A 288,358-nucleotide genomic window follows, 5' to 3' on the forward strand; every position below is an offset into this window, starting at 1 on the left:
CATGCATGCCTGTCAATGTTGCCAAATCTGAGTTATTTCTGATTAAAAGAAGAGGAAGGGGAGGAAGAGGAGGAGGAAGCAGCAGAAAAAGAGAAAGAGAGAGTAGGATAAGAAGTAGAAGTTATTAAATCTAAAAGCTGCATGAAAGGCAAGGTCTAATGCACTGTTGGTAATTATATATAGCACTGTTGAGTCACCACTTCCTGCCCTGTACCCATCACAAGTATCACTCATTTATAAGAATTCTTCTCAATGCAGAATTCTTGGCACCCACTGCTAATCACCTGCAGTTGACTCCAACCTGAAATCTATTCAATGGACATGAACTTGGGCAAACTCTGGAAGATGGTGAGGGACAGGGAGGTCTGGAGTGCTGCAGTCCATGGGGGCGTGAAGAGTCGGACACGATGTAGCTACTGAACAATAACAATAGAGACACCTACAGCACTTCCCTGTGACTGATGCCGGTCCCGGGATTGGGAGATGGTTTAAACCAAGGCAGAGCATTAACCACCATGGCCAGTCTGGAGGACACGTCGACCACAAAGACAGAAGCAACTTCGCCGTACTGGCAAGATCAAACAGTGCTAATAAGTAGCCCCGAGCCACTGCTGGGTGCCACCTTAACCCACAGGGCTAGGCGGCCTCACATGGCAGCCTCGGGGTGGGGGTGGGGGCTCAGCCCTGGCCCCACGCCCAGTGTCAACACTGGCCACAACATGATGACCCCGTAAGCCCACTGGCAACTCCAGGCTCCCACGGCTGCCAGTTCTGAGCAGGTAATGTCTTCTTGGGCATCAACCTCTGGCAACACTAAGTGCTGGTGCTAAGCTGGAGCATTTCTAACCCTCAAGCTGACGGATGCTTTTCTGCCTCCCTCAGAACTCAAAATCAACCTGACGTTTCTCAAATCACATCTTGAAGGCAAATGAGTCTGTAACGTGCACCAAAGTCTAAGCCAGCCAGGGAAAGGAGGAGAAAATAGAAACATCCTGGCTCCCTCCCTTAAATGTGAATATTCTTTCTGTATTGGTGGGGGCAAGGGGAGAGGGGAGGGGAACATCTCCAAGGGATGGGAAGTTCCCCAAAACCAGGTGCTCTCTGGTGTCCCTGAGGGTTCAGAGCAGCCTCACGACACAGGATGAAAATTAAGGAGAAGCAAGACTGGTGCATGAAGAGGTGAGGCGCCTTCACTTCTAGCCAGAAACAGCCTGGCCTGAGGCAGACCCTGGAGGAAGCCCCCGGGCAGGGCCGGTGCTTAGGCCACTTAAAAGAGAATTAGGCAGCAGCTGCTTCTCCTTAGACTGGAGAGGTGGTCGAAGGGGCTTTGTGTGAGCCTGGATCAAAACACGCCTATCAAGAGGGATCAAGAGCCTGGCCAAGTGGACTGCAGACAGAAAAGGGAATGAGGTTTTTTGCCTTTTTTTTTTAGCAAAAATGTAGAAACCCAGGGAGAAAACTGTCTTTTTTTTAATTGTAGCAACGGCTGTCCAATGACCACAATCCTCCTCTCCCCTTCACCCACGGATCAAACTTTAAAAATGCAACCTGTTAGTATTTACAGTGATCCTTTGAAGGAGATCAGCCCTGGGATTTCTTTGGAAGGAATGATGCTAAAGCTGAAACTCCAGTACTTTGGCCACCTCATGCGAAGAGTTGACTCATTGGAAAAAGACTCTGATGCTGGGAGGGATTGGGGGCAGGAGGAGAAGCGGACGGCAGAGGATGAGATGGCTGGATGGCATCACTGACTGGATGGACATGAGTCTGAGTGAACTCTGGGAGATGGTGATGGACAGGGAAGCCTGGTGTGCTGCGATTCATGGGGTCACAAAGAGTTGGACATGACTGAGTGACTGAACTGAACTGAACTGATTCAACAGAAATGAATGGCTGCACCCCTTGGGTTCCTGAACAGCCGAGCTCCCTGGGCCTCTAGCCTGGATGAGGTGGTCCAGCCCTCCCGCTTTAACTCCTTACAGCTGCAAACAAATGAGACCCAGGACGAAACCAGGAGGCCGTAATCAACACCCCACACAGGGCAGCTTCACTCAGCAATCATTAGTTCCCGTGCTTACAAGGTGACTCCAGAGGGCCGAGCACCGGAGAGACAAGAGACGGTTTAGGAAGCTGAGACTTCGTCCTCTTGTGGGGTGGCAACATCCGGTGGTAGACTCAAGCACAGGTCTTCTGAGATGGGAGGCCAGGGCGAGAGAGGAGCAGCAGTTCCTCAAAGGAAAACAGGGCTACGCTTTGAGCCGTCCCAGTGGGAGAGCTGGGGTCTGAGGCGGCTCCTGAGGGGCGGGTAGCATCGTGAAGGCTGCTGAGGGCAAGGAGACGGGGCGTCCCGGGTTCCGTGAGCAGCAAACGCACAGCCCTAGAGAGGAGAGGGGGTCCGAGGGGTCCCGCGAGCCTTCCTGCGTGTGTGTTGGGTGGGAGGATAGGGGTAGCGAGGTGGGGCCCCTGGGGCAGTATATTCGTCTCCTCAAAGGCCACAAATGCCAGGCTGAGGAATCTGCTAAGTGAGATTCTAACAAAAGCGATGGCCGGCCATGCTGCTCTGGCTTAGAGGCGAGCAGAGCGGGACCCACCGCGCGCATGCGCCGAGGGCCAGACGCCGTCTTACCTGTGTCTCCTCCAGCCACGGAGGCAGGGCTGCCCGCAGCCCGGCTTCCAGGCTGTTCCGCTGGGGCTGCAGCTGGGGCCGGGCGCCCCGGGGCAGGGAGGCCCAGCGTCTCTGTGCCCTTGGAGAAGCGGCCCCGGGACTGAGGACGCCTCCCAGCCTAGCTGAGCTCAGAACTGCCGCGGGGCTGGTCCCGGACTCTACCCGACCTCCCCGCGCCACCACCACCGCCCCCCGCCCCCGCCCCCGCGGGCGCGCATCCTGGCGGGCTGGCTTCTGTGCACCTGTGTGGACTCTCAGCACATCACCTGGGACGTGGGAGGGAAGGCAAGGCCCTAAGCCCTGGAGTTTCTGACTGGGATGGGGCTGAGTCGCTTTTGGGTTGTTCAGTCGCTTCCAACTCTTTGCAACCCCATGAACTGCAGCAGCCAGGCTTCCCTGTCTTGCACTATCTCCCAGAGTCTGCTTAAACTCCTGTCCAGAGTTCGTGATGCTACCCAACCATCTCTTCTGCCACCCTCTTCTCCTTTTGCCCTCAGTCTTTCCCAGCATCAGGGTCTTTTCCAGTGAGTCAACTCTTCGCATCAGGTGGCCAAAGCATTGGAACTTCAGCTTCAGTCCTTCAAATATTCAGGGGTTTGTGCCCACGTGCAAAGCTGCTATTCCCCCCTGTAAGCCAAGGGTCCACCCTGCTGCCTCCACTGCAGTATCTGGGGGGAGGTCTGGGTCATATTGGCAGTTTCATGCAGGTGGGACCTCTCTTTCCTCTCTCTCCAGCCCCCACCCCACAGTACTCCCGCCTGAGTCCCCCCTTCCCCCCAACAGACTCATTAACTTTGTGTGTCAAATATCTTTTCCATTTAATTAAAAAAAAAAAAACAGTTAATGTCACACGGGGCTCCAGAAATACATGCTTTTGAATTCCAGCCAAGGAGAGGGCTGGAGAGCTGAGATCTGCAGACATGGCTGGCTTCCACAGACAAGTTTGTGCAGTGCTGACCAGCTCAGTCCCTCTGCCCATGAGAGAACCCGCGGCCCAGGAGGCAAGGTCAGGGGAGTCTTTGGTTGGCCGGAGCTTCACCTGTAGCTTGCTGGAAGGTGGCTGGGCAGGAAGAGGCAGTCTCCCTGCAGCCCCCCTCTAAGAGGGACATGGGCCAGGGGTACAAAAGGAGGCATTTAAGCCTCCTAAGACTTCCGCTGCCTCTGAGGCTGGAGGACACCTTCTTTCAACCTAACAATGATGTGAACTTGGACCTTGTAGCAACCCGGTGACACAGCAGCAGTCAGCAGAGGGAGTTGTCAGCTGATGGGCCTGGACACCGCTCCTAGACCATCACTGTCAGGTCCGCGTAGAGGACACACGGAAACCTTTACACCAAATGAGAGTAAATAATTCTACCAATATAAACAGGGCCTTTGACCCTTTCATTTTATTAAAATGGCACGTAAATATTAAAACAGCATACTGATCACTTCCTACATCCGTGAGCCCCCCGGCATGTTGATCTGGAGCCACTTGTGGGCTCCCTCCCAGACGGAGGCAGCAGACTCATGCATTGAGCAATTCATGTTCTTTATCGGTTTTCCCAACAGCATCAGGATTTGATAGTGGGTCGAGATCAGCAAAAAGGCTGAACCAGGCAGTCAGGTCTGAGGAGGCCTTGGCAGGCTCTGGGGAGAGAAGAGGACACATTAGCACAGCCTCCTTGCTAACTCCCATCTCTGCCAGGCTTCAGGGCCGGGAGCATCTTCAAGAGGGAAGACACTCAGTTGGACAAACCCTGCTGCTTTTGGTCTTTAAGCCTTGTTAGGATATTCCATGCCCCATTGTTGGCTGGTTGGCTGAGTAACATTTCTATACCATGGCCTTTATAAATCTGCACAGTGAGCTCTTGTGTTAATCCCCAATCGGCACCCCTACCCAGCAGATGGCCATGGCCCACAGAGCTGCCTGAACCCCCAGACCCTGTGCTTCAGCACCACCAGGAAATAGCAGTCATTTGAGAAACCAGACTGAATGACTCAGGAAGTAAGGTGCCTTCCAGTGTCCCTTGGAGGAATCTTCAAATCTGCTAGGTCAAGAGAAATAGGGTGATTACTCTTTTCAGCTTTCTTTAATCCTCTCCCATCAAAGGAAGGGGGCCTTAGACATGCCTCCCTTTCCCCACTGGGCCCTAAATTGCCCCCAAGCCCCTCACCCTCCATGCTCCATAGAGTCCTGCCTTCAAGTGTTCTTTTACCGAACCACCTGCCCTAACTTCTTGAATGCCACGATGACAGACCCCAATTATTTTCCAGATGAGGAAGGCATTTTCAAAAGAGTGCCCGATGCAAGAGATTTACAAAGAAGTTGGGGGCTCTTCTCTATATAAATCGTTCCACATGAGAATCTAAGTTCATTGACTTGGATGACCTATGCTTTTTTTCTTTCTCCAACAGGTGGGACCATCAAAAACATGAAGAAAATGTCTGACAGGTTATCCTTCTAAACAAAAGCAGCTAGGAATATGCTTGCCATCTGGTTGAGAAGAATCTCGAAAAATACTGGTAGGACAAGTTGCTAAAAGTGCTTCTATGAATAGTGTGATGGTGAGTACTGATGGGATTATGCCAACATACACAGGGTCTTTGATTTTTTCACTAAAATGGCACTTAAACATAAAGAGAGTGTACTGATCCCTTTATAGTTCTGATTTTTCCTCCCTTTATCGTTTTTTCCAGTCTCTTGTAAATATATTACTTTATAATGAGACAACAATGCATCTATTACAGAGATAAGCTATTGCAAACAAGAGTAGTTAGTAATATGCAAGCTGTTACTATGTAACATTAATTTCACAGCGTGCAGTTAGCCCCTAAAACACTTGGTTTATTTTGATATGATAAACTGAGACTTTACAGAGAGCTCAATATAGCTTGGTGGGGGTGGGGGAGACAATTTTTTTTTTTTTAAGGGGCTATAACTTGTCTTTCTTTAGTCCTACAGGAGGTCACACAAAGAAACTGTATGGAGCAAGACTGACTTTGGAGGATTAGTTTGTTCTTGATAGAGAATATCAAGATATCTTAGTGATAGCACCAGTGAAATACACCCCACCCCCCCCCCCCCCCCGCTCCCCTCCCCAGGGGGGCTTTCCGATGGTGGGTGTGGCCCAGCTGTGAGCAGCCAGGTGATTATACTTGCTGGGAGGGAAATCCTCACACTCCCCAGACCTCCACTGTGGGAGGGAAAGCCAGGTGCAACGCGCAACACCCAAAAGAACATCAAGGGAATGCTCTCTGACGATAACAAAACTGACACTTCCTTTAATGTCCTGTGGTCAACACAGGGAAAGTGATGACCAGAGGCAGAGAGAGATGCAGAGACAGATGAGATCGTCCTCAGGCAGATGTGCTGTCTCAAAAGAGAGTAGATTTCACAAGCTTGAAAGGCCCTTTTTTGACAACTAAGGCACCTGGCTCTTTGCAAAAAGCATTAATCAGATGCTTTGTCTGGTGGAAGCAATGGTATTTTCAGCTAAGGATCCCAATCTCAGAGGCCATTTTCTCCCTTACTGTTGTCATCCAGCCTTGGAGAACACCCGGTCACATACAGACAGATGTCTGAGTCCTCCTCATTAGATCTGATAGAGCCAATTATGAATGAGGACCTTAAGCCAGGAAAAAGTTAAAATGTTAGTTGCTAGGATCATGCACAACTCTCAGCCCTTACAGCCCCGCCTCTGACTCCCACGTGCTCCAGTGGAAATTAGTAAGGAGATAAAGCGAAGAGTGTTAGGCCGCTGGAAAGGAAAGTGACAGTCACTTAAGGGGGAGAGAATGATTATTACCTTTCACTGCAGGGTAGTTGACATTTGGACTGCTTGCCTTTGGTGCTGGCCATGGAGGAGAAGAAGGATTGACACTGCTCTCTGACCAGCCTAATGTTCAAAACCAGAGGTCGTTAGATCTTAGGGAAGAGCAGCCACGCTGTCTCGTCAGTTCCATGTGAGGCACACACATGGCTCTCAACTAGGATGGCCTCCAAAGAGAGAGGAAGCTGGTGTGCCGGGCCCCATCTTCCGTGTGCCTCATACCTGGAATATGTTTTGGGGGAGAGTGGATAGATACAATCCTGCCCACTTCAAAGGGGCTTCCCTGGTGACTCAGATGGTAAAGAATCTGCCTGCAATGCAGGAGACTGGGGCTCGGTCCCTGGGTCAGGAAGATCCCCCGGAGAATGAACTGGAAACCCACTCCAGTATTCTGGCCTGGAGAATTCCATAGACAAGGGAGCCTGGTGGGCCACAGTCCATCAGGTGGCAAAGAGTTGGACATGACTGAGTGACTAACGAACACCAACTTGAAAGTATGGAAAATTAGGGGGAAGACTGCAAATGAGAAACTGCTAAGGTTAAAGCATTCTTGGTTTCAATTTTATACCCATTTTTCTTACCAAGTGACATCATCTCACGGTCACACCAAAGATTATCAGTAGTGTTCCTAGGAAATCAAGGGCCTTGTTTTTCTGTCCCAAATGGGCACCATTTGGGCCCATGTCACAAAAAGTGAGCACCGTTAAATGCAGTGACTGAATTAGTGAACGACTGGTCTTCTCTATTTCCAGTGTGACCCAGTTTGTTTATTTTCCACACAGCTAATTTAAATTGTGAAGTTTAGTTAATACAGATCAGCCCAGTCCAAGTATATGAGAGGGAAGAATGTCCGCCTTAACTTGATGCCATGTCCTTATGACAGCATTGATCTTGTCTCACCCAACGTTCTGAAGGCCCTTTGGGCTCTTCCTGTTGCTAATGATTGAGAGGTGTTCAGCAGTCCTGTTTTGTGGGGTGGGGAGCAAGCCTAGTTCCCCCAGCATTTATTGCCTGTGCTGGGTGTCTCAGGATAACTCATTTAATTTAGAACTTCACCATATACTCCGTTGCACATCTGCTTTAATTCATCATGTCTAAGTCCTGTCTTCTCCAAGAGACAAGAAACTGTCTCTTCAATGTGCTCCATAATATCTAATGTGGTACAGGTAGGTGTGTTTGGACTGAGTCCATTGGTGATGCTCACTGTGAAGCACAGACCATCAGATGATGCATCACTGTGGGCTCCAAATAGTTAAAACCATATCCTTTTACTGGGATGCTCTGGTGACAGTGTCTTCTACAGAAAAAGTTTTGTCTCTGATAAGGATGCTGTTTGGATGGCAGAGTTCAGCTGTCACCAAGTTGGTGGCAGTGAAATCAACTTCAGGGGCAAGAAACTCACTCGGCATATGCTACAGAAATGAGAAGATGCAATACTATTTGTTTACCCTATACTTAAGATTTGTAATAAGGGACCCACTTTAGAATCATAGTATATTGATTAGCCTGGCGTGCTGCAGTCCATGGGGTAGCCAAGAGTCGGACAGGACTGAGTGACTTAACTGAACTAATATTGATTAGATGGTACTTTTGTCTCATCTCCTAGAGTTCTGAGCCCCTTGAAGGCAGGGCCTGTGTGTTATTCATCTTTACATTCTTTAGGGCACTACCTGGGCACATGACGAGTGTTGAAATTAAGGTAACCATCGAAGGACTCTTAAATCATGAGAACTACGCTTATGAAACATTACTTTGAGGGGTGGAAAAGCAGTGCTTGCCACTGGAGATGCCATAATACTCACTGGTTGAATTATTTCTTTTTAGGCAAGCAGCATACAAATAGAGACTGTGTACACGTGTGCTCAGTCATGTCTGACTCTCTGTCACTTAATGGGCTGTAGCTCATGAAGGCTCCTCTGTCCATGGGATTTCCCAGGCAGGAATTCTGGAGCGGGTTGCCACTTCATTCTCCAGGGGATCTTCCAGACCCAGGGATCAAACCCACACCTCCTGCAGCTCTGGTATTGGCAGGTGGATTTGTTACCACTGAGCACATTGAAAACCCTATAAAGACTAACCATGGACAAATGAAACAGGCTGCCTGGGACCTATTTATTGGGTTTAAAATATTGAAAAAGTACATAGAGTTTAAAAAGTATTGCTATTCGTTGGGATGGTACTTGAACACATTATTGGCATATTTCACAAACAATAAGAAGCACCAGATTTTAAGGGAACTGTTTTGGAAGATGGAAATGTTCTCCCACTAGACTGTGGTGATGGCTACACAAATTTACCAGAAATCCTTGAACTGTTCCCCTACAATGGATGAATATCATGGCATGTAAATTATAGTTCAATAAAGCCATTTTTAAAAAATGACCAGTATTTGGTGTAATCCAGGAGTAACATAACCTCCCTGGTTCCTAGAAAATTGGCCTATGGGCATTTTCCTTCCAAACCCGAATCACATAAATAGTGGTAGATGTGGAAAGTTAAAATCGCAGTCTCATTGAGTGCCAAATAACACTGAAAGAGGTAGCATCTAACTGGGTCAGTTTCATCTTTCCCTACAATCCTCTCCTGGACGCTGAGGGTCAAGATCCACCTGTGCTCGGCAGAAACCTCACACAACCTTTTCTCAGTGCTAGCAGCCTGGCCGCTGTCTCTCAGGGCAGGGCTTCTCGAAGTGTGGTGCCTGCCCCAGCAGCTGGGACATCACCTACTGAATCAGGATCTCCGGGGTGGAGTCCAAGGAGCCGCAAGCCCTCAGCAACCCTCCTGTGAGTGCAGTGTGGGAGGCACTGCCACAGATGGTTCCCAAGGGGCTGCTGTGGCCCCATCTCTGTCAGGATCAGGTTCATCTGAAGCCAGAGCTGGGACAAGGAGTGATGCCCTCCTCGGAAACAGAGCACCCACCTCCCAGCTCCTGCAGCTTTAAGCTCCTTGACCCCACTGGGCTCTCTGAGTTCAGGGAGGCCCACACTTCCAGACAGAATCCAAATGGATGCAGAGAAAAGGCCGGTGAGAGGTGTGGAAGGCCACCCCTCCCCCATCTCTAAAAGCTGATACAGTGGGAACACGAGATCATTCTTCCCATTTCAAAAATATGCACAACATTTGGCTCCAGAGAATTCTGGAAAAGAGGCAGGTTCAATCGTTGTCTTTTTTCAGAGTATAAGATAGAACACACTCCTCAAGAAAGCAGAAATAAATGCACATGTCAAAACACAGACCGCCTCACTGTATGTGATGGGCATGTTCCTGAATGGTTATAAACAAACAGAACGTCTGTATATCAAGTCATATTTTTAGAGTCCCAGAAACACAAGTCATATTTTAAAGCCTATCATTTAAAGGATTATAACGGCGGGCTCCTTTATAAAGACTGTGCCAAGTCGCTTCAGTTGTGTCTGACTCTTTGTGACCCCAAGGACTGTAGCTCGCCAGACTCCTCTGTCCATGGGGATTCTCCAGGCAAGAATACTGAAGTGGGTTGCCATTTCCTTCTCCAAAAATCTTTGCGACCCCATGGACTATACAGTTCATGGAATTCTCCAGGTCTGAATACTGAAGTCGGTAACCTATCCCTTCTCCAGGGGATCTTTCCAACCCAGGGATCGAACCCAGGTCTCCCGCATTGCAGGTGGACTCTTTACCAGCTGAGCCACAAGGGAAGCCTTGTCTGTATAAAGACAGTGTCTTCTAATTGGATCCCTTTGTAACTGTGGAGTTCTGAAATATTGCTCACCTAAACACTCAGGAGAAAGAAATGGCAACCCACTCCAGTGTTCTTGCCTGGAGAATCCCAGGGATGGGGGAGCCTGGTGGGCTTCCGTCTATGGGGTCACACACAGTCGGACACGACTGAAGTGACTTAGCAGTAAACACTCAGGAACCGTAAGAGCGACATGGAGAATCTACAGACTTGGGGGCTTCTCTGCTGCCAAGGATACGGAGGAGGATGCGCATAAACACACTGCCCCTTTGGAGACGAAGATGATAGATGATGGGGAAAGTAGGCCTCAGAGTTTCCCAAAGACACAGGGTGTCACTGGTCTTTTGTCCCAAATGTGAAGCAGAAACAGCCAGTTTGCCAAATCACAATTTCTCTTCAGAACACCTATTAAGCATAAATCTAACAATCCAACCATTCGCACATGAGGGGAGGAAATATTATGGTTGTGACCCCAGCTATATATGTATATATCGTCATTGTTGTTTAGTTGCTAAGTCGTGTCTGACTCTTTTGCAACCCCGTGAACTGTTGCCTGCCAGGCTCTCTCTCCTTTGGATTTTCCCGGCAAGAATCCTGCAGTGGGTTCCCATTTCCTTCACCAGGGGATCTTTCCCAACCCAGGGACTGAACCCACGTCTCCTGCATTGGTAGGTGAATTCTTTACCACTGAGCCACCAGGGAAGCCCATATATAGATATGTTTTAAGCAAATACTGAGCTGAGCTGCAGTTTCACTGTCACTCATATTGCTTTGGGAATTCGTTAGGGGAGGGGTACCACTCGGGTAATTGTGGATGGAATGCCAAGCCAGACTTCAAATGTCTTGGCTTCTGTCAGGAAAAAATGCTATTTACAGAGAACGCAGTGTTGCTAATATGCCTATAATTGCCATCAACTGCTCTTCAGCTGGTGTTCGTTGGCTGAGGCATTTTTAACAGGAAGGTGTGGCTGGAAGGATGTCTTCCCCATCTCAGAGAAACTGTGTCAGGAGACGGGGTGGTGCAGGGTGGGGGCAGATGAGACTGAGAGTTGACGAGCCTAGTTCTCGGTCCCTTTGATACGTCAACTGCACTACCCGTCTGCAGGAAACACATATAAAATTTTACTGGAGCAATCCTGCCCCCTTCACTGACATAAGGGAAAATATAAATCGGCCAGAAATAATACTGGCCAGCTAGAGCAGCAAGTAGGGCCAAAGAAACACCAGCCAGTGAAGCACTTCGGCATGAGCGCAATTGCGCTGGGAGAGCGAAAGGCCAGGCTGGGCTGTGAGCGGAGCCCTGGGCGCTCTGGGGTAGGGCTGGCCATGAAGGGGAACGTGGGAAGGCCACGGCCACCGTGGCCAGGCACCAGCCTGCCGTCCACACCTGCTCTGAGCCCCAGTTTCCATACTGGCAAAGGGTGGATAAAAATTCCTACCTCGTTAGGCTGTTGTATGGATAAAATGGGAGCTCGTGGGTGAAACTGGGCGTACAGAGGCTGAAGAGCAGGCGCTCAATAAATCCAGTGATTCTGGGTTCCTGCTATCACTCAGCACAAAGGAGAACCAACCCCTGAGATTGTCTTCAGAACTTTCTCTCTTCAATTAGTGATGCAATGTCAGCTGGATCTCTCCCTTCCTTCTTGTCTGCCATCCATCCATTCATCCATCAGCCCATCCACCCAGATGTCTTTATGGAACATCGATTCCAGGCACTGAGCTATGTTTGGGAAATATGATAGCAACACAAACACGGGCCCTGCCCGTGACAACGTAAAGCAAGACAGAAAATTCAGCCCATTTTACAATGAGGTGAAATGAGAGGAATGATTAAGTACTGGGTATAAAGGGAATGGAGAGCAGAAATAGTCAACACTGACTGCTGAGGGAGGCCCTGGATGATATGCTGAACATGAGCACCTGAAGGGTGATGAGTTAGCCAAGCAGAACATCAAGAGTGTGAAGTGGGTGGAATGCTCTGGGGGGAGGAGGGGAGAATCGGGTTCCCTGGAGTCCAGCTTAGACATGACACATGGTCCCCAGCAGAACGATGTCATTAAGTCATGCTCAGTAAAGGCACGGGAGGTATGGGCAGTGATGACACCGGGGTCAGGCCCTAAAGGACCTTGGAAGCCAAGCTGAGGAGTTTAGTGTAGCTTGTGTTTATTTATGCAAGCTGAGGCTTTCCAGGTGGCTCAGTGGTAAAGAATTCACCTGCCAATGCAGGAGACACAGGTTCTTCTCTGGTTGGGGCAGATCCCCTGGAGGAGGAAATGGCAACCCACTCCAGTATTCTTGCCTGAGAAATCCCATGGACAGAGGAGCCTGGTGAGCCACAGGCCATCAGGAGGCAAAGAGTCTGACATGACTCAGCGACTGAACAGCAGCAGGAGAGTCTAAAAACATTATGTGGATGGTGGATAAAACCACAACTCGGCAAGGCATGAGACCCTTTGGGGACCCTTCATGTGTAAATGAGGGTGGAGGAGATGGTCACTGAGGTTCCTTCTATGGACTAATACAGGCACTTAAATTCTGCAGGAATTTAGCCAAGACCTGGGGATGAGCCATAACAGGTTTAGAAAGTGCTGCTTCTTTGACAGAACAAATAAAAATGCCAGTGGCTCATACTCTCTGTTCAAATTATCTTTAAATGCAGCCCACAGCCTTTTCTTTCACGTTATTCCATTTGAGGCCCGGAAATATCAGTTACCCAGAGCCAGGCTAAGCCAGAGACAGCAAGAGGTGAGCTCTGGTCAAGGAAAGGTGAATCTGAGATAAGGCTAAGCTTGACATAACATTGGCTTTAAGTGGAAACCCACCCAGATGGCAACAGCTGGATTAGCTGAAAAAAAAAGAACATCCAGAAGGAACAAAGGGCTGTATGTTTGTGAGATTCTGGAACAAGATGCCTAACTGTGGTTGGCAGGATCCTGAAATAAAAGATGTCCTGGTGGATTTATTTTGAGCAGATGGTTATCGTTTCAGTATCAGCATCTGTTTCTAAATTAAATCTTGATGCTGGTGGGAATAGAGAAGAATGTCTAAGAAGGCCTGGCCAGGTCTCTGCCTCAGGCAGCACCTCTGGGTGGCCGCATCCTCCTCACTGCAAGAGACCTCAGGAAGGTGCAATTTCTCATCGCTGGGTGACACAGAAAACCCTGGCCCCTACCTGTCATGCTGGCAACTTCAGAAACTCTTAGAAAGCCCGCTAAAATTGACTCCTTCATGTATTTCAGCACAATTTGATTCTAAATGTAAGTTCCTTTGTTTTGCTCTTCTAGAGCTTGAAGTAGGTGGGAAAGGAAGATATAATTGTTCTCTTACGAAATCCACCGCCCCCCTTTTCTTTCTGCTTCCCCAAGGCAAAGGGAGGCCGAAGAGGAGAGGGAGGCGGAGGAGAGGGGAGAGGTAGGAAGGGGAGAAGACCGAGGAGGTGAAGGTGGATGAGGGAGGCGGCAGTGCAGAGGGGGCAGAGAGGGGAAAGACCTCGAGGTGTCTGCGCCTGCATGCAGACCGCTGCCCACCTCTGTCCTGCAGACCCTCAGACCCCGAGGATGCAGCTCCACCTGGTCCACCCAGAGAGCCACAACGGTGGGGGCCAGACTGAGCAGGACAGTGCTAGAGTCAACGAGGGGCGACGGCGGGCACCGGCAAAGGCTGTGGAGATGATCTCAAATTCACATATTTGTTCTGGAACATCAGGCTTCTCCACTGGCTCAGTAGGTCAAGAATCTGCTTCAATGCTGGAGACACAGGAGACAGGGGTTCGATCCCTGGATCAGGAAGATCCCCTGGAGAAGGGAATGGCAACCCATTCCAGTATTCTTGCCTGGAGAATTCCATGGACAGAAAAGCCTGGCGGAGTACAGTCCATGGGGTCACAAAAGAGTCGGACATGACTGAACAACTGAAAAACAACAACGCAATTCGGGAACATCATCCAACTTTTGTGGTTGACACAACCCTTCCTTCCCACACCCACGTCTCTCCTCCATGACTCTGTGGTTGCCTTGGTCCCTGTATGCACCCGGGATGCCTAGGACCAAGGTTACAGCCATTACAACTCCGGCTCCTCTAGAAGCACCCAAGGCAAGGCCTGAGGGAGCCCGTCAGGGAATCACGTTTGCCATCAGAGATGTGGTACTTGGTGGCAACAGCACAGATTTGTGAAAAGCATGAGTTCTGGAGTCTAGCGGCTCAGGCCCACAATCCGGCCTGCTTCCTGCTGCTGCTGCTGCTGCTGCTAAGTCGCTTCAGTCATGTCCAACTCTTAGCGACCCCATGGACTGCAGCCTACCAGGCTCCTCTGTCCATGGGATTTTCCAGGCAGGAGTACTGGAGTGGGGTGCCATTGCCTTCTCCGGCCTGCCTCCTACCAGAGGTCTAATCTGGGGCAAACTACTTACTCCCTGTTTCTCTGTTTCCCAGGCTGCAAGTTGGAGATGACATCAGTGCTTGCCTGCCTGCCTGTCTGGGAAGGGTGTGGTGAGGATGAAATAACACACCTAAAGCACCTGCGGCAGTGCTTGACCCACTGCACGTGCCATATTGAGAGCTCGTTCTTGTTACTTGACCATGATAAAGGAAATCAGTTTTAGATATCAGTGTCTCTGAAGTGGGGGCTAACCCAGGGATAAGAAGACAACATCTGTGGAAAAGTACAAAGCTCCTTCAGATGACTTGAGTCTCTCCTGAGAATTATTTAGTGGTTTAGTTGCTAAGTCGAGTCCGACTCTTGCAACCCCGTGGACTGTAGCCTGCCAGGCTCCTCTGTTCCTTGGGATCTCTAGGCAAGAATGCTGGAGTAGGTTGCCATTTCCTTCTCCAGGGAATCTTCCTGACTCAGGAATCGAACCCAGGCCTCCTGCATTGCAGGCAGATTCTTTACCAACTGAGCTACGAGGGTTATTTAGGGGGTCTAATACCTAATAGTGGGGCTTCCCTGGTGGCTCAGTGGTAAAGAATCCTCCTGCCAATGCAGGAGATGTGGGTTTGATGTCTGGTTCAGGAAGATCCTCTGAAGAAGGAAATGGCAACTCACTCCAATATTTTTGCCTGGAGAATCCCATGGACAGAGGAACCTAGTGGGCTACAGTCCATAGGCTCGCAAAGAGTTGGACACAACTGAGAGACTTAAGTGCGTGTGCGTGCGTGCACGCACACACACACACACACACACACACACACACACACACACACACACATGCAAAGAAAACAGGATAATTCAGAGGTTACAAAATAACTCCTTTAACATTGATCCTGACAGAACCTCAGCAGAGGAAATGAAACTTTTGGCAGCCAGAATGGGTCTTGTAAATGGTAAACCAGATCTTGTCCATCCTTGGTCCAAGATGCTATGATGGTTCCTAAGTTCTTCCAACAGCTACAAGGCCTATATGACCCAGCTCGTCTCCTTTCCGAGCACTTCTCCTTCTCACCCCAACCCAAGCGCTCCTCCTACAGACCCTCAACTCTATCGGGCACATCCTCCCTTTGGGCACAGGGGTTTCCCTGCCTAGATCCCCACATGGCTAATTCTCTGGCCTCCTGCGAGTCGCTGCTCAGACCTCTTCTTCTCAGTAAGAGTCCCACTTAGTTCTCTCCCTGACCTACTTTTCCATTCCCCCGACAACAGCTCTGGCTCTGCTTTTCCTTTTCTCCATATCATTGGTAACTTTCCAGCCTACAATGTGATCTGCTTTTTCATTATGTTTTGTTGCTGTTGCTCAGTCGCTCGGTCGGGTCCAACTCTTTGCAGCGTTATGGACTGCAGCACGCCAGGCTTTCCTGTCCTTCACTATCTCCAGGAGTTTGCTCAAACTCATGTCCATTGAGTCAATGATGCCATCCAACCATCTCATCCTCTGTCATCCCCTTCTCCTTCTGCCCTCAATCTTTCCCAGCATCAGAGTCTTTTCTAATGAGGTGGCTCTTCACATCAGGTGACCGAAGTATTGGAGATTCAGCATCAGTCCTTCTAATGAATATTCAGAGTTGATTTCCTTCAGGATTGACTGGTTTGATCTCCTTGCTGTTCAAGCGACTTTAAAGAGTCTTCTCCAGCACCACAATTATCTTGTCTCCATTAGAATGTGAGTTCCTGGAAGGCAGAAGCCTTGCCTGTTTTGTTCTCAGGTGATTCCCCAGTGCCTGGCACCCAGAGGACTTAATACATATTTGCTGGACAAATAAGAATCTTGCTTCAGTGCTACTAGGGCGGCAACCTCCAGTGAAACTGTTTGCCTGAGACATAAATGGCTTCCCTTTAAAGTACCTCTTTCTCTTTCCGTAGTGCCAGCTTGCATCTCTCATGCTGTGTGACCAACTCCCTCCTCAGCCCCAAGTGTGGCCGTGGGCCTTTCTCCTGGCCGTGGGGCAAGGCTGAAATGCCAAGCCCATGGCTGCTGCCCCTGTCTCAGCTCTTGGGCAGAGTTCCGGGGACAGTGCTCTGGGCCTGAGCTGAGGTCTTGCTCCACCCGCTCAGGAAGAGGATGTGAAGCTCTGAGTTCTCACTGTCAGCCCGAGGTGCCCATGAGAGAGCGGCACTCAGCCCCTTCAGCTAAGGAGGCCACCACTGCTCCTGGCTGCAGCAGGTGCCCAGGTGTCTCCAAAGCTGGGGGCTCTGGGGCGGGGCGGGGGGCGGGGGGGGGGGGCGTTCACCCTGCAGCACGGCTGGAGGGTCTCCAGCAGCCCTGAGCTTTGAGCTGTGGATCCCGCTCCGGCCCTGCCTCTCCCGACTCTCCCACGCCTTATTAGCGCCTCCACCACAGGTGGGTGGGGGTGAAACCTGGTCTCTGGCAACCTTGTTCATCTGGGGTTCCGGCAAAAGAGGTGATGAAACTCGGGTGAGACTCAGGGCAGAGAAGTAGTTTTAGATTGCAGTTATCCCTCTCATCTCTAACCTCATTACTGAGAATAAACGAGATGGCTACAAAATAGGGCTCAAAAAGGAAGATGAAAGGAAACACGTATTTCATAAAAAAGAGGAAAGATTTTCTTTTGGTCTTGCCCACCAACTTTCGCCACGTCCATGATCTCATCTCCAAAGACCTGAGTGTTTTTTTTTTTAATAGCCCATAATTACTTAGTCATTCCAGTTCTGCTGTTTGTTCTCAGCTCTAAGTGCCAGATAAACATGCTGTTTATTAAGGAGATAACCTAAATTCATGGAAAAATCAAAACAATTTGAGAACTTCTGAACAGTGATTCTTGTCTTATAATTAAAACATGGAAAGAGCAAGAAAGCATTCAGATACTAAAATGGTTTCCTTCTCAAGGTCTGTTTAGAAACTCCAACTTAAAAATTTAACTTTCAACCTGAGTGTTAGTTTCTGCACTCGAAATCAATCTGCTCTGCACATCAATAATTCTGAACCAGCATGTGAGCTGCTGGTGAGCTTTGGGGTACCTTGATCAGTGTGAAAACTCTGTTTCTGTTGGGCCATGTGTTTCAGGCAGAACAGGAATGGCTTAAGCTGAGGGCATACTCAAGAATGGGGTGGGCCATGGTGGCAGAGGGAAAAAGCACCCAGAAAGCCCCATGTCTATGGGAATGCTGTCTCACGAGTATATGGGAGAACTCAGCTAGGGCACTAGCCAGGCAGGAATGGCCACGTGAATAGGCCACAACTGTGAAGGCACTCTGATCTCTCAAGGGTGCCATGAAAAAGTCTAAAACCAAAGTAAGACAGGAAGACTGAGGACCACCCCTCTAGCCTTTGATTAATAGGAAGTGTTACCATGGAGAGAAAATTATGCAAAGAAGAGGATTTTAAACCCTAATATGTATCTTAAGGCTAGAATGTGATTCTGAAGCTTCAGCTAAAGTCAATGGACACAAAAGAAAAATACAAAAACAAAAAATAAGACACTGGATATAAGATAAAAATCAGAAAACACAAAAAAGAAGATAAAGAAAAATAGGTCTTTGGATTAAAAAACAAACAATATATCACCACCCTCACCACCCCCACCCCCATTACAATCCCTGTGGTCCGTACCTTCCAGCGAGGCCTGTAAGTCTTTTATGTTTTGATCTAGAAGCTGTGAAGGAAGGAATCCTGAGCCTGCCTGGGGCCTGGGGTCCAGCTCTCCTGGGGCCGCAGCGGGCACTGGCTCCTTCAGCCGACCGTCTCCAAACACAGCAGCCCACTCTTTGCTGAACTCGCCCTCTTCCAGGGAGGAAGCGTTGAAGATCTCACTCAACAGCAGCAGGTCCTCTTTGTCAGCACCTTCAGGTTCGGGGGTCCCTGCCACTGGGCCCAGGCAAGCTGATTGAAGTAACAGAGCACAAAAACACATCACCCCCACAGGCTTGGCTTCTAGGGAATAGATGTGGTAGGGGCTGGGCTGAGACAGACCAGCTAGATTTTTTTAAAAGTTAATCAAAATATAAATTAACCCTATCACAGAACTTCAGAAATTTCCCACTGAAAGCAAGCACGATCCTACGGGGCCTTCCTGTTGACAGACATGCCCTCTCCCCCTATGGCCCCCAAGCCTCTTGCTTGTAAAAAAGTTTAAGCTTCCGAGGCCTTCCCAGAGCACCAAAGAGCAAATTTAACCAGAGAAGTAAAAAAAAAACACAAAAATGAAACAGAAACAAAGAACAATGAAATGAGACCCTGGGTTGGCCGAAAAATTTGTTTGGGTTTTTCCATACTGTCTTACAGAAAAACCTGAACAACTTTTTGGTCAACCCAATCATAATAGCTTAGTCATAAAACAAAGTCAAGGACATTTAGTTTCTCCTCAAGGGCTATATAGATAATATCCTGAGCCATATCCTTGAGTTGTTTTTCAGATACTAAAACTCCCACCCAGTGGAGGAAGTTAGCTACATACTGACCACCAGCACTTAGACAGACTGGAACCAGATGATGACTGAGATTCCTGAAACATCACCCTGTTACCTCACCATCACCCAATCAGACAATTGTACTTGAGCTGATCAGGCACCCTGCAACCCATACCTATTCCCTAAAAGGGATCATGGAGTTTGGGCCTTTTGAGCATGAGCTGCCTCTCCTCCTTGCTTGGCCCTCCAATAAATGCTGTAATCCAGTGTCAGTAAATTGGCTTCAGTGCAAGTGGAGCAAGCAGATCCTTGTTTAGTTTTCCCGCATTTCCTTTCCTTCAAAGCAAGACCAATTTCTGAGCATCAGTAGAACTGCATTGAAATGGATACATGGATATGCGCTCAGTCGTGTCCAACTCTTTGTGACCCCCTGGGCCCTAGTGGGCTACAGCCCACTAGGCTCCTCTGTCCATGGGATTTCCGAGGCAAGAACATTGGAGTGGGTTGCCATTTCCTCCTCCAGGGGATCTTCCCGACCCAGGGATCGAACCCACATCTTCTGTGTCTCCTGCATTGCAGGTGGATTCTTTACCAGCTGAGCCCTCAGGGAAGCTCAAATAGTTTCCATAAAAACTCTATAGAGTTTTGGTGTCTCCTTAAAATAACAAACTTACTATCAATACATTTCTTGGATATGAAACAAAGCCAGGCTTGAAGGCATGCTGGAGATCTTAGTTCTGGTTACTGTAGCTTCCTGAATCTTCCCACAGAAGCCTTGCATCCACAGCTGAAGCACTACATGGCAGCCTGCCCTGCCATCTGGCCTGAGGAGGGGAGCCTCATCACAGCCCAGACTGACCCAGCAGAAAGGATGATCAGAGGCGCCCTGCAACCCACACCTGTTCCCTAAAAGGGATCATGGGGTTTGGGCCTTTTGAGCATGAACTGCTTATCCTCCTTGCTTGGCCCTCCAATAAAAGCTGTACTTTCCTCTACCACATCCAGTGTCAGTAAACTGGCTTTAGTGTAAGTGGGGCAAGCAGCGGGGAGCAGAGGTTTCAGGAAGTCTCAGAGTGACCAAGAAAGACGTCCTCTTCCCGTCTCCTTTGTGGCACTGCAACTGCATAAAGCAAAGGCAAGGTGGATCTGGTTTGCCTGAGGGCAGCGGTGAAAATGACAGGAAACTGGGCAAAGCAGTCAAGGATGAGTTTCACAGGCCAAAGACGCAGCCCTGAAGGGTTGGCTGGACCAGAGGAGTGGACGCTGGACCACCCTTTCCTTGCTGTGTGACTCGCTTGAGATCCTTACCCCATCTGGGCCTCTGTTTTTTCCTCTATAAAATTATAATGTTAATAATGTCCACTTTGGAATATCCTCAGGAAGATCAAAAGGAATATATCTTAAACCTCACTGCTGGTCCAGAAGAAAGACTTTAAAGAAGAGACTGATTCTTACCAGATGAACACCGACAAAATACTAAATGGTGAGCACAAGTATAGCGGAGGTGTTAATTATCAAGAATCCTATAACCTTTCGTTGAGTTTTCTACATAGTTTAAAAACTAAGAACTGATAGGTTTATTAACTCCGGCTTTGTTGTGATATCTAATTGCCACTTGGAAACTATAAACATTTCTGCTGTAAGTTATGAAGAGAAGGAACAATCATGATTTATATTTTCTCTGAGCTAGATTTTAATGCTGATACTGACACAGTGAGGTTAAGAGGTTTTCCTCAAATATATGAGATACTTTTTTAAAGTCTTTACTTGTGATTTAAATAAAGCTCTTATCTCCGTTGGTTTTATTGGATCTATTTGCAACCACACTTTATAGAAACATTTGGGACATCTGAGTGTGCCGAGCAGACTGTCTATACACGGCCGGCGGGGGAGGAGAAATACAGGCACTTTCATATCACTGTGGTTTAAAAATAGTGGCGAAGGATCACCATATTTGGACAACTGTCTAATTTCAGCATTCTTCTGTTTGTGTTATCACAGAGGTTTTGCACCAATATCTGGCCTGTGGGTGTGGTGGTGAGAAGATGAGGAAGATGGCATTTTATTACGCCGGCTTCCGAGATGGTTCTGTGGTGATGGGGGCACTCAGGAGCCACCCAGGCCTGCTCAAGGTGGGAAGGGCCGGGCAGGAGAGACGAGGCCCTCGCCACTGGAAGCGGAGGAAGGAGCCTTGGCTGTGACAGGGCGTGTCCGCCAACACTCATCTGAGCGTCCCTTCCCACTTCTCTCTTCAGTCTTTCTCAGCATCACCCTTTTTACACACATTCACTTCGCAGAGCTCAGTACTTCCTCCTTTCAGTTGGACCTAATTGCCCAAACCTTTTCTCATGGTTTCCTTTCTGGCCGGACTGAAACCAGATGATTGTTGAACCAAATCCCCTTTATTGGAACTAATTCAAGGTGATGTCTAGACCCCAGAGGAAGAGATGACTTTAAGGGAGCACTCAGAATTGTGTGTATTCCTCCCAAAGTCACTTTAAAGCCTCCTTTGCTTTCATCTAGATATCAATCCAGGGAAGATCATGACCAGCATGAGCAACAACAAATAATATACTTGGAGAGCCCTTTGAAAATAACTATAGCCTGTGACCTAAAGGGGAAGGAAATCCAATGAAGAGGGATATACATATATATATGTGTGTGTATATATATACACACACACATACACATAGTTGTTTCACTTTGCTATACAGCAGAAACTAACACAACATTGTAAAGCAACTATTCTCCAATAAAAATTAAAAAAAAAAAACCAATCACAGACTGGAAAAGCTCTACCTTTGTGTTTACTGTTTCTGTTGTGTGAGATGGTATCTAGAATAGCCCTTTGTGGTTTTGCTAACTTAGCATCCCTTTCCTCACCCTCTTTACTTTCTCTCTGGGGAGAGACCCCTTCTCCTCCTCATCCTGGTGAGACACCACGTAAGATGCCTCACCACTTCATCCCAGGTGGACCCGTGACCTAGGCTCAGCAGAGTTCTTCATTGCTCAGGCCATGGTGACTGGCTCAGGGGTGGGCACAAGCCAGGGGCTTCCCTGAGTTTGGAATATGGAAGCTGGGAGGAAGACAGGCTCTCTTCTTTGGGATTCTAAGTTCTAGGGATGCAGAGTTGAGGCTCTCAGTGATGATGGAACCAAACGGGGATGGACACTTTAGGAGTTAGAGAATCCTGACAACACTCTTTCTTAAAAACTTTTTATTTTGTACCGGGGTATAGCTGATTAACAATGTGATAGTTTCAGGCGATGGAGAAGGAAATGGCAACCCATTCCAGTGATCTTGCCTGGAGAATCCCAGGACGGAGGAGCCTGGTGGGCTGCCATCTATGGGGTCGCACAGAGTCAGACACGACTGAAGCAACTTAGCAGCAACAGCAGCAGTTTCAGGCGAACAGTGAAGGGACTCAGCCGTACATATACATGTATCCATTCTCCCCCAAACTTCACTCCCAATCCAGACAGATCCAGCCTTTCTTGAAGTCAATCCACCCCTGTGTATCCTCAGCTACATGGACCAATATCCATACGTTCTTCTATTTTCTTTTCATATTAAAGCTAAACTGTTCAAAGAAGAATTTGTTACTTCCAACTAAATGATTCCTGACTAATAACCTATCCTATCCAAAGCAAATTTAGTGACTAAATGAAAAAAGGATGCATGGGGAGGATGTTGTCCAGAACTGGTTTTGAATAGAGGTCTTCAATTGAAAGGGGGCTTCCCTGGTGGCTCAGCTGATAAAGAACCCAGCTGCCAATGCTGGAGACACGAGAGACTAGGGTTCAGTCTCTGGGTCGGGAAGATCCCCTGGAAAAGGGCATGGCCTCCCACTCCAACATTCTTGCCTGGGAAATCCCATGGACAGAGGAGCCTGGAGGGTCTAAGGGGTCATAAAGAGCCAGACATGACTGAGTATGCACATACCTGCACATGCACACACAAGACCATTGAATGTGGCCTGTTACTTAGTGTCCTGGTTATTTAGCAGTTACAGCAGGCTATACTGTGGCTATTCTCTCTTTTAAGAAGACTTGTTCGGAGAAGGCAATGGCACCCCACTCCAGTGCTCTTGCCTGGAAAATCTCATGGATGGAGGAGCCTGGTGGGCTGCCGTCTATGGGGTTGTGAAGAGTCGGACACGACTGAGCACCTTCACTTTCACTTTTCACTTTCATGCATTGGAGAAGGAAATGGCAGCCCACTCCAGTGTTCTTGCCTGGAGAATCCCAGGGACGGGGGAGCCTGGTGGGCTGCCATCTGTGGGGTCACACAGAGTCGGACATGACTGAAGCGACTTAGCAGCAGCAGCAGCAGCACACTATGGCTATTTTCTCTTTTAAGAAAACTTGTTAGCTGAAAGCAATGAAACTGACACTGACTTGAACCAGAAAGCAGAGAAACCTCCCAATTATTGCCCTGATAATTAAGATGCTTGAAATGACTATACATCACTTGTAAGAAAAATATAATTACCAATAGAAAGTTCAGGTTTAGGTCTGTAACCCGACAAGTCAAGACTTGAAAAATAACCCTAGTCAGTCGGCTCTTAAGAATCATGCTATCATTTTCTCTGGAAATAATTCAACTCAACAGTGAGAAAATGAGAACATAGCTAGATACGATAAGAAGCCGGTGAGAGCTACAGCTGGAGTCAGAGCTTCTACCCCTGCAGACAAGCAAGTACCAATCCTGGCTTTCTGAGCCCCATCCTGTCTTTGTCTCTTTTTAAAATGATTTTATTTATTTATTTTTGGCTTGGTCTTCTCTGCCGCGTGGGCTTTTCTCTAGCTGGGCCGAGTGGGAGCTAATCTCTAGTTGCAATGCACAGGCTTCTACCGCAGTAGCTTTTCTTGTTGTAGCCACAGACTCTAGGCACGTGGGCTCAGAACTTGTGCCTCCCGGGTTCTAGAGTGCAGGCTCAGCAGTTGCGGTGCATGGGCTAAGTTGCTCTGTGGCATGTGGGATCCTCCTGGACCAGGAATCGAACCTGTATCTGCTGCACTGGCAGGTGGATTCTTTACCACTGAGCCACAAAGGCTATCTGCCTTTGTCTTAAAGAATGAACAAAGGTGGTGGAGATCACAGGTGCCAAATCCACAGATATGCCTCCAAGCCCCCTTCATGCCCTTGCTAGTTCCTCAAGTCTCCATGTTTACTTTCCTACCAGTAACCCAATCACAGATACAACTACAAACATAAAGGCCAGCACACGTGACATACTCCAGCTCTCACTGCTTGGCCTCCAACTCTATGCCTCCTCATGCACCCCTCTTCCTTTGTGACATTAGCCCCCACTGTGCTCTCCCCATTTTGGGAAGCCTGCTCCACCTCCAGCAATATTCAACTCTAGCATCTGTAATCATTCATCTTCCAAGGCTTCTCCCTGGCCTCAAGTCTGTGCACACTCCAACAGTATCAGTCTTCACTTGATACTGCAGTTACTGCAGTCTCCTCCAACACCTCCCTGGTGGCTCAGATGGCAAAGAATCTGCCTGCAATGCCGAAGACCTGGGTTCAATCCCTGGATCAGGAAGATCCCCTGGAGAAGGAAATGGCAACCACTGCAGTATTCTTGCCTGGAGAATTCTATGGACAGAGGAGCCAGGCAAGCTATAGTCCATGGGACTGCAAAGAGTCGGACATGACTGAGAAGACTCACACTTCCACTTTCACTTTTTTACCCCACGCCTCCTGTCAAATCACTGTTGAAGTTTCTTCTTCCTTCTACAGCCACCCGCGCCACTTTGTTAGCACTCTTTCTGGCTTTATCTGTAATCAAGTTCCTGGCCCTGCTCTACACTGAAGTGGCCCTCTTGAAGGTTAGCAGTGAGACCCTCACGGCAGGTTCCAAGCCCCTATTCTGAGGCTGCTTGGGTCTCTTCAGCACTCTACACTACTGCCCACTCTGGAAATGCTGTCGTCTCCTGGGGTCCCCAGGAAGTGGCTCTCTTGGATGTCCTCCTGTCTTCCTGACTATACTTTCCCGGCCGCCTCATCCTACTCTGGTTGCCCTTGAGACTTCCTCCTAAGCCATCACCTCTCTCTTCCCTACATTCTCTGCAGAGAAGATCTTATGTGTTCTCTTGGTTCTAGTGTCGCCTGGGAACAGTCTCAAACCCCTGTTTCCAATTCCAAATGCTTTCCTGAAACTCTGATGACAAATTCCAGCCTGGGAGCCCTTAGGGGCTGGCCCACTGCTGAGCCTGCTGGCGTTCCATGAAAGACACTTTCCCTTTGTATGTGTGTGTGTGTGTGTGTGTGTGTGTGTGCACGCTCAGTTGCTGCAGTCATGTCCGACTCTTTGAGACCCTGTGGACCACAGCCCACCAGGCTCCTCTGTCCGTGGGATTCTCCAGGCAAGAATACTGGAGTGTATGCCCTCCTCCAGGGGATCTTCCTGACCCAGGGATCGAACCTGGGTCTCTTGTGTCTCCTGCATTAACAGGCAGGTTCTTTACCACTAGTGCCACCTGGGAAGTCCCTCTGGCTGTATACTTTTGCTTAATTCAGCTGTGAGGTTATTACTCCCTTCCTCAAATAACATCCATGGCCCCCTCTGATTGCTGAGTGAAGTGATGCTCCTTATTGTGGGCTCAGGACCTCTGCAGTCAGGCTCTAAGGTAGCCCTTTCCACAGCTCACCAACATTGTCTTCAGGGAAGTCTGTGGTTCAACAACCCTCTCCTGTGTGCCATTCTTCACACACACTCCCCCATCTTCCCATTGAGGAACCTGCTGTTTTCCCAGTGAAATGCCCAAAGGGAAGCGTCATACTCAGCTGAAAGAATCTTATAAATCATCTCCTCAAACTCATTTTATAGATGAGGAAAGAGAGACCCAGGCTAGATGACCTCAAGGTCATATAATTTATTAGTTATGGATTATCTGGCTGGGGACCCCTGGCTCACAGGTCAAGACGTTTTCTCAGTGCTGCACACTTCAGAGCCTATTAAGGATCTCCATATATAAGCAAATATTTAAATGTTCGTAAAGTCTGTAGGGTTCCTAAGGTCATGTAGCTCCACTGGCTGCCAGGCAAAATTCTTGGCTGCAGGCATCATGACAGAATGGCCCAGATGACAGACCCTCTCATCATATTTGCCTTGCTCTGCCCGAGGCTTCAAAAATCAAACCCTGTGTCTCTGCGAAAACATTCCTTAGGAACACTGATTCTGACCCCGTGAGTTTTCAATGAGTGAAAACTGACATTCAGAGGAAGCGCTAGTGTCCAGACTGTGGGTGACAGAAAACTAAGGTGGGAAAAGGGTGACTGCCCACTCCGGTGACATTTCTGAAATCATACCAAGTTTCATGACCTCAGCAGAAATTAGGAGCACAGAAGATGGAAACGTGAGTGCACAGACCCAAAATGAGAGCACAGGAAAGCAAGCAGATAAATGTCACGGCAGTTCCCTTCATGTGTGTGTGAAACAGGAAGGCGCTCGGGTCTGCTCCTGGCTCCCCGCTCTCAAAGCTATGACTAATTGTAAAAGCCTCACGCTTGAAACACACATGAAAAACCCCAAACACCAACACTATCCTCACATCACCCAGAAGACAGCACGGGACAAAGATGGGTAGGAAACCACCTTAGAAAACTAACAAGAAAAATAGTCTTCATTATAAAAGGTTCTGGGAAGAAACTGTACTTGCTTAGAATTCAAGAATACTTCTAAAATCTCCCTTCTGGTGAAAAAAGACATGGATAATAATAACAGATGGAGGAAAATCCACTGCGCCCACTCTCTGGGACACGCACACCCACAAACACATACACGCCAAACAAAAAAATCCCTCCTCCACGAGTGAAAAAAAACCCCAACAACGCTAGACACTGAGTGAGTCAGTGAGTGAAGTTGCTCAGTCGTGTCTGACTCTTTGCGACCCCGTGGACTGTAATCTACCAGGCTCCTCCGTCCATGGGATTTTCCAGGCAAGAATACTGGAGTGGGTTGCCATTTCCTTCTCCAGGGGATCTTCCCGACCCAGGGATTGAACCTGGGTCTCCCACCTTGCAGGCAAAATGCTTTAACCTCTGAGCCACCAGGGAAGCAGACCCTGAGTAGACACTAAGAAATACTTTTTCATGATCCCCAAGCCTGGTGCTCCATTGTAAAATTAGAATTTAACAAGCAAGCAATCTTACTAGAAAACTTGATGCCTGGAGCATGGGTAAATCTACACAGAACACTCCAGACTATAAGGTGATCAAGTAAGAATAGTACTTGCTTTTAAAAGTGCACCATTAGCTCATGAAAGGAAGCAACTCAGCAGTTCTCCCTAGGACACTGAGGAAGACAGGAAGAAGGGAAAGTTTATGAGAAAAGACATAGCTGTGAGGAAGCAGTCAGATCCCTAGACAGCTACACATACATGGGTAAGTATAGGAGGGGCTTCTCAGGAAGCTCAGCTGGTAAACAATTTGCCTGCCAATGCCAGAGACACAAGAGACTCAGGTTCGATTCCTGGGTCAGGGAGACCCCCTGAAGGAGGAGATGGCAACCCACTCTAGTAGTCTTGCTGGAACATCAGAGAAGCCTCGTGGGCTACAGCACATGGGGTCACAAAGAGTTGGACATGACTGGCGCGCGCACACACACACGCACAGAGGAGACCCTTCTGAATGACTGGGAAAGACCTGGGGCAGGGACGGACACACGTGTTACTGATTCAGGCTACAGCTCCTCATCCAGACCTGTGGGAGCTACTGAGTGGGGGGCCTCAGTCTTTCTGAAGTTTGGGCAGAATTCAGAATCGCAAGTCTGTATAGAAACCAAGGAAGCAGCCGACGACAAACATTTTAACTATAATATCAACAGTTTAAAAATTCTAAAATTCGTTCAGCCAGTCCCATCTGAGAGAGGGATCTTTTGGATGAAACCAAGTTAGGAGACTTAGGTGAGCTGAGTGGATGGAACTCTCTTCTGCTTTATGCCATCACTTTCTGTTCAGTATCTGAGAGTTATTTTTCTTGGCTCAACTTTGAGGAACACAAGATTTCTACCTGTTATAACCCATGAATTGAGGCTAAGGATCGTCACATGTGGTCACAAGGTGATTTTACAGCCACTTCCAAGTATTTCAAACTGTAACTCAGTTTCTTCTTCACTTGAAACCTTTGTATGAACTGACCAAATACTGGTTTTCCATTACATTATCTATTTGCTGATGTTCAGTCATTAACTCGTGTCTGACTCCTTGTGACCCCACGAACTGCAGCATGCCAGGCTTTCCTGTCCTTCACTATCTCCTGGAGTTTGTTCAGACTTATGTCCATTGGGTCAGTGATGCCATCTAACCACCTCATCCTCTGTCGTCCCCTTCTTCTCCTGCCCTCAATCTTTCCCAGCATCAGGGTCTTTTCCGGTGAGTCAGCTCTTCCCATCAGGTGGCCAAAGTATTGGAGCTTCAGCCTCAGCATCAATCCTTAGAGTGAATGCACAGAGTTGATTTCCTTCAGGATTGACTAGTTTGATCTCCTTGCAGTCCAAGGGACTCTCAAGAGTCTTCTCCAGTACCACAATTTGAAACTATCAATTCTTTGGTGCCCAGCCTTCTTTATGGTCCAACTCTCACATCCATACATGACCACTGAAAGAACCACAGCTTTGACTAATGGACCTCTGTCGGCAAATTGTTATCTCTGCTTTTTAACATGCTGTCTAGGTTTCTCATAGCTTTTCTTTCAAGGAGCAAGCATCTTCTAATTTCATTTTCTATTTAGTAGGAGAAACACATTTCACTATGACACTGAGTCGGAGTGATTTTCTGAGCCATGGTTCCTGGAGAATTGTGTCCTTGCTGTTGTCAGAAGCGGTCTGCTCTCTGACAACATTGCACCAGGACTGACTTGTTGAACAGAATCACCACTGAGAGTGAACGGGCCCCCCACGCAGCAAGGTGCTAGAGCTTACAGCCCCACCGCCAGTCCTATAAAGTCAGCCTTCCCTGGATTAAGCGCTTTTTAACTCTTGATTGTTTAGTGTCTTACATACTACAACCAGCATTTTAAATCAGGATTTGGTCCTTTTGGCAGTTTTCCGAAGGGCACATATTTGGAAGTCAACTAAGTAAGAGCATTCTCTTCTTTCATCACCTCAAGTTCTTTGCACACTGAGGGAATATTTTTATACTTGCGGCTGTGTTAATTTTTAAGCTGATGCTACCCCAGGGGCTGCAGATGTAGAAGAAGCAGATAGAGGGAAAGAATGGCTCGTGACTCAAGGAGGGCGAAAGGAGAAATTACGTCAAACTGTATTTAACCAAGAAAATTTGTAAATACATTTTTCTGCCTGAGAATGAGTACACAGTTTGAGGAAGAGCACGTTCATCTCTTTATCTTCAGAATTAAATTGAGTGCTCAAAAAAAAAACAAACAAAAACAGCCTATGAGCTGGAATTTGACGAAACAAAGATGTACCTATAAACCAATGAGGTGTGGAAGTTGTTTTAAATAAGGAGAAAGATGGCAATCTTATTCCAATGAGTCTTGGCCCATGGGATGGAAGAAGCTCATGACTGTATCTTGGAAAGGAGCATTTCTGACTAAATTCTGAGAAGAAATGCATGGCTCCTGGGTTAGCCATGTACTACTATGACCAAGTTAAAAAAAAAAATCAAAATCCAAAAGCAAGAATTTTTTTTGGTAAGAAGTGGGGAAACATGAGACGGTGGGCTCAAATGTGCTTGTGTTTGTGGAAAGAAACATTGGAGGGATGCAAGAGGGGAGGGAGTGTTGGAACAGATAGGAGGGCGGGCAGCAGTTATGTCGCTGAGAGGTTTGTTTTTTTCCTGTATACATTTTTATTACGGTTTTGTTTTTTGCACTAATATGAACACACCACCTACTCAAAAATCATGCTTATTAAAATAATGAAATTAAGAAGGAGATAATAAAAACAAAGGACAAGCTATATAAACAAGACGTTGGGAATAAGAGAAATCATATTCCTATCAAAATAAGTTGAAGCTTATATATGAATAATTCGTTAACTGTTAAGACTTGCTAAAACTAGGTAGTAGGTACCTATTATTGTTACATTATTATCTTTATCTCAGTTTGTAAGACTGAACTATTTCCTCCTCCAAAAATTAATTTGTTTGAAAACACTTTTTATTTCATCAAAATTCTATCCTTAAGCCAAGGGAGAAATGATTTTATGAAAACATAGGCCATATAATGGCAATCTGCATTATTACTTGCTTTTTTACTTTCATAATCTTATGTGATTTCAGCATTCACAAGTAAGTAGACATTCTGATAAAATACACATGGACCTTCATGAAATAGTGCATGGTGGAGGGAAAATTAATAAGGAAAGCAGGTTTCTGCCCTGAAGTTTATATTCCTTAGCCCTGGAACCTTTTTTTTTTTTTAAGCCCTGGAAACTTAATGCTAGAGTTGTGTTGCCTTTCCAATTTTGAAAAAAAAAAACTTTAACCAATGTCCTCTGTTTCCCAGACTTTCTCCTCTCACACTCTGGGAACTAAATCCAAATCAAGCAAAGACTGGGGAGAGAAAATCCTCGGCCCTAGGTAACTGGGGCTAACAGGATATCTTGGCTCACTTCTAGTCCTGAAAGAAACCTGTGAGTCCAGGGCAGACTGTACGCCAACCACCTGGGGCAAGAGATACTCTAGAATTTGGATGACAATCTCAGGGATATTTTGGACCCATGGTAAATCACTAGGAGGAGACTCTTGGTAGGATGAAAAGCAAATGTTATGAGCAAGCTGAAAACACTCAATTTCTTGGGATCACTTAAAACTAGGCATTTCTCATCCAGACCCACAGTTCTGGAAGCTCCTGTGAGGGGCTACTCAGTAAATGACTTTTAGATCTGGTGAACTGGGATGTAGGACCTAGCCAGCAAACTTCCCTTTGCATTTAACTAAGGTTCAGTGAAGATAAGCACTGTGCATCAGCTTGGCAATATTTCTTTTTATTTTTTTCATAATTAGATTTTTTTCTTTTTGAAAATTACATAAACTCATCATTTATAATCTATTTATTTGTTTGTTTATTTTTGGCCATGCCATGTGCTGCATGTGGGGTCTTAGTTCCCAACCAGGGATTGAACCCATGCCCCCTACAGCGGAGGCTCAGAGTCTTAACCACTGACTGTCAGGAAGTCCCTGCAGGGCAACATTTCTAGTCCTACATCTCAACTGCTTACCATTTAGACAGTGTCCCTGTGTCAGAGATCATGAAAGACCCTTTGCATACTTGATCTTCGAACCTGAGAGTAACCCAGCAAGACTGTTGCTACTGGTTCCAGTTTACAAACGAGAATAACTGAGGCTAAGAGAGTTTAAGGATGAAGCAAGTTACTTAAGGCCATAGAGATTATTTATAAGAGAACCACATTCAAAAGTCAGGTCTGATTCTGAAAGCCATGTTTTTCTACTCCCGCATACAATCTCTGACATAGCACCTTTTAGCTTTACTGGTTTGAACATTATACTGATGACAGATCTGCACGCAGTCTTTGTGCATGAGGATATTTAAAGTCACCTGGGCTTCCCTCGTGGCTCAGATGGTAAGGAATCTCCCTCCAATGCAGGAGACCTGGGTTTGACCCCTGGGTTGGGAAGATCCCCTGGAGAAGGGAATGGCAACCCACTCCAGTATTCTTGCCTGGAGAATCCCATGGACAGAGGAGCCTGGCAGGCTACTCTTCATGGGGTTGCAAGGAATTAGACACAACTGAGCAACTTTAACTTTACTTCACTTCATAAAGACAAATGGCAGTTACCTAAAAACAATTGCTTGGGAATGCAAAGCTATTCAAAAGATAAAAATTGCATTTGCCTGCATGTAAACACAGTATTTATAATATTAAAAAATTGTAACCCCAAAGAAATGCATAAATCTTACCACCTTCCTCGGGTTTCATGTCTAAAAGTTCATCTACAGGTTCATTAGAGGAGAAGAAAGAAAAGAAAATTATGTCAGTTTCATTTTGTAAGGAGTTTGAGTCAAATTACTAAAATTGAGTTGTTTTCCTTAATCTGGATTACCTGAGCATGCATTATGTGTAGAGCTTTTGTCTAAGGCAGATAAAACACTTTTTCTATCTTCGGCTGTAAATAAAACACATGCATTTGGTTATCACCACTTCAGAAAGGTGTGCGAGTTCATATACTAATGTGAAGCACAAGCTTCAGGAACAAATGTATCTGAAAACTCCCTCAGACAGAAGCAGGGGTCTTCAGCTGACATTTAACTCAAGCAACTGCCTCTCAATGAACGCTGAGTTAACTGCCCTGAATCCTTGCTTTGTTTGGTAGAAAAACTATATGCCACTGATCTAACAATTCTCCTTCCAGGGACACATGTGTGACTTAAGTACCCAACAACCAATTGCTGGGGCTAATGAACCTCAGTCACATGGGCCTGGGTAAAATAAAAGGGCAGATTACTGGGTGAAAGGAGCCAACCTGTAAAGGCTACACAGCAAGATTCCAACTATATGACATTCTGGGAAAAGCAAGACAATGGCGACAGTGAAAAGATCAGCAGTTGCTAGAGTTTAGGGGAGGGGAAGACGAATAGGTGAAGTCACAGGGGATTTTGGGGACAGTGAAACCACTCTGTATGATACTGTAATGATGGATATGTGCCATTATACATTTGTCAACACCTACATGTACAACATCTAATGTAAACTATGGAATCTGAGTAATAATGATATGTCAATGTTGGTTCACTGATTATTTACCCTGGTGGGGGATGTTGCTAATGGAGGTGTCTATACATGCGTGGGGGCAAGGAACACGTAGGAACTCCTTTTGCCTTCTGCCCAATAAAGTGTGTGTGTGTGTACACAACAGTACAGCCTTCAAACTTGGTTTGCTCATATGTACATTAGACTTTCTACAAGTCCCAGGATAAAAGACAGATGGCAGTTCTTTATAATGGATTCCATTCTATGTATCCATGAAACAGGGTGATCAACAGGTACAATCTCAAAATATTATGCAACTACCACAGGCAAGTGAACACACTGCACAAAGAGAAAACTTCATCCCCCTGTGTTGTCACATGTTGTATAAGCGCCTTGAATACAAACATAATAAACTGGAGTTTACATGCTTCCACAAAACTAAAGTTTCCTGTTCAACTACTTAAGATTCCCACAGGTTTCAGGCTATGGGCCTTGCATGATCCTGAGGTTGGTGGGTGTGGATCAATACTGTTCAGAGAACTCTTACATGGCTAGCCTGCCTCTCTGCCTTCTTCTACCACTTCCTCCCTCCCTCCCTCATGCTTTAGGACCTTGTTTCTCTGACCTTCTCCTGGTTCTCCCTGGCTCACAGTCTTCACTCAGGCTGTTTCTTTTGCTTTGATAGGTCTTGCAATAGCCTTGACTGAGATAATTCCCCGACACCCTCAAACAGGTGAGCATTCCCAATCACAAATACCTGTAAACAGCCCTTGTAGCTCTCACCCAAGTTGGAGTTACCCAGTAACTTGTGTAATAGTTCGCCCCATGTTGGAAGGATCTACCACTGAACACCCAGAGCCCCGTGTTGTGCCTGCCCCAGATAAACATGTGCTGAGCAAATGAACAAAGACATGCATAAGGGAAGGCAAACAAGTATGAAAGGATGACAGGAAGTCAAGCTGTGGAGGCAGAAAGGTGACAGTTTGTTTTTCCTGTTCAAAGACAGATGGAGGAAAAGCAAACGAAGCAGTCACATGGGAGAAGGAGAAGAATAAAGCAGGTGACGGGGTTGGAAAAGAAGCAAGAAAGATGGAAGGAAGACAAAGCCTGGGGAAAAAGATGGAAGGGAGGGGGGATTCCGGGGTGTACTCTGCCTCTCCGGTCTCCGGGAGACGACGGAGCAGAGCGGAGGCGGGTGTGTCCTGGGAGGGACAGGCTGAACGGGCGCCTGAGGTCATTTCAGATCTCTTCACATTATATAAAACTGGTCCCTTCATCTCCAAGGATTCAAGTCCCAGTGAAAGACTCAGCTTTCCTTCCCATGAGTTCCATCACACTCAACCCGACCCTGCGCTCCTTATGAGAGAACTGCCGATGGAAGAGCGGGCTGTAACGGCAGGAGGCGGGGATTGCTGACAAGCCCTGCCCAGCACAGGATCTGGGTCACAAGCGCTGTGACCCTCAGGATCAGAGGAGGGTCAGTATGCCCCAGGCATCTGGTGTCACTCAGTGAGGAGGAGCCTGGTGCGCTACAGTCCAGGGGGTCACAAAGAGCTGGACAGGACTGGGTGACTAACACTTTGCTTTTACACTTCACTAGTACAGAGCAGGCCCAGGAAATGCCTGGAAGAGCAGAGTCCGAGCCCTCCCATCGGATTCCCAACAAGGACCAGCACCCACCCCATGGCACAGCGGAAATCACACCCCCCAGTGTCATTACGTGATCTCATCACAACCGTCCCCACAGCCCAAACGTCGTGATGGTAACACAGCAATGTTGTCACCTATTGTAAAGCAAACAGCTCTCTGTCGAGTCTCAACTGTGACGCACCCCCAACAGGCTGCTGCTGAAATGACTAATGATGGCTGTTTTTTTGTTCAAAATACACAGCCTCTCTCCATAATACTATGGGGTCAACAGCACTGATATTTGAACTTTAAACTCTTAAGAAGCAAAGTAAATACATAATTTTTTCAGTTGGAAATAAAAAGGTCTAGAAGGGGTTTGACAGAAAAGAAAATGAGTTGGCTATCGTGCAGTAGTATTTCAGAAGTAATTCTGAAAAAAAAAAAAATAGAAACTTACTCTTAAAACTAGAGGATTCCTTGTGCTGGTTTTCATCCTCTAGTGAAATTAACCTTAAAATTAAAAAACAAAGTTTAGTAATATTGTTCTGAAAATGTCATACTTATGACAGAGTCAGATTTTCTGTACAATATCTATTATTGTACTTACACACACATAAAATATGAACATATAGCCATTTACATGCTATACATTTTTGGAAGAAGAAATAAATTTGCTGACTTTCTCCTGTCCCTGTACTAAAGGTGGTTAGTAGTATCTTAACATCTGGATTTGGTTTCATGCTAAGGCACGTATTCCGTAAACATCTAAGTGGGTACTTAGGTACCTAACAAAGTTAGGTACTTACTATCATTTTTAAAAACACAGTTAAAAAACTGATGGACAAGTGAGTGTTTATTCTGATTCTGTAGTTACAAAAGAGGACACCTCAGGAGTTTAGCTAAATTACTGTACATAAGGCTAACAGCAGGATCACTCTCAAATTCACAAGACTGTTGCCTACTGAACTCTCACTATTCATGGGTAGGATCACGGCAGAGACACTTCTCTGTCCTGAGATCCAGTCGGTGCCTCTGAACCTCCCTCCTAGCACAGTGGTTCACTTTACCTACCATTTCTGAACAAAATTCTAATGAAATTTTCAATGCCATTAAAAATAGTTACTGGGTTATACTTCTTGAGCTTTAAAGAGGAAGTACTAAAATAATGCAGAAATATGAAATTAATTAAAACTAATCCACACCATCTTGGGTGGTTCTTCCTCTCTGAGTAAAAGTTAATGCTTTATTCTGATTGCAGTAACACAAGGTGAAAAGAAGGCACCAGGACTCACTCCAGGCCCCGCCCCTTACTATCCAGGGGCTGTGGGCAGACCTTTAACCTCTCTGAGCCTTGCTTCCATCATTAACACAACAGGGAAAAGCCTACCTTGATCACACAGAGGGGCATCCTGAGAATGAGCTGAGATGACATGAAGAAAACACCCGGCATTGTGTTTAGTACACAGTAGGTGTCCACTAAATGGCAGTTAGATAACCATTGTGTGTTAGTCGCTCAGTCCTGTCAGATTCTTTGTGACCCCATGGCCCATAGCCTGTCAGGCTCCTTTGTTCGTAGAATTTCCCAGGTAAGAATACTGGAGTGGACTGCTATTCCTTTCTCCAAGGAATCTTCCCGACCCAGGATCAAACCCAGGTCTCCTGCATGGCAGACAGATTCTTTACCATCTGAGCCACCAGAGAAGGCCAGATTACCATTACTACTGGTAATAGGCTAAACTGCTTCCACCTAAAAGAGTCAACTGTACTAGATTCAGACCACATTCTATAGTTGTTCCTACGACAAAAAATTGCCCTTGTTTTGCAAAACACACATTTTCTCGTATTTGCTTTAAAATTACAGAGGGCCACTATGGGCAGCAAATATTTCTGCTGGACAAAAAAGATCTATCTGAACTTATTTTGAAACCCAGTAGAAATGCAAGCCTGTTTTACTACAAGACTGGCATCTAAACTTTCTTGTGTGAACAAGGAAGAGTGAATGGAGGTCAGGTGAACTACTTTGCCTTCCTAGGTCAGCTGTGACATCTCACGGACTGTGACATCTTACCAGAAAAAGCATAGGTTCACACTGAAACCTCCTCCTTGCTGTATGAGGTTAGGAATTATGCACCATGTATGTGGAAAAGTTCATCTTTCAAAGTATTTAAAATGACTGGAGGCGCATTCTCTATAAAGAGGCAAGAAATCAAGATGGAGAGTCACTTCCTACCCTCAAAGCTGCTCTCTGCTTCACAGAAGAGAAAACGGAAGGTCTGCATGTAGAAAACAAAACGTCAAAACCCGACACTTGTGTAGGAGAACCCCAGAGGGCTATACATGTTGTGAAGCAAGTTCATGGGTTATTTCCTTCTGTGAGTGAGAAGCCGGGGATTTCCCATCTAGGACAGGCCCTCAAAACTGATGGTGACGAGAGGAACAGATAGAGTCCAGGCATCCCAGACAGTGCGAGCCTGGGGCTCAGGCCAGGAGCCCTGGGCACTCCTGCCTCTTTGGCCCTAGTCAACTCCTCTCAAGCCGCCCTTCCTAAAGACCCCAGGCATGGGTCTCTTATCAGGACAGGCGGGTCCCTGCCTAGAGGAATATGTGTGGGGAGGAGTCTGGCCTCTGTTTTAGTACATCTACTCTGAGAACTGAGGAAAGAAAGCCATCACCCTGTGCCAGAGACCCCAGCAGACTCGGCCAGGGAGGGAGGCGAGCCCTTAGCTGTGGGAAGGAAGGTTTGCCAAGTGAAGGAGGCATTCATTACTTACTGACTTGGCTCTTCCGCCACGGCCTCTGCACTTTCCCGCTGGGCGATCCTCTTCTTTTCTTCTTTCTCCACCAGTTTCCTCATAGGGTCTTGTAAGCTCTTGATTGTGATAATGGGAAAGAAAACAAAAGCAAAAGAAACATCAGTTAAAAACACAACTGCCACTGGACCCAGTCATCAAACCTTGAATGAGACGTTTCGGGAGGTAACCTTGAACCAATGAAGTCAATAGGAATGAAATCTTATGTTCTTGGACTCATCCAAGAAATATGAGCTTGTAAAGGAGAGTTGTTTTGTCACTAGATTTATGTTTTCCCTTTTGTGATAAGTTATTCAAAAGAAAGCCTGTTGGCAATTGCTAACTTTATTTTCCATCTTTAACATGCAGCTAAGATAAACACTCCGTTCTGTCTGCAGCCCACACACTGACAGAACAGAAGTTTGCTCTCCCTCAAAGATGAGACCATTTTATTTTTAATTTTGTTTGCTATTTTGCAATCTAAAACAGCTTATTTAAAAAAAAAAAAGAGCAAACTCCCCCTCCCACACTTTTTTTTTAAAACTCAAAATAGTGGCTTAACATATTCTGACAAGTTAACTCCCACAAGTGGACAGAGAAGGTGCATCTAAATCTTCATAGATTAAGAACAGGTGAGAGTCTTGTTTTGGCAAATAATTTCTTTGAGTGACTGTTCTTAAAGTTTATTAAATATTTAAGGAAAAGTTTTGTTTTTGTTTTTGTTTTTTTAAAAAGCAAGTGCCTAGGAACTGTACACCAGTGACAATGCCTGAAAAAGCAAAACATTCCTGTTAACAATTGAATAGTGAGTTACACAAAAGATCTCTATTTCTGGCCCTAATTATAATTCAAACACAAAGGAAGTATTTCAAGATACTTATCCTGCTTCTATTCTTATAACTACTAAAATTCAAGTCCTCATCCTTTGGGTCTTCACCTCTCTGTTCCTGTCTCCCTCGTTCTCATTCTTCACTTTTCTAGCATGACACACACACAGAGGAGGCAATTACTTCTCATTTACCAATGGATGACCAGAGGGCTGGGCGAAGATGGTTTGAAGGCTGAGTCTCGGCAGAGCAGAGCTGGGGTTGATTTTGGAGTCTGCTATGGCTTCCTGGTGGGTCAGATGGTAAAGAATCTGCCTGCAATGCAGGAGACCCAGGTTTGATCCCTGGGTCGGGAAGATCCCCTGGAGAGGAAGTGGCAACCCGCTCCAGTATTCTTGCCTGGAGAATCCCATGGAAAAGAAACCCGGTGGGCTACGTCCATGGGGTTGCAAAGAGTCAGACACAACTGAGCAACTAACACTTTCAGTTTTCACGGACATCAGATGGATGTTGGTGTCACCTCTCCTGCCAGAATAATTTTCCTATAATGCCCAGGTCATCATGTTACTCTTTTTCTCACAAACCCATAGTACTTTCTTATTTCTTTCCATTTCTAAACTTTCGTGAGCAAGTTTTAAGATCTTCTAAAATGTGTTCCTGTCCTACTCTTCCAAATGCCTTCCCACCAACCGCAAGAGACTTTCCATTCAATTAGGCTTCTCTCTTCCTGGTCTCCTGTGCGCAAGTTGCTCTCTTCCTATCATTGCTCATTCTGCTGCTTTAACCTCAAAGGCTCTTGATTTTTGTTGTTGTTGTTTAGTCGCTAATAGCAAAGAGTTGTGTATGACTCTTTGCGACCCCATGGACTGGGGCTGGCCAAGCTCCCCTGTCCATGAGATTCTCCAGGCAAGAATATTGGAGTGGGTTGCCACTCCCTTCACCAGGAGATCTTCCAGACCCAGGGATTGAACTGCATTAGCGGTGGATTCTTTACTGCTGAGCCACCAGGGAAGTCTAAAAAACTCTCTTTACCTAACTGTTTATACTCGAAGTCCTATCGGTTTTTGCAAAGCCCAGATCAGTTACTACCATTTTCCATAAATCCTCATTCACTGAGCATGCCAAATTCAAGAAAGTCAGCCCATCTCCAAACTGTAGATACATATAGTGTTATTAATATTTTATTATACACATTCTATATTAGGATTTGTTTCTTAAAAATATTTTTTAAATTAGAAAAATGACAAAACCACATGTAGAATGTTTGGAAAGCGAAAAAAGGAAAAATTATTCATAATTTCATTTGCTTAAAATTGTAAGTTATTATTTTCATATATTTCCTTTCTGACTATTTTCATACTCATTTACTTACATAATTGGAATCCTTGTTTGTATAGTAGATATTTTTATTTTGTATAGTAGATATTTTGTAGAGCAGAGATGTCCTCTTAACCAATTTATGTAGACATTTCATGTTCAAAACAATTACAGTGCAGAATGTAAGAAAGATTTTATATCTTAAACACTAATATTGAATTAAAAATATAAATGTGCATTCATTGTCAATAATCTAGATTCTCTTTAATCTTTGTCCCCTGGTTGGGGTTCTGAAGCATTTTCTTGCATAAACTACAACCAAAAAGCCCTGCCATCATTTTTAATGATTCCCTGTTCCTGGACATTTAGATTAGTACACTCAGTTAGCAGTGTTTAAGCACATACCAAGGAACAGGGACTGTTTTGGGTGCTGGGGATCCATGGCACGCACGACGGACAAAATTATCAGCAAGTGGTGAGTTCAGGCAGAGAACTGAAATAGGGGGCTAGAAATTGACTGATCATAGTCTGCACTTCCCTTTCACTTTTCACTTTCATGCATTGGAGAAGGAAATGGCAACCCACTCCAGTGCTCTTGCCTGGAGAATCCCAGGGACGGGGTAGCCTGGTGGGCTGCCGTCTATGGGGTCGCACAGAGTCGGACACGACTGAAGCGACTTAGCAGCAGCAGCAGCAGCAGTCTGCATGAATGTCCTCTTTTAGAAGTGATATTTCAGCTAAGAGCTAAATGGCATAAAGGAGGCAGCTACAGGCAGCTCAGGAAGACCACGGGGCCCATGTGCAGAGGCCAAGAGGTAGAAACAGCTTGGCTTGTTTGGGCTGTAGTGTAGGGGGCAACAGGAGGAGTCTCATGAGACCTGGATGAAGAGGCCAGCAGGGCTCACACAGGGAGCTGTTCCTTTACTCACACTCCTCACTCCTTAGCATTCTCCCCCCGTTACTTTCCTCGCGCTCGTTTGCTTTTTCCATCTCTCCACTGCCCGACATTTAGCTAAATGGAACCCACGATCCTGGCCTGGAGGGGGAAATGCTGTGAAGGGCAGCACTGGGACAAATGAGGCAACTGGAATATGGGCTGCACTCTGGGTGTTCTCTCTTTCTGTCTCTCTCTATCCACACACACAAACACACCCATAAACGTCTGCTAAAAGCTGGGCACACAAGTGTAAGTGTATCTTAGAAATGTGCACCCACAGGAGGAGTTCAACAGATGTCAAGGACTTACTCTTTTCAATTGAGCTGCCAATCATGGCATTGTATTCCTACACACCACACACACACACACACACACACACACACACACACACACACTGCTTCCAGCAGTTTTGTTCTCTAAAGAGTGGTCCAACCCTGGTCAAAGTGAAGCCAGGAGAGTTTCCAGCCAGTGCTCCGATGGCTACATGTCTCGCTTTTAGGTTCTGGGACACTGGCTCAGGCCTGCCGGTTGGCCCCAGTTATCTCCTCCCTGTGTTTCCTTTGTATCCAGCAGCTCTGGCGGGGCCAGGGCGGCCCTCTCAGCCGCCGTGTCTAGCTGCCACAGCGCTTGCCTAAGCCCCTGAGATGCCCTTGACAGCTCCACGGTTATCATCCTTTCTGTCTCTAGGCTGACCTCCCCTCAGAACCACACTCCAGCAGCTCTCAGACAATCCCTTTGTAATGTAAACCACTTTTTCCTTCTTTTCAACCCCTGCCCCTGTTGGGCCATTAGGAGGGACTCAGTTGTTGGCTCCCTGTCCCCACAATCACAGTTAAGTCACTATTGTTCTTCACCCACAGAAAGGTCGCGGTTCCAATTGCTGCTTTAATTTATTATTAATAATTCCTGTGACAATCATGCCTTTCTTCCTCCTATTACCATTGTCCTTAAAACAATTTGGTTGTTGTCACTCAAGAGACGTACTGTGTGTGCACTTGTTGGTTGATAAATTAATGTACATAAGGTTAAGCTGCAAAAATTAGAGCTCTTTAGATAGGACATTCTAAGGCTCAGGAGAATAATATGGAAAGGTTTGTAAAATCGTAAGCAAAATGAATACTGAGCACATGGGCTTGTTCATTAAATATCAGAATTCTGAACTAAGGGTACTCATGTGTATGTATCTCTCTATAATTCATGCACAACAATTCACTCATTTAAAGTGTACAATTCAACGATTTTCAGTGTAGTCCCAGTTGTGCGACCGTTACCACCAGCAATCTGAGAACATTTTCAGAAGGCGTCTCTTGCATTAAGAAAGAGACTTAGGCCAAACTAAGCCATAGGTTCCTCTACAGAGCAATGGGAAAAACCACACACTACCACATATGGAACTTGCTTCTTACAAAAGATGGCACACACTGAAGATACAAAGAGGCTGGGAGGAACTCTGGAACATTGCGGAGGACACATCATGCCTGCCCTCCTCTCTCAAAATTAGTTCCTGGGTGTGACTGTCCGATTCAGGATACGCTACACAGTGAATCACGACTCTCTCCCAGGTTTGATGACAAAGGCCCAACTGGGGGCAGGGGGTTGGAGGTGAATTCTTCAGATTATTTTCAAGTCCATAACTCAGCTGAAAGCACTTAACCCTGCAGCATCCTTAAAAGTCAGAGGTGACAGCATATTCTGTGTAACACGAACATCTGCTCAGGCAAAAGGAATCTCAGAGGCCTGGCTGACTATACTGACCAGGCAGACATCAGATGGAAGTAGTTTGAATCACTGATGCACGCCATCTTCCCATCCATATCCAGAAATAACATGTCAAAGCATTCTGTTTCTAAACCCCAAACCTTCTAGGACCTTCATTAAAATTGCTTGTGAAAATCACTGTGCATTAGAATTGATACAGCCTCGTGTAAGACAGAAAGGTTCTCTGTGAAGAAGAGAATGTCCTAGACCAAATAATCTTTCTCTCTTAGGGTTGCACTGACATGCTAACAGTTTCCATCAATGCCTAAATGGTTTCAGGAAGCACACACACAACATGTAAGATCAGCATGACAGAGGAAACGCACAGACCGAGCTTGCAAAAGTGTCTCAGAGAGGAAACAGCTTAATATAATAATGGGAGTTACTACTTCCTGTATTAGAAAAATAAAAGCAAGAGCAACATTCATCGAATGAAAGAAAAACTACTCAGCAAAACAAATTTCACAGCCAAACACCAGCAGCCAGCCCTCATCTAACGACCTACATGTAATGTTTGACAGGAGGGTCAAAATTAGACATTTTCTCTAATCTTTAATTATGACTTTTAATTTTCTTAGGCTACTTCTCATTAATTACATGATATGTATATAAAGGTGCCAAACAATTGTTTATAAAAGGAAATAAAAGCGCTCAAAATAGCAAGGCATGGTGAAAAGATGCTGAACTCAGTTGGGCGTGTGTGCATTTGTGTTTGTATAATTGGTAGCACGTGAGGAATAAAAAGCAGAGGCCATGATGATGTATACAAGGCACATAATTTATAGATATTTAGCACACATGTCCTCCCCACCCATGCAGCTATAAATTTATAAAGGCACTATGCAAGAGACACAGTTAATCTAGCCTAAGAAGGTACTCTTGAATCCTACTGTAGAACAAAGGAGTTAGACAGTGAGATTAGAGAAAAATAAACACAATCTATTCTCTAAAATAAGATGGAAAATTGGTACTAAGAAGGCATCACACTGCAGTGGAAAGAGATGGACTTTGAAAAAAGCTTCATGCTACACAATGGAAAAGGGTCTTTACATCTTGGGAGTCTCTGTTTACCCATCAGAACAAAGGAGGCAAGTTATCCATTCTTGCGACATGTGTGGGTGTGGATGTGTGCTAAGTCCTGACTCTTTGTAACCCCATGGGCTATAGCCCACCAGGCTCTTCTGTCCACGCGATTTCTCAGGCAAGAATACTAGAGTGGGTTTCCATTTCCTACTTCAGGGGATCTTCCTGACACAAATGGAACCTGAGTCTCCTGCATTGATTGGCACGTGGAATCTTTACCACTAGTGCTGATTAAGTGAGATAACATTATTGCAGAGTACCAAGCTCAAAGTAAGTACTCAAAAGGTGTTTTATCAATGACTTTAAAGATCTAAAAGGGATGCAATGTCTTAAAAGCTCATTTTGTGTTCAGTTTAGTTCAGTCACTCAGTCGTGTCTGACTCTTTGCGAACCCATGGACAGCAGCATGCCAGGCTTCCCTATCCATCACCAATTCCCGGAGCTTGCTCAAACTCCTGTCCATCGAGTCGGTGATACCATCCAACCATCTCATCCTTTGTCATCCCCTTCTCCTCCTGCCTTCAATCTTTCCCAGCACTAGGGTCTCTTCCAATGAGTCAGTTCTTCGCATCAGGTGGCCAAAGTATTGGAGTTTCAGCTTCAGCATCAGTCCTTCCAGTGAATATTCAGGATTGATTTCCTTTAGGATTGACTGGTTTGATCTCCTTGCAGTCCAAGGGACACTCAAGAGTCTTCTCCAACACCACAGTTCTAAAGCATCAATTCTTTGGCACTCAGCCTTCTTTATGGCCCTCTCACATCAATACATGACTACTGGAAAAACCATAGCTTTGACTAGATGAACCTTCGTTGGCAAAGTAATGTCTCTGCTTTTTATTATGCTATCTAGGTTGGTCATAGCTTTTCTTCCAAGGAGAAGGTGTCTTTTATTTCATGGCTGCAGTCACCATCTGCAATGATTTTGGAGACCAAAAAAATGAACTCTGTCACTGTTTCCATTGTTTCCCCATCTATTTGCCATGAAGTGATGGGACCAGATGCCATGATTTTCGTGTTCTGAATGTTGATTTTTAAGCCAGCTTTTTCACTCTCCTCTTTCACTTTCATCAAGAGGCTCTTTACTTCCTCTTTGCTTTCTGCCATAAGGGTGGTGTCATCTGCATATCTGAAGTTATTGATATTTCTCCCAGCAAAGTTGATTTCAGCTTGTGCTTCATCCAGCCCAGCATTTTGCATGATGCACTCTGCATGTTAAGTTAAATAAACAGGGTGACAATAAACAGCCCTGACATACTCCTTTCCCAATTTGGAACCAGGTAGTCGTTCCATGTCTGGTTCTGTTACTTCTTGACCTGGGTCAAGCAAAGGAAAACAGATTTCTCAGGAGGCAGATAAGGTGGTCTGGTATTTCTATCTCTTAAAGAACTTTCCACAGTTTATTGAGATCCACACAGTCAAAGGCTTTGGCGTAGTCAATAAAGCAGATGTTTTCCAAACTCTCTTGCTTTTGTGATGATCCAACGGATGTTGGCAATTTGATCTCGGGTTTCTCTGCCTTTTCTAAATCCAGCTTGAACATCTGGAAGTTCTCGGTTCACGTACTGTTGAAGCCTGGCTTGGAAAATTTTGATCATTACTTTGCTAATGTGTGAGATGAGAGCAATTGTGCAGTAGTTTGAACATTCTTTGGCATTGCCTTTCTTTGGGATTGCAATGAAAACTGATCTATTCCAGTCCTGTGGCCACTGCTGAGTTTTCCAAATTTGCCAACATACTGAGTGCAGCATTTTCACAGCATCATCTTAGGATCTGAAATAGCTCAGCTGGAATTCCATCACCTCCACTAGCTTCGTTCATAGTCATGCTTCCTAAAGCCCACTTGACTTCTCATTCCAGGATGTCTGACTCTAGGTGAGTGATCACACCATCGTGGTAATCTGGGTCATTAAGATCGTTTTTGTATAGTTCTTGCCACCTTTTCTTAATATCTTCTGCTTCTGTTAGGTCAGTACTACTTCTGCCCTTGATTGTGCCCATCTTTGCATGAAATGTTCCCTTGGTATCTCTAATTTTCTTGAAGAGATCTCTAGCCTTTCCCATTCTACTGTTTTCTTCTATTTCTTTGCACTGATCACTGAAGAAGGCTTTCTTATCTCTCCTTGCTATTCTTTGTAACTCTCCATTCAAATGGGTATACTTTTCCTTTTCTCCTTTGCCTTTTGCTTCTCTTCTTTTCTCAGCTATTTGTAAGGCCTCCTCAGACAACCATTTTTGCCTTTTTGCATTTCTTTTTCTTGGGGATGGTCTCAATCCCTGCCTCCTGTACAATGTCATGAACCTCTGTCCATAGTTCTTCAGGCACTCTGTCCATCAGATCTAATCCCTTCAATCTGTGACTTCCACTGTATAATTGTAAAGGATTTGATTTAGGTCATACCTGAATGGTCTAGTGGTTTTCCATACTTTCTTCAGTTTAAGTCTGAATTTGGCAATAAGAAGTTCATGATCTGAGCCACAGTCAGCTCCCAGTCTTGTTTTGCTGACTGTATAGAGCTTCTCCATCTTCGGTTGCAAAAAATATAATCGATCTGATTTTGGTGTTGACCATCTGGTGATGTCCATGTGTTGAGTCTCCTCTTGTGTTGTTGGAAGAGGGTGTTTGCTATGACCAGTGTGTTCTCTTGGCAAAACTCTTTTAGCCTTTGTCCTGCTTCATTCCGTACTCCATGTGTTAGGTACAGAATTCCATGTCTCACACATCTCCCAAAATGCAGATAAACACTGTCATTCTGATTTCCTGAAATGGACACAGAGACTTAGGGGAAGTGAAATAACTTGCTTAAGGCCAGTCAACCATTCGCAAGTAGAGACAATATTTGAATCCAGGTCTTTACAATTCTACAACTAGTTAAGAAATTATATTGAATAGCCAAGCCAAGAATATTTATTGAACTCCCTTTTCATCTAAAGTGCCCATGAGATGAAGAGGACTTCATTCCAAATTCTAAAGGAAGGGCCATGGGTTCCAGGTACCCGAAAACTGACATATAAGAGATGCTTTTGTTTTCAAGTGAATACTTCAAAGTGCTATTTTTAATTGAAGGTTTAGAGCTGTACTTTTAAAATGCTATACTGTACTTTTAAACCTTTAAAATGTTTGTGTATTTATTTAGTTGTCTGCGCTGGGTCTTCATTGCTTTTCTCTAGTTGTGGCCAGTTGGGGCTACTCTCTAGTTGCAGTGTGCGGGCTGCTCACTGCAGTAGCCTCTCATGTTGCAGAGCATGGGCTCGAGGGCACATGGGCTTCAGTACTTGTGGCGAATGGGCTCAGTTGCCCCGCAGCATATGGGATCATCCCGGTTCAGAGATCGAACTTGTCTTCCCAGCATTGGAAGGCGGATTCTTTTACCACTAGACCACCAGGGAAGCCCCACAGAGGTAATTTTTAAAAGCGCCAATTCTGCTTTCTCCGCCCTCCTGCCTCATGGCCAGAAGGCCACCTGGAAGAAGTACCATGTGACAGAGTGCAAGAAACATAAGCACCTCTGTTCCCAGGATCTACCACGTACTGAGCATGTGGCCTTGGGCAAATTACTAGACCTTTCTGAGCTTCAGTTTCCTCATTTGAAACATGGGAACGAGAACAAGGATGCCCACTTCCCCAAGGCTATTTTGAGGATTAACTAAAATATATGCACTTTCTATATGTCAATGCTGAACCTAACAGTATTATTCATTATGAGATCCAACCTTGGTACATTAGAGTCACACGTACCATGACAAATTCTCCTAGACACTACTGCCCTTCACCCTTAGCAGAGTGCCTGGCATAAAGTAACTATGCACACAATGATGATATTCTTTCCTTTTCCCTCAAGGAAAAGCTGGAAAATGAGAAGAGATGGGGGATGGAGAAACATCCCGCTGTTGTGAACAGGGACTGGGCTACCAGCTGCCTGGAAGAACCAATGTCAGTCACAGGATGGAAGGATGAATTGGATGAGCAGCCACGCTTGGGCTTGTCCATCTCCGATTTCAGTGGGAGCTGTGGTCAGTCTCTCTGCCCCTCCTCTCCCGGTGACCCAGCTGCATCCCAATTTGCTGTCTGCAATGATCTGGTCTGGAGCAGCTTGGGGGAAAACATTATTCTGCTAAATTCTGTGTAAAATAATGACACTGAGAGAATACTTGAAAGTCTAAAAGGATATTCTGGATGCTCGCCATGAGTAATTGCCATGTTGAGGCTGGCAACTAAAATTGCATCGCAAAGATATTTACCCAATTTTCATAAAAACTATTATGGCTTTATTTTCAAAGCAAGTAACTACAGAGCCATGTGGCTTGTCAGTAAATGCTCAAGTGATTAACTGAGAAATGTGGAGGTGGGTGGAAGAAGGCTGTTAGGCATACAGATTTGAGAAAAACAAAATTTAGAAAAAGATGTTTTTTGAATTGTGAGAGCTGAAGGCATTTCAGTCTCCAGAATGATGATCCATATCATCATGCTAAGTCCTTGACCCCAGGAGAGAAAGGACGGAACACTGGCACATCTGTTTCAATGGTTATTTTTGAACATGCAGTTAGGTTTTCAAATTCAGGTTTCCTTAAACTCTTGACACAGAACAAGGCCAGCTGTAAAGGCAAAGTGCATTTTTTAGTATTAGCCCTGTTTCGGGGGTAGGAAGTCCTCCTACCCTTCCAGGGTGCAGGCTGGCCCTGCCCTCTCCTCTCCCTGGTGGGAACAACCTGAGCCAAGACCAGGGCCTGCAGGGCAGGAGGGCTGCAGGGGTGTCTTGGGGAGTAGGAAGCGAGGAGGTTGGTTTCCCTGGGCAAGGTCTGTGAGGCCTACTATCCCACTGCTATTCACAGCCTTGCCTGTGCAAAACTAATAACGCAGGATGAAAACAGGGAGCAAGGAAGTAGCTGAGGGCTTCCCCAGTGCCTCAGTGGTAAAGACTCAGTCTGCCAATGCAGGAGACATGGGTTCGATCCCTGGGTTGGGAAGATCCCCTGGTGAAGGGCATGGCAATTTCCACTCCAGTATTCTTGTCTGGAAAATCCCATGGACAGAGGGCTACAGTCCACGGGGTCGCACAGAGTCAAACATGACTGAGTGATTAACCGACCATAACAACCCAACATAGAAAGTAACTGGAGCTGGGCTACAGAACCTGACAACCACAATAGGCCCTTCTGTACTAATACTGCCAATGGCTCTTCTCTGGACCTATTCGTGCACTCATGCTAAGTCACTGCAGTTTGTGTGAGTCTCTGCAACGCCATGAACTGTAGCCTGCCAGACTCCTCTGTCTGTTGGATTCTTCAGGCAAGAATCCTGGAGTGGGTTGCCATTTCCTTCTCCCAGGGATCTTCCCAACCCAGGGATGGAACTGGTGTCTCCTACGTCTCCTACATTGGCAGCTGGGTTCTTCACCACTAGCACTACCTGGGAAGCCCCTTCTGGACCTATTAAAGAATGTCTCAAGTACATCCCTACCATCCCCACCGCCGGCTCCTGGTGCTACCACGGAGGCTGCCACTCTCGTGAAAACTGCCACTGCCACCACCACACGGCCGGGCAGTGGCGGAGCTGGACCCAGGCTGTGCTCCCACATACTTAGCTTTATCCCATTATCAGAGTCCAAGACTGTGTCCTCCCCAAAACCCTGGAATGGGGTACACCACAGGAACACACTCTGCTACTATTTCCATCCAATATAGGTCCTCAGCCCTTTCCAAATACAAATGCAGAAGGACACGCCTTCCCTTTAACCAGCATCTCCCAGGGAGCCTGTCTCCGAAGGCCCCACTGCTTCCTCTCTGTAAAGACAACTGACTCAGTCCATGTGCCGGCATGCCAGAGAGCAGAGACAAGGCCAGGATTTTAGATTTTCCAAAGAAAAGCCACTTGACTCCTAAGGGCTTTTTTTTTCTTTTTATGTTTTAATTTTTTTTTCTCCCTGACGCCTGTTCTGGATCTGTGGGGAGATGTGTAAGTAAGTGACATCCTGAAAGGATGAAGCAAACGTGACCACATCTGAAGGCTGGTAATTGAAGACGGGTACTGCTTTCCTACAGACAGCATTTCTTGTACTTTTTCCCCCCAAAAGCTTTAAACTCTTAGTCTAAATTACTTTCTCTAAAAAAGCTTTCAAGATAGGGCTAGTCACATTCCATTCCTCTCCCCATGACTTAATAACTTTTACCATGTAAAAAATATTCCCAGGTGATTTGGAATCAGTATAAAATGAGCACATCAATGATGATTATTAATGCAAAATATGTATGTTTAGTAACATTGTAATGAACCAATAAATATTTATTGTTTGAAAATATGAGATTAGGGAATTGCTTCTTCTATTGGAAACCACTCAAAAGACAATTTCTTTCTCAACTCTCAGTTTCAGTTGTTACCATTATTAGATTAACAGGGTTTTTAAAAAATAATTTAAAATTATAAGACTAAATTTTCCATAAGGTTAAAATGCTACAAAAATTTATTTATCATAAAATTAGAATGACAAAGGAATATGTCAATAAGCATGGAATCAAGATAATCACACCAGGCCTGAGTAAAAATGTCACAGCTGTTATTCCATAAAACAGTACCACAAAATATTTCTAAAATATCAAAATAGTCACTTGGAAAATTTTCAAGTTGTGTGAGATAGAGACTCAGTTCACTTTTATAAAGAAAATATAAATATAAAAATACTATATAAGAAAGAATTACACGTATTTTTTAGAGAAAGTCTTATAAGAAATAAAACTTGAACTCCTGGGATGTGAGTTACATCCCTGTAATTCTGCAACAGAAGACTCTTTGCTCCAAACAGCATGCACCGACTGTTTAACATATTCATTATCATCCTTCATCAAGCATAAAACTAACAGTCAGGAAATACAGCTGCAATGGCACAATTACCAACACACTCGGAATACACCCTGCAGCAAAGAAAGCAAATGAGTTGCTTTTCATTAACAGAGCTTGGCACACCTCTCCAAAGACATTGTTTTCTTTCCAGCCAGTGTCACAAAAGGCACTTCAGGGGCTATTTGCTTAGGTAAATCCAGGGAACAAGTAAATCATGAAAATATTTATTTAAATTTCAAAATATTCATTATCGACATACAGTGCCATTCATATGTGTGCGTATACAATATATGTAGATATATCAGTATATGTATTGAAAGATGACTTGATCAAGTCAAAATCTTTTATATAAAAGGCTTGTATTTTTAAAACATTATTAGTGCAAGAGGGTTGGTAAATCAGGTTGTAGTCTATATTTGAGTGTGATACATAGGTATTCATGGTTTTCATCCTCATAGTCTGTGGCATACAATATGATATGCAACATGCCTCCATCTAGGCAGTAATGGGCTGGGTAATAACAGGGTTCTATTATATGGGTTTGAGTCCATATAAAGAAAATAATTAGCTACTAGCTTCAGATTCTAATATAACATGTCATCACTGAAAGCTTAGATGAATAGCATTCTGAAGAGGTAATAAAAGCACACTTTATTTGGTTGACTTCTGGACACTTAACATTCTTAACATTATTATAATCTTATTACACCTTAACAGATGTATTACTCCTACTGAATTTATATTATAATTAAACTGTTACTTAAACCGTAATTTAAGGAAGGCCTGGGGGATGTAAAAGGCAATGGGTAATCATCTGCCCCAAATATTCTGAATTATATCCTAGGGCATGGCCACCAGACTCACTAAATTCTCTGCCCAGAAATCCTCTAGCATAATCAGCTCAGTCCTCTTTGCAGGGAAAATATCACAGAAAAATTTAAGGAGTCAAATTTTTCTCAACACAGGAGGCCAGGGATACACAGGGTTACTACTGTCTTAGTACTTTTGTAGATATGGTGACATTATGAACATCTCAAAATCAAAGAGGTGTTTTAAGGCAACAAATAAAAAGAAAAAAAAGTAAAAACTTCTTAATGTTTTGTTAAGCAAAATGATGAGACCTATTTACAAACTGCCTGAAAAATTAAAAGGAAGGTATTTTCAAGATGAAGTTTAATGAGTTCTCTCCTGATCTCTTCCTTTCAAAGACATTAATCTGACCTGGCAACGAAGCACCCAGCATTCTGTCATCATTCTGAAAATTCTTCTAGAATCTAAATCACTTCCTTATCTCAATAAGCATTCATCCACAGCAACCATCAGAAAGCAAAATGACTCCACCTTCAGTTGTGATGCTGAGAACCTGACATTTTGCATACATTCCTTTTGGGTTGAGAAATCACTGAGTTTAGTATTGCTGCTTCAATTAGGAAATATGACTGCAGTGTTAGGAAAAAGTTATATTCTATATGGGATGGTACTCACAGAATAAAGTACTTGTTAGAAGAGAAAAAAGAAAATACCTTCCTAGGTGAATATATTTTAATGAGTAAAAGGTAACAAAGTGTACTAGGCTTGCATAATCTTTTCTTCAGCAACATCAAACAAGTATTTTAAAAGGAGCTGGGCCAATCATTAGGCTCAGGATCACCACAATTCATCTCCCAGTTATAAGTACCAAGGTTCAACCTGTGGTTTTGGATGCTTGTGGCTTTTGTTGTATTGAATACTGATGGGATAAAAAAGATTCTACTGGCGAAGGTGGGGGGGGGGGGAATAATTATCTCTTTGACATTAAGAGTCTGTTATAATAATGATGCTTGCTTCAATGTACATTGCTGGTGATAGAAACAAGACTTGACTTTTTATAAGATTTTCTAATGGGCTTTCTAGCTTTCATACCTTTAACGTGGTAAATTCATATGGCTGATAACCTCTGAAGCTCTCATGGATGGCTGCCATAGTGTGAGAAGTTTTCTCCCAAAAATGAAGCAGAGTGGTCTGTAAAGAAAGACAGTAACACCATTAGCATTTGAAATGCCTCAGATCTAGTCATGGGCCCTAGAAGAAGTGTGTCCATCTGTGGCTTTCAAGGTCTTCTCAAATAAGATTTTGACTCACCTCTGCAGCCTCGTCTCCTATCACACCTCTACTCACACCCTGTATTTCAGCCAAATGTCACGGCTCCCTGTCCCCTTACAGCTCACACTGCTCCACTCCTTAGGAGGCTCTCCTCTCCATTCTCTTTGTACTCATCTCATCTGATCCATCCTCCAAAATCCATCCATTCTCTTTGTACTCATCTCATCCGATCCATCCTCAAAAACCCAGGGCTGGTCATTGACAATGGACTTCTGTGATCCCTCACCTGATTCCATGTCTCCCTCTTCAAGCCTCCACTGGCTTTTTGGTGGATCTCATTTCACTTAGCACACCCTGTTCTGTCTTTGAGGCAGAGAAAATATAGTCAGATGCTACTGTCTCTGACTTCCTTTCTAAACTCCAAATTCCCTGAGGACAGGAAATCTGGTCTTCTCCATTGTAGATAACCTACAACCCCCAGAGTCTTCCTCTACAGCTGATAGATGCAAGTGCCATCCTGAGGGAACGCAGAGGCAATAAGGAGACAAAAGCAAGTTCATTAGATTATGACAGCCTAATGAGGAAGTGACTGTGGCGTGAGAATTACAGGCAACAATCCTAAGAGAGTTCAGAGGAGGCGTACTGAAGGAGGTAACACATTGTTGGTACATCAAATGAGTGTAATTTGGGAAGGTACAAGTGGAGAGCGAGGGCACTCAGGCAGAAGGAACCACCTAAATAAATGCAGGCAGGTGGGGAATTACAGTGTACGCTCGGGGAACAGCTAATATTCAGTCTGATTAACTGTAGGATGAATCGCATGGATACAGAAGCCTGGCAGGCTACAGTCCATAGGGTTGCAGAGTCGGACATGACTGAAGCAACTTTGCACACAGCACAGGATGCTAAAAAGGAGAGGTGCGAGAAGTAAATTATGACAAAGGCAATCAGAACTTCCTCATGCCCAAATCATACTTTGGGCTCAAGCTCCATTTTCCTGCTATCTAAAGCTTGTCACATTCTTGTTTCATTGCGACAAACATTTTTCACTTTGTTACCTGGTATGTTGCTAGCATATGAGACAAGAGATTGCATCTGCTCGCTCCAAGAAGATCCACTTTTTGACACACATCCATCTTCAATTTGTCAAAGCTTTTTTTGGCAAGGCGAACTTGTGTTTGCACCTATGAAAGTAGAAAGAGAATCTCTGACCCACTCAAATTCAAATTTTTAAGTGATAAAAATTTGTCCATGGAAAAAGACCAATAGTAGGATTATCTCTTTCAAATTTTCAAAACACTTTTGAAAATTCAGGCAACTGAGAAAACCCTATAATATCTACTCATTACTTCCAAAGGACCTAAATGACAGTATTGTATATCGATTTTACAGCAGACATACTATCTTGAGAATATTTTTCTCAGTCGAATGTTAGAATTCCTCTCCTCTCAAGGCATTCACAAACTGACCATGGTGGGCAGAAGTCTGGAAACTCACAGGGTGGTAAGAGGACAATTTTTTCCCCGTTGTTTTCCTATGGTTCTTTGAAGCTGACGTCCCCATATACTCTTCATTACCTTCCTCTAAAATAAACATCTCACATAACATGGTACATTTGTTAAAAAATATGAAATTAACATTGATACAGTCTTACTAACTAAACAACAGATGTTATTCAGATTTAGCCAGCTTTTTCACTGTCTTTTTTTTTCTTCCTGTCTTGAGATCCAATCTAGGATACCACATAGGAAATTGTGATGCAGCCCAGAAAACTATCCTCACAGATAAACTTTCAATGTTCTATTATTGTGTATGTACCCAAGTAATCTTCCATACATCCCTACGCCATGTATCAGTAGTAATTCAGGGATGGAGGCGGGGATAAGGGAGATTTCAGAAATGTCTATTCTACATGTCATTTGATAGTAAAATAGAAAGTTTTAAAAATTTATACAGTTACAGTACAAACAGTAGAGTCAAAATTTCCCCTTTCTCTAACCTGAAGCATCAACACATCCTACTTTAACAGGGAAGTTAGTCACATATTAATTTATCTCAGATAATTCATGCAGTTGTAGTGACCAGGTAGGTAACTGGGAGTTGGGAATAATGCTGACTCATTAATGGTAGCTCTTTCATCACAGGATACCTCGGATAGGGGGTAGGCGGGGGAGGACTTGAAGATGATATCTGCCTTGATCACCATTATATGATTAGCACCTAGCAACCTCACACAAAGCAGGTGTTGAACAGATATTTGGTGACTGAATGAAGCAAATTTCCAGACCATTTCAAAAGGTAAAGTGCTTGAGTACCATTTTAAAGTAGAACCTTGAGAACAGTCCTAAAAGTAATAATTTTTATATAAAAATAAACATGAAGGTCATGTGATTTAAATTATAATAACTTTTCCCATTAATAATCTATATTTGCAGCTTTCAAAATTATAGGGCATTATATAATAATAGTAGCCACTGATACAGTAGCTATCACTCATAATAACATAACATTGAAAACAATTTAGCAATAGATATAATTCACAATGAACACAATTGGTACAACTGAACAATTAATACAATTTACTCATCACATACCAGCTTTATTCTGTTAGCCTCTGTATTGCCCGTCTGACTGCTGAGAAGAAGAGGCTTTGTCAGAAGACTTAACTGACCCACAGGGCTGGCATTCTAGATTAGCCTGCCTGACTCCAAAGCTGCACTATCTGTCCCCTGCCCCACAAACAACTTCCACAACTTCTTGCAAAATCAAAGCTCAAAATTATGATTCTACCCAGAAACACATGTTTTCCTGTAGATGTCTATGGAACTGGAAAATAATCAGGCAATCCATTTAATATCATATTGACAGAATTAGTGCCCTATACGAATAGGGTCTTGTTTTGATAGCTGTGTAAAGCATTTCCCTAAGAATTCCTCTGTATTCCTAGTCAATGGAGTTTGGAAACCCAGCAAAGAGAAGCCATCAAGCTCCCCTCAAGCCACACTGTGAGCTTAAACCCAGAACGCGATCATTCCTCGCTATGGAATGGACAGACTGCAGGGAAAACTATGGGAGCACGCAAGCTGTAAAAAGTTAGGATGTGTTAAATATCAGCGATTTTCTGCCTTCCTTGGAGAAGAGTAAGGATGATACAAAAAAGAAAACCCTAGTTCCTGAAGGGAGAAGTGGGAGAGTGTGGAGGGAAAGATGTTTAAGCAGCAGAGAGTTCCACTGCAGGTGCCCTCTGGTTCACTCGAGGCTCAATCTGGGAAGAACCCTTCAGCAGGGATCCTGAGAGGCATCTGTCCTACCCTTTCCTTCTGAAGGGGAAGGAAATAACTCCAGGTGTGAGCGTTCATGCATGTATTCATTCAACACATACTCAGTGAGTGTGAGAGAGCTTCTTCTATTTCAGGCCCAGTGCTAGGCACTGGGAGGTCTGTAAAGGAATAAGACACAAGGCAGGTAGTTAAAAAATACTTAAGGATGAATGCACAGAGGCACAGGCTCCTCCAGTCTTTTAGAGATGATGGACAAGTTAGCAACTGTATTTAATGCAACGGGAGAAGCACAGCAGAACTGAGTGAAGACAGAGGTAGCATGGACAAGGGTTGATTAATGCTGAGGGTGGCAGGGGTGGGGTGCACCGATGGTCTCCCTAACTACAGGCCTCCCTGTTATCCACACCCTTAGCCCTGAGACCCTGGAGTCTCCGCCCACTCTGACACTGGGCATGGTGTGTGACTTGCTTTGGCCAATGGGCCAGATGTGATGAAACTGGAAAAAAAAATGCTAGCATGCTTCCACCTTCTCTCTCCCTTCTCTGAGACTGCCGTGAGAACATGCCCTGGCCAACCTGAGAATGTGCCTGGGCTGGCCAACTGAAGTGACGCTGAGGCCTGTGAATGCAAGAGACATGAGGAGGTAAACCCAGCCGTCCTCGGAGATCAGCCGTTGGCCAGCTGATACCCAGATACCTGAGCGAGGCCAGCCATGATCAGCCGAGCCTCTCGCCTCCCCACAGTTGACCAAAGACTCATGCGTGAGCCCAGCAGAGACCAGAAGCGCCTTGCTGACTCACAGACCTGTGAGCAGTAAGAAGTGCTCACTGTGCTAAGCCACTGAGTGTTACAGGTGTTTATTTCATAGCATCACTATGGCCATGTTGTTGTTTAGTTGCTATGCTGTGTCCAACTCTTGCGACCCCATGGGCTCTCCATGGGATTCTCTGGGCAAGAATACTAGAGTGGCTTGCCACTTCCTTCCCTAGGGGAATCGTCTCCACCCAGGAATCGAACCCAAGGCTCCTGCTGTGTCTCTTGCATTGCAGGCAGGTTCTTTATTGCTGAGCCACTGATTTAAATTTTGAGTTGGAGGATAATGAAGACCACATTATTATGGGGGATATCTGAGTATATCTGGTATCTGAGCCTTAAGTCATGAATAGGAGTACACAGTAACTACCAGGTAGACACAAGGCTGGCCTGTTCATGCAGAGGTTCTAGATTTTTCTAATTAAATGCAAATAACTTTATTGTGGGATGTGAATTTTGCTTTTTCTTTTACATTAACATAATAAGTTACACATAGATATTCTTTTATCCTAGAAGAAAACTTAATTCCCTTGCTTATAACACAAGGCTCATGAATTAAACACTGAAAGGTGCCCTAATTTAATTCTGTCTGAATTTTGTAAAGTAATTTTAGAAACCCAGAAGAAGACTTCAACGCTTGACCCAGTGAGTTCTGAAAGGCCATATGCTTTGTGTGTCAACAATGATTATTAAAATACTTAATGCACTGCTGAGTTTCCAAATGTTGAGCTCCTTCCCTGCCAAACAAGAAGGATGCGACAGTGGTAGGCATTGTGAATACGGCAAAGCTCATTTAATATTTTGTGTTCCATGTCTGTTCTCTAAAACACATTTCTAGTTTGCTGCCCGAGGACAAAACACCAAGGACACAGGTGAGCACAGGCCACATCGAGAGTCTAATATCATGTGTCTCCACTAGGACTCAAGTGACAATGTTTTATTATTCCTTTCAATCCCAAATAAATTATTTTCAATTACATAAACATCTTGAGGAGCTCCTGTGGTTTTCAAGGTTCTTTAAAAAATCTTCAAATAAAGGTATCTTTTCAAATTCTTAATTTTATTCCTGTTGCCCCCCCACTCTGTCCTCTTACTCTCCAAACTCTAAGAAATGTTCACATATATTAGATCCTCTTTAGCATGGGTCCTGCCCTCCCAAGGCTGCAAAAATACAATTTACCAGAAAAAGGAGTAATGTCTTGCATGCCTAAACGACAGGACACTTTCTCTGTACTTACATTTCCTAAGCCGAAATTCTACCTCTTAGCCCCAGCTTGAACTGCTTATGATGAAGCCAAAGCTATTCATAGTCAGTGCAATCTGGCTTCTCCATTCAGTGGGAAAGGTCTTCATATTACTCCACAACCAGATCATTTGAGAGTAGCTTTGCATTTTGTCCTAGTGTTTTCTTTCCTTTAAAAGTAAAATAAAGCTAACTCCCCATCTTACTCTTACTTTGACATTATCTTTTAGAAGATGGCTTTGCCTCTCTCTCTATTCAATCATTTATCAAACATTTACTGAGCATCTTCCATGTGCCAATAGCAGTGAGCAAAACGGGGGCCTCATGATGCTAGTTCAGGGGGCATTTTCATATCAGTGAGGAAATAACAGAGTGAAGCGAGCCAAAGGAGAGTCACACCATTCTGTAAGAATGATTTACCAAGAGATCTGGTTGAGAGGCTGTTCTCCTGGGAGGTGGGACTCCAGCTCTCTTCTGCAGGACTGAGCATGAGAAGCATGCAAGGAGAGAGAGCTCCAGCAGAGGGGAGAGCATGTGCAAAGGCACTGGGGTGGAGGGCAGTAAGACAGGCCCCAGAAAACTAGTGTGGCTGGATCGCTGAGAGCAAACAGAAAGGTGGTATGAGATGAGGCAAGAGAGGTGGGCTGGGGCATATCCCAGGGTCTTGTAGGTGTGCTCAGGATGTTAGTTTCTATCCTGGGGCTTCCCAGGCGGCACTAGCGGTAAAGAGTCACCTTCTGATGCAAGAGACGTGGGGTTTGATCCCTGGGTCAGGAAGATCCCCTGGAGGAGGAAATGGCAACCCACTCCAGTAATGTTGCCTGGAGAATCCCATGGACAGAGGAGCCTGGCATTTATCCTGGGTGTATCAAATGCATCTTCTTTTTTTTTCAAAATGCATTTTCAACCTATGATGATTTTATTGAGACATAACCCCAATGTAAGTTGAGGAAGACCTGTATGTCTTTAACGCTGCAGCTTGATAGTTAATATAAGCAGTATTTTGCCCAAAACAAGAAAGATGCAGTGGTCATCTTACTTCATTTCCTCCTAAGCATGCATTTTGAACTTTAACAGTTCAGCAATAATAAATAAGTAGTTTCACTTTCATGAATTGGAGAAGGAAATGGCAACCCACTCCAGTGTTCTTGCCTGGAGAATCCCAGGGATGAGGGAGCCTGGTGGGCAGCCATCTCTGGGGTCGCACAGAGTCAGACATGACTGAGGCGACTTAGCAGCAGCAGCAGCAGCAGTGATAATTTTAAAGCTTTTCATTACTGCTGGAAATTACAGATAAAATTGAATTTTTTGGTTAGCATTCCCTTTACATGAAATAATAAATCTTTATTCAAGCCAACAATTTTGGATCCACCTGTATAATCAGGACAGGCACAACTGTGGCTGACATGCTCTCAACCCATTTACACAAACACCATAATTTAGACACTCATTTTTAGATACTCAATTTCAGACAAAAAGCCAATTTCTTTCCTATTCTTTCCTACCCTTTCCTGCTCTTCAGAAGTTCAAGTTTATAAATGTTCTGATCATGAGTATAAAAGTCACCTAGGAGAATGGAGCACACCAATGTCTCAAAGTGATCTTCTAGGAATGGATAAAAGACTGTACTAGGGATGTATAAGACACTGCACTGTACGAATGCCTTCATCAAGCAGTTATCTTAATGATGATGCAGGAGAAGCAGGCACCCATGTCATAGTCTACTCTCCCAAGTTTCCAGGGAAGAGGAAAAGGAAAAGGAATGGACACTCTGGACAGCACTGTTTTACAAACGCTTCATGCTGCAGTTCTTCAAAGTATGCAAAATTATCTTCATTTGCATAGAAGAAAAAACCTGATGTACAAAGTAATTTGCCTAAAACCAAGTAGCCAGTAAGCAGAAAGGCCAGGGGCCAGCCTGGGTTAGATGTTGTCTTCTCTTGTATAAAGTACAAAGTCCACACCCATACAGGCTTCCCAGGTGGCACTAGTGGTAAAGAACCTGCCTACCAACACAGGAGAGATAAGAGATACGGGTTCAATCCCTGGGCGGGGACGATTCCTGGAGGAGGGCATGGCAACCCACTCCAGTATTCTTGCCTGGAGTATCCCATGGACAGAGGAGCCTGATGGGCTACAGTCTATGGGGTCACAAAGAGTTGGACATGAATGAAGTGACTTAGCACGCACACACACCACACCCGTACCCTGCCTGCCAGCCTTCAGCCCATCCGCCTCCTCTCCCACATCACCTGCCAGGCACTATACACTTCAGCGACACCAGGTCAAACCCATATCCATGCTTCTGCTCTGTTTCTCTGCCTGGAAAGTCCCCTTCCCCTTGCTGTGCACATGGCAACTCGTCCTCACACTGTAGAGCTTCCACGCAAAGGTTTTCTCCCATGAGACCCTTTTCCTATTGCTTCTCAGGAGAGTTAGCAGCCGCTTCCTCTGTATGATCAAGGCACCTTGCAAAATTGGCTTAGCACGCAAAGCTCTGGTAAGTGCTACCTGCTCCCAGGTAAGACCAGCTATCCTCTGAACGAGAAGCTCTGTGAGCCTGAAAGCATGCTGTCTAGTTTTCTAAGGCTAAGGCTGCATGCCTCCAGGTAGCAGGTATAAAACACACTGAATGAATAAGGAGAGAGCATACCAGGAGTGAACCATCAGGCTACGGAATATGCACCACATGCTCTGTCTGGTGAATTTCAGTTAGACTTCCCCAGACACCGTCCCTCTTCCTCAACCCCTATTCTCCACCATTAACTGACTAGAGATGATACACAGGCACATATTCTCATTTGCTGCTCACAACACTCCTACGCCATAATTTTGTTTCTATTTCACAGAGAAGGAAGCTGGTTTTCAGAAACATTAGGTAACTCGCCCCAGCTCACTTGACTGGCAGGGGAGGGGCAGGATGTGAAAGTCCACGCTCATGTCACTGAAACACTTTGCTGTCCTAACTGTAGCAAATCTCAAACCAGTAAGATTAACTGCATATCACCCAAAATGTGAATGTCAGCACTTGGCCCACTACTCTTTTCTCCCTTGTCACTGTGTCGACTCATTGCATCAAAATAATCTAACATATTCAACGTCTGTGACTCTGGCTTCTTGTTCAAAAATACAAACTGTTGTTTGCCATGCAACACATTCATTTACACAGGAATCAAAGAGTAAGAGGTTTTCTATTCTCAAGGCCTTGGCAAGTTGAAAGAAAGATGGTTAAAATGAGTCACAATTATGTAGTCTGCCATATGCCGATAGAGTTCAGATTAATTTAGTTAGTTATCACATGGCCCCGAGTGTTTTAATGTTTGCTCAGCTGCTGAGTGTTTTTTTTTTTTTTCTGTTTTTAACTTAAGAAAGCAATTCTGTCATCAGAAAATTTAACCGACTCGGTTCACTTCCTCTTTTAGGTCATTAGTGGAAGTATTAACTCAGGTCACAAGACCAAACCCAGGGTACCCGCTTTATCAATTTCTCTCTAATCTGAGAAGCACATGTTTCAGGAGACAGTAAAAGGCTGTAGTACTATCTCTTTACCCCACTGATATTCTTGTACTTTATTGAGGTTTTAAACATATATCATTATTCCTTTTCTTTTTACTACTTTTTTTGGATCATTTATTCATGTCTACATTTCACGTGAAAGGCTGGCAAGTGTGCCAGCTGTCTCTTGGCTGCCCAAGCTACACCTGCTTGTACATCACATTATGGTATATTTTAATTATGCTTATTGATAGTTCTGTAAGTAATCATGATGCACAAACACAAATAAACTCCTAAATTAACAGGTGAAATGATTTGCTGAGAACTTCCTTGCTTGAGGAGTGGTGTTCATTCATTCTGCTGCAGGTCCTGGATAAAGCAAAGAAGGGAAAAAGATTGAGCCTTTCCCTTTGTGGATGTATTTGGCTGCCTTTGAGTTTCAAAGTGTGATGGACCTGGGTATTCAGAGCAACCTGGAAAGGACCGACTCATAACAACACTTTTGCTGGTTCCCAGAACTTGGAGGGTGAAGACAGGCTCTGTAACCTGCACAAGTGCACCCTTCATGTTCTGCCCCATGTGCTTGCCTCTCTCTCCTAATTCTTTTCTCCCAGTGTGATCTCTCAGCTCATAAAGTGGTTTCATCCTCTTCCTCTTCACATGTGGTTCCCAATGATGTCATATTTCTTCTTTCTTGGCCCTTCACAATCCAGCTTGTGCCACTTCTTCTAGAAACCACACTTCCATCCCTAAGGCACATGCTCCTCTTTCTGGGCCTCAACAGCACCTTACTGTCCTCTCATGGGACACGCCACATTACATGGTCATTATCATTTTAACTGACTATCTTTGTCTATATTCTCCAGGGACCTTGGGGCAGGAACCATATCTTGGTTATGTTAACCTGGTACTAATAGGAAGAGCTAAACATGCTAGTCAAAGAAATAGTTTTTAACCTGGTGTACGAAAGTGAAAGTCGCTCAGTTGTGTCCAGCTCTTTGGGACCCCATGGCCTGTAGCCTGCCAGGGTCCGCTGTCCATGGGTATTCTCCAGGAAAGAATACTGGAGTGGGTTGCCATGCCCTCCTCCAGGGGATCTTCCCTATCCAAGGATTTAACCCAGGTCTCCCACATTGCAGGCAGATTCTTTACCAGCTGAGACACCAGGGGAGACCAAGAATACTGGAGTGGGTAGCTAGTCCTTCTCCAGGGGATCTTCATGACCCAGGAATTGAACCAGGGTCTTCTGCATTGCAGGAGGATTCTTTACCAGCTGAGCCACCAGGGAACCTGGTGCAGAGTAACGTAACACATACCATCACGTGCTTTGGGCCTGCAGCTTCTACTTAAAAAAATTTTTTTTAATGTTATTTATTTATTGATTTAGCTACCTGAAGTCTTAGCTTTGACACGTGAGATCTCCACTGCCTCATGTGAGGTCTTTTGTTGAATGCACTGGCTTTCTACTTGTGGCCTCCAGAGCTCGCAGGTTCAGTAGCTGTGGAGCACAAGGGCTTATTGGCTTCACAGTATGTGGGATCTTAGTTTCCTGACTGGGGATCGAACCAGTGTCCCCTGCACTGCAAGGCAGATTCCTAACCACTGGACCACCAGGAAGTCCCAGCTTCTACTTTTACATTCTGATGACTGGTGTTAACTCTCACTTCAGGAGCATGTGTGTGCATGTCTGTGTGTGTGTATTTAAGAAGAAGACATGTCACAATAATTTCATGCCAAGAAGGAAATGGGTCCAGATCCTTCAATTCCCCATTCATCTAAATCTTAAAAACATTTTCTATGTTGAGATTTGACATATTTCTGTAGCACTTCTTTGCTCCTTCCTGCTGGAAATCATCTTATTCCAATTTGTTCTATGTCAGCTCTTCTGGAGAAACTTGGGTTTTGTGTTCTTTGCACACGTCTAATCCACTAACACTTTGTGTCAGTGGTCGGTGGTGATTCCTTTTGTTGTTACAGGCCTGCGAACATCTCAGATTTTCAGTTGATGGGCAAATGCTCTTGTGACTGAGGCTGCCAGTGGCCCATCAATATCCATGCGCCCTTCGTAGTTTCCAGTGCCCCCGACAACAGTGTGGCTGCGGGACAAAGTTCTCTCCAGCAGGATGTGAGCACAGGCAATGGGCATCACTTCCAAGTGTGGCCTAAAGACTTCCCACCTGTGCTCCTGTGGGTTCTGTCTCCTTTGGGGATGACTGGGATGTCCACATCTAGGGAACGCTGGAGGGAACATTTATGAACTGCAAAGATGCACTCAGCCTGGTCTCTAAATGATTCAGAGGAGGAGCCAGTCGAAAAACCAGGATACCTGCCCAGTACTATTTGGTGAGCACAAACAAAACCAAAAAATCCTTCTATTGGAATTATGAGATTTGGGGTATCCCTTGGACTTCCCTGGTGGCTCAGACAGTAAAGCGTCTGCCTACAATGCGGGAGGCCCAGGTTCAATCCCTGGGTTGGGAAGATCTCCTGGAGAAAGAAATGGCAACCCACTCCAGTATTCTTGCCTGGAAAATCCCATGGATGGAGGAGCCTGGTAGGGCTGCAGTCCATGGGGTTGAAAAGAGTCGGACACGGCTGAGTGACCTCACTTTCCTTTTCCTTTCCTTTGTACTACAAACTAGCCTCAACTACTCTTCCTAACATAGGCATGGTTTTAAGACAAGGTTGTTTAAATGACAAAGATGCAGACTTCCCTGGTGGTCCAGTGGTTAACAATCAGCCTGATAACGCAAGGGACAAGGGTTCGATCCCTGGTCCAGGAAGATTTCACATGCTGCGGAACAACTAAGCCCCTGAGGTGAAACTATCGAGCCCACGCTCTAGAGCCCGTGCTCCACAACGAGAGAAGCCACCACGAGAAAAGCCCACACACCGCAGCAAAGAACAGAGCCACCTGCTGCTCCAGAGAAAAGCCTGTCCGCAGCAAGGAAGACTTTGAGCAGATGAATAACAATCCTTAATTTTTTTAAAAAGTGACAAGATGCTAGATACAGTGTTGGGAGCATGTTAAAGTCTATTAGTCCCATAGACAACTGTCAGCCCTCCAGAGGTCTGCTATTTCCATTACTATTTTGACCATCACTCAGTTCAGTCGCTCAGTCCTGTCTGACGCTTTGCGATCCCATGGACTGCAGCACACCAGGCTTCTCTGTCCATCACCAACTCCCACAGTTTACTCAAACTCATGTCCATTGAGTCGGTGATGCTATTCAACCATCTCATCTTCTGTTGTCCCCTTCTCCTCCCACCTTCAATCTTTCCCAGCATCAGGGTCTTTTCAAGTAAGTCAGTCCTTCACATAAGGTGGCCAAAGGATTGGAGTTTCAGTTCAACATCAGTCCTTCCAATGAATATTCAGGACTGATTTCCTTTAGGATGGACTGGTTGGATCTTCTTATAGTCCAAGTGACTCTCAAGTCTTCTCCAACACCATGGTTCAAAAGCATCAATTCTTCGGTGCTCAGCTTTCTTTATAGTCCAACTCTCACATCCATGCATGACTACTGAGAAAACCATTACTTTGACTAGACGAACCTTTGTTGGCAAAGTAATGTCTCTGCTTTTCAATATGCTGTCTTGGTTGGTCATAACTTTCCTTCCAAGGAGCAAGCATGTTTTAATTTCTTGGCTGCAGTCACCATCTGCAGTGATTTTGGAGCCCCCCCCAAATAAAGTCAGCCACTGTTTCCACTGTTTCCCCAACTATTGGCCGTGAAGTAATGGGGCCAGATGCCATGATCTTAGTTTTCTGAATGTTGAGCTTCAAGCCAACTTTTTCACTCTCCTTTTCCTTTTCCACTTTTCCTTTTTCATCAAGAGACTCTTCAATTCTTCTTTGCTTTCTGCCATAAGGCTGGTGGCATCTGCATATCTGAGGTTATCGGTATTTCTCCCAGCAATCTTGATTCCAGCTTGTGCTTCATCCAGCCCAGTGTTTCTCATGATGTACTCTGCATATAAGTTAAATAAGCAGGGTGACAATACACAGCCTTGAGGTACTCCATTCCCTATTTGAATCAGTCTGTTGTTCCATGTCCAGTTCTAACTGTTGCTTCCTGACCTGCATACAGATTTCTCAAGAGGCAGGTCAGGTGGTCTGGTATTCCCATCTCTTGAAGAATTTTCCATAGTTTGTTGTGATCCACACAGTCAAAGGCTTTGGTGTAGTTAATAAAGCAGAAATAGATGTTTTTCTGGAACTCTCTTGCTTTTGTGATGATCCAGTGGATGTTGGCAATTTGATCTCTGGTTCCTCTGCCTTTTTTAAATCCAGCCAGAACATCTGGAAGTTCACGGTTCATGAATTGTTGAAGCCTGGTGAATTTTGAGCATCACTTTACTAGCGTGTTAGATGAGTGCAACTGTGTGGTAGTTGGAGCATTCTTTGGCATTGCCTTTCTTTAGGATTGGAATGAAAACTGACCTTTTCCAGTCCTGTGGCCACTGCTGAGTTTTCCAAATTTGCTGGCATATTGAGTGTAGCACTTTCTCAGCCTCATCTTTTAGGATTTGAAATAGCTCAACTGGAATTTCATCACCTCCACTAGCTTTGTTGATAGTGATGCTTCCAAAAGCCCACTTGACTTCACATTCCAGGATGTCTGGCTCTAAGTCAGTGATCACACCATTGTGGTTATCTGAGTCATTAAGATCTATTTTGTACAGTTCTTCTGTGCATTTTTTGCCACCTCTTCTTAATTATCTTTTGCTTCTGTGAGGCCATACCATGTCTGTCCTTTATTGAGCCCATCTTTGTGTGAAATGTTCCCTTGGTATCTCTAATTTTCTTGAAGAGATCTCTAGTCTTTCCCATTCTGTTGTTTTCCTCTATTTCTTTGCATTGATCACTGAAGAAGGCTTTCTTATCTCTCCTTGCTATTCTTTGGAACTCTGCATTCAAATGGGTATATCTTTCCTTTTCTCCTTTGCCTTTTGCTTCTCTTCTTTTCACAGCTATTTGTAAGGCCTCCCTGGACAATCATTTTTCCTTTTTGCCTTTCTTTTTCTTGCAGATGGTCTCAATCCCTGCGTCCTATACAATGCCATGAACCTCCACCCATAGTTCTTCAGGCACTCTGTCTATCAGATCTAATCCCTTGGATCTATTTCTCACTTCCACTGTAAAATCATAAGGGATTTGATTTAGGTCATACCTGAATATTCTAGTGGTTTTCCCTACTATCTTCAATTTAAGTCTGAATTTGATCATCAACAAGAATGTAAATAACATCAGGAAATTACTGAAATGTTCCACAATTCATTTTAATGCCATGGATTTTTTAAAGAAAGGTCTTTAGGCAACAATGGTGGGGCAATCAGTGTGTGTGTGGGGTGCATCTGAGAAGAGGGAAACTGCTGGAAAATCCTTTGGTGCTTCTTTAATCATCAGAACTGAGAAATCTTAAATGATGCTCTGGTGACCTTCCAACTCTCTTAGCCCAAGTTACCCAAATTAGCTCCCAAATGCTTATTATATGTTCCTTGGAAAAGAACATTTTTATATAAAAATGCTTTTCATATTTTTATATAAAAGAGGTCTTTTGATATTTTGGGCTGGAAGATATATGCTTGAAGTGGTGAGGAAATTAGAATTGGATATGAAAACAAAAGTACACCCCTCACTAAAATGGTCCTTTTCTTTTTAAAAGGCCTATAAATAATTGTCACTAAAATTCATTTCAGTCTGTGCTTTCTTTCAGATATGCTCTGTGTTTCTATTTTTCCCTTCCTCTCCCCAAACTCCGAATTTTCAGTTTTTTTTTTTTTTACTATTTTATTGAGGTATAGCTGAGAGTGAAAAAATATGAAGCTGATTGCCCTATATACTTTGAAATATGTATATATCCACATAAGTATCACCCAGAATAATACATAGAACATTTTCAGCCCTTTGGTAGGCTTCTTTGTATTACTTGGTCAACACCTCCTCAAAAATAGAATCCTTTGACCTCTATCACCGTGGATTACTTCTGTCTGAGTTTGAACTTAATGTAAAGGAAAGCATATACTACATACTCTGTGATGTCTGTTTCTTTCACTCAACACCACATGCAGGAGATATATCCATATTGTTGCAACCTAGTAAAGGAGTCGGAGAAGGCAATGGCACCCCACTCCAGTACTCTTGCCTGGAAAATCCCATGGATGGAGGAGCCTGGTAGGCTGCAGTCCATGGGGTCTCGAAGAGTTCGACATGACTGAACGACTTCCCTTTCACTTTTCACTTTCCTGCACTGGAGAAGGAAATGGCAACCCACTCCAGTGTTCTTGCCTGGAGAATCCCAGGGACGGGGGAGCCTGGTGGGCTGCCGTCTATGGAGTTGCACAGAGTCAGACACGACTGAAGTGACTTAGCAGCAGTAAAGTAGTAGTAGTACGTCAAGGCTGCATATTGTCACCCTGCTTATTTAACTTCTATGCAGAGTACATCATGAGAAACACTGGGCTGGACGAAGCACAAGCTGGAATCAAGATTGCTGGGAGAAATATCAATAACCTCAGATGCAGATGACACCACCCTTATGGCAGAAAGTGAAGAGGAACTAAAGAGCCTCGTGATGAAAGTGAAAGAGGAAAGTGAAGTTAGCTTAAAGCTCAACATTCAGAAAACGAAGATCATGGCATCTGGTCCCATCACTTCATAAACAATACATGGGGAAACAGTAGAAAGAGTGACAGACTATGTTTTTGGGCTCCAAATCACTGCAGATGGTGACTGCAGCCATGAAATTAAAAGACGCTTACTCCTTGGAAGGAAAGGTATGACCAACCTAGACAGCATATTCAAAAGCAGAGACATTATTTTGCCAACAAAGGTCCATCTAGTCAAGGCTATGGTTTTCCCAGTGGTCATGTATGGATGTGAGAGTTGGACTGTGAAGAAAGCTGAGCGCCGAAGAATTGATGCTTTTGAACTGTGGTGTTGGAGAAGACTCTTGAGAGTCCCTTGGACTGCAAGGAGATCCAACCAGTCCATTCTGAAGGAGATCAGCCCTGGGTGTTCATTGGAAGGACTAATTTTAAAGCCGAAACTCCAATACTTTGGCCACCTCATGTGAAGGGTTGACTCATTGGAAAAGACCCTGATGGTGGGAGGGACTGGGGGCAGGGGGAGAAGCGGATGACAAAGGATGAGATGGCTGGATGGCATCACCGATTCGATGGACACGAGTTTGAGTAAACTCCAGGAGTTGGTGATGGACAGGGAGGCCTGGCGTGCTGTGATTCATGGGGTTGCAAAGAGTCGGACATGACTGAGCGACTGAACGGAACTGAACTGAATGTTGATTTCTTATTCATTGCTCTATAGTGTTCTAGTGATTCAATAACATTCCAATTGATTTATCCATCATACTGTTGATAGACATTTGGTTTGTTTTCACTTTGAGGCTATTACGAGTAACACTGCTGTGAACATTCTTGTATATGGTTTTTACATGCATATTCCTTGGGTGTATGCCAGGAAGTAGACTATTTTTAGTAGATAACGCTAAACAGTTTACCATAGTGCTTCTATCAATTAAACTCATGTATGACAGTTAAGTTGTACCTCAGTAAGGTTCTTCAGATCCTGTATCCTAGCTTAGACTCCGCATTTTGATTGATTGAGTAATGTCTGTTTCCCCTATTACGCTACGAATTCTACGAAGACAAGGGCAGCAATGGCCTTATGCACATTTTATTTTCAGAGCCTTGTACAGTATCTGGGATATATTAATTGCCTGATAAATACTTAAAGGAATTACCATGAAATCTGGGCAAAGCAGAAGTATGGGACTCTTGTCTTTTCCTTCTTGAAAACTTGAGTAGAGACCCACTACTAGGCTGTCTCAAAGTGAAATTATTAACCAAATGCTTATTATCTCTGAAATTCTGGTATGGGTGTCACATTTCTTCCTAATTTTTAGTGTTGGTAAAACATAAGACCGTTCTTCTAGAATAACCAGCAGAACTAGCATTCAGAATTTTTCCCATTTTAATTTTATTTATTTTTTTAGTCTTTATTGAATTTGCTATCATATTGCTTCCTTTTTGTATTTTGGATTTTTGGCCATGAGGCAAGTAAGATATCAGCTTGATGACCAGACATCGAACCCCTGCATTGGATGGCAAGGTCTTAATCACCGCAAGTGCTCGTGCAAATGTTAGTCGCTAGGTCTGTGTCCAGCTCTTTGCGACCCCATGGACTGTAGCCCACCAGGCTCCTCCATCCACGGGATTCTCCAGGTAAGAATACTGGAGTGGGTTGCCATTTCCTTCTCCAGGGGATGTTCCAGGCCCAGGGATCGAACCTGGGTCTCCCACATTGTAGGCAGACTCCACAGTCTGAGCCACCAGGGAAGCCCCAACCTATTTTTAAAAATACTTGTCTTTAAAATTTTTGTTATTGTTGTGCTATGACTTTTAATCTTTTCACTTTTGTGTTACATAGGTCTTTTAGAAAGACAGCTCACTGTCACTCCAAGGTTGGCACTGTAAATAAGAAGCCCCACAGGAGAGCATATCCCTGGATGGGTTATCTGTGTCTGCATCACCACTCACGTCTTTAAGACACAGCCCCTAAATAAGAACACTGGCATCTACAGGGATTTGCCATGACGTGTGCCTAATTTTCCAGTGCACAATGACGATAGACTAGACCCTTTAACCACAGCTTTCCTAAAGCCTTCAAAGGGGAAACAGAGTAAAGAAAAGGGAGCTGCAACTTAACAGCCTGATTTACAAGACTGAATTTGCTTTTTCAGCTCATGGTCTCCTATGGGGAATTAGGGGAGATCAGTTTAGCAGTCGTCAAACAGAGACTAAACCTAAATTTCCCTGTGCTCCTAAAAGTCCTACCTAAGACTGTTTTAGCATCATTCTGAAAACCTCTTTCCTTGTACATTTGTTCCCTTAAAGCCTATTCTACCTTCCATCGCTACCCCTTACTCTCCCCGCTGACAACCATGGTGCTGTTCTGCAGCTTGAACACTGTGGCCATATCAGAATACAACCCACCAGAAGATACGCACATACTGATGTGTTTGAGAAGTGGAGTCTGTAGTGTGCATGTGAGCTCAGCCACTCAGTCGTGTCTGACTCTCTGTGACCCCATGGACTCTAGCCCACCAGGCTCCTCTGTCCACAGGATTTCCCAGGCAAGAATACTGGAGTGGGTTGCCACTTTCTACTCCAGGGGATCTTCCTGACCCAGGGACTGAACCCGCGTCTCTTGTCTCTCCTGCATTGGCAGGCAGATTCTTTACCTGGAGGGGGTTAGTTTTGGTGCACTTCTATGTATTCAGTTAACAAATAGTTACTGAAACTCCTGGCAGTGTGGTAAAGTGAAAGGGTACCCGATCTGGGGTTAGAAGGCCTGAGCTCTACGCATGAGTCAGACGCTCCTCAGCTTTATAACACTGGGCAAGTTATTTAACATTTCTGAGATTCTGCCTCTCGAGACAAAGAAGGATGAGATAAATAACAGAGAGAATGGATATCAGATATTTCTTTAAAACTGCGTCATTCAATGCAGTTAGGAGTCACATGTAAGGTCTACGCTTAGCACAACACAGGCCCATTATGTACCTGCTCACTTTCTGTCTCTGTGCCACATTTTGCTAATTATCACAATATTTCAAACATTTTCAATGTTGTATTTGTTATGGTCTTTGCTGTTTCTACCATGATTTGCTGAAAGCTCAGATAATAGTAAGCATTTCTAATAAAAAAGTAAAATAATAAATAATAAAGTATTAATAAATCATAAAATAATAAAGTTAAGATATGCACATTGTATCTTTAGACATCATGCTATTTCACATTTAATAGACTATAGTATAGTGTAAACATAACTTATATGCACTGGGAAAAAATGTGTGTGACTCACTTTACTTCAGTATTTGCTTTATTGCTGTGGTCTAGAACTGAACTTGCAATACCTCTGAGGTCTGCCTGTTCATTAAGGCTGGGTACCATTTCTAGGCTCCAGGAGGATCAGATAAAAAGGGCACACACTGCCTTTAGCTCCAGCTGTATCTCTTATCAGTAAGATGCAACATGCTCAATAGGGAAAAGACTCCACTCTTTACTTTGAAATAATAGCTGAATTCAGATCATGGTTTTTTGGTTAAGAGGTGAAATAGAGCAGAAAAAGAGGAAATTTGCTTTAATCATGCTTCTCAGGGAATATATCGCTAAAACTCACAAGATGGCTTTCTCTCTTTCAAGGCTACTTATAAATAATACCTTTCAAATAGATTTAGGTTGGAAGAAATAATTCATACTTGAAATAAAACCTAATGACCTACTGTGGATTAAATACCTATTGTGTGTTAAACAAAGAAGAAGATGAAGAAGATGATAAAAGTTACCTCAGAGGCAGACGGGTGAGATCTATAAACCACCTTTAACATTATTTTAAATATTTTTTAACATACAAAAGAAAATGAAAAGAGAAAGGGGTAAATGAAAAGAGTTCTATCCTTTTTTGGTTAAAAAAGATAGAAAAGGCTCAAATTCAAATTTAAATACTAAGAGACAGTTAAAGCTTGCATTTAAAGTAAAACTCAATTTAACCCTAATTTTTTAAGAATTATAACTAAATATGTGATGTACCCAATACAGAAAATACAGAGCAGACTTAGGAAGCTTTAAATCAAATGATCCATCATGCATCCACTTATTCATTGATCAGTGACTATGATTATGCAGTCGTTCTCAAAATGTGCCTCCTAGAGCAGCAACAGGGCCACCTGGCAGCTTGTGAGAAATGTAATTCTTGGGTTTGATTACTGGACATTTGATCTTGTCCAAAATGTGCATGGAGACATTCGGTTAGTACCAACAGGTCCTTAATATTTGGTCCTCCCCACAATATTCATGAGCTTATTTATTCCATGCCAAGTGGTCCTTGATATCTGCTCCTTTCAAAAGTGTTCATGCTTAGAAAAAGTCCTTGGGTTCAAACAGCTCAGAAGGTTTGTTGAAACGTTTGGTTTATAGGATTAATATATAAAACACTATCATTGGTTTTACTGGTCCAGTAACAATGTTGTGGCTGTATTGACAATAATAACCCTTCTTGCCTCAGTAGCCTAGTTGGTAACAAAACACAGAATTAGGTAGAAGGGTCAAGGTTCACATTTTGCAGTAGGGCAGGATTTATATTACTATGTGTACTGAGGAAGAATCCTGCAGGTTAGGGAAAAGGAGAGGGCAAGTCAAGGGTGAGGTCTCACGATGCATGGTGCATTAATATGTCACTAAACACCTGGCTGAATGTTGTGGGGTCATTCAGGTAGAAGTATGAGAGGATGAGCTCCATCAAGGCACGATGTAAAATGGAATAGAACATGATGATGTGAACACTGTACAGAGTGTCTTGCTTGTTGGGAAGGAATGAGAATAGATGCGGCCCTACCACACAGTGCGTACATTCTCAGTCACTCAGTTGTGCCTGACTCTTTGTGACCCGGTGGCCTGCAGCCCGCCAGGCTCCTCTGTTCATGGGATTCTCCAGCCAAGAATGTGGAAGTGGATTGCCATTTCCTCCTCCAGGGGATCTTCTCAACCCAGGGATTGAACCCATGTCTCCTGGACTGACAGGCGGATTCTTTACCAATGGGTCACCTGGGAAGCCCCTATTATATAGTAGTCAGGGGTAAAAGCCATCATGAAGGGGGATACCAGAGATTTAATTAATCCACCTACAACTATCCTATTGCCCAGGATTAATGGGCAATGTTCCCCTTGCATCAGTGTCATAGAGGTACCATCTTGTAGACAGCAAGAAGCATCTGCCACTATTTGGACAGATTTTAGGGGGTACGACTCCCACACTTACCCACCAATCTGTACGGAGTGCCACACCCTGGGCTGGTGCCTACCCACTGCCTAATAACCCAGCCAGGCTGAACTGGGTGTTCAATCCATAACATATGTGTAAGGATTCCCCTATCACTGAACCAGTGATCACTGCTCAGAAGTCTACAAAAGAAATAAAAATCCCTTCTTCTGTTGCTTGGCAATATGACATCTTTATTTAAAAACTCTCAGCAGAATATAGCAGAAATATACTCACAAAAAGAAAAGCCAAGGGTACATAATAGTGGCTTTTGTTACCATTTCCATTCCTTTAACAGAGATAGGAGTAGAAAGGTACTGGTGCTGTGAAAAGAAGAGGATCTGCAATGCCCCAGGGACAAATGGTTAGGATTTGGACAATATAATCATTCAAGATGGACAGAAAAACTTCAGCACAAGTTTTGTGCTGAAGGGGAAGTAAGGAAAAACCTGAATGGGTTAAAATGACAGAGAAGAAACAAATGCAACACCATCACAAGTACTTTGAAGAATTCTCTGATATTCATGATAAACAGGTCTTGTGAATGCTACCGGAAAGAAACTCATTAAAGAGGCAAGTAAATAAACAGAATTCAAAATAGACACCAGCATCCAAGCCAAACTTGATTCATGTAAATGAAATTCCAGAGGGGTATAAAGTGATCAGATGCAGAGAATCAGTTCTTATACACAATTCTATTGCTTGAGATGATGACAGAATCCTGTTTACACAGCTCGTGATAATATTTTGATATTTAAATGCTGCTGCTGTGTCACTTCAGTCGTATCTGGCTCTGTGCGACTCCATAGACGGCAGCCCACCAGGCTCCCCCATCCCTGGGATTCTCCAGGCAAGAACACTGGAGTGGGTTGTCATTTCCTTCTCCAATGCATGAAAGTGAAAGTGAAAGTGAAGTCGCTCAGTCGTGTCCAACTCTTAGTGACCCCATGGACTGCAGCCTACCAGGCTCCTCCGTCCATGGGATTTTCCAGGCAAGAATACTGGAGTGGGGTGCCATTGCCTTCTCCAATTAAATTCTAGTACCACAATATTCAGTAATAGCGCCTTCAAGATGGCACCAACATTGATCAATTACCTACTGTGCATAGTGTAGTACTGGGTTATGTTACGCTGTTGATTTATGCACTAAATGAAAAGGCAAGAAGACACAGTACCTCATGTGTACACACAAAAAACCTTGACATTAACCATTCATTGTGCATGATGATTTCGAGGTTGCAAATATGAATACAATTTGACTGCTCCTATTAAATGCACGAATAAAAGGATGCTCTTTTCACTTTTCAAATCTTAAAAAATACCTTCTTTGAGTCTAACTTGTGAATATGGGACAATGAAAAGTAACAATAACTGTGCATTACTTTTTGGGCCTTTGAAAGACATAAATGAAACTTTTGAGTACATTGTGGACAACACAAAAGAAAATTTAGATGGCCTAGTGGATTATATTGAGGTGGGTTATGTCCATGGAAGGCTTGGCAGAGGCAGAAGATCAGATGCTCCAAGACTTCCACCAGAAACTCTGGCCCTTTACACATCCGCACTGCACAGCACAGGATGAACAATGCAGCGGAAGGTTAGCGCTGCAGATTTCAAAAGCTGCAGCCGTACACCATCCTTCGATTTGAGGCTTTGTTGAAGTGTTAAAGGACAGGAAAGCAGTGAACAAGCTACCACCCAAGTTTGTGGTGGTCACACTCAAATACAGCCACCAACTTCACCATGATACCAATAAAACTGAATGCATATAACTGAAATTGTTAACAGATAAAGTCAATAATCAGGTCCACATATACTTGAGGGAAATTGCTCATCAGCTTAACAGTAATCCTGCTGAACGTCACAACAAGGAAGAGTAAGAATAAACGTGAAATCCAAAATTCGTCATGTTGTTGTTGTTCAGTCACTAAGTTATGTCTGACTCTGTGACCCCATGAACTGCAGCACCCCAGGCTTCCCTATCCTTCACTGTCTCCCGGAGTTTGCTCAAATTTGTGTCCACTGAATCAGTGATGCCAACCAACCATCTTATCCTCTGTCGTCCCCTTCTCCTCTTGCCCTCAATCTTTCCCAGCATCAGGGTCTTTTTCAATGAGTTGGCTCTTTGCATCAGGTGGCCAAAGTATTGGAGTTTCAGCTTCAGCATCCATCCTTCCAATATTCAGGACTGATTTCCTTTAGGATTGACTGGTTGCATCCCCTTGCTCTCCAAGGGGCTCTCAAGAGTCTTATCCAGCACCACAATTCAAAAGCATCAATTCTTCTTCAGTCAGCGTTCTTTCTGGTCCAACTCTCCCATCCATACACAACTACTGGAAAAACCATAGCTTTGACTAGACGGACCTTTTTTGGCAAAGTGATGTCTCTGCTTTTTAGTACATTGTTTAGGTTTGTCATAGCTTTTCTTCCAAGGAGTAAGCGTCTTTTAATTTCATGGCTGCAGTCACCATCTGCAGTGATTTTGGAGCCCAAGGGAAAAAAAAAAATCTGTCACCGTTTCCCCATCTATCTCCCATGAAGTGATGGGACCAGATGTCATGATCTTAGTTTTTTGAATTTGAGTTTTAAGCCAGGCTTTTCACTCTCCTCTTTCACCCTCATCAAGAGGCTCTTTATTTTCTCTTCACTTTCTCCCATTAGCATGACATCATCTGCATATCCGAGGTTGTTGATATTTCTCCAGGCAATCTTGATTCCAGCTTGTGATTCATTTACAATAAAAATAACGTAAGTGTAATTTTCACAAAGCTGAATGCATTATTTAATGAACCGTGGCCCAAATGTCTCAATGGACATTTTGGATAGGACCCATTGTCCTGCAAGGCTCGGGCCACACTAAGACCTACTGAATCAGAAAGCACGATGGGGTCTGGCCATATTTTTATGTCTTCCACGTGACTGACTGTGCTGCAGGCCAAAGTCTGAGAACCAGCCTCCTGGAGTGAAAAGGCTAACAGTATGTTCTTTGCAGTCAGAGAAACTAGGGTTCAAATATTTTCACTTAGACGTACCTTCTCTGTGACTTAGAACAAGTCATTTAACCCAAGCATTAATTTGCAAAGTAATAAAAATGGTACCAAATTAGAGACATGGTACCTTCCAGGGCTATCGTTAGGATTAAATGAGGAAATACATACAGGTGGGATATAAAGTGTATGTGCATCAAACACACAGTGCTTGATGCAGAGTAAACAAGCATTCAGTAACTGATGCTTGCTATTCTTCTAGGCATGGAAGGCCCTGTGTTCAATCTAGTAAGAAATGCTGTGCTCATCAGATGCAGCTTCTTTCTTTCACGACCTCAGTCTGGAAAAGGAGCTACACTAGCTTACAAACAATCAAGATACAAAGCAGAAAGTGTTAGGTGGCAAGAGAATGGGTCCCTTACCAAGGTGCGAGGCACTTTCTTACATTAAAGACATCCTAACGGAACTTGATGCAACTGGGATTGGGAAACTATTATCTAAAACTTTCCTGGATATATTATTATTTAAATGAAAAGCTTTTGAGTCATCATTTCCTGTTATAATTATCAAACTGCTTTCATGGGTACAAAAGTAAGTAGAACACCTAATTCCTATAATACTTCTGAGGAATAAGACAGGATAAAAAAGACTGCCACAATTTCATATCACATAATAACATGCTTATTTGGTTTCTAAGTCTCATCATTTCTACCTTGGAAATCTCTCATCTATTTCCTCCTTTCCATTTTAGCAGCTTACATAGAGCTACCAAAATAATGTTCCCCGCAAACCGCTTTACCAGAGTCACCTCCTTGCTTAGGAACCTTCATAATGACATAATTTCCTAATGTCAGATACAATGTTAGACAGTCAAGATTCAAGCCTGAACAATGATCTCCTATCACCTTTTGGAATCACCTTCACTTGTATTATTTTAATAGTGAGCATGTAAAGAGCCAACTCATTGGAAAAGACCCTGATGCTGGAAAAGACTGAAGACAAAAGGAGAATGTGGGCGGCAGAGGATGAGAAGGCTAAATAGCGTCACTGACTCAGATATGAATCTAAGCAAACTCCAGGAGACAGTGAAGGACAGGGAGCCTGGCGTGCTGCAGTCCATGGGAGCACAAAAAGTCGGACACGACTGAGCGGCTGATAACAACAACAACAGAATGGGAAGGGTGGTAGCCTCGCAGGGATTTTTGACAGAAGCAGTTCAGGGATTATAGATACAAGTGAGCAGGAGGTAGCTAGGCCTTAAGAAGCATTTTGGGGGTGAAAACCCTTTTTATATGAGGGAGTAGCACAATTACTGGCAACCCAAAGGGTCAGGGCAGGGAAGGCTCCAGGGAGAGGAAGAGAGAGTCTTTTAGGCAGTGGCTCACCAGGGCATGGAAAAAGGCAGGATTGAGGGCAATGCTCATGGGAATCAAGCCTATGGTTTTGGCAGGCCCGGCCCCTGCATTCCACCTCCCAGTGATTCAGGAAGCAAGGAAAGACTCCCCCGGAGAGGCCCAGGGACTAAGCTCAACTGTCAGAACAGCGGATGAAGAAGCCATACTTGATAACCAGAGAGAGGCGAGAATGCAAGCAGAAACCAAGGCAGGAGAAAATCTGGGAGGCCCCCCGCTTTGAGGAAATCTTCATCAACTTAGATGCCACCCTCCCGACCGCCTGTGATCATCTCATATAGCACTCATGTTACAAGCATGTGCTTAGACATTTGTCTCCCCTACCAAGCACTCAACACTCCGAGAGCAAGGATCTATATGATCTGAATTCTTTCACTGTATCCCTAACAGCATGCGTGCATGCTAAGTCGCTTCAGTCGTGTCAACTCTTTGCAACCCCATGGACTGTAGCCCAACAGGCTCCTCTGTCCAAGGGATTCTCCAGGCAAGAATACTGGAGTGGATTGCCGTGTCCTCCTCCAGGGGAACTTCCCAACCTGGGGATCGAACCCTGTCTCTTATGTCTCCTGCTTTGGCAGGCAGGTTCTTTATCACTAGCGCTGCCTAGGAAGCCCACACTTAGTCTGGAGTCTGGCACAAAGCCAGTATCCTCAGTAAAATGCCAGCGAGTGAATGGAGGAAGGAAGGAAGGAAGGAATGAAATGAGGATAGACCTTTGATCAACCATACCAGAAAGAAGTTTTTAACTCATTTAGTTCAATCCCATTGTTTCGCAGAGAGATTAAAGGGCTTGCAAGGCTCTTCAGTGCTGGGGGAGAGAGGGCATTAGTGCTAGAGTTGTACCCTAACCCAGGACACTCGGCCACCCTTCCTCCTCCTCTCTGCCCTGCTGGGAGCATAGAGACAGTTTCCACAGACATTCTAATGTTTGTTGGCTCCTTGTTGGGAATGCACAATACATTCTCCCATGGAGACAGGTTTTTTTTTTTTTTCTTTTTTCTTTTTTTATAAATGGTGGTTCGGTTCCCAGGCCAGGCCACAAAAGCCTATTTACCCCATAGCTGAGCTCAGCTATAAAACCAGCGGTAGCTCGGAGGCCTCACTGAACCCCCAGCTCTGAGTCCATAGTCTGGCGGGCAGGTGGGCAGCTGGCTCTGCAGGGGGGGAGGGCAGAGCTCCCTTGAGCAGACCAGGAGCATGGGAGGGGGGGCTGGGCAGGGGGCCCGGGTGGGCAGCAGCTGCAGGAGTCTAGGCAGCCTCTGAATGCCTTGGTGGTTCTTAAGTGGATTGTTGGTAAGTTGGGAACCGTCTGTACTTAGAAAGGCAGATTTCAAGAGGTAGGGGATCCTATTTCACTTGAAGGCCCACAGTAATGAGGGTTCTTTATTCGTAATGAAGCAGCCACTAATTGGAGGGACAGGCTCGGGAGGCCTGTCGGAATTTTGTGCTCTTGGATCAGAACTGACTAATATTATGCAGTAGCCAGGCAACCCCTCACTTCTGCATAAAACTCATATAAAAATCCACCATGAAGTGCCTATTTGACATTCACTGTTTATTATTAATAATGATAATAACAGGGTGGCTTATATACAGCCTGAAGCTGAGAAAGTAAATGAATTCTCAGTTTCCTCAAGTTTCTCTCCTACCCCCAGCCAGATTAGGAACATTTGGAAAATCCTTACACGGAGAGTGGGCTGAAAGCTTTCATATTTACCCTGAGGAGACACGGCTCTGGTTTCTAAGGCTCATCCAAGAGATGATCTCTTTCCTTCCTTTGCCTCCTCAGAGGTAGAAACACTCCACAAACTCATAAATGTTGTAAAAGCAAATGTATGAAAAAAAGAAAAAAAAAAGCAAATGTACGAAAAAAGTGTTAGTTGAACTGAGAAAGTTACAGTAGGTGAATCAATTATAACAAGGTAAAACTTTTAGCCTTTCTGGGCTTAATGAAATGTGATCAACTACACTGGAATGTTCTGGTGCCCCCTGGAGGATCCTAAAACCTACCCAAACTGGTTATTTGGTATCTTTCTTCAGAGGTCCTAGAAAATCCTACAGAGGCCATATTTCCTCTCCCAGGCTCAAATCAGCTCAACCTGATTCAATCATATGCAGCAGAACAGAGTAGGAATGAAAACTAACATTTGAAATGTTTCGTGAGACTGTAGGTTTTTGGATCAACCACAGAATCTATTTTTGGTTTGTGAAGTTTATAAATCTGACAGTGCAAGGTTCACAGCGACATGTGCAATCTCTCAGTTCTTCTGGGCTGAGTGTTTAGTGAACAAGGAAGCTTGCTTCTGTGAACCTGGCTTTGTTTTGCACAGACAGCCTGGAAAGTTAAACATTTAGCTTCTAAAACTTTACTGCACTGGTTTTCCTCGGGGACATGACTCTAGTAGAATGATGACTAAATGGCCATCAGAGTTGTTTATTCCAAAGCCACAGAGCAGTCAGCAAATGTGAGGAACCATTATCTGACTTCAGTAAGCTCCAGTAATAATAAGCTCCAATAATCTAACAGAATTACAGCTGCCCATCTGCCTTCCCCTCCTCCAGTTTATGTGAGAGTGACTGAAATCACTATCTTGGTGTATAATGTGGCTGATACCAGCCAACCCTAGATCATCACACCTGAAAGACACAGACCAGGTTTTACTACAGTTGCAAAGACGTATGCTTGCACTTTATTGTGACCACGGCAATCATCTTTTAAAAAGAGTGTGCTGAGTTGTGTCTGACTCTTTGCAACCCCATAGACTCCAGGCTCCTCTGTCCATGGGATCCTCCAGGCAAGAATACTGGAGTGGGTAGCCATTCCCTTCTCCAGGGGATCTTCCCGACTCCAGGGATCAAACCCGTGTCTCCTGCATCTCCTGTACTGGCAGGCGGATTCTTTTACCACTGCGCCACTTGCAATCATGGTTATAATATAAATATGATATGATATGCAGGATTAATAGTCACTTTTTTCAGTGCCATTCCATCTGCTAATGCTTAATTTCTTAATTTGAATAACATTATAAAGGAGTGTACCAAAGTTCAAACCATGAAATCATCAAACATAACTTCAGACTTTCAGAATAGTTGCAAGAATTCTTTGTATTCCTAGATATACTTCCCCTAGATTCTCATAATGCTAACATTTACTAAACTGTCTTTTCTTTTTCTAAATGCACATAAATACACATATTTTCCCCAAAGTGCTTAAGTTGTGGATTATAATGTTCCTTTATTACTAAGTATTTCAATGTGTATTTCCTAAAAATAAAGGATCCTCTTATGTAAACAGTAAATTGTCAAAATCAGGAAATTAACATTGAATTATTATCTAATCTATAAAAATCTTATGGAGATTTTGTCCAGTGTTCCAATGATATTTTTATAGCAAAAAAAAAAGTCTAAAATCACACACTGCATTCAGTTGTCATGACTTTTCAGACTCCTTTAATCTGATGGTTCCTGAGTCTGTTCTTAGACAGGCCAGGCATTTCATAGAATGTCGCACATTTTGAATTGTCCTTCGTGTCCCTGTGATTAGATTAAGGTCACACACCTCTGACAGCATAATACAAATGTTACTCTGGCTTTTTCTCTATGCAGAATATTCAGAAGTGCATAATGGCCCCATTAAGAGCAATGTAAACCTGAACCTTTTGGTTAAGATGGTGTTGTCAGGTTTCTCTACTTAGTTACTACTTTACCCTTTGTAAATAAAAGGCAGCTTGCTGCAATATATTTGGAGACAATGCAAATATCCTAGTCTTAGTTTGGTTCAGTTGAGTTGCTTAGTGGTGTCTGATTCTCTGTGACGCCATGGACTGCAGCATGCCAGGCCTCCCTGTCCATCACCAACTCCCAGAGTTTACTCAAACTCAGGTCCATTGAGTCAGTGATGCCATCCAACCAGCTCATCCTCTGTCGTCCACTTCTCCTCCTGCCTTCAATGTTTCCCAGCATCAGGGCCCTTTCAAATGAGGCATCAAGTGGCCAAAGTATTGGAGTTTCAGCTTCAGTATCAGTCCTTCCAATGAATATTCAGGATTGATTTCCTTCAGGATGGACGGGATGGATCTCCTTGCAGTCCAAGGGACTCTCAAGAGTCTTCTCCAACACCACGGTGAAAAAGCATCAATTCTTCAGCACTCAGCTTTCTTTATATTCCAACTCTCATATCCATACATGACTACTGGAAAAACCGTAGCTTTGACTAGACAAACCTTTGTTGGCAAAGTCTCTGCTTTATAATATGCTGTCTAGGTTGGTCATAACTTTCCTTCCAAGGAATAAGCATCTTTTAACTTCACAGCTGCAATCACCATCTGCAGTGATTTTGGAGCCCCCAAAAATGAAGTCTCTCACTGTTTCCATTGTTTCTCCGTCTATTGCCCATGAAATGATGAGACCAGATGCCATGATCTTCGTTTTCCTAAATTTGAATTTTAAGCCAACTTTTTCACTCTCCTCTTTCACTTTCATCAACAGGTTCTTTAGTTCTTCTTCACTTTCTGCCATAAGGGTGGTGTCATCTGCATATCTGAGGTTACTGATATTTTTCCCAGCAATCTTGATTCCAGCTTGTGTTTCATCCAGTCCAGCATTTCTCATGATGTATTCCACATATAAGTTAAATAAGCAGGGTGACAATACAGCCTTGACGTACTCCTTCCTGATTTGGAACCAGTCTGTTGTTTCATGTCCAGTTCTAAGTGTTGCTTCCTGACCTGCATACAGATTTCTCAAGAGGCAGGTCAGGTGGCCTTGTATTCCCATCTCTTGAAGAATTTTCCACAGTTTATTGTGATCCACACAGTCAAAAGCTTTCATGTAGTCAATAAAGCAGAAGCAGATGTTTTTCTGGACTTCTTGCTTTTGTGATGATCCAGTGGATGTTGGCAATTTGATCTCTGGTTCCTCTGCCTTTTCTAAATCCAGCTTGAACATCTGGAAGTTCACAGTTCATGTATTGTTGAAGCCTGGTTTGGAGAATTTTGAGCATCACTTTACTAGCGTGAGAGATGAGTGCAATTGTATGGTAGTTAGAGCATTCTTCAGCATTGCCTTTTTTTGGGATTGGAATGAAAACTGACCCTTTCCAGTCCTGTGGCCACTGCTGAGTTTTCCAAATTTGCTGACGTATTTTTTAAATATAAATTTATTTACTTTAATTGGAGGCTAATTACTTGACAGTATTGTATTGGTTTTGTCGTACATCAACATGAATCCACTGCAGGTGTACAAGTGTTTCCCATCCTGAACGCTCCTCCCTCCTCCCTCCCCGTACCATCTCTCTGGGTCATCCCAGTGCACCAGCCCCGAGCATCCTCTAATCACGCATCAAACCTGGACTGGCGATTCATTTCACATATGATATTATACATGTTTCAATGCCATTCTCCCAAATCATCCCACCCTCTCCCTCTCCCACAGAGTCCATAAGACTGTTCTATACATCTGTGTCTCTTTTGCTGTCTCGCATACAGGGTTATCGTTACCATCTTTCTAAATTCTATATACATATGTGTTAGCATACCATATTGGTGTTTTTCTTTCTGGCTTACTTCACTCTGTATAATAGGCTCCAGTTTCATCCACCTCATTAGAACTGATTCAAATGTATTCTTTTCAATGGCCGAGTAATAATCCATAATGTATATGTACCACAGCTTTCTTATCAATTTGTCTGCTGATGGACATATAGATTGTCTCTATGTCCTGGCTGTTTGCTGGCATATTGAGTGCAGCACTTTAACAACATCATCTTTTAGGATTTGAAATAGCTCAGCTGGAATTCCATCACCTCTACTAGCTTTGTTCTCAGTGATGCTTCCTAAAGCCCTTGACTTCGCATTCCAGGATGTCTGGTTCTAGGTGAGTGATGACACCATCACACCATGGTTATTTGGGTCATTAAGATCTTTTTTGTATAGTTCTTGCCACTTTTTCTTGATATTTTCTGCTTCTGTTAGGTCCATACTGCTTCTGCCTTTGATTATGCCCATCTTTGCATGAAATGTTCCCTTGGTATCTCTAATTTTCTTGAAGAGATCTCTAGCCTTTCCCATTCTACTGTTTCCCTCTATTTCTTTGGATTGATCACTGAGGAAGGCTTTCTTATCTCTCCTTGCGATTCTTTGCAACTCTGCATTCAAATGGGTATAACTTTTCTCCTTTGTCTTTCACTTCTTTTCTCAGCTATTTGTAAGGCCTCCTCAGACAACCATTTTGCCTTTTTGCATTTCTTTTTCTTGGGGATGGTCTCAATCCCTGCCTCCTGTACAATGTCATGAATCTCTGTCCATAGCTCTTCAGGCACTCTGTCTATTAGGTCTAATCCCTTGAATCTATTTCTCACTTCCACTGTATAATCATAAGGGATTAGATTTAGGTCATATCTGAATGGTCTAGTGGTTTTCCCTACTTCCTTCAATTTAAGTCTGAATTTGGCAATAAGGAGTTCATGATCTGACCCACAGTCAGCTCCCAGTCTTGTTTTTGCTGACTGTATAGAGCTTCTCCATCTTTGGTTGCAAAGAATATAATCAGTCTGATTTTGGTACTGACCATCTGGTGATGTCCATGTGTTGAGTCTCCTCTTGTGTTGTTGGAAGAGGGTGTTTGCTATGACCAGTGCCTTCTCTTGGCAAAACTCTATTAGCCTATTCTAGTCTCAAACTTTCATCTATTAGTTTTAGCATTCACAGATGATTCTTGCCTGTAACAATTATTTTTATGATGACTTGGCAGAAGGTGATTTTCTAATTCCATCATTCCTTCTACATTTATTAGTGCATTTTCTATTATACTAAAGCTTTCCCTTCTTCATTATTTGTTTACTTGTTCATTTATATTGGTGTAGCACATGGAGCCTTTATTCAGTAGTATTAAATTTACTACCATTATTTACTTAAATTAGTATTTTGTTTGTTTCAATTGTTTATTAACTGACCAAATTACAAAAAAAAAATCCTGGTAGATACCTTAGATCATCCTTCTAATAAGCCTGTTGATCTGGTCTTCCCTGTTGCCAGCATCTCCCACCTTCTACAAAATGGGTCATCTTTTTCTTCATTTCATCTCATGGAGAAGACAATTTAAAGGGCCACAGGAAGTTGTTTGCTTCTTTGAAATGTTTTCCAGTGGTACAGATCTCATGAATCAGATCCTCCATGCAGATGAGTCCATATTTCCCAAGAGATCAAGCAATCCATGTGTTGTCTGTCAGGACAACTCACTTCTTGTTGATTTTGACATAACCAAGCTTGTAGATCAATGCATTTACAGACTTCAGGTTTGGGTACCCCCATGCAATGTATGGCTCCACAATCCTCAGCATGTTAAATGAAGCCTTGCTGAGCTTCACAAAAGTGCCACTGAAGATCTGCCGGAGGTGAAGGAGTTGCAGCACCTTTAGAACCTTTGGGCTCACACTGTTGATACCTCTAATTCTGACAACAAATGCCAATTTGGGTTCTGCGGGTACATAGACGTTGCCGGCTTTTTGTGCCATCCTAGCCAACCGAATTTTAGTTCTGTACATCTGCCTGTATTCCTTGTGGTAATACTTAGCTTTTTCATAGATAAGCTTCCTCCTTGCCTTTCGAAGCATCTTTTGGGCAAACTTCTTTCTCAGGCGCTTGATCTTAAGCTGTGTGAAATTCTTTCGCTTTTGGGTTTCTGGCATAGCAGGAACCTTCTTTTTCTTCTCTTCTGCACCCTCCACAGTTCCAGCCGAGAAAGAACTTAAATTAGTATTTTAATGATTATATCATCCCAGATTTGGTCAATTGGAGTTCCTTAAAACTGGATCCTCTGCCAATCTGACATATCCCTATCATAAGCACATTCTTACTTTGGGGCATAACAAGGTTCTAATACTTCACCTGCCTCAATCATTTCTTTGTGGACTATATACACCCTATTCTCTACTTCTTTTTAAGTGGAGAATTTGGGTGTATAGAAACAAAGATCTGGGCTCTAGGTGTGCTCACTGCGGCTGGGGTGCAACTGCTTCAACTGCCTTCTCAGAGGACAGAGCTGGGGAGTGTTTACACATACATATAGACAAATATGTCATATACACATACACTCATGTGCAAATAGAGATATATAATCCATGCAGATCTTTATGTAGTTACTACACGTGTATGTGCATATGTATGTATATGTATTAGAACTCGAGTTCACACCTGTATCTCCAATTCCAATCCAATACTGCAGAGGTCATTCTATTTTTTTCTTTTACTCTGACTGCAGCTTCCCCCTCTCGAAATACAATACAAGACTCCCACTATCCACAACTTATTTGCTCAGCCTTAGAACACACAAAAAATGATTTCAGAATTGCTAACCTATGCTTCTGCAGAAAGAGAGGTCTGCTAACTAGAGTTAAATATCCATTCGGAGTTATTTTGTTTTTAGCCCAAGAGCATGTTGTTGCATTCAGAGTGATCAGGGTTTGCTTCTTCCACCCTCTTCATTGTGATTATGTTACTTATTTGAAATTAAAATTTTTTCCTTGTCCTCTGTTTGGTCAAGTTATTTTTATCTTTCAGGAATGTTTTACAGTTCTCCTTATAAAGATTTTGCATATTTCATGTCAAATTTATTCTTAAGCATTTTATCTTCTTTGTGTATGTATGTGTGTGTGTGTGTACTAAATCTCTTCAGTCATGTTTGTGACCCAAAGGACTGTTGCTATTGCAAATACAGTTTTCTCTTTGTATATTCTTAGATAGCTTGCTGCTTTCTGAAATCTCTTATTATTTTATTTTGTTTTACCACTAATTCTTTAGGACTTTCTAGGTCCATAATTATTAATATATTATCTGCAAATAGAGACAGCTTCACTTTTCCCATTCTTCTGCCTCTATTGGTTTCTCATGTCTACTTGTATTGGCTAATATTTCTAGCACATTTCTGAATGATAATAGGATAATTGGTAATCTTGCTTTGCTTCTAATCTTAGTGGAAACAGTGCTAATGTTTCCCCCTTACACTGACCTTAAGACTAAGGAATATTTATACTTGACAAAACTATATATTTTCTGAAAATGTCCGTCAATTCCTTTTCCTTGAGTGACTTTATCAGAAATGAGTGTTGACAATTGTGAAAGATTTCCAGAATCTATAATTATATGATTTTCTTCCTCAGATCTATTTATAGGGCTATTAAATTAATTGATTACCTCATATAGAGTCATCCTTATTCCTGGGATAAATCCCACCTGGTCATAGTATATTATTTTCTTCATGTATTATCAGATTCTATTCTCTAATATTTTATTTAGTAATTTTATATCCCTATTCATAAGTGATACTGGTCTATAATTTTCTGTACTGTTTCTATCAGGTTTAGGTATTGAAATTTTATTTTCATAGTAAAAACAATTAAGATTTCCTTCATTCGCAATACTCTTGAACAATTTGTGGAGCATTTATGGGACCATTTGGTCTTTGAAGGTTTGGCATAATTTCCCTGTGAAACTTTCTGGTCCTGGTGCTTTTCTTGTTCTTTAATAACTTTTTCTATTTCTTCTAAGGAAGTTTTTTTTCATATAAGCCAATCTGATAAGATCAATTTTGGTAAACTAATCTTCTAGGAAATTATTTGTGTATGTGTACATTCTCCCTTTTTTCTTGAGTTAGGTAATGGCTTACATAATTAATTTATTCATTAAATTTATTGGGTTTTTTGTTCTCAATTTCAATGTTATCTTTATGTTTTTCCTCATTTTGCTGTATTCTAGTTTATTTCTTGTTCCTTTTCTAGCTTTTTAAATTGAGAATTTACTTATTGCCCTCTTTAACTTTTATTGAGTGTTTAAGGCTTTGAATATTCCTTTGATCATTGCTTTATATGTATCCCACAGATTCTGTTATGTGGTATTTTTCATTATTATTTTCAAGAAATTCAATTTACGCAGGATCTTTTCTTTTTGGTGAATGTTTCGTATTCACTTAAAAAGTGTGAAGGATGGCGGGAAAGGACAGTTGGGGAGTTTGGGATGGACATGTACACTCTGCTGTATTTGAAATGGATAAACAATAAAGACCTACCATATAGCACATGGAACTCTGCTCAGTGTTATGTGGCAGCCTGGATGGGAGGGGAGTTTGGGAGAGAATGGATCCGTGTATATGTCTGGCTGAGTCCCTTTGCTATCCACCTGAAACTATCACAACTCTGTTAACTGACTATACTCAATACAAAATAAAAAGTTTTAAAAAAAGAAGAAAGTGTATTTTCTGTTGTCTGAGTGTAGAGTGTGATATATATCCTTATTGATTGTTTAAATCTTCAACATGTTTACTTGATTTGTCTTACACTGAGCATATTATGTTAAATTTTTCTATTAGTAGGTTTTTTCTTCTGTGTTTCCCTTTGCATCACTTGTGAATTTTACCTTCTAAAAGTGGTTGCTGAATAATTTAGTACCTAGATACCCATAAATGTTTTATGTACATTGTAAATTTTGGCTTTTAGCATTAAAAAGTGTCCTTTTTTTCCACCTAAAAGGTGTGTTTTTTTTAAGTTATATAGATATTCTACATCTGTTTTCTTATTAACATTTTTTCCACTTGCTTGGTAACTCTTTGCTTATCCCTTTAATTTTAGCCTTTATTAACAATTTCATTTTAGATACAGCATATAGCTGAATTTTCCTTGGTGAGTCCAGTGGAAAATCTTTTCTTTAAACAGGTAAGTTAAGCCCATTTACATTTATTGATAAGACTAATATGTTTGGTCTCAACTCTGTCATACTTTAGCTCACAATTAGTATAAGAATTTTATTTTATGTTTTATTTCTCTACTGTATTTTATTAATTCTTTAATTTGATTTCTTCTTTTGGTTTAGTGACACTATTCCATATGATACTATAATGGTAAATGCACGACATTATACATTTATTCAAGCCCACATAATCTGTAACACAAAGAGTGAGCTCTACTGTAAATGGCAGACTTTGGTTGGCAACGTATTAATGTTGGTTCGTTGATTATGACAACTATATCACATTGATATGGGATCCTGCTGGTGAGGGAGGCTATGTGTTTGGTAAGGGAGGGGTATGTGGGGACCCTCCAAATTTTTGCTTCAATTCTGATGTGAACGTACATCAGAACGGGCATTAATAAAAGTATTCACTGGGGGAAGGGTGAAAACAACAGAGATGGTAACCGTGAAAACATGATAAAAACTACGTTTCAGATTCTTCAAAAATTATGTCTACCATTTGCCAACCACATTAAAAGAAGAGGTGCAAAAATAATGTCTTCCTTTTCAAACTGAGCAGGAACCAACATTGTGGAGATATTTATAACTGAAATCCACTGCCAGTTCACCAGCCAACTGACTGGCATTTCACACTGAAAAAAGCTGGAGAGCTGTGTCCACTTGGGGCATGGTGGGAAGTATATTCCAATCCAGTCTTTTGTGACAGTGGGCTCTAATATTTTACAGTCTATTGCAGTATTTAAATATGGTTTTAAGTTGTGCTAAACTATGTATCATCAATTGTTCCCTTCATTAGGTGTTGGGAAAGAGCAAAGTCATAATGATAAAGGAATTTGCACCATTGTTCATGTTTCCCAGTAAAGAAGTGGTCAAGCAAGGAGATGGCAAGACTGAACGTCAACACCTTAGGAATCAGTGAATTAAAATGGATGAGAATGGGCGAATTTAATTCAGATAGCATTATATCTACTACTGTGGGTAGTAATCCCTCAGTGGAAAGGGGGTATTCCCTCATAGTCAACAAGAGTCCTGAATGCCATACTTGGGTGCAAGTACTGTCTCAAAGATGACAGGATGATCTTGGTATTCAACATCACAGTAATCCAAGTCTATACCCCAGCCATCGATGCAGAAGAAGCTGAAACTGGCCAATCCTATGAAGACCTATGACACTTTCCAGAATTAACACCAAAAAAAAAAAAAAAAAAGATGCCCCTTTCATCATTTGACATTGGAATGCAAAAGTAGGAAGCCAAGAGATAACCCAAATAACTGGCATGTTTGGCCTTGGAGTACAAAATGAAGCAGGGCAACAGCTAACAGTTTTGTGAAAAGAACATGCTGCTCATAGCAAACACACTTTTCCAACAACCCAAGAGATGATTTTACACACGGACATCATCAGATGGCCAACACCTAAATCAGGCCGATTATGTTCTTTGTATGTGAAGATGGAGAAGCTCTATACAGTCAGCAAAAATAAGACGTGGAGCTTGTTCAGATCATCAACTCCTTATTGCAAAATTCAGACTTAAATTGAAGAAAGTAGGGGAAAGCACTAGCCCATTCAAGTATGACCTAAATCAAATCCCTTATGATTACACAGTGGAGGTGATGAATAGATTCAAGGGATCAGATTCGGTAGGCAGAATGCCTGAAGCACTACGGACGGAGGTTTCTAACACTGTACAGGAGGCAGTGACCAAAACCATCAAAAAGAAAAAGAAACGCAAGAAGGCAAAGTGGATGTCTGAGAAGGCTTTACAAATAGCTGAGGAAAGAAGAGAAGTGAACGGCAAGGGAGAAAGAGAAATATATACCCAACTGAATGCAGAGTTCCAGAGAATAGTAAAGGGAGGTGAGAAAGCCTTCTTAACTGAACAAGGCAAAGAAATAGAGGAAAAGAATAGAATGGGAAAGACTAGAGATCTCTTCAAGAAAACAGGAGATATCAAGGGAACGACTGAGCATCTAAACAACAATAAAACGGCAAAAAGCCAAGAGGAAAAAGAGAGAGAGAGAGAGAGGTTGCATTGCAAGTTGCATTCTTCACAGTGATTCCTTAAAGAACACAGCTTCTCAGCTCTGAGTTGATAAAGTATGGACCGGGTGTACTCGAAAAGCATGAACAATGGAGCAAATGCCTTTATCAATGTGACTTTGTTGTTCATTCACTAAGTTGTGTTCAAGTCTTTGCAACCCCATGGACTGCAACACACCAGGTTCCTCTGTCCTTCATGGTCTCTCAAAGTTTGCTCAAATTCATGTCAATTGAGTCAGTGATGCTACCTAACAATCTCACCCTCTGCCACCCTCTTCTCCTTTTGCTTTCAATCTTTCTCAGCATCAGGGTCTTTTCCAATGAGTCAGCTCTTTGCACCAGGTGGCCAAAGTATTGAAGCTTCAGCATCAGTCCTTCCAATGAATATCCAGTGTTCATTTTCTTTAGAATTGACTGGTTTGATCTCCGTGCTGTCCAAGGGACTCTCTCAAGAGTCTTATTCAGCACCACAATTTAAAAGCATCAGTTCTTTGGCGCTCAGCCTTCTTTATGGTCCAACTCTCACATCCATACATGACTACTGGAAATACCATAGTTTTGACTATATGGACATTTGTCAGCAAAAGTGATCTCTCTGTTTTTAAATATGCTATCTAGGTTTGTCATAGCTCTCCTTCCAAGGAGCAAGAATCTTTTAATTTCAAGGCTGCAGTGAGCATCCACAGTGATTTTGGAGCCCAAGAAAATAAAGTCTGTTACTGTTTCTATTTTCCCCCATCTATTTGCCATGAAGTGATAGGACTGGATGCCATGATCTTAGTTTTTTGAATGTTGAGTTTCAAGCCAGTTTTTTCCCTCTCTTCTTTCACCCTCATCAAGATGCTCTTTAGTTCCTCCTCACTTTCTGCCATTAGAGTGGTATCATCTGCATATCTGAAGTTATTGATATTTATCCCAGCAATCTTGAATCCTGCTTGTGATTCATCTAGCCTGGCAGTTCGCACAATGTACTCTGCATGTAAGTTAAATAAGAAGGGCAACAATATATAGCCTTGTCATACTCCTTTCCCAATTTTGAACCAGTTCGTTGTTCCATGTCTAGTTCTAACTGCTGCTGCTTGACCCACATTCAGGTTTCTCAGGAGACTAGTAAGGTGGCCTGGTATTCCCATCTCTTTAAAAACTGTCCACAGTTTGCTGTGATCCACACAATCAATGGCTTTAGTGTAGTCAATGAAGCAGAAATAGATGTTTTTCTGGAATTCCTTTACTTTCTCCATGATCTAACAAATGTTGGCAATTTGATTTCTGGTTCCTCTTCCTTTTCTAATCTCAGCTTGTACATCTGGAAGTTCTTGGTTCATGTACTGCTAAAGCCTAGCTTGAAGGATTTTGAGTAACCTTACTAGTATGTGAAATGAACATAATTGTATGATGGACTGAACGTTCTTTGGCATTCCCTTTCTTTGGGGTTAGAAGGAAAACTGACCTTTTCTAGTCCTGCGGCCACTGCTGAGTTTTCCAAATTTGCTGACATACTGAGTGCAGCACTTTAACAGCATCATCCTTTAGGATTTGAAATAGCTCAGCTAGAATTCCATTACCTCCACTAGCTTTGTTCATAGTGATGCTTCCTAAGGCCCACTTGATTTTATACTCCAGGATGTCCAGCTCTAGGTGAGTGACCACACCATCATGGTTATCCAGGTTAAGGCCTTTTTCATCCAGTTCTGTGTATTCTTGCCACCTCTTCTTAATCTTGTCTGCCAGGTCCTTACAGTTTGTGTCCTTAATTGTGCTCATCTTTGCATGAAAGGTTCCCTTTGTAAGTCTAATTTCTTGAAGAGATTTCTAGTCTTTCTGATTCTACTGTTTTCCTCTGTTTTGCTACTAAAATTCATTAACTTTATACTAGAAACAAAGCATAATTTTGTCTTATTCTAGGGGAACTCCCTCTCCCCCCAAGTTTAACAGATGTACATTGGACATTATGGAGAAAATATCATGAAAAAACCCAGAATTGTTCTTGCTCCAACTTTGATGAGTCGGTTAAATCTAGTTTTTCCATAATCCCATATTTCCCTTCAGAACTTTTCCTTTTTGGTTGCTGGTGTGAAACCCAACCAGCAAATGTACATCACAATCCACTCCTACCCACCCTGCCTTCCGAGCTCTGTTCACTATTATTTATAAAGTTAGTTGTCCTGAATTATTACATCAGTATCTTTGTCTCAATTTTTACATTACCAGGAATTTCTTTGGAGCTACTGATCCATGCTGTGTGAAGAGGCAGATACAGTGCAATACAATGGTAACAACAAGTACAAACTCAACAAATATAAGCTATAACATATCAAGAGCCTGAAGATACACATTAGCTGAGATATACTGCTACTGTCTTTGAAGCATGGATGCACCTTGAAGAATGTATACAGATCTTAATCTTGACCTACACAGCAGTTACATCCTGATAAACTCTTATCAGGATAAGTTGAAAATATCCTAAGTTGGCAATGCATTTAAACAGAGATGGATTTATATGAAATGGAGCAAGCTAGAGTCAGGGCCTCTTCAAAGACCTCACGCCTAATTTTGTAGGCTTTTTTTCCTAAAGAGAGTTCCAAATACTATATAAGCCTGGACTTGCAAAACTGGGACCAGCCCTGAGTGAAAGGTATTTAGAAATCACTAAGATAAACTGTTTCATCTTGCAGATGAAGAACCTGACATCCAACTCTGCTCAATGTTGTGTGGCAGCCTGGATGGGAGGGGGGTTTGGGGGAGAATGGATACATATATATATATATATATATATATATATATATATATATATATATAGCTGAGTCCCTTTGTTGTATACATGCAACTACACAACACTGTTTGTTAATCAGCTATACCCCAATACAAAATAAAAAGTTAAAAAAAGAAAGAAAGAAAAAGAAACAGAGGCCCAGAAAGGACAACTTGATGAGGTCAGAATGTAGATGTCAATCATTAATGAAAAGTCAGCCTTCCTTGTTTCCCTGTAGAAGGGACTGAGTTCTACCACTTTGTTGCTTAGTTGTGTCCTACTCTTGAGACCCCATGGAGTGCAGCCTGCCAGGCTCCTCTGTCCACGGGATTCTCCAGGCAAGAATACTGGAATGGCTTGTCACTTCCTTCTCCAGGGGATCTTCCTGATCTAGGGATCAAGCCCAAGTCTCCGGCACTGGCAGGCGGATCCTTTACCACCGAGTGACCGGGGAAGCCACCAGGTAGCTACACTGCAATGTAATTACCCCGACCAGACCCCACAGGCTCCTTTCAGGGAAACTGCCCCACTCACAGCCTCTGCTGAAGGAGTAACCACAGCCTGTTTCTGGAAGAGGAGTGGCTTCGTGGAGACCTGGCCTCTTATCCTCACCTCCATGCTGTCAACACAGCTGATCAGACCTGGGGTTGACACCCGACCCGAGGGAGTCATTCCATCTGGGTCAATAACCTGCAAGGTCATCTGGTATAAAAGGAACTCAGCTCAAACACAAAAGGCTTTGATGAACTAGGCCAGTCAAACTCTCTCTCCTGAAGTCTGAACTGGGGAATGTGGAAGGAGACAGACAATGAGCAGTGGGGAGACTTTATAATACGACCAGACCCAGAGGGTGGCTGTGCAGTTGCGGAGGAAGCCGCTGAGTTCTCCTGCTGCGGGAGAGGTTCTCCTGCTGCGGGAGAGGTGAGAAACGCCCGCTTTCAAACCCCAAGGGGCCCTCTGGCTCTAGAGTCTTTGAGATCTAGTTGTGTTGCCCTTCGTGAAAGGCCCAGTATGACAGCTCTGGTGGCTGCTTTCTTCCTGGCTTTGTCTTCGGAACCCCTAACCCCGTGCTGACCACCACCCCTCAGAGAGCACCTGCCCCTTGTGCAAAGTGCTGGCTCAGCAAAAACTCAACTTCCACATCTTTGAAAACCTTCCCAGCTGAAGAGCGGGAAATGACCGTCAAAGTGAGTTCTGAATTCATCTTTGAGGAGTTTGACCTCAGGAAAGCACGTGAGTAGGTCTTTGATTATTCAGAAGCAAGAACATAACTTCCTTAGCTCTCCTCCCTTACAGGCCAGTGAGGGACACAGAAAGCAGCCAGGCAGACTGGAGGCTGACAAGCTGACTGAGGACAGACACACAGACACAGCAGACTGGAGGAGCACAGCATTCCTGTGGGATTCCCTGGGGTGCTTGGGCTGGGGCTCCTGGGAAAGGCCTGTACCTCCGGGAAAAATAGGGAAAGGGCTTGGAGCGCCATTATTTGACGGTTCAAGTGCAGTGTGATCACTACGGAAGTGAATGGGACATCTGGGTTTCACTTGTTTTCAAAGAATCTCACAAACATGCTAAGTAATTAAAATCATCATTTAGTGCCATCTATAAAAACAAAGGAAGAGCTTTCAGGTATGACTAAGTGCATGTATATATATAAAGAATAAGTATATGCAGCCATTTTTATTTTATTTTTTTTAAAACAAGCCATCGAATGAGAGTCTCCTACATTGCAGGCAGACTTTTTACCATCTGCGCCACCAGGGAAGCCCCTGAAGGACTGAAATGTATTTCAATTTACTGTGTAACCATTCTGAGCCTACTGCGTTTTCCATTAGTTGGCACCTTCATGATTCCTGGGCGGCTTCCCTGGTGGCTCAGATAGTAGAGAATCTCCTTTCAATGTAGGAGACCTGGGTTTGATTCCTGGGTTGGGAAGATCCCCTGGCGAAGGGATTGGCTACCCACTCCAGTATTCTTGCCTGGAGAATCCCATGGACAGAGAAGCTTGGTGGGCTACAGTCCATGGATCGAGAAGAGCTGGACACGACTGAGTGACTAACTCTCACTTTTCATTTTATGGTTTGCAGAAGGCTGACGCAGTTCCAGGGTCACAACCAGACATGATAACATCCAGGTAAGTATAGGAGTGTTTTTTTTTTTTTTCCTGGCTGTGCCATGTGGCTTGAAGACTCTTAGTTCCCCAATGAGGGATTGAAGTCTGGCCCTCAGCAGTGAAAGAGCAGAGTCCTAACCACTGGACCGCCAGGAAATTCCCAGGAGTGGCCTTTTTCTGAGTATCCTTCTTAGGAACAAGGACAGTGTTCACAGAAGCCTCTTTACCAACCTGATCAACTTTCTGTCACTAGTCAGAATTGGGTGACCTATAAATTCTTGAACCAGTTAGTGTCAGAGAGAATGAAATTATCAAGACTGTCTCAGACCAGTAATTCCCAAGCTTGCACATTCATCAGAATCACCTGGAAGAGCTTATTAACACACAGGTTGCAGGGTCCCACACCCAGACTTCTGATTCGATAGGTCTGGTCTGATGGGGGCACTCAAGAATTTGCATTTTTAACAGTTCCTATGTGATGCTGATATAGCTGTTTGCGGACCACAGTTGGAGAACTACTGTCTTAGGACTAACCATCTGGGTTGCAGTGGAAGTTAGGGGATCAACCAAAAGTGTTTGCCCAAAAAGATAACTTTGTCAGCCGAAGATTTTGTATATTCTGGAACCAAATATTTCTATGAATTTTCTTTTGGAAACTATAACGTTTCCGTAAGTTATATATGTGACAAACAATACTGACTGTGGTCTACCACAAGCCAGAATATGGAAGTAGAATACAAGCTAATGGCCTATGGCAGAAAATGTGGTTTGAGCAAATGTCACCCATTGTCACAAACATCCACCCATCCTGCCTTGCACGCTGTGCTACCCCACAACCCCCGCTTTCCTTCTGTACTTCTGTTCTCTTTCTCAAGGTTGAGGCAGTAGCGGTTATCAACTGCCTACTTGCTGAATTGGTATTGACCTCAGTTTCTCTCCTGGCAGAGGAGACAACATAAGCAAACGGATGAGTGTAAGAAACAGCTGGTTGTTTGGAGGAAACGAAGCATCGTCATGTTTTTGCAGTATAAAGAATGAGGCTGGAAATGGTGTGAGGTAAGGCCCTAGATTTGGACAGGAGCGAAGCCACAGTGGGTTCTGTGGGATGTTGAGGAGCTTGAACTTGGTCCTGTGGCCTCAGCAGCCACTGAGCAGAGACGTGATGTGGTTGGATTTGGGTTTTGTTTAGATCACACTGGGTAGTGTGGAAGGCAGACGTGAAGCAGGGAGGCGTGGTAGAGCTTAGTAGCCCAGGAGAGCCGAGATGGTAGGCTTACAGAAAATATAGATCTAAAGAATATTTAGAAGGTCAAATCTACAAATCTGGTGATCTGTTAGATACAACAGAAGGTACAAAAAAATAAGGTATTCAGATATTCTTTAGTGTTTGACCTCAGTGAGAATTAAGAAATGAGCTGTAATGAATAAGGTGATGGAGTAGTGATACAGGTAAACAAGGAGATGAAATTAGTTTCAGATGACCTGTATTTAGGTTCTGGCCCACCTCCTCATGAAAAGTAGAGACGCTCAACTGGTAGTTAGGCATACTAGGAAGGGTTTGAGAGAAAGGACTAGATAAGAGACAGAGATTTTGGAGTCAACTGTAGTTGAATCAAGAACACAAACTGACATTTAGCCAAAGATGGGATCCTGGGAAAGGCCAACATGATCTTGATGGGCAAAGAAGCAGACAGCAATGAAAAGGAGCTAAGGGAGGAGAAGGACTAGGGTGTAGAATTTCAGACAGTCAAGGTCATAGAGTTTAAAGCAGAAAGAAGTGGTCAACATTATAAAACACTGTAGAGAAGAGATTCCTTAAGATAAAGCCTGAAAATTGTTGATAGGTTTTGGACATGGGGAAATCATGAGATTTCAGGAGAGTTCTTTTGTTTAGTTGCTAAGCCCTGTCTGATTCTTTTGCGAGCCCATGGACTACAGTCCACCAGGTTCCTCTGGTGCCTGGGATTTCCCAGGCAAGAATACTGGAGTGGGTTGCCACTTTCTCCTCCAGGGGATCTTCTTGACCTAGGGATCAAACCCACGTCTCCTGCATTGGCAGGCGGGTTCTTTACTGCTGAGCCAGCAGGGAAGCTAGCTGGGCTGAATTACAATGAGGTGAAAAAGTGTTTGTTCTTGTGGTTTTGAGTTTTGATGAGAAGGGCAGGGTAAGAAAGCCAATAGTCCTCACTGAAGGAGGGGCCTGGTCATAAGCTGAGGAGGGTTATGAAGGTGTAGAATAGTCAGGAGAGGAAACTGTTCTTTAGGTGTTCTGAGAGGGTTGGCACTGCTTGTATTTGGGGCTCTCTAATTTTTCAGAGCATTTTGGTAGCCACAAGCCCAAGAAATAATATATATTTTAAATGACTGTGTCACTGGCTCTCAGGAAGACACCTTTGAATAATGCTTAAAGGAACCGGTAAGTGTATATGGCAGAGCGTATTTTGCAAAAACGGCCACAGTACTATTTCCAGTCACACATGGAAAAGGCTCTGTAACGAACTGACAATGAATAGAAGGCAGAAATGATTGTGTGTGACTTCTAAGGCAAAAGGCGATGAAGCTTCCAACTGGCTCTTTATCTGGGGAGGCTACCAAGCTGTGAGGAAGCCCAAACTGCCCACCTGTCTCAGCCCTGATGCTGGTTGCCGGCTGGGTTCCAAGGGCAAGCGTCCTGAGAAAAAGAGCCAGTCCCAAGCTGCACTGTCCTTTGCCTTGGAAGTCACCAGGGTCATTTCTGTCCCCTGTCTGAATTCCTGACCCACATAATCTATGAGTATGATAAATGGCTGTTTTATTCTACTAAGTTTCAGAGTAATTTACTCAGCCATAGTAACTGGAACAGCATCCAAATATCCAATCAAGGAAACATGGCCATGAGGGAGAAACAAGATATCCTTGTATCCCAGACACAGTCATAAGGCATATTGAAAGGTATTGTTCTCATCTCTCTTGAATACAAGAAATTTTTATTCACTTCCCAGACTTCAGCTTACATGTACCCTAAATGTTTATGTCTAAGCCACAACTTTATCCCTCAAGTGGCCTTTATTCAAAATACTTTCCTAACTCTACATTTTTTACTACTTTTGCATTTTTTATAATTAATACTTTATCACACTTAAATAGCTTTCCATTGTGCTAGCCTATTTTCAAAAGTAAATTTTTTGAGCCTCAATACTACTCTTTTCTACCCTTGAGCAGTAACACACATACACACACACATACACACACACACACACACACGGAGCACTTATTTTTAAAACAAGCCTTACCAATATGTCACCAGATATCAAGACAGGAACACTATCTCTACCTCTGTTTACCAGAAAACATCAAACACAATGGGCTTATTCCCAGAGCAGAATTCTGAAATAACACAGGTAATAACACTATGAGGAATTACCTGCAAAATTTCTAGAATAAATCATAAGTATTCATAAATCAGACAAATCATAAAACATTGAAGTATTCGTCAATGTCTCTAATGCACAGAATCTTAAAATACAGATGTTCAAGTTGTTTTACCTTAAATAACAGAGCTAAAATATTTTTCAGATTAAACAGTAAAACAATTAAAATCCTCTTAGTAATTTCTAAGAAATAGCTGCTGCTGCTGCTGCTAAGTCACTTCAGTCGTGTCCGACTCTGTGCGACCCCAGAGATGGCAGCCCACCAGGCTCCCCGTCCCTGGGATTCTCCAGGCAAGAACACTGGAGTGGGTTGCCATTGCCTTCTCCAAGAAACAGCTAAGCAACATCTAAGAAAGCACACATACATAAAACTGTATTTTAAACATTAATCATGCGTTCGTTTTAATTTCTATTTTCATGTTTTGGAGCTCAAATGTAGAAAGTTGAGATAACCAAACTCTTCAGTTATTGGGATACGATTTGTGGTTTAGATTTTTGAGCACAATGACAATTAAAGGTTAAAAAAAAGGTTTCCTTACTATCCCATTGTGTGTGGTGTGTGTTCAGTTGCTTCAGTGGTGTCAGACTCTTTGCAACCCCATGGACTATAGCCCACCAGGCTCCTCTGTCCATGGAACTTTCCAGCAAGAATACTGGAGTGGGTTGCCACTTCCTTCTCCAGGGGATCTTCCCGACCAGGGATGGAACCCAAGTCTTCTGCACATCTCCTGCACTGGCAGGCAGACTCTTTACCGCTGAGTCACCAGGGAAACCCATTATCCTACTGAGTAAAGACTAAGTCTATCAATAGCGCACTCAACTCTGCTCCATGCTGACCCTAACATCACCAGAAACTTCTTACCTCCAGAATCACCAGATATCAGACTCTTTGATCACAGCTTCCCATCCTTAAGACTTACTTTCTCAGGAGCTCCCAGTGTAACAGCTGACAGCCAGGCCTGCATTCTCACAGACAAGATGCTTCAGATCCACTGACCTCTGTCCTCACTTTCCTCTTCATCAAGCTTGGATTGTATGGGCATTATGTCAAACGCTGTGTTGCTCTTTTGGCAGTCCTTCTTTCTACTCAGTTCGTAACTTCCTAGAAAACTCCAGCTATGGATGGGACCCATCTCCTACCTCCTCGTGTCTGTGCCTGCGGCAGCTTGTATGCTGAAGAAAAATCCACCACTGGGGCAGACTGGTATTATCTTCTAACTGCATGAGTGACGATACAGGCATCCCAAACAGTGCTTGTGTGTGAATTAGAACACAACCTCCCTTCCTCAAGACACTTTACTCCTCTGTTAGACATCTGTGGTGATGTCTTGATTTTGCAAGAACAAGGTACCTTACCGCCATCTATCAGAAACTTGTCATGACAAATATATAAATCTGAGATGTTTTTGAGGTGAATAGTGCCCCTCTGAGGTACGGCAACCTTGTGCAATGCCTACACAGCTGTACACAGTGACCCTGATGACTAGCCTCAATCAGGCACTCATGCCTCTAAATGTTTTTTTTAGTCAAATATGTCATGCCTTCACCTGTCTTCTTAAATCCACTCTTCTTCCCTTTATTCTCAGGGGATATCTATATCCGATACTTCAAGAAAACTGGAGCCATCACATGTTCAGTCGCTAAGTAGTGTCTGATTCTCAGGGATCCGATGGACTGTAGCCACCAGGATCCTCTGGTCCACAGGATTCTCCAGGCAAGAATACTGGAGTGGGTTGCCATTTCCTCCTCTAGGGGATCTTCCTGACCCAGAGACTGAACCCCCATCTCTGAAGTCTCCTGCTTTGGCAGGCGGATTCTTTTACTACTGAGTCACCTGGGAAGCCCCGTAGTATCATATGAAACTGAAAGTGAAAGTCGCTCAGTCATGTCTGACTCTTTACGACCCCACAGACTCCACAGTCCATGGAATTCTCCAGGCCACAATACTGGAGTGGGTAGCCTTTTCCTTCTCCAGAGGATCTTCCCAACCCAGGGATCGAATGCAGGTCTCCCGCACTGTGGGCAGATTCTTTCCCAGCTGAGCCACCGGGAAAGCCATTATCATACGGGAATGCCCTGATTATCTTACTGTGTATCCACACTCTTTCCATAATTTACACCCATCCTTTCTGTATTTTGTCTTCCTATCAAGACCAGTCCCTTTGTGTGAACTCTGGATTTCACTCCTTCTAGTCTTCCAAGATACTCCTCTGTCTCCTGTGTCTTCAACTTTGCATGCCACTTCCCTCGCATTTCTCATCTGCAAACAGGCTTTTCTCCTATCAGGAAAATCTCGCTCAGACTTTCGTCCTTCAACCACACTCTACTTTCCCTCCAAGCTTCTTGAAAGACTTGTTCCTATACCCATATTTCCCCTTCCTCGTATTTCCTCATTCTTCCTTCCTTGACAATTTTTACAAAACACGCTTGTCGGATGCTTAATCCAGGAACACTTTTTATTCTTCATCACGTGTGACCTAACAGTGGAGACGTTCAGAGTTGGCAGATCCTTCCTTTGAAATGCTTCCATTTTTTGGTTGCCATGACACCAAATAATCTTGCTTTTTCTTTACTCTGGATTCTCCTCTACCTGACCATTAGGTGCTGAAATTCCAATCCCCTTCTCTCTTCTTTTCCCAAACCTGTTACTAAGGGATCTCATTTGTTCTCATGCGTATCAATCACAATAGCAACAGTTCCTAAATGTGAGCACCTCTTAGAGATCCACAGCAAAACATACAGTTCCACTGGGATTATCTCACATCCATCTCCTACAGGAGTTATTTATGAATTATTTTCTTATGCTCCACACGTGTCTCTCATCATGTTTTCCATGGCTCAGTAAAGGTGATCTCTCCCCAGCATGGCAGAGACTGAGAGCCCATCCTTGACTCTTCTCTCCCCATATGCAAGTCTTCCCCCAATTCTGTCTGCGCTAACTTCAAAAGAAGTGAAAGTTGCTCCGTTGTGTCCGACTCTTTGCAATCCCATGGACTATACAGTCCATGGAATTCTCCAGGCCAGAATACTGGAGTGGATAGCCTTCCCCTTCTCCAGGGGATCTTCCCAACCCAGGGATTGAGCCCAGGTCTCCTGCATTGCAGGCCAATTCTTTACCAGCTGAGCCACAAGGGAAGCTAACCCCAAAGCAGGTCTCAAATGCCTCCACTTTCTTCCACACTGATACTGGGACTCTTGTCCAAGCCACCACCACAGGCCACCTTAACTCTATGTTCATTTTCTCCCTCAGTCCATCCATGCCCCTCACTCCCTCCCTCATCCATTTCTCAGAATACTTTATAAATGAAGCAGAATAACCATTTAAAAACACAAAACTAACCATTTCATTCTCTTCCTTACAGTCCTCTGCTGGCTTCTCAGGGTTCGGTTCAGTTCAGTCACTCAGTCGTGTCCAACTCTTTGCGACCCCATGAATTGCAGCACGCCAGGCCTTCCTGTCCGTCACCAACTCCTGGAGTTCACTCAGACTCACATCCATCGAGTCCGTGATGCCATCCAGCCATCTCATCCTCGGTCGTCCCCTTCTCTTCCTGCCCCCAATCCCTCCCAGCATCAGAGTCTTTTCCAATGAGTCAACTCTTCACATGAGGTGGCCAAAGTACTGGAGCTTCAGCTTTAGCATCATTCCTTCCAAAGAAATCCCAGGGCTGATCTCCTTCAGAATGGACTGGTTGGATCTCCTTGCAGTCCAAGGGACTCTCAAGAGTCTTCTCCAACACCACAGAAGGTCCTTACTCATTCCACCCTTCTCTGACTATGCTCTAACAACACGGCCTCTTCCTTCCAACCCTTCTCCACCTCAGGAATTCGCCTATGCTGTGATGTCCACAGAAGTTACTCTTGAAACTTCTCCTCACTGGCACCAAAGCATCTTCGAACTCTTAGGTAAGATTAGTGACTCCATGCAGAGAAGTCTGCTCACATTAACCCGACTAAATGAGGTCCCAGGCATGTACTCTCATAACACACTGTCCATGCTTCCAAGGAGCTGGCACAGCTTTAAATTCTGTATTCCTCTACATGGGCTTCCCACGTGGCCCTAGTGGTGAGGAACACCCTGCCAATGCGGAAGACGTAAGAGATGCGGGTTCGATCCCTAGGTCGGAAAGATCCCCTGGAAAAGGGAATCACAACGCACTCCAGTACTCTCGCCTGGAGAATCGCATGGACAGAGGAGCCTAGTGGGCTACAGTCCACAGGGTCACAAAAGAGTCGGACATGAAAACAACCTCCCTATTAGTTCCACCCTGAGGGCAGGGATCATGCCTGTGTGGCTTGGCACTGAGTCCCCAGTATTGCGGAGAGACCAGGGACTCAAGAGAGTTGTTGAATGCTAACACCTAATGGCACTTGTTAATTGAAGTATTCCTCCTCTTCTTTCATTATAGTGGATTGAATGACGGTATTAATGTAAGCTTGTGAAGAGTAAGGTAAGCCAGCTTGTCCAATTTACGTAGATCTGTACCATGTCATGAGATGGCCAGTCAAGAAATGCCTTCGGGGAATGCTACATGGTGATATCTACATGTTTACACCTATCACTGACATAAATCTGATTCATTTCTCTATGTGCCCTCAAACGCCAGTGTGTTCAAACGGGAGGAAACGGACACCTGTTTGGAGAATGAGTTACTCCAAGGGGAGAATGAAAACCTCCAGAGCAGAGCAACCCCAGGATTATTAGACAGCCAGAGAGGAGATGCACAAAGCTGCCAAGTGCCATGGAATGCAGAGGTGCTGACTTGTGACAAGAGCTGCCAAATTGAGTGTCCTGCAGAAATGCAGTGCTAGCCCAGCCCTTCGCTTCCAGCTGAGGTTTAGTCATGTAAAGACAGGCAGGAGAAACCTTAGAAGCAGAGGCGATGCTGGTTTTGAGCATGCGTATGCTGTGCACGTGCTCTCTCTCTCTCGCACACACACACCATCGCTCCCAAACCTGGCAGTGCCTCTGGCTTTCCCATATGAGTGTGCGCGTGCTAACTTGCTTCAGCTGTATCCAACTCTTTGCGACCCTATGGACTGTAGTCTGCCAGGCTTCTCTGTCCATGGGGATTCTCCAGACAAGAACACTGGAGTGGGTTGTCATTTCTTCCTCTAGGGGATCTTCCTGACTCAGGGATAGAACCCAGGTCTCTTCTGTCTCCCGCATTGGCAGGTGGGTTCTTTACCACTAGTGCCACCTGGATGTAGCCTGCCAGGTCCCTCTGTCCATGAAATTCTCTAGGCAAGAATACTAGAGTGGGCAGCCGTTCCCTTCTCCATATGAGGTAGTCATCATAATGCTTTTTTTTTGGTTACCTTTCCAAAAAATAACCAGAGCCTTAGTATCCATCAGTAACATCAAGCTTCTTTCCTGCATCTCCCAGCCAGAAAGGCTGGCTGGGATGACTGGTCTTGAAACCAGCTCTCTCCTAAATCAAGCTCAGGTGGTAAGGGGCACTGGATCTGGAGTCAGCAGGAAGGCGTGTCTGTGTCTGGTTGTGTCAGGCTCTCCAAGGTGACCACGAGTAAACCAAACTCTGGAGTCTCTGCTTCCCCCTTTGTAATGTCTCTCTCTCAGCACACGAGCTGTGACTAAAAAAAGTGGAAGATGAAGAAAATGGGATCCTCAGAGTGTGAGTAGTTATTATTAGAGATCCTCCTCTCATCTGGCTTATGAATTTTAATTGTGATGGAAATACATTTAGTTCAGAATAAAGTGGCATGTTCTCCCAATTTAGATGAAACTTCATGTCCCCAGGAACTTCCAGGATGATAGGAACTTAGGGAAGTGCCACGTGTGGACTCTGCTACTCATCTGAACACTAAGCCATCACACAAATTCTGTCTCATGAGTAAACGTCTTATTTCCCCACCTACACTGCACAACCGTTCCAACACAACAGGCACACTCAGTAATTGGCCAGTGAAGTCACTGAAGAGAGATCAAAGAATGGAAAGTATGCCTAGAGTTTTCTGCTGACATACGGTCAGTTGATTTATCTTTGAAGTGAGTGCTTCCTTTGCAAGTGTGACTTTATGCTCCACAATCAAAGCAAAATGGTAAAACACACAAAAATTGCCACGGAGAAGGGAAATATCAAGGCACTCATGATGAAATGGGTCTAAAAAAAATCACCTTTTTTAAACCCGATTCCTTCCTTGATTGACATTCCCATTAATTTTGTAGCTCCTGTTCTTCGTCGAATGGGCAGCCTGTCCCTCTGGGAGTCTCCTTCTAGATTACGGTAATGATACCGGAATTCTGACCAGTATTTCAAGGAAGAACTCTGCACCTAGCGAGGGGACAACATACAATGTGAAAGGACAAGGTGGGGCTTGCTGACCTGATTCACAGGAAGACAATGAGTAACAGCAATGCTGTCAAATGCTTTGAGAACAAGAATTATTCTCTAAACCACAAGGGGTTCTCAACTAATGCAGAAATAGGCATATAAAAACGCTGGACAGAAAACATGAAAAAGAACAAGGTTTCTGATTGAAGCAGAGGTTGTGGAAAAAAATACAGTAAAGGGTACCAACTAGAGACACTAATCTCACTCAAGTTTCTCACAGGGTGTACTGGGCCTGATCTAGATGAAACATACACATCTCAATATTAAGCGGCAACATTGTAGCCAGGTAAGGCTTACATACTAAAAGCTTTCCAGAACTTGTCACTAGAAAAAGGCAACTACTGTGTGCACAGATACACACTTAGGTCTAAAGGGGATACAACAAGACCATCCACTTGGCACCCATATCTAAAACATCCAAACGTGGCTACCTCGTGTGTGTGTGTGTGTGTGTGTGTGTGTGTATTAGCCGCTCAGTCATGAGTGACTCTTATGACCCAATGGACTATAGCCCACTAGGCTCCTCTGTCCACGTAATTGTCCAGGCAAGAATACTGGGGTGGGTTGCCGTTCCCTTCTCCAGGGGATCTTCCCAACCCAGGGTTTGAACCCAGGTCTCCTGCATTGCAGGCAGATTCTTTATCACTGAGCCATGAGGAAAGCCCTGGCTACCTCTCACTGCTATAAAATCTACAGAAAGAGGGGAGGCTTCTCAGTTCTCTTAGGACTCTTCCTACACGGATAGCTAATTTCCTCAGGATCTTCATCACCAAATAATACTGCAGCCTGGTCTGATACTACAGCCTGAAGAGTTCCAGTTTTACTCTGAAGGAGAGTGGGCCAGCATCGCATAGACAAAGTGGGCATGGTCACAGAGAACACAGAGGATTGGGAGGCTCACAGATAAACACGGTAGATCCTTAAGCAGAGATACATCATGACAAGACTGCTGTTCAGAGAAGGTTCGATTTCGGTTAGGTGTGTTTGTAAGTGTGAATGTGGGTGTGTGTGAGTGAGAGATAGAGAGAGGCAGACAGACAGACACATCTGTTAGGAGACCTTTCATTAAAGCCCCAGGTGATGAAAAGTCCAGATCAAGTGGTCACAGTGAGAAGAGGAAGGGACCACTGCAAGGGGGCTTTTGAAGGGTCTCTGAGCAGGATACGATAGGACAAAGGAGATGAAGCTAAGGAATGAGTCAGGTTTTGAGTTTGGGGCCCAGAAGATTGCTAGGGTCAATCAACAAAGGTGGTAAGCTGTAAAAACACAAAACAAAACAGAGGACTGGGGAGGAGACAGGGCAGTGTCACTGGTGAGCTACTGGGACACAATGCGTGGCCTGTGAAGAGATCTTAGTGTTTCCTAGAAGTTCTCAAATATCTTAAGTGAGAAATCAGGCTTAGAGAGAGAGAAATCCTACCGTCCACCCTGAGACTGTGGAATTGAAGTCATGAGAGCTGATGAGGTTGCTTACGGACTGTGAGGCTGATGAACGGAGGAGCTGAGGAAGATTTTTGAGGAATAAAAATCAGCTTGTCAGCTTGAGAGTGAAAAGGCACCAGTCAGTGGGATGAGGGAAGGAGAAAGGAAACTTACCAGAAGAAGCAGAACACTGAATAGCTGAGAAATTAATCATTCCTTCTGTATTTCTGAGACTTTGGGTGTAGCTGCCTGCACTGGTGTTAATCATGTGTGTGTCTGCCTTTCTTCCCGACTGTCTGGAAACCTCCTCAGGGAAGGGATCCTGCATCCCTGCTCTGTCCCCTCAGTGTCGACCTGATACACCCCCTTATATCAGAGAAGTAGCTGCTGAGAAAGCCGAGTGGTGGGGCACAGGAGACCTTGTTCACATGCGTCCGGTTCCCTGGGAACCAGAAAGCAAACAGCCAGGGGCTGTGGCTCCATGTCTACACATTCTGCTCCGGACTTCCTGTCCCCTGACCCCCTCTCCCCAACCCTCCCTGCTTTACACACCCTTCTGCCCTGCCCTCTGCTGTTCTCGCCAAGGGAGAAAGAACTCCTCACCTCCTTATCTCTTAATGTTTTATGGGGAGGAACACAAACACATCTCACTACAGATTTAGTCTGTATCCAACCTAAAAAGGTAAAGTGGGGGTATTTAGTACTGGCTGGTTCACAGAATTGTTGAGACGCCTAATGAGGTAACGCATGCAACATTTCTTGGCCCAGGGCCTGACCCAGAGTGAGCACCCAGCATGTGTTAAGCATCACTCTGAAGTGGTCAACTTGCATACCTAGTACTGAGCACACAGCCATGGCTCAAAAAATGAATGAATAGTTTAAGCTCAATTATAGAAAGCCTTTATCACTCCTCACAAAGACCTCACATTTGGATGATTCAGTTCAGTTGCTCAGTTGTGTCCGACTCTTTGCGACCCCATGAATCGCAGCACGCCAGGCCTCCCCGTCCATCACCAACTCTCGGAGTTCACTCAGACTCACGTCCATCGAGTCAGTGATGCCATCCAGCCATCTCATCCTCGGTCGTCCCCTTCTCTTCCTGCCCCCAATCCCTCCCAGCATCAGAGTCTTTTCCAATGAGTCAACTCTTCTCATGAGGTGGCCAAAGTACTGGAGTTTCAGCTTCAGCAGCATTCCTTCCAAAGAAATCCCAGGGCTGATCTCCTTCAGAATGGACTGGTTGGATCTCCTTGCAGTCCAAGGGACTCTCAAGAGTCTTCTCCAACACCACAGTTCAAAAGCATCAATTCTTCGGTGCTCAGCCTTCTTCACAGTCCAACTCTCACATCCATACATGACCACAGGAAAAACCATAGCCTTGACTAGATGGACCTTAGTCGGCAAAGTAATGTCTCTGCTTTTGAATGTGCTGTCTAGGTTGGTCATAACTTTTCTTCCAAGGAGTAAGTGTTTTTTAATTTCATGGCTGCAGTCACCATCTGCAGTGATTTTGGAGCCCCCCAAAATAAAGTCTGACACTGTTTCCACTGTTTCCCCATCTATTTCCCATGAAGTGATGGGACTGGATGCCATGATTGGGAACCATGTATACACATTCAAAAAAAGCTCCTCCTAACTACGGATTTCTCTTTTATAAAGAAGATAAGACACTTTTATTTGCAACCTGAAACAGATATTCAGTGTTTTGACAACAATGTTAGAAAACTAGAATGAAGTCAAAATAAGGTTAGAAATGTTTTAATCCAATCTGACCCTCCCCTCATACACTGCAGATAAAAATAAATTAAGAAAGCAGGTAAAATGAAAAAGATTAACTAAGTATTTGAAATAAAGCACAGTGTCACATGTCTGGAGGGTAATTAAGGCTTCTTAACCTCTTTAAGAGCAATTAGCATAGCTGAAGGAAAGAAAAATACATCGGAACAAGTGCAAAATAGTACATTAGAACAATTACAAAGCAGTGTATTAACCAAAAAATGAATTCTTGGAAGTTCTGGGTTTTAAGTGAGGCTTGGGGAAGATAACAGCTGTAAATTGACAGGGAGGAAGTTAAGCAAAGACTTCCTGTTTGGGTGACGCAACCAGGAAGTGCAGGGATGTGGGGGCCTGAACTTGCCATGTGAAGGTTGATAAATACACAGAAGGGGTTTTGTTGAGAATCAGAGAGATGAAACTGATGAGGTATAACGTAAAAGGAACTGAAAGAACACGCGGACACAGGAAATTGGATTTAAAACAAATATCTACTGAGTGCCATTTTAGACTCTTCAACATAATGACTTTAAGATTTAAGCCAGGGTGTAAATACTGGTTGATATTGGGTGTTTCTACCAAATGTCCAGTTATACTTTTACGACTGGTCATTCTATTTTGTCACTGTTAATTGTTACTTTTCAGGAAATCTGCTGATGGCATTGGCTTCTACTTTTATAACTGCAGATATCTTTCGGACTAAAGTGAAGTGTTTCATGTCTGCTTTATTTTTATCACTGTTCTTTTCTATCAGTGCAAAAAAAAAAAGAAAAAAAAATCTCATTCATGCCCGTGGTCAGTGAGTAGAATGGATGAAAGCCTACATAGCTTATGTTCCAGTTGTGGGAAATTCAAGGTGATCTTTTTTGCAAATAGTGTGCTTTTCTGTTTGCTTTTCCATTCACCTGACCGTCTGCAAGGTCAGCCTGGGGCATACATCTGCCTGGGATGTGTGGGAGACTGTTACCAGAGAAATAGAGAGAGGAAGTGGTACTCTCTAGCTCCTGACAGCCCAAATGAGGTTTCTGAAGTCTGCAGCAAGTAATAAGCTTAAAATTCACTTTACCAGACAATAAAGCACCATACTATTTTTCTCTCCCATTTTAGTAGACAGACTTGATCATACTTTTCTTGTGGTGGGGGTTGGGGTGGGGAGGCTAATGATAGGACAGAGAAAGGGAGGAAGCCTGCCCACCCCCTCTGGCTGGACAAGTCAATCAGGGAAGTGGGCCATGACACAGGGGGCCCCACTTTGTCCCACGGAGGGAAAGCACTAAAGGAAAGCTAAAGGTAGAATGTGGCCTGTCCCACTACCAGCTTGGGAACTTGCAAGAGGGTTGCCTCTCAAGCCTGTCTCTCATCTAAATAAGATCAGCTGCACCCCAGTAAAGCAATGCAGTTGACAACGGAGAGCTGAATTCAGTTCTCCAGTACTGGGTTGGGGAAAAGTTGTTTCTCCATACCCTCTTACAGGAAAATATGAATGAACCTTTTGGCAAACCCAACATTTCCCTTTTCATTGTGTTCATGGGGTTAGCATTCGGTCCTATCACTTCAAGGCAAATAGATGGGGAAAAAATGGAAACAGTGGCAGATTTTATTTTTGGGGGCTCCAAAATCACTGTGGAGGGTGACTGCAACTCCAAAATAAAAAGACGCTTGCTCCTCGGAAGAAAAGCTATGACAAATCTAGACAGTGTATTGAAAAGCAGAGACGTCACTTTGCCGACAAAGTTCCATATACTCAAAGCTATTGTTTTTACAGTAGTCATGTACAGATGTGAAAGCTGGACAATAAAGAAGGCTAAGCACTGAAGAATTGATGCTTTCAAATTGTGGTGCTGGGGAAGACTCTTGGGAATCCCTTGGACAGCAAGGAGATCAAAATGGTCAATCCTCAAAGAAATCAACCCTGAATATTCACTGGAAGGACTGAGGCTAAAGCTGAAAATCTAATACTTCAGCCACCTGATGTGAAGAGCTGACTTATTGGAAAAGACCCTGATGCTGGGAAAGATTGAGGGCAAGAGGGGAAGGGGACGACCGAGGATGAGATGGTTGGATGGCATCACTGACTCAATGGACATGAGTTTGAGCAAATTCAGGGAGATGGTGAAGGACAGAGAAGCCTGGCGTGCTGCAGTCCATGGGGTCACAAAGAGTTGGACACAACTTAGTGACTGAACAGCAACAACAAATATTTCCCTGGGCTCTCAGGGTGTGGAGAAGAAGAAATTCAGAGAGTCTCACATTCTCTGAGAAAGAAAACGAAGGTGGCAAAGGGAGCGGGTTAGTGAGCTTGCCAGGGAGTGGCCCTGGGTTGAGGGCCAAATTGGAGTCCAACGTAGTCTGAGTTGCCATTAGGGTGATTCATCAGGGGAAGGTGGCGAAGGCTCTTTGAACATTGCTGGGGCAGAGGAAGGAGACCAGGCATCAACCCAGCCACAGGTTTTAGGGATACACCATGCAAGCCCAGAATGGCCGTGCTGCAGCAATGACAAGAAAGGAGCCAGGGGACAGAAGGTGGCTTCAAGAATGCCGTCTCCCCTCTCTCTCCAGGACAGAGTCAGCCAGTGCCCTCCTGGGCAGGATGGGGGTGGGGGGTGGGGGGTAGAATTCTGAAAGAGCATCCCAAAAGGGACTATTTCAACCAGAGAGAGTAGGAAAGAGAATTTTAAACAGACTCAACATTTAAAATGAAATGAGGGAGGCTATATTTAACCTCATTTAACTGACAAGTCCTGAAGTCCCCACCATGCCTGCTCATAAAGAAGCCACAGGCAGGTCTAGAAAGTAAGATGTGTATGCTAAGAAGCTTCAGTCGTGTCCGACTCTGTGAGACCCCATAGACAGCAGCCCACCAGGCTCCCCAGTCCCTGGGATTCTCCAGGCTAGAACACTGGAGTGGGTTGCCATTTCCTTCTCCAATGCATGAAAGGGAAAAGTGAAAGGCAAGTTGCTCAGTTGTGTGCGACTCTTGGCAACCCCATGGACTGCAGCCTACCAGGCTCCTCCATCCATGGGATTTTCCAGGCAAGAGTACTGGAGTGGGGTGCCATTGCCTTCTCCAAAGATGTGTATACACGTGACATATGAGTAAATTTACAACCCCTTCCCACCTGGCCCTGCCATAGTCTATGGGACAATGAGAAAGTTACTTAACCTCTCAAGCTTCAAAATCCTCATCCATGAAGAGGGGATCATAGTATCTACCCTCTGGAGAATGTGAATGAAGCTATTCAGGTAAAGTGCTTAAAATCGGAGCTGCCACAAGATAAACTTTCAATAATATATTTCCTATTTTTGACATCATTTCTACTAAGACATTCAACTTCAAAGTTTTTGTTGTCCTATTTAAGAGTGGCCATACATCTGTCAAGAAATGTCAGAGAACTGTGCTCCTGAAAGTCTTTATTTTTGATTTCACAGCTTCTCAGGCATCCCTACAGGTATAGGATGTCATTGTGGGACAAATGAAAATTTTTGTTTTCACACCATGCCCAACTCTTTCTCACTACAGGAAGTATCTCAAAGCAGGACATCACTGCTCATGAACGATGTTAGCTGTAACAGACCACAGAACAAGATGATGGCGGTGGTGGATGACCCAGCGCTGGAGACTTCTCTGTCTCAGGCTGATCTGGTCCTAAGAAACGGACCAACTACAGGCAGTAGTCAAACCACACGAAAGAGAAAGGATGCAGATGGAGAAGACTGATTTATGATGCTACAGGCTAAAAACATGCATATTGGGACAGTAACAGTGCCAGATTGCTCCTGGAAAATTCCCTGTTCTTAGCATGTGTAAATTAACTCTCAGAGCTGTTGCTATGTGCTCACAAAGCAGTAAGTTTCTGAGTAATCGACTCTAGATATTAACTAACCCGAGGCTCCATCCCAGTTCTTTCAGTTTCCTGAGTCAACCTGAAGACCATTAAGGAAACTTCAGCTGAAACAGGAGAAGAAATTTAATGAGCGAGGTTATACTGATTAAAGATGGGTAAAGTGAGTGTATTTGAGTGTCTGTGATATACCAATTTCTAGGCTCAAGGGTTTAAGTAAACATGTATGATGAATAGCAAAAAACACAATAATGCTGAATATAGTAGAATTTGGGGGGGTGGGGAGGGTCTCATTTAGTGACCTTTCCATATAATTCAACTTTATTTTTTAAAACAACCTAAGAAATGTTTATACATTTGACACCTGTCTTTTGGGATGTCTTATTAAAAAGAACAAAATCATTTTTTTTTTGATGGGTCAGTTGTCACTGGAGCATCAATTATTCCACAGTGGTGTGCTGGGAAAATATGTCTCAAGATGTGATCCACACAAGGAAATCACCTTGGAAGCTCATTAAAAATCATACTCTTGGGTTCTACCTCCCACCTCCTGAATCAGAATTCTTAGTTGGGACCTAGGATTCTCCATGTCCTACTCACTTCTCAGAGGAATCTTAAGCACAAGCCAGGCCAGAGAGGCCTGAATTCAGGGTTAGGAAAACATCCTCTACTGGAAATGGGCCAGGAGGCCACCTATCTTTCTGAGCCTGTTTGCTGTAGGATCTCCTGATCCTCTCCTTTTACAAGCATTAACCTTTGGGCAGTGCACTGGCTTTCAGCCGATAAGCGGACACACAGGATCCTCAGCCAGGTGCTGGCCTTTGTGACGTCAGCTTTCCACCCTTGAGCCTTATCCTGTCTGTTCAGGCCTGAGGGCTCTAAAAAGTATACCGCAGCAGGGTTCAAGCACCTGGCCCCCAGGACCGATGTGGAGACACCAGCCATTTTGCACTACAAATTGCACTTACGGAATAAAATGAAGCGGGAGAAATGCTACAAGCCTAACACAGAACAGAAGCCCTTGGGGTCAGAGAAAATGAGAACAGAAAATGTGCAATGTGCTGGAAGAGGTGGTTGCTATGTTAATGTGAGGTGCGGTCTCTTCAACCACAGAAACATTTTCCCCTGTGGTGACTAAGCACTTTAAAGGATCCATTTATTGGATCTGTGGAGTCAGAGGACTTGGGTCGAGTCCTGCCTTATACATGTGGCTGTGGGCAAGTCAGTCAGGCCCGTGGCACCTCAGTGGTCCTAGCTATGAAACAGGACAAAGAATTCAGGCCCTCACTGAGCTGTTGTGTAGCTCCAACCAAGTAATGAACATGGAACAGCTATGTAAACTGAAGACACCTTACAAATATTTAACCAGAAATATCCTGCACTGTATACATACTTAAGTTGCTCGTACATCTCATCTATAGCACAGAATGCTAAGAAAAACCCAAGGCTGGGAAAAAATTCAAATATGTTAATTATCTTAACATAAATAAACCTATCATATTGTTCAATATGGAGCTTAAATATCTGCTGTGCTTTTGTACCATGAAAAAGATAGCTTTAAACAAAAAATGAGCAGTGCTTTGACTTCCCCACAACTTGTATTTAACATTCTCTTAAAATGGGCTATTCTTATTTTCTTGATTAAAGAATAAGTGAAAAAGTTGATCAAATCTTCATTTTCAAAACCTTCTTTCCTAACACCCATTTCTTAATGTCTACTTTACTTACATGATTTATTAGCTGAAACTGCAAAATGGTGGGTGAAACGGGGACATGCCGGGAGAGAAGAGGGACAAGCAGGTCGATACAGAATACAAGAGGTTTTGCTCCAAACCTAAAATACACTACGGATGGGGAAGAGGGGGCTAACTTAAGAAATCTAATCATTGTCTGGCTTCACATCACTACTCTTAGTTGTTGTCTTCTCATCAGAGAGTAGAAGACGTGCAAACATTTTTAAAGGCAAAGCTAGTTCTTTCAGCAGAGAATTAAAATTAAAAGCAGACACAGGCCCGGATAATAAGTAGCAATAAAAGCTTTCGCTGACATAGCTTCAATTTACAAATCACTGGCTTTTCCTGGCAGTGCTTGGGGAAGGAGGGTGAGGAAGTATTGCCTACATGGCCTGGATGAGGAAGATATGGAAAGCTTTAAAATTAAAGATGTGTTTCAACTTTTTATTCTCAAACACTTGATTTATGGTGACCATGATAAAATTCCAGGGAAACCTGAGTCTGCTCTGCAGACTCTGGGAGCCCTGGGAACAACTATGTCCTTATGCCTTCCCCAGCACTTCTGATTTTGACATGTATACTGTGTGAGTGGGAGCCCAGGCCATAATGTGTGCACAAAAAGATGTGTGGTTTAGAATCTGTATGTATTTCCATTTTTCTCTGGACTTGAGCAGTAGAAGGCCCTTGTGAGAGTATTAGAAAATAAACTAGGAATAAATAAATACTAGGAAGCTAAAGGGATGTGATAGATTTATAGAACTGATATTACTTCTTAAGAAATGTTAACGACAAAATTAGGGCTCACAAGAGCATAAATACTCTTGGTTTAGTTTCTAAAACCTGGAAGACGACCAATAAAAAGGAACTGATAAAACTGCTAGATTTAGAGAAAAGCGTGCAGAGATGCTGTAGGGGAAGATTTTGTCTGAGCCTGTTAAGTAGTGTGGATGAGAATTAGATGTGGATGGAGAACACAGGAAAGGTCACTAAAGCCAGCAGAACCTCACTCCCTCCCCCACATCCCCCCACCAAGTAAGAGACCCAACACCAACCGATGGATGCTGCAATGCTGCAACCCAACTCAGAGGCCCCAGCCTTGGTGGAAACCGTGGAGACAATACCCTCTGGAAGAGAAGTCCTCTTTCCCTTTGATTCTTCTTTGGGAAAGAGTTTTCTCTACATTCTCATTTGACGCAAAACACAGAGCTCATTTCTTCTGGGATGCAATTGAGGGAGGATGGAAAAAGTTATCTTTCTACTTCTTCACCTCTTCCCAACCCTATGAGAAGAAGCCCAACTCTGCTTATTCTAGTTCTCTTAGAACAGTGAAGGCTTTTAAAAGAAACATTCTCATTGTTCTTGATTTTGGTAGGTTTCCCTCAGGCGCTGGTTTTGATCATCCTATTCCTCAGTGACTTGACCACTTCACATGACTCTCCCTGCTGATGGCTTTCGAGAATGACTTCATCCTCCAACCTCCTCCATCCAGCTGCCCTATGACATAACCTTGGGAAGTCGGCTTCCCATCTTTGCCTCTAACACGTCTTCCTTCTTCCCTTTATTATTATGAAAAACAAACTAAAAATCCCTCCTCATTTCTTGAAAAGTAAGGGACTTTCCTGTCATTATCCTTTTCTTTCTTCTATCAAATCTTATCTGTTCCCATTCTGGTCTCAGTTATTCTCATTAATTTTTACACATTGTTATTTTAAGGATAACATATGCACATGGTACAAAATTTAAAAGGCACAAAAAGGAGTACAGTACAACTCCAACCTCATTCTCATCTCTGTTTATCTCCTCTCCTCTCTAATCTAGTCCCCTGCCTCGGAAGCAATTACTATTGCCAGGTTCTCCTGTCTCTTTCTTCCCCTTATTTAAAATTAAAAAAAAATTGAAAGGGAATGAGATCCTTAATGTAATACATTTTAACTCTGCTAACTTCTTTTCAGCATTTAATTTGAGAAATTTCTTCATTTATTTCCCATACAGGCGTCTATGGGCTTTCCATATGGTTCTTCCTCCCTAGATGTGGGTATTTTCCAAGTCTCTTTGCCTGGACCTCTCTCAGAACATAAACTAATACCCATGAACTATTTTTGCTCCTAAGAATGCAGAGTCCCATCTCTAAAGGCCCGGGGGGGGGAAAAAAAAAGATTTAAAAGAACAAAGCAGAAAAAAACTCCCATCCTTCATTTGTTTATATAATTAATCTATCTTGAGTGGTATCCCTTATTCCAATGTCAGCAGTCACCAGAAGAACCACAGTCAGGAATCAGCATCTAAATGACAATGGTTGTCTCAGAATCACAGCTGGGGAGTGAATTTAAATAGATGGATGGACAGATAGATGGGTCACTGGATAGAAAGAGCCAATCAACTGTGAAGTGTTACCAAGCCCGAAAATCATATTTCATTTGATGAGAACAACAGAAGCCTGATTAATGCATGTGGGAATTTCATTTCAAAGTTATACATATGGCCTTTCAAGGGCCTGCTTCTTCTTAGGGCTCCGAGTCCATGTAAAATTGGCCAGTGTAAGATTTTAGGGCTCCTATATATGAGTTTCATTTATCTTGTGTGATGATTAAGTGTGGGATAATTGTTGAACAGGAAATGGAATTTTTTCACTTGGGGGATAATATTCTTTTACCTGGAATTGTCCTGAACAAATTTATGCTAGAAGGGTAAGTACACACACGTTGATGCTTTCTGTTTTAAGGTTTTACTTTTACCAAAAACTCATTAAGGGAGGTAAAAGGAAGCCTTCTGAAAGGAGTGAGTTGAATCATACATGATTTAGCGAGCAGAACAACCTTGCCCAGGTCATACACTGGGTCATATGTAGGCCTGCTTGGCTAATTTCCCTGAGATTAAAATTTTATCTGTTCCCTGGAGACCAAAGAATCACAGATACCTTTTTCTTTTTTTTAAATCTCAGAGCTGTGAATGGAGAACACCAGTTTTCAATGGACTCATTCTTGTGATAGTTTGAATACTAATGAATGGATGTATTTGGAATTGAGATGAAGATGAGTTTCACTGACAGACAGGAAGACCTGTGAAACCATTGACAGTCTATGACTCCACTATGAGGCCAACACTGCTTGGATAAATCTCGTCAGGGATGCTTTGTTAGGGGGTTCACAAAAATAATTTAATCATTTAAAAATTGGTTTTCAAATTCTTTCAATATCCCTTGATGACAAACTAACACAGAACCCAAGTTTGCTTGCTTGTTTTCTCATAAAGCAATTGTGATTCAGAGCTTTTTTTCTGAAATACTAACTCTCCATAGCCAATTTATAAATCCAGTCTGATTTAAAAGAGACAGTGTAGACAACCATCAAATCATCATGTTTTTCTGTCACAGAAAAGTCTGATTGGAAAGAAGAATGTATTTTAAAATCCCTTTAATTCTAATAAAAGTAACTTACAGTGCTGTAAAGCTATTGGCACTCAGGAAATAGTAGATGTATTACTGCTGTTTGATATTAAATAAAATCCTCATTCCATTTTGTGTGTCTAAGAAAACCACCATTTTGTAAAATAAAAGTAATATCATAGTGGAACAGATCCCTGAAGCAGAAACACTTAAAAAGAGGGTGTTAAGTTAATCCAGCAAGGTGCAACAGTCTTCTTTTATATAAAATTCTTGAAGATGGTGGTAAAAACTGCAACCAATTTACCATGAGAGAATAAGAGGACTAGCTGGGAAAGATGATACTTGAGCTATTAACCAGAAGGAAGACGGTAATCTCGAGGGATACGCAGACATGACAGGCTTGGAGACTGAAACTATAGCAACAGTAACTAGTACACCATGCTACTTGAATGAAGTAATTTTCCATTAAACTGTAATCTAAAATGACACCTTCCCCAGGAGCTCCTGAAAGGAGACAGAGGCAGATGGAACAGTGTGTGTTTTGGGGAAGGGGAGAGGGTATCATGGGCACCAGCCATTCCCCTGACCCCTGCAACCAAACGCACAGTGTCATGAAACATGGAAATAACAAACCCACCTGAGACTTTCTAGCTGCTGAGGGACTGAGAAAGCCATGGTTATAAGATTTTGATCTGGAACCTGATGGCTCTCAGTAAAATCCATATGTTTTATCTACTATCATCCATAAAATTCTCAAGACCAGGCTTGCCTATGCCATCCAAGACATCTAAGTCTGAGGAAGAAGAACCAGACAATATGGCAAAAGGAAAACTATCTTGGACTGGATCAGCTCACACGTTGATAATGAACTGTTGTCCAGAGTACATTTTGAGAGTTTAGCAAGCTTTCCCTCAAACAGTTAGAGAATGCCATATGCAAAGATTTGATCCCTTTTTTAAGACAGAGGGGGAAAAAAATCTACTTTAAACTGACACATTAGCTTTTATGGTATTACATATGTTCATTTTTAAAAATCATAGAAATATTTATGAATCTTGTAGAAATTAATAAATAATGGATTTGTATGTGTAGATAATATCTTCCAAGATGATAATATCAAAATCAAATGACTCCTTGCTTGCATAGCCTGAGTCTCATTTTCATGCAATGGCAAGATTAAATAAAACACTAAAAAGAAATTATAACATTAAAACCAGATATTTATCACGTTTTTGGAGTTCAAAGTGTGGTCTTAAAGAGTTACTTGCACACTGATGTTCATAGCAGCCTTATTTACAATAGCCAAAGTGTTAGTTGCTCAGTTGTGTCCGACTCTTCATGGACTGTAACTTGCCTCGCTCCTCCGTCCATGGGATTTCCCAGGCAAGAATACCAGAGTGGGCTGCCACTCCCTTCTCCAGGGGATCTTCCTGACCCAGAGAATCTGGGTTTCCTGAACTGCAGGTCGATTCTCTATCATTTGAGTCACCAGGGAAGCCAAAGGATGGAAGCAACTCAAATGTGTCCATGATTAAAAACAACAGGTAAATAAAATGTACATACAACAGCATATCATTCTGCCTTAAGAAGGAAGGACAGCCTGCCACATGCTACGACATGGAGGAATCTTGAAGACACTATGCCAAGGGACCTAAGCTGGTCACAAAAAGGCAAATACCGCATGATTCCACATACTTGAGAAAATCTAATCAGTCCTAAAAACAAAAAGCAGAATGATAGGTACCAGTGGCTTACGGAGGGGGAGATCGGGCGGGGTGGTTGTTCAATGGGCATACAGTTTCAGTTTTTCGAGACGAAAAGTTCTGGAGATCTGGTTATACAACAATGTGCATATACTTAACACTACTGAAGTGGAGGCTTAAAAATGGTTAAGATGGTACATTTTATGACATAAAACCATCTTCAACATTCACAAGTACCGATAAATCAGGGGATGGCAAACACTTTTCTGTAAAGGGGCAGAATGTAAATATTTTGGCTTTGCAGTCTCTGTCTTCCACCACTCAACTCTGCCGTGATATTGTGAAAGCAGGCACAGACAATAAATAAATGAAGGCGTGGCTGTGTTAACAATAAAAAATGTTTGCAAAACTATGCGGCCCGCCCACAGGCTACAGGCTTCTCACCCTTGCGGAAGTATTGATATCTAAATAAGAGGTAAACATTAACAGTCTATAAACACCAAATGCTCCTCTACCCAAGAATTAGGAGTGAAATATTCTCCCCTCACCCCCCAGAGTCCAAGATTAAAGCAACAGGAATAAGACCAAGCAAACTCAGCAAGGGACATGGCAACCTTGTCCAGCGCTCCAGCACTCTTGCCAGGAAAATTCCGGTACAGAAGAGCCTGGTGGGCTATGGTCCTGGGGGTCGCAAAGAGTCAGACACAATTGAAGCAACTCCGTGCACACAAATTCAACAAGACCGTAACTTGTTTGTCAGAGGAAACCCTGCTCAAGTGTGTATACTTCTCTGCCGATGGGCTTAACCATTTTAGAGCCTAATGACTTGAGGGGAAAAGTAAAACTATTACAGCCAGGAGAGAGCTTGGTGCTCAGCCAGCACCTGTGCCTTCTTTGGTGAATGAGAAATCCCCACTAGCTTATCACCCCAATCCAGGCCATCACCAAGGGAGGAGGCAGAGCTGGGGCCAGAGTGAAGAGCCACCCCACTCAGAGGTAATGCTGCTTCGTCCCCTCTATTTCCAACCACTAGGAGCAGTAAGCCAGTACCCAGCTTTCCAAGAGTTAGCTGCTTTGCGCCTGCTTTTCCAAATGGTCTTGGCCTAACCCTGGAGTTAATTTTTGCTCTTCAAGTTCAGTGGAGAAAAGTCAATGAAGACACACAGAGCCCCAAAGGCCTCATCTCATGATGTTCAGACATGAAAGCAAGGGGATCCCAATCTGTCACCCTTTCTGCATTGTGCCATGCGAACCTGGCATGTTTTTTCCTATGGTGTTTAGCCAGCATCAAGAGACAGCAACCTGGGGAATGGAGACGAGCAGCTGGCCTGAACCTTCCCGGGCACCGCAGAAAACAGGCGCCCTAGCTAAACACAGCACACGTCAAAAAGCAACAAACGGAAATGGAGGGCTGTGAGACAGACAGGATAGCGTGTGGTGGCTTTACAAAAGGGGCCTTCACCTCATCAAAGAGCTCAAGCCAGCGCCAAGAACTTTAGGACCAGAACAGACAGGGTGATAAGGGGTCAAATCCTCCCTCTGCTTTTTTTTTTTCTCCTCACAAGAACTGCTTTTATTTTTTCACAGTGTAAGGGTAAATATAATTTTTTTCCTTTTTTCCCCCCCCTTAATTGGAGGATAACTGAGGCAGAAGATCTGGAGAAGGAAGGGCATGGCAACCCACTCCAGTATCCTCATCTGGAAAATCCCATGGACAGAGGAGCCTGGCGGGCTCCAGTCCATGGGGTCACAAAGAGCAGGACATGACTGAAGCAACTTAGCACATGTGAGGTAGAAGAACAGGTAAGTGAGCGGGAAGATAGAATGGTGGAAATAACTGCTGAAGAGCAGAAGAAAGGAAAAGGGATGAAAACAACTGAGGATAGTCTCAGAGGCCTCTGGGGCAGTATTAAAGCCATCAGCATTTGAATTATAGGGCTCCCTCTGCTTTTACATGCAAATTGGGCAAAGCTCCCGAGTGGGGCCTTTACTGGTTTATGGTAGGGACCCAATCCTGACATTTTCCAGCACCCAACACAACTCACGGGTGGAGCCCTGAGGTTGGCCCTGAACAGAAGCAGAACTCTGGGTTTAGGCCCAAAGGCTGGATGGCTCAGGCAAAGGAAAGGCCTTTCTCACAGAACGGGGAGATGGTTGAGCGGTGACTTGCCTGCATTACTTGGCATCTCCAGATCCCACAGGACCTGCCCTCAATTGCTGAAAGAGCCTGACCTCTGACAAAGACCAATGATTTCAGCAGTAATTAATGATACTGTCAAATTAATTAACCCAAGTCTTTGTCCACAGGAAGAAAAATCCCTCTGATGTCAATACTGCTCATTACTAGCCCTTGACCAAGCTCTGCACACCCAAACCTTCAGTAAGGGCATGGGACACCACTGATTGATGACCCTAAAAGGTTTCTCCCTGCACCCAACCCCTATTAAGCCACCACCACTTGTTAATAAACCTTCTCATGGCAACATATCCTTTGATAACACGACTTTGGTGAATTCACAGTTCTTCAAAACCTAACACTCTTTAAATAGGTACAAGCCTGAGAACACCCGTGTGTTATCTTCCACACTCTTTACAATACCTTTTCGACACCCTTTTGAATTATGGTCATGAAATGCAAGACGGACGCTGTAGGATTTCATTAAAACATTTAATAAATGGCCCTCATTAAAACGCCAGTTCCCTTGTCCTTGCCTATAAGGACTCCAGCTAATCCAAATGCCTGCATAGACATTTCTATCTCATCTCTTTAGAGGATTCAGAACTATTTTCTTACACCTAACACAGCTTTCATTCCATTTAGAATAATTACCCTCTATCCCATTTCTGACTTTCAAGAAAAACAAGACACTTAATTGACCACAGGAGGACTCTTTCAAGGGCACCAGGCTGCAAAAGCTCTTGTGTGAGCGCACAACTTAAGCTGATGTAATCTGCTACAAGAAGCTGACTTCTATTTTTAAGTTATACCCTTTTACTCTGCCTTCAAAGGGCACATATATCACACGTTGTAACTGCTCATAAAATACCTTGTGGCCTTGTCTCCCATCCATTGCCCTCCTGGGGTGACTTGCACTGTCAGGAGGGGTTTCCAACAGGAGTCCAGCTCTGCCCATGGAAATGTATCCACCATTTCCCATGATTCGGTCTTTAGGAGAAGAGCTCCACGAGGCCCCACTCTCCAGGTGTCTTGTTTACCACGGTCATTTTGACAGGGAACAGATGACTAGCAGGGTCGTTCTTGAGAGCCGGCATCAGGCTTTCCCACCTCCTTGTGTTTCCCTCCCCAAAGACAGCACTTCATAAATGCTTATTAACATTGCCACCCAGAGCTCTGTCACCAGGCCCGTGTGCTCAAAGGGGGTCAGCCTGAAAACAGATCATTTGCTTTGTTTAAGTTTTTCATTCATCATTTCGGTCATGTTCACTGTGTGTTATTAAAAAAAAGTTGTTTAGCATCTTGAAAACACTAAGGGAAAAAAGCCTCAGTTGGAAGTGAAAGTACGTTTGATCTCACTATTTATTTATTTATATGTATTCTGCTTGTTTCTTTAAAAAAAAAAAAATGAAGAGCTCTGTAATTAACTGTGGGGCTGTTGCGGAGTCTGGTGGAGGTCAGAACAGGACATTTCTCTCTGGTCTACTTCCCTCTTTGCTCCCTGGACACCCTGTCTCGTCTGCGGCTCGCCCAGCCTCAAGGCTTGGACACTTCCAGTCCCTGCTCAATACTAAAGTCTGAGCAGGCTTGTGAGAGCACAGGTTGGATCGCTTGTCTCCCCTTCTCAACACCCTCGTTCTCCTCGGCCCTCAGGGAGATGTCCCTTTCGCCCTGGTCTGCTTACCTGCCTGGACCATGACCCACCCCCACCACTTCGCTTTTTATCCTCTGGTTGCAGGGGCCTAAAAGGAGCAAAATGTGTTGTTTCCTTTCACGCAAAGGCCTTTGTCCACATTACTTCCTCAGACTGGAACTCTGTTCTGCAGTCCCCCCTTCCTCCACCCAGCTCCCTCCCACTCATCCTTCACAGGTGGTTTAGATGCCACTTCCTCCAGGAAGCCCGTCAGGTCAGGGGTGTTCCTGCCACACCATGGGCTGCAGCTCATCTTGGAGTCACTGTCTCCAAGTGACTGCCTGGGACAGCAGGGCAGCCCTTGTGTCTGCTCACTCACCATTGTATCCCTCTGCATGTGGCCTGGCACAAGGTGGGCTTCAATCTCATTTGCTGGATGAATTAATAAATACATGCTGCTGCTGCTAAGTCACTTCAGTCGTGTCTGACTCTGTGAGACCCCATAGACGGCAGCCCACCAGGCTCCCCCATCCCTGGAATTCTCAGGCAAGAACACTGGAGTGGGTTGCCATTTCCTTCTCCAATGCATGAAAGTGAAAAGTGAAAGGGAAGTTGCTCAGTCGTGTCTGACTCTTCACAACCCCATGGACCGCAGCCCACCAGGCTCCTCCGTCCATGGGATTTTCCAGGCAAGAGTACTGGAGTGGGGTGCCATCGCCTTCTCCGAATAAATACACGAGGGTACCCTAAAGACTGCAACCAGAGAGGGGTCCCACTTGTGAAGTATGAATTCAAATTTTGTTTCCTCAGAAAGTATGAACCCAAAGAAAGAATAGAATTTAATTCAGGATTCATCGGCTAAAATGTGAAGAAGATTGTAAAGCAATTATTCTCCAATTAAAAATAAATTAAAAAAAAAAACCCACAATAAGAACTCAAAAAAAAAAAGAGAGAGAAGCAGGCAGCTGGCTCTGAGGAAAGTAAACACCCCCCCATCCCCCGCCCAACACACACACAGGGACTCCTACTCTTACAGGGGGCTCAGAAATGCCTTTTGGTAACTCTGTCCCAGAGAGAGAAATGGAGACTCTGTTTAAAACGGAACCCCGCTGGGACAAACCACTAAGGCTGGCTCCAACTCAAGATTCATGTCATGAACTCCAAGCGAACAGCAGCCTCCACACTTTAAATTCATTCCGAAGAGGGCAGCAAGCCACAAACCCATAATGCTACTTCTTACTTGCAAAACCACATATATCAATTCCCCCAACATTATAAAGTCAGTTGCATGTGGTGGAAAGGCTCTGCAGGTGTGAGAAGGCATGAATCTGGCACGCAAATGGCACGGCTGGCATCCGGCCATCTGATATGGGTGCTAACTGGGGTCACGTGCTGGGCTGGCCCGGGGATTGTTAGCAAAGAGAACTAAACTGGTTCCTATCCTCATGGAGAGTCTAGTCTAATCAAGTATATACTTGCATACAGATTCCCTTTAAAAAAAAAATTCTTTCCTGAAATTCTAAGTACACCATGTTCAGCTATTAAATTAAATCCAGCACACACGGGATTGCGGAGAAAGGCACTGCTTCAGCTACTTCTGCATGGCAAAGAATTAAAAAAAAAAAAACCCATATTTTCCAAAATCAACAGATTGATGACACTAGAGAGTGGGTAATGTTTCAACATTCAAAGCAATGACGGAGTGTTCTTGGTTTATTTCATCCTTACACAGCTAGCAACCACCCTTCATAACAAAACTAAAAAAATACAATTTCACATGAAAATTCTTCTGCCTTCTGGAATAATTTTACGTCTATTACCTGGCACACAGAAAGTGCTCAGTAAATGTACGTTGAATGGATAACCACAGGAGGGTTGTAACTATGAAAATGCCTTTGTCAATCTTAGGTATGCTGTTTAACTCCCCTTTATTCTCCTCTTAAAGAAAAAATGATGCATGTTTTCTATGATTCTGATTTTTCACTTCCCTGTCATTTCATTGATCCTGTACTAGTTACTTGGGTCTCACTTTCCTCCTCTGTAAAATGAAGTCTGTGTCTTGGTTATCGTGAGGCTTAAAGGAGGTAGTAGAGTGACTGGCTTATACCCTGCAGATAATGTTGGGGTTTTTGTTTCCTTTTTCCTTTTTAACCTCTCCACTCCATCCTCTTCCAATCTCCAAATAAAACGTCAAAGACAAACCAAATTACCAGCCTGATTAAAAAGCCAGGAAATTTCAAATGTAGCCTGGGCTCGCCAACATCTATCTAGCCATCAACAGTTGAAAAGTTTTATTTACTATTTTGGGGCCTTGGTTTTCTCTTTCACTAACTCATCTTTAAGGAATTTTTCAGGTCTGATTTTCCATGAGCTCAGAAACCTGTCTTATTGAGGAGCTGGCTACTGAGAACACACTAATGTCATCTACGATCAGGAAGAAAATGGTCTCTGTGTCCCTTCATAAAGAGGGATTCCAAATGACAAACCACAGTAAAACTTGCCTTTTAAAAGGATTTTTGTCGATCTAATACCTGGGTCAACATTTGCTGACCCTATTCTTAAGCAACAGAAGGTTCCTCTTTTCCCTCACCCCATATATCCCCCCCATTTCCCCCGCTACCATCTAACCTCCTGCACACCAGAAAGGTTTCCCATCCACTGCTCTGCAATGATGTACTAAGAAATCTAGGGATTTTAAGCAATATCACAATTACAAATGGATCATTTGAAATGAGTAAGACAATTGACACAATATTATGTCAAAGCTAACATTTGCTAGATTTTTGTTGTCTTTCATACCCTGAAATATACTCAAGTACATCAAACAAAGACCTACCAAGATTATACACAACAAAAACCTCTCTGTATTTTCATAAATATTCAGTGTATGACTGCCACCTAGTGGTGCAACATATCCTTGCATGACCAATCTCCAAAGAGCTAAATGGACTTGGGACACTAAAAACCAATGAAACATCGTCCCTCTGCTGCTTACCAATCATTTCAGGAAAATTTAAGAACATAGCCATCTCCTCATACAAATATGTGAAGGGTCTACTGAAGATGGGGCCAATGCCACGTCATTTAATCCTACAAGTCAACCCCACTGCTTCCTAACCTTCTCACCAAAGGAACATTATTATTCTATTAATTTTAATATTCATTAGCAATTAAAAAAGATTTCCCCAGCAGTCTGTTCTCACCTTCCAGTTTCATTTGATCTAATCTTGATTTTTAGTTATGCATGAAAAAGCATTTAGAAGTGACAGCCTTACAAAAAAGTGCACATTATATGAAAATCTGACTTCAATTAAAATCAGTTACCAAATCCCAGCAATTTCCAGCTGTCTCTTCTATCTTATCCGTAGAGAATTATATATCACATTAATTGGTATTCTGTCACATACAGAGACACCAGCGATGATTAATTGCCTCCTTGGTGTTTTGAGTTACGTCTTCTTCACTAGGGGGATTCAAATCACTCACGTCTCATTACCTTCCAGTAGGTACCCCTTTCGGGAACCCCCACGAAATCGCCTACCTTCCTGAACTTCTCCATTTGCTTGCAGAGGTCTGGATCAAGCTCCTGGGACACGTCCTTCATCCACAGTAACGCCCCTCTGTATTCAGTCCGGCACTGCTCCATGCGATTCACCGTCAGCCAAGTGTCGGAGATGGCCCTATGCCGGAACGTCTCCACTTCTTGGTGAAAGCGGCACAGAGGGTTTCTCAAAGCCAACCTAGACCAGAGGGTAAGGCCACAGTCTTGAAACCGAGAGGGCCAGCAATCTGAATCCTTGACAACTTACCAAACTTTAATTCATGAGTTAGTGCGTGAAACATACTCCAGGCTGCAGAAATAGCTGCAGACGTATAAACTGAAATGTATGGAACTTTTAAGTCAACCAGGAGATGGTTATCCAACCTAATTACTGTTACTTAATGGTATCACTGGGGAGTCTCTCCATCTGTATTATTGGGGTTGGTCTCATGCCTGGGCAGAGTACTTGTTTAAAGCTGGAACCCATCTTTTGTTCACAGAGGAACACCAAGGAATGACCATTTCCCATTTCTGCCCTTGGCCACTCCCTGCCTTCTGCCTCCCTGAAGCCTGGCCCTTTGAGAAGGGATGGACATGGGCACGGTGAGGTCATTCTGGGTCACTCGATGAAGGCCAGGGCGTCTGCTCTTTGCTTCAGTCGTCACAGAGAATGAAGGACAAACAGAAGCACCATTACATGGTCTAGGAAGGGGACAAGTACATTTACTGAGGGTCTACTGTGTTGGGTGCTTTCAGATATGCCATATGATCTGATTCTCATTTTAAAAAACCTGAGGATACTGTACCAGAAATGGATGTATATGATACAACAAAGTGAGTATACAATAACATTGTTTGTAAAATACCGTCATTTATTCAGCTAAAAAACGTTTGTGTGCTTAGTCACTTCAGTCGTGTCCAACTCTTTGCGACTCTATGGACTGTGTAGCCCATAAGGCTGCTCTGTCCATGGGATTCTCCAGGCAAGAATACTGCAGTGGGTTGCCATGCCCTCCTCCAGAAGATCTTCCCCACCCAGGATGCATATCAAAATTTGCATAAAATGTTTATTGGGGAGGGGGAGGAGGATACTGCTTCTTCCATCTTCCTCCTCAAAATGAATAATGTCAGATTAATTCTACACTTAAAATACAGTCGTCTCCACGAAGTTGCAGGGTACAGGTTCAAAAAATAAAAGACTAGTATTTACATCTCAATTTAAGGGCAAACTTGTTAAGCTGAAGGGAACAATGATGTCAGGGAGCTGAAGTCAGCTCTTGGCAGTTCCATCAACATCACAGTGCCTGACCCGTATACTGAACTCTAAGATTATAGATGGGACAACAAACTATTCAAAAGGGAAACAACTCCCTTAACTACTTTCTCCAGTTTTCCTCGTCTGTAAAGCATCGTTATTAAACATTCAGCACTTCTCTAAAAATAGCTTGCTTACATCATCCTACCTAGATGTCGTGGGCTGTTTTCAAAGACGTATTGTTGTGCCATAAAGTAAGCTTGTGTTTTATCACCACTGGATTAAATTTAATACTTACTTTTCATCAAACTGAGTGGGCAATGGCAGCAATGACTACCAAATAAAGTGAGTAAAACTAACGCTGGTGCGAAGGTTTATAAAATAGGAGACTTCTATTTAAAGAAAGAGCCCTCAGCTGTCCCTCTAAGGATCCCATTCATTTCTGGTCTCCTTTGTCTCTGCTTTTAGAGTTTGCCAGTTTTACAAAACTGGCTGATATAGAGTCTTGTGAATAAAATAGTCTCCATTTCTCGGACTACTGTAAAGTTAGGAACCTTTGAGCATGTAATGACGTGATGATGGATGCTAATATCTTGAAGAAAAGAAAAAGGTGTGGAAAGTCACAACATTTTTTTCTGTAACTTGTTTCACATAAAATCAGAAAGGTGAAAACCCATTCACTTGTGGTACCAGGGACTGAGTCCAGACCAGGAAAAAATTCAATAACTGAAAATGTCAAGCTTCAGTGAGAGACCAGCCCATGTTTCCATTCATTAAAATCGATCCAATGAGAATAATCAATAGAATACCTAAAAGTCTAGCCCAAAGATATTTATTCTTTAGTAGGAAAAGGTAGAAATGACACAGAGAGTGGACAGAGGGCCTGGGATAAATGTATCACGGCATGCCCAGATGATGAAATACTACACTATGGATGTTTTATAAAATGTATACATGGACATAAAAACAGGATTATTTGGTCAAAAACCAATTTGCTAAATAATCAGTATGCAGTACTATACAAAATTATATGGGATAATGTTGTTTACATTAAAAATATATTCTGGCAAATCCCAAGTTATGTCCATGTGAGGTTTGGGAACTCGACTTTATGAGAGTTTATATCATCCTCCTTTCCTCACGCGCAGAGCACTGGTTTTGATTTCATGTGCCTGGTGAGCACTTGAGCATCATGGAATCAGAGCCATCTTGTAGGAGGCCGTCTTCCAAACTGCAACACTGGGCAAGCTGCATTAATTTATGGATACAGGGCAGTCTGCTGTATTGCTGTACAGGTTTATTGCAATGATACTTTCCAGTATCATTTGCGTTGTTTCAGTGTTTTTGTCTGTATCCAAAGGTTAGACTATATGAACTTAAGGTGCCATATGCTTTGTGAGATAGCTTGCCACATGAGTATGAAAGGGTATAATTGGATAGCAATGTTATAAAATTATATGATCAGTAATGGTAACTCTTGGAGTGATTATGTCCAAGGATTTGGTTTCTTTCCCATAAATGGATGTTAATCTTAGCATGAAGGTATGTATAAGAATTTTTCCCACTGAAATTAGTGATAACCATATACATAATACACGAGAATTTATGAAAGGTTTTTCAAGAATCAATGATCCCTGTAAGACTGTGGAAAGCATATAAGCACTGAAAGCATCTATCAAGGGGTTAAAAGTGAGTCATCTCTATTTGCAAAATTTGAGTTGTTTTAAATTTTTTCTTTTTGTTTTTTTCTTGTTTTAGAGTTTTTCTAGAATGAGTATGTATTATTTTTACAAGGAATACAGTTATAAATATGATTAAAGTGTACAATTCAAGATTATAAACACTTTTCTTGAAAAGCTGGGGTAGAAAACTCTTGGAAATTTTTCCATTCAACCATGAAAGCTGGGGTCCAAATGTCATTAGAAAGAACCAAAATGCCCACAAGGGGGACCACTGAGAAGTGGACACAGCTGGCCTTTTTTTTCTACCCCAACTTTCTTGGGTCTTCCTAGGAACAGGTGATGGTCTGCTCCTGGTCCACTGCGAGGGAAAAGCAGCAAGGAGAAACTAACAAGAGACGGCTAATTTGTTGGACAGGCTGGGTAAGTAAAATTTTTGTAGCCCGAATATTTTTGGAGATTGCCCACAAGCCTTATTTCAGGATAACATTTCGGTATAAAGTTTGCCTAATACTAGTGAGTGACACTGGGGAAGGAGGGCTTCTTAGTTACTGGGGGAGGAGGAGGAGGGGAGGAAGGTCACTGCCTCAGATACCAAGTGTGTCTCTGCAGTGGCTCCTGTTTATTCCACGCGGACCCTGAACATCAGTCATAGTAGTGTTAAAAAAGAAAGTCACCCGATTTACTACAATTTTCTCTGGCCCAGAGCTTCTCAAACTTGAATGTACATGGAAAATAATTGGGGAACCCATTAAAATGTAGATATGGATTCAGCAGTTCCGGGGTGGGGGGTGGATTTTGCATTTCTAGTAAGCTCTCCTCCGATGAGGCTGCTGCTGCTGCTGCCCCATCGTCTGAGCAAAACTATAGAGAGCATCTTGAACAGCACCCCTCTCAAGTCTACTGCCCCCAGAGAGCAGTGAGCGAACCCTTCCGCCCTGTCTCGTTAGGCTCCTGCTGAAAGGGGACCAGACAGATTGCTACAAACAATGCAGGGGGTCAAACTATAGGCCAAGGACAGCACTCACAGGCTTGGTGTATGACTACGGACCAGAAGAGGTATGAAAACATTTTTAAAAATTAATAGGGAAGGAAAAAGATTATACATGCTATCTTAGAGTTGAATACAATCAGACTAACAACTGTGAACAGAGGCGGCCCTCAGTTTCAGACAAGAGCCTTCTAAAGACCAGGGGCAGGTTCCCTTCAGGAGTGAGCGGGTCCCAGATTCTCAGGAGACTCCCCCTCCCTCGATCGCCACCAGCAGAGCCCCAGTGAAGGCCACACACCTTTGCTGGGAAGAAAAGCAGAGGGCCTTTCCTGTCGCTTGCATCATTTTTCCCGCTCTGGTTTTATCTTGGAAGCCTTGGGACCGGAGAAATTTTCCCAGTTCGTTTTCTTCTTGAGACAAGACTGATGGAGGAAAGACCAAAAGCAGCCATGAACAATGAACATTTTTATTACAGAGAAAAGGAAAGAGGCAAATCACAAGGTCCTCTCTCTTCTAGAGACAAAGACGAGAGGAAATTAAATCCAAGAGGCAGGCTGTGAGGCAGGCCTCCCCACCCCACCCCCCACCCCCCACCGCTGCATTTAACTTTCATGTGGTTCTTCCATTGACTAAATGAGAGATCAAATTCGCTTTAGCACATCTGTCAGTTTGTTTGCTGCCCTGTAACCAGAACCAGAAAATGACCTCTGTACTGAAAAGCGAGCCGATAATACACTGCTCTGGGCTGAAACTAAAAAGTTAGGTTGTGGAGTATGACTGTGGGAATCTTCTGCGGCTGCCTATAGTGTAGGGCCAGTTTCCTCCTTTTATTCCCTCTTGCTGACTTTTTGATCTCTGCCTTCTGAGTAACATTCCACTTGATTGTGCAGCAATTCAAATATCTTATCTGTGGCACAAGCACTTGGTGAGAGGAGGCGGGTGGAGACAGAGGGTATGCAGGTAATCAGGCTGATGACTTGGCAGATTTTTAAAACGCAGAGCTGGACTCAAATCTGAATTATGCCTAACTTGGACCTTACAGTTTTAAAAAATAAAATCGAGGTATAACTGACATACCGCATTGTATTAGTTTCAGGTGTACAACAAAAATGATTCAATATTTGTGTATTTGGCCTTACTTTTAAAAACAACCTCAGAGGGCGCTACTGGTAAGAAAGGGACTCTGCTACAAGCTCTCTACTGACTGATTTGGCAGTAAATATTTAAAAGTCAGAATTGTGGGTCTTCCCTGGCAGTCCAGGTTAGGACTCTGCACTGCCAATGCAGGGGGCGTGGGTTCGATCCCTGGTCAGGGAACTGAGAGTCCACATACCACAAGGTATGGCCAAAAAACTGAAAAACAAAATAAAGTACAGTAGTTGTTTTTTTTTTTAAGAATCTCTAAAAAACATTTTTTTAATGTCAAAATTGTATATCTCTTTTGACATTGTATTTCTGATAGGAGTACATCCTGAGGAAGTAGTAAAATGGGCACGAAGATATATAGATAGATATAATCATAGCACAGTTATTTATAATAGCAAAACTCTCTCTCTCTGCCATGAGGGCTGACTTAATCAGTGTGGTGCACCCACTCCATGGATGTGTGTGCTGTTTTGCAGCCACTGGCCTGAATACACTTTCACTGACAGCTGAGCCACAGGCAAGCAGTGACGCTGAGCTTCCTTGCATGCATTTTTTCTCTAAGCACAGCTTTTGACAGGGGTGCACTTTGAACATTACTCGCATTTCACATCTCTGTATTGATGCATTTACCCATCACTTGTCTCTAAAAGCGTTTTCTAAATGCTGCCAGGATTCTTGCCCGTTTTCATGAACAATCCAGACTTCTTTCGGGATGCACCCCATCCCTGACACAACGTCCCCAGCAATAACTAGAAAACATTAGCCAGGAACCAGTAACCCAAAGGTGAATGTTAACGCTGCTGCTGCTGCTGCTGCTGCTAAGTCGCTTCAGTCGTGTCCGACTCTGTGCAACCCCATAGACAGCAGCCCACCAGGCTCCCCTGTCCCTGGGATTCTCCAGGCAAGAACACTGAAGTGGTTTGCCATTTCCTTCTCCAATGCAGGAAAGTGACTGTTTCCTTATTAAACTGTGACTGCAGTTTACGTTCAACATTCTATGGAGAAGAGGTTTTTCGAATCCATTTTCCCTGATGGTGAAGGACTACTCTCCTTCCCCTTCTGTTTTTTCAAAATCAAGTGCATTGGTCAAAGCCTTGCTCAAAAGCTACCTCCTTTGTGAAGGGGGTGACCCCTCCTTCTCTGTGACAGCAGCGCCCTCTCGGCACCGGGTACTGGAGTGTCTGTGGGTGGGCACGTGTCTACTTTTCCCATGAGAATCCCAGCTTTCTCGATAGGGATCTCATCCGAACTATGGATTCCCAAGGCTGAGCAGAAAAGTCATATTCAGGGCATTAATTAAATGCTTGTGAAACTGAATTAACTATAATTTTTGCCTTGTTATCCCTGTATACTTTACTTCACTTTAAATGCTTATCTGATACTTATATGTCATGGTTGTAGGTAAAAAAAAAAAATTCCTCTAGGAAGTGTTGTTTTTTACTACCTTCCGTTCTTCTTCCTTGCCACTTACTAACATGGGACTCACTCAACTGCACAATTAGGACAATTTCATATCTTTGCTTACAACAGTGTGAGGCTGCTGTCACCTTCTTTACCTTGAAGCCTCAAGTCACATACAAATGAACACATGAGCTTAAGGCCAGGAAGAAAACCCGTTCATGGCCCTAAATGACTACGTGTGTGAGTAGTGCTAGTCCCTTAGTAGTGTCCGATTCTCTGCGACCTCATGGACTGTAGCCTGCCGGGCTAATCTGCCCATGGGACTCTCCAGGCAAGAATACTGGAGTGGGGTGCCATTCCCTTCTCCAGGGGATCTTCCCAACCCAGGGACTATGAGGCTGCTAAAATGTACTCTTTGCTATACAAACCTAAGTAGGTTGGAGCATTTGAGAATTCAGGTTTCGCTATTTTACACACTTGAGGATTAAACTTGGGGTGCTAGACAGGCTTCATTTTGAGAGCTGAACTCTGATCAATGGGACAGGGCTGCTCAGAGGGTGGTGGGAAGATTGAGGGGCCTCAGGCTCCCGGCTGGATGACTTAGTGATGACTGTGTCATTTTCTAAGAAGGGATGTTCATTCTTTAATTTCAATTTTAAAATCCAAATACTGAAATAAATTTACAAAGTTTAAAAATCAGCTGCAACACAGGTTATCAGATCCCTCTTAATGTTCCTACGTATAAGGTTTCACTTAACGAGGACTTAATTCAGAGACAAATAAAAACCTATTCATATTTAATTGCTGATTAGATTTTCAGATGTGCCCTGAAAAGGGAACCAAAGAACTATAAAACCAATTAGCTTGGCAGCATTAATTCACTTAGCACAAATTTATAGATGATCTCATTGTACGAGGCACTGTTCTTGCCATTGGAAATAAAGAGATGGACGAGACACATGAGGACCCTGCTGATACAGCTTAGGTTCAAGGAACAGGAGACAGAATTAAAAAATACAAAACTCACACTCAACACACAAAAAGTAAAATGCCAGGTAAGATGGGAGTGGGGGTGGGGGGGCGTAAGAGAGAGTGACAGGTAACAGTTTTGGGCTGGGTGGTCACGCAAGGTGTCTCTGAGCAGGAGAACAATAAGCTGAGCTTTGGGATAAGGGGCCACTTGAGACAATGAGGGCAGGGACATCCCAGATGGAGGAAGTGGTGAGTGCAAAAGTCCTCAGGTCACGTGGCGTGTAAGAGCGAAAGTGGCTGGAGAGGTGAGCAGGGTCAGATCCAGTAGGAATGTGTAACCCATGGTATGGAAGTGTACATCTTACATTAAGTGATACTGGAGGCTTCTCAGCAGAAGAACAATATGATCCAATGTACTTTAAAAAAAAAAAAAAAAACTTTATTTTGAAATAATTTTAGGCTGATAGGAAAACTGTAAATAGGATACAGAGTTCCTGCACACCCTTCTTCCCCTAACGTTAGCATCATACACAACCATGGCTGTTGTTGTGGTTGTTTAGTCGCTAAGTCATGTCCGACTCTTTGTGACTCCATAGACTGGGCATGCCAGGCTCCTCTGTCCATGGGATTTCCCCGGCAAGAATACTAGAGTGGGTTGCCTTTTCTTTCTCCAGGGGATCTTCCCGACCCAGGATCAAAACCATATCTCCTGGTTTGGTAGGTGGATTCTTTACCACTGAGCCACCAGGGAAATCCATGTAACTGTTGTACACTGATCAAAACTAGGAAAATACCACTGATACAGTATTACTATTTAAACTACAATCTTAGTGAATTTTCCTAGTTTTCCCATTAATGTCCCTTTTCTGTTCCAGGCTCCCACATTGCATTGAGTTGTCAAGTCTGCTTGGTCTCCTTCAACCCGTGCCAGTTTCTCTGTCTTTCTCGACTTTTATGACCTTGGTGCCCTTTAAGAGTACTGGTCAGGTGTTTTGTGGTCTGTCCTCTATTTGGGTTTGTTTGCTTTCTCACGATTAGACTGGGGTTATAGGTTTAGGGGAAGGAAACAGCAGAAGTGGAGTCTCCTTCTCAGTGTAAGATATCAGGGCTACAGGAGATCAACACACGTCATTACTGGTGGTGTTAACTAACCCCTATCATTTCGTTCATGTCATGTCTATTGGATTTCCCCACTGTAAAATTAAGATTCTTTTTCCTTTCGTAACTGTTAAAAATCTTGGGAGTAAATTCAGAAGACTGTACGAAGACGCAGTCTCTTCTCAAACTTTCACTCACTAATTGTAACATCTTTCCGGGAATCATGTGTGTCACAATTCTTTCTGTGGGTGTGACGGAAAAACCATTAGGTGATTCGGTGGTTCCCTCCTTCTTCCTAGATTAATCGCAACTATTTCGTAAGGAAGAACTATTTCTTCTCCTCCGTTTCTTGGCTTCTTTCTGTACACACACTTGATGGACATTATCTCACTTCATGGGTTATAAGCTAACACTATTCATCATTTATGTTGTTGCTCAGATTACTCCAGCTTTGACCCCTGGGAGCTCCAGGAGATGGCTGAGCGCTCTCTGACTGCAACGTGGATGGTGAGCTGGAGGAGGCAAAAGCAGGGGCAGGGAGACCAGTTAGGCAGCTGATGCAGCCAATCAAGGAAGACAGTGATGACGCTGGCCTGAATGAAGGCAGTAGCATGAAGAGGCAGAGGAAGGAGAACCGGGAAGCAAGTGAGCTGGCAAAACTGACCAGCACCTGTGACTGACTGGATGTGGGACAGAGAAATGTCAGAGGCAGTGTGCCATGTGTCTGGCCTGTCTCATACCTGAAGACTATGGCGTGATAGCGCTGAAGACATCTTAGCTCAAATATCTGGTAAATGGTAACACAGATAATTTTCCAAATTTTGCCTCTAAATCCTAGGATTTTGTACTTCCACAAAAGAGTCTTCATAAAAGATTACTAATAAAGGAAAATGGCCAACTGTTAATTTGTCATTACTGGAAAGGGGTTTTAGGAGTCAGAAACAAACTTCTCATAGTTTAGTCTCAGAAATACAGAAATTGTACTCTTAAACGATCTCCACATGGAAATTTAAAAACAAAGTAACATACAACTTGATATTTAGCATTTCAGACACAGCTCTGTTGGTAATGATTTTAAGATGGGATGACCATAGGAAAATCTTATTCCCTAAAAAAACCAGTATCTGACATTAAAAAATGTTCAGGAAGAAGTGCTGTCAACAAAATATAGTCAATGGATTAACTGTATGAGCCTTCTCTCTTCATTTGGTCATTTTAAAAGGAACAAAACTGGACATAAGAGAGCCTAGGCAATCAAATGGTAACAGCTCCAAAATTTTAAATCCCATGATATAAAACTGAGAAAACTTTTTCATAACTAGGAAAAGAAGTGGCACATGCTTATCCATGGTAGACTCAATGCAAAACTCCTCTGTAATTGTACTTGCACTGAGAGATAAACAGCCTATGTGAAGAATTTCTGATAAAATTTTTAAAGACCCCAACCTACCAATTAAAGAGCAAAGACAGACACCCTGAAACATTTGTTTTCTTGTCTTGCCTCCTAAACATATAAAATTATACATTAAGGCAAAATATCCAATATCTTACTGTCTATTTGGTCAATATTCATACTTAAGGCATACTTACAACATATTCTCTTTTGATAGAGTACAATTGCTTTAGACAAGTCCAGACAGGTTCTCTGAATTGAGTGAAACAGCTATAATAAAAATACAAACAAAATGCTAAATAAAACAGGCAGCAGTGAAATAAAAAACAATTACACTGAATATAACCATAATGTCTGATTTGCCCACTAAAAACAAGATCATATGCCTAAGTGTGCTTGGTGTTATGTGATGTACTAAACAGAAAACGTGACCAAAGCTTTTAAACATGCTCCTGTTTTTCTATATTTATTAGAATTCATCATGTCTGCAATCTAAAATGAGATCTGCAGAAAGATGATTTCCTCCAGACTACTCAAATAATAGCTGAAAAACAGGAATTCTAAGTGCAGGGCCCATTAGAGGACTTGGTAAACCAGAGACCCAATATTCATTCATAATCTAATTTATTTCTTTTTACCACTTGCTGTCTTTTTTTCCAAATGGAGGATCTGCCAATTAAGCATCACATTTAAAACACGACACTAGCTTATTCTATGATCCTAATGCATACTTAAACAACTCTATAAAAACAAACAAAAATCAATCAGCTGAATGTTCTGTCTGCTTTGAAGACATCTGGTAAAATGGAGTTTAGCTAGCAGCCCCTACCACTCCTTTTCCCAATTATTTCATAAAATACATGTAGAAGAAACCTAATATGTCATGCTATGACCATAATAGAGAAAAATAAGGGGAAAGCAGGTGGGCTATGGGGGGAATAATTTAACTAGATTTTAATTTCTGGTCTTTGCTTCAGAAATGGAGACAGTTCAAGAGAAGCTAAAACAGTTGTAAATCAACTATACTCCAATTTTTTTTTTTTTTAAAGGAGAGCAGATAGTTCAGAGACATCACACTTTCTCCACCCTCTGTCCACTGACTCAGAGACCAGTGCTGGTATCAATTAAAACACCTGGCAGACAAAGCTGTGCCTCTGAAGAGCCACCAGGGAAAGGAGTGCAAGGCTCCTCTCCCTCTCCCCTGGCTTACTGGCCATGGTGAGGTAGCCGTTACAACTGGTGTTACAAAGCACTTCATTGTTTGAGTCAAAACAGAAGGCTGGCTTCATGATAAATATGACCAAATGTTCTAATAAAAATGGACATATGCATATATACTGAAAAGATTAAAAACCACTCTTACGAATGCTTAATATGATAAATCTTGGTCACGTAGAGTATGCGTGCGTGCATGCTTAGTTGCTTCCGGCTCTGACTGCGTGCTTCAGTGTCTGATTTTGTGTCCTCATGGACTGCAGCCGCCAGGCTCCTCAATCCGTGGATTTCCCAGGGAAGTGTACTAGAGTGGGTTGCCATGTCCTCCCCCAGGGGATCTTCCTGACCCAGGGATGGAATCTGTGCCTCTTTCGTCAACCTGCATTGGCAGGTGTGTTCTTTACCACTAGTGCCACCTACTACTACTACTAAGTCACTTCAGTGGTGTCCGACTCTGTGCGACCCCATAGATGGCAGCCCACCACGCTCCCCCGTCCCTGGGATTCTCCAGGCAAGAACACTGGAGTGGGTTGCCATTTCCTTCTCCAATGTATGAAAGTGAAAAGCGAAAGCGAAGTTGCTCAGTTGTGTCCAACCTTCAGCGACCCCATGGACTACAGCCTTCCAGGCTCCTCCGTCCATGGGATTTTCCAGGCAAGAGTACTTGGGAAGCCTGAAATGCTGCTGCAAGAGCCTAGATATAAACATAAAATTACTGTATTTTGTTTCACATACTAGAAATTAACATACTAAATTTGAATAATGCTTGTATTACTACTAGGTTGTTAAGAGGAAAAAATAAATCTGTAAGATGTGAGAAGCATATACAACTTATCATTTCAATTCTATTTAGAATACTAAAATCAGAATAGAGGCCTTGGGACATCCCTGGTGGTCCAGTGGTTAAGACTCCATGCTTCCAGTTCAGGGGACGCAGGTTCAATTTCTGGTTAGTGAACTAAGATCCTACATGCCACGGGACATGGCAACCCCCTTCCAAAAGTATATTATCTCTTGAAAAAAGAAAGAATAGAGGCCTCCTGGTTCTTCTTTTCTCCGCTGCAGGAATCTCTATTAGAGCATCTCTGTCAAGCCCAGCTTCGGTTAGAACAATCCCACTGACAGGAGAGAGGGTTGGGAACTCATGTTACTTGTATTTCCATGCATACTTATTCACTGGATACTTACTGAATGTGTACTGTGTGTCTGGCTGAGCATACAGTAGTGAATAAGGCTGACATGGAATCTGACCCCTGCTGGAGAGAGGGCAGGCAAACGAACATTTGAGATAATTCCATGAGAGGTGAGTTCTGGAAATAATGGCCCTGGGTCTAGCTCTTTCCTCAGGTACACAGGATGAATGAACCTTATCCTCTTCCACGTGACAGCCCATCCCAGAGAATCGGTGACTAAAACCTCCCCTTCAGCCTCTCTTTCCCAGAAGAAGCATGGTTTGCACCATCCTGGCCCTACCCTTCTCAGAATGCTTTTTGAAACCTTGAACATTTGACCTTCCTCTCATTAAGTGTTCAGCTCATGAATTGTAGCTTATGTTTTGATATCACTCTCAATTCTTATCAGACCACGTAACACATTATTTCTCTCTGTGCCCTCATTCACAGAAGGGATAAGTATGCTTTTAAATATTTTTAAATTAATTTTTTTGGGAGTATAGTTGGTTTACAATGTTGTGTTAGCTTCTGATGTACAGCAAATGCTTTTTAAATTTTGATCTAAAGTATCAGCAGCATGTCCAGCAAGGTAGCAAATTAGTGGCCCTTTCACCAGTTATTTGAGAGCCAATCAGCTACTAATTGAGCTTACTGTGTTATTAACTAGTCTAACTAAATATTAGTTAATTCATTCCTGAATTTTCCAGGATTCAACACAACCTTATTAGACTCATGTTCCAGGACTTTTTGCTGTCATCCTTTTTTTTCCTTTAAATGTAACCATTTGTCTGACCCTAGCTATCTATAACAGCACTGGCTCTTTGAGTTAATGTTTTTCAACAAACATTTATTGAGAATTTACCACATTTCATGCATTCCAATAAAGTGCTTAAAAAATGAATTAACTGAGGTATACTGGTGGTTACAGAAGAATTGTGGGTTTAAAAAAATATGCTGGAATTCAGTTGATCTGATCCTAGATTTTCCTCATGAATGAGTTTGTTTGCAATACGTTTTCAAATACAAAGCACACCTATATGCTTGCTTCTGTGAATACACTCTCAGATTCTGTCCCTAGCAGGACGGCCATACAGGGGCCAAGGGCCATGAGGCGCTCACCTCTAGCTTGGCGTCCAGGTCTGCGTCGGAGGCAACGACATGCTCATCTTCTTTCTTCCCCGTGGCTTTAATAAAGGCTTGCTTCGTTTCCCAATACTTCTGCTGCATCTTATTCACAACTGACTTGTCTTGGGGATATCGACTGTGTAAGTCCCAGGGATAACTGCTAAAGGCATAGGCATTCAAAGAGATGTTTTACTCACGACTTTCAAAAAGATTTAAGACATCAGAGCCACAAACAAATGTATCCAAACATTCACAACGTTACTAAACACAAAAGTGCTTTCTTACACGGTTATTACACCAAAAGGTTAATCAAGTCTAAGTTTTACACCAAAACCTTAAAAGTTAGTGAGGAAATTAAGAAACTTTGGCAGGAAACCAAGAAACTCAAGCTTGAGGACTTCGGATATTGAAAGACTGGAGAAATGGAGAAAGGGAAGCCAAGCCAGGCAAGGGGACTGCCTCAAGCACCCGAGGGAGTCAGAGATAAAGCCGAACACCAAAGTTCTCTCCAGTCTGCACTGCAGCCAACACTGAAGTGATGGCAGAAAAGTAGAGATAAGGGCCTGCAAAATTGCATACTTGAAAGCTGTCACAGAGGTCCCTCACATAGTCAAACTCATAGAATCAGAGGACCGAGTGGTGGTTCCCTGATGCTGGACAGGGAGGAGGAAAGGGGAAATTACTGATCAACAGGCATAAAATTTCAGTGGTACAAGACGAGTTAAGTTCTAGAAATCGGCTGTACAACCGTGTGCCTGCAATTCATGGTGCCTGTAGTCCACAGCACTGTATTCTACACTTAAAATTTTGTTAAAACGGTAGCTCTCATGTCAAGTGTTCTTACTACAGACACAAAAAATTTTGAAAAAAAATTTTTTTAATTGGTTATGGATATTTCATATTAAAACGTTAACTTCTTAAACATAAATGGTTAAAATACAGATAGGAAGCTATTCTTCAGGAAAAGCACAGCGAAGATCACATCCAAAAGCGTGTCACAAATAGACTCAGAGACGGAACTAACGGTTCCTGTGTGAAGGGTGAGGGAGAGGAATAGTTGGGGACTTTGGGATGGACATGTACACACGACTGTTTTTAGAATAGATAACCAACAAGGACCTACCGTATAGCACAGGAAACTCTGCTCAGTTATATGGATGGGACGGGAGTTTGGGGGAGAATGAATACATGTATATGTATGGCTGACTTTTGCTGTTCACCTGAAACTATCACAACATTGTTAATTGGCTTGTTAATATCCCAATACAAAATAAAAAGTTTTTTTTAAAAGGGGTGTCAAGAAGAAATTAGAAAAAGCTCAACTGAAAATGAAGTGGAATTCTGTAAAAGTCCCCAGGGTACCCAAACACTGACAGAAAGCTTGCCGTGGGGCTCCATCCTTCCTGGTTTTGTCCCCACCTCCTGTGTGTCTAGGGTTCCCATCCAGAAGCTCACATGGGACCCCCAGGTGTCTCCCTCCGCAGACACATAACTTCTTCCATCCCATCCGATTAGCACTCAAATGTGCCAGACTTGGGTTCTAAAGCAGAAATTGCTTTATACTATTACACCGAAATATGTATCTCAAACCTTGATGATTTATACTATCTTGCCGGATAACATTTACAAGTTTTGATTCACACACTTGTTCTTAAAAAAATCAGAGTTTCAGATGACTTCCTTAGCCATGGTTATCTTTGGAAAGAGGCAAAGGATTATGGTTTATATCTTTCTGCATTATTTCAAAGTTGGGAATACGTCTAGATATCAAAAGTATAGGCACGATGACCACCCTTAATAATTGAACACATTGTATTGAACACTGCAAACAGGCTAGGAGGGGAGAATTACTCTTCATGCGCACTCATCACACACAAAAAGCGGTAACTATAAAGGAGATGATATGTTAAATAGCTTAACTGCAGTAATGATTTCACTATGTATATCATAATATCATGTTGCACATCTTAAATATACATAATTATTTAAAATTAAATGCAAATTAAAAGGTTTTATTATGAGCTTAAATCAGAGAAAAGGAAATGAAAATATGTCTAACTTTTGCATAAAAGATAATCCTTCTACATACTATGTGTGTTAAAAAGATGGGAAGAGGACTTTCCTGGTGGTCCTGTGATTAGGAACCTGCCTGCCAGTGCAGGGGACATGGGTTCGATTCCTGGTCCAGGAAGATTCCACATGCTATGGAGCAACTAAGTCTGTGTGCCATGACTACTGAGCCCGTGTGCCGCAACTACTGAAGCCTGCACACTCTAGCATGCCATCACTACACGCACTTCAGAGTCTGTGCTCTGCAACAAGAGGCCAACACAACCAGAAGACCGCGTACCGCAACAAAGAGTAGCCCCCGCTTACTGCAACTAGAGAGAGCCCATGCAAAGCAACAGACACCCAGAGCAGCTGAAAGAAGAGATGGGAAGAATATGCTTCCCAAAACTGTGGCTATTTCAAGGGAAAGGAATTTTCAAGAGTGGGGAGTAGGGCGGACTTCTATTGTTTTTTTTTTTTTGTTTTGTTTTGTTTTTTGTCAAAGGTCATAGATTTAAAAAAATTTTCATTTTGAGGTGGGGGGGAAAAGGTCTTTGGAGATCTAGTCAACACCCTTCACTCCTGTCATTTAACAAATGAGGAATCTCAGGTTTCAAAATGTTAAGAATCTTGTCCAGAATCACAGAGGATTAAAATCCAAGCTTCAAAATCCCAGCACAGCGTGCATTTCAATGTTCTCTGCAGCCCTCACATTTCAGTAGCAAGTGGTAAAGTGGCTTTGAAAGGTAAATGGGAGAAAGGCTCTGGGGAAGGGCCCACCTCCTGGGGCTCTCCCAGGTGGTTAAGCGGGGGACTTCACTACCCGCTTCCCTGTGCCTGCTGCCAAGATATGTCAGCCATTACGAGGGTCAGGGGATGAAGCCATCCGTTTGTCTTAATGAGGCAAGATGGAACAATTTAAAAAAAAACAGTTTGACAACTCTTAGAGAGTGGTCAAATGGGGATACTCAGGGAAACAAAATCCCTTAGCTGTTTATTAATTACGTTTTAAAGCTCATTACATTTTAAGACATGCAAAATTCTTTTAAAGTGTGACTTTTGATATTACTGAGGAGCTGGACCTGACTGCTTCTCTCCTGAGAGAGGAGGGATTAAAAAGTATAGTCTTTATTATAATTAATTGTACCATTGAAAAATGAAAATAGGCACTGTATTTCTTCATGATTCAAATTAAAGGAGGTAAAGCATGACAAAGATCACCTTGACCGGTGGATCAAGGTTTCAAAAGGGTTCAGAAACACTGCTTATAGCAGACCTGAATTTATAAGCAATTTAACATGATGCTTAGATGAGTTATAGGCATGTGAATGGCAGTGCTAATATTGCCGTGTGAGGACCACATCTGTTTTATTCAGCATCATCTATTTCCAGCAATGACTGGTTCCTGGATGTTCATGAAGGTTGAAGTCATGACTATTAATGACTTCTGAGTTATTAATTAATGAGTCTGAGTTATTTTTGTCTTTATACAGTTACATTATTATTTTATAGCTGCCCTATATAAAATTCCCTTATAACTCTAATATTAAAAGTTGTAAATAAGACAGAGATTGAAAAATGTATCAACTCATTACACTGAAAAAATGACGGTAAGAAAAGCTATCACTAGATTCCCAAGAAAAAAATTTCCATGTAAATGAATTTCTCAGAGAATCTTTTTGGTTATTGCTTTTCATATTACATTTAGTAGGGATACTGAACTTGACTGTACTCAGCATGGGGGCTTTGTTGGTGGCTCAGATGGTAAAGAATCCGCCTGCAATGCAGGAGACCTGGCTTGGATCCCTGGGTTGGGAAGATCCTCTGAGGAGGGCATGGCAGCCCACTCCAGTATTCTTGCCTGGAGAAGCCCCATGGAGAGAGGAGACTGGTGGGCTACAGTCCGTGGGGTCGCAAAGAGTCGGACACGACTGAGAGACCAAGCACGGCACAGCACATATTCAGCACTGGCTGAAGGCTAATAGGTTATTCACTGCCATTGTGACTCCTGATTTTTCCATTCAGTAGATATTTATTGAGTATATATTACATGCGTTCCTTTTTCAACAGCCTCCCCCAATTCAGAAGAGACAACAAATTATTTACCATTTGTGTCCTGACATGGTTCCTCCTCCTTCTTTTTTCTACTGTTGATGATTTGGGGAGAAGGGGCAGGGAAAAAGCAGGAGAGCATAAGTTACATTATAACCTGAAATAAAACAAATACATTTAACAGTTACACACTATACTACTATTATGTTAATTTGACACATAACATTTTTCAATCTAAGCCATTTCAGGAGCCAAACATTACTCCACAGTAACACTGTACTCCAGCATCTAGAGTAGTTTAGCTAAGTAACACTGCTTTGAAATATCCCAAATGAGGTTTCAGAAGTAAACAGGCAGGTTGAATGACAAGGGCAGGTTGCAGAAGACTACAGAATATATGAGACCATAACATGCAAGCAATACTCTGTACTATTGAAATATACAAGCATTATATAGTGAAGGTATAAAGAAATGCTTAGGAATGACAAACACTAAATTCCAGACAGCAGCTACCACTGTAGTAGGGATAGGGAATATTATTTGAGAGGCATATACAGGGACTTTGTACCCACAATGTTGTCTTTGATAAGCTAGGTCATGAGTATACTGCATCTGTAGGTCTCTGTAGATTTTAAATCTCTCATAATTAATATTTCTGAAAAGTAAACCAGCACATTGCCAAAACAAAAGCAAACAAAAAGAGAAGCCAAAACAAAACACCATAAAGGTACAAAGGAAGAAAATGTGATTATTTCAGTTTCCATCAACCCAGTACTGTATTTTTATCTCATTAGTAAATATGGGAGTCACTTGATGCCTTTGCACCTCATTCCATTTGCCCTGGGCTTTCCTGGTGGCTTAGTCGGTAAAGAATCTGCCTGCCGTGCAGAAGACCCAGATTCGATCCCTCCATCAGGAATATCCCCTGGAGAAGGAAATGGTAACCCACTCCAGTATTCTTGCCTAGGAAATCCCATGGACAGAGCAGCTTGCTGTGCTACAGTCCATAGGGTTACAAAGACTTGGACATGACTGAGCAACTAAACCACCACCATTTGCCCCAGTCATGGGAGCTAGGCAAACCCGGGGAGGAGAAGAGCCAGCCCACCCAGCCACATGTGCCTACCAGTTACCAGAATGGATGGAGAACACATTACCTAAAGGAATGGCCTCTGACCAGACACAGACGGCTTCCTGGCTGCCAGAGTGAATGCTTATCATATGAAGGCTCTGGCTGCTCCAACAACACCAACCCAATCGTTCTCTCTCTGCTTCAGAAATGATCCTGGCAACCAGGATCCCTAAAATGATTTGAGTTTCTGAGGAATTTTTTAAACATTTTAAGGGAAATGCAATCGAGGTGCTGATATTCCAGGCTTCAGGTATGGGCACAGGAGAGAGAAAGGATGACATTTTCTTGAGTGATGGATGCCTTTGAGATGACAGCATCCCACAATCAGCATCTCTCTTCCTCCTGGAGAGCATCCAGGTTTTTGGACACATTGCTTTGGGAATGACATGATGAGTAAGGCTTGCCTTCTACTTAATAAATCATGGAGAGGTCACAAGCTTCCATTCCTCTCACCACCCACACAGCTTCACAGCAAGTACACATTTATTTTATGTAGCTCAAGGCTTCCAACAAAATTTCTCAAAATAAGGTATTATCCAAGGAAACAAATGATATTCTTTCCTTGAGTTTCTTATCATCATGAACTATTAGGATAGTTGATACTTTTTAATCAATTTTGTATTATGATAAAAGCCATGTAGCAAATCTATCCTTCGAACAATCTTAAGTAAACAGTACAGTGCCGTTAACCATCTGTGCACTGTTGTATAACAGAGCTCCAGGATGTTTTCATCTTGCACGACTGAGACTCAACCCGCATTGAACAACTTCCCATTTCTGCCTCCCCCCCAGACCCTGACAATTATCACTCTACTATATAGTTCGACTCTTAGGTACTTCATGTAAGTGGAATACTAAAGTATTTGTCTTTCCGTGATTGCTTCTTTCACCTGGGCTTCCCAGGTGGCGCCGGTGGTACAGAACCCAGCTGCCAATGCAAGAGATGTAAGAGTCGTGGGTTCGATCCCTGGGCCAGGGTCCCCTGAAGGAGGACATGGCAACCCACTTAGCATAACGTCCTCAAGGTCCGTCCATACTGTAGGACAGGATAGGTTTTCCTTCCTTTTTAGTGCTAAATACTCCTCCATTGTGTGTATATAGCACTTTTTTCTAATCCATTCATCCACTGATGGAAGTCTAGATTGTCTCCAAATCTTCACTACTGTGAATGATCAGTGTGCAAGTATCTCTTCAAGATCCCGTTTTTATCTTTTTTAGATATACACCCGGAAGTGGGATTCCTGGATCACATAGCAGTGGTTCTATTTTTTATTTTTTGAGGAATCTCTGTACTTTGTTCCATAGCAAGTGCATATTTTACAGTCCTACCAACAGGGCTTCAATTATTCTAATTTCTCTGCATCCTCACCAACACGCATTATTTTGTTTGTTGTTTTTTTCGACAGCAACCATCTTAACGGGTGTGAGGGGGTACCTCACTGTGGTTTTGACTTGCATTTCCCTGACCATGTCATGCACACTGAGCATTGTTTCATATGCTTACTGGCAATTTGCATATCTCCTTTGGAGAAATGTCTATTCAAGTCCTTTACCTATTTTTTTTTTTTTTTATAATCGAGTAAGTTATTTTGTCATTGCGCTGTAGGAGTTATTTATATATTCTGGATATTTATTAACCCCTTATCTAATACATGGTTTGCAAATATCTTTTTCCATTCGGTAGGTTGCCTTTTCACTGCTGTTTCCTTTGCTGCAACTTTTGAGTATTAAAATATTTAACAGTTTGAGTTCTTTATAGTATAATGGGCTTCCCTGGTGGCTCAGACAGTAAAGAATCTGGCTGCAATGTAGGAGACCTGGGTTCAATCCCTGGTTGGGAAGATCCCCTGGAGAAGGGAAAAAAATCAATAAGCAAACTGCCCCTCTACCTGAACTTCCAGGCTACTCCCAAATTATGCTGCCATACAGCAGTGTTCCTCAAGGTATTGTTTACGGGTCATGCTGGAATCTTCTGGGGTGGTAACATGCAGATTCCTGGGAGCCGTCTCTTACCTAATGAATCAGAATTTCTGGAAATGGCTTTGGGAATCTGCATTTGTAACAGGCTTTGCAAGTGACTTTTAGGCACATTAAAGTCTGAGAACCACAGCTAAATGATACACAGGAAAAATTCTCTCTGGAAATGGATCACTCCTAAACAAATTTCTGTATTATATATGGCACTAGAACAAAGGAGAGAAGGGCATGGCAACCCATTCCAGTATTCTTGCCTGGAGTATCCCAGAGGAGCCTGGTGGGCTACCGTCAATGGAATCACAAAGAGTCGGACACAACTGAAACAATCTAGCACCCAGAACAAAGGAATAGTGGGTAGCAAAATCAGGTTAGCCTGTACAGGGCAGATCTCAACGTCTCATGAGTAGCAGCTGCTGCCCGAACTTGCATCTCTTTTAATGGATGTTTCAGCCCCATTCACTGGGGAAATAACAAACATTTAACGACTTCCTACCAAAATCCATTTCATCTGAACTATCACCTTCTAATTCATCCACAGTGTCAAAATCATTACTTTAAAAAATTATTATGATTCTCATCTATTCATTCACTTCACATCAACAGTTTGATATATCAAACATGCATTGACTACCTAATGTGTCAGACACCATTTTTGGCCTCAAGGAACCTATAGTCTAGGTCAGCTCTGTCCAACAGAGCTACATTTATTCATACTATGAGCTACATTTATTCGTTTATTTTAGACTTTTTGTGACGTCATGACTGTAGCTCATCAGGCTCCTCTGGCCATGGGATTTTCCAGGCACGGATACTGGAATGGGTTGCCATTTCCTTTTCCAGGGGATCTTCCTGACCCAGGGATCTAACCCATCTCCTGAACTGGCAGGTAGATTTTTGACTGCTGAGCACCAGGGAAGATCTTTATGAGCTACATAAATAATTTAAAATGATCTAACAGTCACATTAAAAAAATAAAAAGAATAAACCCATACATATACAGTCAATTAATTCATGACAAAGGAGACAAGGATATACAAGGAGGAAAGAATAGTATCTTCAAAAAGTTGTGTTGGGAAAAGTGGAGAGCTATATGCAAAAGAATAAACCTGGACTACTATCTCACATCATGCACAAAAACAAATTAAAAATGGGTCAAAGGCTTAAATGTAAGACCTGACTGGACTACTATCTCACATCATGCACAAAAGCAAATTAAAAATGGGTCAAAGACTTAAATGTAAGACCTGAAACCATAAAACTAGAAGAAAACATAGGCAGCAATCTCCTTAATGTAGGTCTTGGCAATAACTTTTTGAATCTGACACCGAAAGCAAAGAAGCAAAAGGAAAAATAAATAAGGGGGACATCATCTTACTCAAAAGCTAATGTAAGGCAACCTCCTGAATGGGAGAAAACACTTGCAAATCATATATCTGATATGGGGTAATAGCCAAAATATATAATGAACTCATACAACTCAGCAAAAACAAACAATCTGATTAGAAGACGAGGAGAAAATCTGAATAGACATTTTTCCCAAGAAAACATACAGATGGCCAACAGATACATGGAAATATGCTAAATCATCAGGGAAATACAAATCAAAACCACAGTGAGATATCACCTCAAACCTGTCAGAATGGCTATTATCAAAAAGACAAGAGACAGCAAGTGTTGGCAAGGATGTGGTGGGAATGTAAACTGGCATAGCCCCTACAGAAAACAGTACGGCAGTTCCTCAAGAAATGAAAAGCAGGACTGCCATACGATCCAGCAGCTCTACCTCCAGTTATTTATCTGAAATGAAAACACTAACTCAAAAAGATATCTGCACCCCCATGTTCATTGCAGCCTTATTTATGATAGCCAAGATACAGAAACAGGCTAAATTTCCAGTGTCCACTGATGCCTGAGTGGATAAATTGTAACGTGTATACACATTCATACGCATACAAACACATACAAAAAAAATGGGATATTCCTGCTGCTGCTTGCTGCTGTTTAAATGCTAAGTCATGTCCGACTCTTTGTGACCCCATGGACTGTAGCCCACCAGGCTCCTCTGTCCACGGAATTCTTCAGGCAAGAATACTGGAGTGGGTTACCATTTCCTTTTCTAGGGGATCTTCCTGACCCAGGGATCAAACCCACATCTGCTCAGCAGGTAGATTCTTTACTACTGAGCCACCTGGGAAGCCCTAATGGGATACTATTCAGACATAGAGAAGACTGACACCTTGCCATTTGCAACAACATAAATACACTTTAAGGGCGTTACGCTAAGTGAGATACATCAGATAGAGAAAGACAAATACATTCTAATCTCTCTTATATGTGGAATCAAAAACAAACAAACAAAAAGCAAGCTCATACCATACTGGTGGTTGCCAGAGGTGGGTAGTAAGTGGTTGGAGAAATGGGTGAAGGGAGTCAAAAGGTTAAAAAAAAAAATGGGCATGTTATAGACACCTCACCATAAAAGGTATACAAATGGGAACAAAATCATACACAAAGACACTGATAAAAAGGGAATTATGAGAACATAAATGCATTGTACATTAGGGAAAAGCAAATAGAAACAGCTGTGAGATATCCTACATATCTTTTAGAATGGTTACATTCTAAACAAACACACAAAGTTGAAAATACCAATCCTAGCAAAGATTAACAGGAAAAGTCATTCTTTAAAAAAAGAAAGTTAAAAGAAATGGTAAAAATGTTTAAATATATATTTAATCCAATATATCCTAAAATATTATTCCAACATGCAATCAATTTACAAATTACAAATTGTATATTTGCACTCATGATTTTCTATCAAGTCTGAAATCTTGCGTGCACTTTACATTGAAACCAGTGACATTAAATGCTCAAACGATACATGTGATCATTGGCTATGGCAGTAGACAAAGCTAGCCGAGCAGGAAAGACAGATGACTACAAACATAATTTCCAGATCCAGGAGACTCTTGACATTTGCAAGAGACATCTAAAGAAATCTTCATGTATCCCCAAATTTGTAAATTCTGCTGTAAAAATATCACTTGCCCTATAAAATAAAATAAAGTCTAAGAATAGCTAATACTTCAATTCATGATTCTGCACAGGAAGCTATTTCTTCACTTCTGCCACAAGGCACTTATGAAAGAAACCCAAAATAAATGGTGGTTAATAGCACAGAGACTTCCTCAAGTTCTACTTGTGGTCACCTTACCTTGGGAGATAGGCAACGAAGAGCAAGTATCAAGTTACTTATGGACTCTGAATCCCATGATGAGAAAAATAAAAGCACCAATATTGTTCAGTTCAGCACCACCTGACCACATGTATGTCTGTGTCTCACTAAACTCTGTCTCCCAGAGGACAAAGCAGATGAACCAATAATAATTTAAGACCCACTCTAAGAAGTAGGGGCCCACGAGTTAATAGATCAATGAAAAGTTAGTTCCTAATTCTGATGGAGCAACCCTGAGGGTGGGGGGATGAGTACGTGAAGAGCAGGTTCTGTGTCTCAGACAAGAGACGTACAAAGGGGAGAGACGTAGCCCTGCTCAGAGGTAGGGCACCCACCGAGGCGAGCAGAGACACTAAGGGTGACACCAAGACGACCACCCTAATGTTCTTAAGACTTTCCCAGGCTGCACTTTGATGGAGTTGTAATATCTCCACCCCAGGCTCCAGTGTGTTCAGTCGCTCAGTTGCATCTGACTCTTTGCAACCCCAAGGACTGTAGCCCGCCAGGCTCCTCTGTTCATGGGATTTCCAAAGCAAGAAGACTGGAGCGGGTTGCCATTTCCTCAGGCTCTAAGGCCAGGCATTCAAAACAGGAGCTGTCCTCAAATACACCCATGTGGCTGAGAGACCACCTTGCCACGAGGGGAAAACGGGACGAACAGGGAGGAGGGATATTTTGTTCACATTTTGTACAGGGGTTCTGTGCAATCATTAAGCTCATCCTCATCTCCGCTTTTCTTACATGCTTGGCGTGTTGACTCTTCAATTTTATCTACCCATGTGGACAGACCACAGCTGTCCCACTTGTTTCTATTTTCTATAGCTATTGAAACGCTGTTCTGAACACACAGGTTGGCCAACACATGTGCTAAAGTTTCTTCTGAATAACTCCAAGGTTCATAGAACACTAAAGCAAGCCTGGTTTAAGCAAAGTTTGATGCAGTGCTCCAAAAAGAGTCAATTTTAGCTGCCTCAAATCCTGATACTGGATTCTCCTCCTTGGAAACGTAACATGCGTTAAGTATTTTCATTCCATACAGGCTGCCTTCAACTGCACTGAACATTTATTCTGGCCCACAACCCTTTTCTAGGAGCTTATGGAGTTCGCTGATGGCACTTCTGATTATATTTGAATTATGCAAAGAGTCTAAAGTTCTTGAGCCAACCCTTACTCAGAGTAAAGGTAAGATGAGCAGTTATATGTCACCAAACCAATACTCTTAACCCACAGAAACAGTAAGCTTCCTTTTGCCTCATGTTTCCTAAGTGTGTCCTGTCTCTTGGGCAGTTTTCATGTCTCAAATTAATTCCCTGTCCAACTTAAACATTAGGTTTTCTCCTCCCTCAGTGAGCAGGTTTTCTATTAGCTTGAGTCCTAGCTGAAACTGAGTCCAGTAACCCCGTTTCCTTAATCTGTACTGAGCATATGGAAGGTTCTCTTGAACTGCAGATCAGAACCACTGCCAAATTTGTCATTTGTCTACCTTATTCAAAATCTCTATTTTCTAACTAAAAACTGTCACCATCTTAAAGTGCTTCATTCTGTCGTGCACACCAGCATTTAAACATACTTTGCAAGAGACGAGAACAGAGTCTTACAGTATATGTAGGTGCGGGGGGTATGTCTGAATCATCCCATAGAAAGATCACTCATTCCCAAACACCAGCTTCATGGCACCACATGTCACTGAATCCCAGGTGCAGATATGTTCACACTGCAACCTTCCTGAAGCTGGATGTCTCCTACAATCGATACCTTATCAACTGTTTGGCAGTCATTTTTCTTCTTCATGCAACATAAGATGGTGAAAGAGCTCATGAGCAATGAGTTCACATTATCTGATGAAATACAGAATAATTCTTTAAAATTAAACCCCTGTAAAATTAGCCATCACTACTCGCCATAGACTTTCAGGGATACTTGTGTATAAGTGAACAGGAGAATCTGAAGTCAGGGAGTGCTGAGCGCTTCCTGTGATGGGGAGTAAGTGCCATGGCAGGGGGAGGTACCCAGGGTTAGAAGAAAAGAGAGGTCAGGGCACTGGGCTGGCTCCCTGCATGGCCTCTGGGCTGGGATTCCGAGAATCAGTAGTTGCTGGCCAGGGGACGGGCAGGAGTGTGTGTGGGTATGTGTGTTCGTTGCTCGGTTATGTCCCATTCTTTGAGGCCCCATGGACTGCAGCCCACCAGGGTCCTCTGCCCATGGGATTTCCCAGGAAGAGTACTGACTGGCATGGGGTGCCATATTCCCCTACTCCAGGGGATCTCTCTGACCCAAGGATCGAACCCTCATCTCTTGCATCTCCTGTACTGGCAGGAGGATTCTTTACCACTAGTGCCACCTGGGCAGCCCTGTGGGTATTCTGGGAGGGTATTATTCCAGACAGACGGAAAGCAAAGAACAAACTGCTTCTATGGTAGAACTGCATGGGTGTGTGTGTACATGTGCACACACGCGCATATGCACGCAACCAACCATAAGCAGCTGTGCATTCCTACAACTTTTAAGAACAAGAGCTGTGACCTGGGACACATGGGGACATACAGGGACCAATCTCTGAAAGCACCTTTAGTCATTTTTCAGCATTGAGATATACTTTGTAGCTCCTGGAGGGTAGATGTTTGATGTGGTTTATTTCACATGTAGTGATTACCTTCTGTGTCCTGTCTTTGCTAGAGAGTTCCTAATCAACTTTCCATAACAAATGGACACCTGTGGCAGGTCTCTTGGATTTAACTTTCAATTTTGCAGGATACTAATATATATAATTTTCTCCTCATTCCATCTTTCTGTTTTTACAGAGAACAACTTCATCTAGAACTACTACCAGTTTTCAATAGCTGGTTTTATTTCTCTGACATATAACCACAGAACTAATATAAGTTGGAGAAGGCAATGGCAACCCACTCCAGTATTCTTGCCTGGAGAATCCCAGGGATGGGGGAGCCTGGTGGGCTGCCGTCTGTGGGGTAGCACAGAGTCGGACACGACTGAAGCGACTTAGCAGCAGCAGTAATATAACTTGTATAACTTAGAATCTAGAGGTCGTTAAGCAACAACAGAACAAAGCCCCTTCCTTTTCAACTGGGGACCTGTGATCCAGAGAGAACAAAGCAAATTGGCTCCAGCACCAGGACTCAAGATACAGGCTTCTGATGAACTGCCAAATGAGCAGAAGAAACACACATTTGTCAGAGGTGCTAGGTATCATGCTAGAAAAATAATGTTCTTCCTTCTTATTTTGCTCAATATATTTTTCATCTTTTCCCCAAAAAGTTTATCTTGGGCTTCCCTGGTGGCTCAGACAGTAAAGGATCCCCCTGCACTGTAGGAGACCTGGGTTTGATCCCTGGGTTGGGAAAATGCCCTGGAGAAGGAAATGGCTACCAACTCCAGTATTCTTGCCTGGAAAATTTCATGGACAGAGGAACCTGGTGAGTTACAGTCCATGAGGCTGCAAAGAGTTGGACACTCCTGAGGAACTAACACTTTCACCCTTTTCTCACGTCTAGAAAGATTCTTTCCCACATAGAGAAGGAAAAGTGTTTTAAGTATAAATGTCTAAATAGTTTCAGTAGAAATGGGGAGGAAAAACTAAAGCAGTTCCTCCAGGCATAACTAACTGCATTTATTGTTATTATTCCAATATTGATTCATCAAAATGTGTTCACACATAGTTGAGAAAAAGGGTTCCCTGTGGAGGGTGGGAAGTTGAATCATCTTCTATCCCTTCAAAAGCCAGACATTAGTTAAAGTAATGTGATTCTGACTAGTTTTTATGGGTGTTTTTCCTATGTCTCAGATATCACCCAGCTTTCCCTTTCAGATTTTGATAAGGTTATGACTACTTGAGCATTCCACAGAACTTTAAATGGGTTCTGTTTGCAGTTGAGTTTGAGTCTCCTGAAAATGATTTTTGACATTTCATAAGTTCACAAGCAAATGTGAAACACCATCATGATTTTAATTTATGAGTCATGCTTTAATTTTGTGAGTCAGCAAATCTTACGGGAGGAAAGCAGAATTCTAACCATATTCAAGGCAGCTAAAAGATGGATGATTTTCATTTAAACCTACATGTGCAAGTCTCTATTAAAATTTGCATTTTCTGTTAATGAATTGTGGCTTAGGATATTTTTAAATGATCATTCATGTTTCAAAACAGCTCAGATATTATATCCAGGCATTAACTAAGCTTAATAATTCCCTAACTCTACTAAGATCACATCCTGAAGTAAATATTTCCAATGCCAATATAACTTGTCTCCCAATATTCTGCTTAGTATAAAACAAAAGTCTGTAAGCCCACGGTCATGATACAAGCTTATCCCTCTTCCACTTGTGTGCCAAGTCATTTCAGTTGTGTCTGACTCTTTTGCAACCCTGTGCAATCACCGGGCTCCTCTGTGCATGGGATTCTCCAAGTAAGAATACTGGAGTGGGCTGCCGTTTCCTACCCTAGGGGATCTTCCCGATCCAGGGATCAAACCCTGGTCTTTTATGTTTCCTGCTTTGGCAGGTGGGTTCTTTACCACCAGCGCCACCTGGGAAGCCAAACTGAAGCGTGGCTTGCTCATCTTACACCTGGCTCATCTGTAAAACAGTAGACGAAGCTAGCTGACATCCAGGCTGCCCTTAGTCACAAACCCATAGAGCTGATTTTAATTATTTTCAGAGGATGGGCTTCCCTCGTAGCTAAGTTGGTAAAGAATCCACCTGCAGGGCAGGAGACCCGAGTTCGATTCCTGGGTCGGGAAGATCCGCTGGAGAAGGGATAGACTACCCACTCCAGTATTCTGGCCTGGAGAATTCAGAACTATACAGTCCATGGGGTCGTAAAGGGTCAGACATGACTGAGCGACTTTTACTTATGAGAAAGCTTAGAGATGATGAACACAACATGTTCCTTTTTAAAGATAAGGAAATTGGGTTTCTAGAAATAGAGACTTTTGGGAGGTCAGGTTAAAGATCAAGTTTACATGGAGGAATTCTGGGTCCCAAACACTAGTCAGCCAATTAGCAACCTGATGCTCTCCTGAGTCTCTTCTGCTCTTCTAAGGGATGTCTCTCAAAGGAATATACCAAATGCAGCATCTCATACTTAAAGAAACTTTAAAAAGCTAACATTCTCTAAAAGGCTTTCATCCTTGATATTAATTTTAGTTAAAAAATAATATGGCCCCATGAAATAAACTAAAACCAAAATAACCCCCAAACTCAAAATTGCTCAGGGGTGGGGGGCATGATCTAGGTCTTGCTATTCTTTCTCTTGCTTACACCCTGCTTGTTTGTATAGGAGAATCAAGGGTGAATTTTGTGCTGTGACAAAAATCATGATGGCAATAACAAGGCTGGCACTGAAAAAAACCTCAAGGGAATCTACAAGAGCAGATAATATGAAATGGATTAGAAGACTGGAAACAGAAAAAGAACAAATAGTGTATCTTTGCTAAAGAAAGGATTTTTTTTAAAGACCTTGCTGTATAAATTATACTCACCTTTGATTTTATTTAGTTTGGTATATGTAACTTTCAAATGCAATTTAGCAAAAGGATTTTAATCTCTGGTCTTTATAGTGCCTTTTCTCTAAAAGCTTAACCTCACAAGGTGAACAATGAAGGAACACGCTACTCAGACAAAGGTCTCAATCAACTTCAGTCGAGAAATACTAGACTGCATGGAACTTCCCTGGTGTCCAGTGGCTAAGACTCTGCTCCCAATGCAGGGGGCCTGGATTCAATCCCTGGTCAGGGAACTAGATCCATGCGCTGCAAGCGAGAGTTTGCACGCCACAACTAAAGAACTCCAGAGCCGCAACTAAGACCCAGTGCGGCCAAATAGAAAATTAAAAAAAAAAAAAAAGAAATACTAGACCCTTAAGTACCAGCACACAGCGTCATTAAATGATGAGACTACATGTTTTCTTTAAATTTTAACACTGCATTTTATAACTCGGATATAATTTTTTGAAAGATTAATCTGAGATAAACAAATTTTCTCATCCAAGACTGTGTTGTCCAATATATCAGCCACTAGACAAATGTGGCTACTGAGCAACTTGGAAATATGGCTAGTTTGAATACAGATATGTTTTCAAATAAAACACACACTATATTTTGAAGACTTAGTAATCCCAAAAGTAAAGTGTCCAATAAGAAGTTGATATTTCATACTTATTTATATTTTATGTTGCTAAAATTATATGTATTTTATATTGATTTATGTATATTTAAATTTTATACAATTGTATTGCTATATTATATATAAATATATATTTGTATTATGTTATAAATTACATTTATACTTATTTATATTTTATATATATTTTTTCATATTTTATGTTGAAATATTTTGGATATACTGCGTTAAATAAATATATTATCTAACTTTCTCTGCTTCTTTTTAGTTGTTTCAATGTGTCCACTAGAATGTTTTAAATTACATATGTGGCTGCCCTTACATTTTTATTACATAGCTTTGGTCTAAGGCATTAAGCAAAGCAGCAAAGAGCCAAAAATTAATTCTCAGGTCACCAACATTCTATACAGATACAGATATTTTCAAAGAGTTTTCTCCCCAGAATCTCTCTGACAATTATCCTGTCAGATAACATCATTACAGAAATAAAATCTCACATATATATATGTACATAAACTATATATATATGTGTGTGTATATACATACATATATACATAGCCTTTTTAAATGACTTTCAGTATGGTCTTTTAAAATGACCTACAATCTGCATTTTCACAATAAGTTGCTCTAAAAAGATCAAACTCCATCTGCAAAATGTACTATTTCTTTTAAATCAGATTTATAGAAATGATTTAGTGAAGTGGATGAACTACCATTAGATCATCAAAAGTGAGAAGATAAATCAATCACTCTCTCACTATACACACACACACAAAAGCACACATGTAAATACTTACAAATATAAAATGCACACACACATTTATAAATGAAATGTACATAATTCATATACAAATATGAATGGCTAATAGTATTATAAGTGTGAAGGAAGACAAAAAATATGAATGCAGTGATGACACCTCTATGAAATTACACATAAGTGTAATGTCAACAATCAGAACGACCTGCAAGATACTACTGTTTATAAAGTTCTCTTTCTTTAAGGTTAAATTCACAATTTAAAGCTTCTTACAGAAATGATCAAGTAATTTCTTAGGCCTCCACAGATCACTCAGAGGTAGCAGAGGACTTACAGATTATTCAGTCCTATCTTCTCCTTTCAGAGATGAGCTAACGGAGGCCCAGGATGGAAGAAAATGTCCGAGGCGTAGAGTAAGCCTTTTCCATTTGTTTTAAATTACCGAAACACACAGACACCAGTATGTTGTTTATAAAATGTCTACGCTGTGCACAGGTCCTGTAAATAAACCAGCATGACTCCTTTCTCTGGGAATGGCACAGATTCAAGGACTTTCTTTGGTGAAGTGCTGCTGCTGCTGCTAAGTCACTTCAGTCGTGTCCGACTCTGTGTGACCCCCTAGACAGCAGCCTACCAGGCTCCCCCGCCCCTGCGATTCTCCAGGCAAGAACACTGGAATGGGTTGCCATTGCCTTCTCCAATGCATGAAAGTGAAAAATGAAAGTGAAGTCGTTCAGTCGTGTCCGACTCTTAGCGACCCCAGGGACTGCAGCCTACCAGGCCCCGCCGTCCATGGGATTTGCCAGGCAAGAGTACTGGAGTGGGGTGCCATCGCCTTCTCCGTTGGTGAAGCAGTGGTCCCTAAATCATGTTGGAGTTTGAGCTAGCTTAAGAACAAGGGACCAAGTGGTGCTGGTGGTAAAGAACCACCTGCCAATGCCGGAGACATAAGAGATGTGGGTTTCATCCCTGGGTCAGGACGATCCCCTGGAGAAGGCAATGGCACCCCACTCCAGTACTCTTGCTTGGAAAATCCCATGGATGGAGGAGCCTGGTGGGCTACAGTCCATGGGGTCGTGAAGAGTCGGACACGACTGAGCAACTTCACTTTCACTTTTCACTTTCATGCACTGGAGAAGGAAATGGCAACCCACTCCAGTACTCTTGCCTGGAAAATCCCATAGACAAAGGAGCCTGGTGGGCTGCAGTCCATGGGGCCCCACAGAGTCGGACATGACTGAAGCAACTTAGCACGCAAGCACAAGAGCAAGGGATGAAGACAGCCTAGGAAGGGGAGGGAGATGCAAGAGGAAGACCTTCAAGTACAAGTCAACAGTAAAAGGAAGCAGAAGGAGACAGCTCTGTGTTTTCATGTACCTCGAATAGCAGAGCCACCCTTGCCTAAACTGGGTCATCTGGTTGGTGTTATCTGAGAACTAATAAAAGCTCTCTTTTCCAGGTTCTTGCTACTTTCTCAGGGAAGAGGTTTTCTGAAATAAATAACAGCAGTAGAACTGCTATTACTAATATAAATCATTAATCATCAATTATAACAAATAAGGCACAACACCAGTTCTTCTGGTGGGAATCAGGAAAGACAGGACCATTGGGGATATGCCTGGTAAGGCAGGTAAAACAAGCAGGAAGAACCACCAGGAAGTAGCCCAAAGGCACGGAGCTTCAGGTCAGGTGTGGCGCCAGGGCAAGTTTACCTACTCCACGGCAACGCCCGAGCTGCCTATGGCAACGCCGAGAAAAAGCATCAGACACAAGGCCGCTCGGCTCCTGGCCTTCAGGGAGTAGGAGGCAGAGGAAACTCCCCAGGAGGGCGATGACCAGGCTCCCCCCTCACGCTCTATGGGGAATCATGGCCCTGGGCATGGCACTGGGCCCTTTCTCTCACTGCTTCCTCTCCTCGTCACCATTACTCATTTTGGGGGACCATCCAGCACCACGACTACAGCCACGGCTGTTCCTTCCTCTTCACAAGGGACCGGTCTCACCCTCTTGCCCCTTCCCACCTTATTCCATCTATTATTCCTTCTCTTCCAAGTCAGTCAACCTCCCTTTCTGCCTTCAACCCATATTCTTCAGCCTTTCTCCCTCCAGTCACCATCCTCTTCCTTCTCTTCACAGAGGGAGTTCTTGTAGGCCCACGCAGTGTGCTTCCTTTTTCCACCACACCAGAGGAAGGTTCTCACTATGAGCCCAGCGAAGGTCCTCCTCTCTCTTGACCTCTGAGTAAGCTCCCCTTCTTCTGTTTCTCAGTAAACACTCTCTACACTTGGCAACTGTTTAGTTTTCCTTGTTGGCTCCTTTCCCTCTGTGTGTGCACCTTTTGAATATCAATGATCTATAAGGTTCCAGGATTTCCCAGGTGGTTCAGTGGTAAAGAATTTGACTGTCAATGCAGGAGCCCTGGGTTCAATCCCTGGGTTGGGAAGATCCCCTAGAGCAGGAAATGGCAACCCACTCCAGCATTCTTGCCTGGAGAATCCCATGGACAGAGGAGCCTGGCGGGGCTGCAGTCCATGGGGTTGCAAACCTTGGCTGTCTTCTATTACACTCTACTTGCTCTCTCTAGGTGATTTAATTCACTTTTGTGGCTTCCACCAACAGCTGTATGACTTCCAAAGTTAAACCCCTCTCCAGAGACTACAGTGGGAGTATCAAAATGTAGATCTGGCACTCTGGGGTGTGCGTGCGTGTGTGTGTGCATGTGCGTGTGTGTGTGTGTGTGTGTGTGTACACATGCTCAGTTGTGTCTGACTCTTTGGCACTCTGGGGTGTGTGTGTACACATGCTCAGTTGTGTCTGACTCTTTGGCACTCTGGGGTGTGTGAGTGTGTGTGTACACATGCTCAGTCCTGTGTGACTCTTTGGCACTCTTGGCAGGGGTGTGTGTGTGTACATGCTCAGTCGTGTACGACTCTTTGTAGCCCCATGGACTGCAGCCCCGCCAGGCTCTTCCGTCCATGGGATTTCCCAGGCATGAATACTGGAGTGGGTAGCCATTCTCTTCTCCAGGTTCCCAGGTTCTCGTCTCTTCTTCCCAGCCCATGGATTGAACCCATGTCTCCTGCATTGCAGGTGGATTCTTTATAGTCTGAGCTGCAAGGGGAGCCGCTGGAGCTCTGGAGAGGGGTTTAAATAACCATCTCCCTCTGGTCATCTTCATGGATGTCCAACAGGCACTTCAAATTCAGCACCTCTAAAACTAAAATTCTCTCTCTCCATCACCCCCTCAATTTTTCTCCTTCTTGCGGTCCCAGTGCTAATCACCAGCAGGAAATCTACTGAGTGGCCCAAACTTGACTTCTCATCTTTTGCAGCCAGTCTCCCAGTCCTCTTCATCCTACCTCCTAAAAAGCTACTAAACACATCTCCTCCTTTTAGATTCACAATCAGGGCTTAGTCTAGGCCTTCAGAGGCAAAACCATCCTTGTAGCTACCCATTCTAATCTTTTACACCATTGTATGAACTCTTTGTATAACATGCAAATCCTCCTGCTAATGCAGGAGACATGGGTTCAATCCCTGTGTTGTGAAGATACCCTGGAGGAGGAAACAGCAACCAGTCCAATATTCTTGCCTAGGAAATCCCATGGACAGAGGAGCCTGGTGGGCTATAGTCCATGGGGTTGCAAAGAAGTGGACACAACTCAATGACTAAACAACGACTTAACCTTACCTCGACTCTTCACAAATGTCACCTCCTCAGTGAAGTCTTCCCCAACCCAACACCTGTCCTCCTTCTCCCTAGGGGCCTTCCACTCCTGCCCTCCCCACTAGAGAATCAACTGCCCCATACCAATGCTGGTGGTGCTCCGCAGTCCCATTATTCTCAAGCAATGAGCTGATTACATCTGCATTGCACCTGCCCCCCTCCCCCCGCCGCCCCCCGCCCCCCACCAAAACACACACACATACTAGCCCTTGCCAGGTGGCTCAATGGTAAAGAATCCAATGCAGGAGATGCAGGTTTGATCCTTGGGTCAGGAATATCCTCTGGAGGAGGAAATGGCAACCCACTCTAGTATTCCTGCCAGGGAAACCCCAAGGACCCAGAAGCTGGGCAGGCTACAGTCCATGAGGTCACAGGGTCCAACACGACTGAGAACCCATGCACACCCCTGCACTGGCCCGGAAGTCCTTTGAGGGGAGGAATCCTAACTGGTTCATCTTTGCCTCCTTACGCCAAGCACAGAATCTGAATACAGCAGGCCTTCAGCAAATATGTGCTGGATAAAGGGCAGTAATTATGTACTGCCCTTTACATGTGTGAAGCACCGAACAGAGTCACGCCAGTATCAGAAGGGCAAACAGCCCATTTTGCAAGTGAGACACAAAGGTGAAATAATTTGCCCAAAGTCTACAACTAGTCAATGAAAGGCTGCTTTGACTTTCGAAATCCTGTTTTAAGCACTCCACTCTACTCCTGGACCACAGGGTTGGATAATGGGCTTGTTGTTAGTTTTGTCGTTTAGTCGCTGAGTTATGTCTCTTTTGTGACCTCATGGACTGTAGCCCACCAGGCTCCTCTGTCCATGGGATTTCCCAGGCAAGACCACTGGAGTTTGTTGCCATTTCCTTCTCCAGGGGATCTTCCCCAACCCAGAGCTCTAACCCTGGTCTCTTGAGTCCCCTGCATTGGCAGGCAGATTCTTTACCACTGAGCCACCAGGGAAGCTCGGATAATGGGCTCAGCTTCTGTTAAAAAACAATCTCTCCTAATCACAGGCTCAGGTTCCATGTTATTCCCAAATCCATAGCTGCCATCATGCTTATACACAACAAAACCTTGACGACTCCTGGCGGCTCTCAGGGTTCCTACCAAGAAGAACAAGGTGTGCCATTTATCACAATTAGCTCTTTGGTCCCTGGCCTAGGAGGCACTACCCCAGAAACATGCAGAGAAGGCTGAATTTCCCCTAAGTACCATTAGGCTTTCATGCACTGTTCTGGGAACAGAGAAGTGGGTGTGAGAGATCATGATGATGGTGAGCAACGGGATGATTTTAACATGTGGTCTGGGAAAGCAGCTGCAATACTTTATAACCACTTCTTGCACAAATACTCTCACCACAGAATGAGAGGGACTTACCACTCTCAAGTCTAGACTCTCAGCGTTAGCGATATACCATTATCTACATACTCATTGGTCATCACAGAATACATATACCTCGTGTATCCGACCTCATGGTAATTCACTGCATTCAGGTGTCTTTTTCAGGCATCCTCTTTCGATTCTATGTACTTTCTGTAAAATGTCTTCTAAAAATGACCCCTTTACTTTCCTCTAATTCTAATAGCTTTTTAACATCAGTCCCTCATTTTCTACTAATATCTCCACCAGCTCTCCATGACTATGCAGCACAAAATTGAAATGAGTCCTGTGCTTACCCTGATTAATACATTTAAGCCTCTCAACTCACAGATTGATCACACTTGCCCAAGGTCATTCAGACAGTAAGGGACATATATGCACATCGGGCTCCAGGCATGAGGACTATTTGCCAGTATGCCTTCCCTCTGTACACCTGGGTACTGTGTGGGAAACTCTCCCTCGACTCATCACCTTTTCTGACCTGCCAAATTCTTATTGGCCCTTTGAGGCTTAACTCAGAGGTCACTTCCTCCATGAATCGTCTCAGTTTTCTCCGCCCTCTCCCCCACCTGGGTTGGGTGTCTCTGCCCTGAGCTTCACCTCTCCCTACCTTTCCTGAAATGTCATTGTCACCTGACCCACTGATCTCCCTCACTAGGCTGCAGGCTTCTCCAGAGCAGGGAAGGGTCTGGGTCTTGTCTTGGGATTCCCAGCACTGGAACGATGCATGACACACGACACACACAACAGATGCTTGCTGAAAACTGAGCGGCAACCCCTCTTCTCTGATTTGGCCGAAGGCCTGATGAATGACATCATCTAACCAGCAGGAGAGACGTCTCATCATGAGCAATGCCATTTTCTCAACTCTCCAAGAACTCATTCTCTCACTAGGTTTACAATGAGACAAGTAGCTATTATTGGTTGAGGAACTAGCACTTCTCAGACACCAACATGAACGCTCTGTGCACAGCATGCTTATCCTGGCAACTCTGTCCAGGGGACATCATCCTCATTTTATGGCTGAAGCTCAAAATCAGTTACTTATCCTAAGTAATTGGCCGTGAGTCACACAGAAGGAAGGCTTTGTTTTAAAAGTGTGTATAAAACACCTTAGAGTCATCTGTGTCCTGGAGAGATTCACTGAAATCTGAAATTACTTCAGGGCATTAACTGGGATGCTAGAGTCATGAAAGCATGGTTAACTAGAATTTATAGAGGTTCAAGGCAGTTCTACCATATGCGTTATCCACAGAGGCAAATCATGGCTGTAGTCCTAATTTTCCTAAGCAGATAGATAGGGATTTATAACACCTATTTACCTCAAAGGGAATTGACTATCAAAGGTCATATCTGCCAAAATGCTTTGTTAAAGAAGAGGGCAGAGGCCCATCTTAGTATACTCTGCTGCATAAAAAGCTTGGTGCAATGTTTCTCAAAAACTGGGCTTCCCAGGTGGCTCAGTGGTAAAGAATCCCCCTGCCATTCATGCAGATGCAGGAGATCCGGGTTTGATCCCTGGGTCAGGAAGATCCCCTGGAGAAGGAAATGGTAACCCACTCCAGTGTTCTTGCCTGGGAAATCCCATGGCGAGAAGAGCCTGGTGGGCTACAGTCCATGGGATCACAAAGAGTCAGACACCACTGAGTGAGCATGTTCTCAAAGATCAGTGGGAGAAGCCTGGGGCATCAGAGCTACCTGAGGTGTTAACAGCAGATGGGAGACGCCTGGCTGGGAATCCACACTTAACAAGCCCCCAAATGATTCTATCAGACAGAAAAGTTTAATAAATACCAGCTTAGGACAATGCTTCTCTAACTTTAATGTACACAGGACTCACTTGGGGATCTTGTTAAGAAGAGATTCTTATTCAGTGGACATGGGGTCGAGGGAGGGTGGGTTGAGATTCCACCTGTCTTACAAGCTCTCAGGGAAGTCAATGTTGCTGGTCCATGGATCACATTTGAGTGTCAGGGGTTTAGAAGATCTACCCCTAATGGAACAAATTAGCTTTGTTTTATTCCTCAACCACAGACTCCATTCTCCAGCTTCAGGGAGGATTCCATAAAGCCCAAATTCTCAGTATTGGTACAAAATCACTGCAACAACTCAAAACCAACTGGAACACATTCTCTATCATGAGGGAAAGGCAGAAGCATCCTTTTCAGATATAGACAGCATATATGTTTAGCATGTGAAAGAATAATTAATCTACTATTACTTGAGTCCTGCTGTGTGTGTGTGCTCAGTCCTATCCAACTCTTTGTGACCCCACAGACTGTAACCTGCAAGGCTCCTCTGTCCATGGGATTCTCCAGGCAAGAATACTGGAGTGGGTTGCCATTTCCTTCTTCAGGGGATCATACTGACCCAAGGATTGAATCGCGTCTCCTGCATCGGCAGGCAGATTCTTTACCACTAGCACCACCCGGGAAGCCCAACTTGAATCCTATTTACTGTGAAAATCCATATATATATATCTATATATATATCTATATAGATATATATATGGCTCCCCAGTCCCTGGGATTCTCCAGGCAAGAACACTGGAGTGGGTTGCTATTTCCTTCTCCAATGCATTTATATATATATAAATGTAAGGTGGATATTTCTGCTCTATAGATAAGCAAATAAGGACCTGGAAAGCTGAAGCAACTTGCTCAAGGTCACGTAGCTAATTATGTGTTGCAGCTGGGGCTCCAATCCTGCTCCACTGGGATCCAAAGCCTGTCCTTGCCCATCCTCCATGGCACTAGATATGACAGTGGTATAAAATGTGACAGCCGGGGCGGTGGGGGAGGGGGGAATGTTCCTCCTATACTGGTGTTTGAGTTTAAAGGTTTTACTGAGGCAGATTCTGGACGGGGGTGAAGATGGGAAAAAGGTGAATTAATCAGTGATCTATGTTGCCTCATGGACATAAACATACAGATAGCATCCTTGTCCAAGGTCCCCATAAATCTGAAAGTGCAGATGGAATAAAAAGGACATTAGTAGCCAGTGCACTGATCCTAAATGTTCCCACCCATCCTCAGGCTTCCAGGTGTACAGCTCAACCAATAAAGAGGAAAAATTCTTCCTGATCCTTGTGGCCTATTAACTTTACCACGTTCTCCTGTATGAGGTTTCTGTAACTTAAAAGTTCACACGGAAACAGGTTGACCCTGCCATATCATTTCACAGTTGCCACACATCTCTTTCTCTGATAAACCTGCTGGCACCTGAAAAAAAAAAAATGTACTCTTAAGTCAAATACACTAAAAATGCAGCAGTTTTGAAGGTTTTTGGGTAACAAAATCTTCTTTTTCATAAGCCTGACGTGGAGAGAAATGCATGGCAATAAAGATGCTCAGAGAAAGCAGTCAGATAGATATAAAAGTGGATCAAATGAAGGAAAGAGCTATAAAATAAAGTTCCCAAGCGTTTACTATCCGGTGTCTTTAGCAATTAATGCCCCGTTAGGTTGAGTGTCCACATTCAGCTTTTTAGCCTTGGGTCTCTCCACTATTATAATTAGTATTCAACAGCTTAACTGTCATTTTCTAAAGATTCATCCTATAATAGCAGTACAACTCGTTACCTATTTAGTGCAAAAAAAGATACAATTTGAAAGCTGCTGCTGCTGCTGCTAAGTCACTTCAGTCTTGTCTGCCTCTGTGCGACCCCATAGACGGCAGCCCACCAGGCTCCCCAGTCCCTGGGATTCTCCAGGCAAGAACACTGGAGTGGGTTGCCATTTCCTTCTCCAATGCATGAAAGTGAAAAGTGAAAATGAAGTCGCTCACATCTCCTTAGATATATATTTGGCAGTCAAAGAATTTTGCCCCTATGGCATGTATTCTCTACACATGATGTTTCAAAAACAAAGACTGAAACCCAAAACAAACAAACCAACCAACAAACAAAAAAAAAACGGACTTGAAAACTTAATTAAAAGTAAAAAAAAAAAAAAAGTGTGCCTTGAACAGAATGTAAGAAACAGAATCTGGACCACGGATTACAAACTAGTGGGCATTTCCTATTTCATTCCTTCAGCCCAGGGAACAGTTCAGATCTCAAAAAAACCAAACTAAAGGTCTTCAGAAACCAACTTGGTATTTTTCTGGCGAGTTTTTGCTGAAATGTTTGGACATGGACATGTTTGCAATGAGTCATAATTTATAGGACATTAATGGCCAATGCCTTCTGCGCTTTTCTTCCCACATTCAATATCATTTTCAAACCAGCTGGTAGGTAGTACATTTTCCAGGCCCTGATAATTTTTATAAAGTTACCAGATCTCAGATACTAAGGCTGCCACCCAGCACCCTTTCTCGTGATAATTTTTTATGGTATCTAGAAGGGAACCCAATTCCCTTTCTAAACTATATGCCTTTCGCCAGGGAAAAGGCTCACGCACCGTTTTTAAGACGCCCAAAGAGAAGCTGAGGGGCCTCTGGGGGCACGCCAAGTCAAAAGGCAACGGGAAAGGTTAATGGACAGTCGCTCTGGGCAGAGGCGGACGTAATAACAGGATATGTTCGTTCCTAGAGGAAGCAGGACAGCGCGAGGCAGGAAAGGCGGCGTCAGCGGCACCCAGAGGAAACGGGCGCGCGGGCTTCGCGGGGACCCGGCCTGCTTAGGGGCTCCCGCCCCAGTCGGGTCCGAGGCTCGGAGCACCTCACCCGGGGGGCAGATCCACCTCAGGCCCCCTGGTACGCGTGCTGCCAGTGCTCCCTCCCGCCTCCGCCAAAGATGGGGAACGGGGAGAAGAGAAAAGCCGAACACCGGGAGCTGCGGCAGGTGAACTCGGCAACAAGTCAAGCCCCAGCCCGGGAGGGACCGCGGGGTCCTGGGGCCGGAAGGGCCGGGAGGCGAGGCCCGGCGGGGTGGGGCGCGCGGGAGGGGGAAGGGCGCTGCCGACGCGGAGTCCGGAGGTGCGGCCGGAGCCGGGAACGCTTCCCTCCCGCGGCCCCGGGGCGGACGCGCGCTCTCCAGGCGCGCGCCTCCTCCAGCCCTTCCCAGGCCCCAGGGCGGAGGCGCGGAAGGGGAAGGGGCTGCGGCGGTGCCCGCGCGGCGGTGAGGGCGCAGGAGGCGGCGACCTGTCTGTCACCCCGCGCGCGGAGGGCCGGGTTGGCAGCCCCGCGCTGGCGCCCCCGACCGCCCCGGCTGCCGGGAACCTCCCGCGGCAGCCTGCCGCCCGCCCGGCTCGCCCCCGCCCGGGCCCCGGAGGGCAGGTACCTCGGAGCCCCGGCCCCCGGAGCCTCCCGGCCGCGAACGGAGCGCTCCTCCAGCTCCCTCGCCCGACGTCAGCGTCAGCAGAAGGCGAGGGAAGGGGGCGGAGGGAGCACAGGAACCGGTCCTTCCTGCGGCGGGCGCCGCCAGCCGGAATCGCAGCCGGCGGAGCCCGCGCGCGCCGCAGCGCAGCGCAGCGGTCGGGGGGAGCGGGCGCCCTCGCCTCCCAGCGAGCTCCCAGGGCCGGGACCCCGCCGTCGCCTCCCCTCCCCGTTTCTCGCCTCCGAGGACGCCCAGCGGGCGACCCCTCTCAGCAGGACCCCGGGACCCAGAGGAGGGAGGGGCCGATGGCCTCACCTTGTTTGGGGCGGGTCCGGGATGGGGGGAGTGAGTCTCCTCTCTACTCCCTCGGGTCCTTCCTCGACCCCCATCTCCTGGGGGTCGGATCTACCGCCCAGGGTGACCCCGCCCCGGCTCTCCCGCAGGTGTTCCACGTGTCCGTAGAATTTGCGTCACAATGACCTGGCCGACAGGTGGGAGCAGCCGCGAACGCCCCAGGGTTCCCACTGTGCAGTGCTTTGCGCGTGCTGCTTGCCTCCACGATAGATTTCCGTGGCTTTAGACGACAGGACACGTCTTGACTCCAATGCCAAAAAAAGTTACAGAGGCCTCTATCTGGGAATCAAGTGTGGGCTTAATGTTAAGAGGCTCTATGAAAAGAAAAACAACTGTATACATATATTTTTTTTTCCGTCCCCATTTTTCACATATCTTTTTTACTTAGGTTACTGACGCTTAAGTAATTTCATCTTTTATTTGTCGACAGGAAAGAACCAACGTCTTGTTTTTGAGTACCCTGCCGTGATCACATGAAGAAAAGGTGTTGCTTGCTAAAATCATCTATGCTGAAAAGCAGTCCTAATGTGCTGTGACTCATCCCTCATGTTATATATTTCTTAAAAGGTTCATTGAATAGTCACCGATTGAAACAATTTAACAGGGTGAAAGGAAAGATAATTATTGAGTAATGACGCAAACAAGCCAGAAATCCACAGATAACATGAATGGGCTGCTTGTTATGTGCCAGGCATATGCTGTGTACTTCACTGTAATCCTTCAGCAACCCAATAATGTGGGTAAGAGTATTATCCATATTTTACAGATGTAAACGTTGCCCAGAGTACCATAAAGGCATTCAGCCAATAGGATGTTGAGCATAAGTTTAAATCCAGGGTTGTCTGAACCAAGAGATTTAGTTTAATCTCAAGATAGAAAGGGGCTTCCCTGGTGGCTCAAACATTATAGAACCCCTTTGCAATTCAGGAGATCCGGGTTCAATCCCTGGATCAGGAAGACCCCCTGGAGAAGGAAGTGGCAACCCACTCCAATATTCTTGCCTGGAGAATTCCATGGACAGAGGAGCTTGGTGGGCTACAGTCTACGGGGTTGCAAAAAGTGTGATAGGACTGAATGGCTAACACACACACGATAGAAAGGTGTCTGACCAAGATGGAAACAGAAAACAGTATAGGAGAAGGTGTTGATTTTTTAATAGAAAGGTAGTAAGATGGTACAGCTTCAGGAATTTATATAACTTTTAAAGTTGACATAATTCTCTGGATATATTCTTTGGGGTTTCTGTTTGTCATAGATGGATTTGAGCCTGTCCCAGTAGGGCACAAAATATAGAGCTGAGCAAATATTAAGTCCTTAAAACATGTTTGTGAATAAACCAAATGCTGAATGAATAGGATCTACAAAACAGCAGATTGACGAGAAGCTGAGATTCAGGAGAAATTTGGTAAGAGAAAAACATTGCTCCTATATAACTGGCATTTATAAGAAGCACTCAAATGAATCTGTAGACAACACAAGCCAAATGATTGTCCTGTTTATAAAAAGGGGGGAAAAGTCCTTTTAAAATGAGAAAAAAAGACTTCCTTGCAAAAGGGAGATGATTAAGATATTTTGCTTTAAAATATTTGATTCCAAGAACCATTAACTTACTGTAAAAACCTAGCTTAGGAAGTTTAAAAGAAACATTTTTTTTTTTAACAGAATGAAGTGTTATTTGTCACATAGTAGTTGCTCAATAAATGTTGGCTGACTGTATCAATTAGTTAAAACATTGAGAGAGAAACAAAATTTCCTGATTCTAATGTTCTCCTTTCCACCAATGGTTATTTAGTAGTTACCTGAAAACATATTAGAAACCCTATTTATTAAAGATTGGCTTTGTGGTAGATACATTTGTTAATGAGCTTTGGCATCGATGAGCTTCAGACATCTGGAGCTAGTAGCATGGCAGGTTGCTTGTGTATTCACAGCATCTGCTCAAAATGCAAATAATTGGAACACAGGTACTCGGGGAAGTGAGAAAGAAAGCTGATTCGTGAAACTAATTACTCAGGTTTCCTTGTACCTTACAAAAGGCCATGTTAGTCAACATGGCACTGAAATGCCTTGGATTTAACATAAAGAGTTTAACATAAGGTGTTAAATGACTTTTCATCATTATTCGGGTTGTCCTAACATTGGGGATAATGCTTAAAGGAAGAAATAATAAACTGGTGCTTGTCCTGCATTGCCACAGTGAGGGCTTTCCCTTCCCATTTAAAAATTGCTCCATTTATAATACTTCCATTGCGTCTGTATACCAAGTTGTTTCAGTCTTGCAGAGCACCCACAAGGTGCTAGTGAGAACCGGAAACAATTTCTGAGAAGATTGGCTTTGGGGTGGATATGTTTGTTAATGAGCCAAATCTAGACATCTAGAGCCAGTCGGATGGCAAGCTGCTTGTGTGTTCACAGTATCACCTCAAAATGCAGATAATTGGAACACAGGTACTAAGAAGAGAATGGCTCTTGAATGCTGGAATGTGAAGTTGTGGAAGAAATAATGTGCGTTTTCTAGAATGTAGCAGGATCAAAAAATCTTTACATATTCAATGATCTTTTGGGGAGTGCTTCCCAGGTTCTAGATTGCGAATGGGACCACATGAATTAGGGATTGTGTTAGGCTGCCCTTAGCAGAGACACACAATAACAGTGGATTAAATGAGATAGAGATTTATTTTATTCCCACATTAAAAGAACTGGAAAGTAGGCTGTCCAGGGCTGTATGGCTTCTGCTAGCTCCTTGGGGTGTTGCCCTCCTCTCCTGTGCCACCATTCTTAGCAAATAAGCTATTTAAAGAAAAATCCAAGCTGGAATATGGAGAAAGAGGAATCTTCATAAGTTGCTGGTGGGACTGTAGAAGGATGTATCCACTTCGAAAAATGATCAGGGAGTTCCTCAGGTGCAATAGTACTGGAGTGGATTGCCATTTCCTTCTCCAGCGGATCTTCCCGACCCAGGGATGGAACCCATGTCTCCCACATTGTAGACAGACGCTTTACCGTCTGAGCCGCCAGGGAAGTCCACAGTTAACATATGACCCAGCAATTCCACTCCTATGTATATAGCCACAAGAAGTGAAGACCTCTGTCCACACAAAAACTTGCACATATAGCAGCATTATTCAAAGCAGTCAAAAGGTGAAAACAATCCAACCATAAGTGGATGAATGAGTGAAAAAATGTAGTGCAGTGGAATATTATTGGGTCGTGAAAAGGGACAACATACTGATACATGCTGTGTCTTGGATGAACCTTGAAAACATTCTACGTGAAAGAAGTCACCACGAAAGTCAAGTCAATGTATTATATGATCCCGTTGATATAAAGTCTAGGATAGGGAACTCTACAGAGACAAAGTAGATTGGTGTTTGCTTAGGGCTGGAGAAGAAACACACACACACACACACACATATATGTATATACCAACACATATACATGCATAAAATGTATGTATGAATATATATATAGACAAATTATCCATCTACATAGTATAGATGTTAGTGTACTGTTTGTAATCTATTTTAATGTTCTGAATGCTGCTTGTGCTCTCAGCCAACAAGAGCAAGTGAGGCAGGATCCTTGTGCCTCTTGGTGAATGGGCACCATAAAGCAAATATCTGCTCTGCCATTCATCCAGAAAGATACAGCTTTCTAGAGCTCTGAAATCCTTTTATTTTATGACTCATCTTTGACATCATCATCTATACTCTTTTGGTACCTGCTAGGGTAGAGCTTAAATTATTCTTATTATCAATGTGTTTAATATGAGCTACACATGCAAATCTCTGTTCATTAAGAAAAATGTTTTTGCTTTAGAGTTGCTAGGTGATTAAAATTAGATAATCTATAGGAGTAAATTTTGAAAAAATGATGTTTTAAATTTGTTATTAAATTTGTTTAATTTTTATCAGTGATCAAAATTTAAAGAAGGATTAAGCTAAATTTTATTGGAGGAGATAAAGTTGTTTATTCGCTGTATCTTGTAATACAGAAATTAGATGTACTCAAGGATATGTACTAAATATATTGACTAGTTTTTGTTTAATTCTTGTGATCAGTTGTGTTCTGCACATAGCAAAACAAAGCTTCTATTATTCAGTTCAGTTCAGTTCAGTTGCTCAGTTGTGTCCAACTCTTTGCGACCCCATGAATCACAGCACACCAGGCCTCCCTGTCCATCACCAACTACTGGAGTTCACTCAAACTCACGTCCATCGAGTCGGTGATGCCATCCAGCCATCTCATCCTCTTTTGTCCCTTTCTCCTCCTGCCCCCAATCCCTCCCAGCATCAGAGTCTTTTCCAATGAGTCAACTCTTCTCATGAGGTGGCCAAAGTACTGGAGTTTCAGCTTTAGCATCATTCCTTCCAAAGAAATTCCAGGACTGATCTCTAGAATGGACTGATTGGATCTCCTTGCAGTTCAAGGGACTCTCAAGAGTCTTCTCCAACACCACAGTTCAAAAGCATCAATTCTTCGGTGCTCAGCTTTCTTCCCAGTCCAACTCTCACATCCATACATGACTACTAGAATTACTCTCATCATTTAGTTATTTGTTGTTCAGTTGCTTTGTCGTGTCCAACTCTTTGCGACCCCACGGACTGCAGCATGCCAGGCTCCTCTGTCCTCCACTATTTCCTGGAGTTTGCTCAAATTTATGTCCATTGAGTCAGTGATGCTATCTAACCATCTCATCCACCTTCTTTTGCCTTCAATCTTTCCCAGCATCAGGCTCTTTTCCAGTGAGTTGGCTCTTCATATCAAGTGGTCAAAGTATTGAATCTTCAGCTTCAGCATCAGTCCTTCCAGTGAATATTCAGTGTTGATTTCCTTTAGGATGGACTGATTATATCTTTAAGCAAACTTCTATGTGCATGTGAAAATAGAACAGATGTTTAATTAAAAGCATTAACTTTCATTAATTAAAATTAACTTCCTTTCCTTTCAAAATTCAGGCTACAATGAAAAGGCTTATTTTACACTGAAGAGAAAGGTAATTATTTTCATTGCTGCACCAGCTTAGATTTATATATTAATAATACAGCTCCCTACACTTCCACCCCCAGTATCTTTCACTGAAACTTCTGCAAGAAAATTGCTGGTGATGGCATAAAAAAGGGACATCTTATTCACTGCCAGTGGAGAATTTTATTTAATCATGTGCCATCCAGTATAACCCTGCTTCTCACTAGGATCTGTGCTGGGATCTGGGCAAATTTTAGCACAGAGGTCATAGCCATCCCTTGGTTTTGGCAGACTTGCGGATAATGACCACCTCAAAGGGTCACTGTTTAATTAAAAACAGGACTTAAAGATTAGGAAGGTGTGCTCTAGGTCTTTGCTGTGTCTTTTTCTCTGTGCACAGGAACAGTTTAGAAGACTCACTAAGAACTCAGGTTGAAACACACGGGTCCAAATTTGGTTTAATCAGAGTAAGGCTGAATTAGGACTATAACCCCTGTTTCCAAATCCCCAATCAGATGCACTTTTCCTCTTCTACTTTTTTAATAAAAATTTTGTCTGCTTATTTATTGGCTGTGCTGGGTCTTCATTGCTCTGTGTGGGCTTTCTCTGGTTGCAGAGAATGGGGGCTACTCTCTCGTTGCGGTGTGTGGGCTTCTCATTGCAGTGGCTTCTCTCATGGAGCATGGGCTCTAGGGCACGTGGGCTCAATCATTGTGGCTTTCAGGTTTTAGAGCACAGGTTCAGTAGCTGTGGCGCATCAGCTTAGCTGCCTTGCAGCATGTGGGATCTGCCACAGAGCAGGGATTGAACCTGTGTCCCTTGCAATGGCAGGCAGATTCTTAACGCTGGTCCACCAGGGAAGCCCCTTCTACTCTCATTTTAACTCCATTGCTAACTTTCTTTGGCAGATACTGTTAGTGTCTGTAACTAGTAACAGATACTGTTAGTCATGTCTCACTATTTATTCTTTTTTTCTACAGTAATACAAATTTCAACGGAGCATATTTTGCCCAGCTGAAGACTGTATTTTCTAGCTTCCTTTATGGCATGGCATGGCCATGTGACCAGGTTCTGGCCAATACAATGTGACTGAAAAACATGTGTGTAACTTTCAGGTCATGCCTTTGAAAGAAACACACACCTTACCTTTGCCTTCCCCCTTTCCCACAGGTTGGATCCTGTCTGGCCGTGCAGATGGGGGAAATACTTTGAGGATGACAAAGAGGTGGATTCCTAACCACCTGATTTGCCCATAGTGGATTGTTTTATGAGAAGGAAATAAAGTTCGTTATTGTTTAAGCCATTATATTTTGAATATTATTATAGCCCAGCCTTTATCCTAATTAATTCATCTCCCCTATGATGTTGTTAAGTTCACTTCAGTTCCGTCACTCCATCATGTCTGACTCTTTGCAACCCCATGGACTACAGCACGCCAGGCTTCCCTGTCCACCAACTCACGGAGATTGCTCAAACTCATGTCCATCAAATCAGTGATGCCATCCAACCATCTCATCCTCTGTCATCCCCTTCTCCTCCTGCCTTCAATCTTTCCCAGCATTAGGGTCTTTTCCAATGAGTCAGTTCTTCCCATCAGGTGGCCAAAGTATTGGAGTTTCAGGTTCAACATCAGTCCTTCCAATGAATATTCAGGACTGATTTCCTTTAGTACTGACTGATTGGATCTTCTTGCAGTCCAAGGGACTCTAGAGTCTTCTCCAACACCACAGTTCAAAAGCATCAACTCTTCAGTGCTCAGCTTTCGGTCCAACTCTCACATCCATACATGAGTACTGGAAAAACCATAGCTTTGACTAGATAGACCTTTGTTGGCAAAATAATGTCTCTGCTTTTTAATATGCTGTCTAGGTTGGTCATAGCTTTTCTTCCAAGGAGCAAGTGTCTTTTTAATTTCATGGCTGCAGTCACCATCTGCAGTGATTTTGGAGCACAAGAAAAGAAAGTCTATCACTGTTTCAATTGTTTCCCCGTCTATTTGCCATGAAATGATGGGACCAGATACCATAATCTTCGTTTTCTGAATGTTAAGTTTCAAGCCAGCTTTTTCACTCTTCTCTTTCAGTTTCATCAAGAGGCTCTTTAGTTCCTCTTTGCTTTCTGCCATAAGAGTGGTATCATCTGCATATCTGAGGTTATTGATATTTCTCCTGGCAATCCTGATTCCAGCTTGTGCTTCTGTCCTTAAGGAATTGCAAATTACTAGAATCCAAAACACTGAAAAACACCAAATACAGTTGAGAATGTAAAGCAAAAGGAACCGTCATTCATTGCTGGTGCAAATATAAATTGATATAGCCACTTTGGAAGATAGTCTGGTGTGCATGCATGCTAAGTCATTAGGTCATGCCCAACTCTTTGTGACCCTATGGACTGTAGCCCGCCAGGCTCCTCTAGCCATGGGATTTTCCAGACAAGAATAGTGGAGTGGGTTGCCATTTCCTACACTCCAGAGGATCTTCCCAACCCAGGGATTGAACCCACATCTCTTAGGTCTCCTGCATTGGTAGGCAGGTTCTTTACTTCTAGCACCACCTGGGAAACCCAGTATCTGGCAGTTTCTTATAAAACTAAACATGCTGTTAACACACTAACCTGCAATTTCACTTCCTAGTTTTTATGCAAATGAGTTGAAAACATGTCACATAAAAAGCTGCACGTGAACATTTATGGCAGCTTTATTCACAACTGTCCAAAATTTGGAGCAAGCAAGATGTCTTTTAATGGGTGAGTAGATAAATAAACTTCCACACAGTGAAATATTAGTCAGTGTTTAAAAGTTTGCTATTAAGAAGAGACGTGGAGGAACCTTAAAAGCATGCTGCTAAATGAAAGAAGCCAGTCCAAAAAGGTCTCACACTGTATGACTCCAGTTATATGACATTCTGGAAAAGGCAAAACTATGGAGATGGAAAAGAAAAAAGAAATCAGTGCCAGAGACTTCAGTGGAGGGATGGAAGGATAAATATTTTCTCCTAATATCTAATATTTGAATGGCATTATCTGTTTTACTTATTTCAGGTAGAGGCATACATCTGGTTCCTGTTACTCTATCTTGGTAATTAATGAGTTAACAGTAACTTTGTATTATGTATTTTATTGGTCAATATTATATGTGTAATTAATATTGCTATTTAGTGGGAGAGAGTCTAAGAATTTTTTAGTATTGAAGAAGGGTTTTCATGAACACTCCCACTGAAAAGCCCAGGGACAGACAATTCATAAAAGAAGAAATTAAACTAGCAAAATTTTTCAAAAGAATTTTTCAATACAAAATTTTCAACTTAAAAACATTTTTATCATATTGTCAAACTTGAAAAAAGCATAATTCTTAGTGTTGAAGATATTGGACATGGACAAGTCCGTACTCTCATAAACTGAGGATGAAAACAAAATTTTTCCAGTATTATGGCAAAATAATTGACATACATCCCTGTAGAAGTTTCAAGAGTATAGCTTGATGGTTTGATTTATGTGTATTGTGAAATGAGTATTACAGTAGGTTTAGCTGACATCCATCCTCTTATACAGGTATGATAAAAATTAAGAAGTTCTCTTATGATGAGACCTCTTGGACTCTATTCTCTCAACAAATATCTTGTGTATCATGGAGCAGTGTTAGCTACAGTCATCAGATTGTATATTATGTCCCTGCTGCTGCTGCTAAGTCACTTCAGTCGTGTCCGACTCTGTGTGACCCCATAGACGGCAGCCCATCAGGCTCCGTCGTCCCTGGGATTCTCCAGGCAAGAACACTGGAGTGGGTTGCCATGTCCTTCTCCAATGCATGAAAGTGAAAAGTGAAAGTGAAGTCGCTCAGTCGTGTCCGACTCTTAGCGACCCCATGGACTGCAGCCTACCAGGCTCCTCTGTTCACGGGATTCTCCAGGCAAGAGTACTGGAGTGGGTCGCCAGTGCCTTCTCCGATCTTATGTCCCTAGTACTTACCTATCTTATGCCTAAAAGTTTGCACTTTTAGTCATCATCCTGCTGTTTCTCTTCTTCGCACCATTGGCCTATAGTAACCACAAGTCTGATCTGTCTTTCTATGAGTTTGGAGGTTTTGCTTTTTTTTAGATTCCACATGTAAGCGAGATCATATAGTATTTGTCTTTCCCTGTCTGATTTATTTCACTTAACATAATGCTGTTTTGGTGCATCCTTGTTGTTGAAAATGGTAGGATTTCCTGTTTTTGGCTGAGTAATATTATGTGTGCATGCTCAATCGCTCAGTTGTGTCCGACTGTTTGTGACCCCATAGGCTATAGCCCACCAGGCTCCTTTGTCCATGGAATTTTCCAGGCAATAATACTGGAGTGGGATTGCCATTTCCTACTCCAGGGAGAATATTTATATGTATTAAATATGATATATATAGATCACAACTTTTTTATCCACGTATCCACTAATGGATGCTTAGGTTAGAAATAAAAATTTTACATTGCTTTATGGGGTGTAACTTGGCAATATATACAGAATGTTGATTGTGCATGCCTGTGATCTCACATTTCCACTTTTAGAATTTTTTTTTCCCACAGAAATAATTAGGTGAATGTACAAAAGTGAACATTTGGAGATGAGCATCACAACACTGTTTATAATATTAAAACTTTAAAAACAGTAAATTGTCCTTCTAAAGGAAGGGTTAGTTAACTAAATTATGGTACATTTAGGTATTGGAACACTGACAGCTATTTTAAAAATGAGGTCAAGATGTTTTCTTTCTTTCTTTTTCTTTTGAGTGAAAATAGCAGCTTGCACAACTCCATGTGAAATATGAGTCTATTTAAGTAAATATTTTATATATAAGCATAGGCTTTTAATGATATTCGCTAAAATGTTAACAGAGGCTGTCTCTAGGGAGTGATCTTTGGGCTGAGGTTGGAGGAGGGGGGAAGTTGCATTTTCACTTATATTCTGTGGTAATGCTTGGATTTGTTTTATAGTGTACATACTGAAATTTACAATTTGCAGATATAAGGAAGATTAAAATTTTGACATTAGAAATAAATAGAAGAGATCCTTACCTTTGAAAATGTTTGGAAATCCTGGTTATATGATTTCTTATTGACTTCAAATTCCTTATTGATTTAACATTTTATGCTTCTGACCTCTAGACCAACCTTTAAGATTCCTTCCAGTGCTAAAAGTCTGTGGCTTTCTTCTGCTTGCTGTTGCTGCTGCCATCTCAAATGAGAACTGCTTAGGTAAATCTTAGAGACTCCCTAATGGTGAGACCCTTACACTAGTTCAGGTTCTAGTTTTCCTCCTATTTCAAGTGATTTTATTCCTGGGTGACAGTCTTGAGCTGGTTATGAAAACATGTAGAAGAGCATTGGGATTGAAAAAGCTAGAAGTGATTCTAAGAATCTCTGCTTTCCTGAACCTAGAACCTGTTATACAGAGGGAAGTAAGTCAGAAACAGAAAAGCAAATATCCTATATTAACGCCTATGTACGGCATCTAGAAAAAATGGTACTGATGAACACATTTGCAGGGAAGGAGTTGAGATGCAGATGTAGAGAACAGACCGGATATAGCAGGTGAAGGAGAGGGTGGGCCAACTGAGAGAGTAGTGTTGGCATATATACACTATCGTGTAAAGTAGATGGCTAGTGGGAGGCTGCTGTATCTCACAGGGAGCCCAGCCTGGCGCTCTGTGGTGACCTAGAAGGGAGACTGAGGCTCTAGAAGGAGGGGAAATATATATATTTATGACTGATTTGCATTGTTGTACAACAGAAACCAATGCAAAATTGTAAAGTAATTTTCCTTCAATTAAAAAAAAAAAATCTGCTTTTCATGGAGGTCAGATGTAGTCCAGATTTGAGTGGGAACAGGTATCATGAATTGATTTTTCATATATATATATAAGGGCTTTTCTATTTTACTCTTAGGTTCAGCATATCACTACTAAGATGGTTTATCATTTGTTTAATTAGAACTTATTATCTCCAATTTGACATGACTCAACCATGTTTTCCTTCCAGAGCTCTTTCTCTTCTGTGTTCAGGCAAGCTGAAAAGCCTCAAAATTATTTTGAATTCCTTTCTAGTAGGTTACCTCATACTCAGTTAGCTATTAAATTCTGTTTGGAATTCAGTACAAGGGACTACGGTTTCTTTAACTAGTGTTGCTCAGCTTTTCTGTCCACTGTTCTCAGTCTTATTTCCATTATCTATCCAACCCTGGGCGTTTCTTACCTGGAACTTAAAATCTTTCCCCCTAGGGTTGTATATTTATTGATACTTCAATACTAAGCCAGTTTAGATGGTTGCAATATAAGTATTTTTAGTACTTATTTTTGTACCTGCTTTATGCTAAAAATTGCATGTATGTGTGTGAGTGTGACTGTCTGGGTATGTTGGGTGATGGTGGAAGGGGTGATGATGTATAAAGTAATAGAAGACAGAATCTATGTCTCAGAATTACTTTTAAAGTATGAAGTTAATTAAACACTATTATGATTTCCTGGCTTCAGTCCCAGCTATAAAATCTTCCAAAGGTTACATCAAAATCAAATGCCTGATCAAGAAATTCAAAACGTTTATCATTCCTAATTTGCCTTACTCACCTTCCAACTGATTCCTGCTTGTCATCTCTTCTTCATCAGTCCTGATGTTCACTCCCCTCTTTCTGGACTCATTCACACCAGAATGATCACTGTCTCCTGCTGCAAGGTCAGACTTTCACTGGAGGTGTCCTTCAACTCTGAGTTTAGGGTATCCCAGTACATCCTGGCCCTTCTCTTATTATTATCACAGCCACTGCCACAACGTTTTCTGTATCTCCCAAATGCCTGTTAGAGTTCTCATTACAGGCTTGCTGAAGCAATCTTAAATGGTAACCTTCTCAGGAAAATAAGGACTCCTGGACTTATATCCCACACTCAGCTCAAACAGTTTGTATTTTCCCACAAGAGATGTACGTAAATAATTAGGTCTTTGAGAGCAAAAATTCTGACTTTATCTTGTGTTTATCTACCAGAGTGCTTTAGATGTGTAAGTTTCTTGAGGACTTCCTTGATGGGCCTATGGCTAAGACCCTGAACTCCCCATTCAGGGGGCTTAGTTTCAGTGCCTGGTCAGGAAATAAGCTTCCAGATGCCACAACTAAAAGATCCTGCATGCTGCAACAAAGATCATAGATCCCACGTGCTGCAACTAAGACCTGACACACAATTTTTTTTTTAAAGAAAATTTCTTGAATTAATGAATAAATAGTTTTATACAACTAGATCCTTCCAGGATGAGTGTCAATTATTTCTCTTGGCTTTGTGTTGGGTAATGTCTCTTCATTAATCCTTAGCCATGTTTTAATCCTAACTTTGACATTCAATAGTACTATTATGTACTGAATGATGTGGTTTGATAATCTTTGTTATAGTTTCTTCCACTCTTTTTTTATCCTAAAAATCATGTAAGTACCTGTTCTATAAACTGTAAATGTGTGTGGGTTGCCAAATTTGTAGGCTGAAATCTAATCCCCAATGTATTTGGGGTAGAGCCTTTGGGAGGTGATTAGGTCCTGAGGGCAGAGCCTTCATGAATAGAGTTAGTGTCCTCATAAAAGGGCCAAAAGTGGAAGCAGTGGTAGATTTTATTTGGGGGGCTCCAAAATCACTGCAGATGGCATGAAATTAAAAGATGCTTGCTCTTTGGAAGGAAAGCCATGACAAATCTAGACACCATATTAAAAAGCAGAGATATCACTTTGCCAACAAAGGTCCATATAGCAAAAGCTATGGTTTTTCCAGTAGTCATGTATGGATGTGAGAGTTGGACCATAAAGAAGGCTGAGTGCCAAAGAATTGATGCTTTTGAACTGTGGTGTTGGGGAAGGCTCTTGAGAGTCCCTTGGACTGCAAGGAGATCAAACCCCTCAATCCTAAAGAAAATCAACCCTGAATATGCATTGGAAGGACTGATGCTGAAGCTGAAACTCCACTACTCTGGCCACCTGATGTGAAGAGCTGACTCATTGGAAAAGAGCCTGATGCTGGGAGAGATTGAAGGCAAAAGAGGAGGGCAGCAAGGATGAGATGGTTGGATAGCATCACTGACTCAACAGACATGAATCTGAGCAAACTCCAGCAGACAGTAGAGGACAGAGGAGCCTGGCATGCTACAGCCCACGGGGTCATAAACAGTCAGACAAGACAGAGACTGAAAACAACCAAAGGGGCTTCCCTCAAGGCTCGAGGAGTAAAGAACCCACCTGCAATGCAAGAGATACAGGAGGTGTGGGTTCAATCCCTGGGTCAGGAAGATCCCTTGGAGGAGGAAATGGCAATCCACTCCAGTATGCTTCCCTGGAGAATCCCATGGATAGAAGAGCCTGGCGGGCTACGGTCCATGGGGTCAAAAAGAGTTGGACATGACTGAGCATGCGTATGCTGCTCTCTCCTCATAAAAGAGACCCCAGAGAGCTCTCTCCGTGTGTGCAGACGCAGTAGGAGGACAACCATTTATGAACCAGAAAGAGGGCTCTCATCTGCCACCGAATCTGCCAGTATCTTGCTCTTGGACTTCCCAGCCCCCAGAACTGAGAAATTTCTATTTTTTACAAGCCACCCAGGGTCTGTTACAGCATCCCAAGTAGACCAAGGTGTCTTGTGAAGCATGCGCATACTCCAGGCCTTTTGGGCCTTTCCAAACCTACGGAATCAGAAAGTTCTGTGGAAGATGCTCAGAATCTGTATTTTTAACACCCAACTGAGTTGATTCTTATGGCCAGAGAAATTTGGAAACTCTGTTCTATTGAGAAACTTAATAAATATTGGTTGAGGTTAATGGTTCTCTTTGATCATTATGCTAAATACAATTCCATGAGCATTAACCTGATGTCAGAATGCCTGAATTCCAGCCTTGTTAATTACCATCTGAGTGATTGGGGGCTAGTCCAGGGTTTCTTAAACTTGTCTGCAAATTAGAATCACAGGGCTTCTTTACCATCTGAACCACCAGGAAAGCCCATACAGGGTCTCTAAAAAATTCCAAAACCCAGGCCACACCCAAGACCAATTAAATCACATTCTCTAGTGCTGCGACACAGACAGCAGTATTTTTTGACGTTCCCCCGCCGAGTGATTAATGTCAATGCACAAGCAAGCTTGGGAATCACTGGACTAATTTACTCTCTCTGTTTCTGCATGAGTCAAATGTGGACAATACCTTCCATTTGAAAATGTTACTCTCATTGATACATGTGCATATATGTTATAAATGGTAAAACTTTGTGTGTTAGTTGCTCAGTTGTGTCAGACTCTTTGCGACCCCATGGACTCTAGCCGTCTAGGATTCTTGGTCCGTGGAATTCTCCAGGCAAGAATACTGGAGTGGGTTGCTATTTCCTTCTCCAGGGGATCTGATCTTCCTACCCCAGGGATTGAACTGGGGGTCTTCCGCATTGCAAGCAGATTCTTTACCGTCTGAGCCACCAGCGAAGCCTAAATGATAAAACTTTATATAAACCTAATTATATTTTAGGCTTTAAAATATTTTAAATGAAAATTAACAAATTTGCCAGTAATAATTTTAATATTATATATATATATGTATTTGTAGTGCTTATAATTGTGATGATCAGTTCAACAGTTTAGTGGGATAGATTCAGCTTGTGAAGGAAACCATCATTCAGAAAGCTAACCTTACTATTTAGGTGAATTTCCTTCAAGTGGCCCTGGTTTAAAGCAGTGGTTCTCAGCTCTTACAGTGTATCAACATGTTCCTTGACTGGGGTTTATCCTCAAAGATTTTGACTCCATAGATCTGGAGTGGGGCTCCAGCAACGACAAGTTTATAAAGATAAACATGTCATTCTGTTGCCCTGTTGCTAACCATGGTGAGTCTGCTGTTTATGTCTATTTAGGCCTTTTGCTTTATCCACGATATTTAGTCATAAATATTCTTCTTTTCTCCTGTCAGAACTCTCTCTTCATCATGTAAGCAGAAAACAATTTTAGAATAGTTCAAAAAATATCTGAAGCCAGGACTTCCCTGGTGGTCTAGTGGTTAGGAAGCTGCTTGCCAAAGTGGGGGACATGGGTTTGATCCCTGGTGCGGGAAGATTCCACATGCCGTGGGGCAACTAAACCCATGTGCCACAATTACTGAGACTGTGCTCCAGAATCTGCATGCCTAGAGCTGGTACTCTGCCAGGAAGGGAAGCTCCTGCACCACAACTAGAGACTAACCCCTGCCCGCTGGAACTAGAGATCGAGAGTAGCAAAGGCGACCCAGTGCAGCCATAAAGAAAATAAAAAACAAAGTAAAAAATTTTGAAGCTGTATGGGTACCAGTACCATTCAATCTTTAATACAATCTTGCAGGTTTTTTTTTTTTTTAATATCTGAACTGGCCTTCTTGATTTATACTCAACCTTTCTAATGGCTATAATTACTATCTGCATTTCTAAAAATTCAGAGAATGTGTGGGTCCTCCGCTGACCTGAATCTGTCTCTCTAGGGCCAAATCACTTTCAGAATCACTTTCTTCAGCTTCATGGTGCATGGGGAGCACCTGAGAGGCTCGTTAACAATGTACACTCTATCCAGACCTGGTGGATTAACCTTTGGGTTGAAGCTGAAGATTCTGGATTCTAAGCTATCTGCCTAGGTTATTCCAGTGCACACTGCACTTTGAGAAGTATTGGCTCTATGGAACTAAGTGGCTGGGGAAGCTTTGGTGAGGTAGCTCACCGAAGGAAGGGCTCATAGGATTCAGACACAAAACTCTGTAAGGAACTCTGTGTTCTCTTCCTTGCTGTGCTTCACCTTTGTGCAAATAATTTTAGGTAACCATGTGTTTAGGGGCTCCCTGGTGGCTCAGCTGGTAAAGAATCTGCCTGCAGTGTAGGAGACCTGGGTTCAATCCCTGGGTTGGGAAGATCCCCTGGAGGAGGAAATGGCAACCCACTCCAGCATTCTTGCCTGGAGAATCCCATGGGCAGAGAAGGCTGGCGGGTCCATGGGGTCACAAAGAGTTGGACATGACAGCACAGCACAGCACAGCACAGAGGTGGTGTAGTGGGAAAGAATCCATCTGCCAGTGCAGGAGATGCAAGAGATATGAGCTCAACCTCTGGGTCGGGAAGATCCCCTGAAGAAGGAAATGGCTACCCACTGCAGTATTCTTGCCTGGAAAATTCCATGGACAGAGGGCAGTTCAGTTCAGTTCAGCCACTCAGTCATGTCCAACTCTTTGCGACCCCATGGACAGCACGGGGGCCGAGGGCAAGGAGAGAACAAAGAAAGAGGCAGGCAACTCTAGACTGGTAGGTGGCAGTTAATAGGCAAAGGAACTTACGTAAAAGGCTTGTCTTGGGCAGCTGCAAGATGAGTAGATGTCCTCAGCTGCCCATCAGAATCTTTAGAGTTTATGTAGAGGCCTTGACAGTGTTCTGTCTTGTATACCATCCAGATGGTCTCAATAAACATAGCTCTTTCAAGGCTGTGTCCTTGAAACTGTTCCCACTGTGAGAATGGTGGGCAGAACATACATTCCAAGGGCAAGGGAGGGTGTAAGAAGCCTCCAGATGTGCAGGTCCAGCTTCTGGTTAACTGGTGGTCATGTTCCCTGGATAACCTCTTCCAACAGCTGGTAGGCTTGGAGCAGTAAGGCCTATTGACTTTTGTTGCTGATCCTAGCATGGAGCCTGGGTCAGAGAAGACACAGTGAACGCATTGGTTTACAATGAGGAAATACTCCCTTTCCTTCTCTTTCTGTTTTCCTTTCCTCCTTCATCCTGACCTTTCCCCATATTTGTCTTTTCCCTTGGTTTGTTGGTTTGTGGCCCATTCTTGAGGAAACAGCCATCTAGAACTGACCTGGATACAAAAGCAAAGAAAAAACCCTTTACATCAGAAATCACATCAATAACAAACAAAACACCCAGTTCATCTTTAAATTACACCATTATCACATTTGATAAATCACTTGGGTTAGTTATTTTTACTGTTATGTATAATTGTATTTGATCCGTCTTTCATTTCATGACTATGCTTTTATTTGTTTACTTTCATTTACCAGCACTACCCACGCCAGTATTCTTGGGCTTCCCTTGTGGCTCAGCTGGTAAAGAATCTGCCTGCAATGCAGGAGACCTGGGTTCGATCCCTGGGTTGGGAAGACCCCCTGGAGAAAGGAAAGGCTGCCCACTCCAGTATGCTGGCCTGGAGAATTCCATGGACTGTATAGTTCACAGGGTCACAAAGAGTCAGACACGACTGAGCGACTTTCACTTTCACTTTTCACCAGCACTTTAATGCATCCTGAAAGGCTTCATCTGCCTATGGTTTCAGGTAAACTGTGTTCTTTCTGCAAAACGTGCAGTAAATGATTTTCTACTAAAATATGTTAGCTTGGTAGGAATGTATAAGGATGGATCACTGGATTTTCATATTCTATGTTTTATGTCTTAAAGAAACTTGTGGATTGTTAATCAATTTTTATGGTAAATCAGTATTGAATAAGCTTCAGACTCAACAGTACTTGAAACCCGAAGAAACTTAAGACTAGACTTCAAAAAACGTTCACTTTTTTTTTCCCTTTTAGCACTTGCTGTGGAGTGCTTGCGCTTTTATTTCCCTCTGCTGCCGCCTGGTTCCCCATTAGCCATCGCCATGGGTTTTGGAGACCTAAAAAGCCCCACAGGCCTCCAGGTGCTCAACGACTACTTGGCGGACAAGAGCCACATTGAGTGGTGCGTGCCATCAAAAGCAGATGTGGGAGTATTTGAAGCCGTCTCCAGCCCACCATTTGCCAACTTGTGTCATGCCCTCCGTTGGTATAGTCACATCACCTCTTACGAAAAGGGAAAGGCCAGCCTGTCAGGAGTGAAGAAGGCCTTGGGCAAGTAAGGCCCTGCTAATGTGGCAGACACCACAGAAAGTGGAGCTACAGATGGTAAAGATGAAGATGATGGCGTTGATCGCTTCAGATCTGAGGAGGAGGAGGAACGTGAAGAAGCCAAGGGGTGAAGAGAAGAGTGCCTTGCACAGTATGAGTCAAAGAAAGCCAAAAATCCAGACCTTGTTGCCAAGTCTTCCAACTTATTAGACGTGAAACCTTGGGATGGTGAGACAGGCTCGCAGGACTAGAGGAGTGCATCAGAAGCGTTCAAGAGGACGGCTTGGTCCAGGCCTCTTCTAAACTAGTTCTGGTTGGTATGGCATTAAAAAACTTCAAATCCAGTGTGTAGTTGAAGATGGCAAAGTTGAGACAGACATGCTGGATGGAGGAGCAGATCACTGCTTTTGTCGAGTATGTACAGTCTATGGACCTGGCTGCATTCAACAAGATCTAAAATCCACTGTGGATCAGTGCCCTGAAATAAACGTTTGAAAAATAAAAACAAAAAGGTTAGGTTAGATTGTGTGCACAGGCTAAGTTGTTTCAGTCTTGTCCAACTCTTTGTGACCCCATGGACTGAAGCCCTCCAGGCTCCTCTGTCCATGGGATTCTCTAGGCAAGAATACTAGAGTGGGTTGCCATGCCCTCCTCCAGGGGATCTTCCCAATCCAAGGACAGAACCTGAGTTGTCTTATGTCTCCTGCACTGCCAGGCGGAGTCTTTACCACTAGGGCCACCTGGAATGCCCTACATCAGGATGAGAGCAGACAAACTGATTAATCTTTTTCCAAATCTTTTGCATAAAACTCCAATTATAAACACAGCTCTCTGCCCATCTTCCTGCCACTCCCTGCTTCCACAGACAAGATGTGCTCTTTATTGTGATTTGGAAAAGACCAACCATAATGGCTGTCAGTGCTGTTTAAGTAAGAGCTATAATCATATCCACATCATCTCTATGTTTGTTTAAACTCTGTTACTTCTCATGTAAATTACAGAAATTGCCCTTGTTCTGGAACAACCTTCCCAAACCATTCTCTAGCCCAAGGCTGACTAAGGTAATCTTTCTAAAATATACATTTTGCTATTTCTCCCTTTTGCTTAAAATCTTCTGTTGGTCTCCTGTGCTGTGTTCTCTGTTGTTCTGGTCATCTGGAATGATTTCATTACACATGGAAATTAAATGAGAGTCTTAAATTTAATATTAGAGGGCACATAAGTCAGTCCTTCCTAGGGCATGGCAGCTAAAAGAGGAGAAGTTCAAGAGCTGTCAATGGCCATATTCTTCACCCCTTGCAGGAACCACAAAGAGAAGCAGAGATGAGAGACAGGGAGCAAGCTGCTGCTTGTGTTGGAAGCCCTGGTTCAAACTGTCCCTAACTCTTGCCTGTACCCCTGTCCTTCCAGAAGTTGCTTGTTCTGCCCTTCCTTGCATCACATAAGATACCCCAGTACATTCCTATAATGTCCCTCCATTCACCTAGGCTTAGAAGTAGGTTTTTGTCACTTGCAAATAAGAGTCTTAAGTTAGAACAGCTTTTAAGGAAAAATACAACTGCTCCTGATACATAGCAAGCACTCTGTTAATCCTTGTCATGATCATTTGCCTGATTTTCAGCATCATCCCTGTAACAAAAGGATACATATCAGTCCTCTTAGGTTACATTAATACAGAATTGGCACTTAAGAACTAATGACTAGTAATGTAATCAACATTAGTGCAACTGAAGGAAGAAAAAAATAATAGCTTGTAAGGCCCTTCATGATATGGCCCCAGATTATCAAAATCACAGCCTCCATATAACTCTTAGGAAGATGCTCAGCTTCAAGTAACAGAACACAGACAGACTTACAAGGCATTCTGTTCTCTCTCGTACCAAGAAGGGTAGACAAAGATAGTGCTGGGAATGGTTTATCAGCTCAACTAAATGATAATGGGGCTTCCCAGGGGGCTCAGTAGTAAGGAATCCGCTGCTAAGCAGGAGCTACAGGAGACAAGGGTTCGATCCTGGGGTCAGGAAGATCCCCTGGAAAAGGAAATTGCTCCCCACTCCAGTATTCTTGCCTGGAGAATCCCATGGACAGAGGAGCCTGGAGGGCTACAGTCCATGGGGTCACAAAGAGTTGGACATGACTTAGCGACTAAACTACAATAAAATGTTAACGCCTTAGTTCTTTGCAATTTGAGTCTTTCCTTGATCCCAAGATGGCGGTAGCAGCTCCAGACAGTCTTTAAGACTGGATGCTTGGGGCTGGTGCACTGGGACGACCCAGAGGGATGTTACAGGGAGGGAAGAGGGAGGGGGGTTCAGGATGGGAAACACGTGTATACCTGTGGCAGATTCATGTTGATGTATGGCAAAACCAATACAATAGTGTAAAGTAATTAACCTCCAACTAAAAAGAAAAAAAGACTTATGTGAGCATCTTCAATAAGAAAGCAGAGGGCAGCAGCTTTCTCCTTGGGAGGGTCTGCTTTTAGCCTGGAAAGGAAGCCTCAGCGGACTTGTCCTTAGATCTCATTGGCCAGCACTGGATCACATCTCCAATCCTAGACTCATGATTGTGAAGTGAAAAGTACCTTCATTCGTTCTCTAGCTGGCCATAAATCCCTGGACCTGTGCTAGTTATTGGAGGCTTTGTTAGCAGAGAACAGAAAGTGGAGCTGTGTATAATAAGAAGCCATATCTCCCACAGATATATTTCCATTACCACCATCATTGCCACCTCAATTCTAAAAGCCAGTTTAATTGAACTGCCTTTAGCACCCAAGCATGCTATACTCTCTGTGGTGTCTGGGTCTTTGCACATGACTTTTGCTTTACCCAGAACTCACTGTCTTTGCCTCACTTACTAGCATCTTGGTCTGAATGGCTCCTGCTTCTCCCTTTAGGCCTCAGTTTCAATACCACTTCCTTTGAAAAGTCTTCCCTGATCCCCAGTACTCCAGCACCTTTTCGTTATTCCCATCTTAGATCCTGGCAAACTACAGATCTTCCTCGACCTATGATGGGGCTGTGCCCTGCTAAAACCATTGTAAGTTGAAAATATTGTAAGTTGAAAATGTATTTAATACACCTAACTTACTGAACTTACTACTAAGGTAGCTTAGTCCAGCCTACCTTAAATGTTCTTAGAACACTTACATTAGCCTACAGTTGGACAAAATCATCTAACACAAAGCCTATTTGATAATAAAAAGTGTTGACTAGCTCACGTAACTTATTGAAGACTGTACTGAAAGTAAAAAACACAATGGTTTTCTGGATATAGAATGGTTGTGATTGCATGACGGACTGGGAACTGTCTCGTGTCACAAGACAGTATTGTGCCAGATATTGCCAGCATAGGAACAGATCAAAATTCCAAGTATAATTTCTGTCAAATGTGTATCACTTTTGTACTATCACAAATCCAAAGCCTATTTGATAATAAAAAGTGTTGACTAGCTCACGTAACTTATTGAAGACTGTACTGAAAGTAAAAAACACAATGGTTTTCTGGATATAGAATGGTTGTGATTGCATGACGGACTGGGAACTGTCTCGTGTCACAAGACAGTATTGTGCCAGATATTGCCAGCATAGGAACAGATCAAAATTCCAAGTATAATTTCTGTCAAATGTGTATCACTTTTGTACTATCACAAATCGAACTACTATAAACTGGGGACTGTTTGTATGTTGTAATTTTCTGTCTACTTATTTATATTCCCTACTAGATTATAATCTTTTGATTGACCGAGTCTTATTTCTCTATGGCCTCACCTAGAACTTGTACATCGTAGGTGATCAATAGATACTTGTAAAAGTATTAATAAATGGAGTCAAGCACTTTTGGGGTGCACTCAAAATCAACATGTGTTAAAACCACTTAAAAAAGGTCACAGGGACATAGATGTTAATTTACTTCTGATTTTTGTTCAAAGGAATAAACAAAAGAGTGTTTTGTTTAAAAAAATTCCTTACAGACATTTACATTTAAAAGCTTTTGCCATGGTGGTTTCCAAAGAAAGAGAATAGAGAAGGATGATTTCTTGCTCAGGTAGGGATGTATTTATTTTGATTGTCTTACACAAAAACTAAAGATTCTAGGAGTTTTCAACTAGTCTTTAACTAGTTTTCAGACATATTTTTGCATATGCGTTCATAACATAGAAACTAAACATAGCTGCTAAATGAACTCACTTGAATTTTATAAGATGCTATCTTATTCTATAACTACTTGATACCATTAGGAAAAAGCAATAATGTGACATGATGTGACACTTTCAATTCCTTTTGTAAGCAGATACATTTAAATAAACTCCAGGAGTTTGTGATGGACAGGGAGGCCTGGTGTGCTGCAGTCCACGGGGTCGCAAAGAGTAGGACAAGACTGAGCGACTGAACTGAACTGAAATTTAAATAAGGACGGAACGAATGAATGAAATTAAGTGGTAAACAATAATGACTAAATTTGATTAATATAATAGACATCACTTCAAAATTTTGGCACACTGAAGTTCAATATTGAGATTGTAATTTATATGAAACATCATTCACAAATTGTTAAAAAGAGAATTTACCAAGCATGATGAGTTGAGGCCTCTTAGGATTTTCAATGTAGTATTGCCACTTTTGCGTGTCATACCCTGGTATATTTTGTCAGTGACCACCCCAAAAGCTGCCCATTTAGGAGTGGGGCCCGGAGTCGGAGGAGGTTGTCTAACTGGCCCCAGAGGCAAGGCAAGCATCTCTGCCTTGGCTCTAGGGAGCTAGTGGTTCCGGTGTGGCTGGAATGGTCTGTGACCCTTCTGAAAGCTGTATGGTGCCTATGCCAAGCTCCAACAAGACCATCGCAGAAGAGACCTTTTCTGTTTGGGAAAATGCAAAGGCTAGTTTAGCAAATGAGTCTTCATTTTGAGAAATGACTCCTGGCTTATGGCTAGGCTCATATAGAGCCTGAATCACTCAACCATCTGGCATAAGATGGCCACAGTACCTCAGTTCCTGACCTGAAACGATATTGTCTCAGACACTTAGCATAATATCAGTCATTCCCAGCAGTAATCCACATCAAGTAGGCTGAGATGGACGAGAAACCTATAAGGCTGCATCTGGGGGAGTCGGACACCACTCAAGTGACTTAGCAACAGCAGCAGCAGGGGAAGCCTAAAGACACAGGTATCTTGTATGAGCAAGTAGTTGCCCTTCTACATTACACGTTCTTCCTTATGTCTCCTGGGAGTTTCTTATGACTAGTGGACCAGGGATAGAGTAACCTGAACCTGGTGTACACATGGCTTTGCAAGATACACTGGCACCAGGCAGATGACAGGAAGTGCTGCTGGTCTTCAGGGTGGCCCCGAACTATAACTGAGAAGTAAAATGCTTACAAGGGTTAAATTTTGAGCAGTAATTTTATGATTCACTCTGTCTAGAAAGGAACATATTATTGTCTGCTTTACCTGAGATCAGGATCTGAGCTGATTCTTGAGCTTTTTATTTGGCACAGAGGTGATATTCAAGATCTGTGATAAGAAAGGCAGTTGGAATGTAGCAGTAAAGCTGGGGCTGAAGACCCTCCCTGTGGTGCCAGATGTTAACCCTTGTATTGCTGGATCATAAGGAGTCAGAGATGTCTCTGAGGGAAGAACCAGAGTGACTCTGGCAATGGTGGATATAATGGGGCAGGGGGTTTGGGGTAGCGGCAACATTTTAGAGATGGTTTCAGGTTGAATGGGGGCATTCCTGGTGGCTTGGTGGTAAAGAATCTGCCTGCCAATGCAGGAGACACAAGAGACGCAAATTTGATCCTGGGGGCAGGAAGATTCCATGGGGAAGGAAATGGCAACCCACGCCAGTATTGTTGCCTGGGAAATTCCATGGACAGAGTAGCCTGGAGGGCTGCAGTCCATGGGGTCGCAAAGAGTCGGAGGCGACAGGGTGGCTGAGCACACAGGCAAGGCTGAATGAGGAAATACTGGGCAGATTTGCTGCTCTGGTCTGACTCGATGATCAGAGACTTATAAGGATCAAGACTGGACAACTGATGACAAGAAGGTTTTAGGAAAGGGTGGATGGACCTTTCAGAATGGGACTAGAGTCTGAAAATATCTGTGTCCATGTGAATGCTAAGATGCCTTCATTACAGAAGAGGTTCTTAATAACCGCACAATTGTACTCATCTAACACACTAGCAAAGTAATGCTCAAAATTCTCCAAGCCAGGCTTCAACAGTACGTGAACCATGAACTTCCAGATGTTCATGCTGGATGTAGAAAAGGTAAAGGAACCAGAGATCAAAATGCCAACATCTGTTGGATCATAGAAAAAGCAAGAGAATTCCTTTTATTGATTTCTGCTTTATTGGTTACCTGAAAGCCTTTGACTGTAGATCACAACAAACTGTGGAAAATTCTGAAAGAGATGGGAATATCAGACCATCTTACCTGCTTCCTGAGAAATGCAGGTCAAGAAGCAACAGTTATACCTGGACATGGAATGACAGACTGGTTCCAAACTGGGAAAGGAGTATGTGAAGGCTGTATATTGTCACCCTGCTTACTTAACTTATATGCAGAGTATATCATGCAAAATGCCAGGCTGGATGAAGCACAAGCTGGAATCAAGATTGCCAGGAGAAATACCACTAACCTCAGATACGCAGATAATACCATTCTTATGGAAAAAAGTGAAGAGGAACTAAAGAATGTCTTGATGAAAGTGAAAGAGGAAAGTGTTAAAGCTGGCTTAAAACTCAACATAAAAAGAACTAAGATTATGGCATCCAGTCCCATCACTTTATGGCAAATAGATGGGGAAACAATGGAAACAGTGACAGATTTTCTTTTCTTGGGCTCCAAAATCACCACAGATGGTGACTGCAGCCATGAAATTAAAAGACGCTTGCTCCTTGGAAGAAAAGCTGTGACTAACCTAGACAACATGTTAGAAAGCAGAGACATTATTTTGCCAACAAAGTTCTATCTAGTCAAACCTATGGTTTTTCCAGTAGTCATGTATGGATGTGAGAGTTGGACCATAAAGAAAGCTGAGCACCTAAGAATTGATGCTTTTGAACTGTGGTATTGGAGAAGACTCTTCAGAGTCCCTTGGACTGCAAGGAGATCCAACCAGTCCATCCTAAAGGAAATCAGTCCTGAATATTCATTGGAAAGACTGATGTTGAAGCTGAAACTCCAATACTGTGGCCACCTGATGTGAAGAACTGACTCATTGGAAAATACCCTAATGCTGGGAAAGGTGGAAGGCAGGAGGAGAAGGGGATGACAGAGGATGACATAGTTGGATGACATCACCAACTCAAAGGACATGAGTTTGAGCAGGCTCCAGGAGTTGGTGATGGACAGGCCTGGCACGCTGCAGTCCATGGGGTTGCAAAGAGTTGGACACGACAGAGCGACTGAACTGTGTCTTAATAACTAGGAGAACAAAATGACCCCTTCTGTGGGAGTCAGCCCTCCTCCTTCTCCAGCTAGTCTGTTAGTTCATGGACATAACAGTTGTGATGGCCAGATGGAGGTAATGCTTGAATTCAGTAACATAAATTTCCTTTCCTCAAGATTGATTCATATACTGTTAGCAACGATGACTAGCAATGCACCTCTAGGGGACCTGATCTACTTCCCTGTGGCAGATAAATTTTTCTGAGTTGGAAATGCCCTTTCATCATGGAGGAGCAACATGTATCCTTTCTGGACTTGGATTCGCTCTCCCTGCTTACGTGCATCTCAAGCATCACAGGATTCCATACATGGCTTCTGACAGATGAGCTCACTGCATTGCAAAAAGAGAAATATGATAGGCTACTAACTGCCTGGTCTTACTGTATAGATAATTAGTCACCCTGATGATGCCACAACACTACCTAAAAAGTGGCTTCCCTGGTGGCTCAGACAGTAAAGAATCTGCCTACAATGCAGGAGAATTGGATTCGATCCCTGGGTCAGGAAGATTCCCTGGCTAAGGGAATGGCTACCCACTCTAGTATTCTTGCCTGGAGAATCCCATGGATGCAGAAACCTGGTGGGCTACAGTCCATGGGGTCACAAAGAGTCAGACATGACTGAAGGACTCACACACACACTATCTAAGAAGTAGCCCCTTGTGATATTGGTGTGCTCTGTTGTAGGAAACTGAACATGAGCAGAACCAGTGATCAATATGATCGATTTTGTTTTCATAGACAGAATGTAACCTAGGACCAGGGGGTGAAGACTTCTTTAACATTATACCTACTTTTTCACTTTCAGAATTTTTGCTTTAATTCTTCTTAGAAGAGCTATTGTTTCTTTAACTCTTCAGTGTAAGGAATTCAGTATTCAATGAAGGGATGCTTCAGCTAAGGGTTAAAAAAAAAGTAAGTTGATTGAATTGACAGCTGAGACTGCCACCTGGATATGTGAGATTCTTTTTGCAATCAGGGCAAAGATCCTCAGCAAGCTGTGGTGTTGGCTGGAAGCCAAGAGAACTTGGACCAAGCTGAGGAGGAATCTGTCTTGTAAGTCAGCATCCTTCTTATGAATGCCAGCAGAATGGAGGATTTGAACCAGCATTTCCTTGCTAAGTATGCTATTTATTCTCCTGTTTCCTTTTTAAATGATACTTTAAAATAATTATTTTTTTCCTCTTCTTTCCTCTTTCTTTCAGGGGTATACAATGTTATCTAAGTAGTGGTTGAGTTTATCATGTAGTCTATAGGCTGCAGAATACGGAGACGGGATTGCGACAGAACTGAAGAGGAATGGACACAGCCAGTGGAAGCCAGAGGTCCTGGCCAATATCTCACCTCTGCGTGCAGTGGCTGGAGATGACTGTGCTTGTCTCCCACTGCAGTTGTGTGAGGACTGGTTGGGTCGTGTGTTATGAGTGATTTTGGCGGGGGGTGGGGGATATAGGGGAAAAAGGTATGTATTAGAGGGAGAGAGAGAAGGGAGGAGAGGAAGGGAGAGAGAGAGAAAGAATGTGTGACAGAGAGAATGAATGAGTGTGCGTGTGTGCATGTGTATGGGCAGCCGGAGGGTGGATTGTAGCAGATAGCTTTAGGGTATCTGTATGGTCAGTTGTGATCTCTCCTTTCTCAGAAAGACTGTTCCTTTGTGCATGGACATGGGCCCAGCAGATTTTCCCTGTGCTGTGTGATTCTGCCTACCTGGCCATGGATGTTTGTCTGGGAGTTGCTACCTGATCACGTTCTGCAGCTCGACCATTACCATTTGGAATGATGAGACGGAGAGTTGGAAAGCCATTTGATTCCTGTCACATTAGGGCAGATTCTAGAGAGAGATTTATAAACTCCTTGATGCCCTGGAGACTCCCCACTTCTTGTCTTTTTGAGCCTTCACCTCTCTTTGGATTTCATGAAATGCTCTGAAACCCTTCCCATAATCTTCCTTTGTTGTCTAAATTAGCCAGAGTTGCTTTATGTTCCTCACAACCAAAGAACATTAGTTAGCTAATACAGAAATTAAAGACTACCTACGTATGGAGTGATCCTGGATGAGGTTGCTTAATTTTAATGAAAAAAAAAAAATTCCATTATTTGTGAAGAAGAAAGGAAGACTTCCAAACTTAACTCTTTCTTCATGGGGTTATACTTCCCTCCTTATTCCCTTAATTCTGGGTGGGAAAAAAAAATCAGCATTAATTACTGGAATAATCACATTTATTTTTCTAAAGTTAAATTTTGGATATACAGAGGAGATGGCATGGGGAGGGATGGAAAACACTGTCTGGAATGATTAGTAGCCTAGTGTATCTGGTTTAGTGAGAACTAGGTCAGATGGACAAGAAGTGAAGATACATAGACTTGGAGCAAAGGCAAGCAGATGATCACAACAAGCCTAAATACATAAGCCAGATGAAGTCCTCTCACACTAGCTTCCTCACTCCTGTGCTGTTTTACTAATCCTGCTGCTGCAGAGACAAAAGTAGACCTTCTGGAGGTAGCGGATACAGACAATCAAGAAACTTGCCAAATTAGTAACATGATGCATTGGTCTCTTTAGGTATCTTATTCGTTAATGTCACCTTCTTCCTGGTCTTTCCAGCTTTCTTCTCACCGAAATATAATAACCTCTAATGTATATTAATGAAGTTGTTCTCAAATCTTAGTAATCCTAAACATTACCTAGGAAGTTCTTGTTAAAACGCATATTCTGGGCCAGCCGCTCAGAGGTCATAATTTATTAGGTTCAAGGTGGGACCCAGGAAGCTCAACTTTTAATAAAAACCAAGGTTTTCAAAGGCAGTTAGTCATTGGTTGAGTGACCACATGTAGATTATTTTCCAAGTGAGAAAGTTTTTGAGAGGGAAGTGAGTTGCTACTAATAAATAATTATACTGGAAGGACAGGTACAAACCAGCACCGTCCCATGAAAATCATCACAGTAATTGATCAGACTTGAGAAATATAGCTAAGTGAAATGAAATGTCAGTCATAGCAACTCAGACAATCCACACTTAAGCTGATTGTGGTTATAAAAGTCCTTGTTATATATGAGACATTTAGGCCTTAAGAAAAGATATATGGAAGTCCTTTTATTTTTCAGGTGGGGAATTGCCTGCCTGCTGCATCCCAGACAACTAATATAACCTTTGGTAGACTTGTTTTACCCAGTGATTTTTGAGACAATTCAAGAACTTTTAAATCATAAAAAAATCTCTTTTTTCTTCCCTCCTTTTGTTTCTCACTCCCCACCCTCATTCCCTTGCCAATTTTTAAAATCAGATATTCATTGAGGAATCCAAAAGACTGAGAAAGTCAGCCAGGGAGAATGCAGCCATGGACCCTCATTCCTTTCACTCTTCATACACGGCAGACAGTCCAGCTCCTGCAGCCAGTGCAACTTGCTACTCTTCTGGAGAGATGTTCAGGCAACATCATTAAAAATATAACAGAATCATATTTTGCTTTAATGCTAGTTTAACAGTTCAACCAGAAACACCTTAACCTTGAGTGTTTAAAGGACTAGTTACAACAAAATATTTTTAAGCAACCTTAGACTGTAAATAGGAAATTTTGTCTCTTTTGTCTGGCATGGTTGTCATTGAGTTTAAGAGTTACTTCTCTTGTGGGTGAAGATTAGGTTTCACTTTGTTCATTGCCAGTTAATTTTGGGTTTGCATTGTAGAAAACAGATCAAGTGTAAGCATAGATAGTAAGAAATGAAAAGTAAGCACCTGCTGGGCAGGAGGAAGGCAGTAACTATTTCAAGTACTAATAAGAAATAGTACTTGCTGCAAAAGTAAATTAGTCACATTCACAGTGACAAAGACAAGTGAATGTTTCTTTAAAAAATTCTGACTTCTTGAATTATTTGCCCCACAGAAAATGATCCACCTCCCCAATCTTTTTTAGAAACTCTATTTTTAAAGTGTATTTGGTAAATGCATCCAACATTTAAAAAATAATTTTATGTATTTATTTATTTGGGCTGTGCTGGGTCTTCGTTGCTGAGTGGGCTTTCCTCTGATTGCAGTACCTGGACTTCTCATTGCAGTGGCTTCTCTTGTTGCAGAGCATGGGCTCGAGGGCTTGTGGGCTTCAGTCCCTGAGGCGTGTGGGCTCAGTATTTGTGGCTCCTGGCTCTAGAGCACAGGCTGAGTAGTCGTGGTACACAAGCTTAGTTGCTCCAAGGCATTTGGGATCTTCCTGGATCAGGGATTGAACCCATGTCTCCTGCATTGGCAGGCAGAGTCTTTACTACTGAGCCACCAGGGAAGGCCCACCTTCTCAATTTTCAAAGTTAAGAGTGGTAGTGAGCTTGGAATAACTTTATAATTACATTTTCTCTTCTTTATCAAAAAAGAAAAGGGATTTACTTAGGAAGATAAAATCTCCATTATTTGATCTTTGTTGATACTGTGTCATCTTAGAGACATTTTTAGACTTGGAACAACATGAAGCACTTTGATAGAGAGATACATATTTAAAAAAAAACTATTTTCCCTTTGACATTTCATCTTAGATATACTAATCACTGGAAACACAATTTAACAATCACAAGATAAAATTCTTAATTTAGACTTAGTTTTCCTTAAGGAATTCAATAAGAAGCAAATGTTAACTCTAAATAAACCTTTGTTTCATGCATAGGCCATACTGTGGTATGTGTATTTTCTATAAAATAAATGTCACTTTCTGCTTCTGGTAACCCACATTATACTGGGAAATTTCCTAATGGCTCTTTCAGACATTTTTTTCTTTCTGTAAACCTATTACTGTGAAACTAGTTCCTTCCTGACTTCCTGGTATGTGTCTCTGCTGTTGCATTATTGGTATTTATTGCGTTGGGATAATCTGTCTTTATAAATTAATTTTGTCTTTTTGTCTTAATATTTTCAATGCTCTTGATTTTTTCAACTTATATTAGCATTTTTATTATTAATTGCTTTTTGAAGAGGCATTCATACTTAAATGAGATTTATTCTGCTTGCAAAATTTAATTAAAATTTCCTTCTTCCTCAATACATTAAACCTGTAATTGTTCTTAGATTTTAATATTTTCTATATTTTAAGTCAATAATGGAGAATGAAAACATTCACGTGCTAGGTCACTTCAGTCATGTTTGACTCTTTGTGACCCCATGGACTGTAGCCCACCACACTCCTCTGTCCATGGGATTCTCCAGGCAAGAATCCTGGAGTGGATCCTCCAGAAGATCTTTCCCAATTAGGGACTGGACCTGCAGTTCTATACCTGCATTGGCAGGTCGTTATAACCACCAGCACCACCAGCAGCTTGAACATGATTTGTTTTATTGTCTTTGAGATACCTTGAATATAAAAACACATTCTTCTATTTCTGCTTTGTACAGAAAGTTTTTCTATAGTTCTTTATCTATAAAATTACATATCCCACAGTTGTGTTATTCATCTTCCCTGTGTCCATTCACTCAGCCAGACAATCATTGAGCACCTATCATTAATCAGATACTAATAGGTTATTTTGTTATTGTATCTCTCTAATTGCAATCTTTTTTGTATTATATTTCTAATGCTGCTCACAGAAAGAATGCTCAAAGCAAACTCATACTTTGATTTATTCTCTTGCATAGTTAATTGAAGTGTAGTGTGTTTATAGATTTAAGAGCCAAGACTACTAAATAAATACACTAGCAGTTATGATAATTCTAAAACTGTCTGGTGAAATCATATATCTGTGGTGATGGTCTTTGGGCACATATAAAATTTCATTGAAATTTGCAAAACTGCAAATTGTATGACCTTTCAGTTCAGTTGCTTATTTGTGTCCAACTCTTTGTGACCCCATGAACTGCAGCACGTGAGGCTTCCCTGTCCATCACCAAATCCTGGAGCTTGCTCAAACTCATGTCCATCTAGTCGGTGATGCCATCCAAACATCTCATCCTCTGTCATGCCCTTCTCCTCCTGTCTTCAATCTTTCCCAGCATCAGGGTCTTTTCCAATGAGTCAGTTCTTCACATCAGGTGGCCAAAGTACTGGAGTTTCAGCTTCAGTATCAGTCCTTCCAACAAATATTCAGGACTGATTTCCTTTAGGATGGACTGGTTGGATCTCCTTGCAGTCCAAGAGACTCTCAAGAGTCATTTCCAACATCACATGATGACCTTTACTGGCAATAATTTTAGCTGAAATGGCAAATTAAACACAAACAAATACAAGTTGTAACTTAGTATCGTTTACTTTGCACTAATGTGTGGCCCAGCCATAAAAAATCCACCTGCAATGCAGGAGATGTAGGAAGCACAAATTTGATCCCTGGGTGGGCAAGATCCCCTGGAGAAGGAAATGGCAACTCACCTCAGTATTCTTGCCTAGGAGATCCCATGGGCAGAGAAGCCTGGCTGGCTACAGTCAATGGAACTGCAAGAATCAGACATGACTTAGCGAGTAAACCACAGCCACAGTGCGATCAACTCAGTAATTTCACCTATCATAAAAAATCTTGATAAATGTGAAAAATTCTTGGCAGTCAAGTTGAAATTATTCCATTCACAAAAAGTTACCTTTTTCAAATAATGTTTTGTTTTTAGATCTTCACAGGTTACCCTATGGGGAAAGAATCAGGAAAAATGGAAAATAAATTTAAAATGGACAGTTTGCTCAAATGACTTAATTAATTGGAAGCTATTGCTCTTAGCCAACTCTGCTCAGCCAGAATTGTTAAGGCAGAGGTACCTTATAGAGCAACTAAACTGGTTTTATCAAGAAGCTTTTATTAGGCCCCTTTAATAAAGTCTGTTTTGTTAGTTTATTCTATTAGAACAAACGCGCACGCACACAATTATAAGGTCACAATTCATTTCAAAATCTTGGGATACAGGAACATCCAAACAAAATTCTAGTTCAGTTCAGCCTCATTGAGCAGATATTTACAGAACACCTACTTTGATCTAGGCAGAATTCTGGGAAGCAAGATGATTGCTCTGAGTCCTGAGCAAGGACGAAGCCTTATTTATGCTAGATTTGAGGTGTGCATAGCTCATTGGGAATACTTGAAACCCCATTGCCAGCTGAACAGGGTGAGATACAGTTCTGAACAGTGTTTAAATATTTGACAGTCTCTGTGTCAGTGTGCTCATTTCCTAATACCTAGAGATGTGGCATGACCTTCCCTGGTGGCTCAGTGGTAAAGAAATCACCTACCAGTGCGGGAGACGTGGGTTCAATCCCTGGGTTGGGAAGATCCCCTGGAGAAGGAAATGGCAACCCACTCTAGTGTTCATGCCTGGGAAATCCCATGGACGGTGGCGCCTGAGAGGCTCCAGTCCATGGTGCCCAGAAGAGTCAGACACGACTTAGTAGCTAAACAGCAATAGAGATGTGGCATGATACAAGAGAAGCCCAGACTCTGCTCCTGCCTCTTACTGATGCTCTCGTCACCTTCTGTTCAGCTGGATCACTATTGGGAAATTTCATCTTCTTCTTGAAGTTCCTAACTGCTGTCTAAACTAGGTTTATTCATCTTTGTAGTCACTGGTTTTTCCAGGACTTAATATTTTATCTTTCAAAGTGTACCTTCTTTCTGAGATTTATTTTTCACTTGCAATATCTGGTTTTATTGTTGAAAACATGCTACAAAATTTATAGGTTACATTTTTTTTTCTTGAGTTAGTTTTTTCGCTCCTCAGAAAATACAAGTTATAAAGTCACTTGCAACTGAGGCTATATCATTCTTGTTTCTAATCTGATACCTGAAATAATGTTCTAGCTCCTACAGACTGTTGGTATTAGTTTTCTTAGTTTGATCCATGTGACTTTGAAGAATTTGTAGTGCTTGTGAATGTAAAAATATCTAATATGAGCAGGATTCAACAAAATGTCCTGTGTATGCTTACTGAGTATGGTGCCTAATGGTGTTGCTCAGGAAGAATCATGGCACCTGTAGCTCAGCATCCTGAGGAATTCAGACGGTAGTTAGGAAAGGCCACTTCTCACCAGATGGAGTTTAAAAATGCTGACAGGTGTCCCACTCTGAATCAGTTTAGTATTGGAGCTTTTCTCTAGGAAATAAAATGAAAAAAACTTTGGACATAAAGATAACCTGATGTATATATCTGTTTTATTGTAAAGAGACCTCTCTATTAGAATTTTCACATATGAAGGTAACTCAGTCGTGTCTGACTCTTTGCGACCTATGGACTGTAGCCCCACCAGGCTCCTCTGTCCATGAGATTTCCCAGGCAAGAATACTGGAGTGGGTTGCCACTCCCTTCTCTAAGGGCTCTTCCCCACCCAGGAATTGAACCCAGGTCTCCCGCATTGCAGATTCTTTACCGTCTGAGTCATCAGGGAAAGTCTGATGTATCTGGTGCTGAGATATTTGCTAGTGATCCATTTCCCCCTTGGCATCCTGAGCAGATGAAGTTCTATGCATGTGGACTGAGGTTCAGAGCAGAACAAGCAGCAAGCCTTCTGATTATAGCAACTGCACTCATTATAGACTTTCCTTTTAATGAGACTTCTCTCTAGTTGGATATATTGGGGATATATTTGATGCCCGCTAAAGTGTGACAGTGTTAGTTGCTCAGTCTTGTCCAGCTCTTTGAGACTCCATGGACTGCAGCATGCTAGGCTCATTAGTTCATGGGATTCTCCAGGCAAGAGTACTGGAGTGGATAGCCATTCCCTTCTCCAGGGGATCTTCCCTACCCGGGGATTGACCCCCAGTTTCCTGCATTACAGGCTGATCCTTTACCTTCTGAGCTACCAGGGAAGCCCTGATGCTTCCTAAGAACTTGGAAAATGATCATTTGAAAGAATGTATGAATGAGTGAACAAATGAACTGGAAAGTACCAAACTAAAGCTAATTCTATGCTCTGCCTCTAAGAACAATTGATAAAAGTGGACAATTTAAATTACCTTCAGAAGTTGAAGCTAGTAAGGACATGGATAAGATTTAAGCAAAGCCAGAACAACGTACCTAGGATAAGGTGAGGTAATGAGAAATGTATGATAAGTTATTGAATAACTTCCACAGATGTTATCCTCTTTAAATCACAAAATAATCCTATAGACAAGTCTTGTTTTACAAGAAAGGACAGAGAGGCTCTGAAAGTAAGGTCACTAGCCAAGATTATACTGCCTACAAGTGGTGGACCCCAGATTAAACTTCCCACACCATAGCTAGTGATCACGTGACAATGGCCTTGCTGGATTATGATATTGCTCTCCTGAAACAAATGGAATCCCCCCAGCAATAAGGTGAGTGCAGGCATAAGGAATGAAAAAAGAAACATTGCATAAGATTTCATTCATCAGGGAACTATGAGAATTGAGGAACACAAATTAGCCTAAAAGATACGAATTCCAGACTAATTCATTTGTTGAATATTAATTTATGATTTATGTACTCATTCAATAAATGTTGATTTGTTATCCTCCAGGTACCGTGAGCCCATGCTGCTCACAGCTGGCATGGGTCTTGAGCACTTCTCTGGTTGTTATTGCTGTTCAGTTGCTAAGTTGTGTTTGACTTTTTGCAATCCCATGGACTGCAGCACATCCGGCTTCTCTGTCTTCCACTACTCCTGGAGTTTGCTCAAATTCATGTCTATTGAGTTGGTGATGTTATCTAACCATCTGATCCTCTCCTGCCACCCTGCCCCGCTTCTATTGCCTTCAGTCTTTCCCAGCATCAGTACCTCTCTGGTACTATGCTGCATTTTATTTGGCTCTCCCAAAGCCTATGGTCTGTCCTTGAACCCACCCACTAAAACTCAGATGGCAATTTGCCTGTTGATTGTAGCTGCAGGCTTCCCAGTTAGTGACAGAGGCGGATCTAAAGGAGAGGTAACAGCCAAAGGAGGTAATTTGTCTTCATTTCTGCTGATAAGGCCACCCAGGCAAGTTTTTCTGAGGCTACGAAAATCTGGAAAGCTGTCTCACGTATTACCCACAGAATCTGGAAGCTCTGTGGCTAAATTGCAAAGATAAGCTAATAAGTGTTATATTACCCAATAACAGACGCTGAACTATCTAATCTTCCTTTCATATTAGAAGGTGGCCTGGGAACACCAGGTGCTAGATATAGGCCTTCTTGTCACTTGTCTGACCAGTTGCATGTGCATAAAGTGCACAGGCGAAAAACCTAAACCAGATTAAAAATTAACCAGTGAATTGTGAGTAGAATGGAGATAAAGTGAGCCTTGACAATGCCGAACTGCTATAACACATGTGATGTTATTGTGAGTCCTTTATTTATTGATAAATAAGTCCTTTATGATGTCCTTTATGATGAACTTAAATGGATTGGTTATGTCGCAATTAGTAGATGTTAAAATCTCACAAAGATTTTCTTATGGACAGCTAGGTGGTATAAGGGAACACTTCTCTAACTATAATACGCATCTGAATCCCCTGGGGATCTTGTTAAAATCCAGGTTCTGATTCTACAGGTCTGGGATGAGGTTTGAGGTTTTTCATTTCTATAAAACTCTCTGATGATATAGATGCTGCTGGTTCATGGACCACATTTTGAATAGCACACATGGAAGATCTAGGGCATTACTGTCCTTTAAGAGGCTCTTTAGTTCTTCTTCACTTTCTGCCATAGGGTGGTGTCATCTGCATACCTGAGGTTATTGATATTTCTCCCAGCAATCTTGATTCCAGCTTATGCTTCCTCCAGCCCAGCGTTTCTCATGATGTACTCTGCATATAAGGTAAATAAGCAGGGTGACAATATACAGCCTTGACGTATTCCTTGTCCTATTTGGAACAAGTCTGTTGTTTCATGTCCAGTTCTAACTATTGCTTCCTGGCCTGCATACAGGTCAGCAGGCAGGTCAGGTGGTCTGGTATTCCCATCTCTTTCATGGCAAATAGATGGGGAAACAGTGGAAACAGTGGCTGACTTTATTTTTCTGGGTGCCAAGATCACTGCAGATGGTGATTGCAGCCATGAAATTAAAAGAAGCTTGCTCCTTGGAAGGAAAGTTATGACCAACCTAGATAGCATATTAAAAAACAGACATATTACTTTGTCAACAAAGGTCCATCTAGTCAAGGCTATGGTTTTTCCAGTGGTTGTGTATGGATGTGAGAATTAGACTATAAAGAAAGCTGAGTGCCAAAGAATTGATGTTTTTGAACTGTGGTGTTGGAGAAGACTCTTCAGAGTCCCTTGGACTGCAGGGAGATCCAACCAGTCCATTCTAAAGGAGATCAATTCTGGGTGTTCATTGGAAGGACTGATGTTGAAGCTGAAACTCCAATAGTTTGGCCACCTGATGCAGAGAGCTGACTCATTTGAAAAGACTCTGTCCTGGCTATTATACACAGTGCTGCGATGAACATTGGGGTACATGTGTCTCTTTCAATTCTGGTTTCCTTGGTGTGTATGCCCAGCAGTGGGATTGCTGGGTCATAAGGCAGCTCTATTTGCAATTTTTTAAGGAATCTCCACGCTGTTTTCCATAGTGGCTGTACTAGTTTGCATTCCCACCAACAGTGTAAGAGGGTTCCATTTTCTCCACATCCTCTCCAGCATTTATTGCTTGTAGACTTTTGGATCACAGCCATTCTGACTGGTGTGAAATGGTATCTCATTGTGGTGGATTCATGTCAATGTATGGCAAAACCAATACAGTATTGTAAAGTAAAATAAAGTAAAAATAAAATTAAAAAAATAAATAAATAAAATGAAAAGACTCTGATGCTGGGAAAGATTGAGGGCAGGAGGAGAAGGGGATGACAGAGGATGAGGAGGTTAAATGGCATCACTGACTCAATGGACATGGGTTTGGGTAGACTCCGGGAGTTGGTGAAGGACAGGGAGGCCTGGCATGCTGCAGTTCATGGGGTCGCAAAGAGTCGGACACGACTGAGTGACTGAACTGAACTGAACTGATTGTCCTTCAATTCATGAGAATTTATGAAACTTTTGCCCTAAAAAATGTATACAATATTTTTTAGGTATAATTATTATATACACTATATAGTGTATATTTATAACATTTAAATATATATATTGGGCTTTCCTGGTGGCTCAGCGGTAAAAAATCTGCCTGTCAATGCATGAGACACAGGTTTGATCTCTGGGTTGGTAAGATCCCCTGCAGGAGGAAATGGCAACCCACTCCAGTATTCTTGCCTAGAAAATCCATGGACAGAGGAGCCTGGCAGGCTGAAGTCCATGGGGTTGCAAAGAATCGACATGACTTAGTGATTAAACAAGAACAAATAAATAAATATAAGATGTATATTTCAAATATATAATGTATCTGGTGCAAGACTCATGATATCATAACAGCAAATCATCAAATCATTTTTATTTTCATCTTTCCTGTCCCAGTCGGGCTTCCCAGGTGGCTCAGTGGTAAAGAATCTTCCTGCCAATGCAGAGACGTGGAAGGCTTGGGTTTGATCCCTGGATAAGGAAGATCCCCTGGAGAAGGAAATGTCAACCCACTCCAGTATTCTTGCCTGGAAAATTCCATGGACAGAGGAGCCTGGTGGGCTACAGTCCATGGTGTCACAGAGTTGGACATGACTGAGTGAGTTAGCATGCATGCACGCCTGCTCCAGTAATCACTGGGTACTTCTGGATGAAAATTTCTCCAGACCCCATCACTCTTCTGTTCATGTTTAAGTAACAGATCACCCTACTGTCAATTAAGGTCATGAACACGGCTCAGTTCAGTAATTAAATTTAGGTGGCCCAAGATATTACTAAGCTCCGACCTTGATTTAACAGGCAAACCTCCCTCACCTGCTTCCCCTGTAGGTCTGCCCTGGAAAGAGGCCCTCATTAGCTTTCCTCTGTTTAGTTATCTTGGGCCTTTTGGCTTAAAATCAATTTTTTCTTCCAGAGGCACTTTTGTGGAGTTTTGGTGATGATATTTGCTGGGGGCCCCGCTCCTTCAGTTCCCTTATTGCTAACTGGCAACTGGATTCCACTTGTTCCTCCTGCTTTGGACCCAAGGAATCTGGCCTCATTTCCAGCCTCTTGCTGGGCCTCTGTTGGGCCAGATTCTTTGTCATCTGGTTCACAGGAAACACTCGCATGTCCTATGCCCTGAAAAACTCTGGCCATGCAGATGGACCGGCCTTCAGAGCAGTTATTCAAGCATCCATGGTCCTCTAGATTTCTTGGACAGAAGGCAGGCGGCAGACATGGGGCCCCCAAAATGCATGCTTGTACCACTCAGGGTCACCAAGGGGACCCCTCCGAGTTCTTCTTAACAGAGAGAGATGGTGGAGCTTACTCGTAAGGCAACAGCTATTTCCACAGTGCTCTCTCTTCACAAGTATTTCTTCTCCTTCCCTTTCTCAGTCCGCTTATATTCTCAAAGTGGGTCACAGGGTTCAGAGGTTACAGCATGGCTCCTCAGAAATTTCCTTGGAAATTCTTTATATGGCAGTTTGGTGCCTCTCTTTTAAGGCACTCTTGTAACTGCTATTGTAATGGAATGTCAACAACCTAAGTTTACCAAGCACAAGATACCATGAGGAGGGTGGGATACATTTCCGCCTTTGACAGGTGAAAAAACTGAAGCACAGAGAGATTAAGTTAAAAATGTTCTATGGGAACCTAAAAACTTTTGCTCCTGAGTTTGTAATCTTAACTACTAGGCTGGGCCTGTTGTAGAAAATTTCCAGATATTTGAAGGTAATACAAAGACAGCTTTTCCATGGTGGATTGGACTGTAAAGAACCCACCTGCATTGTGTAAGAGACCCAGGTTCCATTCCTGGGTCAGGAAGATCCTCTGGAGAAGGAAATGGCAACCCACTCCGTTTTCTTGCCTGGAGAATCCCCATGGATAGAGGAGCCTGGTGGGCTACAGTTCATGGGGTCACAAATAATTGGACATGACTGAGTGACTAACACACTACTGATACAGTGATATATTCAAAACAGAATATTAAAAAGCAAGTAGTATGTCAGACTTGCAGTGTGAAACCTTTGGACAACATTTTGGTTTCATTGCCTTAAAAGACACATCCTTGGGTTTCATTTCTGTAAGTGTGCGCCATAAAACACTAGGCCCACGGTTCCTTGAATCATTCAACACATTCATTGCATGCTACACAGGGAATTCTATTTGTCTTGCAGATTTTCAACCTATTACAGTGTTTCTAAGAAATCTTGTAGAAAAGAAAAGTATGATTTAACCCCAAACTATTTGACATTGGATTTTTTTGTTTGACAGTTTTTTGGTAACACCAGTAATGTTCTTTGGAAGTTCCAAAGAATTTGCTTTTGGGAATTTTGTAAAAGATCTATTGATTACTTCAGAGATGAGTAAAGGTGCATCTACTAATTATATTTCCCTCCTCCCTTGGCTGTAAAGAATGTTTAGTTTGCAATCACCTTTTGCAGTAACTTGAAAGGTTTCCAAAAGTGCACTTTAAACCCAACCTGGAACTACCTTCCCTTATAAATAACTTTGAAAATAACAAAGCAGGAATGTGTTAACATCAGTTTACCTAAGATGTAAGGTTTGATATAGTGATTCTCAACATTGTCTGCACGTTAGAATCACCTAGAAAGCTTTTAAATCTCCAATGGTCAGGCCACTCCTGAGCATTGCATTAAAGCAGAATTAAATTAAAGCAGAATCTCTGGGAATAGGATCCAAGATTTGACCTTCCCACAGTCCATGTGGAAAGTAACCTAGATACCTCTTGTTTAGTAATTAAGTCGTATCCAACTCTTCTGCAACCCCATGGACTGCAGACCATCAGACTCCTCCGTCCATGGGATTTCCAGGCAAGAATACTGGACTGGGTTGCCATTTCCTTCTCCAGGGGATCTTCCTGACTCAGGGATCAAACCTGTGTCTCTTGCATTGGCAGGTGGATTCTTTGCCACCCACTCACCTGGGAAGCCCAACCTAGATACTTAGGTGAATCAAACTACCTCTTTAAAAAGAAGGTCAAATTATCTACCACCAACAGATTTGCTGAAATAAAATGGTTAGAACAACGTAAGATTTTCTTTAAAAAAAAAGAAAAACCTAAATGCATACTATTTAACACTTTTACATCATGGCAATTATCTAGGATATTCCTTGCTGAGGCTTTATAATTTACGACCTTTTGGGTAAGACCCCTTTCCTCATTTGGCTCTCATTTGTCAATTTGTATTTCCAAACTGTACGCTATTGAAAATAAGGAAATTAGACCAATATAGTTATGTTAATAGATGTAATATGCAGCTCATTTGAAAGAGAATGGCAATATATATTTTCATAAGTTCTACATTACCCAACTCATTGACCAGCAATGTGTTAATGATGTAAAGCTGGTATTTTGAATGTCTGAGAGGTCCGTTGATGGCACCTTAGAGATAAAAACCTACTTAACGTGTATGAAACTGGAATACATGACTGCACTGAATATATTTAAATTACCTTTAATGTCCTGTTTTTAGCAGCAAGTTTTACTCAAACTCATTGAATATTACTTCTAGGATTTAAATAAATCAACTATGCATTTTTGTTCACTGGAGCTCACGCAATTCCTTGTTATTTTGTTTGAATAGTGAGTGCAATTCTGTTTGCCAATTAAAAGAAAAACAATCATGGGACTATATATCATCAACGAATCTATAAACAATAAATCCTGGAGAAGGTATAGAGAAAAGGGAACTCTCCTACACTGTTGGTGGGGATGTAAACTGGTGTACCCACTATGGAAAGCAGTATAGAGTTATCTTAAAAAACTAAAACTGCAGCTACCACATGATCCAGTAATCCCACTCCTGTGTATACACCCCCAAAAGATACCCTCTAATTTGAAAAGACACATATATCCTAATGTTCACAGCAGCACCATTTACAATAGCTAAGACAATAATCAAAGTACCCATCAACAGACTGATTTATGAAGATGAAGATATAAATATCTTTATCAATATATATAATGGAACATTAATTATAAAATTAATGTTATAATGCCCTCCTCCAGAGGATCTTCCTAAGCCAGGGACTGATCCCAGGTCTCCCGTATTGCTGGCACACTCTTTACTGTGTGAGCCACCAGGAAAACCCAATTATAAAGAAGAATATAATAATGCCATTTGCAACATGGGTGGGCCTAGATAATATACCAAGTGAAGTAAGTCAGACATAGAAAGACAAATATTATATAATACCACTTGTTTGTGGAATCTAAAAATAATACAAAGGAATGTATATACAAAACAGAAGGTATGTCTGTACTATTTCACAGACATAGGAAACAAACTTTTGGTTACTAAAAGGAAAAGTGAGGGTGGGGTGGGAGGGATAAATTAAGAGTATGGGATTAACAGATACAAACTGCTATACATAAAATAGATAAGCAACAGGATTTACTATATAACACAGGGAATTATATTCAATATCTTATAATAGCCTTAATGCAAAATAATCTGAAAAAATACATATAACTGAATCACTTTGCTGTATAGCTGAATAAAGATGATATTGTAAACCAACTATACATCAATTAAAAATTTAAAAACATCATAGAGCTATAAAGCCACAATTCCAGAATCATGTGATTTAATAAGAATAAACTAAGAGTCAATTCTTGGGATGTTCTTTCATAAAATCTCCATTGCATACATTTCTTTGCTTTCCCCTTTGGTCCTTGCTCTTGTCATGTATTGTTTCTTGGCTCTATTTTTAGGGGGAAAAGCAATAATGATGGTTTCTATGTAGTGAGAAACTTCCAGGGTATCTTTGTGGTATCTTTAGGAAATGAAAACCTATTAGATATTTCTCCCTACAAGGCAGTAGAAATGGTGAGAATGGGAAGGAGGAGATAGAAATGTAAAAAGTTGCTTGTTTTGGGATATTTGAACAAGGGTGAGGATGCAGAAGGAGTCTTGTTGGAGAGAAAACAGATTTGTGTAAACAGAAGTACTTGCTATTCCACAGAGAGAAGCTAAAGGATTAGCAATAAGAGATGTTAACATTTAATCTCCTTTATACTTATCAAAAATAGAGAAACTAAGGAATAAAGTAATTCTAGGTTCACATATATAGTGAAAAATCACTTGTAAGGTTCATGAATATGAACTGTCTTCTATGGAATCCTATTTAAACATCACCTGCCTAAAACAAATACATTTTAATTGGACTTTGATTGGCAACTTCTTCCTTTTTCCTTTGTGAAGGTGTGTTTCAGCTAGCAATACCCAAGAGTGTGGCATTTTAAAAAGGGAAAAAGTAAGTGAAAACTATTACCTGGATCTGAGCTCCACGACACAGACAAATGTTTTGATTTAATTCTTCTTAACTGTAGTTTACTAGCCTAAAGGGCATCATCACACTGGTTTCAATTTTTTTAAAAATAAAAATACATGAAACAGAAAGCACTAGGAAGGGAATTTGAAGATGCTAGACTGAATCCTAAAAAATAAATAAATACTGTAAATACTAGGAACTAACCAGAGTCTCAGTTTCATCAACTGTCCGGGTGAAATGCCATTTGTCTCTGAGGTCCAAAATGGTAGGAATTTATGAATTAGGCTAGAGCTAGGTCGGAGAAGGCAATGGCACCACACTCCAGTACTCTTGCCTGGAAAATCCCATGGACAGAGGAGCCTGGTGGGCTGCAGTCCGTGGGGTCGCTAACAGTCAGACATGACTGAGCGACTTCACTTTCACTTTTCACTTTCATGCACTGGAGAAGGCAATGGCAACCCACTCCAGTGTTCTTGCCTGGAGAATCCCAGGGACGGGGCAGTCTGGTGGGCTGCCGTCTATGGGGTCACACAGAATCGGACAGACTGAAGTGACTTAGAAGCAGCAGCAGCAGCAGCAGCCCCAGAGCTAGGTAGAGTATATTTGCTAAAACCAATGGTGACATCTGGTGGCTAGATATGCTAATAACGGCTTTAACAGCCTTCCAGCTTCCCCGGGGCTTGGGAAAGCTGCTTGTTTGAAATGGCCTCCTTTTCCATTTGATGATGTTTTAAGGGGCAGTTGGAAGTCTTTTTGTTCAGGTTTGGGCTCTCTGATTTATTGTTGATCAGTTCAGTTCAGTTCAGTTCAGTCAGTCGCTCAGTTGTGTCCGACTCTTTGCGACCCCATGAATCGCAGCATGCCAGGCCTCCCTGTCCATCACCAACTCCCGGAGTTCACTCAGACTCACGTCTGAGTTGGTGATGCCATCCAGCCATCTCATCCTCTGTCGTCCCCTTTTCCTCCTGCCCCCAATCCCTCCCAGCATCAGAGTAGTATGAGTTAACAAAGTTATAATTAAGCCGGTGAATGAACAACTTTTTTTTTTAATTTTAGTGACAAATTTGATAATTTTTTCTTTCAAATGCTATTAAAAATGCTCTAACTTCTGACTCGGAGCCACCTCTCTGACTCTGACTATGCTGCTGCCATGCAATTGCTTGCAGTGCAGGCTGTTAAAAGATAAACTGAGGCACATTAAAAATTTTAAGAGTTTATCTGAGCAAAAATCAGGTTTCCTCAGGGACAAATAGTAACTATTCCTGGCAGTATGGAACAACCTCCTGGATGCAAAAGGCCTTCCAAAGGAAAGGAAGTGTGCTCCACTGTGTCCTTGACTCTTTGTGACCCCACTCCAGGTTCCTCTGTCCGTGGGATTTTCCAGGCAAGAATACTAGAGTGGGTTACCATTCCCTTCTCCAGGGGATCTTCCCGATCCAGGGATGGAAACTGAGTCTCTGGCATTTCCTGCTTTGACAGACAGATTCTTTACCACAAAGTTATGTGGGAAGCTCTAAAGAGGATGCAGAAGATACTACCGTCCCAAGACCCAGAGGCAGTCCCGACCAAAGACCATTCCTCTGAGAGAGGGCAACACTCTGCAAGACCTAGCATCTTGCATCTTTGTCTGCCCATATTTTGGGGCCCCCAAATCTAGTTCTCAGGACACAAAGATAAGGCAAACAAGAAGGCAAAAGGCAATAGGCAAGCAAGAAGGCAAAAGGCGATAGGGACTTCCCTGGTGATCCAATGGCTAAGACAGCTTCCACTGTAGGGGGCGGCGTTTCCTCCCTGGTCAGGGAACTAGAGCTCACATGTTGCAATTTAACCCCGGGGCAGCCAAATTTTTAAAAAAAAGCAAAGAAGGAAAGAATGAAAAGGCAATGATCTCGTCTCTGAGAGAGAAAAGATCAACAACCACCGGGTACCCCGAAGCAAGTTCACAATTCCCAATTCGAAATGTAATTACTAACCCCCTACCCGCCAATTTGCATTTGGGAAGGAAGAGACAACGTGAGATTTTACCTTCCTTTCTTAACCTAGCACCACAGATACAGATCTGAGCAGCGGACTTTGGTAAGAATTCTCCCAGGATTCTGAGTGCAGGATCTGCCACGGCCACTAGGGGGTCCCGGAGGCTCTAACCCTGGTCATGGGAAACAGGAGGAAAAAGAATTCTCGCTCTGCCCATTAATGGCGAGTGCTTTGCTGAGACCCTTTTCCTCCAGGGCATCCGCGAAACGCAGAAGTTATCCAGGTGAAAAGTTCTTCGCTGCAGTCACTGTAATTCAAGGTTATTTTCAATAAGGTTAACTTGCTTGCTCAGCCTTGAGGCAAAACACTTCCCGTGAGGCCTCGAACTGGACGCGGTCCGGCTTAAGGTGGACCGGAACCCGGTCTGGTTTCCCAGTCGGACCCAGGCTGACCCCGGACCCGGTCCAGCTTCCAAGTCGGAACGGCTAGGACTCCGCTGGTTTCCGGACCCAACGCGAGAAAAAGAGCCCCTCAAGAAAAGCTCAAAAACTCACGACATGGGACACGAAAGCTGCTGAGCTAGGAGGAGGGACAACCTCACCACCTGCAAGAGAGCAGCGAGAACGAGGGGCTCTCAGGTGCAGACCCCTGCTCACTTGTTGCTTCACGGGGTTCTCAGGAGTCTCCTCAGGTGCCCTCTGCTGAAGTCAGGGCCGTTAAAAGATAAACTACTGCTGCTGCTGCTAAGTCGCTTCAGTCGTATCCGACTCTGCGACCCCATAAACGGCAGCCCACCAGGCTCCTCTGTCCCTGGGATTTTCCAGGCAAGAATACTGGAGTGGGCTGCCATTTCCTTCTCCAATGCATGCATGCATGCATGCATGCTAAGTCGCTTCAGTCGTGTCCCGAATCTGTGCGACCCTGTGGACAGCAGCCCTCCAGGCTCCTCTGTCCACAGGATTCTCTAGGCAAGAATACTGAGGCATGTTAAAACTTCCGAGGGTGTTTTTTTGTTTGTTTTCTTTTTTGAGCAAAAATCAACTGGAATCAGGCACTATTCCATCCAGCAGCTAGAAAGGAGCTCCGAGGATCCATGGACTTCTCTGTGGCTCAGTGGTACAGAATGTCTGTAGTGTGGGAGATTTGCTGATTCCTGGGTGGAGAAGATCTCCTGAGAAGGGTATGGCAACCCACTCCAGCATTATTGCCTGGAGAATTCCATGGACTGAGGAGCCTGGCAGGCTACAGTCCATGGAGTTGCAAAGAGTCAGGACACAACTTAACAACTAAAACACCACCACTTAGGATCTATACAAAATGAGACTTACCTAAGCAGAAGAGAGCAGTACCGAGGACGTTACATTAAGCGATAAAACTGTTGGGGTTGGCCACTGGGAGGTCACTTTCCTTTATAGGGTAGTAGGAGTCTGTCAGGTAGATTAGTGTTGACAGAGCCTAGTTTGATAGGGGATTCCTGATCAACTGGGTTTAGACTCAGTGTCTGGGAGAGCCAAAATTGTAAATAAGTCACTTTTTGGTTTGGTGATGTGAGGTTTAACATAAGTGACTCCATTTGGGATCTGTTGTCTTGTTTTTATCAAGGCTTAAAATAAAAAATAAATTAACGTATTCTCTCACCTGTTCAGCTCCCACTCTTGTATCATCCTCTGTGTGAACCAGGAGGGATTCAGAAACAAAAGCTCATCCCTTGACTATGGAAGCCTCTGGTTTAGAACCTGTGTCTCTGACAACCCACTGGCCTAGATTTGGGGTCCCTTTGAAATGCAGATGCAGCAGGGTAAGTCTTGATTTTTGCTTCCTTTGTCACTATTTCCTGGTTTGCCTTTCATGGTGGGAAGGGCCTCAGCCCTGCCTCTGAATCCCCGTTCCTCTCAGAAAACCCTTAATTTCTACACACAGATTAATGAAGAGTGAGCACTTGCTTATGCTTACTATTTCCCCCCACATTTCATATTCATAACCTCTTGGGTGTAAAGTCTTGATATTCCCTTCAGTGCAGAGTGACAGCACCTGCAGCTTAGTCCTTTCCCGAACTATCCCCTTGACTCAGAATTCCCACCTTTCCCAATCTCTGTCATAGTGCTCAGTTTTTCCTTCTTTCATACCATTTAGCATTATTTGCAATGATCATCTTTATTAATTTATTTATAGCTATTCCGCACCCCCCCCCCCCCCCCCACCATGATATAGGATTAGAAACCTAAGACTCAGTATGTCTAAGACAATTTTCCTGGAACCTGAGGAAGGGGCAAAGTGAGGAACCTAACCCAGACTTCTAGACTTCCTAGTTTGAGGTCTTTACCACACACTCGTGTGTGTGTGTGCTAAGTCGCCTCAGCTGTGCCTCTTTGTGACTCCATGGACTGTATCCCATCAGGCTCCTCTGTCCGTGGGATTCTCCAGGCAAGAACACTGGAGTGGGTTGCCATGCCCTCCTCCAGGGGATCGTCTTGACCCAGGGATTGAACCCACATCTCTTCATTTCCTGCACTGGCAGGCAGGTTCTTTTGCCACTAGCTCCACTTGGGAAACCCACCACACACCCAAACTGCCACAATTCCTGGATGGGTGAAACCCTCCTTATCCTATTCCTCCTCTTCAGCTCCTCCTTAATTGCTCTTTGTAGTTTCTGGGATGTTTGTGGACAAGAAAGCTGACTCAACAAGAGAGAATGTGGAGAAGGATGCCTCTCTCCCATCTGTATCCTTGTTCACTGTGGCTTATGAATCAGGAAGTGGTGTCATAGGCAGGTATATATTCAGTTTAGTTCTCTCAGAAACACTGACAGGTGGTGCAACCAGAAATCTGAATTATTTATCAATGACTGTAGGAAAATATTTACTCTGGGAACTCTTACTGTTTTATGCTTGAGTCATTTATAGTCTACCATTCAGAGCTGCAGTTGACTTTGCTATCATTTATTCACTTGTGCATTGAGCCTGTAAGCCTTAATTCAGCAACTACTATGACGATAAAACAGACTAGGTTATTTTCTTTAGCGTTTAGTAAATTTGATTGACTTACACTTATATTTTAAAGGGGCCTCTTTTATAATCTCGGGGTGCTAGATGAATTCTGGAGCACACAACAGTGACGATGGCCTTTTGTCTCCCCCGTATTCTAGGGTTTGCATATGCCAGCACCTAATAGTCCGTGTCATGTGGTACGTGGTCAGTATATACTTGTTCCCTGACTTCCTGAAAGGATATGATGATGCCATCTTTCTGCTGGAAATCCTCTAAGGGCCTACTATTACAGTACATACTGTAAAGTCCTGTCTTTGACCTTCAAGCTCTACTCACCTTTCTAACCTCATTCATGCAGCCCCATCCACACTCATCTTTTTACACGTACCTCTCCTATCCTAGGACTTTGGAATGATCTTTTTTTCTGTCCTTCTTCAGGTCCCAGGTCAAAAGTTTCTCTCACAGAAAGGCCTCCCTTGACCTCCCTGTTTAAGCACATTCCCTTCCCTCTTTCCATGTCAGCAACTTGTTTGTTACCTTGGTAGCATTTACTTCAGTTCTCAGTTTTCACTGTCATTTCTGGGCCTAAACCCCTGTCATCTCAGGCCTGGACTGTTCTTGCCCTCCTACATTTTGTCCTCCACATTGCAACCAGAGTGAATTTTAAAAATAAGATAGTTTGTCCTAGTTAGAGTCAGGGCTCTGTTGTATATAAGTATGTGTGATGATATGTGACGAAATGTCTCTGGGCCTCTGTTTCCTTATTTGTAAAATAGGAATGGTACAGTGGACCTTTGAAGAACATGGGTTTGAACTGCGAAGGTCAACTCACAGGCAGCTTTTTTTTCAGTAAATACCTATTACAGTATACATGTAGCTGGTAAAGATTCCACCTGCAATGCAGGAGACCCCAGTCGACCCCTGGGTCGGGAAGATCCCCTGGAGAAAGGATAAGCTACCCACTCCAGTATTCTTGGGCTTCCCTGGTAGCTCAGACGATAAAGAATCTGCCTGTAATGCAGAAGACCCGGGTTCGATCTGTGGGTTGGAAGATCCCCTGGAGAAGAGGATGGCTACCCACTCTTGCCTGGAGAATCCCATGGACAGAGGAGCCTGACAGGATACAGTCCATGGGGTTGCAAAGAGTCGGACACGACTGAGTGACTAACACAGTATACATGACCCGTGACTGGTTGAATCTACAGATGTGGAACCTTGGATATGGAGGGCTGACTGTAAAGTAACACATGGATTTCTGACTGTGTGGGGTGTCTGCCCCCCTCGCACTTGCATCATTCAAGGGTCAGCTGTAGTAGTGATTCTTTCATAGGCTTGTTAAATGATTAAATGAGTACATGTTTGTAAGGCATTTAGAATAGTCCAAGTTCATAATCAGTGCTATATTTTGGCTTTTAACATATAATAACTAAAACTCCCATTACTTCTTATTACACTTTAAGTAAAATCCAGACGTCTTTACTTTGAGTCTCTAAGGTTCTGAATTATCTTGTTTTCTTGCTTCTCTCTTCAAATTGACTGCTTAAAACTGCTCTCCTTGCTCCCTGTTCAGACACATTGGCCTTTTCTCCCAGTCTTCTGGTCTTAAAACCTGCTTTACTAAAGCTGAGAATGCACTTCCTCCAGATCTTAGTGTAGTTCTCTCCTCACCAATCAAACTCTTCTGAGAAACCTTTCCTGACCACCTTATTCCGCCCCCCCCCATACTTTATTCCTGCATCCCTATTGTTCTCTCCTTAACACTTGCAGTTATCTTATGGATTGACTTATTTAATTGTTTCTTTCTAGTCTCCCACACTCTGGAGTTACGTCCATGATATCAAACACTTTGTTTACCTGCTTACTTTTATATTCCCAGGTTATAAAAGAGTGCCTGGCATCTAGTAGGTGGCTCCATAAATACTTGTTGAATAAATTGCAAAAGAGTCTTACAAGTGCACTTTACCACTGGTGGAATTATTGCCATTTCACTCTTTTTGGCTAATGTATAAAATATATGGTATTATTTAATCTGTTTAAATCCACTGTAAGCACTTGGCTGGGGTTAAGCAAATTCCAAATTTATACGATTAGGGTACAAGGAATTGTTTTGACCTCTTATAGTTGCGTATTTCAGGGCTTCTTTTGTGTTTTCAGTGTCCTAAGTTATTTAACTAGGTCTGCAGTGTGATATTTTTCAGTCAATACCTTTTTTATTAAATCATTTTGTGAAATACATTATACACAACATACAGCATGAAATATGTTATCTACAAATATAATTGAGAGCCCTAAGAAAAGCATTAGAAATCCGACTGAGGATTTTCTGTGCATCTGAAACTGAGACGAGGAAATCTGCTTTTCCTTGATACCCTCCCTTGCCCCCCTCATCTCTGGGGTCTGATAGAAACCTAATCAAGTAAGGCTGGCTGGCCTGACAAGAGGAAGCACTGCAAAAAATCAAAGGAGTTCAGTCAGTCTTCTCATATGCCAAATAGAACAATCTGCCATTCTGAAACTAAAGAGATATAAACAAAAGCAGATGATTATTCAGTGTGCAGATCATTCAAGATATAGGTGAATATCAAAGAAAGAGAGAAATTCCGTTTAGAATCCTTGGTGTCCCTTTCTAAGATAGGCAAATGTAGCAAACATATGAGTCCTTAAAGAGAGACCCTAACTTCAGCCCATCCCTCAGTTCTTTCTTGGCCCCGTCTTGTCTTCAGCCACAGTTCCCTCAAAGAGAGAATGAAGCTCATCACTTGGTAGAACATGAAAGGTGGAAATCTGATGGTTTGTTTTTCGGTAGTGTCACAGTGTTCTTGTTTCAAAGTGTTCCCTCAGACGGGTCTCATTATGTTATCTTGGCATCAGAATGGCTGCATCAAAGCAGCTTCATCAACAGATCATACACTCAAAATAGAAAGCAGGCACATTACCTCCACACAGGAATGGTTGTTACACCATCTGCCTTCTGAATATGCCTCACTGACATCCACACTAATTAAATGAAGTTGATTAGAACTCAGCGGTGACCTAATTCCATGTCTAGCACATCAAGAGCTGTTTGTTTATACCAGTTATCAGAACAGGGTTACCAAACTGTAGAAGTAATTTAGGTGGCACTTTCTAAACAATGTAGATCAATTCAAAGTGGATTCACTGTGGTAAGTGACTCATCATGGAACGGTGAGATCAAACGTATAACCATAAATTATGTTTCTAAAAGGAAGAAAATGTGACAGTGTAAATATCTCAATTAAGTTTTAAAACTTCTTCAGATGAGTTAATTTAGTTAACTGTTTACTAAGTGCCTACTGTGTACCAGGAGTTGGGGGTTCAGCAGTGGACCAAATGGACCAAAAAGTTCCTTACCTTCAGAAGCTCTCTTTGTAATGGAAGGTCAATAAAACGCTGAACATTAAATGTGTACTATGTCAGAGAGTGATAAGTGTTATATAAAGAAGAATCACACAAGAAAGGGGGACAATTTCACTTCTGATCTGACACCAAATTCTGATGGTTTTCCTTTCAAAATATATTCAGAATTCAATCACTTCTAAAAAAAAAAAAAAAAGAATTCAATCACTTCTGCCATTTTCACTACTCAGCCCAACCACCAATATATCCAGGGCAGAATAATGCAGTGGATTCCAGATTGGCCGTCCTGCTTTACAATTTATTCTTTTTTTTTTTTCCAGTTTATTCTTAATGCATCCCCCAGAGTCGTCCTGCTAAAAGGAAGTTAGATAATTTCAGTTGTCTGCTCTAAACTCTGCAGTGGTCACTCAGAGTAAAGCTCATGTCTTCATAGTAGCCTCAAGACCCTGTATTATCTGGTCTTTGTTTGCTCATTGTGTTCATCTCTTATTACTCTTCTCTCTGCTCCAGCCCTGCTGGCCTGCTTGTTCTTCCTTGAACACTGAGCATCTCCTGCCTCAGGGCCTTTGCTCTTGCCCTTCCTTTGCCTAGAAATCGTCTCTTTTATTCCTTTTTTCCTTTGGGTGTCACCTGCTCTCAAATTACCTCTGGAGTCTGCCTAGGACTTTGCTGATGGTTATTCCACAAAGCAGAATAAGCAAGCAGGGAGTGTGACCCCAATTATCAACTTTCACCTGTTTTGCTTCCCACATGATGCCTGTGCCACATTAAAAGGGTGATAGCAGAGGTTACATCTTGTCTTGTTTTGTTCATCACTCTCATTCAGTTACCTGACTACCCATTTTCTCATTTCACCCTTACCTTGTTCATTGGACCCATGCTCTTATCTTTCTGGATTATGCCCTTGTCCATTCGCACTAGGACCCTGCCTGTCTGTCCTGGTGATGTACATTTGAACTGTGCCTTGGAGATGCACCTTCCTTTTGACTCAGATCCAGGGAACATTTCTAGCTGAGGGCTGTCACCAAGCTTACCTGTGTCTCCTCATAGCAAGCAGAATTTGGACATCATGAGCTTAAGAAGGCAACTTCCACCTTAATGTTAGTAATAAATAGAAAAGTGATGTCCAACAAAATTTTACCTTTGAGCTGATAACGGCCTTTAGGGTGGAGCGGATGTTATTTAGGCAACTCTATTGAAGAGGCGGGAATGTTATTTTTATTGGCTATTTAGATTATTAATCACACCATCAACTGGTTGGGTTATTAATAGGTGTGCTCTCTGCAGAGGTCTGTACTTTTCTTGTCTGTCTCTTGCTCCACGTTGCAGCACTGATAACTTCTTTTATCTTTCATTCTTTTTGGTCCTTTCATGCTGCTGCTTGTCTTTTGGTGGTAAAATTAAAGATTCAGATATGGGCCTGGAGGGGAGATGAGAACATGATCCAATTAGCTTTCCAGAGTTTTCTGCTAATAACGGAATATATACATATATTTAAATATATATGTAAATATTTAAATGAGACTGTAGAGTCCATTATAAATGTATGTAATTATATATATGTATTATATCAGTTCAGTTCAGTTGCTCAGTTGTGTCCGACTCTTTGCGACCCCATGAACCACAGCATGCCAGGACTCCTTGTCCATCACCAACTCCTGGAGTCCACCCAAAACCATGTCTACTCAGTCGGTGATGCCATCCAGCCATCTCATCCTCTGTTGTCCCCTTCTCCTCCTGCCCTCGTCCCCTTCTCCTCCTGCCCTCAATCTTTCCCAGCATCAGGGTCTTTTCAAATGAGTCTGCTCTTTGCATCAGGTGGCCAAAGTATTGGAGTTTCTGCTTCAACACCAGTCCTTCCAATGAACACCCAGGATTGATCTCCTTTAGGATGGACTGGTTGGATCTCCTTGCATTCCAAAGGACTCTCAAGAGTCTTCTCCAACACCACAGTTCAAAAGCATAATTCTTCAGCACTCAGCTTTCTTTATAGTCCAACTCTCACATCCATACATGACCACTGGAAAAACCATAGCCTTGACTATATGTATGTAATTATATATATGTATTATATATATATATGTGTGTGTGTATAGAAAAGAAAGATTGAGGACAAAAGGAGAAGGGGGATGAAAAAGCATGAGATGGTTGGATGGCATCAAAGACTCAATGGATGTGAGTTTTAGCAAACTCCAGGAGATGGTGAATGACAGGGAAGACATGTGCTACAGTTCATGGGGTCGCAAAGAGTTGGATATGACTTAGTGACTGAATAACAACTATATATATATATATATATATATATAGACTCTGGTTGGGGCAATTTGATTATCCCTAGTTTACCATAATTTATAGCAAAACATCTCAATTCTTTTTTTCCCCCCCTAACAGTCAGTATTCCAGTTATCTAGTGCTGTGTAAAAAACCTTCTAAAATCTTAGTGGCATAAAACTAAAACCATTTTTTTACATACATGAAATTTGTTGTTAAGAGTTTGCATAGCACACAAGGGCAATGGCTTGTCTCTGAGACCCCAGCTGGGAAGAAGTGAGTGGCTCGGGATGACTGAATGGCTGAGGGCCAAGAATCTTCTGGAGGTTTCTCCCTCCACGTTTGGTACCTGGACTAGAAGGGTCTGAAAGCTGGACTCAGCTGGGACACTGTGAACTGGTGTTTCTGTGTGTGTCCTTTCCATGTGGCTTGGTCTGCCAACAATGTGATATTCATTACACATTAAAATGAGCTGTCAAGTGATGATGAAAGTAGCTATCACAGATTTCATGTTCCAAAATCCCTTAGGTCCTTATTCAGGAAATTGTTTCTCTTATTTCACAATTCCAGTAGGGCTGCACCTCATGTAACTTGGCCTATAGAAGGTTATGAGCAGTCAATTACACAGTCAAGGCTGATTTCTTGAGGCAGATGAATGGATAGGGCCATGACTCTCAGGTTTGTATTGTATTGGGATGCAGATTAATTTTCAGTCCTATAGAGGAGGTATGCAAATCATCACTGCAATCCAGAAAAAGCAACCTTGGGGACCACTGAGTGTAAGAATCACTATATCAGTGTGAGTCACTAGCCCTTTAAGACAACATAGTGTGGGGAGGAACTAGTTTCATGTACTAGTTAAGGACAGGTTTTGCAACAAAGCATTCAGGCTCACATTCCTAGTTCTCTCACTTAACAGATGTGTAGCCTTGGTTCTATAAAATGTACTTATCAGATTATCTCATAGGTTTTTTTGGAGGAAAGGGGAGCTTGGGGGTAGTGTCTTTAAAGCAGAGTGTGGATGGAAGAAGCTAATAAACAATGGTACCATCTCTGTGAGTCCCACTGATGACCCTGAATTGTTAAGAGAAGGGCACAGTATAATGGGTGCTCATTTACTTGAAACTAGGAATATGCCATAAAGATTAAAATAGAAAGATCATAAAGTAAGCCATCTGTACTAGACAATGTTCTGAAAGGAAAGAACCCATTCAGTTTGGATAATTTGAAGAGAGTTTTGCAGATATGTGAGCAGGGTGTAGCACCACTGGGTACAGCACAGTAGAGGACAGAGTAGAAAAATATCACCACTCTGAGGTCTCAGGGGGAGGGCCTGGGGTTACCGGGACCTGGACACAGTGAGGCTGTGAGAAGAGGGTTGTTAAAACCCTCCGTGGAAGGATGCTGCTCACCTCTGGGAACTCCTTCGGGACGGAGGTGGAAGAATAACATCCTGACCTCACTCTTCCTCTTAATCTGCTGAAAGCCAGTGGGCCAGGAAGGCAGTCTGCTCACAAGGCCCCTGCAGGTTGGCCTTCTGGGGCTGGGAACAAAGTGAATCAACAATAAATAGCCTTTTTTAATCTCCTAGACAAGGGAAAGATGAAGAGATCAACCATGTGCATGTTATAGAACTTCGAACTTCAGCAAAGGAGATTAATGGAGCTTCCGTCTCTCCTTCCACCTGCTTTGATATTCTGTGGGTGAGGCACAGGGTGATTTAAGGTGCATTTAGCATTTAGCAGTGTTCCAGCAGGCAGTTTGATGCAGACAGTCTTGTTCCAACACTGCCATCCTCACTCAACAGGCCTATTAGGTGATGAGAAATACGTTAGAAGCTGTGGGGAAATTAAGGCCAAGGGTGAAGCTTAATCCTTATCTTGTAAGAGCCATAGTTAGGGAGAGAGGACAAACCCCTGATAACCAGCAATTCAAGATGATATATGACTATACATGTCTGAGGAGTTTGAAGAGGGCTATCATTGAGGACTTGGAAGGATGCTTGGCGGGGGGACATGAAGGGGCGCTGTACTTTGGAGGTGGGTGAGGTAGAAAGGGGAGAAGGGCCTGGCAACCCACTCCAGTATTCTTGCCTGGAAAATCCCATGGACAGAGGAGCCTGGTGGGTTACAGTCCACATAGTTGCAAAGAGCTGGACATGACTGAAGCGACTTAGCACACATGCATGAGATAGAAAGGATTCTATGTGATCAGAGTAAGCAGAGGAGTGATATTTGGGCTCCAGTAGAACCAGCAACTTTAGCAGCAGCAGCAGCAGCAGCAGCAGCAGCAGCAGCAGCAGCAGCAGCAGAACAAGTTTTACCCAGTAAGCAAGGTGAAACTAGTCTGAGAGTTTGTTGTTTAGTCTCTCAGTCGTGTATGACTCTTTGTGACCCCATGGACTGTAGCCCTCCAGGCTCCTCTGTCTATGGAATTTTCCAGGCAAGAATACTGGAGTGAGTTGTCATTTCCTTCTCCAGGGGATCTTCCTGACCCAGGGATCGAACCCCTGTCTCCAGCTTTGGCAGGCAGATTCTTTACTGTTGAGCCTTGAGGGAAGCCCAAATTGGGGGTTAGAGGATCTCAAATCTGGTTTAGGGGAAAATGTAGAGTATTAAGTCACTGGGGAATGAGATAGGTTTACTTTTTTTGCCTGTAGCCCTGATAAATCTGGAAGGAACATCATGAAAGAAAAACGAACAATTCCTAATGTTGAATTTGATTAGCATAGAGTCTTTAAATGTGACCAGGTGAATCCAGTAATTTTTGTCAATTTTTCTAACTGCTGAATTGCAAGAAAGTACTGATTTAGAATCCTGAAATAATGAGGTTGTTAAATTTACATGAATTACTCTGGTTGTAGGAGTTTAACTGATTCATACAACTTCCTGAGACTGAATACTTAATTAACTGACAACTAAAATAACTTTATAGATTTATGCATGAAGAACACATTCCTAAATACCATAATGCTTATTTATTTATCACACTTTTGAGCTTCATGTATATGAAATCACATAGTACATACTCTTACGTGTCTGTTTTCTTTCAGCAATATGTTTTTGAGATTCATCCATGTTGATATGTACTGTGGTTCGTTAATTATCACTGCAGTACAATAGGCCATAATCTTTTCTGCTGTTGATGGGCATTTTAAAAAATTTTGTAACTGTTATAAATACTGATGTCATAAACATTCTCACACATGTACATTTTGTTGGGTTTACATCTAGGAGTTTAACACTAGGTCATAGGATATTTATATCCTGAACTTTACCAATAATGATAAATTATTTTCCACTTATACTAATTTATACTATCATCAGCAGTGTTTGACAGTTTTTTGTTGGTCACGATCCTCATAAACAATTGATATTATCAGATTTAAAAAACATTTAGACATTTCAGTGGCAGCTCACTTATATTGTAGATTTAATTTACATTTCCAAGGATACATAATGAGGTAGGTTTCTTTGCCTTTATTTAGTTTTATTCATTTGGATTTTCTCTTCTGTAAAGTGCCTAAGTCTTTCGTGCATTTTTAAATTGGTTGTCTTTTTCTTCAATTCAGTTCAGTTCAGTCACTCAGTTGTGTCTGACTCTTTGTGACCCCATGAATCGCAGCACGCCAGGCCTCCCTGTCCATCACCATCTCCCAGAGCTCACTCAGACTCATGTCCATCAAGTCCGTGATGCCATCCAGCCATCTCATTCTCTGTCGTCCCCTTCTCCTCCTGCCCCCAATCTCTCCCAGCATCAGACTCTTTTCCAATGAGTCAACTCTTCCCATGAGGTGTCCAAAGTACTGGAGCTTCAGCTTTAGCATCATTCCTTCCAAAGAAATCCCCAGGTTGATCTCCTTCAGAATGGACTGGCCAGATCTCCTTGCAGTCCAAGGGACCCTCAAGAGTCTTCTCCAACACCACAGTTCAAAAGCATCAATTTTTCGGCGCTCAGCCTTCTTCACAGTCCAACTCTCACATCCATACATGACCCCTGAAAAAACCATAGCCTTGACTAGACGAACCTTAGTCGGCAAAGTAATGTCTCTGCTTTTGAATATACTATCTAGGTTGGTCATAACTTTTCTTCCAAGGAGTAAGCGTCTTTTAATTTCATGGCTGCAGTCACCATCTGCAGTGATTTTGGAGCCCCCCAAAATAAAGTCTGACACTGTTTCCACTGTTTCCCCCATCTATTTCCCATGAAGTGATGGGACCAGATGCCATGATCTTCGTTTTCTGAATGTTGAGCTTTAAGCCAACTTTTCTGCTCTCCTCTTTCACTTTCATCAAGAGGCTTTTTAGCTCCTCTTCACTTTCTGCCATAAGGGTGGTATCATCTGCATATCTGAGGTGATTGATATTTCTCCCGGCAATCTTGATTCCAGCTTGTGTTTCTTCCAGCCCAGCGTTTCTCATGATGTACTCTGCATAGAAGTTAAATAAGCAGGGTGACAATATATAGCCTTGACGTACTCCTTTTCCTCTTTGGAACCAGTCTGTTGTTCCATGTCCAGTTCTAACTGTTGCTTCCTGACCTGCATACAGATTTCTCAAGAAGCAGGTTAGGTGGTCTGGTATTTCCATCTCCTTCACAATTTTCCACAGTTTATTGTGATCCACACAGTCAAAGGCTTTGGCATAGTCAATAAAGCAGAAATAGATGTTTTTCTGGCACTCTCTTGCTTTTTCCATGATCCAGCAGATGTTGGCAATTTGATCTCTGGTTCCTCTGCCTTTTCTAAAACCAGCTTGAACATCAGGAAGTTCACGGTTCACGTATTGCTGAAGCCTGGCTTGGAGAATTTTGAGCATTACTTTACTAGCATGAGAGATGAGTGCAATTGTGTGGTAGTTTGAGCATTCTTTGGTATTGCCTTTCTTTGGGATTGGAATGAAAACGGACCTTTTCCAGTCCTGTGGCCACTGCTGAGTTTTCCAAACTTGCTAGCATATTGAGTGTAGCACTTTCACAGCATCATCTTTCAGGATTTGAAACAGCTCAACTGGAATTCCATCACCTCCACTAGCTTTGTTCATAGTGATGCTTTCTAAGGCCCACTTGACTTCACATTCCAAGATGTCTGGCTCTAGATTAGTGATCACATCATCATGATTATCCGGGTCGTGAAGATCTTTTTTGTACAGTTCTTCCATGTATTCTTTTTCCTTATTGAATTGTAAAAGTTTTTGTTTTTCTTTTTTTTAAATAATATGAGTCCTACATTGATTGATCATAGGTATTACAGTTAGTGTTTTCTTCACTATGTGGCTTGCCTGTCACTTGTTTAATGGTGTTTTTAGGTGAGCTGAAGTTCAGTTTTACTAACAACTGAAGTTAATTCAATTCAGACTAATTTCCTAAGATTTTTGGTGGCTTCTCTCTTCTTTCTTTCTTTTGTTTCCATGTGTTTAATAAATCATTTTCTAGCTCAAAATCATGAAGATATTCTATATTATCATCCAAATGCTGTATTATTTTGCCTTTTGCAGTAAGGTCTATGATAGGTTTGAAATTGACTTTTTGTTTGCTGTGAAATGGTTTCCAGTTTTGTTTTTTCCCATATGTTTGCCCAGTTGTCCATGCACCATTTATTAAAAAAAACGTGGCCATTCTCACTGCTCTGCAATGTCATTTTTGTCATGAAGTGTTTTTATGTGCACAAGTCTATTTCTGTTCTTTCTGCTCTGTTTCCTCCGTTGTTTTGAATAATCTTTCACCAGAATCACAATCCTTTCATTATCTTAGTTTTATATTAAGTGTTGATACCCAGCAGAGGAAAATCCTCCCACCTTGTTCTTTGCTTTCAGAATGTCTAGAATAGAGACAATTCTTAGGCCTTGGCCTTTCCATATAAATCTCAGAATCAGTTTGTCAAATTACACACACACACACACACACACACTCACACACAACACACACGACCTGTTGATTCTTTGATTAAGATTGTGTTGAGCCTATACATCATTTTGAGGAGAATTAAGTCCTTATAACATTGATTCTTCTAACGTCTGAATATGATGGATATCCCTATTTCTTTACGTCTTCTTTTATTTTGTTCAACAAAGTTTAAGGGATTTATTTATCTTTTATTAGTTTTATTCCTTAGATATTTAATATTTTTGTTATTTTCAACCATATTTAAAGAATTGTTTAAAATAAATTTTTAGTGAAGTATGACACTCAAACAGAAAAATGCAGAGAACACAAATATTACAGCTGAATGAATTATCACTAAAACATACCCTGGCTATTACTACTTAAATAAAAAAGCAGAATATTGCCCATGACCCAGAAGTCATCCTCATGCCCTTCCCAGCTAGGATATCATCTCTCTTCACCAAACATGTCCTTTAATCTGATTTCTAACACTACAGATAAATTTGCATCTTTGAATTTGATTTAATTTTTTAACATGGCTTTGCCTCAGCAATATATATCGGAGAAGGCAATGGCAGCCCACTCCAGGACTCTTGCCTGGAAAATCCCATGGATGGAGGAGCCTGGTAGGCTGCAGTCCATGGGGTCGCTATGAGTCAGACACGACTGAGCGACTTCCCTTTCACTTTTCACTTTTCATGCACTTTCATGAAGGAAATGGCAACCCACTCTAGTGTTCTTGCTTGGAGAATCCCAGGGACGGGTGAGCCTGGTGGGCTGCTATCTATGGGGTCACACAGAGTCAGACACGACTGAAGTGACTTAGCAGCAGCAGCAGCAGCAATATATATAGATACATAATTTATTTTTATTGAAGGATAATTGCTTTACAATATTGTGTTGGTTTCTGCCATACATCAACAAGAATCAGCCATAGGTATACATATGTCCCCTCCCTCTTGCACCCCCCTCCCATCTTCTACCCCATCCCACCCCTCAACAATATATTTTTGATACTCATCCATGTTCTTGCATGTAGCAATAGTTTATTCATTTTCACTGTAGTTCTGATTTACCCTACCTAATGACTACTCAGTTAACAACTCTTCATTATAATGGATTTTGAAAATTTTTTCCACTTTTTTGAAATGACTTCTTTTTATTCAGTAAAATGACTTTTTCAACCCTAAAGCATACTAAATGAATATGCTATAGGAAGTGATATTTTAACATTTGATTTCAGGCAGACACATCCACCAAAATTCTTGAACAGTTGTTCCTAGTCAGAGAATGTCATATGGGACAGATTCTAAATTTCTGTCATATTTGCATGAAACCAAAATGTGTTTGTTTTGAATGGACATGAAGGGAAGGCAGAAGTGATATCTCCCATGACTCTTTAGACTGCTATGTTTCTATTTGCTTCCAAGAAATCTCATTTTAGCCTTTATTTTATTCTCTATTTTGTTTTATTATGCTTAATTTATGTTACTTTGCTTAATTATAAATGCAGTCTGAGTGCAAAAACCATAACCACCAAAATGTTGAAAGGTTGCTATAAAAAATGATTCAGAATACCATGTTATAGGGCTTCCCTGGTGACTCAGATGGTCAAGAATCTGCCTGCAATGCCGAAGACCTGGGTTTGATCCCTGGGTCAGGAAGATCTCCTGGAGAAGGGTATCGCTACCCACTCCAGTATTCTTGCCTGGAAAATTCCATGCACAGAGGAGGCTGGTGGGCTACAGTCCATGGAGCCACAAAGAGTTGGATACAACTGATCAACTAACACATAAACACCATGATATCACTTATAAGTGGAATCTAAAATGTGTGTGCTTAGTTGCTCAGTTGTGTCTGATTCTTTGTGATCCCATGGACTGTAGCCAACCAGGCTCCTCTGTCCATGGGGTTTCTCCAGCAAGAATACTGGAGTGGATTGCCATGCCTCTTCCTCCAGGGGATCTTCCCAGCCCAGGGATCGAACCCAGGTCTCCCACACTATGGTCAGATTCTTTACTGTCTGAGCTACCAGGGAAGCCCAGAATCTAAAATATAATACTGATAAACTTATTTATACAACAGAAACAGAATCCAGACATAGAAAACCAACTTTGTGGTAACTGCTATATATAAAATTAATGACAAGGTTCTACTATATATCACAGGGAACTATATTCAATATCTATATTCAATAAGATATTCAATCTTATAATAAACCATAATGGAAAAGAATATGAAAAATAATATATATATGTATATACACACAAATATATTTCAAAATCACTTTGCTGTACACCAGAAGCTAACACAATATTGTAAATCAACTATACTTCAATAAGCAAATTGGTGTAGAAAAAGAAAAAAGAAAGAATACAATAAATCTTATATCACATTATATTTTATGTGCAAACTACTTTTTAACTATGTTTTTTCACTTATATAAACTTGTTTTCATTGTTCATTTGATACATATTCTATCTGTGAATATTATTTGAGCCTATATAATTGGAATAAAATGCATTAGTTTTTTCTCTTAACACCAATGGAAATATTTTTTATTGAATGTTCTTGCTTTAGTAGCTGTAGTATTGTGATTTATAACATGAAATATACATTTGGTCTTCTTTCACTGCTCCTGGCACATAGCTCTTAAAATTGTGGGAACTTCCTAAATTGAGAGTTATAAAGGTGTTTTTTGTAATGTTAATGATGTGACTTTTGGATCTCACCTAAGGATGAGGCCTGGTTGTCAGGAGAACCAACCATGTGATTGGAGAATTGGAATGTTCTAACCCATTGAGAAGGGGATAAGGGCCAGAGGTTGAATAGATTGCCAGTGGTCAATCACTCATGCCTGTGTAATGAAGTCTAGTCAGTCAGTTCAGTTCAGTTGCTCAGTCGTGTCTGACTCTTTGCGACCCCATGGACTGTACCACACCAGGCCTCCCTGTCCTTCACCGACTCCTGGAGTTTACCCAAACTCATGTCCATTGAGTCAGTGATGCCATCCAACCATCTTATCCTCTGTTGTCCCCTTCTCCTCCTGCCTTCAATCTTTCCCAGCATCAGGGTCTTTTCAAATGAGTCAGCTCTTGGCATCAGGTGGCCAAAGTATTGGAGTTTCAGCTTCAACGTCAGTCCTTCCAATGAACACCCAGGACTGATCTCCTTTAGGATGGACCGGTTGGATCTCCTTGCAGTCTAAGGGTCTTCTTCAAGGGTTGTAGTCAAGAGTCTTCTCCAACACCACAGTTCAAAAGCATCAATTCTTTGGCGCTCAGCTTTCTTTATAATCCAACTCTCATGTCCATACATGACTACTGGAAAACCATAGCCTTGACTAGACAGACCTTTGTTGGCAAAGTAATGTCTCTGCTTTTTAATATGCTGTCTATGTTGGTCATAACTTTCCTTCTAAAGGAGTAAGCATCTTTTAATTTCACTCGCTATCTACAGTAATTTTGGAGCCCCTCAAAATAAGGTCAGGCACTGTTTCCACTGTTTTCCCATCTATTTGCTATGAAGTGATGGGACTGGATACCATGATCTTAGTTTTCTGAATGTTGAGCTTTAAGCCAACATTTTCACTCTCCTCTTTCACTTTCATCAAGAGGCTTTTTAGTTCATCTTCGCTTTCTTCCATAAGGGTGGTATCATCTGCATATCTGGGGTTATTGACATTTCTTGCAGAAATCTTGATTCCAGCTTGTGCTTCATCCACCCAGTGTTTCTCATGATGTACTCTGCATATAAGTTAAATAAGCAGGGTGACAATATACAGCCTTGACGTACTCCTTTTCCTATTTGGAACCAGTCTGTTGTTCCATGTCCAGTTCTAACTGCTGCTTCCTGACCTGCAGATTTCTCAAGAGGCAGGTCAGGTGGTCTGGTAGTCCCATCTCTTTCAGAATTTTCCATAGTTTATGTTATCCACAGTCAAAGGCTTTGACATAGTCAATAAAGCAGAAATAAATGTTTTTCTGGAACTCTCTTGCGTTTTGCATGATCCAGCAAACGTTGGCAATTTGATCTCTGGTTCCTCTGCCTTTTCTAAAACCAGCTTGAACATCTGGAAGTTCACGGTTCATAGATTGCTGAAGCCTAGCTTGAATTTTGAGCATTACTTTACTAGTGTGTGAGATGAGTGCAGTTGTGTGGTAGTTTGACCATTCTTTTGCATTGCCTTTCTTTGGGATTGGAATGAAAACTAACCTTTTCCAGTCCTGTGGCCACTGCTGAGTTTTCCAAATGAGCTGGCATATTGAGTGCAGCACTTTCACAGTTCCATCTTTTAGGATTTGAAATAGCTCAACTGGAATTCCATCACCTCCACTAGCTGTGTTCATAGTGATGCTTCCTAAGGCCTACTTGACTTTGCATTCCAGGACGTCTGGCTCTAGGTGAATGATCACACCATCATGATTATCTGGGTCATGAAGATCTGTTTTGTATAGCTCTTCTGCGTATTATTGCTGCCTCTTCTTAATATCTTCTTCTTCTCTTAGGTCCATACCATTTCTGTTCTTTATTGAGCCCATCTTTGCATGAAATGTTCCCTTAGTATCTCTAATTTTCTTGAAGAGATCTCTAGTCTTTTCCATTTTATTGTTTTCCTCTATTTCTTTGCAGTGATCACTGAGGAAGGCTTTTTTTTGTTGTTTTTATCCATCCTTGCTATTCTTTGGAACTCTGCATTCAAATGGGTATCTTTCCTTTTTCCCTTTGCTTTTTGCTTCACTTCTTTTCACAGCTATTTGTAAGACCTCCTCAGACAGCCATTTTTCTTTTTTGCATTTCTTTTTCTTGGGGATGATCTTGATCCCTGTCTCCTGTACAATGTCACAAACCTCCGTCCATAGTTCATCAGGGCCTCTGTCTGTCAGAGCTAGTCCCATAAATCTATTTCTCACTTTCTGTGTACAATTGTAAGGGATTTGACTTTGGTCATATCTGAATGGTCTAGTGGTTTTCCCTACTTTCTTCAATTTAAGTCTGAATTTGGTAATAAGGAGTTCATGATCTGAGCCACAGTCAGCTCCTGGTCTTGTTTTTGCTGATTGTATAGAGCTTCTCCATCTTTGGCTGCAAAGAATATAATCAGTCTGATTTTGGTGTTGACCATCTGGTGATGTCCATGTGTAGAGTCTTGTCTTGTGTTGTTGGAAGAGGGTGTTTGCTATGAACAGTGCGTTCTCTTGGCAAAACTCTCTCAGCCTTTGCCCTGCTTCATTCTGTACTCCAAGGCCAAATTTGCCTGTTACCCCAGGTGTTTCTTGACTTCCTACTTTTGCATTCCAGTCCCCTATAATGAAAAGGATATCTTTTTTGGGTGTTAGTTCTAAAAGGTCTTGTAGGTCTTCATAGCACTGTTCAACTTCAGCTTCTTCAGCATTACTGGTTGGGGAATAGACTTGGATTACTGTGATATTGAATGGTTTGCCTTGGAAACGAACAGAGATAATTCTGCTGTTTTTGAGATTGCATCCAAGGACTGCATTTCGGACTCTTTTGTTGACCATGATGGCTACTCCATTTCTTCTAAGGGATTCTTGCCCCTCAGTTCAGTTCGGTTCAGTTGCTCAGTCATGTCTGACTCTTTGTGACCCCATGCACACCAGGCCTCCCTGTCCATCACCAACTCCCGGAGTTCACCCTAACATTCTTGCCCAAGGTAGTAGATATAATGATCATCTGAGTTAAATTCACCCATTCCAGTCCATTTTAGTTTGCTGATTCCTAAAATGTCAACATGCACTTTTGGCATCTCCTGTTTGACCACTTCCGATTTGCCTTGATTTATGGACCTAACTAACACTCCAGGTTCCTATGCAATATTGCTCTTTCTCCATAAAACCCCTAAAGAACAGGATTGGGAGAGTTGCTGGGTTGGTGAACATGTGGAGACTGGGCCAGAGCAGCACTCTGAGAGGGCATGGAGGCACTGTCCCATTTCCCCCCACTTTGTCGTATGCAGTTTTTCCATTTGACTATTCTTGAGTTATACACTTTGATAATAAACTATTAATCTGGTAAATAAAATGTTTCTCTCAGTTCTGTAAGCCACTCTAATAAGGTAACTGAACCTAAGGAAGGCATTCCTGAAACCTTCCTTCAGTCTATAGCTAGTCAGAAGCGCAGGTGATAATGGAAGCCAGGGAGTGGTGCAGTCTCACAGGACAGAGTCGTTGACCTGTGAGACATGGTGCTGTTCCTGGGTTAGCAGTGTCAGAACTGAGTCAAATTGCAAAACACCCAGGTGGTGTCTGAGAATTGCTCGGTGATGTGGGAAAACCCCCTCACACACTGGAATTAGTGATGAGTCATCAGTGGCAGTGTTTGCAGGAATGAATTAAAATGATTCAACAAAGGATAGATATATTTCATTGTATAACTGTACCATTTGTCCATTCTATTGTTGATGGATTTTTTTTAAAAACTATTTTCCTATTTTTGGTAATTAAGAATGTTTCCATAAATATCCTATACAAGTTTTTTTGGTATCCATGTGCTCAGATTTCTGTTGGGTATACACTTAGGAGTGGTTTTTCTGGGTCACATGTATATGTCCAACTTTATTAGATAATGTCAAAGAGTTTTCAAAACTGCTTATGTCAGATAACATTTCTACAGCCAATGTATGAAAGTTATGGTTGCTCTCATTTTTGTAAGCACTTGGTATTGTCAGTTTTTTAGTCTTTTGAATATTGTCCATTCTGTCGGGTGTGATATGCCATTGTGGTTTTAACTTGTATTTCCCTGATTATTAAAAAGTTGAGCATATTTTCATAGGTCTACTGGCCATTTGGGTATTCTCCTGTGTCTTTTCAAGTAGTCTGTCCATCTGATAGGTGTATTGACTTACAGGCATTCCTTATGCTTCTGGATACCAGCCCTTTGTCTGTAACTGGTGTTTCAAGTGTGTTCTCGTATGTGTCTTATCTTTTGGTAAGCAGAAATAGTTAATTTTATTGAAGTCCAGTGTATCAATCTTCCCTTTACGGTTAGTGTTGTTAAATAAATCTTCACCTACCTCAAGGTCACAAAGTTGTTTTCCTGTGTTATCTTTGAGATGCTTGATAGTTTCACCTTTCACATTTAGATCTACAATCCACCTGAAACTGATTTTTTTTTTGGTGTGCTGTGAAGTGAGGGTCAAGTTTCATTGTTTTTCGTATGGATATCCAATTGACTCAGCACCGTCTTTTGAAGATATGACCGTTTCCTACTGCCTTACAGTGCCACATTTGTCATAAATCTAGTGATCATATATGTAAGTTTTTTTTTCCTGGACTCTCTACCCCTCCATTGATCTATGTGTCTATTATTGTATCCATAGCACACTGGCTTAATTCCTAGAGCTTTCTAATAAGCCCTGATAATTGGTGGAGTAAATCCCTCAGTTTTGTCTTCTTTATGCTTATCTTATTTGTTTTTGGTCTGTTGAATTTTATAAAAACTTGAGTGTCAGTCATCACACACAAGTGCACACACACTGCTATAATTTTGTTTGGAGTTACACTGAAAATAGATATGGTACATCCTTTTATTAGATTCTTAATTTCTTTCCATAGTATTTTTTTTTCTGTGTAGAAGTCTTATGTGTGTCTTTTAAAACAATTGTTTCTAAGTGTTTGACCTGTAGATCCTATTGTAGATTATGCTGTTTCAAAAACTTCATTTTGCAGTGTTTCACACCAGCACGAGTTTGGGTGAACTCTGGGAGTTGGTGATGGACAGGGAGGCCTGGCATGCTGCAATTCATGGGGTTGCAAAGAGTCGGACACAACTGAGCAACTGAACTGAACTGAACACCAACACGGAGAAATACAACTGATTTTGGTCTGATAACCAGTGACTTGATTAATTTCACTTATTAATTCTAATAACTTATTTGTAGATTCTTAATTCTCTACATTCTCAATTATATTGTCTGTGAATGATGACATTTTGATTTCTTTGGGATTCCCCTATTTCCTAAGGGTGGAGACATTTGAGGTCCCAGCCTAAAGTAGAGTGTGGTTTACCAAGTTTCCTAACCTTAATGGGTCTTGGACTCTTACTATTGCCTGCCTGGCCCTCTAACTGTGTTGCCAGTTGTGCAACTCAGCATCCCAGTTGTCCCTTCCAGGTAGAGATATGTTAACAGGAAAAAGCAGCCTACCAACTCTCCATCTCTCCCCTTTTGCCCGGGTATTTCTCACTCTCTTGTTAGCTCTTTGGCGCTTTTAAGAAGCTGTTTTAAAATTATTTCATCCACCATTTTCCAATTTGTCTTCAGTGAAAAGATTGGTATTGATTACCAAGTCTGCTGTTATCCAAAACAAAGGTTAATTAGATGTTTTTTTTCCAAGTCAACCTTGGGAGAGAAAGGGTACTGAGCCTGAGGACTAAATTCTGGTGTCTGTTTGGCAGAAAAGTGATGAATCATGAGTGAAGAGAGCTGACAGAGCCAGGTCAGAATGACCTGCTGGCTTTGGCTGTACTCTGGGGTTGGAATGAGCATGCATAAAGCCAAAATTTTAGAACTCTGTGTAACGGGATGGGAGTGAAGAGTACGTCTGGGTGCACATGGAAACTTCTTTCTTATCTATGCTAAACACAGTGATTGAAGTTTACACAAAGCTATTTCTCTCTCAAGCATCCATTTTCGTTTTTAATTCCAAAGAGTATAATGGCATACGGGAATCAGTTCACAGAAGTAAAACTGAGTTCTAAATTGTATACTTCAGATAAGTAGGTATGTAGGTATGATAGAGAAGGCCTTTTATGTGTTCAGGGACCAAGGATACCATTTGTTGAGTATGTTTATTTTAGAACATTGGCCAAGTCAGATCCACAAATTGTTGGTACGCAGAAATAATTCTGTTCTATAGAAACCTTATTGAAATGATATTCATTATAGCAGATCATAATTGTAGAAGTTCTCGGTTGGGATCTCAGATGTAACAGGCATTCCTATGAGATTCCACCTGAAACCTGATATAAAACTTTGTACTGAGTAGCTTGTCCTAGCCATCATCAAAAGTCTACAAACAGTAAATGCTGGAGAGAGTATAGAGAAAAGGGAAAGCACTATTTATAATAGCCAGGACACGTAAGCAACTTAAATGTCTGATGACAGATGAATAAATAAAGAAGACGTGGTATATAATGAAATATTACTCAGCCATAAAGAAGGATAAAATAATGCCAGATGCAACCACATGAGTGGACTTAGAGATTATCATATTAAATGAAGTAAGCCAGACAAAGAAAGATAAATAGCATATGATATGACTTATATGTGCAATCTAAAATAAAAAATGAAGTTTTATATATATAACTGAATTGCTGTGTTGAACACTTGAAACTAACATTGTAAATCACGTATGCTGCTGCTGCTGCTGCTGCTGCTAAGTCGCATCAGTTGTGTTCAGCTTTGTGCAACCCCAAAGACGGCAGCCCACCAAGCTCCTCTGTCCCTGGGAAAGAAAAAACAATAGCAGCCTTCCCTAGCAGAGGGCTGAACCAGGATGTATACCATGTCTGAGCCTTCTTGAAACGTTCTTCTCCTTTCCTTTCACTTTGTCCCTGAAAATAGAGTATTCGAAAAATACTTTATTTCATTAGGAAGTATTATCTCTTTAAATTTTTTCCTACCAAAAAAAAAGGGTAAAAAGAAAGATAAAATCCTTCACTGCTGATAGAGCTGAAGGATCAGCAATCAATTTAAATTTTCACATGAAAATGGCTGAAGGCCTCTGGGAATCTCTGGTTCCAACATTCATCCAGTTTCAGTTGATTCAGGGACACCTGAACATTGGAATCAGCTTTTCCCTTTCTTTGCTCTTTAAGAGTCTGGGGCTTTGTACATTCTTCATTAACTGTTATGAAAACTTCGTTTTTAACTATATAAGCATTTTCCACAAAGTAGTGTTTTACAGCCTTATTAGAGGCAACATTTTAAAGCTAAGGAATCTTTTCAATAAAAGTTAACGTGCTATAAAGTTAGAAACAGTCTGGCTTAGGTTATTACTAATCCCACGTGACTAAAACATCTGGATGAACTGTCATAGCTAATATTTTTCAAGTGAGATCCAAGCTAAAGATTGTCCATCCTATTAGTACTCTTTTGATTAGAACCCACCCTTTGTAACCAAACATTGTAAATGAATCTTTAATCACTAGTTATCAATACAGCATAAAGTAATATATCAGAATGCAGAAAAATCAGGGTAAAGAGAAAGTTTAATAAAATTATAAAAAGAGGGATAAAAATATAATAGGGCTTCCCTGGTGGCTCAGTGGTAAAGAACCCACCTGTCAATACAGGAGACTCCAGAAAAATCCCTGGGTTGGGAAGCTCCTCTGGAGAAGGAAAGGGCAACCCGTTCCAGTATTCTTAGCTGAAAAATTGCATGGACGGAGGAGCCTGGTGGGCTCAGTCCAAGGGATCACAAAGAGTTAGACCCAACTTAGCAACTAAACAACAACAACAACCAAAAATATAATAAGAAGGACTACCTAACAACAACAGCAACAACCACAAATACCTCACACAATCACATCACTTATGCACATACTTGTGAAAGTATTCCCTTCCCTGTCCCACCCCCAGAAATTAATTTAATTAAATGGGCAAAATCTCAAATATAATTGATCTTATATACTGCATTCTACTGCCCAAGAAAGCCCCCTCTATTTTTTTAAATTAATTAATTTATTTTAATTGGAGGCTAATTACTTTACAATATTGCAGTGGTTTTTGCCAAACACTGACATGGATCAGGCATGGGTGCACATGTGTTCCCATCCTGAACCCGCCCCCCCACCTCCCTCCCCATCCCATTCCTCAGGGTATTCCCAGTGCACCAGCCCTGAGCACCCTGTCTCATGCGTCAAACCTGGACTGGCAATTTGCTTCGCATATGATAATATACATGTTTCAATGCTACCCTCTCAAATCATCCCACCCTTGCCTTCTCCCACAGAGTCCAAAAGACTGTTCTTTACATCTGTGTCTCTTTTGCTGTCTCGCATACAGGGTCATCATTACCATCTTTATAAATTCCATATATATGCATTAGTATGCTGTATTGGTGTTTTTCTTTCTGACTTACTTCACTCTGTATAATAGGCTCCAGTTTCATCCACCTCATTAGAACTGATTCAAATGCATTCTATTTAATGGCTGAGTAATATTCCATTGTGTATATGTACCACAGCTTTCTTATCCATTCGTCTACCAATGGACATCTAGGTTGCTTCCATGTCCTGGCTTTTATAAACAGTGCTGCGATGAACATTGGGGTACATGTGTCTCTTTCACTTCTGGTTTCCTTGGTGTGTATGCCCAGCAGTGGGATTGCTGGGTCATATGGCAGTTCTATTTCCAGTTTTTAAAGGAATCTCCACACTGTTCTCCATAGTGGCTGTACTAGTTTGCATTCCCACCAACAGTGTAAGAGGGTTCCCTTTTCTCCACACCCTCTCCAGCATTTATTGTTTGTAGACTTTTGGATAGCAGCCATTCTGACTGGCGTGAAATGGTACCTTATTGTGGTTTTGATTTACATTTCTCTGATAATGAGTGATGATGAGCATCTTTTCATGTGTTTGTTAGCCATCTGTATGTCTTTTTTGGAGAAATGTCTAGTTCTTTGACCCATTTTTTGATTGGGTCGTTTATTTTTCTGGAATTGAGCTGCAGGAGCTGCTTATATATTTTTGAGATTAATTCTCTGTCAGTTGCTTCATTTGCTATTATTTTCTCCCATTCTGAAGGCTGTCCTTTCACCTTGCTTATGGTTTCCTTCATTGTGCAAAAGCTTTTAAGTTTAATTAGGTCCATTTGCTTATTTTTGCTTTTGTTTCCATTACTCTGGGAGGTGGGTCATAGAGGATCCTACTGTGATTTATGTCAGAGAGTGTTTTGCCTATGTTCTCCTCTAGGAGTTTTACAGTTTCTGGTCTTATGTGTAGATCTTTAATCCATTTTGAGTTTATTTTTGTGTATGGTGTTAGAAAGTGTTCTACTTTCATTCTTCTACAAGTGTTTGACCAGTTTTCCCAGTGCCACTTGTTAAAGAGATTGTCTTTTGTCCATTGTATATTCTTGCCTCCTTTCTCAAAGATAAGGTGTCCACAGGTGCGTGGAATTCTCTCTGGAAGAAAGCCCCTTTGTTTTATGTGGTGGTGGTGAATGCAAATAATAAGGGAGGTCAAAGGAACACAGAGTCCATTTACTTTTCTAGTTGGTTTAAAAGGTTTACAAATTTTGTGGCTTTGAAAAATAGTGACTATTCTACAGCCACATTTTATGCTATTGACTTGATATTTTGATATAAATTGAATAAACCCTGGGTGTAGTTTTTGTGTCCCATTAATTCTTGTAGAATATTCCCCAGTAAAGTTTCTCAATGGGAAAGACTAAACTGATGTCATGAATGAATGATTCTCAGATGAAAGTGCCTTAATGGCAGTGAAAACAGTAAAAAGAATTGGCATAGCACCTTGGGAGCCAAACTTTGGAGAAATGTGAATAAGGCACAAAGAAGTGGTTAAAAAAATTCCAAATTATAGTTTCTTTAGAATAACACCTTGTGTGGTGTCAGCATATGACAGGTATTGCTGTTGTGCTATATTGAAATACCTTGAGGCAAAATATTGGGACTACATTCATTTTGATGGAAACAAGATTTCTAAGGCTGATAGCCCTTGTAACATATGGAGACATACTTCAGCTACACACGATTAAATAGGCTCCATTTGGAAGCAAGGAAAGGAAGGATGGCAAAGATTGGAAACTCAGGCATTCACTAAAGAAAACAGGAAAGTAACAATTCTAAGACTCATGTAAGTGACTAACACTTTTTTGAATTATAAACAACTACTTGAGACACTTGGACAACTAACTATAATTTCCATTACTTTACACTGTTTTCTAACTATTTCTTGACTAGCGCTGGGCAGAGTAAAATTTGGACAGCCCAGTGGGCTTTCTTCCATCACCATGAAATCCTCACAAACTTGCTTGAAGGCTGCCTTAATATGTGTTACCAGAAGAGACGACAGCTACGCAGCAGTTGCTGGGGACACTGAGGTGACCAAAGCGTAGGTGTTTCCTTCAAAGTTACCGTGGCTTGTTGGCAAATAATTGCAAAACACACTGGACACTCAGTGCAAAAGAGGTTTGTACAAAGCAGAGATTCAGGGAAGTAGGGAGGGGGTAAGGTGGAGGCAGCTGTAGGGAAGGCATAGGAGCAAGCCCAGAAAGAGGTGCCCTTGAGCTAAATACCTATGCAGGAGCAGGAGCTCACCGGAGAGGGAGGAAAGGAAAGGCATTTGAGAGGCAGGTGAGTTCACAGACCTGGAGGTGTTTAACCGATCAGCAATGCACAAAGAGCAGGGGAGGAGACTGGGAATTGCTGGTGAGAGGGTGCCGAAATGCTCACTGAGGATGACGGGTTGCAGATTCAGATGTTGTCCGGTGGGCCGGCAGGGCGCATGCGAACATTCTGCACAGAAGTGTACAATTATTCCATTCACTTTTTGGAAAGACCGTTCTGTCTGTCCTGTTGAGAGCAATTGGAGGAAGCAAGTCCAGAGAAAGAAAGGTGAATTGGGAGGCCATTGCTAGAAAAGAGGATTTGAATCAGAACAGAGCTGTAGTACATAAAGATGTGACGATAACAACGAAATTTCAGACTAGGGTTATGGTGGTTTAACTTACTAGGACAGGGTATACAGGTTTAGGAAAGAAGGTAATTAGATGAGCTTTGAGCTTCCTGTGTTTGTCATCCTAGGTGATATCTTGGTTGATTAATGATAGAATAGAAGACAGGTAGAGGGTGGAATGGCTTGGCATTGACCTCCAATGCAGATGAATGTGCAGCCAGGAAGGCTGGCAGAGTACCTCTCTGGAAGGCATTCATCACCTGTATCTGACGTTTAGGAGAAGCAGCAGCTTCCTCCTTCCACTCTGTGGCGTTGCCAATCCCATCTCCTAGCATTGCAGCAAATGTGGCTTTTAAAAGAAAAATATCCCTTGGAAGTTTAATGGGCTGCCAGTCACTTTCAATTTCATGGAAAATAGAACTTCCATATGTACAAGCTGGATTTAGAAAGGGCAAAGAAACTAGAGATCTAATTACCAACATCAGTAGGATCATAGAAAAAGCAAGGGAATTAAAAAAAATCTGCTTCATTGACTACACTAAAGCTGAGTGGATCACAACAAACTGGAAAATTCGTAAAGAGAAGGGAATACCAGACCATCTTACTTGCCTCCTGAGAAATCTATTTGCGGGACAAGAAGCAGCAGTTAGAATTGGACGCAGAACCATGGCCTAGTTCAAAACTGGGAAGTGAGCACGTCAAGGCTGTATATTGTCACCCTGCTTATTTAACTTATATGCAGAGTACATCATGGGAAATGTCAGGCCGGAAGACTCACAAGCTGGAATCAAGATTTCCAGGAGAAATATCAGCAACCTCAGATATGCTCTCCTGGTGGCTTCCTTTGGGCTTCCCTGGTGGCTCAGATGGTAAAAAAATTCACCTGCAGTGCAGGAGACCCGAGTTCAATCCTTGGGTTGGGAAGATCCCCTGGAGAAGAGCATGGCAACCCACTCCAGTATTCTTTCCTGGAGAATTCCCATGGACAGAAGAGCCTGGTGGGCTACAGTCCATGGGGTCTCAAAGAATTGGACACAACTGAGTGACTAACACATACACAAAGTGGGAACAGTGATAGATACTCTTTTCTTGGGCTCCAAAATCGCTGTTGATGGTGACTGCAGCCAGGAAATTAAAAGACGCTTGCTCCTTGGAAGAAAAGCTATGACAAAGCTAGACGGTGCATTAAAAAGCATAGATACCACTTTGCCCACAAAGATCCATATAGACAAAGCTATGTTTGGTTTTTCCAGTAGTCATGTACAGATGTGAGAGTTGGACCATAAAGAAAGCTGAGTGTTGAATTGATGCTTTCGAATTGTGGCACTTGCTAGAGAAGACTCTTGAGAGTCCCTTGGACTGCAAGGAGATCAAACCAGTCAATGCTAAAGGAAATCAACCCTGAATATTCATTGGAAGGACTGATGCTAAAGCTCCAGTACTTTGGTGACCTGATATGAAGAGCTGATTTATTGGAAAAGACCCTGATGCTGGGAAAGATTGAGGGCAAGAAGAGAAGTGGGTGACAGAGGATGACATGGTTGGATGGCATCACTCAATGGACATGAGTTTGAACAAACTCTGGGAGATAGTTAAGGACAGAGAAGCCTGCTGCTGCTGCTGCTGCTGCTGCTGCTGCTGCTGCTGCTGCTGCTGCTGCTGCTGCTGCTAACTCGCTTCAGTCGTGTCCGACTCTGTGCGACCCCATAGACGGCAGCCCACCAGGCTCCCCTATCCCTGGGATTCTCCAGGCAAGAACACTGGAGTGGGTTGCCATTTCCGTGCTGCAATTCATGGGGTCACAGAGTCGGACGTGACTGAGAGACTGAACAACAGTAATTAGCTGAGCTGATCTTAGATTTGGAGGGAATGGAAGGAACTAGTTTGGGAACATGAGGGGAACTGGAATTACCGGATGGTGGCAACTAGGCAGCTGGGGGTGCATAATGTCACCCAAATTAGGGGATTAGGGTAAATAAAAGCCAAGTTTCAGAAGGAACAAGTCTAGATAAGGAGGTTGGAGAGCCCAATTACAGCACTTGGGAATTTTTTAAAAGATGTTCCTGTTTGCTTTAATGTTCCTAATCTTCAACAATTGGAGTACAGTTGAAAGAACCTGACATTTATGTCCTAAGTGCTTTTATAAACAAAGATTTAATTAAATTAATTTATTTACTTAACTGTGCTGGGCCTTTGTTGCTGCATGAGGGCTTTCTTTTATCTGTGGTGAGCATGGGCCGCTCCGCTCTAGTTGCGGTGTGCAGGCTTCTCATTGTGGTGGAGTCTCTGGTTGTGGCGCGTGCGCTGTACGTATGTGGGCTTGCATAGCTGTGGCTCTTGGACGCGAGAGCACAGGCTCAGTGGTTGTGGCACATCGGCTTTGTTGCTGTACAGCATGTGGGATCCTCCAGGACCAGGGACTGAACCGTGTTCCCCGCATTGGCAGGGAGACTCTCAACCCCTGGACCACCAGGGAAGCCCCATCCTACTTGCCTTTAATTTAAGGTAGATACGATCATATCTGTGAGTCCATATTACAGATGAAAAACCCAAGGCTTGGAGAGTTGAATAACTGGCTAAGTGGCAGAGCTGGGTATTTTTGCCCAAATATCCACAGTACTCTTGCTACTCTCTCATATTGGATTCTGAGATGAGAGAGGAAAAGAAAATTAATGGGATGAACATAGATATTAAAGGGAAAGAGTGGGCTATATTACTCAAACATATTTGATGGCTATAAGTCTTTGGAAAAGATGATCTCATAACTTCTGTTTCAGTCCCTGTATTCAAGCCTCTTCCTAGATCCTCAGATCTCAGACCAGTGTTCTCAGAGTTGCATTTAAAATAAGCCAAGTCTGAAAATCATTATTTTACTTTGTTAAGATGTCGATCAATCATTGATTATAAGCTATCCATCCAGTTGCTTTGCTTCCCAAATTATCTTACATAGTGGGAACATATTGACAGCACTATGTTTTAAGTATATTTAGATTAGAGGGTTTATAATTTTAAATGTACTTAAATTTCATGATCTCATTCAGTCCTCAACATCACCCTACAAAGTGATAGTGGTTTTTGTTGTCGCTGTGGTTTGTTTTTGGTTTGTAAATTTCAGAGTTGAAATGGAAGATCAGAGAGGTTAAGTGACTTCCTTAGCCCCACACAGCAAAGTAGAGTTGGTGCCGGTCCTAGAAAAAGCAGTTTCCCAATTGGCTCAATGGTAAAGAATCTGCCTGCCAATGCAGGAGAAGCAAGAGATGTGGGTTCAGCCCCTGGGTCAGGAAGATCCCCTGGAGGAGGAAATGACAACCCACTTCAGTATTCTTACCTGGAGAATCCCCATGGACAGAGGAGCCTGGTGGGACTGAGCACGTGTGTGTGCACACACGCGCGCACACACACACGAAAAAGTATGTCTTTGGCTTATTACCAATATTCTTTCTATCATACCACATAGATGTAGTGATGTGTGTTCATAGATTTAGAGAGAGAGATGGAAAGGGAAGGAGAATATTTATAACAGAAAAGGAAAGCAATGCAAGATCCAATAAAAATCCAGGGAACTGAGCTTCTTTTCTTTCAAATGCATCATTTATGTCTTTCAGACATTCATTCTTTTGTTTTGTCCAACTTTTTCTCAAAGATCCTTAGGGTCTCAAGATTTCAGTGAAGTTCCATGGATGTAGCCACACAGGCTGTCTCTGAAGGGCTCTGGAGGCTGGGGAGTTAATGGAGCTCAGAAGTTCACTGCACTGCAGTCACCACAGCGGAGTTACAGTTTTCTCGCTGATAATGAGCTGAGTTTGCTCCATTGTCTAAAAGAGACCCACTATATGTATGAGGCTGCTGCTTCTGCTAAGTCACTTTAGTCATGTCTGATTCTTTGTGACCCTATGGACTGGGTCACCCCGCCAGGCTCCTCTGTCCATGGGATTCTCCAGGCAAGAATACTGGAGTGGGTTGCCATTTCCTTCTCCAGGGGATCTTCCCAACCCAGGAATCGAACCTGAGTCTCCTGCTTTGCAGGCAGATAGTTTATCCTCTGAGCCACCAGGGAAGCCCCAATATATGATGCTACTTAATGTAAATGACAGCAACTGTGAATGGCATACCAGTGAGGCTGACTCTAGGGGGCAAAACTCCTAATATCCCTTGGATTAAATACTATTAGCTTTAGTGGGTACCAGTCCAAGTGCCTGCGTTTTCAAAGTGCAGTGGCTTAATCTTTACCAAGTAATTCAGCCATCAGACCCTTCCAGGGCTTTCCTTCAGCACTTCCACGCTTCTTAGGAAATACTGATTTCTGTTGATTGATCATTGTTGACCAAGGATTAAGTGGTTGCTATTCTATCTTTGCAGAGGAGAAAAGGTGGCATCCAGGCATGCCTACACAGCTCAGTGACACCTTTCCCCTGGTTGTCTTGCTACCACTGCTGCTGTTGAAGGCAGGCTAATTAGTTAGTTCCTTCCAAAAATATCCATTTAAATATGCATGTGCCAAGTTAAAATATCTTCATAATACAGCTTTTAAAGTACAGAGAGAAAACTGATCCAAGTGTCTCTTTTCCATTGAATGCCATGGTTTTAAAGATAAAAAAACCTGTTTCAGTCAAATTAAAAAAAATCTGTCAAAGTATTACCTGCATAAATAATGGTGAAATAGTTAAAACTACACCTACAGCTGACTCAGGGTCATTACTTTTCCTTTTTAAGAGGCATAGCTAATATAAGTAAGTAGACCAAAGAGGATATTTAAGATATATCCATATATTGCCTTTTGTTAATATCTTTAACCCTGGAAAATCATGTCCATAATCATAGCTCATTATCTTAATTAGATCTGCCCTACATTATCTCACAATTTATTCTCATTACTTCATAGATGATCAGCCTCCCAAAAAGGATGTGAGCAGAATTTTCTGATTTTTATTGTGATAGTGTCTGTCTTCTCTTTCAAACTCTATTTAGATCTTTGGGGTGTTATAATAGTGATGCTATATTTAATTAAAAATTACATTAGAAAGATATTAATATTCATTCTGATGACTGAACACAGGATTAACTCAAGAATTCAAATCTCTATAATGGCTACTGAGGTGAACTCTGCTGGGATGCCCATAAAAACAGAGATGAATCATAAAAATGGCTAAAAATCGATGCATTCCTGTCTACTGTTCTGCTCTGTATATAGGCAGCAGGCCTCTTCAGTAACAAATCATTTTCATGTGTGCTTGCCTCGGAGTGTGACAGCACCCGATGTACTTGACCCATAACCCTGCCCTCAGTCTCGCACCTCTTAAGGGATCTTGACTCCATTGCCAGAAAGCTATACTTTCTCTCTTCCACTGTCCCCCTCATTTATCCGGGATGAGTTGTGTTTCTAATTGCGTGTCAGTTAAAATGAATTTATAATTTTTTGAGGTAGGAAATATGTATTGCACTTTCAACATTGCGGCTTGTAATACAGATTCTGGAGAAAAACCACAGTTGAGGGAGGCAAAATTATAACTACTTACGCAAAATGGGAAGAAAAAAATTGCTAAGTTAAGGTTAGCATCTGTTTGTGAGGTTAGTTCTAAGAGCATTAAGGGCATAAAATATTGAGGCAAATATAGACACTGTTGGGCCAATTCTGGGTTCCTCTGTGGCAGGCTGGTTCTGTAGGAAGGGAAAGTCATGTGACAGGGCAGATAATTAAGATCATGGAAGTTCACCGTGGGATGAGGCTTGGGCAGTGGATTCATGGGCAGAGCACAAGTCCCAGCAGAGCAGAACGCCACCTCAGGGAGAGGACCTTGGCTGACGGATCCAAAGTCTTTGCTGGCTACTGTTGGTTCTTTTCCAGACAACTGTTTCATGGCAAATGTGGTGGGAAAAAAAATGAAGAACAAAACCAAATTTTGTTGTATCTTAAAGGTCTTCTTGGAAGAGAGGATAGCACAGTGTGGTGCAGAGAGCCCTAAGCTGAATCAGAAGTAATTTCTATTCCTTCTTTGCTTATGAGAAATTAACCAAATTGCATAACCTCTTTGGGCCCCGTATTTCTCCTCTCTGAAATTAGGAGGTTGAAGTGAACAATAATCACTAAAACCCTTCCAGCTGTAGAGTCCTGAGAAACTGATGGCGAGTCTAAGTTTCTGCCATACATACAGTATCATGATAAACGCCATAGTGGATTGATTGTAAAAATGGTGTCAGTCATTTCCCTGTCAGCAGCTGCCACCTCGCAATTGACTTGGCAGATTTTCCTATCAAGAGGTGGCATCTGTACCCTCACCCCTTAATATGACCTGACCTTGTGATTTGCCTTGATTTACAATATTGGGTGACTCCCCAGGTGGCTCAATGGTAAAGAATCTGCCTGCCTATGCAGGAAACACAGGACGCACTGGTTCGATCCCTGTATCTGGAAGATCCCCTGGAGGAGGAATAGGAATACTCCAGTATTCTTGCCTGGACAACCAAGGACAGAGGAGCCCAGCAGGCTACCTTCCATGGGATCACAAAGAGTTGGACGTGAATGAGCATGCATGCATGCACATGAGTGGAACTGATACTGCTCCAGGTCCAAGCCTAGGCCTCAAGAAGTTCTGTGCTCTTTTGCGTGCTCTCTCTCTCTCGCTCTTAGATCCTACCTTCATCATGAGGACAAGCCCGGGTGAATTGGGTGAATTCACTGGAGTTGTGTGAGAAACATGTGGAGGAAAGCTGAATCATTTCAGCCACAGCCACTTGGTTCAGCAAGTCCCCACGGACCTGTTTGTTGACCACAGACACGTCAGTGAGCCCAGATGAGATAAACCAAGCTTAACCCAGGTCACCAGAGCTGTGACTCCTAGACTTGTGAGAAATAATAAATGGTTCTTGTATTATGCCAATAAATTTGGGATGTCTTTATACAATAAAAAATTACCTTGTGCATGAGATTTCTCTGGCTCTACCCCCGACTCATTCACCCAAGAATTCAGTTGCTGGTAAAGTCCTCTCTTCCTGATCCCAACTATTTCTTAGGGCCTTTAGGCAGTGTTTCATAAGTGCTCATGAAAAGTCTGGTGATAGTCCAGCCAAATAGTCAGCCAAATAGCCCCCACCGGGACCTACCATCAGCTCTGCTGGACACTGCTGTTCCAGCTGGAGCGTGGATACCACACTGGTGGCAGGCATTGCTCCTTCCTGCTACTACTAGCTGGTACTGTGGCCCCAATCAACAAGTGCTTTGGGGTGCCAAAGCTCTGTTGAGGGAAGAGTGGCCAAGTTACAGAAATGCTTTGTTTGTTCTATTCTCTGTTACATGGTTATCAAGTCTGTAATGTCTTAAGCTTTGTCTTACCAAAGACCTAATGTGTTAAAAGAAGTTTAAATTAAATAAATTTTAGGTTTTATTTCTTGTCCCTTGTCTTCCTAGGGCTTAGAGACTGGATCAGAGAAAGGAATGAGTGAAGGTGACATGTAACACCCAGAACACCTTTCCCTTGCAATGATTAAAGTTTTGGTGAACATTGTCATGCCCAACTCTTTCCTTTCTAAGGATGAGTGTTTTCCTGGGAGCCTCCTTTGTACTCCCAGTAAATGCGCTTCGGGAAGTTTGCCATGCCATCATATAAGGGTCACACAGATGTGTTCACATTCTGGCCCAGGACGAAGCTAGGATATCCTGATTGTGATTGTTTTGAAATCTGCTTCTTGTATCCAGAGAGGGGAACACTGGGAGCCAAGAGGTGGTTACTCAAGTGTCACTTAGGTATCGGCTGCTTCTCATTGCAATGTGCATTTTTGTTTGCACATAATGTCTTAATATTTCAATTCACTTTAACCCAAACACTGACAGAACCTTCAAACCCATTCTTCTCCATTCATTCACACCAAAAATCTTAGTCATGAGCGTAGGTCCTGCTAAAAACTTTGTGAGGAGAATGAAGATAAGGTTTATATTATATAATATATTAGTTGATTTAATCTAAGTTCTGCTATGATAATATATAAACCCTTGAATCCTAGTGACTCTACACAAATAATACACTTTTCTCCCTCAGACAGAATGTGGTGTCCTCCTCCATTTTTTCCAGCTTCATGGAGATATAACTTGACATATGACATTGTGTAAGTTTAAAGTATATGCTTCAATTTGATATACTTATTTATTGGAAAATGATTACTACCACCATATTAGCTAACACCTTCATCATATATCACTACCATTTCCTTTTTGTAGTGAGAGCATTTGAGATTTACTCTTCTAGCTAACTTTAAAGTATGTAAGATAATATTATTAACTATCATCACTATACCCCTTCTCCATATTGTAGCTGCACCGTCTGGATCACATAGCCTCCAAAGTCACCAGAGCAGGAAAAAGGAAAGAACAGGAGAACATTTAGGAAGGAAGCTACATAATCCGTTTGGTTTACTTTGCACTGGCGTGATCTGGTTGCATGATCCCACTTAGGTGCATGGGGCTTGGAAATGTAGAGAAACACATTAATATTAGGTAGGCTCTTTTAGTCTCTCCACTGTCTGCCTTTCTAGTCATCAAATTTCCAACTACTCCTTTTTCACACATATACAACATCTCAACCCAGTCTTAGGAGAGACAACCCAAAGTCCAATCCAGTCACTACGTCAAGTTCTATGGAGTACATGGGTCTCTTCGTGAGGTCTGTGTGAAGGTCTTTGGGATCAGATGACCTGTGAACTAAAAGGAAAATTACAGCCTTCCCACCTCTGTTGGATATACATTGGTGGAAAGGGGCAGGATAGTCATGGCACACATGGAAAGGGGACGACTTATTTGGAAAGAGGAAGACGGAGGACACGCAGCAACGATGAAGCCCCTCTTCTCTCTCCTGTGGTGTGTGTTCCTGGATGAGGCCTTAGTGCTGAGCTTTGAGAGCACTTGTACTCCAGCTGTACTCCACGGCTGCAAACTCTTCCCTCTGAGATGTTCCTTCTTTGCCATCACCCTCTTTAGCACCTCTGAAGTGGGTAGAGGGAAACATGGGCTCCTTGCGAGCTGCACAGTTTTTTTCAGCAACCTTCTTTCTCATGGAGCACTGGGGACCCAAGAGTTGCAAAGCTCAAAATGTCAGTAGTTTTTAAAATGCAGACTCATGGTTTATTTGGCAACATCGTTCCCTCACAGGGAGTAGGCTTCTGATGTATTTGTTTCCAACAAGCTCCATGTGCCAGTAATCGCACCAGAAGTTCTTTTCTAGACAGAGTTCTACAGTCTGCTTTTGTTTCATTGCTTCACACTCCCATGCATTTGTCTGTCAACTTTATAGTGGCTACCTTGAAGATGTCTGAATAATAGGTGAGAAATTCACACACCTAATCCGATCCTTGTCCCGAATCATTTCATCCAACAGGAAAGATTCACTGTGATTTTCTTGCAAAGTCTTTGGAGATCCCTCCTTTTAATGATCGAGCTCTAGAAGTAGTCAGTTTTTTGACTTGCAAGTCCTTAAATTTCTGAACTGTTTCCATTCCTTTCATTTCTCTTTGAGCTTATTTTATCCTTGTAATGTTTGTCAAATATAGCCAAAATTTGCTTTCAATGTTCTTCCCCTAAACCATGTGGTCAGAAGCATATGGTCTGCTTCCCAAATTATCACAGGAAATAATTTTATCAAATGCTTTCCCCCACTACATAAAATGGATCTAACTTTGGATACCTCACTGCTTTCTGTCTAATTGCTAAGCCATTGCTGCACATTTTAGGTTTCTTTATTAGGGCCTCTTATCATTGGTACAATTTCTGATTTAGTTATGATAGGCTAGAATATACTGTGAAAACAGATATTTTCATCCCAACCTAGTTTTTAAACAGAATGAAGCCTTCTTTCTTCTTCACGCAAAATCTCTAGGGTCCTGTCTTATTTTACTGTGGTTATAAGCTGCCATCAGATCATAAGGGTATAAATTGTGGGGATAATAAAAAAGGAAATTCGGAGTGACATTCTGTTTAGCAAAGTTCTATTATACGTCAGGATTATTGCTAGGTATATTTTTTGTGTGTTTACTTAATGTAATTAAGAAAGCCTATAGTGCCTGAATCATTGGTTTATCCCCCTTGAGAGAGCAGTGGATAAGAACAGGGAGAGGGAAGTATTTTATTACACTTACCAGAATGAAAATTAGCAGGACATTTGTGCTAGTGGACATATAAAATGAAATCTCTAAGTTATAATCATATTTAAATTTTTTGCATTGGTAACTAAATAACTGTTGCACTTTCTTTTGGTGGCTTACTGGTGAAAACAAACACAGATGCTTTTATTTGTTTTATAGTTTATAGCTTTCAGCAGCCTTGAGAGGTAGGCATGGCATGTGTGTTTAATTGCTTCAGTCACATCCCACTCTTTGCGACCCCATGGACCATAGCCCACCAGGCTCCTCTGTCCATGGGGTTTTCCTGGCAAGGATACTAGAGTGGGTTGCCATTTCCTTCCTCAGGGGATCTTCCCGAACCCAGGGTTGGAACCTGCATTTCCTGCATTGCAGGCAGATTTTTTACCTCTAAGTCGCCAGGGCATGGCATAGCTGGTATATTTATTATGTTCATTAAATGATGTGGAAACAGAGTCACCTGCCACAGTTCTTGGCACATTAAGGGTCTTAAAAAGATATTCTTGAATGAATGAATAAGTGAACACAATGCTGAATGAGTAAATGAGGCAGGTTAAATGACTAGTTCTAGATTGGTTAGTACTTAACGCAATCTAACCAAGTTTCCCAGCGTTCCATTAATGCTGCCTCAAAGCAGCTTCAGAGTCCAGGCTTACACTTTTGCTCTAAATATTTTCTTTGGAGTTTTGCTGATGAATTGAAGTTTCATAACAAAAAGAAAGCAGATGGCTTTTGGGAGGGACTTCTACTTGCTCTTTGAACTGTGTTTCTGTTTTGCTTGTTTATGCAGAGTGTGCACGAAGGTTTCCAGAACCTTAATTTCAAACTGCATCATTTAATAAAACACAATAAGGAGAATTAAGAAGAAAGGCTGCAGGGGAACATCCTGCTTATTATCTCTGAAATGAGAGAGCTATTTTTTCTTCCATCAGTTGCCGATGATGGGGTTTTTGTTTCCTTTCGTCCGGGCACAGTTGTGATATTCAATGAGAAGAGTGTGAAGTGCCACTTTAAAGCCAAACATTCAATTCCTGCTAATTCACACGGGAAAGAAGGATCAAGTTGTGCAGCTGGGAGGTGATGTTTCTTCCCAGCAGCTGTCATTGAAGAGACACATGCAGACCACAGAAGTCATTTGTCACAGAATCCATCCAGAATTTGCTGTGTGCGTCTCTCTTGCTAACGTGACATGAAATAGTGAAGCTTTCAAAATCAAGCACGGAGACTTCGTTGTATTGACGTGGGCAAAATGAAATGGAGAGCCGAGGCAATTATGTGGATAAATCAGGCCAAAAATATCCGACCATTGAGAGTAAAGTTCCTTTAGCTCAAATTATTCAGAGCGACTGTCCACGTTCATCAATTTATCAGGATAATGAATTTTATCCTATACTTTGTCACTACAGATATATCTTTGGTCTATGAATTTGAATGACTTGGTGATATTTTATTTCACTGGAAATTATAATAGGAGCTGAACGAGCAAGCACTATGTTAAAAGATTACTTCTGCAGCTATGATAATAGTTCAAGAAAATTTAAACTTCATTATTCAATAGCTAGCAGATATGGCTATTGGAAGGGGAGTAGGGAGGGTGGTGTGAAATCTGTTGAGACTCAAATGCTTATAACTAATCTGTCTCTCCCATTTAGCAGTCCATTATCCTTAAATGTCTCGGTCTATAGCTCCTGGCTGCTTTTCTGGTCACTTGACAACTGGTTAAATGAGCCTGAAAATTTCATCAGGTTTCATATAAATAATAATATATTATTATGTTGTACACACAAGTGTATCCCTTTGTGTGTTTTTAATACCCGCCTTGTTTGTATACAAAGAGATAATATTTCAAATCCATGAAGGATAAGCAAGGTTAGTTCTCATATTTGCCCACGCATTAGCTTCGAGCATTCTGCCTGGGATCCTCAGTATGCTGAGCTCTTTAGCCATCTCTCTTGTTTCTTCATGCTTTCAGAGCCACCAGAATCATGCTTGAGGGGCTCGGAGTCTCCTAGGGGACAGTGAGAAACCTTTGAGCGCTTAGCTACTATTTTGGGTATCCTGGTCCTTGCCCGAGTCTCCTATATATCAGGAACAGCTTGCACTCAGAAGATACAAACAAATGCCTAATATTGACCAGCTTTAAAATTTGTACCATAAAATTATAGTGTGAGGAAAAAAGTCTAGAAGGATGAGCTTATTGCTTCCAGTCACAATAGTATTATAAAATTTTGTTTTGAAAAATGGAAATATGTGTATGCTTTCTGGATGAAAACAGGAAAGTAAAATTCACCTAGAATTTAATATCCAGCAATAACCACTTGTTATGAGTTGAGTATTTGTAACTCCCACCCCTCAATTTCATGGGTTGAAACCCTAACTCCAGTGTGATAGTATTTAGTATTGGGGTCTTTAGGGGCGCAACAGAGCCCTATGTGGGGACACAGTGAGAGGCCGTTAGCAAGACAGGAAGATAGCTCTTGTTAGAAAACAACCCTGCAGCTTGGACTTCTAGCCACTAGAACTGTGAGAATAAATAAATTTCAGTTGTTTAAACAACTAACCAGTCTATAGTATTTTGTTGTGGCAGCCCAAGCCTACTAATACAGACTAATGTTTTTAATCTTTTTATACTTTAATATTCTTCTAGGACCAAAGAAACATGTACATACACAGTCTCCCAAGGCAATAGAAGTAAAAGCAAAAATAAACAAATGGGACCTAGTCAAAGTTAGAAGCATTTGCACCACAAAGGAAACCATAAACCAAAAGAAAAGACAACAAATGGACTGGGAGGAAATATTTGCAGATGATGTGACTGAAAAGGGCTTAATTTCCAAAATATACAAACAGCTCATACAACTCAATAACAAGAGCCAAAAAACCCTGACATCCCAATCAAAAAGTACAGAAGGCATAAACAGATACTTCTTTAAAGAAGACATGCAGGTGGCTAACAGGCACGCGAAAAGAAATCTCAGTTGGTAAAGAATCCGCCTGCAATGCAGGAGATCCCCGTTCATTTCCTGGGTGGGGAAGATCCCCTGGAGAAGGGATAGGCTACCCACTCCAGTATTCTTGGGCTTCCCTTGTGGCTCAGTTGGTAAAGAATCCGCTTGCAATGTGGGAGACCTGGGTTCGATCCATGGGTGGGGAAGATTCCCTGGAGAAGGGAGAGGCTACCCACTCCAGTATTCTGGCCTAGAGAATTCCATGGACTGTATGGTCCATTCGGTCACAAAGAATCAGACACGACTGAGTGACTTTCACTTTTACATCTCTAATTTTTAGAGAAATGCAAATCATAAATACAGTGAGGTACCACCTCACCCTGGTCAAAATGGCCATCACTAAAATGTCTACAGATAACAAATACTGGAGGGGGTGTGGAGAAAAGGGAACCCTCCTACATTGTTGGTGTGAACGTAAATTGGTGCAGCCACTGTGGAAAACAGTATGGACGTTCTTCATAAAACTAAAATATAAAGTTGCCATTATGATCTAGCAATCCCATTTTTGGACATATATTCAGAAAAAAAACAACTGTAATTCTAAGACATACAGGCACCTCTCTGTTCACTGCAGCACCATTTACCACCATAGCCAAGACACAGAAACAACCTAAAAATCAACAGATGAATGAATAAAGACAAGTGGAATATCTATATATATATCTATATATCTATATATATATACTCACTCATACACACGCAATGGAGTACTACTCAGCCATAAAAAGAACGAAATTAGTGTGATTTGCATCAACATGGATGGACCTAGAGATTATCATATGAAGTGAGGCAAGTCAGAAAAAGAAAGACAAGTGCCATATGATATCACTTATATGTGGAATCTAAAATATGACACAAATGAGCTTATTTATTCACAGATATAGAGAACAGATTTGTAGTTGCCAAGGGTGTGGGAGGGTCGGGGAGGGATGAACTGGGAGTCTGGGATTAGCAGATGCAAGCTATTATATGTTGAATGGATAAACAACAAGGTCCTACTGTATAGGACAGACAACTATATTTAATATCCTATAATAAAGCATAATGGGAAAAATGAAAAAGACTATATATAAATCACTTTGCCATACAGCAGAAATTAAACCAACATTATAAATCAACTGTACTTCAATAAAATAAAAACTCTGTACTACATATACATACAAATACATTCAGATATAGTGTTAAAAGGTTAAGATCAGTGATGTCCAACAGAAATATATTGTGAATCACATACATAATTAAACTATTTTAGTGGCTACATTTAAGCCCCAAAAGAAAGTGAGTTTAGCAATAAGCCTCACAAAATTTTGAAGTTAATCCAATGTATCTAGAATATTATTTCCAACCTATGATGGGTTTAAAAATTGCTCTTGAGATAATTTGCATTCTTTTTGCATTCTGTCTTTCAGATCTGATGTATACTTTATTCACACATCTTGTTTCAGTTTCAGCTGGCCACATTTCAAGTGTCACGGCTACCACCTTGAACAGAGCAGGTTTAAATCCAGGGCTTTCAGTCCTGGGTTTGGGTTAGGTCTCTGTGCTTTAGTTGCCTAAAGAACTTGAGTAATTTAATTAATCCTTTAAATCCTGAGTTCCCTATGCTTAAAATGGAAGTTATAGAAGTATGTAGATCACAGGGTTGTCATGGTGCCTAAATAATATTTTATGTAAGGCATGGACAATGCATGGTGAATAGCATTCAGTAGATGTAGGCAAAAATTATTTTTGTAGTCATAGACTATGAATTCATATTTTGTAATAAATGCTGATTTTTGTATTTAAAACCATTTTCCTACCTAATATCTTTCCATAAATTCTAAATTTATAGACACATGATAGAAAGTGAAATGTTACAAAAAAGTATCCTGTCATCTCATTGCAATACAATGTGAGTATGTGTGTGTGTGTGTGTGTGTGTGTGTGTGTGTGTGTTTCTTTCGACACTTTGGGAAAAATACACAGGTAAGAACATGCCACCTGAAAAATCTTCCAGGTCTGAGAGACAGTTTTACTGAATTCTAAAGTATAATGAGTTGCCTTATGTTGAGCACTCAGGAAAGTAGTTGTAGTGGTAGTGAATGATAAAACATCTTTTAATTTCTTACTTGTCATGCATTACATTACTCCAGCCACTGCTGGATTAAATAGCCATTTCATTTATTGACAGTCTCAGCAAAAAGGCCAGGAAAATCAATTCTGAACATGAATTATGACATTTCCTTGAATATCAACCACTTCTGTTGTTTCTAAAATTTGCACTATGGTATCCTCTGATTCTGAGTGGTAGGTTATTAATGAATTCTGGTTGCACCTTTTCCTATGCTTGTTATAATTTTTGTCAGAAAGATAATAGCAGTTCCCAGAACAGTAACCTTTCCAACAATCTGTAACTTGATTTGCTGACAGTTCCTGTCCTCAGTTCTTGTAACTAGAGGTAGAGAGGTGAAGTAGAAGTGTCGATCGAGGGACAGAGATTATTTTTAAAAAAGTTTAAATAAATCATTAAAATGCTGATATCTTCCCATATGGCAAAGATATTAACAGGAACAGAAAATAGTATTATATGAAAGCATTTTTCATGAAATGAATGTAATAAGATTGGAGAAAAGGGAATTATGTCGACAAACTGACATTCATTACAATCTGAATCCTGGCCTTCGGCACTTCTCATGTGTCCTGGTTCCTATCTTCATTCTCTGTCAAGAACAGCAGATCAGTATTGTGTTTTGGTGAGAACCTGAACTGGCCTTAAAACTATGTTCTTTTAAAAATTAAGCTGCTAAATTTATCATTTTTAAGCATATGCAGTGGTAATTAATACCATAGTGATTCCTGCCGCCACCCATTAAAAATGACTAGAACAGACTCTGTGAGTCAGCCATCTTAGGTTGCTCTTTTATCTCACTTCCCCCACAGAGCTCTATCCTAATGAAATGCACATATTTTGACGATTTTTATTGATCACTCTATCATATTTCTTTGCTACCAAAATATGCTTATAAATTGGAATTAACTTTTTTCATAATTTTGTAAAGTTTTTTTTTTCACTGCTGGAAGAATCTTGGATTTTTTTCTTTTTTAAATTAGGGTATAGTTGCTTTATAGTGTTGTGTTATTTCTGCTGTATAACGAAGTGAATTGGCTCTATGCATAAATAGATTTCCCTCTCTCTTGAGCCTCCCTTCCACTACCCCATCCCACTCATCTAGCTCCCACAGAGCATCTAGTTCCCACAGAGCAAATTCCCTGTGCTCCACAACAGGTTCCCACGAACCATCTATTTTACACATGGCAGGGTACGTATGTCAGTCCTGAGCTCCCGCTTTGTCTCACACTCCCCTTACCCTCCTGTGTCCACGTGTCTGCTCTCCCCATCTGTGCCTCTATTCCTTCCCTGGAAATAGGTTCATCTGTGCCGTTTTTCTGGATTACACACACACACACACACACACACACACACATATAAATATCCAATATACGTTTTTCTCTTTCTGACTTGCTTCACTCTGTGTGACGGTCTCTAGCTCCATCCATGTCTCTTACAAATGACACAATGTAAAGTTTGAGTTAAACTGTTTTCCTCTGTTGAGTTAAAACATTTTTATTAACTACTAATTTATAAAACCCAAATAAACATTACATTTTTGGTAATTACTATTACAAAACATAAAAAATACTGAAAGCCTATTTCCTCAGGAGAAGAATTTTGTCCCTGTGTGTGTCTCATGGGAAGGGGAACTTGGGGTGTCTCAATGAGCAAATACTTCTTAGAGAGCAGCACTTCAGATTATCCTGTGAGACAATACACCATAAGGAGACGAGCCTCTGTAAAATGGGAAAAGAACAACTCTGAAAAGAACACTCAGGAGATGAAAGTGCAGGTGTATTCTCCTGCAGATCAATTTTAGAAATGAACATACTACATGTGGAAACTGAGAATCTGATAGGGAAATTGAATTCCTTAAGATTTCTGAGCCCTTTGGAATAACCTAGAACCCTCAGGGGCCAGCAGTCCCTCTTGGAAAGCTTGGGTTATAACTTTCTCAGAATTTTTGGTAGAACATTGATGAATGGAAAGAGTTTGTAAAAAAAAAGCACACACAAGAAACCAAACCACTCAAGCTCTCCATCATACTCTAGGTGCAGGAGCTGTTAGACAAAGAGCAAGCTCAGTCAGGGCAGGTGCTGGAAAGATCCTGGGTTTGAAGGGCTGGGTTTGATTTGTTGTTTTGTTACTCATTAAAAACTAAGCTACCAGTTTTGTCATTATTGACTGGAATATCTATAAATAGATGTGATACAGCTACTGTAATGATTTAGTGAAATAGCATAGTTAAAACACGTGGTTCATAAATCATACAGTAAGTGTTTTAAAAAATTAAAATATGTATATTTTAATATTTTAATATGCATATTAAATATGTATATTCATGCTTGGTATTTACATTCAGAAGAATTTATTAAATTCTTTGGAGGTAGGATGGGCTAAAAAATGTCCCAAGACTGGTCTCAGATATACTCACAGGAGTAACCAGGTGTTTGTCTGCCAACTCAGGGGTAATGTCATTTGTCATTATTCAAGAAAATAAGAATGAAACAAATTACTACTCTCCCAAACTCGACTTGGAAAATGGTAGGAATTTTCTCAGCCATCTGTGAGCACACGATGATATATGCAGAAGCCACTCAGAGAGAAGGCCTCTTATTCCAGACACTTATCAGCTGAATACAATGCCCAACAAACAGCTAGAAGTTTTCATTTCACCAGAGAAGGGCTCCTGCTTTGAAAGGGTTTTTCAAAGTTTCCATGACAAAATATTCTTTCACAGTCTCTGCATCAGTGAGCTGCTTTGTATTTTGAGCGCAGCTAAGCAATTAAAAGAAGATGCATAGATGTATTCCGGCATGTGTGATGACAAATGGCATACTTGAGGTGACAAGGTTTTCTGTGTTAACTGGCTTTGCAGTTACTTGCAAGTTTTTGAAAAATACTTCCTTTTATCGGGAGTTTTTTTCCAGCTTAATCTTGGCTTAAAGGCTATTTTTTTCTCAAAGAAAATTGGAGGAGGACTTTTCAAGTCATCTTTGATGGGACAAAAATATATGTACATATTCCCTCTGTGCAGAGAAGCTGCTGCTTTTTTTATGATGCCGCAAGTTGACTAAAGTTTCAAGCATCAGGCTGTTCACCATTACAAAAGATGCTCTTGGCAACAAATGATGAGACTTCTGCAGGAAACTGAGGTGGTCCATCTAAATTACCTCTCTATAGTAACACTTTTTTGTAAGGTCAGTGCAAACTAGGGAGTCTCTCCATGGATCTTGGACTCAGGCTATTTTTGGATCTAGATTATTCCCAGGAGCAAGAAGTATGGGAATTTAGATATCATTTGGTTGCAAATTGATGAAAAGAGAAGCAGATGGCATTTAAGTCCATTCAATTTAATCTTTAGTCCTCATCTAGTCTCTTTTATTTTCTCTTGCTTTTCAGTTAGGATCTCTCTTGTTATATGAATTTATGTTGATTAAATCTGATAATTGTATTAAATCATAGGGCATACTAACCTCTTGCTCCTTTGCAGCTTCAGGAAATAGGCAATGCGGTGTAAGGTAATATACACCAACTTGGAGGAAGATGAAGCTGGATTCAGGCTCTGATTCTGATACTTCTTGTCTCTGTGACCTTGGGAAAGTTACTTGACCTTGTTTAGCTACAAGTTGCAAATGTGAAGGGCTTCCCAGGTGTCACTGGTGGCAAAGAACCTGCCTGCCAACTCAGGTTGGCATGAGACATGCGTTCTATTCCTGGGTTGGGAAGATCCCTGGAGGAGGAAATGGCAACCCTCTCCAGTATTCTTGCCTGGAGAATCCCATAGAAGAGGAGCCTAATGGGCTACAGTCCATAGGGTCACAATGAGTCAGACACAGCTGAAGCAACTTAGCACACATGCAAATGTGAAATGAGACCCTGGGATTGATGATCACTGTCTCTAAGTGTAGTAATATGGCTCTGTAGTTAAGAAAATTTCATTTAATCTTCTTAAGCTTGCTTATTGCCTTACTTAAAAAATAATTTAAATGTTTAAATAATAGTAACAACCTTGTAGGGTTGCTGTGGGGATTAAAAGTAATAATAATGTACATGCTTGATAAAGAGTAGTTCGTATTAGCTGAGAACTCTTTAAAAGAACTATGTGTCATTGTAAGGTTCTTAATAAAGACTCAAATCAGGAAACATTGAAATGGGACTCACAGTATAATCTAAATTTCTCCTTTTATAGATGGGAAAAAGCCCAAACAAAAGCCAAGTGGAGATTGCGATGTATTCCAGATCCCATGCCGATACCCCACACCTGACTCCAGTCCTCCCATGACACTAAATGCAGATGAGATATTCAACAGATAAATAGGCTGTTCACTCCAAGAAATTCCTGATAGAATATTTTACCCCCAAATCAGTGAACTTACCAAGAACAACTTCTTCTTGGGGGAAAAAAGAAACATTTATAATCACTATATTCTCTTTCCTATCTAAAACAGCAAAATTTTTCATGCATAAATAAAGAGATGGACAAAGAAGATGGAGGGTTCAAACTTTAGCAGAAGAGTTCGGACATTTATCAAGACAGAGTCCTTTGTTTAGTGAGAATCCATCTGGGTCTTTCAGTAAATGAAAAAAGGTATCTGCAGACCTCGCAGAAGAGTTGTTAGGAAATTTTTACATTGACTGTAAATTTTGTATTCCAGTTCTCATCCTCTCTATAGAAGACATTTCCAACCTTCTCCAACCGCAGTTCCTTCAAGAATTATTTTTATTGTACTTTCGCAGAAACATTTTGTTCCTTAGTTTCATCTTAGACGCTCCACTTCATTCAGCTGAAACTAACTAGGGTTCCCAATGGAGAAACGGGAAGATGTGAAGATTCAACCATGAAACAAATACGTATTTTATGACCTACACTTTGTGAAGTTACCTTGCTGTGCGTCCTGGCTAAATGGTGCCTGTAGACATAATGAATCTTACTGTCTGACAGACTGTTTGAAGAGGTTAGAGCACTTCCCAGCTATTTAAAATGTTAAAGTGGAAATGTTAAATGACAGAATGCCATCCACTGTTGTTATGGCCTGCATGGCAAACACATCTTTTCACTCTTTCACAATTCTGTGCGTGGTGTCTTTTAAAGATATTCCTTTCACTGTTCCCCTTACTCCCTACTCTTTTCTTCTATAGTGGAAAAGAACCTTATGCAAAGGCATAAGAGAACAAAAACAGTACAGGATTTATCTACAAAACATGTTGAGACTGGAGCTGTAATGTTTACCCATAGTCTCCAATCTCCATCTGAATAAATAAAGTGCCATCATGGGATAGGCTGCTGTACAGATAACGAATTTCAGACTCATTCATCCTGAGAAATTTCAACTGATATAGTTTGCCTATCAAATGGATTTAAAGTTGTATTGTCACTGTGCTGCTTTCCACAATGATTGCTTCTGCTCTGTGGTTCCATGCCTCAGTAGGCGGTTTGATTGTGTATATATATGGCTTTGTTCATATTATTCAGTTTGTAATGGTCTGTAATGTACAACCCTGCTATCCAGTAATAAAGCAGAGCCTAACCACTTCTGTGATTTTAACTAAGGAGTTTATTTGCTTCTAGTGCTATTTTCTGAGAGTAAATAAGGAAATCTTTTTACCGATGACTCATTTCATTCTTTTTTTTTTCCTTCTTTCTCTCACTTCTCCTTCTTCCCTCCTTCCCCTGCCCCCACTCCCTTCTTCCTTTCTTCCTTTGATCCATGTATCCTTTCACAGTTAGGGTTTGATGAATATTTGTGCTGGATTTTTGTGAAGAGAAGATAAGTTATCAATGCATTTTCTTCTTGTTAATGGCTTCAGTGGCCTATCATTTATTATCTGAGTGCTGTATGCCTTGAATAGACAGTGGAGTAAATGAAGCAGGCTTTCACTGGGTGATCTGCCCCCAGCTGTCAGGGAATATCTTGGATCTTTGATCGAAATCAAGGACTGTCATTTGCCTCATACTTTGCTGGTTTCAGGAAGGAGGCCAGGATTATTTTCCCTTGGAAAGAGAATCAGCTATATTTCCTTCAGATGCCTAGATTTCACTCTCAGGCTCAATTATCTATAAAAAGAGCTTTTATAGCAAAGAGACTTCACCACAGAGAAATGATGTTAAGTCAAATGGAATATAAAGGAAACCATATTCCAAATTCTCTCTGATAAGTAATTTAATATTAACTGAAGTCTGAAGTTGCAGAATATAAAAAAGAAATAAAAATTAACTCTGCTGCTTTCTCAAGGGAAAGATTACTCAGCTGCCTCGCCAAAGTTGGCCCCTGTGTCCTTTCCACAAAATCACTCTCTTAAGCACTCTCTCTACTTAAACCCTTAAAACATCAATATAGGCATTACAGTTTTATTAAATTTGATGCTGACTCAAAATGGCTAGGTGTAGAACACTACTGAATTTCAAACTGACCTTGGCATGTGGAATAAATGGGCAGCTATAAACAGGTTGACATGGTCTAGATACAAGGTGAAGAAGAAAAACTGTATGGATAGAAACCAGGGGGACAGAACTGTGGGTGTGCAAACAGAGCAGAAAACAGGCCAGGAGACACATATGAGTCACTTTATTCCAGACTCTCCTTAAATATTACCTCCTCAGAGAAAACTTCTCTGACCATCTAATAAAATATAGAACATTTTGTCACACTCCACCCCTAACTCAACTTTATTTTTCATCATGGAAATGTTATTGTATATATTATGATATTTTTAAGATATATTGAATAGATACTAGATATATATTATATATATATGTATATTTTAAAATGTGGTTATCTGAATTTCCCAGTAGAGCCCACTACTATATACTCAGCACCTAGCTTAGTATCTGGCACTAAATATATATTTATTGAAACAAAAAATTAAAAATGGAAAATATAAATTGGTTATGTTAAAATGTAGCTGGAAGTTCTAATTAGAAGTGTTGATTGCTAGTAATGTTCCCAGTCACTCAGCATTTTTTAGGCTTTGTATGAGAACCATCTTCTGTTTGGGACACAATGGTGATAATATCACCAACAATATTAATAAAAACTTGTCACCAGATCTTGAAAAGAGATGAAAATTCTTCAGCCTTTGCAAGAATTTCCTGTGGAGACAATTACGTTTGGAAATGTCAACTTCTATTATCTCTCTTTGGGGGGGAAAATGTTACAGGAGTATGAGATTTAATAGTACTTATTGAATATATGTAAAAATATTTCATATTGAATGAAAAATAATAGCTAGCATTTCTATAGTGCCAGGCAATGTTTTGAGTACTTTACCTTTATTAGCTCTTTTAATTCTTAAAAAAAAAAAAAAAAACTGAGGTGGATTTTGTCATTGTTGTTCAGTCACTCAGTCATGTCCGACTCTGCGACTCTATGGAGTGCAGCACGCCGGGGTTTCCTGTCCTCTACCATCTCCCTGAGCTTGCTCAAACTCAGTGTCCACTGAGTCAGTGATGCCATCACAGCTTAAAACCATCTCATCCTCGGTCGCCCCCTTCTCCTCCTGCCCTCAATCTTTCCCAGCATCAGGGTCTTTTCTAATGATTTTTTTCTTTGCATCAGGTGACCAAAGTATTGAAGCTTCAGCTTCAGTCCTTCCAATGAATATTCAGGGATGATTTCCTTTCGCATTGGCTGGTTTGATCTCCTTGTAGTCCAAACTTCTCCGAGACATACAGTTCAAAAGCATCAATTCTTTGGCGCTCAGCCTTCCTTATGTTCCAACTCTCACATCCATACATGACTACTTAAAAAACCGTAGCTTTGACTGTTACTTTGGTAAATTAATGTTTCTGCTTTTTCATGCACTGTCTAGGTTTGTCATAGCTTTTCTTTCGAGGAGCAGCTGTCTTTTAATTTCACGGTGTCAGTCACGCCCTGCAGTGATTTTGGAGCCCTAGGAAATAAAGTCTCTTACTGTTTCCCAGTCTATTTGCCATGAAGTGATGGGACCAGATGCCATGATCTTCGTTTTCTGAATGTTGAATCTTAAGCCAGCTTTTTCACTCTCCTCTTTCACATTCATCAGAGGCTCTTTAGTTCCTCTTCACTTTCTGCCATAAGAGTGCTGTCATCTGCATATGTGAGGTTATTGCTATTTCTCCCCAAAATCTTGAATCCAGCTTGTGCTGCACCAGTCTGGCAATTTGCATGATGTTCTCTACATATAATTAAATAAGCAGAGTGACAATATACAGCCTTGATGTATTCCATTCCCAATTTTGAACCAATTTGTTGTTCCATGTCCAGTTCTAACTCTTGCTTCTTGATCTGCATACAGGTTTTGCAGGAGGCAGGTAAGGTGGTTTGGTAGTCCCATCTCTTAAAGAATTTTGCACAGCTTGTTGTGATACACACAGTCAATGGCTTTAGCATAGTCAGTGAAGCTGAAGTAAATTTTTTTCCTGGAATTCTCTTGCTTTTTCTATGATCCAATAGATGTTGGCAATTGAATATCTGATTCCTCTGCCTTTCTAAATCCAGATGGAACATCTGGAAGTTCTCAGTTCATGTATTGCTGAAGCCTAACTTGGAGAATTTTGAGCATTATTTTACTATCATATGAAATGAATGCAGTTGGGCAGTCGTTTGATCATTCTTTGGCACTTCCCTTCTTTGGGATTGGAATGAAAACTGACCTTTTCCAGTCCTGTGGTCACTGCTGAGTTTTCCAAATTTGTTGGCGTTATTGAGTGCAGCACTTTCACAGCATCATCTCTTAGGATTTGAAATAGCTCAACTGGAATTCCATTACCTCCAGTAGCTTTGTTCATAGTGATGCTTCCTAAGGCCCACTTGACTTCACACTCCAAGATGTCTGGCTGTACGTGAGTGATCACACCATTGTGGTTATCTGGGTCATTAAGATATTTTTTGTACAGTTCTTCTGTGTATTCTTGCTACCTCTTAATATCTTCTTCTTCTGTTAAGTCCATACCATTTCTGTCCTTTATTGTGCCCATCTTTGCATGAAATGTTCCCTTGGTATTTCTAATTTTCTTGAAGGGATCTCTAGTCTTTCCGTGTGTTGTTTTACTGTATTTCTTTGCATTGATAGCTGAGGAAGACTTTCTTCTCTCTCCTTGCTATTCTTTGGAACTCTGGATTCAGATGCATATATCTTTCCTTTTCTCCTTTGTCTTTCACTTCTCTTCTTTTCTCAGCTATTTGTAAGGCCTCCTCAGACAGCCATTTTGCTTTTTTGCATTTCTTTTTCTTGGGGATGGTCTTGATCACTGCGTCCTGTACAGTGTTGTGAACCTCTGTTCATACTTCTTCAGGCCCTCTCTCTATCAGATTTAACCCCTTGAATCCATTTGTCACGTCCCCTGTATAATCGTAAGGGATTTGATTTAGGTCATGCCTGAATGGTCTAGTGGTTTTCCCTACTTTCTTCAATTTAAGTCTGTATTTTGCAATAAGGAGTTCATGATCTGAGCCTCAGTCAGCTCCCAGTCTAGTTTTTGCTGACTGTATAGGGGTTTTCCATAGATAAGCTCAATGGGTCCTTAGATAGCTTCAGGATGGGGGCTGACTATGCTGGAAAGACCAACCATGTGATTAGAGGGTTAGGTCTTTGAGCCAAGCAATATAAGCTCAAACTCCTTGGCAGGGCAGGGGGCCTTGGAGTTGAGTTCCATCATGTGGCCAGTGATTCAATCAATCAAGCCTACATAATGAAACCCTAATGAAAACTCTGAACACTGAAGATTGAGTGAGTCCAGGGATGTGTCTTGATTCAAGAGGGAAACTTTGCATTTGGAACCCTCCCAGACCATGCCTTCTGTATTTCTGTTAGGGGAAACATACTGACTGAAACTGCCCACCCTGGTCAGGCACTGTAGTAACCATTTGCCTGAGTTACTTTATGACAGGAGTTCTTGGTCAGGAACACGGAACTAACAAGCCGCCGCCAACTAGAAGAGTTTGTGAAAGGTTAAAAGGAGATGCCACGTGTCCTACCTTCTCCCAGAATCCTTCTCACTGGTATCCACCTTGGCTGAGCAATGCATGCTCCATCAAGAAGGACTCTGAGTCAGAATGACTGGCCAAAGGCAACCCAAAAACTGATATCATCACTGTAGAATCCAAGATTGTGAGGCACATGACAGAGCAGTTCCCCTGGGTTCCCTTACCCTCCTGCTCTATGCCTGGGCACCCTTTTCCAATAAAAGCTCTTGCTTTGTCAACTCATGTGTCTCCTCAGACAGTTCATTTCCAAGTGTTATACAAGAGCCCACTCTTGGGCCCTGGAAGGGGTCCCCTTTCCTGCCACATTTCTTCTTTTCACTGGTTATGAGTTGTATTCTTTTGCTACAATACAACTGGAAGAGTATATCACTTCCCTGAGTTATTAAACCTAATAATGGGAACTCCCAAATTTGTAGCCAATTGATCAAAAGTGTAGCTGGCTTGGGAAGCCTTGCACTTAATGTTTATTGTTTGAAGTGAGAGCTGTACTGTGGAGGCCTGAGCCATTAACCTGTGAAATTTCACCTAACTCCAAGTTGTTTTGGTTCAGTCACTCAGTTGTGCCCACCTCTTTGTGACCCCATGGACTGCAGCACGTTCCACTTTACAGATGGATAAAGGAGGGCATGCAGATTTGTCTAGTCTCATAGCTAGGAAGTGGCAGCATTAGGAATTAAACCTAAACTATCTATCTGCAGAAAATGTCTGCTCTTAATCATTATGTTATTGTTTCTGTTAATCAAAGAGCTCTTTTCAGCTTTCAATGGAAGTAAGATTGGAATGAATCTTTTAGGATTTGTTACTGTGTCTACAGTTTGATTCCAAACTTCTGGCATTCGCAACTGTGAGAGAACATGTTTCTGTTGTGTTAAGCCCCTCAGTTTGTGGTTATTTGTTGTAACAGCGCTAGGAAACTAATACAGAACTTCATATGACCAAAACAGAACTCTTGATCTGCCCCCGCCCAAAACCTACTTCCCCTCAGTCTTGCTTTTTCAGCAGATGGCATCCTTACCCATCTAGTTGTCAAAACCAAAACTTGAGGAGTCATCCTCAATTCTTCTTTTCCTTTCCTCCCACCTTTAATCCTTTAGCAAGAGTTAAATACCTACCTGTTGCCTTTTTCCTACCGTTTTCTGTCTCCATTTCTTTGCAGCTCTGTTGTTACTATGCTGGTCAGAACTGCCATCGTCTCTGGCCTGGATTACTGTGCCACTATCTTCACCTGCTTCCCTCCTTACATTTTTGCCATGTCACACCTGAAATTCAAAGTTCGTACTGTGTTTTACCAAACCCTGCCTGATGTGGCCCATGCCTACCCATCTGAATTCATCTCACTTGACTTCTGCTCACTATGCTTAGCCATATAGATGTCCTTTGTTTCTCAAAGAGACCAACTCAGCTTATCTTAGGTTTTTGCATTAATTGTTTCCTCTGTTTGGAATGTACTTGCCCTTGTTCTGGGCTTCCCTGGTGGCTCAGACAGTAAAGAGTCTGCCTGCAGTGTGGGAGACCTGGGTTTGATCCCTGGGTTAGGAAGGTCCCCTGTGGCCTGGAGAATTCCATGGAGAGAGGAGCCTGGCAGGCTATATAGTCCATGGGCTTGCAAAGAGTTGAACATGACTGAGTAACTTTTACTTCTTTTCACTTTCCTCCTGTTCTTGATGCAAGAAGTTTCTTCTTATAAATTGAATCCCAACTTCAGTATCACCTGCTCTAAAGGGTTTTTACTGACTTGGTTTAAATAGCTTTCCTGGTATTTATTCTTTGTCACATTAGTTTATTTTAAAATTCTTTGCAATGCACCTATCATTATCTAACATTTTTCTTCTTTATCTATTTTCCTTCACTAGACTATAAGCTCTATGAGACTAGAGCTTGACTGGCTGATTGCTGCTTTGTGAAGGCCAGAGCAGTCTTTGGCAGGTAAAAAACACTCAGTAAATATTTGTTAAATGAGTAACTACCATTCTCCCAACCCTTTACTATAAAAAATACTGACACAAGTTCAAAGTATAGAATCTTGAAGATCTGGGCAAATCTATAAGACAGGGGTGAACAATCATTTCACACGTTCCTTTTTCCTTTGTAAGAGTTCTTTATACTCTGTAGTTCCATTACTGGGTTTGTATAGTTCTTTCTAAATTTTACATATATTGGGGGTGGTTACATGTCAAGGGGAAAAGTACATTTTTATTTTTCAAAATATAGTGCAGAAGCTCTAAAGTTGTTAGTATAAGAGGGATCATTGTATAAAGTAAATGAATAAATGTGCTGTTAAAAGTTACCTATAAGCCATTAAGACCTATTGAGGCATGCCTAATTTAATCACTTTAAATCACATGCCATGAAAACAATTTTTACAGTTCATTGACAGTTTTAGAAATTTTTATTATTATTAGAAAACCATGAAAAACAAATCTTTAAATTTCTGAAAAAGGCTTGCCTTTTAAAATGCACTTATGATTATCTTTACTGGTTTTAAAATGTGAATTTTAATTCCATATCTGTTTAATTCTGTTTTCAGAAGTTGAATTTTAGGTTGATGTAAAAATGCTTGACAAATTCATGTAATATCTTAGCACAGGTAATACCTTAATAAGTAATATGCTGATACAAAATGCCCAATTTTATATGGTCTTGGCCCAGAGAAAGTTTTAAATGTTTGAAACAAAAATCAAACATTTACATATTTTGAGACATGAAAATTATGCGAAATTCAGTGTCCATAAACATAGCCAGGCTCATTCATTTATGTATGGTCCCTGGCTGTTTCCTCATTATAGTGACAGCACTGAGGAGTTGACAGAGACCATATGGCTTGCAAAGCCTAGCTGTTTATTACCTAGCCTTTTACAGTAGAAGCTTGCTGATCCCTGATCTAACATATAGAAATATGTGAAAAATAGTTTCACGTCTACGCTCGTCCTAACCATCTAATTAGACAACGATGCAATATGTTTTAAACTGAAATCAGTGTGTTCTTGTATCTAAGAACTGTTTCTTTACAGTATAGGGACAGCAACATAAACAGCTGAATATAGACCTACCCATATCAACTATAATAGCATATATCTCTAGAACCTATTAGTCAAAACATTCTTCTGTATACTATATAGGAGCAGGAGTCTGTCTTTGTTGAAGCATCTATTTACTTTCAGGTATACCTGGGTTTCCCAGGTGGTATAGTGGTAAAGAATCTGCCTGCCAACAGGAGACCCAAGAAACGTGGGTTCGACCCCTGGGTTGGGAAGATCCCCTGGAGCAGGAAATGGCCACCCACTCCAATATTCTTGCCTGGAATATTCCAGAGGAGCCTAGGTGGCTACAGTCCATGGGGTCACAAAGGGTCGGACACAACTGAGCGAGCAGCACATCATTTCATCAAACTTGTATTTAAAGACCTTGGTGCTGTGACACCGAGATGAAGGAGGAAGTCCCTACTCTTTAGGAGTTCCTGACTTAGCGGGAAGTGCACATTTCATTCTCCGAGCAAGCAATTTAATGAGATTCTTATTGTTGCTATTTTAGAGGTGAGGTTGCAGAACTGCAGGCAGAGATCAGGCAATTTGTATTATTCACCCTGAAACATAGGAAATTCCCGTGATTTTTTTTTTTTTTTCTGGATTCAAGTTAACATAGTGATGAAAGATACACACACACACACACACACACACACACACACACACACACTTTTAAAATAGCACAAAGCTGAGCAGGTACATAGGGCAAAAGGAGATCCTAGAGACAATCTATGCTCAGCAGGGGAAATCTGTTGTCAGGGAAGTCCATGCCAGAATGAATTCCCTGCCCATGTTATTTCTTTCAGCATCCAACAGATTCCTGTATATGTTTCAAATTTAACATGGTTGAGGGTCAAGCACAGGGAACGTTGGGAGTGGGAGGGCATAAGACTGGAGTTTGTCTTTTAGCAAATATATTTCAGTGGATCACAGACACCATACCAGTTCCACATTAAAAAGAAATCTCAAAATAGACTTGGGGGAGCCCTGTAAAGTGCAATGATATAGGAAAGAGCAGCTTGGATGCTGAGAGATGCTCTGAAGTCTGACCTTTCTCAGATGTGGATGTGATGACCCACTTTCATTCCAGTTGGAGAATGAATTCAGGTAAAGATACATGCTGCTATCCCATGGAGCCCACATGTGGCCTCACAAATGAGCGTGCTGCCAGAGGTCAGAGCAACCAGGTTTCTACCTGCACTCAGAGTCATTTCCCTGGCTCCAGCTGGAGAGGCAGTTCAAAAGGATAAAGGTCTAGACTTTAGACTTTGCCATTCTTAGGGTCCTCCCTCTGGTCTCAACAATGTTATGTGAAATTATATGTGTACATGAAACACACACATATATATTACATACACACACAATTTTCTTTTCTTTTCCTGAACAATTTGAAAGTCAGTTGCAGTCTTCCAGGATTCATGTCACTTCTTTCAGTCTGTATCTTCTAAGAAATGTTCATAACCAAACATAATCCCATTCAAGACATCTAACATTAACATAACGCTGAGATCTGCTGATATACTGTCCATATTCAAAATTTCCCATTTTCCCAATAAGTCTTTCATAGGCTTAATTTTTTTTCCCAAAATTTATAAATCCACAATCTAGTCAAGGATCTTGTATTTCATTTACTTGTCATACTTCTTTAGAGTCTTTCTAGGATAGTTCCTAGCCATTTGGGGGGCATATTGAAGATTTCAAGTTTAGTTATTTTGCAGACCATCTTTTATTTGGTATTTTTATGGTTGTCTTATTATGATGAAGGTTAAACATTTTTCCAGAAATATTACAAAGATTATGTGCTCTTCTCACTACATCTAATTGTGAGGCACATTAGGTTACTTTGTCCTATAATTGGTGACGTTAAATTTGATCGTTTAATTAAGGTGGAGTCCACCAGATTTTTCCACAATCAAACATACTTTTTCTCTTCGAAATTAATAACTAATCAATAGAGTCTTATTTTCAGACTATGTGAATATCTTCTTCAACAGTGTTTCACCTATGTTTTGTCATCTATTATTGAGCCTTACCTAAATCAGTTACTACTATGGCGGTTTGCCATTGGTGATTTTCTAATTCTGTTACCCTTCTACATTTATTAGCAAGAACTGTTCTGTGAATAAGAGTTTTTCCTTCTCTATTCCACTTAAAAACACTATTTATTAATGATTGTAAAGCATATACATGTACATAAGCACATTCATATGATACATTGTATATGTATAGGAACTGATGAATTAAAAAATCATATGTGTTATAATTGGTTTCTGCCATTCTTTATTATAATACTCAAATTATAATCAGTTTAATTTAGATCCACATTACCTTAGTACTGCTGCTTGGAATCTGAGATCTATGTCACTGTGACTCTAACCTGGACCAAAGCTCTCCTGGGGAGTATAAGACTAGGGCCCATAAGAGTTGGGAGAGACATTGAGCATTCCCTGCTCATGAGCAGTAGGAGTTTTCTGTATAATGTCTTGTGTCCATCTGTGGGAAGTGGCCATCCTCTTTGCCTTCTTCTCCCCACGCAAGATGCCCTCATACATCTGATTCATCACACATCTGCCATCTGGTGGTAGGTTACAGAGTCTATAAAAAGAGATCAAGCAGAGAAAACCCTTAGGTATACGGAGACCAAAGCAGGACCTGTGCTGTCCAATACTGTCCATAGTTCAAATGAAAATGCCTAAGTAGCAGGTTATTTATTTGTAGAAAAGAGTCTTTCGTTTTAAATACTTGTGAGTTTTTGCAGGAAGAAAGAGGATATGAAATATGTACTGATTTCTGTTCTCCAACTTGTCACAAATAGTAAGTTAAACCTTGAGAAACTGTGCAAGGTAGACTCTGTTATCCTAATTTTATAAATCAGGAAAGGAGAGTTAAATATTCTGTTAAAATCTTGCAGCCTGTGAATGGTGGGGCAAAAATCTAAAGCAGAGTTAGCTAACTTTGAAACCTGTGTTCTTTCCACTCCTTACACTGACTTTAAAATGTGTTCATCTGTGTGTGTGTGTGTGTGTGTGTGTGTGTGTGTATAAAAGCATGTGCTGTTTACATTGTAAATCACTGGAGGCCTCCCCAAATCTCAGACTGAAATTAATTGGGTTAGATACTATTAAGATATGTTAAAACATAATATTATATACATTTTTAAAATGAGTGCTCTTCACTGTTATCAGATTTCCTTATTTTCACAATAAATATAAAGAAGACAGTAGGGTTGAGAATTTATCAGACCCTGGATTTAGTAATCAGATCTGATTTTGTTCAAATTTGTCACTGCTACTTAAATGTGTAAATATGGACAAGTTGGTAGATGTCCTTAAGCTTTAGTATCTCATACATATAGTGGTAGTATGTATGTAATATTTGGTTTATGGAATTGTAATCATTGGGTTAGATAATATATGTCAAGTACTTGATTCAGGGCCTAACAGAATTGTGCTCCATAACTAATGAAAATTGCTGTTTTTAATTATGAAGGAGTGAATGGCAGTCTTTTTAGGTCAGTAAATATCCCTGAGATCTGAAGACTGTCTTGATCCATCTTCTTAGAGCTAATGAATTACTCTTGCTTTTTCTCCAACTTAACATTTAAATAGCGTTTCTTAGCCAAACAGTTCCAGAGCCTGCTGTTGCTGCTGCTAAATCGCTTCAGCAGTGTCTGACTCTGTGCGACCCCAGAGACGGCAGCCCACCAGGCTCCCGGTCCCTGGGATTCTCCAGGCAAGAACACTGGAGTGGGTTGCCATTTCCTTCTCCAATGCATGAAAGTGAAAAGTGAAAGTGAAGTTGCTTAGTCGTGTCCAACTCTTAGCAACTCCATGGACTGCAGCCCACCAGGCTCCTCCATCCATGGGATTTTCCAGGCAAGAGTACTGGAGTGGGGTGCCATTGCCTTCTCAGTCCAGAGCCTGAATACCTGTTAATTATATAGTCATATGTGAGTGATATGTGGAGACTCTAAACTTCTTCCTTTTTCTACTTGTTACTGACCAGAGTCCTTAGAGACCACCTGACTTGGGAAGAACAATTGTTTGAGGTCATCAGGGCTTAACTGGTGACAGTTTTAGATCATTGGAGGATAAATATAACTTAAATGACATTTGTAAGGCAGATTTTGATATTTATGCCAATGGTTCTGAGACAAAATGGAGCATTAACTTTTATTATTTCTAAATATTCTTAGTGTGACCATTTTTTGTTATGACCATGTGCATGTCTCCCTTTACTTACGGCTTATGAATAGAAATATATGACATTTAATTGATAATTTATTTTCTTTTAAAATATATTTTCAAAATATTTTGAAATATTAAAAAATATTTTGAAATATGCATTAGCTACATTTCATCATTTTGTAAAATACTTTGACATGGATTCACTTAAAAATATTCACTGAGTATTTATTATATGCTAGGCAGTATGTCACTTTAAAAAGTAGAGTATAGGAAAAAATTAGAAAATATATGTGTGAAGCACTATGCCTGATACAGGTACTATAAAAATTAATGTAAAATTGTTAAGATATGTTTTTTTCTCAGTGAACTTAAAGCCTGTTTTATCATCACAATTTAATATTATTCAGTTCAGTCAGTCAGTCATGTCCAACTCTTTGCAGCCCCATGGACTGCAGCATGCCAGGCTTCTTTGTCCATCACCAACTCCTGGACTTTACTCAAACTCATGTCCATCGAATCAGTGATGCCATTCAACCACCTCATCCTCTGTCATCCTCTTTTCTTCCTTCCTTCAATCGTTCCCAGCATCAGGGTCTTTTCCAGTGAGTCAGTTCTTCGTATCAGATGGCCAAAGTATTGGAGTTTCAGCTTCAGCATCAGTCCTTCCAATGAATATTCAGGAACTGATCTCCTTTAGGATGGACTATTGGATCTGCTTGCAGTCCAAGGGACTCTCAAGAGTCATCTCCAACACCACAGTTCAAAAGCATCTATTCTTTGGCACTCAGCTTTCTTTAATATTATTAAATACATTTAATAGGAGATGTGGAAGCTAAAGTTAAAAAGAAGTTGAAATAACTTGCATAAGGTCACACAGAAAGTGAGTTTTAAGTTACAATTTGGGTTAATCAAATAGTTTTATAATATTATTTTATTTCCTACATATATCATTTTTTTTTAAATTTATCTCATTTTTCAAAGACATTGATCTGGGATAAAAATACACATTTATAACTTATAGTCTACTTAGAATCAACATTATACAGCTTCCTATATAATATAATCATCATACTTCCCTTTTCCCTCTTCTAGTCTTTGGACTATTTGTGTCACACATTTTATTCATACATATGTTATAAATCCCATGATAGATTGCTATTAGTTTTGTTTAAATAGTAAATTTTCTTTTAAATTGATCTAAATATAGGAATGAAATCTTATATATTTATCCATGTTGCCAACATTTTCTGGTATTCTATATTCCTTTGTATAGAACTATATTTCTATTTCATATTTTTTTCATTCTGCCTAAAATACTTGCTTTAACATTTCTTTTAGTGCATATCTTCTGGTGATAAATTCTTTCAGCTTTCACATGACTCAAAAAGACTTTATTTTGCCTTTATCTTTGCAAAAGAGTTTTGCTAAGTATAGAATTCTAGGTTGACAGATATTTTTGTCTTTGAGTACTTTAAAGGTGTTGCTCCAGTATTCTTGCTTGCTTTGTTTTGGATGATAACTTTGCTTTTTTTCTCTCTATATATATAATGCATTATATATTATATATATATGACATATATTTGTATAACATGTTCTCCCTTTCCCTCCCCTCGCCCCCTCTCCCCAGTATACTCTTAAGATTTTCCTTATCACTAATGTTACCAATTTGATTATGATGTATCTTCACAGTTTAATTTATATTTCTTGTTCTTGGGGTTTGTTGAGCTTCTTGGATCTCTAAGTTTATGGTTTTCATCAATTTAGGAAAATTTTAGCCATCATTTTTCCAAGCATTTTCTGCGTCCCTCCCTTTCTTCTCTTTCAGCAACTTAAATCGCATGAATATTAGGTCACTTAAGTTGGCCCACACCTTACTGATGATGCTCTGTTCATTTTTGTAAATACTTTCTCTGTGTTTCATTCTGGATAATTTCTGTTGTTACTTTTTCCAGGCTACTGTTCTTCTCTTTGAAATATTGAATCCCTTGTTATTCCTTCTTATTTATTTATTTTTCTAAATTTTGGTGTCACCCACCAGAGCTGCCTTGGAGGGAATCTCTGTGTCTCAGTGGCTGCCTACTGCTGGTGGTAATCTCATGATACTCTGCACTTTCAGCCATCGATGCCCTTCTTATTATTCTTATCCAGTGTAGTTTTTATCCCAGTCATTATAGTTTTCAAATCTTAAAATTTGATTACTCCAAATTTCTGACTTTGGAGAATCACCCTTTTAAAAAATATTTTTTGTTTCAAGTTAATATTTGGAACATAATTATTTTGATGTTCTTATTTGTTAATTCTAACATTGGTCTCAGCTTGGAGCAGTTTCAATTGATTGATTTTTCCTCCTCTTCATGGGTTGTATATTCTGGCTTTTTTGTATTCCTTGTTAATTTTAATTAGACACCAGAATTTTGAATTTTATCCTGTTGAGTGCTGAATATTTTTGCATTTCTATAAATATTCTTGTGCTTTTTCTAGGGTGCATTAAGTTACTTGGAAGCAGTTTGAAACTTCTGAGTCTTGCTAGGATAATTCAGTGAGTCTGACCCGAGCATCTTGTAGTCTGGGGATAATTGTTCTCCACATCTAATGCATACTCTCCTGCATACTCTACCCAGTGCTTCCTGAGTAATGTGGCTTTCCAGTCTGACTGGTGGTAATAGACACCAGTCTTTGTCCTGTGTGATCATTCAGTGCTCTTCCCTCTGATTCCCTAGGCTTCAGGTAGTTTCCATTGAAGACTTAAAGAGGACTCTCTAGAGATTTCCAGTCTTCTTTCTTCCAGGCTTTTCTCTTCTCTCTTGTCTTCCAGGCAAGTCTCTCCTTTTTGGTTCTCTCCTGCAAACTCCATCTACTTTGTTTTCCTTGGACTCTAACTTCATCTCCTCAACTCAGAAATTCTGATGAGTTCTGCTTGATTTCTCCCTCCATGAGTGGTGGCCTGGAAACTCTTAAGTCAGGAAGCTGGGATAATCACAGATAATCCTGTCTCTCAGGGATAACTGTCCTTTGTTGACTGATGTCCAGTGTTTTATATGTTTTATTTTTTTTTTCTGTTGTCTTATTTTAGGTTAAAATAGCCTAAATAACCAAATTTATCAATTTATTATTTATCATTAAATCTAATAAAAGGTAAATCTGTTACTCAATTGTGTCTGACTCTTCGCAACCCTTTGGAACCTGTAGCCCACCAGTTTCCTTTGTCCATAAGATTTTTCAGGCAAGAGCACTGGAGTGGGTTGCTATTTCCTCCTTCAGGAGATGTTCCCAACCCAGGGATCGAACCTGCATCTCCTGTGTCTCCTGCATTGCAGGCAGGTTTTTTTTTTTTTTTTTTTTTACCTGCTGAGCCATCAGGGAAGCCCTATTTATCACTAACATCTATTAATTAATTTAATTTATAAGTCAAAAGTTATTAATGTAGAGTAAGAGTTTATTCTATCTTTGTTGGAAGCAGAAATTCCCCCCTTTTAAAAATAAGCCCTTTAAAGATGCTGTCTCTTTGTTTCTAATGAGAAGTCTGAGTTGCTCTGTATTGTTCCTCCATATATAATAATTTTTCTGCTTTGGCTGCTGTTAAAATATTTCTTTAGTTTTGGTGTTTTATTTTTGACTATCATGTGCCCAAGTATGGTCTTTTTCTATATTTGTACTGTTTTTGTTTTACTCAGCTTTAAGTATTTGTGGGTTGATGTTTTTCACCAAATTTTGGGGAATTTCAACTATTATTTCTTTGATTATTTTTATGCCTCAATATCTCTGAGGCATAAATTCTAATTATGTCTGTTAAACATGGGAAACGCTACCCACTCCAGTGTTCTGGCCTGGAGAATTCCATGGACTGTATCCATGGGGTTGCAAACAGTCAGGAATGACTGAGTGACTTTCACTTTCACTTTCAAACATCTTTTTACTGTCCCATTTGCTGTTCATTTGAAAAAAATGTTTAATTTCTATTCTTTAGTTTGGGTGGTTTCTACTGACCTATCTACAATCTTACTAATCTTTTTTTCCGCCCATTGTCTAATTTTCTTTTAAGCTCACTTAGTGATTTTAATTTCATATATATTTCTTTAGCTCTTGAATTTCTATTTGACTCTTTTCATGGTTCTCATTACTCTACTGATATTCTCTATCTATCCAATCATTCTATCCATCATTGCCTTTAAGTTCTTGAGCATATTTATAACAGCTTTTTAAGAGTACTTCTCTGTTAATTTCAAACTGTGATCATCCTGGGGGCTTGCTTCCATTGGCTATTTTTCTCTTTTGACTATAGGTCATATTTTCTGCTTATTTGCATGTATAGTTTTTAAAAAACACATGCTGGACATTGTGAACAAGATATGATTTGTGGATTATGATGTTTTCTTTAAAGAAAGTTGAGGTTTTTCTCTGGCTGGCAGTTGATTTGTGGTGATCAGTTGGATCTTATAGAGTGGTGGTTCTTAAGTAGGGGTAATTTTAGTCTCCCCACCCAAAGAGATATTTGACAGTGTATGGATATTTTTGGTTGTCACAACTTGGGGTGACAATGACATACAGTGTGTACATATCAGGAACATCCCACAATTGGTGAACATCCCACAATTCACTGGAAAAGCACCCCACAACAACTAATTATCTGATTCAGTGTTTCAGTGCTGAGGTTGAGAAACCCTACTGTATTATTGGAGAGGGTTTATTTCAGTACCCCATCACCTCCAGTCCTAGAGCATGTACCTGATTCTAGAGTATACCTTATTTCTAGCATTTTGCCTTTCTGGGGTCTGAACTAAGTGCCTGAAGTACTAAATGAAGCTTCTTTATTTCGCTGTGACTGGGCCAGAACTCCAGTCTCCCAGCACATTACAACCTGTGGTATCTGTATTCAGGACTTACCTCTCAGCAATCGGTTAGTCTTACTGAGTCTCGCCCTCTCTAAGTATAGTCCAGAGTCTTGGCCAGAGTCCTGAAGGGCACCTCCGTGTAGAACTCTGGGCATCTCCACCATCTCAAGGAACTTTACCTATAAACTCTAACCTCCTGAAAGTGAAAGTGAAAGTGAAGTCACTCAGTCGTGTCCGACTCTTTGCGACCCCGTGGACTACAGCCCACCAGGCTCCTCTGTCCATTGGATTCTCCAGGCAAGAATACTGGAGTGGATTGCCATTTCCTTCTCCAGGGGATCTTCCAGACCCAGGAATCAAACCCAGGTCTCTCGAATTGCAGGCAGACACAGGCAGACGCTTTAACCTCTGAGCCACCAGGAAGCCCCTAAGCAACCCTAAATTTCAGACTCTGGGTCCTGTTCCTAATAAGACTGTCACTTTCTGTAGGTCAGTCAGTCAGTCAGTTCAATTGCTCAGTCACGGCCAACTCTTTGTGACGCTATGGACTGCATCATGCCAGGCTTTCCTGTCCATCACCAACTCCCGGAGCTTGCTCAGTGCTCATGACCGTCAAGTTGGTGATGGCTTCCAGCCATCTCATCCTATGCCATTCCCTTCTCCTGCCTTCAATCTTTCCCAGCATCAGGGTCTTTTCCAATGAGTCAGTTCTTCACATCACGTGGCCAAAGTATTGGAGCTTCAGCTTCAGCATCAGTCCTCCCAATGAATATTCAGGACTGATTTCCTTTAGGACCGACTGGTTTGATCTTCCTGTAGTCCAAGGGACTCTCAAGTCTTCTCCAACACCACACCAACACCATCAATTTTTTGGCACTCAGCTATTTTTTTGGTCCCACTCTTACATCCATACATGACTACTGGAAAAACCATAGCTTTGACTAGACAGACCTTTGTCAGCAAAGTAATGTCTCTGCTTTTTAATACTCTATCTAGGTTTGTCATAGCTTTTCTTCCAAGGAGCAAGCGTCTTTTAATTTCATGGCTGCAGTCACCATCTGTAGTGATTTTGGAGCCCAAGAAAATAAAGTCTGTCACTGTTCCATTGTTTCCCCATCTATTTGCCATGAAGTGATGGGACCAGATGCCATGATCTTAGTTTTTTGAACACTGAGTTTTAAGCCAGCTTTTTCACTCTATTCTTTCACTTTCATCAAGAGGTTCTTTAGTTCCTCTTTACTCTCTGCCATAAGGGTGCTGTCATCTGCATATCTGAGGTTATTGACATTTCTCCCGGCAGTCTTGATTCCAGCTTGTGCTTCATCCAGTCTGGCATTTCACATTAATTACTCTGCATATAAGTTAAATAAGCACTATTTATACAGCTTTACACAATATATATCCTTGATGTTCTCCTTTCCCAATTTTGAACCAGTTTGTTGTCCATGTCCAGTTCTAACTGTTGCTTCTTGACCTGCATACAGATTTCACAATAGGCCAGTAAGGTGGTCTGATATTCCCATCTCTTTAAGAATTTTCTGCAGTTTGTTGTGATCCACACGGTCAATGGCTTTAGGGTAGTCAATAAAGCAGAAATAGATGTTTTTCTGGAATTCTCTTGCTTTTTCTATGATCCAGTGGATGTTGGCAATTTGATCTCTGATTCCTCTGTCTCTTCTCAATCTACCTTGAATATCTGGAAATTCTCGATTCACATACTGTTGAAGCCTAGACCTTTTCGAGTCCAGTTACTTTCTGTACTTTGCTTCAAAAAGTACTCTTGATTGTAATGTGGGTCAACATGAAACTCACCTTCCACATTTTCCTTCTGTCAAAGTTCATAACCCTATGCATTTTGTTTTCTCGTGCCTGACAACAACAATTGTTTCCTGTATTTTGTAGTTTCATAGTTTGCCTTAGAAGTGTAATTCCCCTACCTGTTATTCCATCATGGCCAGATGTAGATATCCCAAAGATGGAACTTGAAATCTTGGGTTTCTCTACTATTCTTTGAGAGTAACAAAATATCCTTAATCATAAAGAAATATTTGCTAATAGTGAAGATAAAGTTGCAGTCTCCTTCTCTAGAAAACATTGAGAACATTTCTGCTGTGTCTGCCTTTTTATTCCATTCTCTAAGACCATTTCTATGCTGGCTAATAAGACCATACAAATGATGCCTTCTCTCTAAAAAAGATAATAGTCGCTGTCTTCTGTTGTATGCTTTCTACTGCTAGGTAATGCGCCAATAGATTTACATTTATTGTATTTCACTTAATCCTCACAGCAGCCCTGTTTTCCCTGGTTTACTTTTAAGGACACTGAGGGTCCAAGGAGTCAAGTAACTTGTAAGTTTTCAGAGGTAGTGAAATGACAGAGCTGAAACATAGACTTTGATCTGTCTTAATGTGGGACTACCAACTAGCTAGTCCCTACCACACCACATTAAGTCAAATTGTCCCCTAAGTTCCTCTTTGGGAAGCATTTATACACTTTGCTCTATATTCAGCTTTTCTAGGCTGGGGACCTGGTTTACTGTCATAGACAAATCTCTATGCAATTGAAAGTTAACAGAAATCATGTCCTGAGAGTATATGAACCAAAGTCCATGTATCACGTTGTCCATCATAGGGCCAATAATTTTTACTATCAGCATCCCCAATTTTTAGCAATATGTTTTTGATAATTTTGACCTTTTAATCTACAGGCATTATCTGCATTATTTTAATTAAGACACTGCACTTCCTCTCCCATCACTCTCACCTATCTTGCCCTTGGACCTGGGCTACCATGGTATCAGTGCTTTGTTTTCTTGGCCTTTACCTTGCCTGGGTATCAGGCTTTCAGAATGGTGTCTTCCAGTGAAATCTCTGAGTCTATAAACACAAAATGAGTGTCAAGAACTTTCTAACTGCCCTGAACAATATCAGTGCTCAGTTAATAGTCAAAAAGTAATCACAAATATGGGGAAGGCACTTCCAAAAAGGGCTGGGGTAGTGTCCTTTGTGAAATGGTAATGACCTGGGAGAGCAACAGCTAACTGAAAAAGAGGCAAATCTGAAGAGCACTTAGTCAACTTGCTTTGCTCAGCCCACCTGGGTCTTTCTTTTGGTCTGAGTACATCTCTCCCATCTGTTTGGTTGGAGTGTCTATACAGATTCTCTGGATTTCATTCCAACCACACCTGCCCTATTCCAGGACCCTCTTTTCCTTTCTTCTGGCAACACATCCAGATTTCCTCTGTCTTTAGTGTCTTCGTTCTTAATTCATTCTAAAAAGATGGTAATTATCTCTGAAAGTACAGTACACATTATGCTATTCTTGCTTAGAAATTTTCAGTGGCATGCTGTGTCCAGTTTCTTCCCTCACCTACACTCTGATCCAGCCAGCCTGGTTCCCTTTGTGTTCCCAGAACTTATTCCATGCAATCTCATATCCATCCGCCCACCCCAACCATGTAACCCACGTACCTGGGTACCCTTGCATTCTCATCTCTGCTCCTCAAAATCCTACCCAGTTTTCAGGACACAAGTAAAATTTTATCTCTTCTATGAAGTCTGCACCCATGTTTCTGATTAAATAAATCCCTCTTCTGCTTGTATTTGTGCAGCCCTGTGTACTAGTCACTGTGTGCTTTGTGTCCCATCTTCCCTGGCAGATCGTAATCTTCTGGGGAATAGGTATCTTGTGAACCTTTTTGTCCATCTCCTACAGTGCTAAGCTGTGCTTCAGGGAAGATTAGAAATGTTTATTGGGCAGAATTAGAAATCGGATGTGACATCAGCTATACAAAGACCTTCTCGTTGAATTAACCTGATAACTAATAACAGGCTACCTCAGAGTGATTTGATAATATTCTTGAGATAAATTATTTATGCACAACATAATAGTACATTTAAACTCTTTCAAGTAAAGAGCAATCTGTCAAACAGTTTATGAAATTTATAGATGTTTAAATACATCTATAGAGTCTTTTAATAGTCTATATTTTCTTAAAGATAATATTATGTAGGAAGAAAAGTTGGAATTATTTCTATAAGATGTACTGTAATTTCCAAAAAGTAGTGATAGGTATTGAGTGTGCCCGGGATGGTACCACTGCAGGGGGCCTCTTTAGCATTGTCCTGGGCACAGTTTTGCATCTAGATTGACTTTGCCCAAAGGAGCACAACTTTTGTTGGAAAGCACAAGTACTGGTGCAGTGGGGCAACTGGAAAGGGTTGCACTGGAGAGAGATCCTTCAGACTTCATCAAAATTCTAAATGCATTGAAACTGTCATTCAAAGAGTTAACATCTGCGAAGAATAAAAAATGCAATGGAGAGGTTTCAGGCAAAGCATGGGGAGCCTGATAAAATTATCAGTGAATTAAATTCAGACAGATGGCTTTGGAAAGGAATGAAGTACACAAACCTTCCGTGGAGTATAATGACTCTCATTCTGACAGGGGCTTTGTCAACAGGGTAAGCCTTTAAAAAAAAAAAATCTGGATTTTAAAGCAATTGGAAGTCAAATTCTTCTCCTTTTCTGAAGGTGTTGTTTAGAACGTAAAGCAACACAATGACAAAAGAGTCTGGACAGCGTCAGACTCTAAAATGCTAGGTGTGAGTGCCCAGCTGGGTGGGAGGCACATGGTAGGCTCTCTGGGTGCTGTCCCTGTCCTCAGACTCACTGCCCACATCAATGGGTCCTTGGCAGTTAAAGTATTTTTACAGAACAGAGGCCAATCATTAGCCCTGTTTACTCTAGTGGGATGACAAGAGAAGCTTTCAGCCATTAAACACACATGGGTGCAAACAGAATAAAGAGAAATCAACTGATTTTTGTTCCTTGAAATTTCAATTTTTATCATTTGTTGATTGCATTTAAAAATAGAGCTCATAGAAAAAGTCTCTTAGTTGATACTATCCTTCTCTATTTAGAAAAAAATGATGAGAAAATAGTGTTGAGTCTCCCTCAGGGTTTCTTTTCCTTATGGTTTCTATTTTATCATCTCTTACTTGGCTCTAGGGACCCCCTCTTTCAGGTGATGGGCCCTGGCATATTCATGCTCAGACGAGGATGGCCAGGCAGCTTCTAAGCAAAGGACGGTGCCTTTGTTCCAGACCAGAGGTTCTGTTTCTCCCTGGTTACAGTTTGCATTGTGGTACCATATTATCCAGCATTCTCTGGAACTGGTGCCAGGGTAGCCTCAGAATCCGCCAAGAGCAGTGCCGAATCAATGAGACAGCTGGCAGCCTCCCTGGGGAGGGAACATTTTTACCTTTTTGATTCATGCAGTCTCCGCTAGTTCGGATCCAGGATGCCATAAATGATTTTTCTTAGCGACAGGTGAGAACAAAAAAGCTTTGTAAGCCTAATTCAATAGAAGCTGCAAACTCAGTGTGCTATTGATTAAAAGGAGAAGACGATGAAGAGGAAGTGTACACACAGTCCAGTTGCATTTTCTCCGTAATTGACGTCTATGCTTCTGCCTGTATTGGAGTTGTCAGATTTGCCGGGAGGAGAAGCTTGAGAATCAAGAGTATTGTGTTTATTGAGCAAGGATTAGGATTTTAATCATGCCTCTGAGATTGCATGTTATCTACAAAAACAAGAAGATTACTCTTTTTTTCATTTTTTAGCTATAAAATTCACTGATCTATTGCTAACTTGGCTAAAAGTTCAAGGTTACTTTAATGGATTTGTTCACTTCATTCAAGTTTTAATGTTTGGAATGCATTTATTTACCAGGGCTATGAATTTGGGTAAAAATCATCCATGTTTACACTCTAGCCAAGGATGACAGCTCAGTTTAGGGCCTCACCCGAGGTCATACACATGTGAGCACATTTTGGGGATCAACAGGAACACTAGTCCTGAATACCCCATCCTCCCAGTGCTCCATGAGAGCAGGCCAGTTCTGAAGCCATTGTAGTCGGGAGGCCATTAGGAGATGAGATAGCACAGTACCTGGGAGCTCCGGTTCTGGTGTGGCCGTGAGGCAGAATGTGACAGTAGAAGAATTCAGGGACCCTGCAGGGTCTCATCCCTATCAGTCATGGCAGAGGTATTGGCAGCATGATGGATACCACCCAACCACTCACCTTGGTGGGCTAGCATTTGCCACATAAGTGTCAGAATAAGTCAAAGCAGTGAGTCTACCTGCCATCAAATAAGAGCAATAAGCTGTGACAGCAGCAGAGGGAAAATGAACATGAGTGTCACATATTGTCCATATTTCCGAGGCGCAGTAATCTTGTTATTCAACCATTGAATGGGATGGGATATTTCAGGAAGAGGGAAAATCAATCATCAATGCATGCTTGTGGCAATATGAGTTTTCTTCTCTCAACTATGGTATAACTTAGAGAATAGTGGGTTTATAAACTAGCTGGCCTCACAGGGTGAAAACTATTGTAACACAGATTATTTTAAATCTGAGAAAATTTTAGTCAAACCAGTGAGCAAATCATGTACAAACCAAAGTTTCAATTCCATTTATAAGACATTGGCTCATCTACTTGCAGTTCAGCATTCAGTTGGTGACAAATGGCTCGGCTTGGGAATAGAAATAATCCGATCTGGGATTCCTGGTGATTTTCCCATGATGGTCTTAGAATTTGTCTCTCAAGCATTCTCCCAAAGCTTCACACATATGTATGACCTACCCCAAGTCTATTTCCTGAGTTTACATTTTATTTGATCAGTCATACAAAGTAAGGAGAAATTTGTAATAAGATATCTCAATATGAAGCAGGACATGGTGAAAGGCTTAATGGATACAGAGGATAAAGGATGCAGAGAAAAGATTATGATCAACTTGCTTTTCATTGACAAGTGAGGTTAGAACAGACTAAAGCAAAACCTGACCATTTATTTTCCAGATGACTTTATGCCATGTGGTAAGGATTCTGCCAGCTTCATGGGTGGAGAGAGTTAGTTGCCATAACCATACCCCTGAGCCAAGGGAATCAGTGAAAATACTGTATCACGTATTTTGGAATCAATATTTAAAAAGCGAGAAACTCAGATATCATATGATTGTCTTTCCTTCCAAGCCAAAAATATTCAGGTTGGCATCCTGAGGCACCTGGTCAAGGGGAGTAGATCAAATGTTGCATAAACAGTTAAGGGCCAGACCCTGCATCATTCAAATCCAGCCAATTTGAGTTGCTATGCACTCCCCCCACCCTGCACCCCCCAGGTACCAGTTAAGTTCTGTGTGCTTCCCATTGTGCCAGCCATCAGTAATGAGGCTCTTTCAAGGCAAGCAAAGGAGACACTATTTATCATAGCAGGCTTTTATAACTTTTGCAACTTTAGGAGGTGAATCCAAGCTGAAAATAAATATAGAGTCTCGGAAGATTTAGGAGGGAAAAAGGAGCAATATTATATGCATACCAGCTTCATTAAGGAAGGCAAATCCAGGAGCGTTTTGGAGTCAACCTTCCCTCTTTTAAGAACGATGTCAGGAAGATGAAGATATCCTCTCATGGATGACCTGATAAAAAACATTTGTCTGATCCGCTAGACATTTCTTATATTCTCTAGTTCTTGATGTGGGTGTAGACACTGAGAAGTCAGAACATCTGGTTGCACTGTGTTTGGCTGTGTGGACTACTGTATATAAAGAGAAGGTAAAGTGTAAGCCCTGATGGTATTCTGAGGGCATTTCTCTCCTTTCTGGATGAATGCCTGAGATGCTGCTAGACTGAAAACTGACTTAGGTCTCATGGTAATCTTTCCCATTCTTCTCAACTGCAAGATTTATAAAACATTGCTCTTTGGGTCTAGGTATCATTTTGGGATCACATCATGATAACTCTATGCGTGTGTGCTGGGAGGGCAGAGTTACAAAGCGATTTCTCAGCAGTGCTGGGAAAGAAGCAATTACTGGAACACATTTTAGCCCTGCTTGTCAGACTGAGTTTCACTTGGGTACAAGGGAAGCATTTAACTTGGGCAGCATCCCTTTTTGAAGGTTTAATTTAGTTTTTCTTCCCTTTAATTGTGTGATTCCAGTATTTTAGCTACAATCCCTAGGCTGTAAGAACCTTTAAACAGCTCTTGATTATGAAGCAGGGCATGGGTTTTCAAGAATAAACAGGGAGCTGCATAATTTACAGGAAAACTGCATGACGGGCTTCTTCTTCACAAAGAACATTGGGGTTACATTGGCACAAGCCAAATACCTTTTAAATGAATAGTCAGTAATCAGCAGCCGCTACAGTAAGTGCTTGAATTTTTTTTTCTTTTATGTGCTATGAGTCCATAAATTAAGCCTCTGATTCTGATTGCTGTCATGAATGCCTACACCTATTGCTACCTACCCCCACTGCTTAGATCTCCTGCATCAGCTCATGCTCAGTTTAGAGAGTTATGGAAAGTAGAAGGCAAGTCTCTTTTAAAATATTCAATTTCCATTCATTTAAAAATACCATAGTGGGGAAAGGGTGTTGAGTCCAAGTGTTAGATTTTGACCAGTTTTGGCTCCAGGCCAAGTCACAAAATCTATTTAATCCAAAGTATGAGTTAAGTGTAAATATTTAAAATTAAAAAGTGGCTTCAGAAATATTGCAATATTGACAACAAAATAAATTATTAGTGCTTTACATATCACAGCACTGTTTTGAGTCATTTTCAAGTTATTAATTCACTTTTCTTAATATTCCTGTATGATGAGCACTATGATTTTGGTCATTTTACAGAGAAGGAAACTGAGGCACAAAAAGATTTAAGCAGCTTCTCATGTTTGCATAGCTAATATGTGATAGAGCTGAAATTTGAGTTGAGTTTAACACAAACTCCTATGATTTGAACTGTAGTATTAATTGCATTTAATTTTTAAAAAATCATTGTGATTGTGAGGTATGGAGAAAAGCAAACTTAGTAAAATATATTCAGAAGAAAACTTTGGGATACTCTTCTCTTAAAAGTTGGCAAAGATTATTCTATCAAAGTCTAGGCAGGTGCTGTTTTCTTATCAAGCTTTAAAGAAAGCAAAAGAAAGCAAGTTAAAAATATTTATGTGAACTTGGTAAGAACTCAAAACACAGAAATAAAAGGGAATTAAAGAGAAATTAAGAGAAATAGAAAAACTTTAAAAAAGTAAACAATAAGCATGAAAGAAAAACATGGAATTGTAACTTATATGCAGGTTCCCTTAAAAATGATCCCAGTGTGTTAGTTGCTCAGTCGTGTCTGGCTCTTTGTACCCCATGTATTGTAGCCTGCCAGGCTCCTGTGTCCTTGGGATTCTCCAGGCAAGAATACTGGAGTGGGTAGCTATTCCCTTCTCCAGAGGGTCTTTCTGACCCAGGGATTAAACGCAGGTCTTCTGCATTGCAGACAGATTCTTTACCAACTGAGCCACCAGGGAAAGTAAAAGTGAAAGTCGCTCAGTTGTGTTCGACTCTTTGCGACCCCATAGACTACACAGGCCATGGGATGTGAAAAAGCTAAACCTTGCCATGGGAGAATCATCTTCCTGATCAAGATGCTTCCTTATTCAGCTAAGTTTCTTACTGCATCTCAAGTTGTGATCTGAACGTCGTATTCACCTGATTAGTACTGCTGAATAAATGTTATACAGCCTTTGAAACCTTAACTTGTATAAAAATGCAGTGATTTTTTAGTTTAAGCCTGAAAAGTATCTGATGTGTCATCCTACAAGCTGAGGACAGTGATCTTTGCTGCTTCCTTTTGTATTTCACTGCTGCTTGACTGAGGAGGAAGCAACACTGAATAGAGGAAACCCAAGAGAAGATTTAGGTAGGGTGTAAACACTGTAGAGAATTGACGTGTTTGGCTTTGCATTAGGTAAGCAAAATTTCAGCAAGTCAAAATCAGCAAATTTGTGCGATGTTCTGGTAAGCCACTTCCCTCCTGCAGTCCACTCATTAATTTTCAGAAGCCTGACAGAACGGCTAAAAGGATGATCAATTTCAGGCGTCACTCCTGGTGTGTTTTTAGCCTATGTAAAAGGAGTTCCTGACAAGTAACCCTGTTAGTGCCCTCAAAATGTCTTCTGTTATTAAATATCAGGAATAAGCTGAAATAATGAAACTAGCTTTTTTGCCACCTGAATGGTTGGTTTAGAAGATGATGAGACTGTTGTCTATTACTGACTTATATATAGGTGGGCTTAAGCACTCAAGTGAGCAAAACCTTGAGAGAAATGAACATATTTCAGGAGAACTACTTTTCCTTAATGGGTCTATATGGAACAAATGGGATATCTCTACTCATTTTCCAAATAATTGCATGACCTTGTTATCTAGTAGATAAAAACCTAACTCCTCTTCTACCTCCTCCGTATCCATTTTTGTTCTAATGTGTTGCTTCAATTTTGGGCTGACTGGTGTCACTGGGACCCTTGAGCTGTCCTGAAGGAGCTGGCACTATAGGTGTTTCTCTACCAGAAGGACAGGATGGAGTGTCTTTCCCTCCTAGAGTTTGCTTTTCCTCTCTTTTTCCTTCTCACTCACTCATTTCTTTTCTTCTTTCCTACACGTCATCTTTTCCTCCTCTTCCTTTTGATAAAACCTTCTACCATCAAATCTTAAGCCCCAGTCATAGGCAATGTGTAGATATTTTGATGTCTATTGGCACCCAAGCATTGTTGCTATTGGTCTTTATTCTTTTTATATCCTAATATTTGGTGAATAAATATTTCCCCCAGCATGCCTGATGAGAAAAGGGAAAAGAGTTGTTGTACAACCCAGATATAAAATCTCCGCTGCACATATGTGGACAATTCTAAGAAAGATATAGCCTTCAGATCAGACATACATTGCAAGGCCTTGTATGTGTATAAATAGCAGCAAATGTGAAAAGTACACACAAGGGCCTGACAGTTAAAGCAAGAAAATGGCACATGCCTAGTAAGGATGGAAAAGAAGGGGAGAGCAGCTGGTCTATTCAAAGGGGCAGCTGCTACTCAGCTCCAGTGCTGCTGCCATTCAGAATATGAGATCTGCATGAACTTACTTGGTTTGATGCCAAGGAATCCTATATAATATGATATAATATAACATAACATAACATAACATAATATTAAGGGGCTTCCCTGGTGGCTCAGGTGGTGAATCTACCTGCAATGCAAGAAACCCAGGTTTGATCCCTGGATTGGGAAGATCTCCTGGAGAAGAGAATGGCAACCCACTCCAGTAGTCTTGCCTGGAGAATCCTATGGACAGAGGAGCCTGGCGGACTACAGCCATAGGGTCACAAAGAATCAGACATGACTGAGCTACTAACATTTTCACTTTTCATTATATTATATGTTATCCTGGGAAGAAAAAGAGAAAGAAACTGAAGTGAAAAGAAAATAAAGGAACATAA

General features: G+C 42.1%; 1 protein-coding gene and 1 pseudogene across 3 annotated transcripts; one reads left to right on the forward strand and one right to left on the reverse strand.

Annotated features, from left to right (window-relative positions):
- Window positions 1-3,502: 3,502 nt before the first annotated feature.
- On the reverse strand, window positions 3,503-166,865 carry ICA1 (islet cell autoantigen 1). 3 transcript variants are annotated; one of them, XM_052638508.1, is made up of 15 exons: window positions 166,750-166,865; window positions 143,238-143,340; window positions 139,077-139,239; window positions 135,768-135,840; window positions 129,859-129,982; window positions 125,636-125,834; window positions 52,996-53,121; window positions 51,758-51,856; window positions 37,081-37,178; window positions 34,767-34,819; window positions 32,034-32,096; window positions 31,891-31,923; window positions 18,199-18,468; window positions 6,454-6,543; window positions 3,505-4,294 (listed from the first exon to the last, which is right to left on the reverse strand). In XM_052638508.1, the coding sequence occupies exons 2-15, from the start codon at window positions 143,252-143,254 to the stop codon at window positions 4,173-4,175; spliced, it is 1,530 nt and encodes a 509-aa protein (XP_052494468.1). In that variant the 5' UTR covers window positions 143,255-143,340; window positions 166,750-166,865; the 3' UTR covers window positions 3,505-4,172. The 3 variants fall into 3 exon arrangements, with proteins under 3 accessions (XP_052494469.1, XP_052494468.1, XP_052494467.1); XM_052638507.1 differs by having other exon boundaries at window positions 3,506-4,294; window positions 139,077-139,242; XM_052638509.1 differs by lacking the exon at window positions 6,454-6,543 and having other exon boundaries at window positions 3,503-4,294; window positions 139,077-139,242.
- Window positions 166,866-184,747: 17,882 nt separating this feature from the next.
- Window positions 184,748-185,430, forward strand: LOC128046918 (elongation factor 1-beta-like; annotated as a pseudogene).
- The last annotated feature ends 102,928 nt before the right edge of the window (window positions 185,431-288,358 follow it).

Source organism: Budorcas taxicolor, chromosome 4 (genome assembly GCF_023091745.1).
Source record: "Budorcas taxicolor isolate Tak-1 chromosome 4, Takin1.1, whole genome shotgun sequence".
NCBI classification, from domain to species: Eukaryota; Metazoa; Chordata; class Mammalia; order Artiodactyla; family Bovidae; genus Budorcas; species Budorcas taxicolor.

What these genes read in the sequence shown, in the direction of transcription:
- ICA1 (XM_052638507.1), bottom strand. An exon ending in ATGAATTTACCACGTTAAAG is followed by an intron (nt 37,179 to 51,757) that starts GTATGAAAGCTA and finishes ATCACAATCAAG; the next exon opens with AGCTTACAAGACCCTATGAG. An exon ending in GGAATCCTCTAGTTTTAAGA is followed by an intron (nt 32,097 to 34,766) that starts GTAAGTTTCTAT and finishes TTTTATTTACAG; the next exon opens with CCGAAGATAGAAAAAGTGTT.